Genomic DNA, 243,793 nt, shown 5'->3' on the forward strand with positions numbered 1-243,793 from the left:
TATCTGTTTCAGTCTGCTCCTATCTTATCCTATCTGTTCGTATCTACTCGTATCTGCTCTTATCTGCTCCTGTCTGCTCCTATCTGCTACTCTCTGCTCCCATCTGCTCCTGTCTGCTCCTATTTACTCCAGTCTGCTCCTATCTGCTCCTCTCTGCTCCTATCTACTCCCATCTGCTCCTATCTGCTCCTCTCTGCTCCTCTCTGCTCCTGTCTGCTACTCTGCCCCTATCTGCTCCTCTCTGCTCCTGTCTGCTCCTGTCTTTTGCTCCCAACTTCTCCCTCAGTCTCCTCACGCTTGGGTCGATAATTTTCTCTCTGGCTCTCCCCGTTTTTATCCCGATGTATTTATTTACCCACTTATACAGGGAATAAATCAAGGTCAGCACACAACGCCACACACGGCTATTAAGATTCATTGTAATGCAAATTCTCCTGTAGCGAGCACAATGCTCTGACAGGCGCTGACATGCTGGGCAACATGCAAACAGCCACAGCTTAACAAACACACACACACACACACACACACACACACACACACACACACACACACACACACACACACACACACACACACACACACACACACACATTTACCACTTTACACATTTTCTGAACAAAAGGAGAGAATCTGAACTAAACCGTCTTTTCTTTTTACAACATAACCTTTTTATCCCATCACAGTCCGTTTTGATCTCTACCCGGGAAAAGTTTTTCTCATCAGTATCGTCGCCTCGAGTATTTTTTTAATTATAAAGTAAATTTGTGTCGCAAAATTACGATATAAAATTCAGCTCTGGAAAAAAAAACGGTTCGGGCTGCAGATGGTCGTGCAGGTGTTCCGGCGTCAGTTACTACCTGTGACGCTCAGGGAACTTTTGATGAAGCTAGGAGATTTTTTTTTTTTTTTAAGTTTTACCTTTTAGTTTTTTTCTTTCCATCTGTTCGTCTGAATCAAAAGCGTCACGACAGATCAGGTCTTTTGAAATCAGGCCATTCCAAATTGTGTAACAGTCAATTTATAAGAATAAAACCTGCATTGGTGATTTTCTTAGCAGTGTTATATTAAATATCAGTGAAACCTGTTTTAGCCGGTTCAGACAGGATCTGAACGCCACCCGTCATCCTGTGTGTGTGTGTGTGTGTGTGCGTGTGTGTGTTCGAGGGGGGATAAAGCAAAGTATGAGTCGTTTATTCAAAGCCTTTATTTAAATGACTTGCTGAAGCTTGCTGTCAGTGCAGATAGCATGAATTAAAGCTACTAGTTGCTATTAACCATGTTTGCAGCAACATAATTCAACACTGTGTTTGCAGAGAATAGAACTGAGCTGCAGATGAGCATAAAGATAGAATTATGCAGCATTTATTATCATTGTTTTAAATTACGCTGGGGAAAAAAAAAAAAAAAACAGGAGAAAAATGTCCTTTATCTTAAGTTTGTCTTGTAACAGTTTGGAATCTGCATCTTTTTAATGATGATGATAGAATTAGATGTTTCCATGTTTAGGGTGTTTTAATGGTTTCTCCGCGGCTGAGGTGGAGTGAAAGGTTATCAAAGCTGGCCCTGACACACACCGCCTTCTCCCCGCCTTTTGCATATCCACCTGTGCGTTGATGAATTCATGTTGCATGTTGTTGCCACGGCCGCCTCAGACACCCTGCGTGCATGTCTGCGTGCGTTTTGCATTATCATAACCTTTGCATGTGCATACAAGCGTGTGTGTATGCGTGTGCAGAACTCCCGGCGAATCTGTCAGCGGCTTCAAAGCGCTCGCCGCCTCTCTACTTGATGAATGAGCTGTTCCGATGTTTATCGTGACCTGCTTTTCAACTCGTTCACACACACACGCAACCACACACACACACACACACACACACACACACACACACACACAAAAACATCAAGGGACGGAGGGATTAACGTGATAAAAAAAAGGAGAAAAGAATCAGTCTTGGATAAATATCGTAAATAGAAATAGTCTCTGGCTTCTGCAGCCGCCCTGACAGTAAAAAGAAAAAAAAAAACCACACATCATCGCCCCCGGTCTGTTTATATAGACGTACACATGAGCTAATGTGTGTGCATATGCACACGTTTTAGCATCTGCTCTGTGTTTTACATTATCAGCACTTCTGCAGGTGCACGCGTGGGTGTCTATGCAGTGTGATGCTGATTTTGAAGAGGTAAAAGTTGTTTTTTTTCAACGCTTTAAATGCTGCTGTGATGCAGATCAGTCAAAAAAAAAAAAAGAAAGCTCAGTTAACTCCACCGTCATGTTTTTGATCATCGATTAATCCGTCATTATAGATGGGAATAAAGCAGCCATAGAGATTAAGTTTTGAATCAAGTGAAGCATATAAGTCCTACTTCTGATATTATTTATAGCTTCAGACTTTAGACAGGGGGTCATTTGTATTTTCTTGTGTAACGTCTTTGCTGTATCACGAACTCAGATGTGGGTTAATCACCAGGAACCTCCCGCCGTCTGCAGAAAGCGGTCACAAAAGCCTTTTCACAAAGTCTCCATATGAAACAATTTTGTATAATTAACTTCCCTACAGCCTCCATACAAAGAACAGACTGTTTCCTTTTTTTAAAAAAGGCTGTAGCATTGTTCATAAGATGAAAACTGGAATATTTTTAATGTATATAAGTAGAGGATTAGGATTAGAAGAGGAGTCGATCAAAGGCAGACCATAATATTCCTTACCATGCTGTAGTTTCATGACCCCTTGCCGTGTGTATATGGTTGTGGAGGCTTGTAGTTATGTTGAATCTAAAAGAACAACCAAAGTCAGGAGAGGCGGAGACAAAACGGCGCCGAAACCTCCGATTGTTCTTCTGTCTGAGATCATTAAGGAGGTCGATGGTGATTTAAGGTATTAAAGTCGGTTGTAAACAATCTGTTTAACAGCGTGAGGCTTCAGGGTCACCTTTACACCGCAGATTCCCTTCCTGTTATGAATGAGAGGAGAAAAGTTCCCGTTTTAATCAAATGAGTCAAAAAAATATTCCTCCCAGGAGTAAATTTATGCGTACAGTGCGCCCTTGTTACTCATGGTTAATGCGTTCCGGGAACCAAACGCGTATAACGAATTCCGTGATATAGAGACGAACCATTTATTTTATTACAAGCAAACCTTGGTTTTTGAACGCTTTAGACATTGAACAAACGTGTTTGCGTCTTTCTTTTACATTTCTCTGATATGTTTCATTACTATACATTTTGATATATAAATGACATTATGAAATAACATATTATGTTGTAAAAAAGATATTTTTCTAGCGTCTTGGAACGGATTAAGACCATTTACATTATTTGTAATGGGAAAAATGTATTTGGAATTCTAACAAATCGCTATTCGAACAGCCTTCCGGAACGAATTGTGGTCGGAAATCGAGGTTTGCCTGTATTTTACGGTAATTTAAACATTTATGAACCCTCCCCATATTGATATTAAACCACCTTCTGTCGGTATTTCCTTTTCCTACACTCCGATAGACTGTTTAAAGTACTTTTGTGTCTAACGTGAGACTCACGGAACGAAGCGCACTTCTGGATGCCGTCAGCCAATAGAATGCTGGTACATTGTATATACGCTGTATTTTAATTTCAGAGCACAGAATGAAAGCCGTTTTCTTTATTTTCTTTCATTTCTATTTCCAATCCATGTGTCGGATCTTATTTACTCTATAGATGGTTTTTGCTGTAGAATGCTAAAAAACAACACGGTTTCGTTCTCAGGTGGTAAGTTAGCGATGGATCGGATACGTTTGCGACTTATCCGTAACCCTGGAGGCGGAAAGCATAAGAAAGTTGTGTCTCGGGCAATAATCCAGAATATATTCTCACTCGTCTTTTTTGTCATCAATTCACCCATGTCGCTTATCCAATTTCATGGTTCCTGCAAGAACCTTTGAAGTCTAAACATCTGACCATAAATTTAACAAGTAAATTTTTTAGAGAACACTGCACCCGTAAAGCAACAGCCGGCGTTCAGGCCGGAGTATAAATTACCCTGTGAGGACGAGCGAAGGAGCGCGTGCACGCAAATGTGAGGAATTTACCCCTGCCCCATTTAGCATAGCAGAAGCCTATTAACCGCATGGAAACAGAATATATTTATCACAGCCCCTTCCATTATTAATCAGCGCAGAGTTAAAAGTGAATATGTATCAGAGGAGCTGAATATGGTTGAAACACGGTCTGGATTCTGAGGGTCTCGCTGGGAGTATCAACAGTTCAGAGCCTTTTCAGCCCAAATCTGAGCAGAGAGAAGACCGTCTTTCATCTCCCCTGCTCCGGAGTCTCTGCAGTTACAAGCCCTGTAATTATACATAGATTTGAAGCAGGGAAAGGGGGGGATGGGAGAATTATGTCTTTAAATTAGTGCTTTGGAGGAGATGACACAGTTTTGCAGAAGTTGAAGCCATGCCGATGTACGAATCTCGCTGTACGGTTTCTATACCGTGTGTGGTTTGGCTGCACTCTCTCAATTTTATCATGTCTGAGCGATGATGGGAGTGCAGAGCTCTTTCCCTTTTCCCTCGCAAGCCGTCTGTTTACTCTACTTATTCTGTGTCTCACTATCTGCAGCCTGCGAGGCGGGATTCTATAAGCCGATGGCTGGCGATGGCCTGTGTGGTAAATGTCCTCAGCACAGCCACTCTGAGACCAGAGCTGCCCTTTCCTGCCCCTGCGACTCCGACTACTATCGAGCGACTGATGACCCGCCGGCAGCGCCATGTTCCCGTAAGCACAAACACAAGATCGCCTAATCCCATAGGCAAGAAATCACTCACGTGCACCCAACACGAATCACGTGTCGAAGACGTGTTTGCCTCAAAATCCCTTTTTCTCTTTTTAGAGACTATAATCAAAGTTGGGTTTGAACCAAGTCTTCCGTCTTTCTCTTGTCCAGGTCCTCCGTCTGCTCCGGTCAGCATCATCTCCTCCGTCAACGGGACCTCCGTGAACTTAGAATGGGATCGCCCGATGGACACCGGAGGTCGCAGCGACCTGCAGTATGGCGTGGTGTGTCTGAAATGCTCGGGGGAAGGAGGGCCATGCGAGAATTGCGATTCTTCCCCGGGAGGTGCGAGTGGAGGGAAGACCGGGGCTAGTATTGGGGCCGGTGGAGGAGGGATGGTGGAGCGATTGGGTTCCGTGGCGGTTCGATTCATCCCGCGTCAAACCGGGTTGACTGAGCCATGGGTGACGGTGCTCAACCTGGTGGCGCACACCAACTACTCTTTCCGCATCCTGGCCACGAATGCAGTGACGCCCCTGAGCAACGAGCCGTCGCCTTACGCCCTGGTCAACATCACAACCAACCAGGCAGGTAGGATTCTGAGCAGTGGAATACAGTTCCTCACAATGAAGGCTTCAGTGCGTGTCGCGGAACAAATATTTCCATTATAGAACTTAATCACCTGGAACTTAATGTGTGTCCCCTGTCCTTGGTTCTGTTTTTGTTTCTATGGTTCCTGGAATATCATTTCAGTGCTGCTCAGAAAAATAACTCACGATAATGAATCAAGTTTCATATACTCTCAAGGAGAATTAGTTTGTAGAGATAACATTACATCAGTCAAACAGGACGTGTTGCACTAAGAACTTCAATGAAGTGTGCTTATTATTCTGGATATATTTCCATTTTGAATCACAATGAACTATATTGTAGGTTCAGCATTGGTCTAGCAGTTCATCCTTAAGCATCTATACTGATCAGTCATTATATCCAGATGCTAAAGATTGTGTAGGTTCCCCTGTTACCCTAGAACAGCTCTTGACTCTTTGGCGTACGAATCCTGAAGTTGTGTTCTGGTATCTGGTGCCGAGTTGTTCCCGCCAGACCTTTTAAGTCCTGTAAACTGAGAGTCGGGGTACCTGTGAGTCGGACTTCTTTGGCTTTTCTTTGGGCTTTTCCCTTCAGGGGTCGCCACAGCCAATCACTTGCCTCCATCCAACCCTGTCTTCTGCATCCTCTTCTCTCACACCAACTACCTTCACTTTTCTCCACCCGTTCCATCCTGCCTGTACACACTTAAAACACTTAAAATTGGACCATTTCTGTTGAGGCAAGTGGAGTTTGCTGCTCTCTCTCTTTCTTGTTAAAAGCAATGTAGCTCAACCAGCAGTTCATAGCTCTCTCCTTGAAGTTAATTTAAGGATATAATAATTCAGCATTGAAACGTTTTTGTTCAAAAATTAATCTCATAATCAATCTTGTTTCCCTGGAAAAGTACTTCAAATATTTTCATAAGTGAGTTACTTTTTTTTAAAAAGTTTTTTTTATGAAAACAGCATTGCAGCCTGATCACATACAGTTTGCTGCCTTTAAATTACTCTTGACCCCGGTACCAGTCTCATTTACTGCTCTGCCACCCACCCACTGTGGGTGGGGCTCCTTCATTAATTTATTGATAGCGATGTTTAAAAGTCATTGCTGTATATGTAAACATGATAGAAGGTCATTATCTAGTCTATCCCATAACTGCAACCGTCAACTTAACAGCATTTAAGTCCGTCAGCGGCGTCATTCGTAAATGTTCTGAGTTCAAATCCAACCTTCATTTACTGCTATCAGACAAATGGCCTTTGGGCATCTTGGATGCAGCAGCATCATTTCAGTTTCAATCCAATTTTAGCCCTTCATCACATATCTGTCTGTTCATCGTTTGCTGTCTGACTTACTGTCAATTTAGCAAATAGCTCAAAAAATACCAATCTTTAAAAGAAATGTGCTGTCTCAGCATCATTTTGTGCTGATAATGAAATAAAGGTCGTCATTTCCAGGGACTAGCTGGAGTGGCTGCATCTGTCAGCAAACTATTCTCATCTAACCCGACCTTTTTTCATTCCGTAACAACTCTAAAAACAAGAAAATGAGCAGACTCTATCTAGACTCTGGAGACTATTATCCTTATCCAGCTTGGTGGTGATAGTTGGCACCAATTGGATCTCAGGTGCCTTCAGGTTAAAGTTAAAAGTTAGAACTTTTTGGTGCTGCCAGTAGCGAAGAACTCGCATTCCAGTAGACCAGAGAGTTGAAGTAGAAAATGTGAATCCAAAATAAAGTATTGGACAGACAAGAGTTCAGTGTGGTCATCATCGTACAGGAAGTGAACCACACCAACTTCAAATGGGGCCCACTTTGGTCACATATGGTACTTTACGCACTGCAAGCCAAAGACTACCAGGACCTTACAAAGTTTTCTTGTTTCTCCACATTGTAAAATGTTTGCCAAAGACAAAAAACAGGTTTGAATCCAGTATTTCCATCTTGCTCTACGTCTTTGTTGGAACAGTTGCTAAATCCAACACATATGCTTCGACAATGCTTGGCGCTGTTTCGGGAAATATTGGATCAGAACTTCAGCTTTGCCTCAGGCAACGTTTTATCTTCCCAGGCAATTATTGCGGAATTGTAAAAAATATGAAAAATAAGTTAAATCCCCTGGATTTTGTTGTGTTGTTCAATCCTCAAACCTGGATGACTTCTGTCAGACCTTTTTAACAGTCTGTCTGATCCAATGCAGCCGTCGAGACCATCGGTTCTTGAGACCATTGGTGCCATACATTTATAACATATCATTGATATCATCAATAAAGTCCTTATCTCTGCTGTCTGATGTGCAGCTCCGTCTGAAGTGTTAGCGATCCGGCAGGAGAATACCAGCCAGAACAGCGTGACCCTGCTGTGGCACGAACCCAACCAACCCAACGGAGTCATCCTGGAGTACGACATCAAATACTACGAGAAGGTATTCCACTAAACGCTTTACCGGTACCATAAAACAGCAGAAACCCAAACACTGCAGTCATTTTTTATGAAGTCACGTCAATGCATTCTATTTATTTTTCAACAACAACAAACATGAAGACATTGGGAGGAAGAGGAACGACAGTCTTTGCTTTACCTGCAGATCAGAAGCTCATTGTCTTCAAAGAGCTGCGACTCAGCCGAGCCAAGATATTGTGAATGCAAGAGGAGCGGCGGTTGGATAGACTTGGGATAACTTAATCCAAGAAAAAGATCCTGCTGGCAGCTCGGCTAATTGAAAGGAAATGGGGGTCGAGAGAGGGAGTGCGAGCGCGAGGATGAGACGGTGTAGATTCCAACTTAGCAAAAGTGACAGTGACAGCAAGCGGCTGGCGGGCGCGTGAGCCTCGCAACAAGCTAATTGCTGCAAGTGTGTGTGTGTCGCACGTTCTTGGTGTGTTTGGGCGAGTATGTCGAAGAGTGCTCGATGATAGGAATCAACTAATTGCAGGGTGGTGGTGGTGGTGGTGGGGGGGGCAGCCTGGGAACAGGCGGTCTCATTGCTGAACGGGCAGGAGCGCTGAAGGATTAGCTCGTCTCTAGCAGACGATGTCTTAATCTGGCCTCGCTCAGGGGTTTCAAGTGGACAAGTCAGCAGTGTGTTTGCTTGACGTTCCCGCGCTACCGTCACAAACGAGTCACGGCGAGGCCAGCAGCGTTTGCGAACCCGCGGAGGCCAATAATGAAGACGAACAACTTATTTCACCTGGCCCTTCTTCCCTTTCTACGGACACACGAGTGATTCAACAATCCCCCCCTTTCTTGGAGGCTCCTATTATTATTTTTTAAACTTATTGTTCCTCCATGCTGACAAAGTATCTTTGAATTAAGATCCAGCAGCAAGGCGAGGACGGCGATAACGCTAATGATTATGATTAGCTTAATTGTCAGTCGAGCGCAGAACGCATTCTTTCAGAACAATAAACGCGTCTTCATTTGAGCCAAAAAAAAGAAAACTTTTTGCACGAGGCAGAGGAGGTGTAATAAGTTGCAGAAATTTACGTTTTGAACAAATGATGCGTCATAGATGAAGCTATTATTCAAAGGGAAACATGAAAATAAGACAAACAGCCCTCAAAGCCTTCCTGTATTATTCTGGCTGATAGAAATACATCAAAAGATATCTGAGGTAATTACCTGTCAATTATATTTGACTGGCATTTATAATTTACGGTCTAGCATGATCTCCTGTACCTCCCCTATTCTTGTTGTTTCAGACTTCTGATTTGTATTCAAATAACTCCTAACAACCGTTTTTATTTATTTTATCAGCATCAGCAGGTGAATTCAGACGCTTATCAAACGTATATACATGAGAAACATCTTAGAAATATGGTTATGTCCAAGTTTCTTCCATACTAAAACAAACACGTATGCTAGTGAAGCTAATACATGATGAATAGAAGCTAAATAAACGATCAAATAGCCAAAAATAGATTTTCATTCTAAACAGGTGCGGGTGAGGCGCTCCGTTTTATAGGATTATATTAGATTATTACCGTTGAGCTAATGTTTTTTTTTTACATCAATTAGACATTTCTGGTCCTGGATGTTCTTCTGTGCTGCAGTTGGTTTCCAAACTATCCAGATAATTGATAAAAGAAGACGGGTAAGATATGCATCGCGACTGCCCCCCCTTTGGAGTCACACAAATCAATACTGCTGTTGTCAGCAGGTATTCAGATATTAATCCACTGGAGGGAAATGATGCTAATGCCTATAAATACTTGTGGGCACATCCCTCTCCCAACAGAAACTGGGTATCGATGCTTCCACAAAACTCCAGATTACCTCCATGTGACACAAGGCGGTGTCCGTGTAGGACTCTCAAAGGAGGCTCAATCACAATAAAACTCCCTTTTGGCATCAGGGATGGGATTTGTTAATCGCTGTTTATTTGGCTAACCCTAACCTGAGCTGCAAGCCCAAATAAATGCATTCTGTTATTCATTTTATTTTCATCCATAATCTTATGGGGCTGCAGTGCTTATAATGCATTTTTATCGAGAAATGCAGCGAGCTCATGAGCTGACAATCTCTTCTCAGGTCTTATTGTTCGTTGTGGACTTTTCTTTCACAGGATAATGAAGAGCACAGCTACTCGACGCTGAAGTCTAGAAACACCAGCGCCCGGGTGTCGGGGCTGAAGCCGGGCACCAAGTACATCTTTCAGGTGCGAGCCCGGACGTCGGCCGGCTGCGGACGCTTTAGCCAGAACGTGGAGATCCAGACGGGGAAAGCAGGTGTGTGTCGCTGAAAACCTCCATTCTGCAGTCCTACATAGTAACGCTTGTGTAGATTTGTTATCTAATACAGCAGCATGGAAACGGTCCGTTCTGTGAAGAGACAGAACAATGGTGCGGTCTTGGGTTTGGGTACCGGCCAGGTCAATAGTATTTCGTTAGACTATCACCCCAATGCCAGCTAAACCTCAACCCATCCCGACTTCAACCTGCCCAACGATGGGCAGGGTAGAGGTCGCCAGGAGTCTGCCCACCTGAGGCGAGTCAACACCGGCTTCTGTTATTTTAAAAAAGAAGGGGAGTTTTACGACAGCGTTTTTCCTTCCTAATAGGGCGTTTTGTCAGAGAAGACTCTCGACCCTCGAAGCCAAACCTCCCGCCTGTTCCATTGACTAACACTCTCCCTTCATTCTGCTGCTCACTGGGCCGCGACTCTCGATACTGATTCATTTGCAGCGTCTGAAAACAAGAGGAGTGCACAGATCCCAGCGGACAACACGCTGAGCGATCGATAAGTCCTCAACTTTATGAAAAACGTACCGCGGAGCCGTTTCCGTCCAGTTACCCCGACCGCGAACGCTGATGTCATCTCAGCCGTCAATGCGTTTAGTAGGTTAAAAGAACGCTTAAACACGGGGAATCTTTGAAGCTGCGAACGTCGTCTGTTTCGTGACAGTGTTTTGTGTGTGTATGTGTGTGTGTGTGTGTGTGTTTTCAGCTCCTCTGCGCTACAACACCATGAGCATCATCTGGATCTGCATCGCCCTCCTGACCGCCCTCGTCACCTTCCTGGCCATCGTCATCTGCAGGAAACGGCAAGGCTACACTTTACCACACTACCCATCGCTGCTGTGTGTGGAACACTTTCTTACACTACTACTACTATTGTGTGATGAGAAAATGATCAAAATCTGTTGTGATGATGTTGCCATGGTACGATCAAAAGCTACGGCGAGCCGCATTTCTTTTTGATTTTTTGAAGGAAAAAAAAAATTGTAATTACAAAAATGAGGAAGCATGCTTGAGTTTCAGAAGGAAATCGTAGGATGTTGAAACTTTCCAAATGCTGGAGTGTAAAAATAATACGCATGATATTTTTTATCATTATTAACGAGTAAAGAGGAACTTTGAAAGCTAATGATTTAACCTTATTTGGCTTATTTCCTAATTCATAATTTCCATTGTGGTTTTAATTACATCGATTCATGTCCACTACTTTGTGAGCCAAACGTTCAGACTTCCCATCATCCATCCCGTCCTCCCCCTTTGATGTCCTCAACTTACATCTCTCTACGACTGCAAAGAATAATTAATTTCGCCGCCCTTAATTAATTCATACTTCAATGGAAGTGAAGGTTTTAATACCCTTTGTGTTTGAGGAGGGGGAGAAAAAAAAATCATTAGAGGGTTTAAAAATGTTATCCAGGCAAAATTATGCAGTAATGACTGAAATGTCATCGCTATGTTTAAAGCTGCTGAAATGGATGATGGAAAATGAAGGTCCTCTACTTTGTCCTCTAACGGCGCCGAATGCTGTTGATGGGAACCCGGGTCCAGTTCAGGGTTCTGATGGTTCCATAGCATTTTAGATACGGCGCAAGTTTCACAACTTTCTTGACACGTTTATAACCGTTATTGAGTAAAATTAATTATTAAAATCAAACTTTTAACATCCTGACATCTTTCCTTGTTGCCCTTGGTAACCCAAGCAACAGGAAGATCCAGGTTGTCCGGATGAAACTTATAAATGTAACTAAATGTAATTTAAAATAAATGTAACTATCTTTAATGTTAAATAACTATGAATTTATTACTTATTCGAGTCACAAACGTTACAGTTACACAGAAAAAATATGTTTGTTTCTCTGTTATAACATAAATCCTTATAATTTGTCGGGTTATTAAACCCCCAGAACTCCATCAATCAAGGATCAAACTATCAGTGAATAAAGAAAAATAACATCATAATTAAGATGGGCTGAATTATTGCATTGTGGGAAATGTAGTTTTTGTCAAAGCACACTTTTGACCTGTATTTTAGATACTTTGACTTTTTATGCTCTCTGCGGGCCACATAAAATGATGTGTGGGGGGGCCACATTCGGCCCCCGGGCCTTGAGTTTGACACAGGCGGTCTAGAATGTTATTTCCTGTTATTTCTTGTTATTTGGTTTATATCATATGAGCTGTGTTTAGAGTGTGATAGCTCAGACTTTTGGCGATTCATCCCACCGTATGTTTATGTGTGTGCATGTATGCGTGTGTGTGTGTGTGTGTGTGTGTGTGTGTGTGTGTGTGTGTGTGTGTGTGTGTGTGTGTGTGTAGACACTGCGGCTACAGTAAAGCCTTCCAGGACTCTGACGAAGAGAAGATGCATTACCAGAACGGCCACGGTATGTTTGTCCCATTGCTCAATTATTACCAGTAATAGATTAGATCACATTCCTCAGAGGGGGGTGGGGTGGGCGGGGGTCGCATTTTCATCCCGGTGTAATAAAGTTCATCCTCGGAGCAAACAATTGTCACGGTGCTCTGAGTGATTACCGGAGCAAACGGGCCATATTGTCTGCATTATTTATCCCTCCCCCTCTTTCCATCCGTGAGTCGTTCTTTTCCTTACACCACGTTTCCCCCCCCCCCCCCCACACACACACACACTCCGGCGACACGGGGGTGGGGGGGGGCTCAGATGTGATGTTCTCTCCTTCTCCGATATGTGACCAAATGCTAATGTTGTTTATCTCAGTGTCATTCCCGGACGCAAGGTTCTATATCGACCCGCACACATACGAGGACCCCTGCCAGGCGGTCCACGAGTTTGCCCGAGAAATTGAAGCTTCCAGGATCAAAATAGAGAAAATCATTGGTTCAGGTAAAATCCATGAACTTATGCGCACTCACACACACACACACACACACACACACACACATAGATGGTGGGAATCATTGACTGAGCTAACTTAAAATCACTGGCCGGTGTAAAGGCTGTGGTGTGCAGCAGAGAGGAGGAGGGCACAGTGGAATCAGAGCGTCGCCTTTGACTGTCAGTCAAAGCGGCGCGGACGGCCGATGAATACTAAAAATCTGTGTGTGCTGAACGCTACAACGTGTTAGACGAGTGTCCTGTACAACCACAGGTGACAAATAACAGCCATCACACAAAGTCATAGTTAATATAATAGAGGTTAATGGATAATTAAGGGTTTTTTGTAGCTGAGCACATTAACAACTATCACCAATAAGACAGAAAGAACTCGAGATGCGAGTTTAATTCATTTTATGATTGATGCTCATAAGTCAAACAAATTTTCCTCTTTAAAATCCGTTAAAATGTTAAAAAAAAAAAAAAAATGCTACAAATCACCTAAATTCTGGAAAATGAAACATTTTTATCAACTAATAGAAATGTAGACTTTACTTGTGTATAATTAATTATATCTTTTGTCACATAAACAATGAAAAAGAATGAAAAGAAACACAAAAGTCACGAGAACACACGGGTCACGTCTGTATTCCACCAACGACAACGAGATCCGGTCTCACTGATGTTGTATCCCTCCGCCAACACGTGGTAAAGAACGAGATACAGTCTCACTGATGTACGCATCCACCGACTAGAACACGACTCTTATCTTAAATTTTACTCATATATCAAACCAAAATATGGACAAAGCCACAACTCGTATCTCAAATATCTTGTGTGTGGAGCAGCTGGTATCTCAGGATATTACTGTGATCACATGACTAATATTACACCTGTAACAGGTGGTCGATAGTAGAGCTTCATTGGCGTTGGAAGTGAACGCTAACACGGTACAAAGACGAATGTTTCCTGTTGGTTGGTGTCCAGGGGAGTTCGGAGAGGTGTGTTACGGTCGGATGAGACTCCCCGGGAAGAGGGACATCCCGGTGGCCCTGAAGACCCTGAAGGCGGGGTACACCGACAAGCAGAAGAGGGACTTCCTGGCCGAGGCGTCCATCATGGCCCAGTTCGACCATCCCAACGTCATCCGCCTGGAGGGAGTGGTTACTCACAGTACGGTGACGCTAAGCTACATCTTAGCATGAAGCAGTTCTCGCCTCAAAGATGTGGTTCGGGACTGAAACGTTGTTAGCGTGGAACAAAAATGTTCATGCCTGCCAGAGGCTTCAGGCGTAATTCCACATGGACTTCCTGTTTTAGAGATGTTCGTTAACTTCATCCCATCATTTTTCGCAATTGGCGGAAGCCAGCTAATGGCTGAGGTGGGCTCAAGTAGCGTTCTTCAAGTAGCTCCACGCTCGTGAAGAGACGGGATAACATTTAGGAAAATGGCCCAAATAGCAGGGAGCTCAGATCCCTCGAGACGATTACAACACGGAGGGGTTTTTTTTTTTTTTTTTTTTTAGCAAAATAGCAAAGTTTTTACAGGTCTGCTCACCTCTTTTCAGACATATTCCAGCATTTAAATACCTTCAAACTCATTTACCACTTACCCTTAAAGCTAAACCCTTTATGGTTCGCCGAGAATGTTTCTGAACGAGCGTTTTTATAAAGGTTCCGGGTTCAAATCTCGACCTTTCGAGGTGTTCTGCTGTGTCCGTCTTTGGTGCTAATAGCGGCATCTGTGTAGAGTTTTTACGCCAACGACTCAAGCCTGTGTTTCAGAAGCTAGAGGAGCTCTTAATATGAGACGATGGAACTCCACGGCCCATTAGACCCCACAGAGTGGAGAAAAATGACTTTCAAAAGATAATAACTAGAGTTTGTTTGTTTTCGACTCCTTTATGGCGCCGTCTCATCACCGTTTGGGCTTCATTTGAATGCTTTGTGTGCAAAAAGGTTTTCTTCGTATGCAGTGTGAGCTTCTAGTGACCACACACCACATGTAGATATGAAGGTTTGTATTTTAAAGAGTCTTAAAACTCCTGTTTGCCTCCTCTGAAGGCAAACCGGCGATGATCATCACAGAGTACATGGAGAACGGCTCTCTGGATTCCTTCCTCAGGGTTGGTATTTAAGCTTCTGCTTGTATTTCAGTGTTTTCAATGAAAAATATTCTCATTTCTGACTCATTTTAGGTGAAAGAATCTTGAATCTATTATTTTTAGGTATATCTGAAGTGAAAAAAATTTATTTTTAAAAAAAAATATTGCACAGGGATTTTAAGCTATTTTATTTCTAAAAGACCTATTTTGAGACTATTTTCTGAATTCTAGTACAATATAACTCCTTTAGACTTTTTCAGACTTTTTCTTTACTTATTCCAAAGTAATAACGCCTCATATTTATTTGTTTTTTTTGATTGTAAATGTTCTGAAATAGAACTTCTACCGTTGAACATTGAATCCCTCTCATAGAAACTTTTAACAAACATGTTTATCTTTGACATTGTCAAACATCGCATGTATGACGAGGCTTTGTCTAATTACCTGAAAGCAAATCCCTGTCGTGAATGATCCTCTTATCGTTTCTCTCCTCTATATCTTGATTAAAATCTCTCCTCGTCTTTTCTACGGCGTCGCCATCATATTTTACAATCTGCCCTTAACGAATTTGCGCAAATTATCACTATTTTTTAATTTTTTGCCTCCCTGCAGAGACACGACGGCCAGTTCACCATCATCCAGCTGGTGGGGTTGCTGCGCGGCATCGCGGCCGGGATGACCTACCTGTCCGACCTGGGCTACATCCACCGAGACCTCGCCGCCCGCAACATCCTGGTCAACAGCAACCTGGTGTGTAAGGTGTCCGACTTCGGCCTGTCTCGAGTGCTGGAGGACGACCCCGACGCTGCATACACCACCAGTGTGAGTTTTCACATCGAGGCAAGCATTGATGCAGCGCACACACACACACACACACACACACACGCACACACACACACACAAACAGGAAAGCAGGCGATGTCGTAATCATTCAGTTTAGGATGAGAGAACCAGTACAACCAATTTAGAATGAAAAGGAATGTTTGTCTTTTGAAGTGCAAGCAGATATTAAACCTGCTGCATGATGGGAATGGAGGTGTGAGGTGTCCGCGGAACAGCAATCAGATTAGAGGCGGTAATCTGATTACACGCTGCATGAATCAGAGACTTTCTGAGGGGGAACGATCGTGCCTGATGATTTTTACAGAACCTACATTATCATTACGGCACATGGCAAAATTAGTGGGAGATAATGGCTGGAGATTAATGCGCTTCACATCAGTGCCTGGAATGGTGTTAATGTGATGAATAAACCTGCATCATCTGCAAAACCTGCAAAGCGAAGTTGCTCTGAAGAACACGGGAGGATTTCGGGTCCAAGCCCGAATTTCGGGTCGGGTCAGGCTCGGACTCGGGCTTAAGATCGTACCTCTAATAGCACACGCTTTGTGGTGGTTGGTCTCTTATTTTGAAAAGATTTTGCACCATTTCCTGTAAACACACGTCAATTGTGCACAAAAAAAAATCAATCAATTGCAACAATTCACAATGACTTTGACATTTTTATGATGGTCTCAGTATGAGGTTCTGTGGTCGGTTGTTGTTTCCGTGGGAACCAATCTGGGCCCCCAGGAGTGAATTTGGGGGTCGTTTAAGGATGGGTCTACTTTTCCACAGGGAAGGATTTTTTCTAGTTTAAGGACTGAAGTGTCGTTTGTCAACCGAGGTGTCAGTTTTACATCAACAATTTTGTAAGTAGTTCACAGACTTGCCAACATTTGCAGGTCTATTCTCGTCTTGTCCTCCTCACGCGCCGACGCCGACGCCGTTACTCGTTTAATCACTAATTTTTATGCTGTTAGTGCTGAAAAGTGCTTCGTTTTGCATTTTGGGATGTATTTTACTAGCCTGTTTCCATGACGTTACCTTGTTCCAGAGGGTAGTCGTCCTTCGTGTGCGTCCTTTTAGCCATCAGATAGACAGAAACAACCAAAAGTTGTGAAGGTCTGTTTGTGATGTTTATTCTAAGGACCTCCAGGTTTGAATTTAGATTGAATTTTATAACAGTTGAATTATTCACTTAAAACATTTTACTTGTCGTCAAAATTCGAACCCAGCGCCGCCTCTTTCATTCTGTCCAACGCTAGTTTACTGAATTACTCTGCAGGGAGGAAATCAGTCATTTATTAGGGACTATTTTCAGCGGTGGATTAATACACTCTTCATGCTCTGGTGAGTATTTGGGGAAGCAGGACGGTGATATTTTTATCATGAGTGCTACAGAATAAACTACAGTGTGTGCGATGGTGGTAATGATGAAACATGTCCCCCGGCGCGGCGGCGGCGGCGGCGCTCGCTGATGTGCTTTTAACAGCTTCTGGAGCTTTACGGCGCCGACGGAGACGATATATCAGCCCCGAGGAGGACACGCAGCGCCTCTTGTCATTTTGGTCGTATAGCATGGAGCTTGTTCAACCTTTTAAACTGTCTGACGCGCGGTCGTAAACTTCTCAATGATTCCCCCGCAGGGTGGGAAAATCCCGATCCGCTGGACCGCCCCCGAGGCCATCGCCTACAGGAAGTTCTCCTCCTCCAGCGATGTGTGGAGCTACGGGGTGGTCATGTGGGAAGTGACATCGTACGGAGAGCGGCCGTACTGGAACCTCACCAACAGAGACGTGAGCGTTACGTCATTAGTGTGACAAAAGAACATCGTCCTCGAGCAAAGTAGAACCTCCAGATACGAGTCAAACAGTTCCCCATTTAAAATAACTGAAACCATTTCAGTTTGTGACAGCCTTGCAAATAAACCCCATATCCCTAAATTATAAAAGAAAAACACTTTTCTGGATCAACCAATAGACACACAGATATTATCTGTGTATTATTAATTATTAATAAGTTATATTTATGACGTAAACAATCATAAAGAATGAAAAGAAACGCAAAAGTCACCAGAACGAGATCCGGTCTCACTGATGTCGTACCATTCCCGAACACATGGTAAAGAACGAGATACGGTCTCACTGATGCTGTATCCATCCGCCAACACATGGTAAAGAACGAGATACGGTCTCACTGATGTAGCCATCTGCTTACACGTGGTAAAGAATGAGATATAGTCTCACTGATGTCGTAGCCATCCGCCAACACGTGGTAAAGAACGAGATACGGTCTCACTGATGTAGCCATCCGCTTACATGCGGTAAAGCACGAGATCCAGTCTCACTGATGTCGTATCCATCCGCCAACACGTGGTAAAGAACGAGATATAGTCTCACTGATGTCGTATTCATCCGCCAATACATGGTAAAGAACGAGATACGGTCTCACTGATGTAGCCATCTGCTTACACGTGGTAAAGAATGAGATATAGTCTCACTGATGTCGTAGCCATCCGCCAACACGTGGTAAAGAACGAGATACGGTCTCACTGATGTAGCCATCCGCTTACATGCGGTAAAGCACGAGATCCAGTCTCACTGATGTCGTATCCATCCGCCAACACGTGGTAAAGAACGAGATATAGTCTCACTGATGTCGTATTCATCCGCCAATACATGGTAAAGAACGAGATACGGTCTCACTGATGTATCCATCCGCCTACACGTGGTAAAGAACGAGATATGGTCTCCACTGATGTATCCATCCGCCAGCTAGCGGTGGTGTCCTGAAACACGACTCGTGTCTCGAGGTTCTCCAGTAGATCCGTATTTTGAATACACCTCCATTAAAATCCTTTTACGTTGTTTTCGTCATCCGATCGAATTTATCGTCCGATTGTTTTTCTTCCATGTGTCTCTTCTTTGCTCGCTGTTTTTTACCATCATGTTTTTCTTCTCCTCCCGTCTCTGCGCAGGTGATCAAATCCGTGGAGGAGGGCTACAGGCTTCCTGCCCCCATGGGCTGCCCCGCTGCTCTCCACACCCTCATGCTGGACTGCTGGCAGAAGGATCGCAACGAGAGGCCTCGCTTCTGCCAGATAGTCACCGTTCTCGATAAGCTAATCCGCAACCCGGAGAACCTGAAGTCTATGGACAGCCTCTGCAGGTGAGGGGGGGGGGGTGTATTTGCGACGCACGCTGAGCCGTCTTGATTTAATTTGGCGCGACAGCTCGCCACCAGTTAATCAAATATTGGTTGGTGTGATTACCGGATTAAGCTCCCGGACAATTGGTTGGTGGGCTGCTCGGCTACTTCCTGTTCGGACGCGGCGAGATAAAGTCGAGTCCTGGAGTTTCCCTCAAAAAGTTCTCCGACGGAGCGGTCGTGTTCGCTTTCCAATCATCCGGGCGCTGATAGATGCTCGGCGCGTTAACTAAAAGCACCGGCTGCGATATTGACATTGATCCTTGTAAATCTGGGATCGGTTGGGGTGTGTGTGTGTGTGTGTGTGTGTGGGAGGGGGGGATGCCCGCGGCTTTGAAGAGCCGGACTTGCGTAAATTGCTCCGCTCACACACGGGCAGCGTCCTACAGAAGCGGCGGCGCGTGGAGGAACGAAGGTAGAGGGTGTATTAATCTACCCAAAGCAGCCATCCTGCAACCGCAGCAGTCGCCTCCTCTCTATCATTTTAACTGCTATTGATTTTCTGCCTCGGCTGCTCCCTCATTTCAAAGCCGCCCCCGTTCCCCCGCTCCCCCGGTCGCCCTGCCTATTTCTCATTGTTGGGAGTCGCGTCTACGCTTTTTTTCCCGTCCACCTCCACCCAACTTATCTTTTTGTCTTCTTATCCATCATCCCTCTTCTATCCCTCTTTGTCTCCACCCGTCTATCTCTCTCCGGTCTGCAGTTTAAGCAGCCCCCAGCTGATGGACAGAGCCGTCCCGGACTTCAGCAGCTGTAACTCAGTCAACGATTGGCTGGACACCATAAAGATGAGCCGATACAAGGAGCACTTCGCAGTGGGGGGGTACCACACCCTGGGACACGTCATAGGCATGAACCAAGGGTGAGCGATGGGAGTCCGTCGGGGGGTCAGGAGGTGCGGCTTCTGCGTTACGAGATCGTTCAAGTTGTGCGTAAAGGTTTTAAAAGAGTAAAAATGAGTTTGAATGATGCGCAGCTTCATCTCTGTTAATTAGCAGCTCTGCAGTTACTTTAATGAGAATCACCCATTGAGCTCAGGCACAAACACAATAAACCCTCCTTAATAGTTTTATATCAGAGCCCGCAGTCAGGAGGGGAGGGGATGTCTGTTTCAATCAGGTCCTTTACGACCATCATCGTCCCTGTAATGAGGGACCGGATGAGTTTGAGGTAACTTCAGATGAAAACTGACATCCAATCACAGCCTGGATCTTCAAACGCTATCAAATAACGAACAAAATAAGAGTCGTTGGGAGCGGATTCCGATCCCTGATTGACGTGAAATCCAATGCTGTCGGAGATCCGTTCGTTCACGCGTTGCGAAAAGTAGCTGAAAATAGACGGGTTGTGTGCTTAAACATTGAATTCAAGTGAAATCTATGATGCATGTAAACCTTGTTGGTTCCTGAAGGCTGTTCGAATAGCGATTTGTTCGAATTCCAAATACATTTTTTCTCATTACAAATAATGAAAAATGTCTTAATTCATTCCAAGATGCTAGAAAACGACCTTTTTTCAACATTATATGTTATTTCATGATGTCCTGTATGTATCGTTGACATATCAACGAAATGTAAAAGAAAGAAGCAAACATGAGAAAGAAGAAAGAAAAACATGGACGTAATCAGGTTAGCCTAAGGTACGAGTTACCGTCGTCTTTTGGACAGAAGTTTACGGTACCGTAACTCGTAACAATGGCCATGGAACGCAAATTAAGTGAAAAATTATGGAATACAGTAAACTCAAATAAAAATCACATTACCGAGACATTTTCGACTTTTCTCGCCTTTTCCAAATTTTGTTCGACTTCTAAGACAAAAAAATTCCGAATTCTTTGGTCGAATTCCGATTTGTTCGATGTCTAAAGCGTTCAAAAACCAAGGTTTGCTTGTATATGTATATGTATATATGTGTGCGTTGCAGGGACATCCAAAGGTTGGGGGTCACGCTGATGGGCCACCAGAAAAAGATAATGACCAGCGTCCAGCTGATGAGGGCGCAGGTCCTCAACAAGAGCGTGCCTTCGGTGCACGTATAACTCCGACGACGACGACGAGGTTTTTCCTTTCTGCTGAAATCCACTGAAGCCCGAAAAAGAGACTCCACGGAATTGAAAAATCTGATTTAAAGGGGGGGACATTTCGTGGGAACTTTTTACGAGACTTTCCCCCCCCCCTCAAGAAATTGAAGAACAAAAATGCTTTGGAGCAAAAGAAAAAACATGATTTCTTCGGGACAAGTCCAAACTTTAATCTCTTTTCTTATCTGAATGCATTTTTTTGTTTGTTTTTTGTTTAAATGTCTTGATATAAAAATGAAAAGACTGCCTTAATTACGACAAATGATTTTAATTTTTAAAGAGAAGATAATTTATCGATCATGAATTTATCAGAGAAATATGATTTTTACTGAACCGGGCGATAGCTAAAGATGAGGGCGGACTTCCAGGATGTCGGCGCTCCTGAAGAAACGGCTCCGGGAAAAAAAAAAAAAAAACGAAGTTCCGGAACGAGGCTGGAGTCAGGAAGAGTGGAGGAACGTGAGATAGGGCTCACCCGAGTTGCCAGATCCTCTCCAGAGTGGAGAAGACCTATTTCACCCCAGGCTATTAAAACCAACAAAAGGCACATTTCTCCACCGTCCAACCGTGATGAATGACCCCAGGAGAGCCCGGCAGCCCTCCGCCCAGCTCCACGCTGCGTAGCGCACAACTACTGTATGTGGACGATGTGTTTGTTTCAGTTACAGTGCACTTTATTCTACAATCTCTGTGTGGAAGGCTTCGCAGTTTGAACTCCTTACATGATTTCTTACAGGAAAAAAACGCTCAGCTGAAAAAATTCCCATCAGTGTGAGAGCAATAAATTTTAAATTCTCATTAGAAATAATATCGGTTGTTTGAAAATGTTGAATTTCTTGTGCAATTTGGAAAACATTTCAAATCTGGGTTTTTTTTTTTTAATATTAAATGTGATGAGCTGGTGAATAATATCACCAAAAAAAAAAAGTTAAAATTATTTTAGCAAGTTTGCATATTTTTGAATTTGATAATTATATTATATTTTAAATGTGTTTTCTTAAGTATTACAATGATGCTTCCTGCCAAAATTATTTCCTCTGCTTTCTGAGTACAAAAATGTTTTCATACGTCTTTGAAAAAGAAAATCCCATGTATTGAAAATATATTTGAAATATACGACATTCAGACTCGAAAATCAGTTAATATTTGTTTTGTTTTTTTTGTTTTTTGGGTTTTTTTTCGCGGAGCTGGCATGAATGTTAACTGGCTGCACTCTGCTCTGGCTTCTGCTGCGTTATCCAGTGTTTAAGCTAAGGGTATAACGGGAGAATGTTAATTAGATTTTTTTTTTTTTAAGTCATTTTAAGCTGCATATATTAATTAAAAAAGGAGTTAAATGGATCTGTGAGAAAAAATATGTATTAAAGAAGGCAAAAATATATATCTCCGGTAATTGCTCAAGGACTCCTAACGTGTCTGCCGGTGTTGGCTATACAGGGATAGACAGTTAATTTAAATTTAAATTTATTCTTAAGGATAAACTGCCAAATTTACTAATGTTTGTGTATTTTAAATGTCTATAAAAGTTCCGATAAGTAAGAATTGTTAGTATATTAACTAAAATGGAGCTTGCAACCCAAAATTTAAAATCTGTTTATTAACCGGAGTTTATTTTACAGGGAGGGGGCATGTTTGTTCTCTTAGCATTTACAAACGTTCATCTTAAAGAGAATTAATATTATCTGGTGCAATAACATTACAAAATCTGGACTCAACGGCTGTGTGAATGCTGGGAATACGGTTCTGATGAGCTCCACAGACTGTAAAATAAAGTGTTACTTCTGGTTTAACGGGTTTACACTGTTTTTCCCTCAGTGTTGAAGAAGAGGTGAAGAAGATCACGAATGGAATGTTTATATTGAATTATAAAATCCGCCCTAAGTTAAATCCCCTCTGTGCCATCAAGAGAATGTCTTTTCTTGTTCGCCTCGGTAGGTTTTTCCCTCTAGATGATTGATGTCAGTTTTTATTAGAGAAGAACCTCATGATATTTTATTGAATCTGTATCATAGTGACATTTCACTACTGCTTTCAGGAGATTCTCCTTTCTTTAAGACGGTTTTAAAGACACTGGACTCGAACTGAAACCCCATATTTTATAAAGTTAGGACATGTTTTGTTTTTTTTTGCTCGATGACTTGATTTTTAACGCACACGGCGAAGTTCAGTCACTGGAAGGCAGGAAAAAAAAAAAAAGATTTATTCACATTTGCATTATTTATTCATGCTCAATTGTTTTCTTTATTCTTTTTTAAATAATACAACTCTGAGAGATTTTATTACAGTTAATGAATCATCCTTGTTGCTAATGATAAATGTGCAAACTGTCCATAAATACACAATAAAGGAACGTTTGTCTGTGTCTGACTGCAACCATGATTTTCTACCCATTTATAATGGAGAGCCTGAGCGCAGCAGTCCCTATTGTCTTTTGATCTATGCACACTCTAAGCCTCATGGGAAATGTAGTTGTTGAAAACAAACAGCCTTATGATGTCTTACGCCTCCATTGATTCATGTTTTTGTACCAAATGTGGATCAAATGTATTATTTAAGGTGTCAATCATGACTAAACAGTTCAGTTTTGTGTTTTTGTTACGATTGCGACTCAAACAAAAAAACGTTAGCCAAACATGCTAGTTAGCGGTTTGCGGCTAGCTCGAAGACGATGAAGGAAATCGGCTGAAACATCTTCAAAGTTTTTTCAAGATCATCCATCGGAGTGTCGTTATCTGCAGGAAAACACTTTGTAAAACATTACCCATAATGCTTTTTTGATTATATTTAGCGTTGGTTTGTGTAGCGACAACTAGCGAATCCAAATCGGTAAGCACACGTCCGGTGAGGGTGTTCCTGGGGACTTGCCCGAGGAGTGGCTCATCACTTCAACGAACGACCTCCGTTCGAAGATCATTTTGTAAAGAATCTTTATTTTCCTGCAGATAAAAAAAAAACCCATAATTATCTGTCTGGTTGCTAACATGCAAAAAAAACAAAAACAGCATATTTAAATTCACCCTCAGGTGTTTGATCAGCAGCTGATTTGAACTTCGCATCACCGCAGCGCTCACTCTCCAAACCCCCCCAGGTTGAAAACGATTGACTTTGACTTCCTTAATGCTCGTTTCTGAGTTTTAGAGTAAATTGCTTTTCTTTTTTTTCTTTTTTTTTGTTCTGTGGGAATGAGCCCCGACCCCGCCTCTGAAAACATCATTCCGAACTCAGCCTGAATAGGGAACGGGCCCCGATGAATCCGTGTCTGAGTAATTGTCCTTTCCTTCACCTTAGGAGGGCTGTTAGGAGATAATCCCCTCCTTGGTGAAACAAGACCTAACACAACATCATTAATCTCATTACTAAAGCTGTGTTGCTTTGCTGCCACAAAGTCCCACGCCCAATTATCAGCCCCCCGGCCCTGTCCCCCTATGGCGAAGCAGCATTCCGCCCATCGCCGTCGACCATCTCCGTCGTCCCCTGATTGACTTCATTGCAAACATTCGCAATGGTGATGTTGTTTGTAAGTCCGATTGGACCTCGGTTGCGTCTTTCTCGTCCCCGTCCCCCCGGATGTCCCTGGGTTCCCCCCTCGAAGAGAGGACAAAGCCGACCGTGGCGACGGCGGGTTCGCCGTTTTCCTTATCGCCCTGCAGCAGGTCCACGACGCCGCAGGAGCGGCAAGCAAAGCAGAGCATTTATTGTGGAGATTGCGTCTATCGTAAAAACAGCAACAATACAAATTCATTAACCGGCTTTTAAATCTGTGTAAATCTCTGTGCGGTCATAATGAAGTATTTGTGAAGAACCTTGGAACAATGCATGCATAAAGCTGACATTGTATGTTCCAGGAAACAATCCATGAACCAAGTGAGAAGAAGTCGCTCTGGATCCTCTTGACAGTTTGCGATGATTGTCTTCAGGAGCAGTTTTAGCTTTTACCGCTCTAAAAGAAACAGAAAATATCTTTCAGCTGGTCCGAAATGCTTGTTGTTGTTTTTTTCTGACAACAGAAAAAAGAAAAAGTCACGCAAATTCATCTCCTGCTGGGTTTTATTGGATTGACCTGCCACCGCTCGAGCAAAATGTGATTTGTACACAAAGAAAACTCTGCATTCAGAAGAAAACTGTTGAAAAAGCCTGAAGCTCCCAGTTTCGTGGGAGGTCACTCTGCAATTTTTTTTTTTTAAAAATAAAAAGCAAAAGTTTGTGCATCATCCACAAGAAAATATTGAAAAAAGATGTCGGCCCTGAGAGGTTAGCGATGTTTAACCTGATTTCTATTGTTTTGGGTGTTTATTTTTTTACACATCAGACAGCGGAGGCATTATCCAGACAGCAGTGTTGCAACAGGTAGACAAACAGCTTCAGCACTCAGGTGACGCTGATCTGAGTGCCGTCAAGATGGACCAATCAGAGCAGGGGGAGGGTATTAATCAATGAAGTGAGATACATCTGGACTGACGCTGTCGGACACCGCAGAAGAAGACGGGACGTCAGGATCGGACTCAGAACCAGGAATCCAACGAACACAAGGTGTTTATTTCAGAATGAAAAGTCAATTTTAATAAACACAAGCAACGGAATTCTAAGGGGTGACCCAAAACTCGAGGAGGGCAACAACGAATCAATGTATGACATCCCAATCCCACTATAGTTTTTAATAATGCGTTGGACAGTTGGACAATTTTATTAGTTCCTGCTGTCTCCTTAGATGTTTTCTCTGCTTGATGCATCTCAATGATCTGACCCTTCTGTAACAGACTTAACATCTTATCCACGACCACCAGAGGTGTCCTTGTAGGAAATGAGAAGCAACTCATTGGTCGTAGAATCCTGAAACGTTTCATTGTTTCATTACTTTTCTCAGTATCGGTATCAGCCGGCGTTCCTAGCTTCCGACTGGAGAACGAACACTCGATCACGCAGATCGCCGTCACCTGATTGATGAACACATCCGCGTGGAGATGCTGCTGCTTGTTCTGGCTTTGTTTGGCGACAAAAAGCCTGACAAAGAATTCTTTAGGATCAGAATGTCGTTGTTGGGGGGTGTTTAGTCTGTGAGGATCTTCAGTTTGATTTTGTATCCTCTCCATTTGTCTTTCCGTTTCCAACACCTGCAAAAGATAAAACCCCAGCTTCTTCGTACTTGTCAGGGGCAGACTAACAATTAGTTTTCTGTGCAAACACCATTAAATTATGCATATATTCACAACTTAATGGTGCTGCTCTGTAAATAGGCCATCTATAAATCACGAGGTAAACACAGGCTGACAAAATGAATAAATACATTTTAAATATTCCTCATGTTTAAACCTCAATAATGCGCTGAGGACTCTGCTGTGTCACGGGGACGCGGTCGGGTCGGGTCACCTCAGAGAAACAGGAAGCGCTTTTTTTTTCCCCAGCAGTTAAAAGCAGCTTTGTGGAACACTTTGTTCAGCTAAAAGCTCCAAGTGTCAGTATAAGTGTTTACCAACTAACTTATGTATGCACACTAATCACTGCGTAAATGTTTGCCACATGGTAACAGATTTAAAGCCGCACAAGTCCGATTATTCATGTGTTTGCTCATAATGAATTGCATTAAGTCGTTATATTTACATAAAGATTTTAATCTGTCTGCTGCTGGACAGCATTTCTCCCTAGAATTAAACAACACATGTTCGCCTGGCGGTTTTCAATTAGCAAACCTCACCAGGAAATTATAGAGTCGTTTAGATCACGTCAGAAACGACTGACGCTCGTCGTAAAAAACAATGTCCTCCACGAGTGACTCGTCCGGATCATATTCGGTATCCTGCGGGTTAAATTTAGATTATAAGATCAATCCTCTATCCATTTGGTTTCTGCAACTTCACTGGAATTGAGTTTTGATGCACGAGAGTCGAGATAATCAATGAAACAGAATTCCTAACGCGGAGAATAAACTCCTGACGGTCCCAGAGAAGCTAGCTTAGACAGAAGTTGTTTGGGTTGCTCTCACGTCGTGTAATGGTTAAGAAAATAGATGTGGAAATAGAAACACACAACATGCTCAACAGGGAGGGTTTCAAGACAAGGTTGTTGGTAAAAAAAAAAAAAGTAAAAATCCACACTAATGATTGGGTAATTTATTTACAAATTTAGCTCTTGGTGATTTGCCGCCGGACACGAGTCGACGTCTTCCGCCGAGATGAACCGAAGTCGACCTTCGTCTCCTAACGCGGCATTTTCTACCCGTGGATTCATTCAAGGTGCAGCGAAAGCAAGTCTAATTAATCTAGTCCAAACATCTTCCCAGTGGCAGCCTTGAGCTGTTCCTGGGGGAACCCGAGGCGTTCCCAGGTCATCTTGAGTCTACAGTCTGCTTCCTCCGGTTTGTTACGGGTCTCCTCCCGATCAGCGTGCAAAGCATCTGGGAGACAACTTAATCAGAGGAGTTTTCTATTTTTTTATTTATTTTTTTGCCCGTTTTCCCAGCAGCAGGACGGTACTCGTTTTTCAGTCCCCCCCCCCCAAAAAACATCATTTTCATTTACAGGAAGCACCAAAACAAGAGTGTCAATCACTGTAACCGAGGGCCACATCAGCATAAGGGCTGTCCTCCAAAGAGCCAGATGTAACTTATAAATGTCACTAAATGTAACTCAATATATGTCATCTAAATAACTAAGTTAAATTAAGTTAAATAAATCTGAATATATTAGTTATTCAAGCTACAAACATTACAGTTGTAGTTTTTTGGTACATTTGATATTTGTCTCTATAAACCACATTAAAAATGATTTAACGTACAACCTCAGCTATATGAAGAGACAGTCAGTATGTCCCCATGTTGTGTTACTATATTGACATATTGGGCCAAAATAGACACAGTCAAATTTAGACAATGACTTTTTATTCTCTCGAGGGCCACATTTAATGATGTGGGGGGCCATATTTGGCCCCTGGGCCTTGAGTTTGACACATGTGCACTAAAACACAAAAGCAGTTTTCTGTTGCGGAGAGTGGGTGCAAAATTTCCATGTGAATCCAGTTTCCTGTTACCCAGGTATCGTGTTTCACGGCCTGCCGCTGTGATTGGCTGCCGAGCCCTGATTGGTATCACCTATGCCTCGTTATCACTTCCTCCCTCCTGCATGTATATAAGAGCCGGCGCCTCTATGAGCTGATCTGCCACCGCTGTGCTCTGAAGGCTGTGTTTGAACAACCCTAAATTAAATTCTTTATGTTGGAATAAGGATTTGACCGGGTCACCACTAGAACAAAAATATACGTCGAAGACATTAACATCTATCTGTTCAACCCATTTGTTTTTGTAACACCAAAGGGATTGGATAACCGAGCGGAAATCAGAAAACATGCATTATTCAGACGATAATGAGGCCACTCACAGAGCAAATCAAATTACAACAAAAGAGCGGGGGGAAAAAAAGAAAAGTCCATCACCAAACATGATTACACTACTTTGATAGCGCTGATGTGTTTTCTTTTTTTTGGTGGCGACGCGCAGATAAAGGCGCGGCTATCGCTCGAGTCAAACGCCGATGCTACGTCGGTTAGCCGGTCAGAAGCGGGTGCTTGATCCAAATCAGCCACGTTCATTTCGCCGTTTCGGAGTACGATTGAAACGTCATGGGATCGCGACCCCCCCCCCCCCCCCGTTCCCGTGCAGGTTTTTTTTTTTTTTTTTTTTTTCAGAAGCAACATCAAATGAAGCTGGTCGTCGACACATCAATGCTCCACATCAAACGCGTCGTTCGTATCAGCGCTAACACGGACAATGGCGGGGAAATCAAGTGTGTGTGTGTTTGCGCGTTTGTGTGTTTGGGAGCTAAATCAACAGCCCTGAAAACATATTTTTTTTACTGTTTTCAAGCCCCGTTTATCCTTTTTCCCTGCAGCCCAGGACAGCTCATCACTTCATCACACCACTGGCTGTTTTCTGCTCAATAACGAGAATTAACATATATGGAAATTCTAGGTGAAAAAACAAGAACCCACCACTTCCCCCGATGCCCGCTGAATGCACCCGTTTGTGCACGAATCGGTGTATGTGTGTGTGTGCGTGTGTGTGTGTGTGCACACGCCGGAGTGTTTCTGCATGCTTTGCCCTCCGAATGCACTCAGATTCTGTGTTCAGAGGGAATTGCTCACTTTGATGTTCTCCGACACAGACAACTACTGATACCCCTATTAGCTTGCATTGGGCTGATGCAAGCTACGCTAGCGCTAGTTCCCCAAAAATCGAGTTCATTTCTATGCTAAGTGGAGCAAGATAGAAATGAGCCGGATTCAACGGCAGCCTGAGGATGTCAGCACAAAGAGACAAAAAAACAAAAACCTCACACTTTATTTAGTGGGATAAGGCGCTGGAATTAACACGGCGATAATGACTATGATAAATTTGCTTCCCGCGACACAGCCAACAGGGCAGTGCTGAATCAGAGAGGAAGGCGGGAGGGAGATGTGGTTGGAGGTGAGGAGAGAGAGAGAGAGCATGGGAAAAAGTTGGAAATGGGAGTTGACGGCAGCTTCGGGGCGAGTTGATAGCAAGAACTTTGGGGATGGAGAAGGAGACAAACAAACAAACCCAACGGAGGAGATACACTACACTTCTTTTTGCTGTCCTTGTTTACTTCCTCTGCCGAGGAGGGAGGTTTTCGGTTTGCAGATGGCGAAGGCGAGACGTCCCAAAGCAGCTAGCCTCTAGACTAACGTTAGTTTATAAACCATAGTTCAGTGGTCCTCAACCTGTTTTGCGCCACAAACCGGTTTCATCTCAAACAATATTTTCACGGACCGGTCATCATTTGCTCGATAATCGTTAACGACACCAGGACGGCTGTAGTCTAATAATAAATCGTCCGCAGTGGTTTTATGTAAAATGCAGACATCAACAGACAATAAACAAACTTTTTTTTTTCATAAATTGATAATCAACATCTCTGTTTACGAAATAATTGTAAGAAATAATTACATTAAAAACTCGATTGAAGTGACTGCACTGATGAGGTTTATTTTGAAATATTGCGACTTACAATCAGTGCATTCGACGTAGCAGAAATACGTAGGACAAAATTCCAATAAAAAGCTGAACAAGTCAATCAAATAATAATAATTACAATAATGAGAATTAGTGGTTGGGGACCGCTGATCTAGGGGTAACGGGAGACAATGACACCTGGAGTGTCAATGACACCTGCAGAAAATCCCACTTCACAAAAACAGGATGTTGGAAATGGAACCTGGGCAAAACCATCGTTCAAACGGCTGCCGAGGTGAGGTCAAGGCGCAAACTTTGAGACCAGCTGAAGTCGACACAAGACGAGATTGAAGTTGTTGACATGAACTTGTCAGCGCAAACTCAAACACCGACTCGGAGTTCTGTGAGTTCACAGGATCCCCGTGTGTTTTTGCCTCCTCTTCCTCTTCATCCTTTCTTTCCTCCCGGCAGTCGGTAAGTTCAACATAGAGACGGTTGCCGACCTCCCCGTCACCACCCACCCCCCCCGCTCCTTCACTCCGCTCCTCGCTATTGATGGCGCCACACGTGTTTCGCTAAGCCGCAGCAGAAAACTTTGGACTCAGGAGAAATAATCGGAGGTGAAACGGCCTGCAAGAAAAGTAAACGGATAAACTTTGAACTTGCAATTCAGCAAAGGTTTATTTGTCAGATGTAAGCCTGGAGTGCCTCTGCTGTAATACAAAAACTACCCACCATAAACTTCCTGGGCTAATCCAACCTGACAGCGCACTTAGTGCGAAGAGGAGTTCAGACGCTCAAAACCAACAGAATGCAAATAGGATAGCGAAATTAAAGAGGAACTTTTTAGGGGGTGTACTAAATAAACGCCCGGAGAGCTTGGGAAAGGTCACTAGGAGACTCGGATACCTTCAACTAGGTGAAATCGTCGGCTCTAGAAAGACGAATCTGCTCTGAAAAGCTGAGACGGATTAAGAAGACGGTTGTCTGTCAGTTGACAATACATCGCCTACGATTGCGACGGTTTTGACTGGTCGGTGATTTAAGAGGGCGGATTATTATCTCCGGACATCTTCAGGGATGGGATCTTCTCACGCCAGACTCCGTCCCTCAGACGCCGCCCCCAAAAACGGCAAATGTGACATGTTTATTATTTTTCCTTCAAATATTTGCCTCTCCGAGCCTCGAGTACTTCCTGTTTGACAATGAGCGATATGTTAAACAGTAGCTCAGAGGCTCCTACAGCTAAAACCGTCTCTCTCTCTCTCTCTCTGCCAAGAACTTCCAAAATAGTCCACCGACACACACACACACACACACACACACACACACACACACACACACTGTGCCCCCAGATTCAACTTTCCAAGTCTTAATGGGAAACCTGATTTTCATGCAGTGCCAAAGGCATGTCGCCCTGACTAAACCGAGTCTTTCCATTGGAGGGAAAAACAGGAAGGGAGAGAGGATGGCGTGCGAGTTCAGAGACGGAGGAATGGATGCGAATTCGAAGCTACAAGTTCTCAGCGAGAATATGCGAAGCTAATGAATACGGAGATGAGTTCAGGAGACTTTTTGGGTCAGAAATGAGTGGCGCCTTTCATATTTAGCACTGGAGTGGAGGGGAAACAAGCTGATTTTCGTAATGAAGTGTGGAGCCGGGTTGGGAAAAGAAATTAGAGCCGAACAATTTGATTCTCACATGGAAGAGAATTAAATCTTTAATTCAATTAAAGATCTATAAAGTAAAAATTTGCATATTCCCACCAGGACATCCGTTGAACCGTGAGGATGTTAGGTGTCTAAGAATTTCACCCATTTCTTTGTGTTTTCAGGCAAACAGTTTGCAAAAAAAAAAAAAAAAGACCCAAATCGTGACATTTGGATCTTGTTTTTTTCTGTTTCTGTCAGAATGTCTAATACCTGAATGGATCTGAGTGCGCTTCATACGAGCTATGATGACGCATTGCATCATGGTTACGGCAGCAGAAAAGTGTGTTTTGCACTGAGCAGAGGAACAAAAGGAGGATTGCAGATGGTTTCCATCATGTCTCCTGGTTAACTTGTGCCGCATTACGCTAGTAGTGACGTTTAACCGCATTGCTAAATACTTAATGTTGTATTCACAATCAAAAAGTGTTTATTTATTTTACTTTTAATGTGGTTTAATTTCATTTGTTTTTGCTCTCAGGGTCGTTTTGAGTCGTGATAACTGACTTGAAAACATGCAATTTGTGTTGCGGTGAATGTGAAGCACCGTCTGCACAAATGAGGCAGAGATGAAAGGGTTAAACATGCATGCACGAACTTAAGAGTGTGTGTGTGTTTGTGTGTGTGTGTGTGTGTGTGTGTGTGTGTGTGTGTGTGTGTGTATGAAACATCCACTGAAGACTTGACCCGGACTGAAGGCGTGTTCCTCTGTCAGCATTTCACGTCATGTACGCGTGACATGTAAAATGCATGCGAGTTTGCAGGTGTATCAGCACGCTTCTGAATTGTATGTGTGTGTGTGTGTGTGTGTGTGTGTGTGTGTTGCGTGTCAGTGTGTGGAGTGTCCCAGTTTAACCAGAGATCTTTCCGTGTTCATAGCGTGTGATTGAACCCCCACTGCTGTCTGTAAGGAGCGGGGAACACGCCGAGAGGAGCAGACATGGAGGACATGCAGGACATAAATACACGCGTGTAGCAGAAATAACACAAAAGGGCCTTCTCCTTCTCCTCCTCCTCCTCCTCCTCCTCCTTCTCCTTCTCCTCCTCTGAGCGAATTGTCGTTCTACAAATTGGTGAAACTGATATCCAGCAGCGACATGGGTTGGTTTTTTGATCCATTAGATTGAAGACATGGATTTTTTTTTCACACTGACAGACATCGACTGGCAATTTCGCACAAATCTCTGAGCGTTAAACGTGGAGAAGGAAGCGTCACGGAATTCTCGGAACAAACGGAACCATAAATATTTACACGATTCCTCGTTACTCGGTTTTTTAGACACTTTTCTGAAGCGACTTTGTGTTCTTTGCAGATGACAAACCCATTTATTTCTTTAAATAATTAAAATGATTAAATAGATTAAAAAAATTAAATAAATAAATGATAGATAGATAATTAATGTATTAAAATGTATTTATTTAAATAATACATTTAATAAATAAAACAAATGAAAATAATAAGTACATTTAATAAATAAATACATTTAATAAATACATTTATTTATTTATTTAAATTTATTATTATTTAAAATTTATTTTAATAAATAAATAAATATTAAATAAATAATTAAACACGTTTTCCACATGTTTGTGAGCAAATAAAGATTACAGTAATCCCTCGTTACTCGCGGTTAATGCATCCCAGGAGCATCCTTTTTTTTAAACAATTTTCTGAAGCGGCGACTTTGTGTTCTTTGCGGATGACAAACCCATTTATTCCTTTGAATACTTATTGAGTAACAAGATTCCACATACATCCACGCTGGAATTATGTGGAATAACATCAAAACAACAATTTCTTGCTCACTTTTCTCCGATTCTGCTCCGCTTGTTCAGTGACAATCAATCAATCCATCTGTTGATCACATGATCTTTTTGATCGTGTGTATTTTCTAACCTCATCTTCCTCACCGAACCCCAGGACATCAATAATAAACACATTAAAGCCTCTCCATTTTCTCAGGCAAAGACCTTTTTTGACCTCTTCCTTTCGTATCCCCGAGTTAATTTGGAATTCAAATCAAGTGTTAAAGAAAAAAAAAGAGGCTTCATGCATATGATTCATACATGAAACACGGAACCGCACCGTTCTTGAGGTGTTGTGTGTTTTTTTTTTCTTTCCTAACAGCCTGAAGGTAGAGAAGAAAAATTATTCCTCTCCAGATGTATTGCATATGGATGACTGAGCGGGTGCCAGGGAGATCAGGCGCTACCGATATGCAAATCGAGGGACTAATCGCTCCCAAAATAAAAATGACCAACATCAGCAGGATTCCTGCCTTCCTCCTGCAACACAGCTGAGCGCTGAAGTTTGGAGCGACGCGGGCCGTCGAGGGCCCATTCCATTTATTTAGCAGTGAAACGCCTCGTCGCTCGGAACCGGTGTGTTCTGACTCCGTGTGCTTTGGCTTGTGAAGAACCTCCAACAGGCGCCGTCGGCGCTGATATTCATAGACGGTGTTAAAGCGGCACCAGATGATATATTTATGTGAACAATGGGTCAAATGATTAAGTGGGGGTTTATTTTGCTTCTTTTCATCTCTGCAGAGATTTTAACTGATTATTTTTGGGGCTTTTGACCAAAACTGATTTTGTTCAACCTTGTTTTTCCTCTGATGAAACTGCGGCGCTTAAATTATCCAGCAGAATTTTAAAACATCCACGTTAATGGTGATGTAACCCGTGAAGTGGTTTTAAAATTAATCAAAAATTTTATTTTTTTTTAAATTGTGTAAATTTATATTTCTGTGAATTTCTCTGCTGGAAGCTTTTATTTTGTTGCTTCCCGAACTGTAAGACTTTGATAATGTCACTTCCTGTGCATATGATCTCCTGCTAAGTGTGTTAAAACACATTAAAAATGCATACATTTTACAATTAAAATATTATTGCCATAAGAACATGAGAAGTTTCAGCGACCGTGTGTGTGTGTGTGTGAGTGTGTGTGTGTGTGTGTGTGTGTGTGTGTGTGTGTGTGTGTGTGTGTGTGTGTGTGTGTGTGTGTGTGTGTGTGTGTGTGTGTGAATCGTTCCGTGACTGAGGCTTGCTTTTGACCATTAGAGACAGGAGGGGAATGTTGACGAATGAAGGATATCCTCCTGAATGGAGGAAGTGAACACACACTTCGTTTTAGAAACACACCGACACACACACACACACAAGCAGAATAATATGAGAGATAACAACACTATAGGCTATTATTATTAATTCAAAACAAAGAAGGACTGTTTTAATTATCACGGCTAATTAAAAATAGAGCAACAGATGATTTTTTAAAAGTTTTTACTCGTTTCTTTCTGTGGTTAAAAAAAGTTGAAAAGTTGAACTTTTTTTTTTTTTTAAATCACGTATAATAGAGGCTGCCTTTTAAATGAGCTTCTGGGGAAGAGATTGTCATGCTTCTAATGAGTATTGTGAGTAAAAATGAAAGTTCACACCCGGGCCCACCTTCAGCCCTTCAGGCAATCAGTTTCATTTTGCAGAACTTTTCAGATAGATGGTTTCTCCGAGATTCCATCGCGATGTAATCAGTGGAATCTTAAGGCAACGAGGTGGATGGACAAGTTAACATAAGCATGAAAGGAAATCAATGCTCCTTCAGCGTTGGGGAATAAACCAAATATTTTAAATAAAGCTGTCAAAAATGTTGATTTTTGTTGATTAAATCAACAAATTTGACTCCAATTTCCTCCTGGAAATTCCAACTGTTAGCCGTAGCGCGCCGCCAATTCAAGCACCTGGTGACAGCCGTTTAACAGCGATGACCCGATGGTGGACGCCTTGAGTGGCGGAGCAGAGGTGTAGCGGTTCGTGGCAGGTTGTAATAGGTATTGGTTTGATGCTAATTGGGGCGGCATTGCAGCCGGCGAATAAGGCGGTGCTAATTGGCGGTCGGGGACACATTTCAAGGACATTTCAAACAGAGGCATCTGCTACACTCCTGATCAACTGCAAACAAACACACACACACACACAAACACACACGTGAGAAAGCGTTGGACAAACAGCGGCATCTGTGCGTCTCAGAAAGCCCGGGTGTCTTCTACCGGAGCGCCTCTATCATCCTGAAGGTATTCCACATTCGCCGCGACTTCATCTGTAGGGTATTAACCTCAAATGGGTGTCTGTGTTTCACGCCAATGATGTCACCGTTAGTATGAAAGAACATGTAAAGGGTAAATCCATCTCGCCTCCAGACCGCTACAAGCAGGATTAGCCTCTAACACAGAACAATGGGCGATAGCGTAATGCTAATCCCTATTGCTTTTTCTCCCCTTCGCCCGATCGCGTTGGTTTCCAGCTCGCGACGAACTGTCAACACAAACAAATGTCCGTTCCGATCATCCAAAGACAACATTATCGTCAACAGATGGTGAAGTCTAGGACGTTCCAGAGACCCGGCCATTCCTGGATTTCCTTGTTGGACAATCACAGGAAGCGAGGAGCGGCGCTGGATTTGCGTTGACCTTTTCAACCGTTTTGTCTCTGGGCAATTTTGATCCTCTCGTTTTAAACCGTGTCTATAATTTATACTTTTACTTCCTCCTCATGGTGGTTTTTGCCGCATCGGGAACGATTTCCGGTTGCCTCTGTAGTCCGACTTTACAACCCAAGCCGGTATGTGTGCAGTTACCGCTGTGCATTACTCTGACAGGTGAACCCCGCCTGCCGGTTGCGGGTCATGAAGGTCTGACGGTGTTGTGTGTCTTTACGGAACCTTTGCATGACTGATTTTTCCAGTCTGAAAATGGGGCGTCCTTCGCCGACCGTTGGAGTTACCGGGGGTCTCTTCTGCTCTTCGCCGACTGCACGCCTCGCTGGGCTAACACTGTCTGGAGCGCCTCCTGTGAAGGGATGTGTGTGTGTGTGTGTGTGTGTGTGTGTGTGTGTGTGTGTGTGTGTGTGTGTGTGTGTGTGTGTGTGTGTGTGTGTGTGTGTGTGTGTGTGTGTGTGTGTTATAGGGAAGAAGACAGCCCGCCCCTGGGAAGCAGGATGGTGTGATAACACTTAGAAATGATAGTTTAGCCTTGGAGAGCACTTGACATGCAATATCTCCCTCCTAAGATCAACACACACACACACACACACACACACACACACACACACACACACACACACGCAGCTGTCACTGCGAAGGGTAAACAAGCAGCACCAAGGGCTTTGAGAGCAGTCAGGGAAAGGAGACTCGGCCTCATCGGTATGTGCGGCGGCGGCGGCGGCGGCGGCGCATGAGTGGGAGTGGCATCTGTGTGTATGTCTGTTTGAAACGTAAGTAAAGTGGACCAAATTGAGTCTATTGCCACTCAAATATCGGACAGTTTGAGACCTGAGAGGAAAAAAGTAACCCATCGGACACAGATTCCCCTCCCACCTTTCACTCGGCGGACGAGGTGATGGATCACGAAAACGTCAATCAGATTGTTTTCTACCTCTTAAATGCTCAGCGTTACAACCGTGGGGGCCCGGACCGGATCGTGAGAAGATGCGTATCTGCGAATGCAAATACAAGCTCTTTGCAGAAAATCAATTTCCACGCTGTGAAAGCTTCACACAGAATTATCTACTTAACCCACTGACTCCATGTTTACTTGCTTTAAGAAAGACGAACTCACTCCTCTGGGAGAAGATGACTTACTTAACCCGCTAAAGCAACTGTGTTCTGCTGTTCTATTTTGAGAATCGTCCCATCTAAGCCGTGCAAATGGCTTAGATGTATTATTTCAGTGTGCTAAATACAAGACGGGGTATATTTTCCAAGGTATAATGTCCGTTTAGCCGCACATCTTCACCGCAATAAACGCCAATTCAATGGAGTCAAAGGTTCTTTTTTTTGTCGAACCTACAAAATACAATTGAATTAAGAGATAATTTGTGCCAACGAGGTCTAAATGGCAACGTTGCAGAGATTAAACAAAGACCAACCTTTGCTCTGAATGCCTGAACTTCTAGCATCCATTTGTAGTTGCATCCATTTCCCTGTGTTGGGATTGGTCGTTTTTATGGTTACATCATCCATCTGTGGCAATGCACCCAAAAAAAGCAGCTAAAAAATCAGGTGGTGTGAGGTGTCGATGTACCGAAGGCAAACGTATTAAATTAATCCATTTTCATCCGGACTAGCTAAGCGGGATAATCCAGACATCCCTTTCCACTTCCTCTTGGGGAATCCTGAGGAGGCTCCTGGTCCCGATGAGATACCTAATCTCTCCAGCAGGTTGTGGCTCTTCTGGTCCTGCTCTGGTTTGACGTGCCCGTAAAAACTCCAAACGGAAACGCCCCAGAAGGCGACTATAATCGGACGCCCAACACACCTTTACGTCTCCAAGTTGGGGGTTACAACGCAGATCCTGCTGTAAATTGCGATCTTTGCCTTCTGGCTCAGCTCCCTCTTCACCGTGACGGTCCGGCACAGCACCGGCATTAAACCGCCTGTCATCTCACCATCTTGGCATTTTAGTGTTCTGTAGAGGAGGAGGAAAAAACCTCAGGTAGCAATGAGAAATGATAGCCTGACCGATGAGTTTTACAACCACACATTCACATTTGTGACCCGGAATAGATACGTAGAGACTTGCAGAAGCACAGAGGAACGACTTCAGGCACCGGAGAACCAAGAAGTAAAACCAAGAGCGCCATCAGCCTCAGGGCGCGGTGGAGGTCTCTCTCAGGTACGCCAGATGTTTGAGACCGAATGGAAACTCGTGAAAGAAAACTTGCGAGGCACAAACAACACTCCCAGAATGAATCTGTACGACCGGAGAGGCATAAACTTTTATTTTTGTGCTAAAAACACAGAATCTGTAGAGGAAAGACTTTTCAATCACCGTTCGAGGTTCAGTTGGTTTTCCTCGGGAATAAAATCTACTTAAAATTGATTTCCCAAACACGTAGATGCGTTTCAGGGTGTGTGTGTGTGTGTGTGTGTCTGTGTGTGTGTGTGTGTGTGTGTGTGTGTGTGTGTGTGTGTGTGTGTGTGTGTGTGTGTGTGTGTGTGTGTGTGTGTGTGTGTGACTCACCACAGCATGGGGGCACCTGGAAATTGGTATCACGCCAAGGTGCACCTCTCCCGTCTAGTGTTCGCTGTGGAATGTTGGATATCAGGAGGGCGTCGGAAGGCAAGGCTGCAGGGAGGAATTGACATCCTGCCAAATTGGGGGGGGGGTTGTATAAATAATGCACAAACTATCACCTCAACAGCAACGTGGTTTAAAAGAAATAAAAATGTTTCTAGCGATTTTTGTACTGCTAGCCTTCCCTGGAATGACGAGGCCTCAGATGGACTTTGATGGCGCCGCCGGTCCAGCCTCCTGTCCTCTCTCCTTCACTTGGAGTCCGAAGCAAACAGCTGGGATTACGTTACCGCCGAACGACACGAACTTTTTCACAACGGAGTGTTCTTGCTGACTCTGCAGCCATCTCAGCAGGGGGTGGGGGAAGGGAGGAATAGAACTCTTTTGGTGTTTGGCGCTCTGCAGCCACCATCGCCCCGCAGCTAATGTCAGACGACGGCTACAAGGGAAAGAGGATTGTTCACGACGGCGCTCTCTCTCCGGTTTCTGTCAGGAACGTGTCCCGAGGCTACAGATGAAATGGTCTCCATAACATCCGCCAATATCAACAAGGAAATGCACACATAAACTGGAAAATGTGCTCAAAAGTCATCCGCCGTCATCTTCTCAAACTCTCCTGGAGGGTGATCGGAATGAATTTGCATACATTCTCAAATGTAAGCACTGAACTCTGTAATTATGTGGAGCCCTGAAAGTGTGTGATAGACCGCGCTCGTAATTGTTTGTGTACGAGGGGAAGACGGGGTATGTTTTCCGCGGCGATGGAACGGGGAGGGGCCTCCGCTGGATGTGGCCCCTCCAGCAGCTGTCTAACACAGCTGTGGCAATTCATAAAAGATAGTCTCATGCAGACACATTATCATAAACACACACACACATATATAAGCGTACGCCGGTAACTCTGTGGAGGCTTCTCGGGGACTACACCTTCCTCTCCGTGTTTCCGTGACATCGCCGATGATAATTAGACTAATTCAAAGTCTCCTCGGAGCGAGGGGACGGAGATGAGGCGAAGGCAGGCAAACGCCGTGGAAAGGTAGAGACTCTCACGCTGGGGTTGACGGGGAGTTCATCCAGATAGCTGCCATGTTGGAGCATAACATTAGAGCATCAGAGGATGAACGAGGGCAGGATTGGGGTATGTGACCAGAACCGGGGTGAGTCCGAGCAGGATGGACCACCTTGGGCGTCAATGAACTCAGCACTTCCTCAAACGAAAAGTCTCACGGCATCGCTTTAAGGTAGATTATTTCCCACCATCCATGAGGAATTATAAGATGTTCCCCGGAGCCCATAAATCAAATAAGCATGTGCAAACAAACATACGTGTGAACGTGAGGAGGCTGAGATAAGATGGTGTGATACCTCCATCCTCACCTCCTCCCAGCCTCAGACGGAAACGGTTTCTCGTTGCCTCGGCTGTTGATGTGTAATGTAAGTAAAGCCTCTCCTAATGGGACATTACACTTGGCTAAACAACCCCGCAGAGACTCATAACCTTCCTCTATGCATGTGTGTCCCACGCCTCCTCTGCCGCGGCGTCGCCGCCGTCGCATCGAGCTTCAGAGATCGTTTCATTCAGTGTCAAATTTAATCTATTTATTGCAAACCGCTGGAGGCTGCTTAAAACGTTTGTCTGTCTTTTTTGTGTTTGTTTTCTTTTCTCTTTTTTGATTTTTCTTAACCTCCTGAGATGACGACTTTCCGCCGACAGAGGTTTGTCTGATGGTTTTGAAGGCCGGCGTTCAGCAGCATTCATTCTGTTCGAGTTTGTTAAATCAGAGAAACGCACAGTTCAGAAACACTTTAAACAGACGTGTTTAATTAAATCACCACAATGAATTCACGTCGGATCAAACACCCGACGGGACATTTCACAGAAAATAAAAAAAAACTAAGCTAGGGAGTGACGGGAGTTACGAGATTTCAAGTCCGTAATGTCGATCAGGTTTAGTGTTTGTTAAATCAGATCGCTCTGGTCCGACTTGAATCTTCTGGAGCCAAAAATAGTTCTGAATTTTAGCTTTACGGACTAAATTATAAGAAAATCATCAACCGTAAGCCTTGCCTGCTTTTCCATAACGAGCAATTAGCCCGTTGCTACGCTAATTGAAGAAATAATCAACTCAAACTTGATAACACAACATGAAAACGCAAATTTTCTTCTCTCTCTAGAGTCAGATCTGTAGAATAAAACTATACCCTTATCTGTCTTTGCTTAATAGTGGACTTTCTGCATCTTCCTCCTCCTGTGGAGGTTCAGGAGTTATTCATGCATACCGGGGACGAGCAGAGGGCACGCCATTCACCTTGGCTAGAGTGTGCTGGGCTACCAATAGCCATAATCATACCAATCCACACAAACCCCTCCCTCTGCAGCCAAGGGCACGGATTACCACAAGAAAAAAACAATTTGGAGGGACTGTATGGATGCCGCGTATGCCGGAGACAAAACGGATATGAGAGGCAGGATCTTTGTCCTCCCCTGATATTTATCTGTCCGAGGCCGAGCGGGAGAGGAGGTGTCGCTCCGAAAGGGAGGTCTCCTGGGTCGTCGGTCCGGTATTAAACTGATCTATGCATGCATCCCGGGGAGATAAGAGAGAAATCACAGATGGGCTCAGAGCTGAGGGAAAGTGGTGCCCGGATGCATACGGAAGAGTTGGTGACATCACCGCCAAAAAACGCGTTTTCTATCCCAATCGGCGGGGATGCAGCTGAGGGTAAAGACACGTTAATCCGTCTTTAATAAATCTCCATTGCGAACAATTAAAAAGTTAATTCAGGAGTATTTAAAGGATGAAAAAAACAGAAGCATCGTGAAATGTTTCCTGGCGTTCGTAGGTTATCCACGTCCGTGTCGATACTCCGACGCTCATCAAGCGATTTAATGCGCAAACTAATTACATTTCCTATTTAGATAATGTCCAGGTCAGAACTATGAAGTGTATTTCCCTCGAGCCTCCCCTTCCCCCCCCCCAGATAAAACGTAAGCAGCCCCTCAAGTTTCCATCACAAAGCTGTCCCCGTTAAGTGCACTTAAAAAAAAAATTCAAAGTCTGGTCAGACGTGACTGTATATGAAAGCGTACGCTAGCCTACGCCGCCTGTGAAGTGGATTATCCTCCCGCTAGCCGCTCCGCAAATCTGGACGGGATCCCAGTCGTAGCCCTTTTCCTCGGCGCCGGCGCGTGTCGGCCACAAGGTGAAAAAGTAGCATCGACATGAAAGGGGAGCAAGGAGGAGCGCCTCGCTTCTCCAATTCTTCGCCACCTCCTCTGGGTTAAAACCTGCCAGATCAATCCGCCGCTGTGAAGTAGGGAGGGCACCTTGAAAAATGCTGCTATTTGTTTGTTTGAAATGTACCTTTCCTTTCTAGTCCTCTTAAGGCCACCCGGGAATCCGCATTGATTTCCACTTCAAGGAACCAACCTCTAACCTCGGAGAGAAATATGACGTCTCTCGGATGCGGCGAGGGAAGTCTCCAAGTCGGTATTTCATGTTCTCACTCATTTACATGATTTAAAGTAGAGATTTTTATTCCTTTTTTTTGCCTCTTAGGTTAATTGCGGCCTCTACTTGTGTCCACAACAAGACGGCGACGGGCGGCCGCGGATACACAGCCATTTTGTAAAAGCCAAAAACAAAGGCCAACAGCCTCTATTTCAAAGTCAAAGTCAGCTTTATTGTCAAGTGTACCATATGTATGTACGACATACAGCACAGATGAAATTGCAGTCCTCTCTGACCCACGGTGAACAGGCAGTACAACAGGCAGTACAACACAGGCAGGACAACACAGGCAGTACAACAGGTAGTACAACACAGGCAGTACAATAAAGACACCAGACAGTACAGCACAAAGTATGAGACGAAACACAAATGGATGGTAAACATCTCTATACACTAAATCTAAATTTCATCCGTGAAGCCAAAATCACAGACGAAGAAAATTGGAAAAATTTACATGCATCTTGCAGACGAGGGTCTGGTATCTCCTCCAACACGCCTCGTGTTTCAGGCTCCAATCTCATCTCGCCATATGTACGCCACGAATGAGCGCAATTCGCAATTCGAAAGGAATTTTTTTTTGCTGTTTGCAGATGGACTCCCCGTCTGTAATGAAGTCCGGACCACCTGAAGGGATGCTGTCCGCCAACGCGGGAGTCAGCCACAGGCTTCGCCCGGCTCCAGGCGCTCCTTCGGAAGCAGTGATGGAGCATATGCAACCCAAGATCACAGCAGATTACGGAGATTGAGCGGTATAGCACATCAATCAATATTGTCCTAATTATACGAGAAAAGCTTCGTCTCCGCCGCCGCCACCACAGGATCACACGCTGAAGCCGAGTGCATCCATTCGCACGAGTTATTGTGTTATCTTTAGGGATCTGCGACGGGAGGTTTGAATAATAACATTGCGTTTGAGTAATGGCGCCGCAAAGTCGAGGGACGAGACGCAGATAAAGACGGAGGAGGAACAAGTTTTACAGGAGACCAGACAACAAACGATAAGATCAGAAGAAGAGATGCGTGATTTTTCTATTTAGTTGTGCAAAAATAAAATAAAATTGAGTTTAAAATCAGTTCCTTCTGTTTGAATCTTTGCTTCTTGTTCACTAAAAGCAAACAATTTTTGTTTCTTTCTGTATTGCAAATTGCTGTTTGATCGTTCGTCCCGTTGGGGCAGGAAAATGCTCTCCAATGTCTGCAGAGGCAAAAAAAAAAGCAATTGATATGCAAATATGGGTATTACAAAATAAATACAAATTCTGAATTCATATCGTACACTAGAACCTGTATTTTTAACACGTTTTTTTTTACGCGGGACGATGAGATTCATCATCCGTCACAGATGCGATGAACCGAGCCTGAAACCGTCAGAAGGAGCTGGACCTGAAGGTCTCTCTCGGGAACCATGGCGACGCTGCGACGGTCGTCCAGGTGAGCAGAGACAATGCCGCGCCATCGGCCAGAGCGTCGCATCTGGAAAGCCTCGGTCTGTCGGCAGCTCGCCGGAATCGTGCGGAAACCGCGCGCCAGATGGAAAGGAGGGCCGTTATTTCAGAAGACACCTGCTTTTCCCCTACAATACTCTGGCTCCGTCCCATCTGGCTCCGGCCTGCGGGCGGTATCCCGAGCAGGAACATGTTGAAGAAATCTCCACATGCTTTCTGGCCTCCAGTACCAACGGGAGCGCCAACAATGTTCCACCTCGCCCAGACCCGGCTTGACCTAAATCCGGTGCGGAAACCACAGCTATACTTCATTTTTCATCCCTTGTCGGGTAATGATTTGCGACTCGGGGGGGGGGGGGTAGGGTTGCTACACGTTGGGGAGATAGAACCAAAAATATAAATGACACGTCGACAACTTGGGGGCCGACGCAACAGATGGAGGATGATGAAGAGATGATGAGCGTTTACTCAGGATGATGACGGGAGACGGAGAGAGAGTGACATCCATAGCCCCCATAATCTTGTCTGTGGCGCAGCAGGGAAGGGAACGGGGGGTGGGATTCAGAATAGACAGTTTAATCGCCCAAAGAAAAATCACTTACGGCAGCCGCTCCACCTCCACCCCCCCCCGATCCCAAAAACATTCCAAAGGGGAAGCGAGGGAAATCGCCGCTTTATTGTTCCGACCACGCCTTCGCCCTCCATCTACCTGCGGTCCGACCGCTTCAGCGCCATCTGCTCGCCGGCTTGTTGGGGGGGGGGGGTCACAGCTGGGGCAGTTGAGCAGATAATTTTTTGGCTCTTCAAAACCCTCCAAACACCAGAGCTGCTCTCGAACGCATCACACACACACACACACACACACACACACACACACACACACACGGACGGGGGCGACTGGAAACTGCTAATCACCACAACACGGCGCTCACCTCGGCCGCCTCGGGGTGGGGGGGGGTTCTCGAAAGGAGAGGGGTAAACAGACGACACGCCCGCCCCTTGATTTCTTCTCATCAACCACGGGTTTGAAAGGTCAATCAGCCGTCGCCGTCCGATTTTCCCTGAGTTTCTCCTCTTACATTCTGGTGATGACGGCTGCGGTTCGGAACATGATCAGAAAATGTTGAACACATCAAAAGATTTTGCCCCCCCCCCCATCTTTCTCACATCATCTTGCACCACCTCTGTGATGTGTGCGTGGAGGAGACTACGCGAACGCCGTGTTTGTGCATCTACGAATGAAGCAAGACGATGTGGAGAGGGGGAGGCGTCGGCCCCAGGGCTCGGACCTGATCAAAGACCGTCCTGTCAGTCTGCAGGTACACAAACAGTCTGTACCGAACAGGGAGGGGGGGCGGGCAGGCGAGCTCTCGACATCAGAACGCGTTCTGCCTTAAATCAGGGTCGTGTAGAGGTCAGGAACTACTTCTTACTCGCCCCGGCGCCGGGAACAGAAGGCAAAGTTAAAGGGAGAGAAAGTGAAGCCGCCCGATTCAGAAGACTACGATAACGGTCGTGATCCGAATACCAAAGTTCAGCTACTCGTCATCCAGGACCGTTACGCCGCCGCCGCCGCCGCCGCCGCCGGGTGACGATCAGAGGCAACGCAATCGTTTAAGTCACTCCTGTGATCTCGTACAGACAAACGTAAACCTGAAGGCTACCCAGACATCCAAAGAGGAGGTGACTTCCAACTAACTTCCTGTTTGGGACTACTTTTTTGTGCTTTTACTTCGGTTTTTGTTTTGCTTGCGTGTTCGTTTTTGTCGTTTTAGTGAAAAAAGTGGGAATTTTCATCACACTTGCAGTTGCCTATTTAGATTTGTCAATTACAGTATTTTCCACACTATAAGGTGCATTGGACTATAAGGCGCACTGGACTATAAGGCGCACTGGACTATAAGGCGCACTGGACTATAGGACGCAGTGGACTATAAGGCGCACCTTCAATGAATGGCCTACTTTAAAACTTTTTCTTATATAAGGTGCATTGGATTATAAGGCGCACTGTCAGTTTTTGAGAAAATTAAAGACTTTTAGGTGCGTCTTATAATGCGGAAAATACTGTAACCTGTGTAACCCCCTACCCTTCGTCTCCATACCCGACCACTGCCAACCAAATCTAACACTTCAAAATCGTCACCTCTTCCTACACAGGCAAACCTCAGTTTCGACCACAATTCGTTCCGGAAGGATGTTCGAATAGCGATTTGTTTGAATTCCAAATACATTTTTGCCATTACAAATAATGTAAATGGTCTTAATCCGTTCCAATCTGTTTTCAACATAATATGTTATTTCATAATGTCATTTATATATCAAATTGTATAGTAATGAAACATATCAAAGAAATGTAAAAGAAAGAAGCAAACACGAGACTTAATCAGGTTAGCCTAAGGTACGAGTTACCGTCGTCTTTTGGACAGAGGTTTACGGTACCGTAACTCGTACCGTAGGCGATGGAACGCAAATTAAGTGAAAAATTATTGGATACAGTAAACTAAAATAAAAAAGCACATTACAGTTAAAGCATAAGAACAATAAGGATAAGAATTATTACCTGTGTGGTGGTTGAGCAGTTGTAATACGTGAATGTTGGAGAGGGAGAGGAGGAGGATGGATGTGACTGTGTTTGTTTCGCGTTCGACTTTCAAATTTTGTTGGACTTCTGAGACAAAAAAATTCCGAATATTTTGGTCGAATTCCGATTTGTTCGATGTCTAAAGCGTTCGAAAACCAAGGTTTGCTTGTATCTTTGCACATTCCCGACTTCGCGCAGATTCCGTCAAAAACGACGCGAAGAATTAAAGCGTCAAGAATTCCCGACGCGTCACAAACGGACGCATGTCTCCTGAAAAAAAAAAAACAAAACCAAGCAAAAGGTAAAAAAAGAAGTTAGCGACCAGAGGAGCGGGGGGGGGGGGGTGGATAGAGCACATCAGTTGGCTGCGTAAATGAGAAAGTTTGTCCCTGACACCCCCCTGTCAGGATGAATGATTAAGATATCTAACATGATGTTTAAAGCTGTGGGGCAGGCGGACTGATAACGACTCGATAAGGCCTCGCTCCTCTCTCATCCTCATTCGCTAATTAGCTTCTTGCTTTTTTTTTTTTTTGTTGGGGGGGGTTTATCTATTTAAAGCTTTGAAGGAAGAGAAAGGCACCTGCATCAATCATAATTATTTTACTCATACTAAAATTAGCTTAAGCGAAAGGAGGGAACGCGGTCTCCTTCAGAACGCGAGGCGGGAAAAGAGAGAGGAGGAGGGGGACGAGGTGAATCGATGAATATCACTTCGCCTGATTGGACCTAATTAGAGGCATAGAGAGGAATTCTGGGAGAGAGCGGCTGGAATTGAGTCGATTAGGCCTCCGTGTTGCTGCAGCGGCGGATTAGATGAAGTTTTTGGCGCGTCTGCTATCAGGAAGATGACGCTCCCAGGGAAAACACGCCCAGGTGAACGCAGCCGTCCTCCAGAGGAGTGATAAACCGTGATGCAACAACAATAACAATCGCTCACACACACACACACACACACACACACACACACACACACACACACACACACTGAACTGACACACACACACACAACACTCCAGCTGTCAGCTGCCGGGCCTGCAGCTGTGCAGATCTCTCAAATAGGCTTTTAACTGGATCTTAGTTACTGTGACTTCAGCTGCATTTGTACTTCTGGGTATGTGTGTGTATGTGTGTGTGTGTGTGTGTGTGTGTGTGTGTGTGTGTGTGTGTGTGTGTGTGTGTGTGTGTGTGTGTGTGTGTGTGTGTGTGTGTGTGTGTGTGTGTGTGTGTGCATGAATGCCTGCCAGAATTTGATGAATTCGGTGATTGCGACTGAGGGGTAATCACTCGGGTTGAGACGTAACGACGGTTTGCGTCTAAAGTCGGCGTTATCGCCCCGAAGGGAGGATGTAAAGACTTCCCTTCGCTCCGGGTTTGGCTGCAGGTAACAGGTAAACACTGCGGGGTATAGACCCGGTCCAGCATGACAGTTAGAGGTAGTTAGAGACAGTTGCATTTCCGTAATGATCCCAGATCCTCGGGCTGTTTGGGCGAAGCGAAGCGCGCTATAGGCGAGCGAACGGAGACGGACGGAGAGCAAAAAAAAAAAAAAAACAGGCCCGGGCTTCCGGTGGCGCCGCCGTCGTCGTCTGTCGATGGAAAGACTTCAAACGTCGAGCGAGACGACACAACAGATGCACACGTGGGTTTTATATTCGGGCCGTTGCCCACGGCGACACAACAGACACGCGTCAAAGTTTGAGTCGTTTGAAGGACGTCGCTCCTCCTCCAGCTCTCATTGTTTGTTTGTCGCCAGAGATGCTACTAGGCTGATTTTGTTTTTTTTAATTTATTCGTTTTATTCTTTTATTTTTGAATTCCTGTCCGTTTTGAGTTCAGCATCAGTTCATGAAGTGTTCCGCAAAAATCTCTTAAGTGTCGTCTTGACCTTGGAAATCACAGCGTGACTAAACAAATTAAATCTCCATTTAACCGTTGTGTAGTTGTTGTGTTGGGGTTTTGGAGTGTTGTTTTTTTTTTTAAAAGCATCCTTTGGGTGATTTTTGTTGATTAAATGTTATTTTGCCCAGAAAATTAACACTTTAATGAAGGTGAATTTATGTATCTGTGTTTTCCAAACACTTCTGTTTGCAACACTTTTTAAAATGTTCATTTATTCTGTTTATGCTAATAGTTACCTAATCCTAATGATTCTGCTATATTCTATTTCCATCCTTTTTTAAGATTTATTTTACCCTTTTATGATTTTTCTGAGTCATTTATTCTTTATAAAACTCTTCTGGAAAGCTGTTAAACAAATAAAATATTTGGACATCTGTTTATCGGATTGGAAGTTTTTAACATTTCTGTCCTCTTTAATGTAACGATAGTGTGCAGCGGGCGCCATCGCCATAGGGGCTTCCATAGGAAACAGTGGGTGTAAGTTGTCACGGCTGTATCTGTTCCCTCTGCATCTTCATCCTCCTCCTCTTCATCCTCCTCCTCTTCCTCTACATCTGATTGCTCAATGAGGTGCAGCTGGAACGGGAATGAAGCGCCCGAAACTCCTGTCTTGGGGTTGTCCGTGACTCCAGCTCTAGTTTGATTGCGAGTTTGGATTTTTGCCGATTTTATCACGATCATCCTCTTTTCTTCCTCTTATCCATCCTTTCATCCATCTTTCATCCATCCATCCATCTATCCAGTCTCACCTCAGACTCCCAGGGGCTCGATTATTCCCTGCCTGTGCTGGAGAGATCAGGACAGGAAGGGAATTTTTATTCCCTCATTAGCAAAATAAACTTTTGATAAACTTTCTGCTATTGTCTATCTCTAATTTCTTCATTCATGTGCGCGGCCATATGTTGAAATATTGATGAATATACACAAAAAAGAGGTCGGAAGAGGTCGTAGGGGTCATCTCTGACGTCACACCGACAACTTTCACCGACTGCTAGAGAGAAATTAGCATTTTTCCCAACAGAATTAAATCAAAGCTGTTCAGACGAGAACAGGTTGACCAGAGCTGCTAGAGGCCTTAGCGACCAGATGGCTAGCAGCGCTAGCGCCGTCACCAGAGGATGTCACATGTCTAGACAAGTTTATCCGGAGGCTACCGGCGCCAAAAAAAACAACAACTTGCATTTGGTAACAGTTGCAAAAAAACAAAAAGTTGTCCGATAGATTAATGACAATTTAGCTCAATTTTGCTAAAATTATCCGACATTAATTATTGTCGTATGGAAATGAGCCCCAAACTGTTTTATTATCCCCGTCAGGAAGACGTCTGGAGGGAGTCGCAGCTCCAATCCCTCACTCCTCAACAATTTGTGACTAAACTATTTTTACCCCTCTTAACTAGCCGGTGGGAGCTGTTTCGGTTTGCCCCCCCCCCATACGGATGCACCTGCTGGAGATGCACCCCCGCAGGATTGATGGGGATTTAAAGCACAAACTGCTCAGCGGGCGACAAACACCTTAAAAATATAAATGTAGCATAAAAACCGATGCTCCCAGCAGGGGGCGCTGAAGAGCGAGGGAGGGGGTAACAAAGAGGAGAAAAATGATTGTTTCTGTTGGCAAGTCTCCGATCAAAGGGGATCGATTTTATCTGACCTTGTAGGAATGGAATGTGTGGTCACGTGGACCCCCACCCCCACCCCCACCCAGACCAGACTTCATATACAACCTCTGCTGTAGTGATAATGATGAGGAATCAATAGGTGATTATGGGGCCTTAAGCCACATTGTTAGGCGATGGAGTGGAGCGATGCAGAGAGAAGATTGGGATGAAAGAGACCTGAAAATATAGGAAGGATGCATGCAAACAGTGATGCATTGAAACACACACACACACACACACACACACACACACACACACATACTCACACACACACATGCATCAGAAATGAAATGACCGGAACAGTAAAAATGCCAGCACTCAAATTCCTTTTTTTTTTTTTTTTTTTTTTTTTTTAATTAATACACATTTATTTATAAGACCTGAACTAATCTCTGTAAATTCTGACTAATTTTTTTAAACTTTTAATTATTGTGGAAACTATTAATATTCCCTATCAATACGCAGTGAGCTTCCTGGATTCAGTATCACTCAAAGTAATTATGGACATGAGTTTTTTCTCTTCTTTTTTTTTTTAATTTAAAATTTCATTCTAAATCCTCGGTTCGGTAAGAAGACGAACACTGCCCCCTGGTGGCCGGGAGTGGAAGTTCCACCCGGTTGGGCGCTGAGCCTTCTGGCACTTCCACTCAATGATCCACCAGAACATCTCAATATGGTTCGACTCCCCCTCTTCCTCTTCCCCTCCGTCTGTCTGGTTGTCGCTTCTGCCTTTTCGTGCTTTTCTGCGATGCATTCAAAGGTTTCGCTTTTAATCTGGTTTTTTTCACCGCAGAAAAATGTGTTTAGGGTCAAAGCAAATATGTGAGAAGGAAAACCCATGAAGCTTTAATGATAAAGGGAATAAAGTTCTATGTTCTCTCATTCAGGGAAATATAGAAACTGTGTTATTGTTCTTTTGCCCCAAATTTCTCCCATGTTCCTCTTTTTTATTTCTTTTTTTTTTTTTGAAAATAAACACAGTCACATTGTCCTGGTGCTGAAATAAATCATTTTCCACGCTGCAAGTTTTTTTTATTTATTTTTTTATCAATAGCTCCCCAGCTCCATTCATTACCCTTGTGACAGCGGCGAGATTACTGCTGTGATTGTTTTTCAAGATATTCAAAGAAACGCTGTTTCACAACACGAGGACATGGTTTGAACAGCAGAAGCTGCGCCGGTGGGGAGATAACACAACATGCTGCAAGGTGTTGTGGCTTTTTTTTTTTTTTTTTTCAGCCTCAGTTTGAGTTGCATGAAATCAGACAGTTTTTTTTTTTAATCCTTTCTATTCCAGCTGTAATTTTCTTCTTTTCATTCTGTTGGATGACAGCTGCATCTCTTATTCCAAATCTGATCCATCCACGTCTTCAAATTGACACATAATGGTTTTAAATATGAATAAAATACCCTGAAAATTCATATAAAGGAGGTTTTTTCTTCATTTACAGTCAACTTAAGTTACATTTTAAACAAACTTTCAAATCCCAAAAGAAGAATCACCTCAGGCTCAGAATATGAGAACACATCTGTGTCTCTTTGTCACTGAAACAGTCCTTCATGGGAATCTGCTGCACTTTTTTGGTGTGTTCAAAGTCACTCCTGATGTGGTTTTTTTTTTGTTGTTGGTTTTTTTTTTTTTTAGCATGAATGCTGTTAATTTTCCAGCGAATGACTGGAGGACAGGATGATCAGAGGACAGACGGAGGTCCTGGGGCTGCTGGAAGCGCTGACAAGTCTGCTGCTGCTAATCGCTGCTGCCGCAAAGGACTGTTAGAGGGCAACACACACACACACACACACACACCTTCTCATCTGCAATCACTGCTAATCCGTGCATGTAGAAAGAGTGTAGAGCAACCACCAGGATGCACTACAGTGTGGTGTATCTGACAGGGGGGTGAACTCTGAGCTTCATCGTGTAATTATTAAACACTCCTCTACTTAGACAGACTTTTTAAACCAGGTTTTCAGCCTCCTGAGGTATGAAAATGCATCATATGACTTCAGGAGGGTCTAAAATGTTCTGCTGACCTTTACAAAGCCGTGACCCCTTTGGGATTTTAACTACAGGACCTTTACACTGCTATTAGTCCTCATCTTTTACCATTCTAACAGTATTATGAGAGAAATCCACAGCGGGTCGCATCAGGATGCAGTTTATATTAATCTTGAGGTTGATTATTACTGATATGGATGTGTACAGATGATTTATTGGAGTTTTAAGTGTCTTACATCATATTAAAATTAAGTAAAAAAGAAAATCCTTATTGGTAAATGTAACTAGTTTCTCTAGCGCCCTCTTCTGGTTTGGAGGTTTTACTGTAGCAATCGAAAACGGTGGTTTGTTGGGTTCACTTTGTCATCTTCCTGCTCATCGGTCTGAATTCAGAGGGTTTTAACGGACGTCATCGTTCCGGTTCGATCTCACCAATCCCGTGATTCAGGCTCCAGGCAGTTGGAAAACACTCTCATTAACCAGCTGCACTTAAACGCCTCGTGTCAGTCAGCTGACAGAGGAGGCAAAGAGCTAGCAGGTGAACATAAGCGTAGCATTTAGCAACATGCTCATTGTTACAGAGCGAAGTGCAGAGCTGTTGGTTGTGATTTAAGCAGTAAAACTGGATTGATTAAAACCGTTCGGACGTGAAACCGAATCGTAATTGATTCTTGCAGCTCAGAGATGAACCGAAAACAAAGTACAGTTGCTGCCGACAGACAGGTGAGCTCGAGTTCTCGAAGCCCGTGGCGTGTCTTTACCGATGATCTGAAAGATTTATTTAGAACACAACGCAGACCTTCTCTTGAGGCTACAACATACATTTTTTCATCATATGTATTGAATTTCAAAAAACACCATCAGAGACAGAAGGAGGCAAAGTCACAGGTGAAACGTTTAAAGGCCTTTAAGGCTAGAGGAAAGTTTTAAAAAAAACATCGTAAGAAACAATCTAGAGATAACTTTTTTAGTTTGCTGGTCGCTCCTTTTACCTCTTACCTCAAATGGGTGACATCATCAAGATGCAACCGGCGCTCACGTGTCGCCATCTTTACATTTACAGCTAAGCGAAGGAGACAGAATCCAGTCTCGTTCTTGGTTTACCAGACGTTAAAACCCTTGCTGGAGACCTCATCCATCGTTCAGCCAAACTGTACAGTAAATGTGCGCATTCGGTTACGTGTTGTTGAATATTCCATATCAGTCATCTCTGATAAGGAGGTGGAAACCTTCTTCTGCATAGCTGGAGCTTACAAGCGGGACAGGGATGCTGATGTGTTTACGAGACTCGCTTGGATGTTGAGATTTGAGAACACGCTATAAATCACGTTTTGTTTTGAAATGCTTCCGTGTAAAAATGCGGAGATGTCGTTTGCTTTTCCTCGCGTGATAAGTCTCGAAACGGTGCAGACCAGCGCCGTGGAACCGACGGGGCGAATCCCTACATGTCAGGCCTGTGTGAGATTTCACGTCCACGCTCGGTTCCCATCATGCTGTTCTTCCTCAGACTGTCTTATTTTAAGTCTGAATACAATATTAAAGGTAAACCATCTCCTATATTATCAGATTTACTGCTTGACATGCCGTTAAACTCCACATCAATAATGATTTGCTCAAATTATCCATAATTTATCAATGCAATTTTACGCTTGAGAGATTTTCTTAAATGTTTTCAACCCTTTCAGGCCATTAATTATTGGTCATTGCAATCCTTCCCCGCCCCCACACCCCCCCATCCCCATCGTGACTCCAAAGTAAACACCTTTCCACACGTAGGGGCTGCAGACTCTTCGCCGTCGGGTATTAAATTTAAGTTTCACCAGCTGTAAAATCTTCACGTACAAAAACGCATCCGCCCAGATTTAACGAGTATTTCTGAGCAGAAAATCTTTAAAAAAAAAAAAGTGTGTTGGGGGGGGGGGGGTTGTTGTCGGTTGGAGCGGCGGTTAACTTTCTTGGAGAATGTGCCACAGTCCAGTGGAGCAGAAGTGGAATTCCATGTCTGCAATTATTGAACAACAGGGGTGCAAAAGAACGACAGGAGCCAGAAAGGAAAGGAAACAAGTGGACGAAAAAGTTTTATGTCTCTGTTTACTTTATTCTAAAAGAAAGAGACGGTGGCTATACTGCAAATGAGATCATACTCGACACAGAGGAGGGACATATTAGACAGATGGAACGGCGTGGTGAATAAATGCAGGCGTAGGGAGGGAATTCCTTAGTACGGGAGACGGTACGCGGTACAGAACATCCAACGAATCGCTCATTTACATGAAACCAAACGGGCACAAAGAAGAAGTTCTGGATATATCCTCAGTCCAGGCTACATGGAGACGCACAGCAGTGGCGTAAGGCACAATACTGACAAGACAAAGTCGTTTTTGTTTGTTGTTTCACATTCATTTCCAGAAATCCAACAGTCTTAGAAATGAAGACAGAAGTCGGACATGTGTCCCTCAAATGGGACGAGAGACTAGCATCCACAGAATAATGATAATAATAATAAAAATAAAAACATACATGTGCACAAACATGTTATAAGACACTGTAATCAAATGTTATGTGTAGTAAAAAAAGAAAGAAGACGACTAGGTGGTTTATGAACGTGGGCATTTCAACAAGTTACAGAACACATACCCTGAATCTTTCCCAAAGTCAACAGACAAAGCAAGTATATCATCTTTGTCAACCCCCCCCCAGCCCCCAAACAATTTTTTTTTTACCTCACAAAGACTCAAATTTATGTTGCCGTTCGTAAATTCTTTAAAGGCGTCTGTTTTGAATTCCTTAGTGAGAGGGTTTTGTCTGTTGACAGATTTTAAACCATGGTAAGGCCAGAAGACTCTCCCAAACTACAAGTACTGCTCCCTTTTCTCTGGTGGGGTACTTTTAACATTTGGTCTGAAATTCAAAAAGGAAAAAAAAGACACAATTCAGTCAAAAGCACAGCTGACAAAATAAATCCAAAAAAAACCCAGAGGTCACAGGATATGAGGGGAATCCTAAAGAACTGTCAAATCTTTGTTAACGTTCGACCAACAGAGGGGCAGAGAGGATTGTGGGAAGTGTAGGAGGAAGCTGACTGGTCTCATCACATATCCTCTAAGAGTCCATATGTACAGAAAATGCTCAGAAGGTAGGGAGGGAGGGATTCTTCCCCCTGACGGAAGGGAAAAATTCTACAAGAGGTCCAAATTTTGGGGCTAAGAATGGGCGGGAAAGACAGTCGGAGAGTCGGACAGGGGCTGATCAGTCAGGGAAACTAGTTTCACTCAACAAGTCTGCCCTGAATTAAAAGAGAGAAGAAGACATTCAAAGAAGAACAGGATTAGAGCGCAGGAGAGGAAGCAGAAGACACATCAAAACCTCTCCCGAGTTGTGGCAACAGGAAGTTTGATGACGGTCAAGATGTTAGCAGGAAGTCCGTGAGAGATGCGGAAGGTGATGCTACACGTTTGTTAGCAGATGACATACAGATTAAAGATGACTGGATGTGATCGGGTTTCACGCTGTTTTTCAAGTTGGTCGTTTCAGGAAAACATGCTTGAGAAATAGCGGGGAAGCTAACAGGTTGAGCTAATGTTAGCCGCCGGCAAACAATGTCAAATGTGGATTTTTGTTTTTTTATTTGGTAGTTTTTCCGGACTTCTTGTTGTGCAATCCCATTGAAAGCACAGCTGCTACTGAAAGACCAGTGACGCCTGACATCCCCCTTTATTTAAAGGGCACATGGAATTTCCTGGAGAGCAACCCCCCCCCAATCTGAGAACAACAGACCACTCCACAAACAAGTGTCTACCAGGAAGAGAGGGGAACTGGGGGAAGTGGGAAGGATTCTGAGAAAAGGTTATAGTTCTATTATTTGGGACAGTGATGGACCAGCTCTTCTGGGGCCACAAATGAAGGGAGTTATGTGGGAGGGGGGCTCCAGGGGTCACTTCAGAGCCTTAGTTGGGTTTTAAAGACTCTAATTTGAGGTGGATTTTCTTAATCTACTATAATTCGTCCTCATGAAGTCATCAGTGTTATCGCAGGTCAGGTGTATATTCCTCTTAGCACCGTGCTAGGTTACGCTAGACTATAAATGAATGTCTTAACGCTGCACCGGTTTTAGTTTGAGATACAGATTTTTGTTATTCCAGTGATGGAATGGGATGAAGGGGTTTATGAATCTGAAGTGAAAGCATTAGTATAAAATGTGAGAATAACGGCATTCACACTCCGTTCAATCTAAGACACTCTACTGCTAACGGATGTATCTTCATGCGCAGCTCTTATCAAGCGGTAGATACGTAAAATATGACTAAATAACAGCTAGTTTCTTTTAGAAAAAAAGATGAAGACATAATACAAAATTTTCAAGCATCTAAAATAATGTGTATTTTTTGCACAAAAAAAAAATTGGGGTGGGTAATTTGCCACTAGGGGGTACTTTACAATCGACAACCAGAAGCTAGATGCTAACTATCTGAGAGCCTGTTTTCAGTGCTTTTCAGTTGCCAACTGGAGTTTAGGATTTTTTTTTTTTTCTTTGAATCTAATTTAAAAATTCAAGAAAATCTAAATTTACCTACAACCTTTCTTCTTTCTTGCATCTACTGCGACACCGCCTTCCTTGCACAGTTACGTGAAGGAGCTTTTCCGACAGAACTGACCTCCTTTACTGCGATGAGACCGTATAAGACGGCCTCTGCTTCACCCGCGACAGCAGAGGAGCCGCTTTGTTCATTTTCTCAAGTTCCTGCTCAGTGCTCTGGATTCTCCCTTTTTACACAACATACCTGCACCGATGGAGTGTGAATACACAAAGCAGTATGGTGGCAAACCACAGATGCAGCTCCAACCAGGAAGCATGGGACATGCTGCTAAAAGCTGAGCGAGTCTTGTTGTGAAAGTGTTCCACTTCCTTTTCTCGCAATATGCTTTGATTCTGCCTCTGGATTCATTTCAAGTTGGTTAAATACTAAAAAGTCTAGCTTGTCTGCCCAACAAATATTTAGTTTGTAAGCTCTTGAAGCCACAAAAATACCTCCTATACAGGTGGCGTTTTTGTGTAAAGCTGCATGTGTGCTTTAGACTCCGCGCATGTTTGCCATGTATGTTTCGTTCTGTTTGTTTTAGCAGGTGTGATATGCATTTTTGTTTTTTAAAAAAAGTGACGCCAAGTGTGTCCGATGCTCTCTGTTTGGGTGGCTGCAGGAAGAAGGCGGGTGTTACACGTACTCCCTGGCTGTGGAAGGCTGTGATTGGCGGTAGTATTGCTGCCCTCGCAATTCTTTAGAGCAGGAGCAGCACAACAGGGACCCGCCCAGAACGGTCAGACTGGCCGCCGCCCAGCCCACGAACAGGGCCGAGCCGAACTCGTACCTGTGCGATGAAAAAAGAACGGTAAAGAGATTAATAAAGTCCTCCTGATTGCCTCCAGATCTCTGGATGGTAGTCTTAAAGTCTATGAGATGGTGTACCTTGCGTTGGGCGGTGTGTTTGGGTTGAAGAACTGATAGGACACCTGAGTGGCGTACCAGGACACTGACACCACCGTACATAGACCTGTGGACAGAGAGGATTCAACAAGAGCGAAGAATCGCCATAAAAACACTCACTGAGAAGAATCACAGTTTTCTTGTGGTTTACATCGGAGCTAATGCTTTGAAAATGACCAATTCCTGTTTACAGCAGGGACTCTAATTACTCAGATGACCCCCCATAGAGACAGTCCAGAAATTCTCTTTTGAGTGCATGTGTGCAGAAGTAAGTTTAAAAAAAACATACAAAACCAAAACCAGCAGAAAGAAATCCCCACCTGCGAGGAGGAAGAGAGACCCTCCGGTCATGGCGATGCGAGCCTTGATGGCCGGGTTGTTGTCGGCCACCTTGGTACACTTCATTCCCACCACGCTGATGATGATGCCGATGAAGCCCAGCAGCACCGAGATCACCATGAGGGCCCTACAGGTCTGGATGTGGACTTGGTGAAGAAAGAAAAAGCAGGAGGCAGGGATGCGGATGGGAGATATGAAAGAGAGTTGCCGGGTCAGCCATGTTTCTTTTTATTTTCTTACTTCCAGAAGGGTCTTTCTTGGCTGATCTCCGAGACCTTAGATGATCCACTGAAATCATGCCACTGTGGTTTCTCAAAAAACCACTGTGCTGCCCACGCAGGCCTCGGCACACACATAACTCAGTGGGAGGAACATATTTACACTCACATATGTACAGATTATTAACACACACACACACACAATTACCGTAGGTGGAACACACACAGATGAAACACACAACTCTCCCTCTCGCTCAGGGCGGCTGTAGGAGGGACGGCTTTACATGTTTCACACAGTGGGATTAGTGTGGCTTCCAGACAAAGCAAGATTGTTTTCCTGGGGCTGTCGCCACGGCGATCAGTCACTACCGCCTCAAACACAGCCGCCCGTAAACGCGTTAATGCAAAAGCAGCGCCGAGTGACTGTCAAAATACTGATGGAGCGTCTTGTTTGTGGGTATGGCGCTTGTTTGAGTCCCAGCAGTGGAAAAAAAACACAAAAACACTAATAACTGACAAGAACTAATAACTGGCTTGACTTTATTCGGCATGAGGCAGATCGTCATGGTTACATTCCTTGATGTGTTAAATTTGAAATAGATTTAGAGAATATTTTTCTTCCATTTTACAAAAATAACTAGAAATCAACTGTAGAACTTTTTGCAATATCTGTATTTTGTCAAATAAGATCAACTTATATTGATTAGTTTCTTTCCACTAGTTTCTTTCTTGACCTCTTTGTCTTTGTTTGTCAAATTATTGTTTTCTCTATCTGGAATGGAAGTTGGATTTAAGTTAAATGTGAACTGGCTTTAAAAACAGCCTGAGCGGGAACTTTAAGTCTTCATTTGTCTTGGTGACAGGAGCACACACATCATCATTCATGGTGTAGCGGCGAAGCAGCATTTCAGAAGCAGATCTGAAGGGAGTCATGATGGGAGGAAGAGGATGGAGCAATCTTTGAAGTCTGATTTATGGCTCCGGAGCTCCTTTTGATGGAGTCTAAATGATCTTCAACAGAGAGAGGTTTTATTTCTTTCATCCACTGTGGGCATTCCTGTTTTGTTTTGTTTTGTTTCTTCTTGGGGTGCGTGGGGGTCCGGGCTGATGGGAAATGACACCACTGACCAGTTTCAGTCAGTCAGTAAACCAGAAAAGCCATCTGGGGGTTTTTGGGGTGAAGGAGAGGCTATGAGGAGGCGGTCTAGGCCACCTCACCCACCGGGCTCTCTCTTTCCAGAGCCAAGGTTGGCAGTGCCAGCCACAAGCCTTCAATGCGCTCGTGTGTGTGTGTGTGTGAGGTCCCATTGTGAGGTCACTAGTGACTCTGTTGTACGTAATATCTGTTTGCACACTCACTCACTATAAAGCCCAGCTCAGATTTGACAGCTCCAGCTTCTCCCAACAGTCTCAGTCTCACTAATACAATGTTTCTGCTTGCATCAGCACCATTTTCTTACTTTTACATTATTGGAGTGGTGCTTCAGGTTCTGTGGGTGGTGAAGACTAAACTCTCCACATGGGAAGACATTAGGTTTAATCATTAATGCCATTCTGCAGTTAAATTTTCATGACTGAACCTGAATACAGAAACTTTTCCAGTGTTAGAGTGTGAATCTAGTAGTCTTCTGTTTGTATTGTGGTGACCCAATGATATATCATTGGGTTATTGGGTGACCCAATGAGACATCATTGGGTCACTGGGTTTTGGGTTTGTCCCCATCATAAAGACTTAATGACCACCCTTGAACTCTTTGACAGGTAGTTAAAAATGTAAAGATACAATTATGAGATGTCCACCTTAAGGGCCCATATGAAGTGTTAGTGTAAATCTAGTAATCTTCTGTTTGTATTGTGGTCAACAAACCCAATGACCCAATGATTTATCATATGTTTCCAGTTTGTTAAGACTTAATGTCCACCGTTGAACTCTCAGACGCAGCTAAAGAACCAGTTATGAGATGCACACCCTAAGGGCCCCTACAAAGCACATCATAGATGTCCGTCCTTCAATTTTTTGAGAGGATGTGGACTGAACCGACCTCTAAACAATCCTGCAACACACGGCTAGATGGACAAGGGTGACCTTAAATGTTTAGAGTAATTAATGCACCAATTTAAATGGAGATATCTGTGGTTATGAAGCAGGGGTGTCTTTAGAGTACCATAGCGGCGTTAGAGAGTACCACAAGATGTGAACGTATCAAAGGTTTCCTTCAGGGATTTGTCGAACATAAGAGCAGGGAAAATTATTGACTGGATCTCAAACTGCAATGACAGGAAGTTGTTTAAAGTTATGTTTAATGTGGTGAATTCAAGTCATGACGACCCATGACAGCACCACCGTCGACCCACCACCGTCGACCCATGACAGCACCACCGTCCTCTTCTTGCAGTAACAGCTGATCTTCTCAACCGCACCTAATCCTGATCATCATCCAGATCCGATGGTTTCCACCACTGCTGCTTCGTAGAGCGCAGCATAGTCTGCTGAACAATTACACCAACATCACATGCTGCTCCTGCTGAGTTTGTAGTCAAGGAGGGGAGTTGGCTCAGCATCCGTGGATCAAGCCAACCCCAGATGGGTGTCTGATCAAGACTAAGACCTGCGGTGCCTTCGCTGACCCACTGATGATTTGATGCCGCTCCATTTCTTGATCTGTCTGGGGAGAAACATTTGAACGAACCTTTGACTGATCAGAAATGCTTCATGTTTTGTGTGCTCATTCAGGACCACACGGATTTAAGTCTCGGGGTTCGCCTCCAAGTCCGTTTCCAGTCTGAATCCGTACTTGCTGGGTGAGTTAACGGACCAAAAGAACAATGAGCGCGTGTGGGGAAGATGGGGCGCATTCTGGGAATATCTCTGGTGTTTGGCTCAACACTGTCCTTTTCTTCTCCTAACAGCCCCCATTCATTAGGAAGGACAATACGCCGTTCTTATTGCCGCAATGAAGCAGAGGAGATGGGAGATCAGCCATCACATAGGCCGTCACAGAAAATCTGTTGATATAATGACTCACAAAGAGACAAACTTGTATGAGAAGGGGTCAAAAACCACTGAGACCACCGGATGAACTCAAAGTTGAATTGTTTTGAGTTGATCTGTGTTGATCTGACTTTCGCTTCCTGTAGACTTTAATTAGAAACTCTAACAAGGTAATTTACTCACACAGTAAATGAGTCCATTCCTATAATCTGTGTTCTATTAATTATGAGTCACTGGGTCCTGCTTACAGACTGGAGATGACAGGAGGCTCAATGTTGGGCTAATTTATGTCTGAACGTCACATTCCTGACCCCCTCCCACTCTCCTTGCATCATGTTTCATGATGTTTTGTAGTTTTTATTTATTCAGAGGCAGCATTTTAAGACAGATTTACAGCTTCTGAATTGAGTGCATCCCATATAATGAAGACGTGGAGACCTGTTTTCCTTCTGTTATTGCGGCTGGTTAATATGTTCGACTGAATGAATGGGTCCAACTACAATAACTGATGTTATTTTTAGTGCCACCCCATAAATATCTTGAATACAAAGACAAACTGCAGGCTGATGTGCTTTTAAAGTGTCAAAAAGACGTATTAAAGATTAAATGGGAGCAGAAAACTGAGAAAACAATGTTGAGAGCGAGATACTTCACGGGCAGATTACTGTCCTTCCATCTTCTGATAAACTATCCAGCTTTTAGCCCTCTTGAATGTTGTCATAATAGGTTAGAATTCCGATGTGCTAGTAATCACAAACTCTTAATACGCCTATAGTTCTTTAGGTGGAAGAACCACTGAGGGTGAAATCCACCCGCCGCCTGTTAGTCCACACAAATTCAATTATGTACTTACTGTCGAGCGAGAGCATTGAGTCGAAGATCTTGCACTGCACCTGTCCTGTACTCTGCGAAGCGCAGCTCATCCACAGCCCTTCGTAGAGACCCACGGCCGTGATGATGGCATCGCCGGCGTACGACGACTGCTTCCATTGGGGCAAGGCGGTGGTGGAGATGATGCCGATCCAACCGCCCAAAGCCAGGAAATAACCCAACAGCTGAAGACCTGAGTTGGCCATCCTTGACTAGTCCTGTCCCTCTACTTCTGTCTGCCCTTCTTTTGACTTGCCTTTGCTTTGGCGACTCCGGCGCGTCTGTCCTACCGTCTACAGTCCTTGTGGACGCACCTGTAGCAGTTCCTGTTTCACTTTTTCCCCTCACTGTCTGGCACTGAGCATCTCCTTCTGCCTCTCTGCTTTAACTTTCATCTGTAGAACTCCCCTCTTTGTGTCCAACTGCCTTTCTTTTAATCTCCAAGTACTGGGTTGGGTTTTTTGCCCGTCAGCTGGGATGATGAGTTGATGTCTCCCCACAGGGATGACCTGTCTGATTCCTTGGTCTCTCTGGGGCTCGGTCAAAGTGCAAGAAAATCTTTTTTGTGGTGGTCACTGCTTCAGTTCATCAAGCGTTGTAGCTGGGCTGCCTCACTCTCTGCATGGCTTCATCCAATACTTGCTCTCTCTGCTGCTTGCTTACTTTCCCCCCACTACGATCTTTCCATCTGCTCCAGGCTCAAGTGGCTCAATGAGGGGGGGAGCAGAAAAAACTTAGGAAAGAAAAAAAACTGAACACAAAAAGTCCTAAAGAGCCTGACCACAGAGGGATGGGGTGAAGGGCTGGGCTGTGATTGGATTCCTCTGTGTCATAGGAACGCCTATGGGGAGGGAAGAGAGATGGGCTTCTTGGGAAAATTATCACCGGTTTAAACAACAAGGGGAAGAATAAGTGAGCCCAGGAGGGCATACGTGAAGTCACGATGACAAGTTCATTCATGAAAACAGTCAAGCATTTCTTGCAAAATTACTAATCCAATCCAGAACACCGAAGCTGTGCCTTTATCGTCCGATGCAACCCTTCCCCAAAAATGTCCGTTTACCTGGTGTTGGATGTGTTGGTCTTTTAAAACTTTGCCACCCCCGCTGGAGGTGCGAAGGAGGTGATGGTAAAGTGCAACAAACACGCGTAAATCAGTATCTAAACAATTGCCTGGCTGAAAAGGACGTGTCACATCCAGACAGGCTCTCTGGAAATTATGGGCCGTTGAGGCAAGCCTCCCTATCGCTATGGCAACCCCCCCTACAACTGAAGAGAGAGAAAGGGAGCGACCAAGCTAGGGTTCACCCGACTGTACATCCTCAGCAGTTGTAAAGGCTGACACACTCCGTTGCTTTTACCTCGTGGACAGTCTAGAATCCTGAAACCCAACCAACTAAACTCGTGAAATTACCTTCCGTTCATTTGATGTATAATTCTAACCCCCCCAATTACACGCTACTTCCACTCAGTCACGGAGACTTGGACTACTTTTTCTCACATCTATACGAGACATGTCTCACCCCCCCTACCCTGCACACACCACCTGTCTACACTTACAACCGTGTTCTTGCCCATATATGATCAATGACGTGTTCAACTGACTTTTTGTGTAAATACTCTCAAAGGGATAAATAGAAATACACAGACGTTCTGTGATTATGATCTGTGTCTAACCTGAACTTCAACTACTGTAACATCAGAAAACACTCGGACATGTGAACATGCATGTGACCTCGCTTATCCCACACCAAGTGTTTCTTTGAAAACGCTTCACTGCACCCTCATGCGTGTATTTGTAGAGATAAAGAGCAGTATATTAAAGACCCCCAAGACCTTATCGTCAACACGGCTCTTAGAGGTTTGCATTGGGGAGGACGAATGCGTGACCATAACGGTTGTGTTTTCAGATCTGCATCTTCTAATGAGGGGCTTGGGGTGAGTTGTGGTCGAAGCAGAGAGGTCAGCTGAGCCCGAGAGGCGAGAAGAGATGAAAGAGAACCAAAACAAGTGCTTGGGCCCAGTGTGGGTGAAAGGGGAGGGGGTTCCCACCGGGCTCTGGAGGTGCTTCTGACTTTGAATCATAACAGACTCCCATTGGTGGAGGCGGTGTGAGCGAAAATCTTAACTCGACGAGGTTTTCCAGTGTTAGATATGTGCTATAGGTTTGGTGTTTCATGTTCTTGGGGCCCCAGGCAAGGAATCAAGCAGGTGTAAGGGTGTCCAATTGAACCATATCCGACTGTCATACAGTTGCTAGTGCTGGGGTTTGTGGTACTGATGGGGACTTGTGTAGTGTGGTGGCGTCAGGCAAGGTTCATGGGTCTGTAGTTGGCATTGTTAAATGTGGCCGGATGAGTGGCTAACTTGGGGTTCCCTTTCCCAATTTTTTGCAGGGTTGGGGCGACCTGATGTTTGGTTTGTCTCATCTGATGTTCCCCTGCCCGAATACCACAATAGGTTGAAGGGCAGACCATCATTACAGTATCGTGTTTACGCTACTTGGAAAGTTTTCTCCTGAATGTCACTTCATAATTTCACCCGTCATTAAAATCTATTAGGATTTTAATGCAGAATAGAAATGCTAGAAAAGACACTCATGGACATGAAGATGTCAGTCTAGTGCTAATCAGAAGTGTATTTTCTAAAAATACAATCCAATCTCTTTAAGTATAGTGAGAAGGATCTGATGTCAATAAGGTAAATAAAAATAAAGATACCTAGAATCTGAGACTATGCTTTCAAGAGAATTTTTCTGGAGATCTCTTGTGGAAATTCTCCTTCTCCTTCTTCTTAGTCTCCTGATTTGCTCCTGTTCTCCTCTCGGCTCTTATCTCTCTGGAATGACTCTCCCCAAACAGGAAACCAGCAAATGTGCTCAACACGGCTTTATACTCACACGCAATTACAGCATCAGATTAAATGCTGTTGTCAGGGTTACCGTGAAACACGTGTTGACACGCAAACAGTATTGGAGGAGAATTCTGTAACACAACAGATAAGCCTATTGGTTTTATTCAATGAAGTCACGTGAATTAAATTACTGTCACACCTCCGGAGGTTAATGCCTGCAAAAGTTTGCAGACTTCCCAGAGACCTTTCGGTTCTCTCCAGAAAAACCACTATAATTACAATCCGTCAAACCATTCTTGTTCATGTTCTTCACCCAGAGAGCCTGCATGAGAAGGTGGCATCTGAATGAATGCAAGCTCAGCACAGACATGAATAATGTATGTCGGTGCCCGCGAGGAGAGCTCCTCTGGTCCGCCTCAAGTGGCCCTAAAGAGTCTGTTGGCTCCGCTCATTACGGAGTCCAACGGGGCGCCCTTCCCCCAAAGTCAACGGCAGCATGAAGTGTTTGTTGAGCTGACCGACGTCTTAATTGCTTTATGTCATGTTACATAATTCTATTTTGGAACGACTGTGAGAGGTTGACGTTGGGGGGGGGGGGGTCATCCAGAGCGTGTTCCACGAAATCTTTTCATCTGCCTGTTTGCTAAACTCTCGATGGCTGACCTTGTTTTTGTGGCTGCTTCGGTTCAGATACCTTCTGGTGACGGCGGTCATGAAGCGTGTGACTACCAGGGGAAGATGGGCCCTTTCTTTTCTTTCTGCCCTCCCACAATTCTTATCTCCTCTCATCTTTTCTGCCTCCCCATCCTTTTCCCTCCACCTCCTCCTCCTCCTCCTTCCTCGCCAGGGGATACATGGTTCAGTGGACGCCATCACTTTCTCCCTCTCCATCCCGCCGTCTCTCTCCCCACCTCTCAACTCTCTCTCCCTCTACTCATATTTTCCAGACCCCTGCCGCACTAAGCTGAGCTTATCAGTCAGCTGAGCTGATCAAAGACCGCGGCCATGTAGCGACTAACAAGAGGCGAGAGTTCCCAACGACACAGGACCTCCCAGCGGTTCCCACCACCACCGGCCTACTGTAACTGGAACGGACACGGAGGGACCCAAGCTAATTATACAGTCCGTCTGCGTGACTGCAAGAGCGATTGTTTGGTCGACGTGCTCAGGGGACTCCGAAGTGAAAAAGCTACCCAAAAGTCTTTATTATCCTCTGCAAAAATTATTCCATAAAACGATTCTGTTTTTATTTGCAAGGCCGATCTTTGGTGGGACTTTTGGATTTCCTTCTCTAGAGATATTAAGTCTTCCATTTCCCAGCATCCTCCTGGTGTACAGGGAAGGCCTTGGTGTTTTACCACCTCTCTTCTCCCTGTTGCCCCAGCATGCCCTCCTCCTTCTCCACCATCTCCACCATCCCATCCAGTTGCCTCTCAATGCTCTGGCCCCCTATTATCACTCTAATTAGCCCTAGCAGGCTTTCCCTCCTCTTCCTCCATCCCTTTGTTCCCAGTTTCTTCTTTTACCCTCCGTGACCTCCTCTCTCTGTTATTCTTCATATGTTTTTACAGTGTACCGGCTCCAGGCTCTGGACCCTGGTGGGAATAGAAACGCAATCCTCTGCTGTGCTGCGTGTCGTACTTAAAAGCCAAGACGCCTCAGGAGCTCGTACGTTTTCACCTGCAGCCCCAACAGGTATAACACTTTATAACAATGCCGACAGCATCAGTCGGTGTCCCCCGCTTTGCTTTCTTAACTCCTTCACCTCCTTTTGTACGACACAGCTGCCGGAATCGAGTCTCTTGCACCTGAAATTTGAGGCTACTTCTGGTTCCCCGAAATTCCGAAAGCTCCGCGCTGATCCGATCCTCCGAGAAACTCTGGGACGTGGCGGGTGGAGGAGGAGAAAGGAGAATGGGGGGGGGGGCAGAGACGAGAGCAGGAACACTTTTAGTAGTTCTGCAGGGGGGGCTCCTCGTCTGGGTGTGCATTTATCTGGAGTCAGAAGGAGCTTTATTGTAACCTCAGGTTAACCCAGGGCTCCGGAACATGACTGCTTTCTAACAGGGATCCCATTAGGAAGCCTTTCTGGTGTGGAGAGGGGCCTCTGAGTTCCTCCTCAGCCTCCTCTTAGCCTGGAGGGGGCCCACCGAGAAATAAAACAGAACGTCAGTTTTAGCCCCAACCATTAATTACAATTTAAATGTTGTCATAAAACACCTTACATACGTATTTCACAAGAACTGCAGCTCAAAGTGATTCATTATAAAGACATCTGAGGTACTTTTGAGTTCCCAGTTCACGTCTGTGGGGGCCAGAACACCCCCTTCCCCTTAGTAGGAACAAGTAGGCCAGACATGGACAAACTATGGCCCCTGGGCCAAGTACGGCCCTTTGGGCTTTGTAATCCGGCCCGCTAAATTTGCTGTACCACAGCATTTATTTTATGTAATAAATGCTGTGGTACAATAAATTGTAAAATAAACCCTGCACATGCATGCTTTGCTGTCTGATCAACTTTTATTTAATGGTTTTACATGTTCTTTGCATTAGAACAAATAAACAACTTTTAGAACCCTCTGTGGTCCACCAGTCCAACAGTTTGCCCACCCCCCCTCTGTAGGCAGTGAACACGTAGACTCCGTGCAGAATAGTCACAAAGCACATGTATGTCAAAAGTCATAGAATACCGGTTAGGACGGGAATCGCAAACGCCGCAAATGTTTCCTTAACCTTCAGTCACCGTCTGCCAGAAACTCGCAGAGGGGTGACAACAGCCAGAACAACACAACCACAACAAAAACTGTTCACTTTTATTTATTATCCGAGAACCGTTCTCGGGGTAACGGCGCCTGAACGTCGCTTCTGTTCTCCCAACAAGAGGAAAGTAGGTTACATTCCCGGCCACTCATCTTCACAAATACGTGTCACCTGGACGAAAAACGGCACGTTTACCCAACATCTGGCAATCCTTGTCGGGATGCTCTGTCACGCATGGGATCAAAGGTGAACAAGGATAGTCGTAACCTCCAATCAAATACCAGTAGGATTAAACAATAAAGAAAGTTTAGATCTAGTTTTGCTTCTACGGAGGAAACCAAGAGAAGTCAATTGATGGATGAAGGTGATTTTAGGGGATGTGGAGTTAAAATTTCCAATCTTTACAACTTCATTTATAATACAGTACATTGAGAAAAGATTGACCTTTGTAAAGTGTGCTCACTAAGAAGCAAAGCTACATTTAACTTGTGGATAAATGGGTCTGTCTGTGGGAGTGTTGAGCTCACTGTTTGGGTTCTAGTGTCTACAAAACCTTTCTCACACTCTTTGCCACATTTTTTTATTGGCTGCTATTCCAAAAATTTATCATGTACCTGTTAACTTGTAAAAAAACCCAACCCTTCCCCCTTCGTTTCGTTCACTTCCTGTTTCTGCTCTCGTCCCACCAACTCCTACACCTTTCGCTCACGTATAAAAACCCTACTCCTCTCACGCTTTGTTCCGTCGCTTGTCCTCGCGCTTTTATTTCCCCGTGAACTGACTTTTACTCGTCCAATCCTCTCCCTTCCTCTGCCTCCCACCAACTTTGTTCTCCCATCTGTCTCTCAGCGAGGGGTGGCGGCGAGCCAAGCATCACCCAGGCTGCCCCAACGCCGCAACAATCGGCTAAGACGTCTTCATCTGACGGGACAAAAGGTCCTTCAAGAGTCCCTGCTGTTCTCCTGGGGTGGGCGGGTGGGAGGGGGCTTATGGGTGCTAGCCAGCTGCTGACATGCTCAGCGATGAAGGTTAGGATGTGAAGGTAAAGGTAGGAGGGAACGGCGCCTGGAAGGACTAACACTAAACATCAGAACCTCCCTGAAACACCACCCCGCCACGAAGAGACGTTAATGCCTCCTAACAGGGTTCATGCATGGTAGCACTTAGCATAAGAAGCCTCCACCAACACACACACACACTTACACACACACACACACACACACACACTGTCGGACCTCTGTTTTTACTCCTACATTCACGTGATGCATGGAATTCATAATGGATCATTATCTCTACATCCAGTTTTATGGGGCCCAATAAAAATGTCTTTTAGCCATTAGCGCTGCAGTTTATTCACGCCCCCTCAGCCCAACAAGAATTCACCATAATTCCTCGTCGTAAATATGACTTAAACCAGATCCTTAACCTGCTGGTTCTCACGACGGCATCGGAGGTCAGAAAGGTCAAGAAGACTTTTGAGTAATTTTACTGCTAAATATATATCAGCTAGAACGGCTTATGTAATCTGGAAATTCCATTTTAAGTCACAGTTTAGCTCTAGTTCAGTAATCTAATACCACATGGGTCAAACCCAAGGCCCGGGGGCCAAATGTGGTCCCCCATATCATTTAACGTGGCCCGCGAAAGCATAAAAGGTCAGAGTGTCTAAAAATAAATAGGTCAAAAGTGTGCTATTACCAGAAACTACATTTCCCACAATGCACTAATTAAAACCATTTTAACTTTGACAAAAACATTCTGAACAAAGTTGATGTCCAAACTTGTGTCTGATGTTATTTTTCTTTATTCTCTTGGATAGTTTGATCCTTGATTGATGGAGTTCTGTGGGTTTAATAACCTGACAAATTAAAAAGATTCATGTTAGAACAGAGAAACAAAATTTAAAATAAATTTAAAATAAATTCAGTTATTTAACATTAAGGAGTAGTTACGTTTATTTTACATTAAATTGAGTTGCATTTACTTACATTTATTAGTTACATCTGGCCCTTTAAGGACAGCCGTTATGCTGATGTGGCCCTCGGTGAAAATGACTTTGACCCCTGCCTTTAACCGAATAATGATATTGGAATAAAGCGTGAGCAGTCTGAGGTTTCCGAGGGGAAAACGTTCAACAGGAAGTGACTTTAAAATCCTGTGGTGTAGTTTGTTAAATTGGTACCTACAGGTTTAAAGGCTGCCGGACCTTCACTGCGGTCCCATGCGGCGACCAGCACGGCCCGGACCCCCGTCCTATAGGAGAATAAGGAGACGCTTCATGGAGGGGCTGAAGTCATGGGTCAGGCATCCGTCAGGACGCCCCCCCCCCCCCTACCCCCCCAGCACAAAGCGGCCCTCTGTGCCGCTAACACAAGGTTGGTTTTTAGACGGGAGTCCGGACAATGGGGCCGACGGCCCCAACGCTCCCCTCGAAACTCTGTTCTTTACTTCGTATAAAACGCACAAATTTCCTCAAAGTAACATTGAGGATTGGGACGCACACACACACACACACACACACACACACACACACACACACACACACACACACACACACACACACACACACACACACACACACACACACACACACACACACACACCTCCCAGAGCGCTGAGCAAAGGGTTTACGGAGATAAGCGAAAGGCTAATCTTGAAAGTTGCAGCCAAAATGTTGGACAATGAAAAGTTTCCTTTGGATGTGCTGCTGGCAGCGGGGTGGGGGGGTTGTACTGGGGGTGGGGGTGGGGGGGGTGTACTGGGGGGTTGTAGAGGGTGGGTGGGTGGGGGGGGGGTCATGTCGGTCCTCCACATCCTGCTGTTTCATTCTCCTCTCGCCGGAGTCACAGTCACAGTTAATCTCAGGGCCTGCGTCCCACTGCGCCTCACCCCAACCTGCCACCCCTGTCTCCATGCCGGCCCCGTCGCCATGGAGACAGGGACAAACCCCTCAAGGCCCATGATGCGCTCCAGCGGTAAGGAGGAGGAACTTTTGATCCCCGTGGAAATGTATTGGAGAGGAGTCGGAGACGGACGTACCAGATGATGAAGACCTCCGTTGTCTACTGTAAGACCCCCCCCCCTCTCCACGTGACCAACCCCCCCCCCAACACGATCAGGCCCCGCCCCGCACGCCACCAGCTCCCACTCTTTCACAGAAACAATGGTCTAATCCTTAAAACACAAGTGCACAAGCAAACAAAGTGGCCTGTGTGTGTGTGTGTGTGTGTGTGTGTGTGTGTGTGTGTGTGTGTGTGTGTGTGTGTGTGTGTGTGTGTGTGTGTGTGTGTGTGTGTGTGTGTGTGTGTGTTTGCATCTTTCAAACCAGCCAGAGTAAGAAGATACAAATACAAAGAAAGCACTGACACACACACACACACACACACACACACACACACACACACACACACACACACACACACACACACACACACACACACTCTTTCCGTTCCATCTAGATGTCGGGTTCGCAAACAGAGAGCAGAATTTAAAAGACGCGTCTCTCAGCCTCACGTGGTCGATCAGCTGATCGTTCAACCGGAAGTCCGTCACTTCATTTCACTGTTTGGGTTCAAATTATTTGCCTTCACAGCTTTTTCCCCCACTTAAAAAAAAACCACAAAACCCCTCCATCCTCCACCTGATCAGAACCAAACACCATCCGGGTCCGATCACACCTGGATCACCTGCAGGTGATCTCCAGCCTGACGCGGGATAAAAACTGAAGACTCCGGTAAGTTCCCGTCACCTTTTCTTAAAGCAGTGGCCTCGAATTGGAATTTTTTTGGCGCAAAGAACAAATTACTTATGTTTTTTTATATGGAAAACGTTAATTACTAGGAGTGTTCGTGATATAATATACCCATTTATACACGTTGGTTTTCCTCATTGATTTATAGCATGACGGTGTTGAAAAGGTGGAGCCAGAACAATGAGCATTCAGGATTTTGAATTATTCAGATGACAGCAGGACAGCAGCTGGATTTCACCCTGAAGTTCATCACCTGAGGAGTTTTATTTATTTTTATTTATTTATTTATTGGGGGCGACAGCGAATCACCGAACGGCGCTTCCATCCTGACACCTGGTGTTCACTCGGGGAACTGCATGAAGAAATCACAACACGGTGTTTTAGGAAAGTCACCTTTATTTTATGAATTCAAAAAGTTTTTGAGTTTTTGGGGGGGGGGTTTTTCCACCAGAAAGAAATTGTTCATATTAGCCCCCCCCCCACCCCCCATCCCTTAGTCATCAACCCACCTGTGCATGGCTCTTCAAAATGATATAACAAATAAAAATTAAAAATTCAGAAAATTCAAGATGAGGACTGAAATGATTCGGACCGGCTCTAAAGACGCCAAAGAAAGATGGTTAGACGTGTTTGGGACCTTTGGTGGATTGTCAGCTTGACCTTTCATCATCATCATCATCATCATCATCATCATCATCATCACCAATTAATTAAAAGACAAATTAAGTTTGAAAGAAATCCCCTCGTTCTCATCCACCCTCCCACAAAGTAGTAGAAAACAGCACATAGACGCAGTCCCTGCCGCCCTGGATCAAAGCTCCTCCCTGCCGTTCTGTGAGTCTGTTTTAACTTTCCCAGAATCCTTCTTGGCGTCAGATTTTACTGTCTTTTTCGCAGCTGACTTTGCATTCTTTTTCTCCGCCTGCTTAGCTGGCGTCTGCTTCCCGTCTTTTTTAGCAGCAGGTTTTTTGCTTGCTGTTTTCTTCTTTCCCTCGTTTCCACCTGTGGTCTTTTCTTTCGGAGGTGCTTTAGTTTTTGTTTTGCCGGCCGGCTTTGCCTTGGCTTTATCTTTCGGTGAGGCGTCCGGTTTGTCGGCCCGCGTCTCCTCTGGTGCGTCCGGCTGCTGTTCCTCCGGTTTATCATCCTGATTGTCTTCTGGTTTGACCTGATCGGCTGGAGGAGGAGGAGGAGGAGGAGGAGGAGGAGGATCGGACGTCGTCTCTTTGGGCTCAGTCGTCTCTTTCTTGATGAATTCTTCATTCACGGGGGTAGAAAACATGGTCAGCATTTCCCCAGCTTGGATTCTCTCCTGCAGAGCAAAGAAAGGAATATTTGTTCCATATTTCCTGCAGAGCGATTCCTCCTCATGCTGATCCTCCCTCCCTAGATCTCATCCGTACCTTTTCCTCGTGGGCCGGATCCAGGGTGAACCACAGCGCCACGGCGCACCTCTGACCCCGGGTGACAGCTCTGACGCCGTGAGGGTTTTCCTTCCCCGCCCCGAACCCGACCACACGCCCACACTGTGGACGCAACTCAGCCTGGAGGGGTACGAGCATATCAAACGTGCATCATTTAGACCTGATGTTTGCTTCAAAGATCAGGGCGAGGAAAGCTCGACGACGCACCGTGACCGTTTTAGCATCCAGCTTCGTGAAGAAGAAATCCCCGCCTTCGAAGTCGTCATTCAGGTACAGGACGGCGCTGTAGTCCCTGTGTGTGTACGCAGGAGGTTCCTTCACACACTCGTTCATCTCAGACACCAGGAGACAGTTGTCGGCGTGAACGGGGTGACTCAGGTCCTCGCGGTCCTCCTGCTTCTCTGAAAAGACGACCGTCCGGGGAGAAGTTACACAACCGCAACCAGCCAGGATGAGTTAGCAACGCTTGGCCCCAGGCCCGCACGAAATAAACACGGGTCAGAAAATTATCTCCCAGCTCTTTAGCATCATTAGCATCACCAGCTAGTACAACTAGCTAGTCTATCTAGTTGTACTGAACTAAGAGACACAATTTCGAGATTTTCCAACTTTATTGAAGACGTGATCGACCGTTTTCGCAGAGGAGCAAACAGAAGTTGAGGAGACGACGACCTCCAGCAGACGGCCTCTTCCTGACTTACCGCTGATGGCGGAGCGACACACCAGGTGGGAGTAGGAGAAGTAAAGCGGAGCGTCCAGTTGGAAGTACGACGCCACCATCTTCCTCACCTCGTCGCTGAGGTCGAAGAAGAGTCGGGCGCTCTTCAGGGGAACCTTCCCCTCCTGTCCGAGCTGCAATCACAGAGAGAACCCAACCGTGTGTCGACATCTTTGACTTGGACCGTTTGCATTTCGGGCGGCAGGACTACAGACCTTCACCGCCTTCAGGACCGTCAACCCCTGGAAGGTCTCACTGGGGGAGTGGGGGGACGGTTTCCCGCTGTAGCCGTCGCCTTTCAGAGCAGCCGCCTGGAAAAGGGGCACAACATCGACATCATGACGGTCTGACGCACATCAACAAGCAGCGCAAAGACGTTCTCAGGTCAACGACCGTCCAGACAAACTTAAACATCAACAAACACAAGTCCTTCAGTTAACTCACGTTGGAGAGTCGCTGCAGCTCCTTGCACTCCTCCTCACCGACCACTCCATCCAACAGAACTCGTTGGGTACCGTTGAGCTCCTGGGCCGTCATGGTCACCTTGATGCCATCAGGTAACAGACTGACACCTAGACCAGGAAACTCAGACGAGTCAAACCATTTTCTGTCTTTCTGTGCTTTACAAATCGTTTCTTTGGGACTTTTGGTTTTGTGGATCCTGGTTCCCTTCCGGTTGTGGTCTCATAACTTCATCTGGGTCCTCCTACACCTTCAGATTCCTGTTTTTACCACAAGCGTAACCCTGATGTGAAACATTTACCTTCCTCCAACCCCGTGATCCGGGACAAATCTGAGGAATCCTTCTTCTTCTCCTCAACCAGAGTCTCAATTTCCTTCATTAGGTTTCCTATTTCCTCCGTGATCCTCGCTGCTGCCTCTCTTTCGGCTCTGAGGCACACGGAAAAGACAAATAACATAACTTCGAGATCGACTTATTATCACGGTGTAGAAATGGCGTTTTATTGAGGAAATGTCTTCAATCTTACTTCTGCTTCTCTCTCAGTTTCTTCGGCATGGTATCTTCAGGTGTCCAGGTGTCCTAAGAAGTAAGACCACAAAGTCAAATATCTCTAACAGAAACAAGCAAAATGTGGCGGACATCAAAAGATTTCATCACTCACTGGATCGACAAAGGTGATGCCGAAGGCTTCGTATCCAAAGTAGAGCAGCTCTTTCTCCAGTAGGGAATGTCGGATGTACTGCTTCACCACCTAAACGTCACAAATGGAGCTCAAGGTAATCTGTGGCTTTGAGAAAATATCGCTCATAAAGGAGACAGCAGTCCCACTTAGTGTTATAGAGTTCAATATTTCTACTTTCTCACAAAATGAATGTTGTTCTCTTTGAAGATGGTGACAAATCCAAAAGGAAAACTACGTATGTACGTAAGGAAATGCCCTCCAAGGAGGTAATTTTCTAAAAACCCTTAAACCACAGCAGCTAAATGGAAACCAGCCATTGTTACTGTGACTGGTCACAGTAACAATGCTTTCCCGTAACACATGATTGGTGGAAAAACATCCAATTAGATTTAGTGAATGGCAGGAAGAGGCAAAATGAACTGCTGGTGAATTAAAAAGCAATGAACTTTGTATTTCTAATCAACTTAATAATCATTATGTGATTATTAAGTTAATAATAATAAATTAAGTTCTTATAAAAATAAATAATAATAATAAATAAAAATAAATAAATAATAATAATAAATAAATGTTAAAATAAATAAAAATAAATTAATAAGCGCATATTAAGGATATGTTCAATTTCCTCCGGGATTAATAAAGTATTGATCTATCTATCAATTAAAAAACAAAATAACCAGTAGTTGTAAATGCGTGTGAAAGTTTTTAGTCGTTTTCGTGTCATTTTTGAATTTTTATTCCATAACTGAGCGCAGAAATCTCAAGACTAATGAATTCCCTATCATCGGTGATCAGTATTGATCAATGACTCTATCAACTTGCTACAAATACTGCATAATATGGACATTTATTGCCTGAGGCAGTAAAAATCTTATCGCTTCTTTAGACAGTCGTAAGGGTTTATGTGCTTTAGAGTACTTTTTAATGCCTCTTTTGCACCCTTGAGTACATTTAAATGCTAATAGAAGCTATTTTTCTCCCGCCACATGCTTTGCAGGCTGATTTACTGCTGATGGTTGAGGATTAAAATAACACTCGGATAAAATAACTGCGCTGGAAAGGCGCCCTGGATGAAATCTCCTCCTGACGGCGGCGTGAGTGAGATCGACTCTACCTCTCGGGCTGAAATGGACTTTGCCTTGTCTTCACCCAGGATGGCGGAATAATAAGCCAGGTTCTGGTTCATCACCTCGTCGTTAGGGTGGAACAGCAGGTAGGTCTTGGCGCACTCGATGGCCGGCTCGTACTTGTCACCTGGAGGGAGGGAGGGAGGAAAAACAGGAGGGTGAACAGCTGGCATGAGGCGTCCAACAGCTGTTCATAAGAGATGCAATATAATCTGATTGGTGCGTCAAGATGAACCAATCGGGAAGCAGCTCTTTTTATCTCTTATTTTTATGCACAAGAAACCCGGATGATGTCATCCAGGTTAGCCAGGCTTTATTATTGGAGGCTACAAACGCACACGCATGCATTTAAAACCGATGGAGTGGATTTGGAAAGACCGATTGGCTGTGATGCAAATGAACGATTTCCTTACTGGGTGATGATCACCTTTGTGATCAGGTGCTTACGAGGCCATCTGTGCTCCATAAACGTAAGTAGGTAAAAAAAAACTTGATTTGAAGCGAACAGAGCTTTTTAAGTTCACCTCTTCAGTTTGGAAAAAATACAAATAAATAGCATCATTAATACCTAAAAGAGTACATAAATTAAAAATAAGCTTATTTTCGATATAAATCCACAGGAAAGACGCTTTCTTGGTCAGTCGTGGTTTGATTTCTGTGTTATTTTGGGATGGAACCGGTCCTGGATTAACGTTCCTGTGTTTGGACTCACTGTTGTAGTAGGAGAACTGCAGGTAGTTGAAATGCGAGGGGAGGAAGTCCTCGAAGGGTTTGTCTTTGCCGGCGTTTGAGGCTAACTCCACAGCGCAGTGCTGCTTACAGTTCAGGATCTGCAGGTAGTGATCTGACACAAACACATCCAGACAACGACAAGTGAACCGACATGCTCTCAGGTCTGACGGAATCACGTTTTCGCAGACGCGCCCAGGATTAACCGTCTCACCAGTTATGGTCTGGAACAGATCAGCGCTGTATTCCATGTAGTTGTATCCGTCGTATTTATAGGCGCCCTCGCAGAGCGCCCTGCACTCCGTGTCGGCAGTGAAGTACTCGTTTACGGCCGCCTCGAAATGCTCAGCCGCCAGGCCGAAGGAGTCGTCGCTGTAGTAGCTCTTCCCAAGCAGGAACTCAGCCTGAGGAGGCAGGAAGGAGTTTGTGGAACATTACGAAAGTTTATGCATTTGAAAGCATCAGAAAAGATCATTGTTTGTACTAAAAAGGACTGAATTATAGGCTTAGAGGGATGTAACTTCTGGCCTAACTTTGTGCACCAATGCTGCTGCTTTATGTGCCTTCAATTGCCCCTTGGAGACAAATAAAGTTTTTCAAATTGAATTAAATGGTAAAATTGACCAATAAAGCATTCTTACCATGTGTGTTCTGGCTTCCAGGTCTTTGAAATCCTCTTCCTCCACTCCGGCCATCATCCTGTAGTAATCCAGGTTCTGCTTCATCTCGATGTGATCCGGGTTGGCCTGGAAGAAGGTGTTGGCAGCCGCAACGGCTTTGTTCAGCTTATTGATCTGAAAGAAATCACACCGGGGTTCAGCTTCATCTTTGAATGAAGGAGAAGTGATCAGGTATTCACCAGGGAAAATCACCTTTAGTTCAGAATTCAGCTTTTCCTACAAAAGTGCTGCTAAAAAACCCAGTTCCCACCTCTTAATCCAGAACAATTATCACCCGTCTAACTTAATATATTATATGGTGTGTTAAATAATTTTTATTGTGATGTGTGTGTTATGATGAAATGATGATGGAACACACACACTGTGACTCTGCAAACAGATTAAAATTCTGCACCAGATTTGTTCACGGTGTTGCTTTCAAGTTCTATCAAAGTGTAGTATTTTTGAAAACTCACGCAAAAAAGTGAGCAGGAAACCGTTTTCTGAAATATTTATCACCTATCGACACAGGCCCCCAAACTTTATTCCGGTAGGAGTAGTTTAGGACTAGTAGTAGGCCTTTAAACCGCCGGATTCCAAAATTTCGGCGTCCTATAGTGAGACTCCACAGAAGCTGACTCCACCTTAAGACGTGGCATGGCTGCTTCAGTTTGGGGGGGTGGAGAAGGAGCGCGTTTCCAGCATCCATCTCAATAATAAAGATATACTCACTTATTCTGGGGCAATAAGTTTTTATATTTACACAGCTGGGGGGGGAAACACGCGTCTCTTACGCGTCATGCTTTTTTCCCCCCCAGTGGGCCATAAACTCGGATCCGCTTTATTTACCTTAAAATAAGCCACTTGTAAGTAATTATAAGGAGTTCTCTTGTTGAACTCCAGCTGCACATCTTCGGTGACCTGGTGCAGAGTTGGAGATCCCAACTTCTCCGTTTCGCAGGAGTTCACACAGTCTGCCCGTTTCAGGATCTTCTGGAAGAAGCCCAGGTCCTCCAGAGACCCGACCCCCGGGATAGGGACTCCCAAGCCGGGCAGTTGGGCCCCGTAAGCGGTCTGGTTGGCGCAGCTGAGCCGGCACTGCGCCTTCACCTTGCGGACCGTCGCTTTGTTCTTCAGAGCTTTCTCCATGTTCAGGATGACCGACAGCCAGTCCCCCTTGTAGTAGGCTTCCACCGCCGCGTCGAAGAGGAAGTCGCAGGGCTCCAGCACGAAGCCCCGGCTGGGGCCGGAGTCCGACGCGCACAGCGGGATGAAGGCGCACAGGAGGACGAAGGCGCGGCGGGGCTCCATGCTGTTCCTGCCGGGCTCTGCAGCGACCGAAGGCGGCCACACCACACTGGAAGAGAGGCTGAACGAGAGGAACTTCTTTCCCCGTCTGCCACTGCAGGAGGTGGGGTCTGAGCAAGCCGGGGGCCCCCGGTAACACCCCCAGACTCCCCCCGACGCACAGCGACAGGCGCAAAAAATAGACTGGCGATCTTGGGTTTGTTGTCAAACCACAGAACAGAAGTTTAAAGAGTTAAGGAGAACAAATATTAACTTTTTTTCTCTTTATTTAACACAAAAAACCTGTTTCTACTATTTTCTATAATTATATTTAATTATTTTAATTGGACGGCGCTCAAACTTCATCCATGACCGTCACTGCGCCTGAAAGCAACATTCGGGTTGTTCTTTTATGATCCGTTGATAATAAACGACCCCTTTAGAATGATATCATCATTATTATTTTTGACAGCCTTTAAATTTATTGTAGATCTTTTCAAAGTATGACCGTGTATTATTTTCCAAGCATTGCAGTCATTAAAACATGAAGTTGGAGACAAAAGCCAGAAAAAATACAATGAAATGTAACAAAACACCACAGATAATTTAATATTTTTAATAATAACAGAACTAATGATTTATTGTGATGTGTTTCTTTGTGATTATAAGTACAGTAAATGGAAAGGGAAGTTTAATTTGTCGGCTGGTTAATTCTAGCCTAACTTCGGGATACGGTGGCCTGCAGGGACAATTCAAGGATGCGCTCATATGACGGGTAAACTTAAAGAGCACAGCCTTGAAAGGAGAGTTTTAAAAAACTGACATAATGTTTGATATGATAACAACAACATTGATAGTTGATTTTTATGAAATAGAAATATTTGCGTGTTTATGTTGTCGATTTGACGAATCGTTTTAAGGAAGGAATTTAGGGCCCAACATATCTTCTCATAATCCTAACACTTATTGGGGACACGGGCTTATATTAAATACCCACACTTCACTGCCCTTCATAAATACTGTGCACACAAAATAAATAAATAAATAAATAAATAAAAAATGAACAAAAAAGAAATCCACTACTTAAGTTCAACGAACTCCTGCCATTCGTGTGTATTTTTATGGTCAGGGTTTATCTAACACGTAGAGGTGAGCCTTTTCAATTGCCTGAAAGTAAATACATTTATTTTAAATATACACTAAACTGAAATACGGGCGTTGACTCTGCTACGAATTAGTATGAAATTTAATTTAAAATATATAATCATAGTGGCTGCTATATATTTTTAAAATGAAAATAATCGAGGATTTTACTCAGGCATAAATGAGGACTACTGTCGCCGGTAAAACAAGGCAGTAATTAAGGACCCATGAAGCTTGTTGTTTTAGTCAAATATTAGCCGGTTATTTAACGAGCTGTGGGGGTCAGAAAAGAGCTCATTTTTAAAAAGTCACTCGATAAATACGTTTGTAGTAAAACGGAGGGAAGAAAAAGGAAATGGACATGACGGTTAGCCTTCCGCACCAGCCCGACAAAACCACCACAGGTAACACAAACTAGCCGAGTAAATCAATGCTTTCTGCCGCTGTTAGCATTACCTTAGAGCAGCCTGTCGCTGTTAGCATTACCTTAGAGCAGCCTGTCGCTGTTAGCATTACCTTAGAGCAGCCTGTCGCTACATGTTTCTACTGGTAGCAGAGGAATGGGTTCACTACCTCAGGATAACCTCATGTTTTCTGCAAGGCGGTTACAATTCTGTTACTGTTAGCCTACTGAAAACATTGCATTACCGATGCAATGGCATTGAAGTTACTGTATTTTTTTTAAAATTATGTTTTATTCTCATTAATACCTGTATTTTTATTAAATAATCGCTAGTTATTGCAGCTGCTGTTGTAAACAGTTATGGAAACATTAGTAATAACTCCTGTTGTCGTTTGGTTTCATGCGTTACGTCATCAGACGGGTTTTACGTGACGTAACACTAATTTGTGTTTTGATCAGTGACTCTGGTGGAGAGCAGCAGCGCCCCCAGCGGGTTGGAGCTGGTTAGTTCCTATCAGACCAACCGGGTGGGTGACCCCATGGACCTGGTCGCCCTGGCAACGCAAGTCCAGAAGGTGTGGGCTGAGAAGTGTTTATTATCCGTCTGTCTGTTAAACTTATGTGATCACTAATCCATAAATGCATTGGAACAAGTAGATTAAAGTATTATTTCAGATCTGGTTCAGAATGCTGGTGCAGAAACAGAACCACCTTGGAGGAAGTATCTGTTCTGACTTTAATTTAAACACCGTGTCGGCCCTGAAAACATTTATATTTTCTTTTTTAGGGAGATGATTTCATCAAAGCTAACGCATGCAACAAACTAACAGTGATCGCTGACCAGATCAGATACCTGCAGGAACAAGCAAAAAAGGTAAGGAAACCTGCAAAATATAAAATATGAGTATGTTTATAATTTTATCATTTCACTGTAGAAAGGCCATAAGATGTGCTTTTTGTCAAAATGCACACTTTTCTTCTGACCTTCTTTAGGTTTTAGAAGAGGCTAAAAGAGACGCCGATCTGCACCATGCTGCATGTAATATAGTGAAAAAACCAGGAAACATGTATTATCTGTACGAGCGGCCATCCGGACAGAAATATTTCTCCATTATCTCTCCTAAGGTCGGTGTTATATCAGATCATTCAGCCATCTGTGATGGGGTTTTTTCCTTCAGAGTAATGCAACTGTTCTACAAGACACAAAGAATGAAAACTCAAATAGAGATAATAGTTATTAGAGATGTGGTTTAAGTAATCTAATTATTGATCAACGCATCATTTCAGCTCTTCAGTAAATCTTTGTGATGGAAGAGCGTTGTGGGTTTACACACTGATGTGAAAAAATTCGTAGTGTTCTGCTATTTGCACCTCCTCACTGTGACTTAATTTGTCTGTCCTCTCCTGAAGGAATGGGGTGCCAGCTGTCCTCACACCTTCATCGGTGCATTCAAGCTTCAGCACGACATGTCGTGGACCCCCATAGACCAGGTGAAGGAGAGGGATGCGGAACTCGCCATCTTAGACAAACTCATCAGCCAGAACGCTGCCTTACCGTCCGCCTCAGGATCCATCTTCAAGGGCCTCACCGATTAGAGGACCGGTGAATCGGACGGGAAAAGGGGTTTTAAAAAGGACCTGGCTGGGAGATAACTGTGGCCTTAATGACAGCTTCAAATCAAGCAATCCATCATCTCAGTGACTTTGATACAGTCGGTGCATTTAGATACCAGAGACACACTGTCTTAACCTGTGGGAGGTTTTCATGGGTGCGGCCATTGTTAATGTTTGCATTAAGAAACCAAATGAACATTTTGAACACAAGTTTAAATATTTGACCTCATCAGTCTTCACTAAACCAGTTCCTACCCAGTCTTTGTTTCATCAGGATGGCGATGAATTTATTATTTCCTGTTGTATCTCCAAACCCCTCCCCACACAGGAAGTGGCAGTGGTTGAGCAGGATCAGAGGGGCGGGACCTACAGTGACTTGTGCTCATCAGACACGCCCCTGACTGATTGGTGGTTTAGATTCAAGCATGGTGGATTCTTGCAGAAGAGTTTAACAGATTGTCTCTTGAACCACTGAGGATATAACAGTTTTAGTAAAAATGTTATTTCTATATTTTTTATCATCTGCAGCTTTAAAACCTTTTCATAAAGTAGGAGTGAAGTTGAGCCATCCTTGATAACTTTACAGGCTGTAATTAAACATTTTTTGACTGTATTTGAGAAAGAAATTCAGATAAATGTAATTGTACATGTTTTTAATTTCTGTGCAGTAACTTAAATCAACTGTCTTGAATTATAAATTACAAGTGACATTAAAGTGCTGACAAATTCATATATTTTATAGAAAAAATTCTGTTTTCTTGAAATTAAAAGTTAAGGCGGTAACAAGAGCGACACTCAGAGCTGAGTGTTCTCCTGTGAGGAGGTGACGTCCAGCAGGTAAGAGTTCATGTGCGTCAGGAGCGACCAGGTATCCGTGGCGATGCTGAAGTGGGCGGCGTCTTCCTCCGACCGGATCTTGAGGAGCAGGTGAGATCGCGGCGGGAGGAACAGAAACACTCGAAGCGCCTCGTCGGACGGATCCGACACCAGTAACGGGAGGAAGTGTCTCGTCACCACGGCGACCAACGCTGCCGGCGTCAGCTGACAGCAGAACAGACTGGTGCTGCAGTCCGACGCCCCCTCCTCCTCGCTCTCGCGGGTGATTCTATCCCACAATCCCTCAAAAAGGTTCCGTATCCTGACCGGCCCCCAGTCGGGGGGCGTGGGCGGAGCCCTGAACACCTGCTGGAACGCCACCCGCACGTCTGGCAGCGGGGTGAACCAGGTGAGGCCGTCCTGAGCCGTGAAGACGGCGCTGGTGTGGAGCACGGTGGGGCGGGGCCGTCTGGGCTTCAGCGTCAGGGTCACCCGGGGCGGGGGCCGGTCCCTGAACAGACAGGGGACGCTGACGTTGCTCAGGTCTTCGTAGTGATCGTCCGTCAGGCTGAAGTGGAGGCAGATGCTGAAGATCTGGTGGAAGCGGGGGTCCCCGGCCCCCAGGTGGGTCAGACGGTAGTTCAGGGTGACGTCGGCGGCGAATCCCGGGGCGTCAAACTGACCTCTGTAGGCCTCCAGGGTGGAAGCCGCCTCCGGGGGGGGGCTCTCCGTCTCCTCCCGCTTCAGCTTCCCGTCAGTCGCTGTTTCTCCCGGCTGGGATTGGATCAGCTCCAGCACGGCTTCTTCTGCCTGGTGGATCGTGATGGCGTTCGTAAGCCCCTCCCCCTCCGCCATGATGGACGACAGCGTTCGCAGCTTCACCTGACCGCCCCCCTCGCTCCTGCCCTGCGCCAACACCCCGGCCAGTTTCTCGCGGGACAGCGTGGTCAGGAGGGTGTAGTAGAGGCGGGCGTGGTCCTGGATGTCCGTGTCGCCGTAGCGACGGGCGATGAGCAGCAGGACGTCGGCCAGAGGGAGGAGCAGCGAGTCCAGGCTGGGGTGGACCAAAAGGTGCCGGCAGACCCCCAGCAGGCCGTTCCCTAGCCGCCAGGCGCCGCTCACGCCTGGGGGGTTGCAGGCTGTGGTGACGATGCTGGACAGGAAGCGGAGGGTGCTCTGCTGGGGGATTTCCCCTTCCTCCGCCACCCGAGCCAGGACCTTCAGGTGCTGGTGGAGGTCCAGTGAGGGGATCTTGGGGAGGGGGGCGCCGGTGATGACTCCCTGGAGGGCCTTCAGGAGCCCGACGGCCCAGCCGGAGTGGGGCAGCTTCTCCTGCGTCCGGTCGGCCAGGTTGATGAGGTGCGGGGCCAGGTGGGTGTGGCGCAGGTAGAGCCCCCCCAGCTGCCCCGTCAGGCCGTCGGAGAAGCGCTCCACGTGGTGGAAGTGGAACAGGAAGAGGAAGGCGGATCTGAAGAAGGTGACCGCCGTCTCCCGGCTGCCTCCGTTGTCCACGATGCGCAGCAGCGAGGAGAGGTGTTCGTACAGGTGGGCCACGCCCCTGCCCTCCTCTTCCACCCCCTCCGCCTGCTCCTCCTCCTCCTCCAGGTACACCAGAGACAGCAGCTTCAGGCGGGCCAGCATGGCGGCGCTGTCGTCGAACACGGTGGGTGCCAGAGCCGAGGCCAACGCCGGCGTCAGCAGCACGGGGAGCGTCTCGTCGCCGAAGCCGATCGGCCGGTTCTCCGGGAAGTGCAGGATGCAGTCCGTGTAGAACAGCTTCTCGGGGGTGCTGAGCAAAGGATGCTGGGAGAGCAGGACCAGCCGCTTGAGGAGGAAAGACTCGTCTTCGGCGCTGAACAGGCTGTCGGTGAACGCGCCCTTCATCAGCAGTGTGGTGTGGAAAAGGCACAGCTGGAGGGAAGAGAACAGTCATTAGAGCATGTGTGGCGGGTGGAAAAAGGAAGTTCTGGATCCACACAGGAAATGAAAGCGACTGTTCTAAAGTCGTTTAACTAGATCCCTAAATTCTAATCTGAATGGATCAATAAGATCAATAAGAAATATCAGCAATTAGATTAAATTGGAGAAGCCTGGATGATATTTTCCGCTCCATCCCGGCCGACACTGACCTCGCTCGTGCCCAGCAGACGCAGCAGCTGAGCTCTGAATATGACCGGAGGGACTCCAGGCAGCATGGCCACCACCTCCGTCAGTCGGTGCAGCAGCGCGGCCTGACACAGGGGGGTCAGGAGGTAGGAGTCCTCCAGGAGGGACGACAGCACGGAGCGCAGCTCCTTACAATCGGGTCCGGTCTGAAGCGTCGGTATCGTACCCAGGGGTCCCAGGATTAAGGAGGACAGAACGGTGGAGTCACGGATGTTCGTAGGGCTGGAGTCTTGCTCTGCCTCCCACGCTACCGGCGTATTCCCCCCCAGAAGAGCCTTCAGATGTTCCGCCCCGCCTTCTGTTTCCTGCGTGAGCTGGTAAACGGCGTTCCTCAACACCAAGGTTTGCAGTCCGGCGTAGGCCTGGTGGATCCGGGAGGCCTCCCGATGTCGAAGCCCGCCCAGCAGCTCCAGGTGCTGGGAGAGGAGGCCGGGTGAGCAGGCCCCCAGCTCCCGCAGGCAGTCGCAGGCCGTGGCTCGAAGAGAGCGAAGGGCGACGTCGCCCTGGAGGTCGCTGGTGTCCTGGGCGATCTGGAGGAGAAGCTCCAGGAAGTCTTGAGAGGCGCGGGAGCAGTTGTCCACGCAGCCGGAGCAGACTAGGACGGAGGTGAGCGCCAGGAGGAGGTGGCAGCGGAACTGGACTGACTTGGGAGGACAGTTGATGAAGACCGACATGAGCTCCATGGCCGTCTCCTCTCCCACCGTTTCTGACCGGCACAGCCGGGTCGGGTGCTCGCATAGCGGGGAGAGCAGGAGGACCTGAGGGGGTGGGACGCAAGAAATGTGGATCCATGACACCAGACACACCAGCTGGGGTTAACATGGAAAAGCTGAGTTTTATTTCTTTAAAATTAACTTAACAAATAATGTAAACTCTATAATGTAGCAATTAAATTTTACTTTTCTCCATAAAATATGCTTTTATTTTTTAGAATTTTTTTTTTTGCATTTAAATGTATTCTCGCACTGTTTAGGAAAGTATTTACTAATTTAAAGATGAATGTAGAGAAATAGTCCAACAATAAACGTGATTTTGTTCTTCATTCCTGATGTTTTATTTTTTATATAGAATATCTGACTCATATTTCTTATATTCCTCATATTTTATTTTATTTTATACAGAATATCTGACTCATATTTCTTATATTCCTCATATTTTATTTTATTTTATATAGAATATCTGACTCATATTTCTTATATTCCTCATATTTTATTTTATTTTATATAGAATAAGACTCATATTTGTGCCTTACCTTCACGCTGTAAGGGGCTCTGTCATCACGGAGCTCTCGCAGTAACTCCGCCAGGAAAGTGTCCGCTGAGGTCCCGCAGAGGAAGAAAGAAGGACCGGCAGAGAAAGAAGAGATTCTCCCGACCCAGTTCGAGGCCATAGTCGAAAAAACCCCCCAAAGTTTAGCTCAATAACTCCGTTTAAGCTCAATCTTCATTGTGATGTTTTTCTTTCTTTACGCAGTTCTCCCTTCCACCAACCAGCCCGTCTACTTCCGTGTTGTGTCACGTGCACATTTAACAAGCACGGGTTTGCATTAGCGCCCCCTGCTGGTCGGGTCATAGGTCAATCATGTTTTCATCGGATCTTTATTTTCTTACTAATGTTTTATATTACTATAATGTAATAATACTCTCTGAAATTGATTATTTTTAATAGCCACTATATATGTGATAAATATGGAGTGAAAAACTGATTTTAAAAAAAAATAAATTATGTCATCTTTGTCAAATAACTTCTGTTCTGAACGCACCACTGAATCACAACTGACGCTTTTTGTTCCTGTTCATTTTTCCTATTTTTATACGTTTAATTAATTAAATAACACCAACAAAATACGTTTTCTAATCATGTAACAATGATAATAGCACACGGTTGGAATGTGGAAGGTTTTACAGCGATCAGTTCGATAGATGGCGGAAGTGAGAGAGGTCAACTTCCTGTTACCACCGAAGAAGTACAAACGGACCAATCAGAGGCGCCGACGAGGAAAAAAAACATACAGACCCGGAAAACATTTTCAGGCGCCAATTTCGGATTGTTGGAATTGAAAATAGTCTATTTTTTTCCTGTTTTTATTCGCTTTCTGAGTCGCGACAATGACGGAGAACACATTCCCTGTTTACAGCGCGGACGCAATAGTGAATTTTTACCGAACGGAAGTTCTGACCGGTCAGGAGGCGAAACATTTCACCAGGAGCGACTTGACTCCTGCTCCGAAGGTAACGTCCGCTCAGCCGGGATGTCTCCTGGCAGCACCGCGGTGGTTTCACCTTCCTGCAGTAAAGATTCGGTATTTACTCAGATCAGAAGTTACCTAGCGCAAATTACTTTAAATATAGAACAGAAACATAAAGTCTAATACAAAACGTCCTTATAATCAGACCGAAAACAACATTTGTCGTTCATCGCTTTATGGAGGCATCACATCATTACAGCTGTACCTTTATTCTGGAATTAACATTATATATTTATATATATTTTATATTCAGAGATAACATAACATTCCCTTAAAGAGAAAATATTACATGATCCACCTTATAGTAGCTGAATCTGCATGAATCTCAAAACGATCAGTACACAAGAGAAAAAAATAACAAACTTCAACACAAACGTCGATCGATTGATTGATTGATTGATTGATTTGATGCACATTATGCAGACATTAAAAATACAGGTTCCTGTTACTGTGATTAGACGATACAGTAAATGAAATCTACTGGTTCTATTTGATTAACAGTACATGATAAGGTTTTTTATAATCAAACCATCCTGATTCAGAAGCTACGATCATGGAGTATTTTTCATGTGGATTTATTGGTGTTTGGGTTGATACCAGCCTGCTGTAGCTGCTCATCATTCTCACTACCCTTCCATCATTCTCTTTCCAGCCGGAGACGGTTCAGACGCTCTACATGAGAGTTCTGCATCTCCTGTATCGCTTCAGGCCCGAGTGTCACTCCATGGTGCGTCCCGGGTCCGACGGCCTTTAACTGCTGTTCTAGTGTTTGTTTGGAGGTGATGTGGGGCTTTATGTGTGTGTTTTGTTTCTCACAAGGTTCCACTCTTAGAGAACATTCAGTATCCGGCGTATTATGAGGGGACAACTGCCATCATGAGCGTCTACATCCGCATGTGAGGGTTTGTTTATCTCCTGGAAGACACGGCCAGAGAATTAAATATCTACTTTGCATATTTTTAATCAACAGCATGTGACTTTTTGTTTTTTTTTAGGCAACAGTTCCTACCCATGTGCATGGTGTATGATTTCTCACTGAATGACCTTCTAGCTCCAAGTCAGTACATGTTTTTATACTTAGACAACATCACATATTTACACCTCTGATGAACTAAATATCAGGAAATTCTTGAACTCTTGTTCTTCCTCTCTAGAAAAACAGAGGACTCTGGTCATTTTGAGTGCCATCATGAACTTTCTTCACTTCAGGAAGCAGAGGATGGAAATCATGCTGGAGAAACAGGCTAAGTTTGTACGTTAAATTTGACTTTTAAGACTTTGTAGAGGCTGTTTTATGGATAAAGTTTTAAATGTTGTGCAGTTTTAAAATTGTGTGTCTCTGTTGGCAGAGGGCAGACATGGACCGGCTGCAGGCTTACACCAAAGGCAACTTAGAAGCTGAGAAGAAGATTGAGAAGCTGATGTAAGTCTTCCAGCTTGATGCATCCAAAGAATTAAAGACGTGCAAACGGTTTGACTTTTCTGTGTCCGCAATCAGGATCATTCCCCCGGAGCAGCAGGCTGAAGCCGACGAGCTGGCTACAGCGCTGTCCGACCTACAGGCCAAGACCATGCATGAATGTCAGGAAGTGGTAGGTGGAGGTGGAACAACCACCACAATAAAACCTGCTGTCTTGATTGTTCTCTGTGAAATAAATGCGTCTCCTTTCAGAATGTGAAGAATGACAGCATCGCAGAGTGGAAAAGTAACATCGCAGAGAAGACTCAGAAACTGGTACGAGACTGGGATTCAGATGTTTAACGATGTCTCGAATTGTGAAGTAACGATGTGAGTGTGTGTGTGTGTGTGTGTGTCAGGCTCAGATGAAGGTGGACATCACCAGCTTGAAAGAAGACATCGTCAAACTGAAGTCTCAGATCGTGGAGTCTCCAGAGGAGCTGAAGAGTCAGATGGAGAGGATGAGGGAGAACGTGAAGAACATCAAGAACTCTATCGTGAGTAGAATCCAACCGAACCGACGCGCGACCGGCTGCAGCGGGTCGACTGTGACCAGCTTTTGTCACTGTTGATTTCAGGAAGAAACGGACGAGCGCGTGGTGGAGCTGCAGAGCATGGTGCAGAACCTGAGTCAGACCGAGTTGGAGATCCAGCAGATGTACAACCTGCTGCAGGACCTGGAGAGCAGCATGAACAATGCCAAGAAGCAGCAGGAGGAGGTACTCCCACCATCAAACCTGTTTTTAGTAGAACTTTAAAAACGTAACCAGCCTTAATCCCTCATCGGTCTGTGTGTTCAGCACCAGGATCTGATGGCTCGCTACGAGAAGAAGCAGAAGGAGCTGAAGAACTTGTGCGTGGAGGAGAACCAGCTGAAGCGAGCTCTCGCCATGAAGCTGGACAAAAAGTCCAAACAGAACATTCGCCGTCAGAAGAAGCGAGAGATGAAGGAGCAGCACGTTCAGGACGTTCTGGGGTATAAATGACGGCGTGTTGTTCGAAAAGATCGGTCCACAGAGATTTGAATCTGATCGAGATGTGAAAACTGTCTCCAGCCATTGTAACCAGATCCATCAGAAGCGTGAGGAGATGGCCGAGAGGATCCAGGAGATCACCGGTGAGACGCAGCAGCTGAAGGCCAAGATCCAGAGCCTGAGAGACGTCTGTAGCGAGGAGACGAGGCGAGCTCAGGTAACGCCCGGGACGCCCGCCTCGCCATCGCTGCATCTCGCCATTTAGACTGACGCGTGTCACTTCCTGTCCGGCCAGGTCCTGTACGACTCTCTGTCCACCTCCATGGATGAGCTGCACCGGAGGATCCAGATGTACGCCGCCGACCTGAAACACGACGTCGTAAAGATGTCCGCGAACTTTTAAGAAATGGTTCCACTTCCTGTTTGTCATTATATTAGTTGTGTTACTGTTACAGGTTCAGTTTAATCTGTTCTATTTAAAATAAAACATGTTTATTCATGAATGTTTTGCTCTTAAAAGTTTAACTTTTCAAATATTAACCTAGTTTTTACATCTAAATGTGTTCAATAAACTCCGATCAAATGAAAATGTGGCTACGTTTTCTTATCACCATGACAACACATCAACAGGAGGTCATGTTTTTACCCACCCTCTCCTTCAGATGACCCTTAATGGAGCTCTTCCTGTTTGGCTCCCTCCTCTGGCTTGACTCTTGTCTTGTTGGTCGTCTTCATCGCTGCCAGCTGAGCTTTGTGCTCTTTGACCTGAGTCTTGGTCACATTCAGCTCCTTACGCAGGTCGTTGATCTCGGTGATCAGAGTCACGTTCTCCTGCAGAGAAGATGGGAAAGATCAACTTCTGCTCAGACGAGCCCCAAAGAAGGAAATAGAAATGTCAAGTTGGATGTCTGTTCTCTAAAATAATTCAGGAAATGAAAGACTTCAACCAAACAACAAATAAGAAACTCGTCTGGTTCGGAAAGTGCCTTCATGATCTTGTTGTAGACTTTGTCGTGCTCCTCGGCCGATTTGGCGAGTCTGGACTTCAGGCTGCTCACGGTCTTCTCCAGGTGTTCGCACTGGAGACTGAACACCTTGACGGTTTCTTCATCCTCGCTGCTTCGCTCCACCTTGAAGATAAAGTGACGTATATTCACTCTGGAATTAGAAGCGCTCTTCCTGGTCCTTGAGTCGCTCACCCTGTCGGCCTGCGATGCGTATCGGGAGTAGATCGTCTGCACGCTCTCCTTCAGCCTCTTCGGCTCCTGGATGAAGCTCACGCAGGTGTGGAGGTCGGATTGGAGCCGCTGGAGGTGCGTCTCCATGTCCTTCACCTGTTGGAGGAAAGACGTTCAGGTTCCAAGGTAAAAATCGCTCGGATAGTCGGAAACCTTGCCTCAGTGCGGAGACAGAGTCGTGTTCGCTCACTCTCTGCGACTCCTTCTGGACCTCCTTCTCTCTGGCCCTCAGTTTCAGCTTCAGGTCGGAGACGTTCAGCTTCAGATGAGTGTTGCTCCTGCTGATCTGTAGAAGCTCCTCCTCCAGCTGTCAGCAGCAGAAAGCGTCTTTATGGTTGTTTCAGTTCAGGTTGGTCAGTTTTTATCAACCACACAAAAGCTACTCAACACATTTTCATCAAAAACGCTGAGTCAAAAGTTTGAATTGGGGTTCATCTAAGCTAAAGGTTCTGTTGTGCTTCAGAAGCTCAGATTTGAAGTCTGACCTGACGGATTCGCTCCTTCTTCTCAGCGATGTCATCCTGTTGAGGCTCGATCTGTTTCTTGAACTCGTTTAACTGGAAGTCCAGAACAAACTTCAGCTTCTCCAGCTCTTGGTTCTTCTTCTTCAGGGTGGCGATGGTCTTATCCTGCATGTCACAAACACACTTGTTTTAAACCCATCTATCTGAAACTGAAGCGGTGAAGGTCCAATCTAATCACCTTGTCCTGGTTGGTCTTCTCGTGTCCGGAGATCTGCCTCTTCAAGTCCTCGATGTCGCTCTCCAAGGCGCGGATCAGGCCCAGCAGCTTCTGACGCTCATGCTTCATCGTGTTCATCTCCGTGTCCTTTTCGTCCATTTGCTTCTGCAGACTGTACAACTTTGATCGCGGGTTCGTCGGCCAATAGGAAGAAGAGAAGCGGCGTCACATGAGCGGCGCAGAGCAGACAGAACAGAATCGACCAGGCTTGGCTCACCTTCTGTGTCATGATGCCAGCTTCTCCTTTCAGGTTAGTGCTGGTCTTCTTCTCGGCGTGCAGCTTCTTCTCATACTTGATTTTCAGGTCGTGGGTGATCCTCTTCTCATCCTCCTCCACTTGTCTGGTGATCTCCTTGAACTTCAGGATCTCCTGCTCTGCCTCCTCCTGACACTGCTCCATATCAAAGCAAGATTAAAACCAACAAATCTAGAACCTCCCTGGTTTTACATTACGTCTCCTCTGCTCCTCCTGACCCACCTGAGCCACCAGTCGAGTCTTCTCCTGCAGGGGAGCCTCGTAACGCTGAGTCAGCTCCTCCAGAGCTTGGGTTTTGCCCTTCTCCACAGCCTCCAGTCGGTTCTCAAAGTCTTCCTGCATTCTCTGATGTTCAAGCAGCAGATCCTGGAATCTCTCGTGTTCCACAATCAGCTTCTGGCTGTAGGACAACTCTGTGTGATCGATAGATTGATTGATTGATCCCTGAACAAACAAACAAACACACACCTTATCTTCTGACGATGGTCCCCATCTTACCTAAACTCTTCAGTTCTTCTGAATGTTTGGCAGCGAGCTGGTCAGAACTCTGCTGGTGCTCTCGCTCCTGCTTCTCCATCTGCGTCCTCAAGGCCTGCAGGGAGAAGAAACGAGCTGAAGGGACAGAATCAAGGAACTTGTGCAAACGCAGCAAAGACGCTGTACAGATTGTTAAATCTGATGTTTCTCCACCATTGCTGCTGCGCATTTAGTTTTTGAGGAAAGTCCTCAGAGAACATTCCGACATCTCCAGGTTCTGGTTGAAATGTTGACCTTAAACTTTGACTGTCAGTACTGTCAAAGTCCTGAGTCGGTAGCGGCTCTGTACCAGTACCGGGTCGGTACCGGTACTGGGTCGACCCGGTACAGTTGGTCAACCCGGTACAGATCCAGTGCTAACTCGGTACCGGTACCAGGACCGGGTCAGTACCGGGTTGACCAACTGTACCGGGTCGACCATCCTGGTACTGGTACTGACCCGGTTACTGTTACCTGACCCGGTCCTGGTACCGACCCAGTGGTACTGACCCGGTACTGACCCGGTACCGGTACCGAGTACCGAGTTAGCACTGGTACCGACCCAGTGCTACCTGGGTACCGACCCAGTACCCCAGTACCGGTATCGACCCAGTACCGGTACCGACCCGGTGCTAACTTGGTACCGGGCCGTGGTACCAACCGACCTAGTACTGGCCAGTACCAGGATGGCCAGTACCAGGATGGTACCCAGTACTGGTACCGGGTCGGTACCACAACCGGGTCGGGGAACCAGTACCGGGTCAGTATCATTACCAGGTTGGTACTGGGCTGCGGGGCTTAAGGTACTTGGTTGGTACCAAATCAGTACCGGGTCGGTAGCAGAACCGGGTCAGGGAACCAGTACCGGGTCGGCACCAGAACCGGGTCGGGGAACCAGTACTGGTTTGGTGATGGTAACCGGGTCGGTACTGGGCCGAGAACCAGTACTGGGCCGCAAACTAGTACCGGGTCGTACCGGGCCGCGTACTGACCCGGTACTGGTTCATGGCCCGGTTGGTACCGGGCTGCGGGCCTTTAGGTTCTTGGTTAGTACCTGCCCGGTACCGACCCGACCTGGTACCGGGCGGGGTAACCCGGTATTGAGCTGGTACCATCCTTGTACTGGTTCACGGCTCGATACCAGGTCGATACCGGGTCACCATACCGGTCCATTAGGCCTACAGCCAGGTCTCATCACCAGTACGGTACCAGGACCATCAGGTCCTGGACGATCAGGTACCGGTACAAAAAAGTTTGGGAACCGCTGCGTTAGGAGATCACCTGACCTGCTCCGTGGTCTTCAGCCTCTCTATTTCCTGGGTGAACTTGTCGGAGAGCTCCCTCGTCTTCTCGCTGTGGTTCATGTCCTTCAGGCGGAGGTGGTACTCGTTCTCCATCTGCATCTCCTCCAGACGCGTCTTCAGCTCCAGCGTGTTCTGGGCCTGCAACACCAACAGAAGAAGGCTAATCAGGCTGGACACAATCAACGATCCAGAGAAGTGAATCTGGATCGGCTGGCCTCTGATGTCAGAGTTTCAAGAGAAGAAGAGCAACACGAAGGGAATTTAGGAACCTTCTCCTCCAGGTCCGACTTGGCGACCAGGATCTCTTCGGTGTGGACAATCTGCCGCACGCTGTCCAGCCCTCGTCCCTCCTTATTGATGATCTTCCACATCGACAGGCAACCGTCTTCAGACGCCGCCAGCAGGAACTGATCGTCAAACGTGATCGCCATCTGCAGAGAGAATGTTTATTAGTTATATAGAAGATAAAGACGTATAATTCTTTGCTGTGAACTTCGACCAACCTTGGTGACGGGGCCACAGTGGGCTTGGTACGTGAGCCACTCCTTCTCGGTGGGTAAGGGGTATTTAATGGCTCTGATGGTTCCGATGGACGTCCCAGTGAAGACGACCCTGCTGGAGTGAGACACCGTCACGGCTGTGTGGGCCACCTCATCGGCAGGAACCTCCCTCAGCACCTGAGGAACAAGTCACCAAGATGTCTGACGGAGGACACCGGAAGGAGGCGCAGAGACGCGTCGTTTGTCACGGACCTGAGAGTCATGGATCTCCTTCAGGGTGAGGTCGCTTCCCACAGCCAGGATCATCTTACAGTCTGCAGAGAAGGCGACGCCCGTGTAGCTGCAGGACTTCAGGACGCTCTCGGACTCACGCTTGCCGGTCTGCGTGTTCCACTCGTACACGGCGCCGTCCGTCCCGCACGACACCAGCCGGCTGTCGTCGCGGCTCCATTGGATGCCACGAACCTGCAGAAGACATTTCAACACCATCCTTGCATGATCCACATCCTGAACGATGCACTCCCTCCACCCCAGGGGCGTCTCACCTTTCCGCTGTGACCCTTTAGGTTGAGAATGTTCTCAAAAGAGGTGACGGAGTAGATTTGGATGACGTTCCCGTTGACGGCCGCAAACACGTGACCTCCCTGGCTGAACGCACACTGGATGCATGAAACGTGTGTTGAAATGTGCATCAAACTTTAGGGATACAAGTCAAAGGATGATTTTTTTTTTTTACCACCCACCTCTCTGCAACCACGCACAGTGAACTCCTTGAAGGATCGGATGTCGTCGACCAGCAGGTTCATCAGCCTGAGCTTGTCGGTGAAGCCCACCAGGATGTAGAAGCCGGTGGGGTGCAGCGCCACGCTGTGGGCCTCCTCCTGGAAGTCCTTGCACAGTTCCAGCATCCTGGAGACAATTCACATGATGAGGAGACGCCACGCTCCTGAGAATCTGGTTTTAGCGGGATTATTAGGCTCTTACTTTGTTTCGTAGTTCCAGATGCGGACGGACTGGTCCAGGGAACTTGTCGCTACGATTGGCTTTCGAATGCAGACGGACAAACCGGTGATGGACTTGGAGTGGAAGGACTGGAGCAGGAAGTCAAAATGTGGATGTCCCTGCGGATGAAAACGGGTGTTTTCAATCGAAAAGTCAAACCAGCCGAGGAAGTTCAATAACAGAAAACCAAGAATGAAGGTTTGATAGTAAATGGAAACTGGCTTTACCAGGTTCTGTTTGTCCATCTCCCCAGAGGATAGATCGAAGGTGTACAGCTGCCCCCTGTCTGTGCTGATGGACACGCTCTCCTCGGCTGGACTGATGCACATGGTGTGGATCTCCTGGCCTTCCCCCGGGGTCAGTTCATCGCCGTCCAGGTCAGGAGGGATCTGCCAGAACAAAATCACATCACCTTTACTTTCCTACAGGAAGCCCCGCCGTCTTTCTAGGCTCAGTATAGTCACTGACGTCAGCATTTACCCGTATCTCCCTGCTCAGAGTGAAACTGTCCTCCTCGTTCTTCTCAAAAAGGCGGACTAGGCCGGACCCGAAAGAGCAGGCAAACCCCCTGGAGTAAGACAGAAGGGCTCTGATGGAGGGGGAACCGGGGCCGTCGTTGCCATCAGAGTCCTTGATCTTCTTCACCTCCACCAGCCTGTGAAGTCAATTGGTGAAACAACGGGTTACTTATCGTGAGATCGCCTTAAAAAACAACTTTGAGCAAAGTGGGACAAAGTTCTTCACTTTGAAGTCCAGAAGTCCGACCTGTTAGACTTTTCCTGTGCCACCTGGACAGACACGTCTATCTCTCTCCTCAGGTTCCCGGATTCGAACACCAGCAGCCTGCCGCCGTCCGTCCCGGCGATCACGCGCTCCGCCGTCAGCCAGGTGTGGCAGAGGAAGTTGAAGGACTCCACCTTGGGGAAGCAGGTCTGCTTCAGGGCTCCCTCTGCATAGCGGAAAAGCTTGAAGACGCCGCTTCCGCTAACGCAGAGCTGCATGTTGTTGTACGGATTGAAGCTGACCTGGAAGCGTCAGACGAACACGACACGCTAAGAACACGTACAGGAAGTGTGTCTCCAACGACGGAGCATTGACGACTCACCTGGTTGACGGGATTGTTGGAGTTGCTGGTCTTCACTGTCGCCAGGACTTTATGTTTCTCCCAAAGCCAGAAGATCAGCATCCACTCCGGGGCGCCCGTTTGGCCAATCAGGTACTTGGAATCGGGGGAGAACGCCATGCAGATGAACTCTTGAATCGGGGCGTCTCCCGCCGTCAGGACCTTCCTCTTCCTGCCTTGTTCGTGCTGCAGGTCGAACACGGTGACGGTGGCCTTCTCGCCGCATTCTGACACCGCCAGGTACCGTCTGTTGGCGCTGATGGCCAGGGCGTGCATGTCCCGGCTTTTCTCTGAGCCTTTAGACAAAAACATTTATTTAAAGGGTCCAAATAATCATCCATTCTTTAACTTTTGTTTGCTTCCAGGTTAAAGTTTGAAGACTAATAGTAAGTTACTTTAAATTCAGCTTATGGCCTATCCAAACAGCTGCAGATACAAAGTCCCTATGGAAACAGTATTTTAGCATCTTAAAATAAACAACATGGATGATTCAAGAAGATATATTTATCTAATACTTCTTACCTGGAATGAACCTCTGACATCTTTGGACAGTGTTGTAACACACACAGTTGTTTCCGCTGGGGAAAACTACGGTTTGTTCGTCGACGTAACACAAATTGTTATTCACCTCTGTCCGCAGCCCAAAGATGAAATGGGACTGAGCGACAACAGAGGCCATTTTTAAACAAAATTCAAAGTTTTTTCCAACCACAGAATGGATTTGAAAATATTTAAAATTGACAAAAACACTCTCAATAAATTAAAAACGACTCCACTGACGGACAGAAATGATGGTTTTTAAACGCCACAAAGAAGGAAAACATCCTCATTTGGGACAGGCACACTAGAATGCAGAGTCCCGTTGCCTAGCAACTCAGGAAGTCTCATCCTGAGATCTCGTTTCTCTCCTCTTCTTTCCACGAACTTTTTTCGCGTTCACTATATTTACTTCTTTCATTCCGTAGTTTGTTTGTTTGTTTTTTTTCTCTCGCACATATTAGCATAAGCTACCAGGAAGCTACCGTGTGTTTGCTAACTCTGTGTCTGTTTTCTTCCTCACTCGTAATCTCGCGAGATTTCAGTGGTTGCCACAGCGACGCGGATGCTAGTGGGCCGGGCTTAGTCCTGTGGCGGAACGTGACCAGGAAGTAGTATAGCTGACGTAAAAGTGTAGTTTTAAAAAAAAAGTTTTTACTGTGTTGTATTGTCATATTTAACCATCGTAGATTCTTCTGTTAATTTATTTTAATTATTTTAAAAGCTGTATGTAATATAAGAGAATTTTTGTTCTGTACTTTAAACTTTATTATATCAAGTACATTTAATTTATGACATTTTTTTTTCCAGTTTTCCTTTTCTTAAATTTTCAATCCCAGGCAATTAGTCACAATTGAATATTTTTATATTCTCCTACAACACTGTTTTTAAATGTCCTCATGGTGTCATCAGATTAATGGTGAACATAAATCTGCATTTATCAAGCAGGTTAAAGATAAACGTGATCCACTTGTTGTAAATCTCTGACCATCCATTGTCCAATTGTCTTTATCCATAGATGGGTCATGCATTAAAAGTTTCATTATTGTCATAATCACGGTATAAAGTTTGTATATTTATAGAAAGCTACGCCTCCTTGTCGATGAAGATGATGATGTTTCTGGACCAATTGAGTGTCGACCGCAAGTTGACTTTGCAATGTCAATAAATAAACGAAAAACAAGTTTGCAGAAATTTGTATTTAGAGGCAGAGATTGAATATGATATTTATTCATATTTTTTTTATGATCACCTGAAGAACTGTGCAAACAGTTGTCATAGTTTGGTTACCCTGTTGTGAGCCCCAGGTCCTCTTCCAGGGGAGTCCATCATGATTTTCTGGTTTCTGCAGCTGCTGTTTTTATTCCAACCACTAGAGGCCACTCAATCAAGAATTTCAAAACGGACCTAGTTTTTACATCTTGCATGGTTCCCCTATGGGCTCTTCTCTGTTTACGATATATTTAAGCTTGACAAACTGATTGAAATTAATAAAAAAATTAAATCATCTGTATTTTTTCTAATAAATTTCGTAAATTCTTTAAGGGGTTGTCTTTGAGCTGTTGACCAAAATCCACTTTACGTTTAGCTTATTTCAATATTTTCACATTTAGAACATCATAGTAGAAAAAAAAATCCATACTGGTTTATGTAAAAATGTGCAATTAAAAATCCTGACAGACATATTCAAGAATAAATTTCCTTTATATGTAAAAAAAAAAGAAGCCCTTTGCTAAACTAATAAACATTCTAGACTACAGGTAATAGTGTCTGAGGCGTACATGAGATTCCATATATACACTATACACATCAAACAGCTTGTCTTTGACCACTGTCAAGCTTGTGTCCTGTCAGGGAGGCTGTTGTTGCCTGGCAACAGCCCAGGAGGAGGCAGCTGTGATTAGCAGGAGATGATGAGGGCGTTGAGAGAATGTTGACTCGGCGTTCGCTCCAGAGGGCCGCCGGTGGACAGGATCTCACAGGCGGCCAGTTCGTGATAGAGAGCGTTGAGCACCTCCAGAATGTGGGCCTTCCCTGTGCAGAGCAGAGCAGATGTGACCTCTGAGGGACTGGATCCCGCTCAACCCCCTCCCCTTGAGTTACAGCAAAATCTATTTATCACTTTTCACACGACTCGTAATCATTTTATTGGGCGTGAGCGCGGGACTAACCGTGCTGCGGGTCGCTGCAAGACTCCAAAGTGCTGAGCAGGATTTTCCCAAGAGACCTCCGCGAGACGTTCTGCAACGAGAAAGACGGCCGTTGGGCAATTAATAGCTGCTTTAACGCGCTATCTGCACCCCATAAACACACAGGCTTGACATGCGTTCGCTGAAAGAAGTGTATTTGCTGTCATGTCTATCATCAACGTTCCAACAGTAAGACAAAAACCAAAGCTGGTCCCCTGACAGGTCCGGTTAGACATCTGTTTGCTGTTTCAACAGGTCAAAGTGGACTTCATTTCAAATGATCACTGAGTGAATGCCTCTGTACTCGTCCTTGAACAATGCTAGCGACAAAGTTATATTTTTCTTTCTGAAACTTGACCAGAGAGCGTTCGGTTTGGGTGGGTTTAGTCCACATTTATAGTCTTCGCCCTGTTCTAAAAGTCAAAGCCAGCCTGTGATCCTTGATATTTGACCGTCAAACGGAACCAACCAGGTCTCTGAGCTGCTGGAGGAGCTGCAGGATGTCCACCAGCTTCTCCTCCACCAGCGACAGGCGGACTCTCTCCGTCTCCAGCATCTGCAGCTCCATCTGAAGCAGCTCCGTCTCCTCCGCCTTCTGCTGCAGCTCCTGCACCAGAGAATCCTTTATCTGGAAGACACGGCACAATCCAGTCGTCTCAGGTCTCCTGTTCATTCAATTCAGATTCAATTCAATTAAAAAAAAACTTGATTTGAAACTGGAACTGTCCTTCATTGCATATAAAAAAAACATACAAAATGTTTTCAGTGCTCAGCTCAGCTCCAAAACCCTCCTCAAATACAAATCCTTCCCCAATCTTGCACCCCAACCCGACACCTACGGACCTCAAACACGGGTCTGTTTGCCAATCCCTCACACCACCCTAAGAACCTACGCCAGGCGAGGTTTCTGTGTGGCACCCCCCCTTCAATATAGCCCAGAATGCCCCATCCCCAGAGACTTTTAAAAAACTCATTAAAACCGTGTTCTCAAAGGTTTTTCTGACATTACGTCAGCTTCTCCTCTGTACTTACACCCCTAACTCAGTCAAACATCCTTTGGCTGCCTTGAGAAGTTCAAGTTATTATTATTATAATAATATACCGGTCAGCACGGTAGCAATAATATACAATTCATCGTTGTTTTGTCTTTTCAGGGGCGTTGTTCTTCTGCTGTTGAATGAATGATGTAGCGTACCGCCGAATAAAACGTTAAGCAACTTCTTTTTACAAAAGCAGCTGGATACGTCTCTCTTGGACACACTTTTACTCTGAAGCCCCGCCGAACATCTTAATACAATATAAATATAGCTCATGTATGTCAAACGTAGAGGCCGGAGTCATTTTTCAGCCCACATCATATATGCTCGCCTGCCAGAAACGCTTAAAATCCCCGCGGCGAACGTTTACGTCATCTGGTATGGAAGGACAAAAGTCTCACCCCACACATGCTGCACATAAACAAAGCCTCACAGTGAGGACTTTGTTTAGTTTTAACTTTTCCTCCCCGAGTGTGTCGAGATGTTCTGGGAACACATTACATCACGGTTCCCCCTTCTGCCCCGTCTTCCTGCGCTGTGAAAATAGCGCCGGACTGTAAAAAGAAAGCTTTAATTCATGATACTGTCGTGGGGTGGGGTGGGGGGGTGGGTAGGGAGTGTGTTCTGTGGTCAGCTCGAGTGAGAAACAGCTGCAAACACACCCCCCCCACACACACACACACACATGGAGGGTGGTTTGGTTAGGTGGAAGCTGCAGGATCATGTCGCTCGCTGTGGTTTCGCCTTTGAAGACCTCCACTTTCATAACAGCCGCCGCCCGTCCTCTGTAATCCAGTTACACAACGTACACACGGCCGTAAATGACTAAAGCCAGGCCGAACACAGACCGGGGTTAGGATACTGCAAGATAGCCCACCCTGGTGGAAAGGAGGAGGGTTGGTGGCGGTTTCTACCTGGTCCATGTCCATCTCCGCCCGGCTCTCCTTCAGCTCCAGCTGCTTATGCAGCCTGGTCACCCTCTCCAGGAGCTCCGCCACAGCGCTGCAGCTCTCTTCGTTCCTCAAGCTCCCAAAGTTAGACACCAGCTTCTTGAAAGCCTTGTAGTCACATCTGATGAACAACACACACCAGCAGATGGAGGGAATATTACATAGTGGTACCTCTACTGACAAATGTCTCTACATACCAAACGCCTCAACAGGGAAATATTGCCTCTAGTTACGAAAGAAATTTCGAGTTATGAAAGGTAAAAATACAGTGTGGGCTGACAATCACAGCTCCCACAGGTTCCTGAACGCAACATTCTCATGAAGATCAAAGATGAAGCGAAAAGCACATTACTCAGGCAGCGAAGGGGATGAAAATGAGATGATGACCTTGACCTTGTGAAAAATAGGTCAAGGTCAAATTTTAACTTTTGTACACTCAGGAACTGGATAAGATAGAAAAACAAGGGAGAAGGCCAGTGTGAGACCCTAGATCAAAGCTACTGTTTTGATCTATGACAGTAAGTTAGAGCACTAGCTTTTATGTTTGACCTATGCAAGTAGCTCAGGGTGAAATTTCAAATTCAGGGGTGTTGCGTGTTGTTGTTGCAGCCTCTAACAGCATTGGTTCTTGTTTTAAATTTCTGCATTTAGTGTAGTTGATTTCAAAAATATTCTGGATATCTTTCTTAATTTAATTATATTGATCAGTCATATAATATATTTTATTCCAAATCCAATTTGAGATCATTTTTATTCCTATTACTCCTGTTTTTATCCTCTTGAAGTTTTTCTGGACATTCATAGCTAATAGCCGAAAGTAATTTTATTTTTTAGAATAAATTGAAAATATCTGTAATGTACAAAAAGCTAGCAACAGAGCTAGCTGATTTCAACAACTGGACATTTAGCTGCTAAAAGACACATCCAGAACCAACAGAGCTAAAAGGCAACTAAATTAATTGTCTTATCTCTTCTGTTTTTATTCAGGTCCAGATGTGCTCTACCTTTCTCCACAGCAGGACAGCCTGGTCAGGATCTTCTTCACCTCGTCCACCTGCCTCTGTTGGTCTCCGGTCCACTTGTCCTCCTCTTCATCAGAGGCTGCCTGGCCCTCCACTGAGCGAAACAACTGCTCCTCCACTAAACAGAACAGCACACCATCATCAGCGAACAAGGCGGTAGCTACTCTCGTTAACACTCACTCCCCAAACATCCAGTACCCCCACCTGTAACAGCGCCAGCAGCCCTGTGATCGTAGTTAGGAAGGTGCAAGCCGTCAAGACTTTAATTCCCTTCATCATTACAGTAAGGAGATGCTGGCATTGCATTTGGTGCGTTAATGGAAAACATATCTTACTCTTATCTGGGGTTGTCACAGCGCGCCCCGTGGGAGAACAGCGGTCATGTTGGGAGTTGGAACAACATCTCGATCCCGCCCTGCTGCCAACGTTCAGCTGCTGATCCGTCCCGGTGACACCCGGTAGTTGCAATTTGGATATCTCTGACCTGGAAGAGAGGATTCACTGTTTTGCGTTTTCTCAGCGAGTACGTGACCCATCTTTACAGCCGCGAACTTCTTTGCAAATAAACCAACATCGACCCAGAGGATAGAATTGCTCTTTTAAATTTGCGACGAAGACAAAAGTTCAGTCCAAACCAATTTCCAAGATCAGAGAGAACATATCAAGTAACACAAGGCAGTGTGTATTAAGCCACATCTACAACCGCCATGATAATTTTATAGAGGCTTGCGTTGCTGCGAGCCAAATCTGGGTGGGGTAATTGAAGCCAGACAGTGTATCTTTAAGGCATTTTTTACAGTAAAGTGGGTCAATGGGGAACGGTGCTGTTAATGTAGAGCAGTATGCTTCCAAGATGTGAGGTAAAAACTGCAGGGAACACAGTTCTGCACATGAACGGTTGCCTAAGCTCTGGTACATATCCTTTTCACCTGCACATGAAAAGATATACGATGCTTTTACTGTATGTGTCATGTCTTCCTTCATGTCAAAGACTCAAAAACATTTGTTTCTGAAAAAAATCGAGAGTCTTGGGTTTGTGCGGATCAATCGCTCCGTAATGGTTTGAATTTCCTGGAGTTCTTCTGCTGCCTGCTCTTTTGTGTTGGGGGAAATCCAATAGGGGGCCTTTTGTAAATCACAGAATAAGTGTTTCCAGATGATGATGTCTTGCCGGAAAAAAAAAAAAAAAAAAAAGACAAAATCTCGAAAGAGGTTTTTTTTTTAACAGCCTCACTGAAAAAAAAAAAGTTATGGAGAACTCATGCTTATATCCTGTTGACACAAGGCAGACCATGCCTTAACACAATATTATACTTTGCATCCGTGTATGAATTTCGGTTTTGTGCGCAAATCCAGGGAGAAAAGCCCGACCCCGCTGTTAATAATTACAACTTGATTTCAGGCGATCAATCAGAGTCGTGTTTAAGTTAGAGGGCGGCGGCGGCGGACAAAGACGAGTGGCTTCGAGAGGACCGGCTGCTGGAACGACATGGAGCTGTTGCGTGGAGGTGAACAGTTGCCATGGAGATGTTCAGACTGGAATGAACTGGTCGAGGGCTTCTTCAGATATAGTCTTCAGCGTGACTGATTGCGTGGTAATTGACAATGGTTGGGGAAAGGCTGCAATCCATGCCAGTGCATGTCGTAGGACACAACTATTGGCTCAGGAACTTGACATTGCGTATGATTAAAAATGGCTTTGAGCCATAAAAATGAACAATAAACTTTTCAGGAAAGTGAAAAGGAGGGGTTTTCCATCAAATGGTTTGGCAGTGATGAGCAGCCCTGAAGTGTTTGGTGATGCTACTGTGGATGGGACTAATACAGACATCTGAAAGCAGTCCAGACAGGCGTCCTGGCCGGTGGTCAGAATTGGGGGAATCCAGCAGACACAGACAAAATTCGATAAGTGTTTTGCTGGACAGACAGAGTGGCTCTCGCCAGTGGAACAAATGCAAAAGCAGCATGAGTGGGTTTGACCTGCCAAAATGAAAATATCTCCTCGGTCCCTCAATGCACTCCGCAAAAGAAGAACGGAAAACAAACACTCGAAGAGTCACATTCGTGCACATTTGCATGCCGGTTACTTGACTGGTAAACTTCTTTATCTGCGTGGGATATTTTCAAAATAAAAGCAGCACTATCAGAAAAGTTTTATCGATACCATTTTGCAAAATCTGAGCAGAAAAAAACGTAGATACTGCATTCATTTATGGTTTTGTAAGTATAAAATAATTGTCAGGAATTGCTCAGAGTGAGCGTTTCAATTATTCTTCTGTGTTGTATCATCTTTCAAAGCAGACAGTTGCCTAGAACTGGGATCTGCTCGGTGGTTTCTGCCTGTTAAAAGAAGTGAGAAATCGCTTTTCTTGCGGTTTGATGCCACGCAAATAAAATCGGCTTTATCAATTGATTGCTGTATGCACCATAACATTTCACACAGTTTTCTTCCTGTCCCAGGATTTAACAGAAATTGACCAAGTAAAATGTTCTAGCATCATAAATCTGCTGAAAAATCAAGGTAAAACTTTATTTTGTGCAAAACTTCATGGAAATAAAGAACATACAGTATTCTCCAATTGGAGCAGATAGATCATCAATGATGTTTCCAGAGGTGTATGTGAAGGCCTTTCGCTCTCTCTAAAACAAGCGTTGTAACCAAATACTCAACATCAATCGCAATTTGTAAGTTCATAATGAAGCAATAACACTTCATCAGTGTAGGTAACCAGCAATGAAGATCATCTTTATGCAGATATTTCCCACTATAACCTTCAAACTGTGCATTAGGACCTCCATTTCTAATTAATAGGATCCTGTGCTCTGCACCATTAGCAGCCCTTTTAAGCCTTTCTTTGTGCCTGTAGGGGGCTGTCCAGCTGTCGGTTGTTAGAGCCAGGATGCCTCCCTGTGTTTATCACAGCGCGGCGCTGAAGTGAACACCCCCCATCCCTCCCCTCCTCCTTCCTCCATTCCCCCCGATGAGCAGTTTCCTCTTTAAGGCGCCATCGGTCAATGACAGCGTTCAGGAACGAGGACCCGGCTAGGACCTGAGCGTGAACTTGTAGTTCAGGGTTCGTCGGTGCCCTGCAGCAGGATGAAGACCGATGGGGGGGGGGGGTGTCAGGCCTACATAGCTGATGGCTACGAATCAGGTCCTATCAGATCACCCCCGTTCACTGACTTCTCAAATAAAGCAACTTCAAAATTCTACCTCTGCACTACCTGAGGAATCAACCAGAAATAAACGGCTGTAACTTTTACGGAGGCTAGTTAAACTTCCCATGGGAAGCAAAGTGTAAAGAAACAAAGTCGGATAAACGCCTATTAAAAGTCAGGGGGTGGGTAATTCCAACACGAGTTTATAAGATATTTTGTGTGTGTTGTATTTCTGCTGATGCCAGCATACCTCCAAACCAGAGAGAGGAAGAGGAGGGTAGCGGTTCGACGTGAACATGAGCCCACTTGGCAGGGCGAGTTCTTGAAGGCCGTTCAAGAACAACAGTGAGGCGGCAGCAGCCAAATGTTATGGGGCTCACGTGCCCCCCCCCCCCCCCCCAACCCCGTAAGGTGGGCCATTTCCACCTTATTTAAAGGCGAGGAATGCCACGGTGGCACCTGCTCCACGCAAAGCTGAAGTTCATGTGCAGCGGAAGATAAACGGTCTGTTCTCCGGCACCATGCAGAGAGCATGAAAAGCTCCAGAGATCATGCCTACCCCCGCACTGGGGGGGGCAGGCCTCTTCTTCAGAAGCTTGGATGGTCAAAGCCCTACAGGGAAAGCCGATAAAATCAGAAGTGAGTTTTACACTCACACATGTGCTCGAGTTCGCTTCGGAGAAATCCCCAGGACGTCTAAAGAGAGACACCTGGCATCAGGAGGACGATAAAGCCCAAGAAGCCCCGGATGACAAATGACCAAAGTGAACTTTAATGAGTCGTTTTGGGGTTTTTTTATATTTGGTACCTCCGCTCCACGTCTTTGGAGTCTCGTCTTTCTTGCAAAACATGTCAGTCATTTAATGAACAAACAGTCGAATGTTTGCTTCCAGCTCCAGATGGTCGACTTTCCTCCCCCTCATTTCTTAGGGTTTTTTTTCCGGTCTTCTCTCGGTGCTTCATCCTGTTTCTCCCCTCCGGTCTGCAGAGATCTACCTTCGTCGACTTTGACTAACTTTACCTTTTTGAATTAGAACTGAACTAAAAGTGACCCTTCCAGACAAACCCTGTTCAGCCTTTCCTGTACTAATAAACTCCCGTGGAGGGCGTGACGTGACTCCCATCGGAGTCTCAGCCGCTGCTCTATTCTTGCAGTCCAAAGTAATCACAGACATATTATGCAACGCTGCCCACACATCTTGAGTTTCATTCAGATGATCACATTTTTTAAAACTGACTTCAGCTGGGGATGTCGATGGAAAGTTTGGAGGGGATTTTCAAGCTGAGAAAATTGTCAATGAAATGCTAAAAAAAGACAAATAGGAATGAGATTAGCTCACATAAGCACAATTTGTCATTCATACAAACAACTGGACTGATTAAACCAACAACAACCTGTGATGTGTTAATGAGTCTTGAGGTGCTGGAAAAATATACTCAATCTACTGAGCTCCTTTTCTCTGTTCCAGAGTCATTTTGCCATGCTAAGCTAGTTAGCTTCACCTGCTTTTCATCATGCATATATGAGAACGGCATCAACCTTCTCATCTCGTGTTATTGGATCATAACTGCAGAAATTCCAATACATGATGAGGTCATGCTAAAACCAAATGTTGTGTTTTTAGCATAGCTGTGATCGCAAGGGAAGGTTTTTTTTTGGCTGTTTTGTACGGCTTTAGCAAAATCAATAAAGATTTTACACCCAAAAGGATCTAATCAGTGATTTTAATGCATAGGAAAACTCACTAACTGCATGGAAATCTGGCATAAACTGATCTAATCTGGTTATTCTATTGAAGACTCTAGGGAAGACCAAAACTGGATTCCAGACCAAAGTAGTTGAAGAATACTTGCCTCTAAGAGGGAATGACAAGTCAGCTGTAAACAATACAACAGCCAATCAAACACATTGAAATAAAAAATGTGACTATCCTGACAGATGAATGAGCACAAGAAATACAAGACTGATCAATTGTGTGGTAGAATACCCGCACCGGCACACCGACACATGACCCTCTCCAAGACTATACCTGCCTGAAAAGAAAAAGGTGTACATTTCTAAAACGTCACAACTCGTAGTCGTCCATCTCCATCTTTATTAACCCTTAATCAGAACCCGCAGGACAGAAGCGATGCTGGCCCTTCACATGCCTCCCATCCCCGTGGATCCAGCAGCATCACATTAATCTTGCCGCTCATCACGGCAGTTTAGAACTAAACCGCAGGGATAAAGTTTCAGGCAGTCATTTTTCAACAGATGCCTCAACATGCTCACGTATCTCCGAACTCCTCGCGTGGGATAGGAGCCATCCGACGCCCAGACAGTGCACCGAAAGAGTAAAGACCTAACTCTGGAGGTGAACATGTGAGACTGAACATGTTGCATCTTCCTCAAATATTAAACCCAGACCCCTGGGCTGCTGGCACCTCTTTCCCGACCATATCCTTGGATGTGATTGCATGCATTGAGGCTTTCAGTGGGAATATTCATGCAGCTTGGTTGCTAAGATCCATAGGACGAACGGGGGGCCTGTGTGGTATTGTTTGTGTGGGACGGGAGTGAAAGAAGTGGGCAGAGATTGATGAGAAGGGTCAGTGTGTTGAGGTTCTCACTCAATGGAGCTTTCTCTTGACAAGTCAGAGCCTTTGTGGTGTTGAATTATTTGCCATTAGGATATGAATGGAGGGGCAGTGAAAAGACTTTGAGACACAGTCTGCATAGATTAGCGCAGGGCTTAGGTTTATAAGGGGGGTATTGTAGCTGCAGGATTTGCCTTATAGAATAACCTAAACCCAGGTAGCGTAGAGGGCGGTCTGGTCTGGCTGCGTGCAATGGTGTCTTAGAGTTTGTAATCGCTGCATCAGGTAGATGTTATGACCATTTAGAGACGGTTTCAGACTCTGATTATACCTTTGAAGCTCAGAGGTAAACACCAAACCGACATCTTTGTAACTTTAACGCCCAATTACACCCTTACTTCCATTAAATGAGTAGTTCCCAACAGTAGTGAAGCCACACACGATGCCGGGTAAATAAACTAAAACACCACGATGGTTGGGATTCGGTGCAGTAAGCCGCAAGAAGAGCGAAAGTAAACCTTATTCCAGGGTGGATGATACTACTGTTTCATTTGAGCCCCGAAAGGCCTCTCGAATGCAATAACCTGCCATAAATACGGGGCCTTTTTCACCGAGACGTGACAAACAGCCAGACACTTGTTTTGCTCAGGGGGGTTGACAGCTGGTCCGACCTCATGAAGAGGTAAAAAGCTCTTTGTCTGGCACACGAACGCCCCGCTTGACCTCAGGGCTGCGTTTGTCCTCCAAGCCCTTAAGTCTCAGGAAATTTTGAGGGAACATTTTTACTTTTATAGCGAGTTTGAATCAATATCAAAATCCAGCCACCATCAAAAACTTCTACAAAACTTGTTTTACCATCGCCTGAACTTCCTCCTGATGTCAAACCCATTGTTCCCATTGTTCCCACTGTCGTTACCTGTAGTAGAGGAGGTCAGACTCCAGCTGGAGGATGTGTCCCTGCAGCGCCGGCACAAGACTGGCCTTGGTTTCCAGTTCCTTCACCTTATCCAGGCCGCTGAGCAGCACCTGCCTGGCCTCCTCCACCTTCCTCCTCATGCCCGCCTGCTCCCTCTTCAGGACCTGGTTGCAGTCCTCCAGAGCGGTCACAGTCTCTTTCGAGCTCCACAGTTCCTGCTCCAGTCTCTGGTTGCACAGCATGGCCTCCTCTACCTGCCGGTCTCTTGAGCTCCGCAGCAGCTCGATTTCCTGGATGATGTTCTGCAGGCTCTTCAGGTTGCTGTAAGTGCTACTTTTCAGGCCGGCGTTGGTCGTGCTTTTCTGAGCCCCGTGTTTCTGTTGGGCTATAAAACAGCCGTCGTCTGGTTTGTGCTTGGAGTGGCTTTTCCACAGTCCTACCTGGACAGAAGTTAGACAGGTGATCGTACAGAACCAAATCAAGATAGGTGCACTATTTGTTTTAGGGACTAACAGGAAATTCCTCAAATAAGGTGTTTGGAATCTCCTTTTTTCAAAAACGTTCAATATTTTTCAACAAGATTCATACTTTTAGATATAAACTTCCTTCAAATCCACAAATCCATAGAAATGTAGGAAAAAGTTTTCCTGGCTCTATCTGTCCTCATGTGGAAGGAAGAAGAACCAGAGCAAACTTCCCCAAAAGCTCTCGAGAACATCCAGAAAGTCTTGATAGAAATCTGGAAGTCGAAGCTGTAACTGCTGTTTTAATAAATCATTTTAATGAATGATTAATTAAAGTTAACGTGACAATGATTTGTCTCTTCAGTGGAAAGTTGGAACACTTTTCTCTGTCAACAGACGTGATTGATTATCATAAGAGCCTTTTTATGAATGACTTATGAGCCGAAACCACCAGACAAAGGGTGGATCTATTTAACAGCTGCATATAAGCAGTTATTAACATCCACTGGTGGTTTGTAGGTCACTTATAAGACATTAATAAGATGTTGAGAGACCCTTAGTAACCGAGTTGCGGGCGCCTCTCACCTGCAGAGCCAAACAGCGGGCGTCGCTGCTCTGGAGCGCGGCTCGCATGTCCTCGATCAACTCCCTCAAACTTTCATTCTCGTCCTCCAGCTTTGATATTCGGTCCTCGGCTTCCTCCAGAGCCACGATCTCCTCGTAGCACTCCTTGGAGCAGGATCCGAGCCTGCAGCCGGAGGCGTGTCGACCATCCGTGGAGGGACGGGAGCCGCGGCTCACATCCGAGGAGAGCAGCTTCTCTCGCCGCCTCAGGGGGCTCCTCAAGCGGATCTGAGTCTCTATGTGCTCGCTGTCCTTCCCGACCAGCAGCCGACCGTTCTCATACTGACACCCCGCTTTGGTGCTGAAGTATCCGCACAGTTTAGCGTGGAAGTGCCTGAAGGTGAGCTCGTTGGGTAACGGGTCCACAATCCCTGCGCATTCCGTGTCCTCGGAGTCTTTGTTCAAACCCAAGACTTCGCACAAGATGTCAAAGTCCTCCACGGGGATTTTGCCTCCACCTTGATAGTCGATGTGATGGAAAATCTCCTGCAGGTATTGATCCAATCCGGTGGCTAAAACTATGATTTCATTCTCCACTCCCCGGTCCAGTCCGTAGTGGTACGCCAGGGTGCTGACGATCCATTGTGTCCTGCGCGCCGGGCGGCTGTACGGATCGATGGAGTCTGAGGCGGCCATCGTTTCCACTCAGCAACATCTTATACTCACAAACTGAACACGGTTACTCTTTCTTCTAACATCTCCCTGTGAGTTTCTGCGTTTCATCCTCTTGGTGCGGAGAGACTGGACGCAAACTGGAGGAGCGCAAACTGGAGGAGCGCAGACGAGGCGTGCGTTAAGAGCGCATTTGAATTTAGCACTGCCCCCAAAAAAGATCCAAAAAAAAAACCAGGGGTCCCCAAATCGAATCCGTTAGACACACACACACACACACACACACACACACACACACACACACACACACACACACACACACACACACACACACACACACACACACACGTTGCTTTAATTGCCACCAGGTGTGTAAACTTTTTTCATCCACTCGGGTTAAACCTTGTTAAGACGTAAGGTGCCCACGAGACTCCGAGGCTGCAGAGTGAAGTTTTTATATATATATATATATATATATATATATATATATATATATATATATATATATATATATATATATATATATATATATATATATATATATATATATATATATATATGTATATAATTTATATATATATATATATATATGTGGTATATATATATAATTTTTTTTTTTTTTTTACAAGGGGGTACAACGCGACGGCTTTTTGCAGGATTTACACCTCACTCCGTCCCGGGAGAAGCGGGCATGAGGTCATTACTCAGTTTTACAGCTTCTTAATGTGATACTCATCTGTTGCTGCGGTGCATTTCACTAAAGGCTCCTTTCATTAAACTTGAACTTTAAACAAATCATAACTTTCAAATATCTCCATTTGGATTTACCTGTGCGCGTGACGTCACCTGTGCGCACTTCCTTTTCAACGTTTTACGCGTCTATTTGTCTGTCGGTGGCTGTTGTTGGTTGCGTTCACGCAAATCAATCCACGCCACGGGATTCCTTTAGAGCAGAACGCGTTTGACACAGACGGCACACCTCACTTCCTTCACAACGGGTCGTCATGACGACGCGTTGCGCTCCTGCAGAAATCACGCATCGAGGTTGAATCGTGCGACAGCTGAGGAACTTTTAAAGGTAAAAAAAAAAGTTATTCGGGTGTTTTTCTCTGAGAACGATTTGGTTTAAAATTTCCTGAAACTTAATGACCACATGGTTTTCTGCACTTTTAAATTATGAAGGTTTCATCTTTCTTATATTTTATCCTGTGATGTACATTACTGTAATTAAATTGCTGTATAAGATTTTCTCTATAAATAAAGTTTCCTTTCTCACTCGCTGCTGACAGTTGACTCTTTACTAGACATTAAATCACATTCCAATTCCCCTGTTGTTGTTTTTTTTACTGTCTAATTTCATGTTTGACAGAGTTCCTCATGGAAACCATGACAGTGGTTCACACTGACGCGTGTCAAAGCACCTCACATTCAGATTATGAGGATGAGAGGATTGTGGGTAAAAATCAGGAAAAAGTTTTGGAGGTTCATCCATCATCTGTGGAAAATAGGATGAGCTTAAATGAGGATGATTCTGAAAACACAGATGACAGCTCCTATGACGTCACATGGACCGTTTCCATCGCCCTAGCTGTCCCCAGAGGCAAGTTTGGAACATGTAGTTTAACATACACTGTATATCTAATTACAGATTGAATTCATCCTTGATTTCATTTGTTAACATTTTTCTGTTTAGGGTCTGATGTACCTGAAACTACAGAAAGACCTAAGAAACCAAAGAAGAATTCACCTGCTGCTCTGGTGAAAGCCCTTAAAGCTCAGAGCTGCTATCATATTGAATACAGGTTGCCAGGGGATACGGAGACAATCAATGTGGATCTAGTCGTGTACGGTCCAGTGGCAAAAATGTTCTTTAAAGAAGAGTTCAAGGTAACCAAAACCTCAATGAACAATTCATGAACATCCTAGATGGACCATCGCTGTAGAGGTGTAGGAACGATTGTCCTCAGATCAGGATTTAAAGATACAAACATACATATAATGTACGTTTCCTGACAGATTCTGATGACGTGGCATGAAGGAGATCAGACATGGGTGGGTTGGACCCAAGATTTTAACGTCAGAGTCAGTAGGAACATGTTAATCAGTCGCCTTCCTCAAGAGAAGATCAAGCTCCAGATATGTAACAGTAAGGACAAGCTGTCCAGCCTGGCTCGCTACGAAAGGCTGAAGGCCTTCAGAGCACCCCAGGACCAGCCTGAAGATCCAGCAGACACCTGTGGTGAGCATCGACCCAAACATAACACCTACCGTATTACATGATGTAATGGAACGTGTGTTTTCTCAAAGGCGATGTCAAGACTATGATAAAGAAAATGAGAAGCTTATGTGAAAAGAAGTCAAAGAAAAGGAATCAAAATGACTCGGCGTTAAATTCCAGTCCGGAAGCTGGCCATGAAACCGGTAAATCTATTTTTACCCTTTTACACAGCAACAATCTTCACCAATTTATAGAGGATGACTTGGTTCTTCTCACTAAAACAGGATTTCAAAAACATACCAATGCTGCTGACCTGGGCGACGATGGTGTGTCAGTTGAAGTTAATCCCATTTGCTTGTTGGCTGGTGAGGCAACATTTAATTCTCCCTCTCTATAACAGTTTTTCTTGATGTTCTGTGGCGCCACTTCAAACAAAACAACATCTTGTTACGACTCCATGTGGTCATATCTCGTGGTTGAGACTTCAGACAGCAGTGTAAATACCTAAAATACCCATTTTAGTACCTAAAATTTGTTTTAGGTATGAATTAGACTGAGTTATTTTTGCCTAAGATGTCAACCTGTGTTTGGCGGTAATGTCAAAAGGGGAAGTTTACTAAATTTTATGGCAATTCCAGTTAACAAAATTTAATCTGTGGCTTACTTTGAATTTCTTGAGGATCAATTCAATGAATTTGAGATATTTCAGAAACCCATCAAGCCTCACCATCAAGCCTTCAGAAACCCATCAAGCCTCACCATCGGCAAAGCTAAAAAAAAGATCCAAAGATTTAAGGGTTCAACATGATTTGAACCAAGAATGAAGTCTATGATTGCCTTTTCTTCTCCTACAGGTGAGACTCTGTTGATTGAACGTATCCCAGTCGGTTCATCTGGTGTGTTTGAGGTCATGTGTAGCATCTCTCTGGACAGACCACTAATGTCAGACCAACTGAAAGAGGAACTCAATCCACTGGTCATCACAATCGTATCAGCGACCTCACTGCCTTCGTCCCCGGTCCCTTTCCAAACTCTACAGGTGTGACTCAATCCAAGATGATAGCCTTAATGTTCAGTAATGGTATGTGATATTTACATTTCTGTCCTCCCAGGAAAACTGCTTGCCTGCATATTGTCAATACAAGTTCCATAACTTGAGTGTGCACAGGACAAACTATCACAAGCATGATACGAACATCTACTTCAGAGATGTGAATGTGATCATGGCCGGATTGATGCGCCCAGAAGAGCTCCAAGAATTCCTCTCTGGTCCACCTCTGGAGATAGAGGTTCATGATCGTGACAGGAACTTGCAAGAAAAGGAAAAAACCCCAAAAAAATTGGCTGCGGGGGTAGATGATGACATTCTGTACGATGTGACACATCTGAGACACAAGACGAAAGTCTTTAACTACCACGGCATTGCTAGGTTGAATCTTTCTGAGCTGCTACTCGGGAAGAAAAGCCTAAAGATGCGTTTACCGATCAAATGTTGCCCTCCGCCTCCTTTGCCGGGCGGGCGACGACGCTCATGGAACAATGAAATGACAGATATAGCAGCTAGCAGGGAGCCAATACCACAAGGTCATTATTTTGTTGCCAGCTCTCAACTCAAAGTGAAGGTTGAGATAACTTGTCCCCTCAGGATGAAGAACATAAGCTCTGAAACAGAGTTCCTTGATGGTCCGTTTGGTCGCATCATCTACCTTTTTGATTACAACAACGTCGCTGCAATGGCCAAGCTTAGGTCAGAAATCCTCAGGATCAATGCATCGGCTTTCCATTTGAGATCAAACTCACCGGAAAATATAGAGCGAGCCCTCTCAAATTACATAATGAATTTTGAGCAGGATGAGAACAAGGATCTGGATTTCGTTACGGGGTTCCACATCCTGGACAAGAGGACAAACATATTTGTACTCGAAGGGCTTAAACACAAAGCAGTAAAGACACTTTGGGAAGCCGTTCCTATGAAGTAAGACCGTGTATTTTCTTGCCCTATCAGCTGTGCTAACAGTTTGCAGCTGCGCTCTATGCTTACATAGTGTGTTTAAATTCCAATGACAATCCTGCAGTCTGATGTTTCACAGGCTAAGTGGGAGTAAGAGAGAGCAGGTGGTCGTCCTCTACAACTCCAACCTGGGATTCTTCAAGCGCATTTACGACTCATTACTTGTGGGCCTTAGTCCCATCTACTTATCCGAGCCACTAGAGGCCATCGTGAAGCAACCTCTGGTCTACGTTAGGGGGAAGGTGCCCCAATCCTGCCTCCAAGCTCTGTGGAGGTACCCGTTGAAAGGAAAGTACAATGATCTACAGGTTTTACTAAGACTTCTAAAATAGCATCTGTTGGGGATTCAAAACAATGTCAGAACAACTTCCTGTATAAGCTGTCGATTGGTGCATGGTGAGATTACTTTATGTGGTTCTGTGTCACACTGAATTGAGCTATATTACTTAGTGATAGCCCATAATGTGAATGAAAATCCATTTTTCATCCATACTGTGACTGAAAACATTTAAACACCCTTCAAATTTATATTTTTATCCTCCATACTGCCTGGATTATAGATCTGAACCTAACTGCCCTTCTCTGACCAGGCCTGGGTCATCATGAGTTTGGTACATGATATAGACAAAATCATTCTGAAAAACACTTCTGTTTCCCCGAGGTTGAGCCGGCTGCGTCATGTGAGCCGACTCCGAGATGCAGTTCAGTACGACCTCTTCCCCTCGGCCGACATGGTTCTCAGCATGAAAAAGGAATATGGCGCTGAGCCGTGGGAGGAAAACCTCAGTTCAGACATGGAGGTGGATAAACCCGGTGTACCCAGCCGGATGAAACGACATGCACCGCTTGATGCACACAACAGAAAGTACATGAAGCAGCTGCAGCATCAGGACTGCAAAGACTTTGTTCAGGTTTGGGCTTTAAATGAATCTGAGTAGAATCTGTCTTACTAAAAAAACAAGTGATACGTGAGGAATATCTTCCAGGACAATATGAGAAAGGTGAAAGAGGAAAGTGAACAGTTAAAGAAGGCAGAAACTGCCGCCGCATTGTGGAAAGAGCCGTCTGGAGCCAGGCCGGTGCACAACTACAGCATTCAGACCTTCAACTCCAAAGAACTCACCAAGGAGCTGCTCCGTAAAGAGATGGCCAAGGTTTGATTGAAATACAGGACAGGATGTAGAGAATTATAGATACAGTTAGAAGTGGCTCTTCCTGAGATTTTGTGAGTATTGTCACAGGTTGTAAGATTTTTGAATCTTAGAAGGAGCAGCAGTTTAAGATGGAATAGTTTAATTTTGTAGTAGATATGGATAAAGAACTAATACATGATTTTTTTTTAACCAAAGGGCAGACATTGTGACACCTTGTTGACACTTCTGGAAATCGGGGGAAGAGCAACTTTTAGCTTGGTTCTTATTGTACCCGAGAAGCTGAACTGTCTTATGTTAACTCTGGTTTTACCTGTAGTTTCCAGGGCGGAGGTTCACCTACAGTCAGCAGTATCACGGCGCTACAGTGGCAACAGGGAGTATGACTTCAGGAGAAACCTCTGATTCCACTGCTGCCTCTCCAGTTTGGTCCACCAGTATAACCACTGACGAGTCCAAAATGCACCCCAAACACCCGGACAGGGCTCGTGTGGAGGAGCTGAGGAAGGTGACGTCACTCGTCGTCCAGTCATGTGGGGTTTCACTGGAATTGGTTTTTAATGGGATTCCCACGAATCGCAGTTTAGGGATCATATTTTCGCTGCCGTTTACTCCGCAGATCCTCTTTCTCTTTGAAAGTTGGGGTATAATATGACATGACTAACAGCATTAACCTCGCTGCTCTCTTCCAAGCTATCCATTTAAGTTGACGTCAATCCTACCCACTGTGCTTCCAGCCATGGAGAGAGAACATCCTTCACGCCAACGTATTGAAACCCACACTTTCACGCGACATGAGGCCCTCGAGCGAGCACCACCAGGACTTTAACATCTACAGCAAACCTCCAGATTTCTTCAGCCCAAGTCCCATCACCATCCACCTGGCTGGTAGGCCTTGAAACAAAATCCTGCTCCACATTTCATTTGAATGTTTGCTTCTCTTCTAGACTGTAAGACTTCGTGGCCTTTAGTCACCCATCATGAGGAAGACACTCTTTCTACCAACAGCTGTGTCAGTAATCCATAATGTCGCAAAGTGAGGTGTAGCTTTCACTTGACAGGTGGTGAGGAATGACGTCTTCCATTGGTTCTAGTTCTCATCGCTGCACAACATTACAAAAGGATTGAGTGGATGTAACTTATCATCCACGGATGAGTCCTGAGGTGTAGCTGAGAAGGAGGGATTTTGTGTAGAAGGGTAGAAGACAGGAGGCAGAGCTGGAGGTGGAGATGGATGGATGGGATTAGGAATGATCAGAGTGGGTTCCTTTTTATCAGAAGTTGCTCAAAAGAAATCCCAACAGGACTGGACACGACTTCAAGAGGGAAAACATCTGTTAATTTGAGAGAGCAGTTTAAGGAGGAGGGATCCGACTGACCTGTTGGTCATTCATTCCACCCGGAGTCAGTCTCCATAGCTTGGAATGTTGGTTCACTCAAAATTAAATAAAAAGAAAGTAGAGAACCCCAAACTGATTTGGATGCATGAGATCCAGTGAATGATGTTCCCTCAGTTCCAGAAATAAACAGCAGCAAATGGAGCCAATCAACTAAAACCACTACAAAGCCCTTAAAACGTCTGTAAACATTCACGACGGCAGAACATCTTTATTCTATTTACAGTTCTCGGTTTTCTTTTCAGACCTCACTGTCCCACGACTTCTTTTTTACGTCTATTATTCTTCGGTAGGAGTTTTACCAAGATGTCTGCGATCCTTCACACGATCAAAACCCTAATTCAATGCTTCCCTTTGGGACGACATCTAATTAATAGATTCACGCCGTGTCAGAGAAGGGTTTAAGTACAAAATTAAATCGACGATGCCTCTGTTTGACGCAGAAGAAAGACTCTATGCAAACGTGGGGAGGGATCTACAGCGTTTACTAGACTGTAAACATGTGTAGTAAACACTGTAAATGCATATTACGAGTGTGGTAATATACATCTCGCTCCGTGAAAAACATTTAAAATCAGGCTGGTATCAGAACTAAGGCCTCATTAAGTTAATATCGTCACTCCTCAAACCTCTCTGCTGAGCTCAGCTCAATGTCAGGAAGTGAAGAACGACTAGAGGCACGTTATAAATGTACATACATTGGTTCAGAGTGTCAAATTAATATTGTCACTCCCCAATCTATGCAAAGATTTAATTTTTTGGGAGTGATAAGGAGATATATTAGATGATAGGTGTCCTCTCCATCTTCAGTGGGGAGAAAGAGTGCGTCTTGGATTCAATAGCGTGAAATTCAACAGTCCTACAGTCTCCAAGAGAGCATTTTTCCCTTTAACTGTCAGGGTTCTGAACGTTTTCTCAGTGCTTAAGGCAAATATTGATATGTTCCAAGTGAAGCCCCAGATGGCGACGAGTTGAGCCAGAATCCTTCTTTTTTCCTGCTCTTTAAACACTCCCACGCTGGAGAATTGATCTGCCCAAGAGGACCTGTTGCATTTCCTGTTGTGAGCCGGCCAGTGAGGTGATATCGATGCTTTAGCACGAAAATGAAGAGCGTGAGCGTAAAAAAAACCCGACCGGGTCACCGGATTCAAGTGGGCGTGTTGTTGATGCTCAGGAGAACTGCTGCGGCGGGAGCAGCTGGAGGCGGCTGCCGAGCGATCCGGTCGTTGGCTGAAGAAGCTGCTTTCTGGTGGGACCGTCAAGCCGCCAGGCGACGGCGCCTTCCCAGAGTTCAAGTGTCACATGGGAGGAAACTGTGAGAGGATTCAGGACATACTGAAGGACGAACCCAAGAAGTATTCGCTGAGGAAACCAGGCATGATGCTGAAGGTACGGCGTTTGTTTCACACAACGTTTGGGATTTTGTGTTCCGGGTAAGGAACTGCCGATGAAGTGAATCCCCTTAATCTGTCCATAAAATCTTTAATCTAAAATGCAAAATCTTCAATACCTTTACCAGCTGTTTGTTGCATTGCAGCCTCTGCCTCACCTGTCTGTGCTGAACCTCGGTGAGGAGGAAGCGGAGAAACAGAAGGGCGTGGCTCTGGCGCCAGGCGACTGCCCGAACTGCAGCCTCGGCAGCAAGAACGTCATCCCCAGACACGCCTCCATGTACAACAAGCACCGCTACCCGTCAGTCAGTTTATTCCTTTTTTTTTATTCATAAAGGAACAAACGATGAACCAGAAGCTAATCAAAGGTTTTCGTCTATTTTTCTGTTCTGGTGCTTCCTTCAGCAGCTTCACTAAGCAAAGATCGTTACTGTACAAACGGACCGCCCTGCCTCTGACCGACGAGGAGAAGAACATCTTCGCTTTTCAGAAGTACGAACGCAACAGAACGACAAACAGCCTTTCAGGAACACGTTGAAAACCAGATGAACACAACTCCTCGTGTCAGTCAGGCAAAAATCCTTGGCTAAACTCCAGATAAAAGAAGTCAGACTTTATCTAAAGATCTCAGCGATATAGCAACAATCATGAATCTTAACTTATTAATCAAACGTACATCAAGGTCAGCACCAGTGAAACCAATCACAGGAGCTGTGAGGTATTAACACCGTCCAATCAGAGCAGAGCTCAGAACGTTCTCTCCAGGGGGTGGGAGCAGATGTAGGCTCGTTTCTCCAGGACCTGCTTGGCGATCTTCGTGATGTTGGCGTCGTTGTTCTCGGGAGAGTCTGGAGCAGATTGAAATGCAAATGAATCAACATGCGTGAAACGCAAACACGCAACATTCCGATCTGTCAAGATACCGCAGAATACACGCCGGAAGTTCAAATAAAAGCACACCGTGTGGAAATTAAAAGCTGCGGGGGTTCAGGTGTCGGTATGCGGGACTTGGCCGGGAAATTCTGCAACACATGCAAGTCTTTTGTTCTTCAGATGTTCTCAATTAGCGTTTTGTGTTGTACTTACGTTTTTCCAACTGGATAATCATGTAGTTGTTCTTGAAGAACGCCTGGGTGCAGAAAGTGTTTGCGAGCAGCACCTGAAAAAAAAACAAAACGAAGACCCATTCATCAAAACATGCAGACATGAACTGAAACACAGAAATGAGAACGTAATTTGAGGCAGAAGGGGGGAAATAGTTCATCAAAAGCGAAATGAATCCATCACAAATGTCGACACGTCTGATGGACGTGTGTGAACTGATGTGTGTTCCAATCCTCAGACACGGAATCGGGATGAGCGGGATCACTCCCGGCAGACGGCGCCCCCCGCCCCTCACCTCGTGGTCGTGATTCTTCAGGCCGATGCTGATGGAGCGACTCGCTCTGGATATGACAGCCGTCATGGCGTAAATGTTGATCAAAATGTCTGCTACTTTCTTCAGGATGAGCTGTTCGTCCACGATGGTCTAAAAAATATGAGTCACACGTCACAGAATGCATCTTTATTGTGAAGAAACACTCGACACGTCCAGGATGACAAGTGAAGCCTACGGTGTCTGGGTTGGGACAAATGGAATGCTCTTCTTCTGGAAATTCTAAATCTTTCTGAATACTGTTGTCATTTGTTTTCCGGTGCCTTGTCGACACGGTGATTAATGGTTACTGTATAATCAAAGTCTCCATCGTGTGTGATAAACATCTGTGTTTCTACGATTTCTACCCAATCCAGCAAAATAAAAAGGGGGGGAAATTGATCTGAATTAAAGTGTGAAAAATGTTTTCTAACCATGTGTGGAAAAGGCGATCAGATCGATCAGACCCAGATCGACTGATCAATAAGACGTCACTGCACAAAACTATTTGAAAGAATCGATCGATTAGACACTGATTTATTAGAGCGTCATCATGTTATCATTCTTCTCTGATGCTGTTAAGATTCTACCAACAAGATCTCCTGAAAACATCGCCCGTCCCTGATCTGACCTTTAATAGATTAAAAAGAAAATAAGAAGCTGCTCACATAAATTGTGGACAATTAAAGCTAAATTTACTCGAAGCATTCCGAACTTAAACGATCTCAGGCAGGATGCAGACAGATGAAAGCCTCAGGAGGATTCTCGTAATGCGTCGGATCAAAATGACGTCAAATGATGCAGGAAGTAAGGATTTTGGGGAGCAGAGCTGCGTCCAGGAGATTTATGGCTTGTTTGAGAAAGCCATGATTACAAAACCACAGTCACGCAAAGAAGGAGGGATCGCGAGCAGCTGTCCGACAGACCGCCGGCACCTCGTGAGCACCGACGGGGAGATGGACCAAACAAACCAAGGCCTGAGTCTTTAGGACTAATCACAATTTGGTTGCATGGAAATTAAACTGAATGGGAAAATCCTACATCTGGTTTTCCAGAGTGTGAAATCAATTGTTACCTTTCCAAATCTGTACAGCAGGCTCTCCACCGTCGTTCCAAAATGGGTGACGTTTAATTCCAGGTTTTTTGCGCTGTCCTGCAAGCGGAAAATAACTGAGCATCAAGGAAAGATGTCCTCAATTCAGAGAGAACGAGGTGATCGAATCTGTTCTGAAAGTTAGCTGATGGTTTAAACTTCTTACCGCCAAGCTGGGATGCACCACGGCCTTGTTTCCCGTCAGGCCGTGGTTCTTTGGACTGACTGAAGTCCAAACTTTATTCTTAAACACGCTTAAAGCCAAGCCGATATTTCCTTTCTTTATTTCTCTGAAAGCAGAGCAAATGAAACTTTAACAGTGACTGTTTTTCTCAAATCTATTTTTCTCTCAAATTTACTTATTGACAACTGCAAACACGTGGATGGATTTGTCCTGATGGGTGTAAAACGACTACGACTCACTTTATTCTGCCTGTGAGGATTTTGCCAGCGTACTGCATTCCGGTGAGAGCGATGTACATCCTCAGGATTTCATTGGTTCCCTGAAAAAACAACAACAACAGCAGAATGAACTAATAGCATGTAATCGGTTTCAAATTGATGAGTAAATAATGTGGATAGAGATTGTTTTGTATATGAAACTGAAATCTAAATCATTTTTTTCAAAAGTTTCATTGTGACGTTTCAACCGCAAACACAAATGCGCCCCCTAGTTGCCTTTCGACTAAACTGACTGCATTACATTATCCAATGATCCAAAAGAATCTAAATTTGCCACACATTGAAGATTTTTTGACTCCAAACAGTAAAAATTCACTAGTTCTCCAGTTCTTTCTAAGAATCATCGGCGCCACCGCTTCACGACGCTCCAGTACCTCAAAGATGGGCAGGATGCGACAGTCCCTGACGTAGCGCTCGTAGGGGTAGTCCTTGGTGTATCCCAGTCCTCCCAGGACCTGAAGCGCTTCGCTGACGCAGATCCAGCCTCCCTCTGAGCTGAACACCTGAACAGAATCCAGAGGACACCCACTGGGAGGAACGTTCCGCATGAACGACGCTTAAACCCAACACGCTATCGAACCTTCACCATGGCGGCCTCCAGGGAACAGTCTGGGAACCCCGGTCTGTCCATCATCCCTGCCGTCAGGTAGGCCATGCTCTCCATCACGAAGGCATTTAGAGCCATCAGGGCAAACTTGTCCTACGACAGAGACACGACTCGTTCGTTCTTCTCTGACCGGTATTATAACGGCTCATTATCCAAACGGGGACAGTCGCCCGTACCTGAATCATCCCGAACTCCGACAGTCTTTTGTCGAACTGCTTCCTGGTTGCGGCGTACTCGGACGTCAATGCTACAGACAGACAGAGAGTTGATGTCAAGATCAAGATATTTTAAGAATCAGATGCAACTGATCATTCAGGTTTTTTATTTTACCAATCAGTTTCTTAATCATCCCGGCGGAGGAGCTGCCCATGCTGAACCGCCCTGAGTTCAGGATGTTCATGGCGATCTGTCCAAAGCGAGACAAAGAGAGAAGGTTTGCTGTTGTGAGAAACAACCCAACCAGAGAGAAGTCCTGTTCCACGGCGGGAATCCCACCTTGAATCCACCGCCGACTTCTCCAAGGACGTTCTCCACCGGCACCGGGACGTTGTCAAAGGACACCTCGCAAGCTGGAAGAGTCAAAAACCCCAAATGAAACGGGATCCAAAGAGACAGAGACACCCGAGCCCACGTGACTCACTGTTGGACCCCCGGATTCCCAGTTTGTCCTCAGGCTTGCCACTGGTGACGCCCCCAAACGCCCTCTCCACAATGAAAGCAGAGATCTTGTCTTTCTTCACTCCGTCTACTTCCACCTCTGTCCGGGCGAACACCGTCATGACATCCGCAAAGCCGCCGTTTGAAATCCAAAACTGAGGATTGGGACAGAGAGAAGTTTCAAGTTCAACTTTAAAGCAAAGGTGATTTTAGGATGTGAGTTTGTCACTCACCTTTGTGCCGTTGAGCAGGTAATGTTTCCCGTCTTCCGACAGAGTGGCGCGGGTCTGGATGGAGGCAGCGTCGCTTCCGCTGAAATTAGTTCAAAAGAAATGAATAAAACCGAAAAACCACCATGGATCCGTTAACATCCTACAGCGGTCAGATTGATTTTTTAATCTCAGAGACTTTAAATGAAGGTAGAAGAAGAAATAATTAAAATCGCAATGATAAAACTTGACATCGAACCGTTTACCTTCCAGGCTCCGTCAGACAAAAAGCTGCGACGTGTTCTCCTGAGGCCAGTTTGGGGAGATACTTCTGCTTCTGGGCTTCATTTCCTGCGATCAGAATCCCCTGAAACACCAAACAGACGTTGGAGGCGTCGCCTCAATAGTGATCGTAGAGTAACGCGCGATGAAAGCGGCGTCTTTACCTTCAGTCCTATGGCTTGATGAGCAGCCAGCGTTACGGCGATGGAAGCGTCCAAGGAGATGACCTCTGCTAATCTGGCGTACATGGTGTTCGTCAGGCCGAGACCCCCTTGGGACGAGAACCAAAACCCAACGTCAAGCCGTGAGAACGGCGGTGGGACGAGAAGAAGAAGAAGCTGTGAACGGTCGTCTCACCGTACTCCTCAGGAACCATGATCCCAAAGAGGCCGAGCTCCTTCAGCCCATTTAGCGTGTCCGCAGGGATGTGGGCTTCCCGGTCGATCTTTGTCGAATCGACTGATGAACGTCGGAAACAAATCAGACGTTTATCGTCAGTTTACGTTATTAATGCTCAACCTTACCCTGAAATTCCCAGATTCACCTTCCTCGTTGAAGAATTTCTCCACCGGCGCCACGAGCTGGTTGAGCACCTCCAGTTCTTCATTTCCTATTTCTGGATAAGGGAAGACCTCCGCCTGTTGGAGAGAGAGAGAAGAAAGATACGGAAAAACAAATAAAAGCTGATCTTTTTCCTTCAGATTCGAGTCACTTCCATCTACAAGTTTTTAACCTCATATTTAAATTGGGAAATGAGGTTGGAGATGTTCTCCTGTTTGGGTGTGGCAGGTGTAGGGTGAAGCGTCTCGGGGTGACCCACGTGATTCAGGGTCACGTCAGGTCACGGAAGCCCATCAACACCCGCGGGTGTGACGTTTAGAATCCGTATTACCTTGTTAAGCTGACCCAGGAACAGATCTTTAGCGTACGCTAGGTTCCTTGTATGTGTCTTGATGGACCTCCGCTGCTGGAGACGTAAAACTTCTTTCCCGGCATCCCTCACGGTACAGGCGAGCAGCCGCTTCCCGGCGTGAACAGATTTAGACAACACCAGAAATCTGTTGACATTCATCACTGCTTCCGGAACGGATTTTAAATCTACTTCTTGTGTTCGCTTTCCAGGATGTTACCGACAGCGAGCTGAATAGCGAATGTCGAAGCCTACTACGGTGAGGGCTTGGGTTCTGCTGCTCTTCCTCTGATTGGCTGCTGTATGTGAGTGACGTAACAGTATCGGTTCGTTGATTTGCTAATTTTGCTAATCTTTCAGAGTAAACCAATCAGAGGTGGAATAGGGCGGGTTATGTCTTCCCCATAGTATGGTACTAGTACTACATAACCATAGTAGTAAATAAGCAAGCGGCAAACCTTTCACCCGTTTCTGTCGCAAGCGGATGACGTCACAGATAACTACGTAGCGTCTTCACGACCATCGTAAATAATAATATCCACGTAAACACATGTTAATAGTCTGATTTAATATTTTATACTGTATCAGACAGCTCACTTAAATACTAATAAAGGAAAACATGAAGTTATATAATGTTTTTTTTTCCTATTATCCAACAAATTTACAGAAAGTGACCTTTAGTCTGACGTAGTATTTATTTTTTCTGATCTAGAAAACTTTGTAATAACATTTTCGTTAACGTCTAAAATTCCGGACGTTCTACCACGTAATTTTAGTATTTTAGTCAGCAATATAGTCTAAGCTCAACACCAACAATAAAAAACAAATAAACAGAAAAATAAATACTGTAGACAATTTTTTTGTGTTATTGTCAGAATTTCTCGTTTCCCCAGCAGTCTCTGAACGTCACATTACTGCATTGTAATGACACGAGAAAGCCTCTTGGTGGCGCAATATCCTCATCCACAGCTAAATACTTAATAAACTGGGAGGCCATGAAGCTGCCTGAGAGAGAACTTGGTTAAAACTGACTGATTGATTGACTTCCTGTCATCACTAACACAAACAACTCTTTGATAAACAACAACTAAACAACAGTCTGTACAGACGGGTAACGTAGAGGACATTTACCCCTCAGCTCCTCACAGCAGCATGCTGTCGTTTCCATGCTGTCATGATGATGTGGCCCTTAAAGCTGGGATCTATTTTTAGCAGCAACCTCAGGGGCCGCAGACAAACATGGCGAGCTGTCGTTCAGACCCCCCCACCGCAGTCAGGAGGGAAGCCGGGCGTGTTGGCCGAGCACCAAGCGTCGTTTTGAGGGGTAATTCTAGGGTATATATTATTATTATTATTATAATTTAATTCTTAACATATATTTCATTATATTTGATTGATTTTTTTGTGATTCACTTTGAGTCTGAAAACACAAATTCCGATTGAAATAACCTCGATGTTTTTATCCAACTAATCCCAAATTTTCACTTACTTGTTAAACTAAATGTGTTGAAAAGGAATGGAGACTGGGGGGGAAATGACAGAAGTGCATTCACACCAGTGTGATCAATGTTTAAAGACCAAGTCTGGATCAATGTATTCACCTGCCGCACCTCGAAACGGGTTCTGATTGGCCACCGCTGCAGCAACAAACACCATTGGCACACCCATAGTAGGCGTGTTCATGCAGAAACAGGAAGTCACCTGAAATATGACAAAATTCAGGCCTGACAGCAGCTGGAGGTTTTGTAGGGTTACCTCCGTATTCCACGTAGAATAGAAGCATCTTGGACAAACCAGAGCAGAGGCATCTCGTGTTTTACTGTATATCACTTTATTTTTGCGTTCGCAACATCGTCACAGTACTAGTTTTACATCGACGGGTTTTTTTGTCTACTTAGAAACAGAATGCATAATAAAACAAGAGCACTCCTTCCTTCCCTGTGACTTCAAAAGTGGACTGTGAGTGTGAGAGAACAGGAGCGCATCAGGAAACAAGTCCGAAAAGCGGCGTTAACGGCATAACAGTCGGCTGTTCAGCTCTAGATCCTATGATAAGTCGGTCCTGTCGGAGGCAGAGAGAAGCAGTTGATGATTATGTAAGTAGAGGAGAGCAGGAACACAGCTTCAGTGTGGCTGCAGTAATAATAATAATCATAGTATTATTAATAATAATAATTTACAGACTATTTACATGTGTTCGCTTTCTTTACAACACTGTTAAAATGGTTCCTCTCTTCCAGATTAATGGAGTTACATCAGATATACCCCGATGGATTTGCTATTTACACCTGGTAGTGAACTGCCCACCCCTACCCAACCCCAATGGACTTCATACTGTACAGTGGAAATAAAGGCAAATGCATGCCTGGGGGACAAAGAACGACTCAAAATTAAATAAAGACACACTCTAGTTGGACAAAATTCATCTAAACTTAAACAAGCATCCGTCTGACAAATCAAAAGTTCTAGTCGAAGTTTAGGGCGGGGTCGAAGAACGACGCTTAAATGAAGAAGAAACGGATTTAAAGGAAACGGTAGGCATCAATGGCATGCAACAAAGCACCTGGCCAGGTTTGTACAAGTCATGATTAATATTCAATAAAGCTACTTTTCTCTGCGCCGTTACTCCTTAAATCATTCTAATCCCACCGGGGGTTCGGATTTGTCCGCTGTGGTTGAGCGTCGACTCAATTTAGTCCCCGATTCATTTGGTACAAACCTGATTTTAAAAGTAATGACTGAACGAATGTGCTACAGTATACTGACAACTCTGACTCTGTAGCCTGAACTACATTGAATTGAACACTGTGCTGTATATTCGACAGCCTAGAATAATTCAACGTGGTAGCATCGCCCGATAAAACACCTTTAAAGTCATGAGAGAAACAAACCGAGAAAAATAAAGAGAAATAAATTGCGGTCGATTTATTTGGTCGAGACAACAAAGTCAACAAATTTATATTTGCGGTGAAAAACAGCCCCTGTGGCGTTTTCCCTGAGTGTGAATGTCTGATTTTAGAAAAGGGAATATGTTGGGTGTTGTTATTTGTCATTTCTTATCATTCTATCATGTTATCATACAATGTCACGGCTTTTTTTTGGACTTGGGTTTCTAGGCTAGTTAGCGGTTTTTCCGATCTGCTGACTGACTCTAAATTTGACTCGTTGGATGATGATTCGGAGAAAAGGTTTTTCCAGGACATGATAACCAAAAACTTTTGAATGGATTACCAACATGTAACCCACGGATAAAGTTAATATTTAATTAACATACGAACCAAAAAGGCACCATATTGGAAAGAGGTACCATGAAATTCTGTAAGTCAAGGAGACGACAATTTAAAGACGGCGATCTTCAGGACATTGTCTGATGACAGTAACGCGAGGAGACATTTACTGACGATAAATACACAGATGAAACTTTTAATTTGAATTCCCGTTTGACCTTTTACCTCTCGCAGCTGCGATAACATCCAGCTGTACCCAATACCCAGTAAGCTAACGTATGCGGATCGGGAAACAGGAAGTTTTTCCTCTGGAGTAGCACAAACACATACTTGACTTCAGTTAGCTGTAGTTGAGGAAGTCGAAACTATTCTACCATTCATTTAACAACTGTCGAGTCTAACATGGATATAGCTTGGGAATACATAATAGTTAGAAAATAGCCTTGAAATACATTGTTACATGCAATTATTGTCTATGATGTTCTTTATCGGGATGGAAGGTCCGGTCTCGACGAATCCACGAGGACACTTCACTGAAACCAGGAAGAAATGATGACAGACGTCAACGGAGGGGGGGAAGACAAAACTAAAAGAACCAACAAAATGGAACGACAACCAAACTGCAATTGCTCGTCGTCAAGGAAACAAATACATTATATTGCACATATAAGTAAAAAAAAAAAAATCCATCTCATATTCTTCAAGAAGATATAGACTAACTTCTGCTGCTGATATTAACTAAGTAAAACATGTGTCTACGTTCCAGCACAACATCCCTGCCTCCGCTCTACACACCACGGACACGGGACAGCCATAGGCCACACGGCCAGCCATCCCATAATATGTCACCAAGATGTTTGATATAAAAACTGCCATCTGCTGCAAGTCACACAGTTTTATCACCGTCACAGAATAATAAATGTTGATTTCTTTCTCTTTTTTTTTTTTTTGTACTGTGGCGTCCATGCTGTCCAATCGATAGATCGGACGACGCAACGATTGACGAAATCGAAAAAAGGGACAGGGTTACACTCAGCCAGCTGAGAGCTTCCGCACCCGAACAGTCGTGTTGTTGCACAGATTCCTCCGGTATCCGATGGAAACCACTTCCTCCTCCACCACCTGCAGAACAAAAAACGCCCACAATCCCACCAGGTTGCAGTCCAAAACAGGTAGTGTTTTCTCTTAGTCCTGTTTGCAGGACTAAGAGAAAACAAAAATAAAATGCATGTAAAAAAAAACAAAAAAATGAAGTCCTGGACAAGCAGCAGACATTCAGATGAATCTGTTTGCAGATGACGACGAACCAATCAGGAAGATGAGACCATGTGTGCGAGTCCGTTCACAGAGTTGTGGCTCAAAGGCAACCGTCTGCGGTATCGTCCCGACCGACGCCTGACTACAAAACGCTTTGATTGTTCTCCTAACGGCGGAACTACGTCACCTACGTGTGGAGCATAACACTGCACGCTTCAATCGACGCCATTTGTTCTGTAAATATAATAATTATAAGTTGATATTTTATAAAATACTATGCACAATATACATAAAGCATTTCTGTGACTAAAGTTATAAATGCTTCAATAATAATTGGCACATTTATCAACCGCTAACAGAGATATCACAGTGCACTGTGAGCTACCGCTACATTAAATACTCGTACGTCTACTGCTGAGGATGACCGTCTGCCTGCCCGTCTGGCTAAAAACCACCTCTAAACCGGATTAATTCAGTTAGAACCAAAGAAAGTTTGCCTATGAAGCCAGATGTTTGATCGCCGTCCTGTAATTTGCTGAGGCGGAACAGTAGTCGTGGTCTTTGTGCGTGATCTTGCGTCCGTTAGTCTTCCAGCAGGCAGACGTGACTTTATGACCTGAAATTAATGCTGGGGAGTCCCTGGAAAGAAAAATCTGTCTCTACCGGACTCTAAATGCTGAAGGAGGCACAGGGTCTCGTCTAGCGTCCCGTAACCCAACTGAAGATGCACAGTGCGAGTGTCTGGGGGGGTGACACCAGTATTCAGTCAGGGGGAGCCCCTGTGCGCTGCCTCAGACCACCGTGCTGATGCCGCTGTGCTTGGGCTTGGCGCTGCTGGTCGATTGGGAGGGGGGTGGAGGTGGGCCGTGGTGGTGGGAGCCGTGAGCCGGGTGGGAAGGGTGCGCCGGGTGGCCCCCATGGCCGTGTTGTGCATGAGGCGGGTAGGCCGGCTGCTGGCTGTGAGACGGGGGTGGGTGGTACTGGTGAGGAGGGTGCTGCAAGTGCGCCGGCGGGTGGTAGTGGTGGTGGTGGTGGTAAGGTGGCGGGTTCTGGGTCAAATGACAGAACTGGGCGTGGTGCATGGGGACTGGCGTGTCGGTCTCCCCCCGGGCCGTGTGGTGCAGGTTGGTGGGGTGGGGGGCATGGGAGATGAGGGTGGGATGCATGGGCTGCGGGGTGGGGCTGGGGGACTTCACCCGTCTGGTGCCGAACAGAGATCCGAGTAGAGAAGAGGAGTTGGGCAGAGATTGGCCGCTGTGGCGGGACGGGCAGTCCCGGCTGGAGGGGGGTCTCCGCCGCATGTGAGGACTGCTAATGATGGACCCCTACAAGAGAGACAACAGTCAGATCACAACCGACACCAGGAAAACGTCAAGTCTTGACTTGGGATAATCAACCGAGAGACTGTCCGCAACTAATTTTTAGATCTCACACGACTGCCGATTGTTTCCTCATGAAATCGCCTTTCTGTTTCCTGTTCTGGTTCAACGTCTTTGTTGTTGTCGATCCACGCTGACGTTTCGCCGTGGATCCTTCGGTGGTTTGGAGGCTCGCTTTGCTGAGCCTGTCAGAGTCTTTGGTATCTTTTTATGACAAACTGCTTCCAAGTCTTCAGACTGACGCCATTGGGAGTTCCTGTCACCGTTACATCTGCTTTCCCAGACTAAAGTACCCTGTTTAATTTGTATTTGCACCACCACCCCCCCAGCTTCTAAGCCTTTACGGAACAATCTTGAAAGCTCTGTCGATTAGTATGCGAGACCGTACACGAATGTTGACTTCAGGTTCACTGCAAGTGCGCTACCGAGTTGATTGATGTGTTTTGACGTTCCCACTCCCACTCAGCAGGGTAAACACGATAATTTCACAGAAATTATAGGGATATTTTTAATAAGCGCACATTAACACATAATAACAATCACGTGAAGAGAAGAAGCAGATCTTTGAGAGCCATGCATAACATGCAAAATTACACATCTGTTGGGGTTTTTTTAAGAATTAAAATTACGTTTTTATCTTTACAGTTAAAGAACCTGTCAAAATAAATTTATTTTTGAAACATTCCCATTTACAAATCATAGAAATATCACAGCCCCACGTTTCCCTCCTGTCCTTAGTATCCTGAATCCACTCCCACTCAATCCCACTATCCAATCAGGCTCCACCTACTTAAGCTCTGCTCAAACTTCAGTTCAGGTCCAGATTGTAGAGACTCGTCCCACTGAAGCTCTACTCAGACGTCTAACATTAGACGGTCATGCATTTTCATGAACTCCTTCTTAATGCGTTTGATTGAATGGATTAAAAAAACGTGTTAAAAAGAATAATACTATCAATTATTGTAATAAATTCAGGGTCAATAAATCATCTGACAAAAGCAGTTGCTATTTCAGTTCATAATGATCTCCAGAGACAATAGACTGCATTCATACCCGTGCCTTTATGCTCATATTTATTCACACCAGTGAAATGCTAACTGAGAGAAACAATGAAAGAGGACGTAGAGGAACCTCTCGTCAGGGTCAGGGGTCAGTGAAAAGGAAGCAGTGTGAGTCGATTCAAACTGTGAGGCATGCAGTGGACGGAACTGACAAAACACACCCAGGCCACTTCATACATATGCAAAAATATGGCTACACAAAAGAGGATGACTCCAAGGTGAAAGTCCAACAGGGAGCTGCCCTGATGTGAGTCAGGAGTATCGACGGTTGAGGCATGCAGTGTTCAGCCATGGTTGGATCATTCCTTTTGAAGCCCAGCTCATGCACGAGGACAAAGGTGCTCACATGAAAACCGTAACAAAACAGAAGGAATTCAAACTACAGAGGAACTAAAACAGATTTGTTGAGAATGAGCGACATCAAGTCAGAGGACAGCTCGGCGTCCGTTGCGTCCTACTTACTTCCATATTGCTGTCTAGAGATCCTGCACTGCTGCGTCTCCCACGCTTGCCTGGCCAGAACATGTGACATGATAGATTAGACACGCCTGGCAAAAACATGACAATGCACATATCCCTTCGGTCTCGCACTAGGGTGACAAAAAGCAGCTAGCAAAAATACCGCCTCTATGGGAAGGGGCAAATAGTGACTAAAGGAAAGGGCACAAGCAAGGTCATTGCTAAAACTCCACAACAAGCTTGAAGATTTCTCTACATGCCTACACGGCAGCTTGAGGCACAGCTGGCAGGAGACCTTCCCATCAGGAAAAGATGGCTGCTTTGAATTACCTCACAAATTTCACATGCATTACTTACAAGACAGCAGAAACAGCAGAAGGAATCCTGGAGTTTAGTCCAAGATTAGGACTCAGCAGCTCAAAACCACCACTACTATGATCCCCACAATATAACCAATCCTATCTTCATTAGACCCTTTCTGGCTGATAAAAGTCCCAATCTTTCAAAATCCATGATTTTTGTTATCAAATGAGAACTTCCTGTTAAAAATTCAAACTTTTCAAGCCAGGACTGAGAAATTCCTTAGAAATATGAGACAACTGCCTTCTAAGACTGAGTAGTTCTATTCACGACTAGTTTCAACCTATCAGTAGGTTACTGTTAATGGTTGGCGTAGCTGTGCTAGCATGAGAACAGTATAAAGGACCTCAAATCACCTCACCATCATCACAAAAGCCCCTTCAGGAAATACAACTGGGCTTCTAACATCTAGTGTTGGTTGGGGTCTATCTTACGCCACTAAATCGAGTTGTGTCATTGACCAAAAGCACATAAAAGACTATCATTACTGGACTTAACGGTCTGTTTTGGGCCCCAGAGCAGCTCCATAGCGAGGGGCTGACAGGCTACACCTCGCCTGAATCAACCACACAACATTAATTCCTCTTACTGCTAAGACAGACAGATTGATCACTGTGACCTACATAACGCTGCCTCCTTCCATAGCGACACGGGATTATCAGTTGATAGCCTCTAGTAAATTACACCTGGGCCCATTAGCAAACACAACCAGTTCTATCTCCGTGCTTCATTTGCTTCTCGCCTTGCGGGGCTTTTCATTCAGCTGCCGTTACCAGACAAGACTGTGCAGAAACAAGAACTCTTCCTCTCTGCCTCTTCCGAGTAATATCCGAAAATGAGTGAATAATTTCTCGCAGGGCAGATACTCTACTTTTGCCTAGCAGAGGAATGGGATATTATGTTTCCATGACAACTCCCGATTTTCACCTGCTTCCGAGAGGTCCCGTAGGGAACTGCTGAGGGCGCTCCTCTTCAAACCTTCCCCGATGGCGTAGCTGTCGTCGAGGCTCGCTCTGCTCAGGTTGCCATTGCCTGTTTCCTTCTTCAACCCTGAACTCTGGGACATGATGGGTCTCACCACCCCCTTCTGCTTTTCTAGCTCAGCTGTGCAAGAGATAGACATGCAACATGAATGTTACTCCAGGCAGCTCCTTCTAGCCATTTCTCATTTGAACTGAGATAACACTAGTCAAGCTGAAATGAGGAGAATTCTTTTAGCCCTTTTTTTAATGTACTCACACTCTATCCGGTACTTCTCCATCTCCTGGACTTCAGCAATAGATTCACGGAGATCGTCGGTAAACTTTTTGCGGTCCTGAGGATTGGGTGCATTGAAGTTGATGAGGACTTTGATGTCAGCTCCGGGAATGGCTGAAGTCAGACGGACTCCATTGGGATAATCTAAAGAATGACATAATCTATACTTAAACTAGATCACTGGAGAAGTCTGCATTGTTGAGTTTTGTTAATAACAGACAACAATTTTGCCATCAAGAAGGCGTCAGTATGCTTCAAATGAAATCTTTGTTTTCATTCCCGACTGATTTTCCAAAAGTCTTTGGGTATCTTTTGGCAATATCTCTGATTAGCGGAAACATTGACACACAGGTGGACATGCTAGTATTTTTTAGCATTATTCTCTGATGTAAACTGTTGTCGCTCAGGTTCTTGTGTGGGCAGTTTCCAAATAACTCCTGTCCGGTTGTGTTCAAACATTGTTTAGTTGGGGATCCCACATATCTAGGTTCGGAATAACAAATTTATGTGTTGCCAGTGGGTAAGGAGTTTAAAACAGCACAACAACAGTCTTTTCGGCTTTTGCATTTGGGCAAACCTGTGTGGTTGAGGCATACCGATGCCTTCGGGAAGGTTTTACGCAAAATTGACCGACACTTACACTGATTCTCAAAGAGCAGCACTTGCATGCCATAAAGTGAGAAGGACTGACGAAAGCTGTATGTCACAGAGTTCTTTTTCTTCTGGAAAATCTTTGTAACCTGTGGAAAAGTGCAGAATAACGGGATTAGAGTATTTCAGCGGAATATCCAATGGATTCTCAGCATCCTGGAACAATAATGTCTGTCGTACCACGAGTAGATCATTGAAGAGGAAGATCTCCCTTTGGTGCAGACCCAACTTTTGTGGTTTGTTGGGGTCGGGCACTTCAAAAAGTCTGCAGTAACACACCAGCCTCCTGTGTGGTAGGGATAGTACCTGCACACAAAACTCAGCATTAACTTAAATCGTTCCTCAATGTTGGAATACATTCTGTTTTCCAAACTCAACCTGAAGATGACAGAAAGAGAAATACTTACGCAGCCCAGACCGTGGTGAAGCGAGCCAATCTGTGTGAGCGAGAGGCATTTTACATGGATCAGCAAAAACATATGGAAACTTTCAAATCCACCATCCACTTAATGTTCAGGAAGAAACATCGTTCAAATTTAAAATCAGAAAAAAAAACCCCCCCGAAATGGTTCCCACAGTAAAAGACAATATGTCCTTCACAAATGCTTCATCAATATGTTTTGTTTCCTGTTTGTGTCAACATTTATAATCATGACATTGTGAAGGTGCCTTGGACTCGGGAGTAATTATTGTCACTGCAGCAAAGTTAGTTTGATTAAGGAGACGTCAATAACTAGAAAGGTTTCAAGACAACACATTCAGGATCGTTGGGTGTGAGGCTGTTTATCTAATTTATTATTACAACACTTGTCAGGCGGCACTCTTCTTGGCAAGCACTTGTGACAAGAGATATTACAGTCATTGTGTATGAAGGTCTTCTGCTCAGAAGAATTGATGGGCTGTGCAGTGACGAAAGTGGGTTCAGGTAGAAATACTCTTTCATTCCTGTTCATTTTTAGAGGACCGTGACAAACAAAGTACTCTCTGTGACAGCTCAGAGGTACATTGGGTAATTTGGTTCGGCATGCTTCTGTTACAGTCAGCTCTTGAATTGTAGGGGAAGATAAAAGTGGTCACACTCTACCGCAGCAGCCCAAGGGCAAACTTAAACGTACCGGCTTTTTTCCAACAATGAGTTTTTCCACTTTCTGAACCTGGGACACATGGTCTTCATTAGTCTTGAGCTCTCGCTTGCGAATCCGCTCATATATTCCTACCAGCATCTCTCGGGGGATGTCCTCCCCATCATCCACTCCTGTAAGAAGATGAGAGGAAAAGAAAGAGGAAAAATGATGGATTAATGGTTAATTCACAGATTTATGCGAGCTGATGAAGCCCTGAATTTACTTGCATGCTGCTACACTGCACATATTTCTCAAAGTACAGACAGAAACGTCCTCTCAGAGGATAAGTATTTCTCCTTGTCTCTATACTGTACTTTAATGACAAACACTCCAACGGGCAGAGTAATGAGTCAGCCACAAAGCCCCGTGCTAATACCCTCAAAATCTGTCGAGGGCAACTAAAAACAGCTCAGACTCAAAATCCGAGCTTTCTTGTCCGTGACTTATGCAAAATAAATATTGTCTTGGTCATTAAACAAGGTAAAACACATACATGCAGCTCAGCTGGAGCTGATTATTTATCCCTGGAGCTCCACAGAAGCATGTGGAGATTATAACGTCGGTTGTGTTGAAGTTAAATGAACTTGAAGCAAAAGGGGTGAAAAAAGTACCTCGAAGGTTCTTCACAAAGTCTTCCAGCTTCATCTTCCTCTCTGGCTTGACGTTGGGGCTGTACATGTCTGTGTTGAGGAGAATGATGGCAAAGGCCAGGATGAAGATGGTGTCAGGGTTCCTGAACTGTCGCACCACGCCGGGATTGCAGATGCAATAGCGTTGGCTGTGAAGAGAACGTTTGAAGCACATATTTTAAACTCGAACACCAAATTTCTATGTGTTCTTTTGTTTTTAACTCATTTGTTTAAGATTGTTTAGAGGAAATTTGATCCGTTTTTAGCAGCAGTCTGGTCATTTCCCATTCCCATTACAACATCTGGACCCTTACAGTTAGCATGTGACGTACATGGCAAATAACATTTGAAAAATAAAAGTAACTTCTAATGGAAGTTTGATTAGCTTCAGAAGAAACAACATAAAGAGGTTTGCAAAGCCTTAAATTTACTGACGGCTAATAGATAAAGTGGCTTTTTGAATAATGACTTTCACTCAGTCGTGCATCATGGCAGTCAGCTGGCGGCTTTCATTTGTCACTCAATTTTAATGTCATGGAAAACATCAATGCTCTTTGCAGAAATATGACCAAAACTAAATATTTGGGCAAAAACAATGCACTTTAATCATTATTGTTGGCACTAAAAGTGATGAAAACTTGGTCTGGAACACATCGCAACCATTAGATCAGAAAGTGTCATTAAGGAGATCGATATGAAATTATAGGTAAAACGAGTCAGCAACATCCCCCTGTTAGCGATCACCGATACCAAACATCGATAGCGATGTCGGGCCCTCCGCGGTCTGAGTTAAGTAATGTTTCAAAGCCTCAGCGCGCCGCGGGCCAGAACCACCGATCACCGTCAGTCCAGCCTGCAGTCATCAGACAGACCATTTAACATCTTTCTGAGTCATCATAAAGTGAATTCACGATCGTACCTGAACTGGGCCGCAGGCGCTCGCCCAAAGATCATTTATCGTTATCTTCCCTGTGCAACAGCGACTGCGATGTTTACTGAAGCTGAAATGCCCTTACTCAGCGCCGATCGAAGCTAATTCTCTAAAGGAAAGTATTCGTCTTTCTACCAGAGGTTTGGGGGAAAATGAAATGAGGGAAAAATAATATCCATCGGCAGCTCTGAGGGAGGTTTGCCTCCACTTTTTGAACTCTTCTTTAACACTATTTACTGCAACAACCTGGTGGAATATCTGGGCTTAGCATGAAGACGGCAAGCTTTGGTGCCACTTTCCTTTTAGGCGGCAGTGATGTTTTTGAAATGGCTTCACGCTACCAGCTATTCATACTGTGTCAGTTGTAAATTCTAGCCATGCCAATGAACCTGATAAAACGGTGTCACATAATCCTCAGCTGGATCAAAGTTGATGTAAAACCTTATTTCCAAAGAAATATCAGCTTTATTCGTCTCCGCTGCAGGAAGATTACACGACTGGAGTTGATTATGTTTGGCGATCCGGCCTTCATTGAGCATAAGCTGGAGATAAAACCCCGTGGAGTCTTCCCAGTCAGGAGTTTGTTACCTGTAGGCTTCTATCAGCCGTTCAACCTTCTGAGCTTCTCCCTGCACTCTGATGTGTGCCTGGAATTTCCTGAGTGCTTCATCCAGCTCCATCGCTGAGAAGTCCATTTCATCCACCACACAGCTGGAGGAAAAGGGACGAGGCAGGGAAATAAAAAACAACGCAATGCAATAAAAAATAAAGATGATCACAATCCTTTTATACAGGAATAATGTGATTGTTTTATAGTATTGTTATTGAAGCATTAGTGTTTTTATAGCCTGTAATGTGCAGACCTACATCTATCAGTACAGCTTATAGATGGTTACAGCTGTTCAAGGCGAAATCTCCTAAATCTATACAGAAACACTAATTAGTTCCTCAATTTTCTGTCAAAATTTCCCAATATTCTTTTCTTCATCCTAACCAGTCACTAACCGGTAGTTTAATCTACCATGAAAATGATAGCAAGATTTAGCCTTTAAAATATGCAATAATGACCTAAAAGAGCTGAAAAAGCAGGTGGTAAGACTTTGTGGGTGGACAAGGCTGATGACATTTTGACTTCCATAAAGGTAGGGTTTTCTCTGCTGAAAAGAGGATTGTGACTCCAATCTCCAGAGTCTGGATATCTTGATACCGTGTATGTCAGGATTTAAAGATTTCTCAAGAGGCCCTTTAGATAATGTTTGCCAAACTGACAGTGACAGACCTTTTTCTGGCCTTATCCTCCAACGAATCTCGACGGGCTCTCATATTGAGCTAGTGTGCTTTAAGTGTTTTTGAGATAGGTCTGTGCTGCGTAAAGTAGTGGTAACTATTCAAAGAGATGCTACGGGAAAATACAAGATTTTTATTTTGTATGACTTCCCTGCTCTATTAAAAGGCCTGAAGAATATAAAAGGACTGTTTATCAGAGGAAGTTCCTGAGTGGATTCTATTTCTGTTTACTTCCTGGATGTAAGTCAAGTAATTATGTAGTCCTCAGAAGCTCAAAGATTATTTGAATGACTGTAGATTGCAAACTGTCAACAATTTTTGCAACCGGCGGCGGTTTATCCTCCTGGAGCGGGATTAAAAGGAAAGACTGTGTGACTGTATACTTCTTGAAAACTCACTCAAGGACATCCCGGTTGAACTGCTTCTGTCTGTTGCCCAGGAACTCGCCAATCATCTGCCTACTCAAGCCTTTCCTCTGGAGCAGAAAGTGAGCCACGCCCACTGGAGTGTCAGGGACAAAGTTCCTTTCTATCAGATACTGGACGCCCTTTTCTGGTTTTCTGGAGACACAGGAAAAGATAGCAAGCAAGAGAGAGAGAGAGAGTTAGGAGGAGTTAAGACAAAATCCAAAAACTGTGATTATTCCGCGGCCCATCTGGTTAAATTTGTGTTAGAATGAGGGACGAGGATTCCAGAAGACTTGGATGTGGGGTGATGGAATGAGATGGAAGCCACACATAGTCTAATGAAGTACATTGAACCAATCAGAATATATTTTTATCTCATATATAGATCTAATTTAAGTCATCTATTGTGTTCCTGACTGGGTAAATGGTGTCTTGTTCATTGACTGATGACACACAGTCGTTCATACGTACTTGTTGAAGAGGTTCAGACCGATACGGTAGTGCCTCTTGCGAATGATGTCGTTGCTGAATGCCGGGGAGTCCCAGCTGTTGCGAGTCTCCTTGTGGTACGTCTGCTTGCTGAGCGTCTGCTCCCTCAGGCTGTCCCTGGACGACGACTCCGAGCTGCAGTTGATGGTGTCGTTGGAGTTGGACGTGCTGTTGATGCTGTCGTTGTCGCCGTCGGAGAAATCGGACTCGGATTTGCTCTGCCGGTTGGCGGTGCCGTTGATGGCCAGGTGGGCCTCCAGCTGTCGTGGCCGATGGCGGGCGGCGTCCTCCTCTCTAGAAAGCCCTCGGGGCGGCAGGCTGTGGCCGATGTGTTTGGGGCTGTTCTGCAGGTTGCTGAGACTCCGTTCGTAGGCGTTCTGTCTCTTCAGAGAACTGCGATCGGAGCGATCGCTCAGCTCCACCGAGCTGTCGCTCGGAGGCTCGATGGTCAATAAGGGTAGATGGTCTACTCGCAACCGCTGCTCTTGGCACTCCAGGGATGGAGTGCTACGGCAGCTGGTGTCCGTGTCCCCTTTCTCGTCCTTATGAGCCAGGGACCAATAGTCCTGGGATGAATTGAGGGAACGATGACGCATGTCAGATTCCGTGCTGGAGGGCCGGTCTACGGATTGGGACAACGGCAGCGGCGGCGACAGTTCCTCCTCATCGATGTAAAGGGTGACGTCACTGTAGGACGCCGTCATCTCGTCCAGTTTGCGATGATCTGAAGCACTATGTGAGGGTTTGACCGGGCAGCTGACCTCCCTTTCCAAATCCGGGTGGCTTCTCCCTGGTTCTGATTGGTTTTCGTCACCGTGCAAACTGCGACAGTTTAGAGCATCATCTATGGACTCGGCTAAAGATTTGACCTGTCTAGAGAAGGCATCTTCTAGTTCTGTAATAGCATCTGAGAAGTCACTCTGTGTGGTAGGGGTCTTGGCCTGCATGCCCATTTCCCCACCGTGCTCCGACTGAACCAACGCTCCGACTTTGGTGTTGTCATCCGTTAGCGAGACTTGCTTGCCCTCGAAGTAGGAGCTGTGGACTTTTTCAGGTCCTTCAAAGGAAAACTGCATTCTCATATTGGATAGTACGATCCTTCTGGACATACGGTTCTCAGACATAGAACTCCTAAGACGCTCAAAGTTTTTGTTCATCTGGTACTGGCGGAATGCCGTCTGGATAGTGCGGGCTGCATGCCGGGTTATGAAACGTCCACCATATTTACGCTCTAGCATCTCCACCTGCAAGAACAAAAAAAAAAAAGAAAGTTACCATCAAAAATGTATGTGAGAAGCACGATGTGTAGTCCCTTGGCTGTGAAATTACTGCATGGCAATCCAACCTTGAAAATGTTCTCTGTAATGGGACAAACGGTGAAATTGGCCCCAGGTGAGCACAGGGATGATGAACACATGCGGTGTTCTGAAAGGTTCTGTATTTTGGTTCCAGAGGACAAACATTAAAATGATATTTCATGCGGGGAAGACATTGCTTTCTGTTTGCTTATAAGGTTTCTGTAAAAAAAATTATCGTTGGATTAAATAATAAAAACTCAACGTCCATTTATGACCATGTGGACTTTTTATCCACCGTTATATTCTCAGTAGTCATAGTTCAACTGAATATACTTGTGGCGGAGCCTCAGAACTAGGAAGGGACGTTTTATTAGCGTTTACAGAGTGTGTTTGTGTTATAAATGAAATATTTTTGTTCTGTGTATTATTTCAGATATCTGTCCGCTGAGAAAATTTACTGTGAAACAAAAGCAATTTTCACCTGGCTGCAAAAGCCAGACTATTACCTCGGAAACATGAGTGACAGAATGAAGAATGATGCCGCCGTCTTATCTGCTTTGGTCATAGCTTAGATAAATCAAGACGAGTGGTGATGGCATTTAAAAGTGGCTGGAATTTAGGCTATTAGTCTCCAATAGACCTCTAGGGAAGATGGGAGTTTGATGAAAAAGCAGTTTGACTGATAAATTGGGAGTGTATGAAGTACTTTAAACAAGAGTTGGAGGAAATACATGATTGTAGCTGAGGACCTAAAAAAATAAACCATGAATTAAGACGTAGTAAAGACTTCCCAGAAAAGATAGGATCCGTATTTCATTGAAATACAGATGAAAATAGAATCTATAGTAAGTTTTCCATTTACAGACTTGGACTCAGCACCATGTCAGAACCGTGGAGACCAATGGTGTCAAACTTGCCACAAGACCGTGACACCAAGTGTTACTCCAAGTATCATTATCACTGTTTAATAAGGAGGTCGGTGTCCTTCCCACAGAGACACCGCCGATATGGCCACAAGGCCAAAACTGACAACAAATATATGGCTTTTATTTGACCGTTGTGAGAATGTGGAGACCGAGAAGAGCCTGCAGTTATATAATAACCTTCAGATAATGTAATCACTTTATAAAGGGAAGGAAAATGTAATACATTTGTTAGATTACTCGCAATTTGTCACAGCAGGGGGTTTGTTATCAAATATTTCCACTAAATAATTCAGATGGGTGTTTTATTAGATTCTGACTGGCGATGACATCGTGGTGGGTGGGTCTCATTTCCTTCAGCATAATTAAAGTGTTAATCTCTGTCCATCAACATGCAATACCTCATTGGATAAAAACAAATGTCCAAATACCAGACCCGCGAGGATCTCTACTTGCAGAGAAACTACCGGAGGAAAGTCTAGACTCTTTTCTTTTGTCGGAAAAAACATTTATTTACAGCCTTTTGGATTCCTTGGTAGTATAAAAGAAATATAGTGGGGCAAAGCAAGAGAACAAGGTTTCTGTGGTCCGGCTGTTGGTCGGCTCCTCCCATCATAATGATAAAACTTCTGATTTGTTTCTGTTCATTTAACGTCACAAAATATTATCTATATAAGTAGACCTCGAAGTGTTCTTTCCCGATAGGAAACCCTTCGCACCTGCTTATCCTGTAGGTCTGATGAGAGCTCATAGCTCTCCGATAAGGAGCGGGAGCGCTTGATGGCCTCCTCCTCTGCCTGCTTGCGAAGGATGGACTGGGAGTGCTGGAGCTTGGGTCGGCGGGGCCGTTGGTGGCCAGGCAGGAAGATGTTTCCGTAGAGCTGGCTGTCCAGGTGGTCCGGACCAAGCCCGCCACTGTGGGTCACTGGGACACAACTGTACCCGGTGCTGGGGTCCACAGAGGCGCCCACTTCGCTGCCTGGAGCATCACCTTCCACACTAGAAGACACAGGAAGCACACACTGGGTTAACTTGCTGGCTCGTCTTCCGGAGGACATGTACTGTATTGTGCTACCGTGAGAAACACGTGACGGATATATAAAGTGAACTTTGATACTGTGGCAGGGTATAAATATGAGTGAGAGCATTTTTAGCAGCAGTCCGAGCACGACCGAAGTCCTTCACAATTCAGAAAGTACAAGTCGTCCTAATAAACCGTAAGGCAACAACTTGAAGAAATTAAAAGCCTTTGAATACATTTCGACTAACAAAGAACCAACTTAAAGCACAACAAACACTGAAATACCCCGTGATCGGCAGCTTAAACTTCACGTTAATCAAAGTGGCACAATCTCAACGGTGATTAAAGCATATGAAGCAATACATTCAGGACTCAAATCAATAAGGGTCTTTGTTTTGCTCACAGCAGCACCAACATCAGACTAGACAGATGATTGGATAAACTCAAGCAGAGTTGATCAATCCCACGCCAGGCTGCAGCAGCTAAATGCCACCCACAGACCTGCCCACTTCTTACATACCTCTAAGAATGTTGTGATTTACCCGAGAGGGCTAAATGCACTGTGCTCTGGAGCTTGAACGCAGCTCAATAACATTTACTTTCAATAACATTTACTTGGCTAAAATGAAACTAATTTTAGCCAAGGAGGAAATAGCTCCGTTAGCCATTGAAGTATCTTAAACTCAAGAGATTTCATTTGGACACACAATCAAAGTGACGATTCTTTCTGTCCATTCAGTCAACCACTTATCAGGGGTCAAGTTGGGGTGGCAGTAGATGAAATAGGGAACTACAACATTTTCCAGTTCCTTCTGGGAATCTTGGGCTGTTCCCAGATGAGATAAGTAATCTCAGACTCAGCTCTCTCTTGACCATGATGGTCCCACATAGAACCCTGCTTGAGGCAGTGACTCCACCTCAACCCAAAGAGGCAAGTCTACCAATTTCTAGCAGAGAACCAGAGTGTCAGAGGGATACGAGCTGTGAATCATATCATAAATTGGTCTGACTGCAAACTACAAATAAATAGAACACATGCAGTTAAGAGAACACAACTTTTAGCCATAGCAGTTTATGTCAAACTTTGCCTCACCTTTACAGGTACAGGCCTGTTTCCTTTGTGCCACCTGACCTTGTATCAGCAGTCTCCATTGTCTCCAATTCAAACATAGCCTGGTGACATTAAAATGTATTTATGGGACAAGACTTTCAAAAAGAATGGCTGCTGATTTCCAGACGTTCACCTTGCCAGTTACGATTTATGTTGGAATGATGAGAGCTTCAATCTTACAGCAACCTTTTTCTTAGCAAAAATATAATCAATACCATTTCATTTGGCTTTGTCACAAAAAGTGTAAAGGCTCAGATACAAGGGCATCCACCCAGAGGCATCTATCAGTGTACCCAACCTTGTGAAATACCTCAATGTCTGCCGGAGAATGTGTCGAGGTTAGATAATAAAGGCAAAAATAAAAGGCTATATTAGGAAAGAGATTAGATGTCAAGAGGGTACTCAGAGCAGGATATACGTAATACGTGCAAGGTGAAACGGGTAGTAAAAAATGATGCCTGTCATTAGCCTGGTCTTTCTGTTCCCCCTGACAAAAAAAACCCCTTTGTTCCTTTTTATCTGCAAGTCACAAAGGACAAAGGGTTTCATATGTGACACATATTATAAAGTCCCCTGGTGAAATCTGTGACTCTGGGTTATAGAATAATAACTGACTGAAATACAGGATGATTTATAATCTCGCAATCAGATGAAACGATCAGACCAGAACCCTTTTACAAAGTCCTGATGGGCTCTGCCCGTGACAAGCGTTTTCTTCATTTTAAGTGTCATAAAAGAAAAATATGGCTGGTAGATGGTATTTATCGTCAGCTAGTGCCACAGCTTGCCCTCCGAAGACACTTCCTTACAGGAAAAACAGCAGCTTTTCCCTTTGTTCACTCTCAGCAGGACAGCCACAACTAGCGTAGCGATGTCGCACAACCTCTCGAGGGAAAAGTTAAACTTTTCTCAATACGCTTCCCTATGGCCTTGCGAGGAGTTTGATGCCAGAACTAAAACATTTCAGTGAATTAAATTAATTGAATTTTTGTGATGGTTAGACGTATAATAAAAAGTAATTTAAAGACTTTGAAAGGCCAATCCATAGCCTCATGAGCTCTGCAAGGCTAGGATCTTTTTTTTTTTACATTTACTCTGAAGATTTATTGTCACAGTCAGGTAAACGAGGGATGTGTCATCTCATTTCTCCCTAGGTAGAACCTTCTCCTTGCGAGCCCCAAGCATCTTCACTATCCTCCCCATTTATATTTGATGTAGTTTGGATTCGAAAAAAGTACCCAACCTCATCAGGCAGAGTCAGCCCTTTAATTATACTATGGAGTGGGCTGTAATACCTCTACTCCAATTGAGGATGTCTAATTGGAAAAGTCCATTTGTTTAGATGGAAGAGAGGCTTAGCATGCTTGAAATATAGCACTCAACTCGAAGGAGTCTTAGTGCCTCTAGGAAGTCTAGATTAAAAGCATGTTTGTCTTCCATTTGCTGGGTTGGTTGCATTAGATTTACTGAACCAGATGTTTCTGGTAGTAAAGAACACGCAATGCTTTTAAATACAGGAAAACAGCTGCCTCCAAAAAACGGTAAGGCTGTTTGAGGATGACTATTCCCTGAAAATATAAAATAACACTTTAAACACTTTTTTCAAAATCCTTGACAGCACTTTTCTTCCTGTAGCACAGAGATCCAGTCATGTTGGCAATCAAAGTGTTACTGATCCAATCCCTGTGGACCAGACGGATCAAGAGAGATGACCTTGGTTCAGACCCATTGATTTACAAAGAGACCTCTACAGTCTGAGTCAAGCCTTATTCCAGCCTCATTAAAATACAAAAAAAAAATCCAATTTTAAACCGCAGCCACGCTGGATAGAAAGGTTGCTAAAAGAGGAATTAGAATCCAGGTTCTAAGAATAAAGCATAACAGTGGAAACCTGTTTCTGTAACAAAATATGAGTCATCTTCATAAGAATGGAAAATCCCTGTTGTAATTAAGTATCATTAGCTTATCAGAGGATGAGAGTTCTGTTTTTATCTTTACTAGTCATAGTACGTAGGATAAATGCTTCCAATTGGTTTCTCATGTGAAGACAAAAACAAGGTTAAGTCCATCAGAAACTACACGAACTCAAAGAAACGACCCCGTTATTGTCCACCTGTTAATGTAGCAACAAACACAAACACAACACACAATATATTTTCATAGCTTTCTTTGTTCAGGATTTCATATATAATTTATATAAAGAAAATTAGAAGACAATTTACAGCTAACTGCAAACAAATAAAAAAGATGATATCAATGACTGGCTTAAATTGACAAAAAATTCTCCTGGGTTCTCTCATAGCTCATGTTCCATCTACTGGCTGTTGCTCCAAACAGCCAGCCAACCAACCAAACAACCAACCAACCAACCAAACAAATATCACTAATCAACTAAGCCTTTAAAGGATGCACATTACATTCAAATGTTAGAAAAGACTAAAGATTCCAACTGTTTGGGTATCTGTAAAATCAAACCGATGCTGTAGGTCTCCAACTTGAATGCGATGCCAGATATATGCACTAAGAATAAATCCAGCATCACGTCTGTCTTCACACTCACTCAACATGACAAAGTGTTCCAGCGTGCTGCTTTTCCAACCAATTGCAGGACTGGAGATTGCAACCAATGGGATTACTTGTCACAGGGGAGGTATAGAAGGACATGGAAACAGCAAGAATGTCCACTAAATGTCAGCTTATTTTTAACACCACAACAATGATTTGTAGGAAGGACCTCCCATTAAAAATTTATAGTCTCAACTCAGGCTGAGATTACATGAGTGATGTCACTTCAGAGACATTATACAGTGTTTTTCCAGAAGCTGCGGTGTAATGTCTTTGACAGGTAAATTAAGTTTGACACAGAGGCCGTCTATAAATTTCATTCATCACTCTTTGCCATTCTGAAGCTGCTGTTAGACCAAAGGTGCCAAGCATACTTTTAAAAACTCTTCCACTACCAGTAAACCTTTATATGAATTGCTCCAGCATAGAAAGATGTGAACTACGCCTCGGATCTTTATTTAGGCGGGTAGATTACGGCATTCACAAATCTACAAAGTACTGCCGAATCCAGTGGAAGTGCATAAATTGCGTGCTGATAGAATTTTAATGATGTGTCTGTAGCGGATGGATGGATCCAGAGAAGAGGGCAGGTGATGCGAGGACAGTTCCGTTGTAAACTTCTACCCTGGAGACTCCCTCATTGTACCGCTGAGTGGCTTCTTCGAGTGGAGCCTCTGTGGCTCACAGCGTAAGTGATGAATTAATTACTACGACCTGCCACTCACTCACACACACACACACACACACACACACACACACACACACACACACACACACACACACACACACACACACACACACACACACACACACACACACACACACAAAATCTGCCTCTCTCTGTTTTTCCGTGTTTTGGTGTGTACACACACTAATTTTCTTTCAATAATTCTCAAAAGTAAGTAAGTCTTGGAATTTGTTTAACTTGGAGGGTACTGGGTGAAACAAATGACTCGGCTGTATTTTCTTGTTTGGCCCCTCAGCAAGAAAATCAAGCATCGACTCATCGATGAAACACAAATCTTTGCGGCATCACAAATGAAGCAGCAAGTAAATTTGATCAGCAGCTCTCCTCTGGCACAAAGTCCACGACCATCGAGGCAATTCATCCAATAAAGAGCAACAGCAATTCTACTGGAGTTTAACAAATGCTTTCCCGATTGATGTCAGTGGAGTCTGGCATTCCCTGGACAAATGGGTGACCATTAGCAAAATGTACAATCTGCATGATGAGGCAAATTCAGAGACAAATTGGACCGCAAGTGCATGTTGAGCAACAAGTATTAGAAGTTCCGACTTCTACACAATGCACCAGTGTGCACATAGTCAACGTGAGGCTTACCAGCCGTCTGATTCCAGCTCCAGTAAGGACTGACTCCTGTCAGAAGCACACTGCAGACACCACATGGTTCCCTACAACAGATCTGTCACCATCCCGCCCTCGGTTGCTCCATCCCTGGGTAAAATGTAGCGTTCAGAGCCTAACTGCACAGCCTCACTCTCGGACGACCTCTCCGGCTCTGGCCTTCCTTCGGAGCCTTACGAGGAGGAGCGTTCGCAGGAAGAGGGAGGGAATTTCTCCAGAGGAAACTGGGTCGTGTGGCAGCGGGAGAACTGGTGCCCCACAGATGAGGAGGGTCTTAAACAGGAAGGGGCAAGAAGTAAGAAGTAAAAATGGAAGCGGGATATAACAGACTCTGGCGATGATAGTATCAGACAGGCTTTATTAATAGCAAGACAATCTGGGTGGCAGAGATGAAGCCCTGGGAAACCCCTGGATGTCCACTTTTAGCTGCAGTGACTGGAGTAATTTGAGCTTCACCTCCGTACAACTGTTGAGAGATATCAACTTTGAGCTTCACGTGGAAGAAATACACACTGTTTGATAATCTCTACTTTACAACTATTGAGCAAAGGCTAAAGAGAGCTTGAAATGGCTCAATCGCTTTCAAAGTCTTTGGATATTGTAGTACAGGGAAAGCAACAGCTGCTCAGCCAGTGAACCCTCCGAATCATCCTTTAAACAAACGGCCAAGGTAATGGGGAATGTTTGACTCACAGCCCCTCCCATCTTTGTGCTGATGTTTATGGTGATTTCCCCCCACTCCTATTCCCCTGTCTTGGTCCAAAATGAGAGCAGCAAGGGGCAGATCCATTTCCTTGTAATGACATCATTACCCAAACAACGGACATGCATCAACTGGACCAAAGATCTTATTGAACCAAGGCAACCCTACAGCCTAGAGGACTCAGATAACACGACTAATAGGCTCGGTGTGGGAAGACATTTGTTATGACTGTAAGGCCCTTGTGATCATGTACTGTAACCACCGATGGAGAGTGTACTAAACACTCCCAGCGCCTTGAAAGGACTCTAAACAGCGTGGGAAATAATTCAAATCAAACTGTCTAGAATAAGTAACAGTGGAGAGAGAGCTGTTGTAGAATACCTCTCTGATTGGACATTACAGAGCTCAGTAAATACAAGAAAACGATTCCCATATGGTAACGGTTCATGTCAAGTACAGCAGATTATTAGAATATAACAGTAAATCATGATAGTTAATTATAAAGGGAGTAAAGATTATCTCTCATAGAAGAAATGTGGGCAAAAATTCCCTGACCTTTCTGTAATATTTAATAAAGGCAAAATGTTAAAGAGAGATCCTGACAATAAAGAACAATTGAAAGGTAGTGACGGGGTTAAAGTTGTTCTCTCTGAGGATACATTCAGAAACAAACCATGGAGCTCAGAAAGATCTCAACAAGTGCCAGAAAACCAAGTCCCTGTATGGCCAAAAGAAGAAATTTCCAAGTGATGCACAAACCTTGGACGTCCAACTGCCCAATCAAACATGCATTTACTTTAAACCTGATCGCCAATTTAAACATCCAACCTCGCTAAATACAGACCAAGCCAGTTGGTTCCCTTTAGCATCAACGGCAGATGTGACTGCGGAGCTGCAGCAGCTAACAGTCAAGCTGCATCTTTTTGAATGCGGACAGGGATAGCTTGAGACAGCTGCCTTTAATCAGACCTTGGGTTATTTTTGTCCCTCTCATCTATATCTTGACAGCGAGCTGCCAGACTGTACAGCAGTTCTGAGAGAAGTGGTGTAGCTCACAGCTGAATCTGTGCCATATGCTGAAGAGGAGGCACTCAGCTACATACCATGGCTCAGTGACAGACTTTAAATGATTCACGCATGCGGCTGGAACCGTGCCTTCGTATTTACCGAATAAACATTACACTGGCAGCTACAGCAGGCTAATCTGTGGAACCCTTTCAATGACAAAGAACTTGAGAAAACCAGGCCATCTCTTGCTCCCCAAGTCTTTTATGGACAGTTTTGCACCTTAAAATGCATGTACGCGGTAAAAATTTACATAAATAATTTGCTTAATAAGTTTAGACAAGGAGATTGACACGACTGTCAAGTCTGAGCACTAAGTACGAACCAGGAGGCAATTGGTCGGAACTGACATGTTCGCCAATTCAACCGTTTGTTGTTGCTGTTTAATCCGCACAGTAAGAAATGTCATCCTGCAACCCTTCATCATCGACACCCAACGTTTATTTCAACTATTTATCCATTAGCCACATAAATACCCACTCTATATAATCATCACAATTTGCTAATTGTTAAATTTTCCTGCTGGCTTGTTAACAAATTTTCACAGGCTTTGAACATGTGGTGACTCCCCGTGTGGGCTACATGTAATCACAGGTTTAGATCGCAAAAGTTAAACAGTAGGACTTGTAAAGGCGTAAACTTCACGACTGTGATTGGGTCGTTTGAACTATGTTAATGATGCTGTAGGCTTTCCAAACATGCCAAAGGTTGGGAGAGGTTCCTTTCCCGACCTTTGGGATACATTTACAGCATAAAAATACCCAAAGGAGAAGAAGATCAGAGTGTATGTAACAAGAATCCTTAAACAGTAACTCATATATACTGTCAAGTATTGTATATGGAGGTGCTGTCTTTGCCATTTCAGGTAAGGGTACACTTTCCTTTGTGTGTGTCTCCCTGAGGCGAGTCTTACAGGACTCTATTATCTGTTGGACTTCAAGGGGATGGTGTCAGGGATTCAGTCGCATCATTAGAGGAGGTTGCAACCAAACCAACCACCATTCCGTCAATCATCTTTTCCAAAAACATGTATGAAGATCCAAGAAAACACACAACGGAAAAAGTTATTTTCTACTAACAAAGGTTTGCTTTAGTTTGATTCTCCACATCAGGTGACTGTAAACTAATTCAGTTTATGTCAGCACATCCTCTGAAACTCTACGCTCTTTCAAAAGCTACTTAGCGAATCCGTTAAACAACTGGTCCTTCTCAAATAGCCGAATAACTCTTACCAAGTGCTTTCATGGTGAGTTTGAAGGCAGACGACTCGACCGGCTCGTTTAAGGGCTTGTGTTACGGACACACCTGTCACACTCTGTCTAGACTCCAAAGTGGAAACAGCAAGAACCTGTCGTCCTTGAATTAATCCCTACATCAGTTGCAGCTCCTTGGCCCGTGGACAGAAGGTGTCAGGCCGGCCGGCGTAGACCTTGCCCTTCTCCTCCGGATCTCTTCATCTCCCCCATGTGTTTAGGGGGGTGACATGTCGCCACTCCCAGCGCGGGGATCCATTTCACATATTGCATGAGACTGGTTCTCATCCGGCAGGGATAAAAATAGCATCATTGACAGACACTGCATTTTCTGCTCTGCTTGGTAAGTAAATTGACCGGTCTGGGCGAGCCGGGCAGGAGACAAATGCGTCTGCACGTCCACCTCCCCAGACGCTTCAGGGCTGAGGCCTGGAAACAACAGCGGCACTTGATTAGAAACGAGGAGCTCCGGGAGATCCATGACACCGAGGAGCAGGGGGGAGGAGGAGGAGGCATTTTCAATACTGATGCTACTGACGCTCTTGTGCCGAGAGATGACTCCGGAACGCAAATGGCAAAAAAACGAAATTAAAAATGATCATCTGTCCTTTCTGATTTGCAGCTGTGGTGACCGGTGAAACCAAATCCTCTGGTGTAAACAGGACTCAGATCAGTTACTCCAAAAACCTCCCCAAAGACGAGCGACGGATGTACGATGCAAGACTGGGGGAACGGTGTATTCACTGAGTCAATGTGTTAATACGGAAGACTAACGCATCTTGTTTAATCAATATTTACTCTGCAGCAGTCTGAATCTCGGTACATTAATATAATCTGCGGACGAACGGCGTGAGACCAAAGCACAAGAAAAAAAACCACTGGGATACGTTCAAGGCAAACGACTCCGTGTTGGGACGCAGGAAGCCAACCCAATCCAAGGAGAAAGACTTTTAGTGATTCATTACTTTTCCAGTGTTACTTGACACTGGAAAAGGGATTAAATTTGACCTGATTCTTTTTTAAAACCCACTCCACCTTAATTATGAGCCCAACCTGTAGGTACACAACCCAAAACAACAACTCGTAGTGCTCTGTTGGATGCTGTTTTCCATTTTTTAGTATTATCTTGGACCAAAACATGTTTTGCACGGGTCACACCAACAACATATCAGCACGTTTAGATTCACCCCTTGGCGGTGAATCACACACACACACACACACACACACACACACACACACACACACACACACACACACACACACACACACACACACGCACACACACGCACACACACACTGGGGAATAAGTTCATTTGAACAAAAACAAAGATCTGGGCAGAAGCTGCACCTCGTGCTCTGGCCGGTCTCCAGCTGCATTACCCTCCCACGCTGAAGCGATCGCGTCCCGCCCCGGCCCAACGGGCTGACTACATCTCTGGCTGCAAAAGCTGTTTGGCTCCACTTCTACCCCTTAATCCCTGAGCTCAGAACCCACCCACGTGTGGCCTTCAGAGGCAGGAGGGGGGGGCCGTGGCCTCTCAGCCTCTACCATACCCACCAGAGAGAGGGAAAGACGGAGGATTAAGTTAACTAACCGCTGCCTCCCATGATGCACGTGCATTTGGAGGCAAACCACTTTGTTTGCTTTCAGAAACATCATCCGTGCACGTGTGCATCTTTTAAATACTAGCAGACACATCACATAAAGCATGCACGGTGCGATCAGGAGCTACGATGCTACATAAGGGATTGAGTCTGTTCAGCCTTTACGCTCCACCGTGGTCGCCCCTCTGACCACAGCGTACGTATTTAGCTCATCTCCGTTAATCCTTCGCTCTAACTCTGCCTCCATCCTGTTTCGGAGCTGCCTATAGACTCGGGTGCTAAACCCACACCAGTAAAGCCACAGCATTGTAGTAAGACTAAATCCGAAACGACGTCAGATAGAAGAAGAGGCAGGTTCAACAGACCGCCGGTCCAGGGTCTTTCATGGTTTCGTCGATTGTTTGATATCATCGTAATCACTTGAGTAAAATCTGGGAAATGTGAGTCGGGACAAGAAATACGAGAACCAGACGGTAAAGAAACCAGCATCTTAGCTGGATTATCTGAAACACACTGAAAGTGAGCTCATGTGCCGTCGGTAATAACTCCACACGTTTAAGGATAGTCAAAGTTCATCCACGAGAAACACGATGACTCATTCTCCAGTGCAAAGATTCAGTTAGAGGCACACTATGATGTCATAAACTGTCCAACACCTGTTTCCTGTCTAAAGTGTGGAAAACGTGACAAAACCACAATGTTTACAAGGTCTAAACCTTTCTTTAAGCTGTTTATATCACATTTTTATTTCTGTTCAAGCTGTATATAACATTAAATGCGAATAACATCGCCACATAAACCAATTTAAAAAACTATTCGTATGTGCACGTAAAAATGCAGCAAAATTAGCTAGTCGTGCTAACGCCGCGATCCAATTATGGCAGCAGGACGTCGGTGATTAAAGGCCAACTTCGCCGCACCGAGTGTTTTGATCCCTCGTTCAGTTTTAACTTGGTGAATTTTGTTATTCCTGAGAGAAACGGTGGATAAAAATTGCAATAAATCAGATTCAGATCCGGTGAAATTTCATCCCGGCTTGACACAATAAGGTATCGCTCTGCTTTTGACTCAAAAGAAAATAAAAATCAATCCCCGTCATGCCCTGGATAAACTCTTCAAAGATGCTCGGTTGAACTTGTACTTGTGTTTTTTTAAAACTTTTTATCATTGATTCCAATCTTTGGTGTTTGTTATTCTCCGCTCTGAATGCTGTGCACACAATCAGAGTTAACCTGATGCTATCTGGTGATTCAAGACAGGAAGCATTTTTAAGATGTCCTCCACAGATACGGAGCATCGAGCTGAATCACCGGCCGCATCCGGGAGTTTAAACTAACTGATTCTGCCTGTTGGAAAGTCCTTTAATCAGATTTTAGCGAATGAACATGAGAAGAATCAGCGCCGTCACAGAGGTCACAGCACGTTTTGGGGAGCCCGGTGGCGACGGCGACCCGAGGAGCTGGTGGACGAGCTGCTGATTCATTTGTATTCATAAACATTTTTTTATTCAGAGAAAGGAAGCCCGGCTGAGCGTGCTCAGACTGCATCTGAGGAAGACTTCAGCTACGTGTGACGGAGGAGAAGACGAAACACAAACACGGAGGAGGAGGATGGAAAAGGATGAGGTGGGGCTGGACCCGGAGAGGACGGCGCTCTGCGGCGGGGAGGAACAAACGGGTCACGGCTTACAGACTATAAATACCTCTTCATCATCACAGCGATGACATTTTGACTTCCTCTCTGGTCCTAACATGAAACCAGGAGTCGACATTGAAAATGTATTCAGACGTTTTTATCCGAACACACCAAAAGAGACGCATCTCAACCGGGCCAGAGTCTCCACCAGAATCTCATCCTAAACAGACTACAGACTTTAGGGCATATCCTGAAAATCCAACACATCAGATTCCATCATTTCAGCTCAACATGATCCTCTTATTATCCAATTTATAGCATGCAATCTGTTTAGCTATTAGCAAATAGCCTCGTCTCCTTATTGGCAGTCTTTTCCTACTCTCTGATTGCATAAGTCAGCTGGGATGGTCTCCAGCAACCCCCGTGACCCACAAAAAGCGAAAGAAGCGAATAAGAAGTTGAAAGATTTCTTGACTTTTGTACTGTTGTCTTTAGATGCTCCACAAAGCTCCAGATTTTCATCTCACGACCCAACATTCAGGTTTAAGGAACAGATGTTGAGTCAAGTGAAAATGAGATGTGTTTTGACGCAGTTGTGGTTTAATGGTTGTAGTGAAATCTCCTTTCCTGCCAATGGATTGAGGTTCTGGAGCATAAATTGAAATTCCCTCAACCTGAGTCAGCGGTATTTTACCTGGACGTTAAACCGTCTGGATCAGAGTTGCCAAACTATAAAGTATACATGTGATTTAATTCCAGGTAGAGCGCTGCCAAGTTTTCATTCCCAACACCTCGGTGGAATCCGTGTCCTCCTGATCCAAATTTTTAACCGTCAAGCTGATACCGAACATGCCGTAAAGCTATTTCCTGATGGACCAGACGTGAGGAGAGGTGATGAATGGGCGAAGGTTAAAGTGACTGCACCCCACCTCCTTTCCCTCACCTTTAAGTCCCCTCCTCCCGACATCCATTGCTCATCAGCTGGCACCGAGTGGGCAGCGCCGCCGCCGCCAAAGTGACTGATGTCCCGTCTGTGAGGGCAAAATTATGCAGTCTGTGATCCGAGCTGAGCGGTCATGACAGGTTATGGATCCGTCTGCTCCCCCTGCTGCTTTCAAGGGCATTTCATCCAAGCAGGGAGGGAGGCGGGCAGGGAGGTAGGGGGCTTTGCATCATCTGCTGCAAGGCTCAGGACTTAAAAATAAACGGCGGTCATCTACTATCAACAACAACACGGAGGAAAAGGACGAGGATTATATTTTAAAGAATGGGCATTTAAGTTCCATCTCCATGAAATCCTCTTGAATCTTTCAAGCAAACATTGACAGGAAGTTGACGTTGAACGGACCTACCTTTGATTTGTCTGGCAGCTCTAATCTGACGGGCCTGCTTCAATCTGACGTAACCCTGCTGGAGCGAATTCCTGAAAGATGTCCGAACAGGCACCAGACCTCCACACCTCTGACTGATGGAGCTCCAGAGCGTGAACCTTGTCTGGTTTCTGTGGCTGGCAGGCACCTCCCCACCCAGTTTCCCTCTGCCAACCCTTTTCCTAGTGGTGTGGAGCTCACACTGAGGCTATTGAAGGACAGGCGGCACCTCAGTCCGCCCGCTGTTGATATTGGCGTCTGCAATAAGGGCCGCCTTTCTCTGCCCTCCTGCTGTTGGAGTCTTCACCTCCGCTGAGGAGCTCCGCCAGGCTGAAATGCCGGCAGTGTGTGGCTGCCCGTCACGTCAGGGGAAGGGAGTGGCTGGCTGGGGTGACACACTTGATTACACTGGCTGATTGGGGATTATTTTTGGCTGCCGATTGGAACCCTCCTAAAACTGGAACTCCACACTGTGTGTTTTCTCCTCTAATTACATCCTACAGTTGTCACATCGGATTTATTGCCATTCATGTGACTCCAAACACCTCCCGTATTTTACATTCTGCATCATAAACAGTCGGGAAGTTCGACACAACACCCAGAGTTTCCCTTCTCGGCGCGTCAGCTGACTCCCTGGATTAAGAAATAGAGAAGTCAGTGTGGGGCACTCCCACTGAGAGGTGGTTGAATAGTGTTTGGGGTAAATATAGCTCGGTATCCATGAGAATAAACCCTCAGTCATGTGTGACAGACTTCAATACCCTTATGAATCCTAAATGAGCTAATACTTAGCGTATTTTAATGGTTACTAGCGTAATTTACCCCATAATAAACTGTAATCTACAATTGTGAGTCACAGAGACAAACAGCAGAGACTTACAACCTGGACTTCCCCTGAGATTCTTACACACTTTCTGTTTTGTTTGATACTCTAATATTGAAACCAATTTAATAAAATTTTCCATGAACTGCTGTGAAATACAGGATCTGTTAAGTTGCACGTCTCTTATCCCCGTGTCCAACTATGTCTAACATGTCTGACATGTCTAACCCTGCAGTTCTACTTCAAATGGGTCAAGATGAACTTTAGATTGAAAACAATTCCTATCCTGAGTCACTTTGAAGCTTTCGCCCCCCTGGGGATTATCAGGAAACACCGTACACAGTCTCCACACCCATAAAACCCATGCTGCAGTCTGGATTTATGATCAATGCCTGGATTCAGCATAATCCCTCATGCTCCAAAAATTATTCCCGACCGTATGTTCAAGTCAATCTGCATAATACACTCCCCATTAACTTGCTGATGCAGGCTTACTAATGGCCACCTTAAATCGCACTTGGCAACATTAAAATCGCTGCAGAGCCAAATGCATTTGCCCCGTTTGATCCGGGCAGCGAAGCAGAAACCGTCCTGAAGGTCCAGGCAGCATTTGGAATTAGAGTAATTCTGAGTTCCATCTGGCAGAGCTGTCAGGATCTGACTTTACAAGGAAACCTCCGAGGTATAGTACCTCATAGATATATGCAGACGATTCCAGACATCTACGTTTGGGAAGGTTCAAGTGGAATCTGATCTGTTCCCAAGCCGGGGCCAAACAGCCACCAAAAAAAGCTGATCTCTACAACACTGAGAACTCGTGCTCTAGATACCTCTGGTTGACCCTTCGCACCCCCCCTAGGGATTCATCTTCCCACCCTTCACTACTTCCCCTTCAGAGACAGCCTATGTTGACCTCTTGAACCAGAACTTCCTCTTCACGTCTCCAAACAGAGGGGCCCTCCTGTACTCCAGTCCACCTCGTAGACAACTTGTGCCAGCTTGTCTCACGTCTGGCAAGCCTTTGCTTAAAAAGAAACGTCTCCAGTAGACCACAAAAACATGATGAATCTGTGAGGGGATGGCGAGCAGCGTTTGAACATGCTGGGTTGATTTAACTAAACATTACCAACGAACAAACGCATATTTTCTTACACAACAGGGTGTGATAGGTGTCTCTTTTCCAAAGAAAATAGTCTCTGTAATTTGCTTGACGATGATGTTCCAGATCGGTAAATGTAAGTAAACCCTGAATGACCTCGGATATGCTGACACGGCCCGACTGAAAGGATCAAATTCAATCATGTACAGGAAGAACCCAAAAATCTCAGCAATTTTTCATTCCAGTGACAAACGAAGTGGAAACTCAGCAGAAGCCGTTTCCTTTGGCCGTGAGGAAGAAGGATGGGTCGTTGTTCTTCAGTCTGAGCGTGAACAGTGAAACGAAAACAGGAAGGAGGATTTCGGTTCTTCGTTCCCTGCTTTACTTTCTAGAAACGACTTCTGTCAACAGTGTTTTATCAAGGTGAGATGACCAACTGCCCGTCAGCCAGAAGTCTTCTGCAATGATGGAACATGTGGACGTATGTAAGATGCCAGCTACATCTCAGTCAGACTCCAAATGCGAGAATTCACCACAAAGTCTTTTCGCAGGAGTTTCTGTGTCCTGAGGGCATGAATGTGTCTCCTGAGTGTGTGCCAACCACACGGCTTGACTCAGCCTGCCAGGCTACCGTAATCACCTGAGGTTACCTTCACACGCTACAACGGCACATTGTTTCTTCACGTGTTTTGATGTGACGAATCTCCCAAAGAGTCTTTTTGAGAAATGACAAAACAAATAGCTTGTAGCTCTAATGGTTGTTGGGAAGTTTTGTCCAGACGAAGATCGAATTACACCCGTTGGATTGAGTTTTTGTCCTCCGTGCTTGTTTTTCAACTGTAAGGGAATCCCTGATTTAGGCTGTGATGGTGGGATATCGGTTATATTTCAGTTAAACACTGAAGAAATTTGAACCAAACTCAGGCAGCGGTTTCTTTTCCTCGGATATAAACTGGAGAGTTGTTGAGAGAGGGGAAATGATGCGTAACAAGCTCATCGATTGCAATCCAGCATCTTCAACCTTCAGCCTCAACTCAAGTCCTCTCCCTGAGAGTGACTGGCTTTTACTGCTCAGCTCCTGTCCTGTGATTTCAAATGGAGCTCCTGTTTTAAAGAATATATTAGCTTCCTGCTAAGGTGGGAGCTATTAGCCGGGCTCTACAGACTCATTTCATTCCATTCCAACTACCAGTGCAGCTTTTTACAGTGATATTCTCTACTAGTTCCAACCCAATGCCTAGCCTCGTCTCGCAGACTCGACTCCGCCTGAAACTTCAGCCTTACAGTAACTTAAACTAAAACAAAGTGACACGCCGACGTTGGCGGTCCACGGCATCTCCAGAGCGCGGTACTTCTGCTGACAGCAACTGTGGTTATAATCGGAGGAGGCCGAGCGAGCGCCAGCGGAATAATCCCCCACAGCTTTTCGCTGCCACATGTTACCACCAGGCCTTATGGCAACCTGTTGACACCAATCCCAGCGACCCATGAGCCAATGCTTGGCGTGCACAAACAGCCCGTAATCCAAACCACACAATGTGGATCGTATGGGTGGGCATAGGGTGGAAGTAAGTAGGATATCTAATTTCTAAATTCATCATAATGTCCATCGATGAATGTTGGAGAAAATCGTACGAACGCTCATTTCTTTGATTCTTTGTCTCTAAGACTGTTAACGGATTTCTGATTACATTTTTTTCCTGGTGGATCTTGATCCTGATTAAATGTCGAGTTGAATCCCAATTCTGGAGCACTTTTCCTTAACCATACTAGCTCAAAAACTTCCAATGAGATGCACTATTTCAGGATTCCCAAGAAAACGGAATAGGAGGCAGATCTGAGTCAAGCGATGTCATCATGGTGACATCAGGGTCCAATGACACAACAATACCCAAAGGGAATGAGCGTATCGCGCTTTTTCCTTCACATTTTGTTTACTAACATTATTCCCATGGTTACAAAGAGGCCGCTTGTAATGGAGCCTGTTTCAAATGTTCCAACCATCAAGCAAAGCTTGTCATTTTCCAGCTGCGACAGGAAACCAATTCGTAACACAAGTTCTTAAAGCGGGTTTTTCTTCCAGTTTCCAGCAGGAACTTTGTGCCGATTCCCACATTCAGCGAGTTCTCATAACGCGACTGCGACATCATTGTTCATTCTCTGAACCACATAAAACTCCCGTCTCCAAACGTTGTGACTAACGACTCGCATTTGAGGATGTAAACAAATGCCATCGATGACTCATGGCCTCGCATTTGGCTCGTGTTCAACCACATCCAACTCCATCACGCTCACGAGTGGCGGACCGGAGTCTCCTTGGTGTGATATTGAATGATGAGCCAGCAGAGCGAGCCTCCGTCTGTCCGGCGGAGCCTTTTAAACAGAATGGAAGATGACTCATCAGACACTTGTCACAGCTTCCTGACGCTCCGAACCTTTTTTGCTTTTTTCTGAGGACGAATGGAGGAGGTCAGGAAATGTCTCAAAAACTGTTGAACAAGGAAACGAATCTCCTGTTTCTTGACAGTTGGGAAATGCAGAATCAAAAATCACCAAGAAGGTGTATCTAAGTAAAATACTCTGGGATTTTTGGACGTGTAAAACAGCCCGTTTGAATTCATCCCCACAGAGGATTTCATCACTGTAGAATTATCTGATACCAAGCAGCTTAATGCTGCATAATCTACCCAAAATGAAAATCCTGCCCCGGAGGATATAAACCAAGAACCGCAAAAAAAAACAACAAAAAAACAAAAACAGAAAACAGATCTGGCCTTGGAGATGGAATTATACCCGCTAAGATCACACAAGTCACACATAATCCTTCGCTGGGGGGCTACGGCCCCGAAAACTCATTATTGATGAATTAATGTGGGCTTTGTTAAAACCTATTACACTCTATTAAGATATGCATGATGGGTTGGAACCGTAAAGGCGGGTGGAGGAGTTTGCTGATGACCCACCTCCCCACCCCACCCCAGTCTCATTTGCAGTAATGGGGAGTATGGCACACTTTGGAAGTGGAGTGTTGTCTATGTCAGCAGAGAGGAGACTGATGTCATCAACTATTCTTGGCTCTGGTTAACGGATCAATAGGGATGCATTTGGAAATGAGCATATTACGGAACCGGGATGAGGTGAAGAAGATGCCCCCCCCCCCCAGTCAAAGTTATACAGAGAGAAAGGGGAGAGGAAAACAGGAGGAAAACAGTCCAAGAAGTTGGATCGTCTCTTCAGCCCTCGTTTGCGGGAACTGAAGGGTGTCAAACCACCGCCGTGACATCAGACTCACACGGGAGAGATGGGAATGGGTGAGGAAGAGGAGGGTGAGGAAGAAGATGGGTGGGGGTGGGGGGGGTTAGCTGCTGCAGTTATCTCTGCTAAACCCCGCCTGGGTGATGGGATGTAAACAGCAAACGTACCCTTCTCACAGGACAAACACACACACATTTGCACGCTAGAAGCGGGGATGTGTGAGTGGATGACATTCAGAAAAATCAAAGCACAGAAGAAGAGAAGAGGCCCTACCGGGGGGGGGAGTCGGCGAGCAGAATGGGACGCAGCCGACGCCGGTCGGATGCAGGCGAGGGACCATCCTTCCACGTTCACCTCCAGCTTCAGAAAGAGACGGGCCCTCGCCGCCCTCCTCCTCCCATCTGCCTCCTGCGCTCTGAGCCTCTCTGCCCCCCCCAGTCCTCCCCCCCCCCCCTCTGTCACTCACTCCGCATGACTCTCCCAGCCCCTCCCCTACACACTTTCTCTCTCTCTCTACTCTGCCTCCCCCCCTCCCTCGTGGTGGAGTCCAGCCTGATGCAGGCCGGCCTGCGAGTCCTTGCCGCCTCTAGCGATGCTGCAAGGTCACGGAGGGAGTCACGACACCCGAGAGGACGCCGTTCGGGCGTTTTTTACCGGCTGGCTTTCTCCTCCCTGAGTGGAGTTGGAGTAATTAATGAGATCAGCTGTTCGCAGTTTGATTGCCGGGAGATGCACAGACATGTTGGAAAAACAAAAAGAAGGGTAAATCGACAGGGACGAGGTAAACGCCGCAGCCGCAGACACGGATCAATCCGGCGTCTGAGAAACGGTTCCGTCTTCCTTAAAAAGGCCCGAGCATCAGGAAACAGAAGATTGACTCCGCCTCCAGGGCTTCAAAGATGCTATTTTAGCACAAATGGTGCTGACTGTAAAGTTTTGCATCAATCTAAGTAGACGCTCTCTCATTGTATCGTTGAAGGCCCCGCCGTCGTCGCCATTCGACCCAACACCACAAAGAAGTTTTAAGGTGAATAAAAGCAGCAGCAGGGACACATTGCATGTCAAAATGTGTAACTGCTATCAGTTGGTTTGCACCCTCCAGAGCTTGGGTCCTGGCCAGAGTTTCTTCCTCAATGAGGGAGTTTTTCCCCGCCACCGTCGCGATTGCTTGTTCTGGTGGACACTGTTGGCTTTCTGTCTGTTAAGAGCTTTGAAATATCTACAGATGTGATTAAGAACTTTATAAATAAAAGTTGATTAATTGATTGATTATTTGATGATATGAGACGGTGAATACAGAAAGCATTACATTATATACCTGCTAACCATTAGCATTTACGATGTAAGGATGTTAGACCTGCTAACAGTAGAATTCACACTGCAAAGACGTTAGAGCTGCTAACATTCACATTGTCAGAATTTTTAACATTAGCAATCCCATTGTAAGGATGTTAGATCCGCTAACATTAGCATTCCCATTGTAAGGACGTTACATTTGCTAACATTAGCATTCACACTGTGAGGACATCAAGACTCTAGAACTGAACTAAAAATAAAGCAGCAGGTCAACCAGGTCACACAGAGCCCTTAGCTTAGCGTAACACTCCTCGTTGTTGTTCTGTCAATTAAAACCAAGCGCCAAAAACACAAAACTAACATGCAAACACACAGTTCCTCATTATTTAAACAGAATTTTGGTCATTTTTATCATAAGAAAAAGGACTAAGTTCAACATGATGTCATCAACAACACAGCAGAACGACGACTGATAACAAAGTGTGTGCTAAAAACTGCTAGCCATTGTTCCAACTGTCCAACCAGACAAAAACCAACCAGGTGTGCAGAGAAACGCGTTCCTCACGCAGGAAAGCCACACCTCGGAGAAGGAGACTTACTCTTGCGACTGTAACCTGCAGCTGGCATGGAGCGGCATTAATATCCTGGAAATTTGCCAGGGGTCGTGCCCCCTTCTAACCTTGGCACTGACGGATCTGCCGCCACAGTGACTGATGTGGCGAGGCGACGGTCGGCGGTGCCAGGAGAAAACCAGCAGACTGTGGGAGAGAGTGGAGAGCGGGTGCTATGTTCTTACCACTGGTGACTAGAGGATTACTGGTAATGGGATTTCCCACTAATGGCTGCTTCGGACAGGTGGCGTCCCGTTTTATTTCAAGTTCAACTTTAAAAACATCACATCAGAGGTTTAAAGCTCCTCTCAGCTGGTCCCGTCTCGTGAAAACATCCACGTTAGGATGTCGTTTCGAGGTTTACCTCGAAGAAATCAAGTCTGACGCCTCAGCGAAAACTTTAAATGAAAAGCTGTTGTTGGTATCATGAATGATCCTCATTAGGAGTATTTTAATGTTTACCTCGTGAGAAAAACTTCCCCAAAAGTGACCAACATTTCCGGCATCACCTGACCTCTGCTCACCTCTCTCTCTCTTTTGTCTTCTTCTTCTCTTAAATCCAGTAAATCACAGGTTGTCGTGCTTCAGGGAAGGGTATAAAAAGCGAAGGAGGTGGCGAAGAAGGAGAAAGACAACAATACCTGGAGGCCAGTCATAACGTGATGATGCTAATGAAGATAAAGCTGCTCGTTATCCTTAAGCCCCTGAAAACAGGGCAGCTTGTGACATCACAGGGATCAGCGGCGCCTTGGACAAGGGGGTGGGGGGTGGGGTGGGGGCGACGTGCGAGGCGTTAATGATGTGTGGACGGACACAAACAAACCAGACGAAGGGCGTGAGAAACTTTACCCATCTGAAATTTACAGAAAAACTCTTTCTGGTTTTAAAATGATGTTTATCACTATTTACCGGAGGGATATTTATATTTATAATTGAATTAATACGTATCATCCAAATATCTAAGCAATTTTGTTTTCTAAAGGAAAGAGATGAGAGGGAATTGTATTTCAAAAGAGGGAGTAAAATTAGAAGACAAAAGAAAGGTTCAGATTTAATGAACCTCCGAGTGTTAAGAGTTCTACATGTCACACTAGACGAACTTTTTCGCCCTCGGTTTTGTCTCATAAGGCACAAACAGGTGGCGTCTGTAATGACTTGATTCAGCCTGATAGGAAGCCTGCAGGCGACACTCAGGGCTACAAAATCTCATCACACTCATGTTAACATCTTCAGCTGCAAAGAAGAGGCGGAATGTGCCTCTTGTATTCTTTAATCTGCCCTATATTTTAAATTAGTGGTTAGTTTTAAGTGCATCTCAAGGTTAAATATGTCAGACTTTTGTGCACACAAATAAAACTTTCATTATAACTCCACGGACAACTTTATTTTTATGGATTTTTTTTTTCTGGTTGAAAATATCTGTGCACAAAGTGACATTATTATATATAATATATAAGAAAAAGAGACTGTAGAGCTTCAAGAATGAAAAATAATGAATGTACAACCAGAGCTGATGTCATAACTGGACCTATCTTGTAATCCCATTATCCTGGATGGTTAAAAAAAAACACCAGGAAAACTTGGATTGTTACTTGTTCCTTATGAAAAAAAAAAATCTCATTCCAATCTGTCACAGAACATCGAAGAAAACAACCCGATCCTTGCAAAATCATTATCTCCTCTGCAGAAACAGTAACGAAGCAGTCAAACCCAGAACAGGGTGCTTTTTCCTTGCTATGCAGGCATGTGACCAGTAGAGGGAGTCATCATTCCAGACTTCAGGCTGTTTGGAGGTCAGGAGAAGAAGAGTGCTGTGATATTCGGTGCCAAGAATGAGATGGAAATGAGGTGAAAAACCAGCAGACGTTCGGCGCATCCCCCCAAAAAGTGCACCTGGCGCCTCCCCCGTCACACGTGTCCCCCACCTCGGGCTCAGGACACGCTGGCGGATGTAATCCTCAGACCTGTGCTGCTAACTCTAATTGGGGTGAGGAGCCTTGCATCCAGATGAGGTGGAAGTAATTTCCTCTCCTCTCTTTTGACCAAAGCATTGTCTCCTGTAAATCTTAAGTTTCCCTTTCTTCTCCCACCAATTAGAGCTGGGCACGCTGAGTGTGGGGGGAGGAGAGAGGACGGGCCATCTCCATCAGCCTGCTAACCACTCAGGGGAGCTCATTAGCGAGACCTGCGGCCCAGAGGCTCGGCGTCGAGTTGGCACTACTTCTGACATCACGTCAGCGCCGTCGCCGCAGACGCCGCAAAGATCCAGAGCCAGACTTTCAACGGCGCCTCCTGACAGCCCGTCGCTGCGCCGAGGCGTCCAGATGCGAGGTGCAACCGCCGTACCGACGCTAGACTCGCAAACCCAATCAAGGCTTTGATTTGATCACCCGCCCAGAGGTGCAGCTGTAACGCCAGGTGGAATCTAACCTGGGGACGAGAACGAACGACTATAACTTGAGAAATTTAAGTGAACCCTTGTCTTGACCTGGAAGCAGGCTCAGGGTTTGAGCTTTGCTAGATTTCTTGATAGTCTTGATAGGTACAGAAACCAAAGACGTGGCTCGCCGTGACGCTTACTTCGAGGGGCGCAGTGGTGGATGACTGCGTCGGGTGCTCGATGAGGTCCACCGACTCCCAGAATCAACAGACAGAATATGTCTGTGTGCACAGGCAGAGCCGGATTTAATGAGTGTTTACCGTGTTGTCGGGAGAGGTGTCGGACACGTCCTGCTGTCAGGCTGCCGAGAGCCGCCTCGCGGGCCCAAAAACGATGCCTCGCCCAGAGGTTAGAAATCCGATTTGTTTCAGCTCGGGTCTCGCTGTAGAGATTTAACTTTGTGTCCTCAAGTTTAACGATGAGACGCGGGAACACGGGGACAACGGAGACAAGAGCTGTCGCAAGAATGGAAAACCAACCAACCCAACAACTTCCTGCCTCATGTTTGACCTCAACGTAGAAACATTCTGGTTTTGACTTCACATCATCAGCGTCGCCTTTTCACGAGACCTCGGTTGAAACCATCTTTAAAATTCAGACACGGTGCTACACAGAACTTTTTAAAGAGATGTCCATCTTTTAAATGTTTTTGGAACAGCTGGGGGCCGAAACATCAGCCATCAGATCAGTAAAGAGTTTGATAGTTTCATCATGCCACTTGGGGCGATTTGGGGAACTATCAGAATCAGAGAAAACTGCTCTGGAGGAAAATACATAATAATTGTGATAACTTTGTCAGGTAGTACGACAAGACTATTCCGCCTAACCGTCTTTGGAACGGCTGCCACAAACATCTGTAACCGACGGTAACAGCTGATGTTTGTTTACAACGCCCGTCAGACGGCGCAGATAAACCCGAGCGTCACCCAACAGTCGACCAGATAAAACGTTCGACACGACTCCCTTTAAAGCAAAAACGAGAAGCTTGTCAGATATTAGATTATCTTATAGCGCTCACACAAAAAAAAACACAACACAAGATAGCTGTTGACGACTTCACAAGGAATACTTAAAACTTTTGAGGCGCGAGTCGTCTTTCAACCGTTTTATCTCGTGAAAAAAAGACAAGAGAGAGGCTCAATGACATTTATGATAACTTTCTTGTCAAAGTGCGAAAAACACGGATAAAGCATGAAGTTAAGGAATCAGCGTGGGGAAAAAAAAAGGGCAAAGGATTGTTTTTGAAGGCGAAAGTCTTTTCTCAAAGAGAACTTGTACTGATGCAGCATGAGAGCGTATTTCTACCAAGTTATTTGATAGAAGGGTTCAGATGAAAGAAATGTTGCGTCCATGCTCGCGGAGGAAAGAGGAAGGAGCGGAAAAGGAGTTGAATTAAAGCAAAAGGTCTCAGTAAATGGTAGAAAACACCACTGACAACCATCGCATTCCTGATGTCCATTATCATTTCCGTTGTGAGGATGAATCTGCTATGAATTTCTAATAGACCTCATCTCTCTGGCGTTATCAAATGCTTCATCTGCACCATCCATCAAACGGACACCTCTGCAGGGACGAGGAGGCGCCGCAAAAACGGCCCGTAGAAACACGCCAAAGCACACTGATGAAAACATTACCCAGCTCCGGCGCAATTACGCACACCTGCACCACACAGCTCTTCAATCAAACGCATATAGGTATCCGCATACGTGCCCGTCATGATCCCCACCCCAACCCCCACTGCATCCAAACCACACCCTCGCCCCACATTAAAAACCAATCGCATGTTAAAAAGCTTTTCATTAGAGGCAGAAGGAGACAGATTGGTGCGAGGGGACCACTGACCGTGCAGCAGCGCTGCCTGGTAATTACCCCCCAAGTTGAACACCTGCCCCCCAATCGTACGCCGTCCCATGCTACTGCCCATAAAACACGCTTCCATGCAGCTATGGACTCACATTTAATGGCTTTAATATTTACACAGGCTGCATATAAAGAGGAGAGGAGGGGGTAATCTCCAGTTAACCTCCGTCTCAGGTGGGTGACCCCTGCAGTTTGGAGCATTATTGAATGTTCTTATACTTCATGTTATGAACTCATAAATTAACTTCGGACGTCCAATCGGCTCTGGTAGCAGCAGAGCGATGTTGGGCTTCTGGATAGACTTCTCGAATCGCGGAAGTCTTTCACTGCACAACATCGCACAAGAATCAGACGTGCAACAAACGGAAAGGAAACAGCTGATAGAAATATGTTTGATATGTTTTTAATGAGCTGGTGGAGACCAAAATGTAGCAGCAAGGGTAGAAAGTATTTCTTAAAATTTATAATGCCACCAAAAAGTGAAACAAAATGCTAAAAGCGGATGTTGCTCTCTTCCAGCTGGATACTGACAGATACTTTAAAAACACAGACGCTTTATCAGCTTTAAACAATGTGACCGATTAACATTGCAAATTGTTCTGCGCTTACTAAGATTTAAAATCTTCTGTTTTGAAAACTTGAGTTTAATTATTTAATTTTGATAGAAATCCACTAATTTATTTTTTCTAGACCGCAACCGATTTGTTTCAAGATTTCATGTCAACTTGCTGCATGCAGAGATAATTAAACCAGTTTTAATATATTTTCTAATCAAATCCAGCTTCTAGCTTGTTGTGCTGCTCCCAATGTGGTCAAAAAACTAATTTCGGCTACTAATCTAGGACTAGCTGTGTTCTCCGTTTCCATCTTAATCTCACTGTACATCTTAAATTAAGTCAGCATGCTAGCTAGCAGGGAAAAAGATAACAATGGGCTCATTTTAGCTTAATCTAACAGTAATGTTTTATTATTACAACCAATTATATAGTTTTTTTTTTGAGGTTGCATGGTTGTCTATGTATGCCATGATTCCCATCATAAAATAACGGTAGTCTGATCTGTGTTTTAAGGTTGTTTTTCTGATGTTTTTCATGTCAGTCAAGTCGGTGAAAACAGCTTTCAACATCCCATTGTGAATATATGTGCCGTATCACGATTACATAAGACTGAAATTGATCTGATAATGATGAACGCAGCACTGCTACTCAGACTATAAAGTGTGCTTGACGCATAATTAATTCAAACACTATATTCAGTGGATACGGCGACGGTCGCTTCACTTATGATGTGTATATTGGATGACTGCTGACTAGATGAGCAGAAGATGATAAAGTCAGGTAGCACAGAGCCTAGATTATAGACGATCAATCTCCTGCATTGTGACATCAGTGATAAAAGGAGCGTTTAAAATGGGAGGAATTGCAAATGAGTAGGAATCTACTGGGCCTCCCCTCATGCTAATTGATTGCAGACTTCATCCAGGAATGATAAAAGAGGAGGAGGCACGAGAGGGAGGCAGATAATTAAAGCTGGATGGAGGTTAAAGGCTGGTCCACCTGGGGGAGGCGGGACAGGAGGAGGAGAACAAGCAAGTAGGAGGTCAAAAGAGTAATAACTTGTTGGCAAATACAGAACCACGATTAGCATTTTGTGATTACTGTACATAATCCATTGGCTTTTTCAGAGATAATAATTTGAAAGAATAAGAATAAAGAGGTTGTTAGTGTTTAGAACACAAACGAGTTCATCTTGGTTGGGTAACGGACTCTTGACATTTAAGTAGAAGTTATATCAGAGGATTCTTCTACTGATTTGAGTATGAAAAACTCAGTCAACATTTGAAAATATCTGTAATTTGAAATCTAACATCTAAACACTGAGTTTATCGTGTCTGTAGCTTCACATTGTTGGAGGTCGCCGCAAATTTTTCATTGTCTTCAACGACTTTTGTTTTGTTACCAGCCAACTCTTAGCCTGGACATAAAACCCTACACTGATTAATCTCTAGTCATCCAACACCACCTGAGGTTCCATCAGTTTATTTCAGCCCAGCTGTTCTGTTTGAGTTTCTACCTCCTCCAGGTGATTTCAGGTCCTGGAAGAACCACTAGTACCAAAAAAAAAAAAAGATAAATCTGGTCACCCGTAACAAACTCCAAGATCCTGGAATGGTAGAGTCCAGTTTTAATTCATAGCTATCAATGTGTTTTAATTGAACGACACAATTTTCCTCAAGCTTTAGGAACCGGAATATACACTGAAAATTAATGGTATTTACCCAGAATGCTTTGCCAAAGGGGTTCTAACAGCAGGAGGCATTCCAGGAACCATTAGCCTCTCAATGAAATGTTACAGGATGGAAATAATTAACGACTTTGTTGTGATATAAACTGAGTTGGTCTTGATGTAAATAACTGGCAAACAAATTTGTAACTTTATTGTTGTATTGTTGTACTAAAAACAATACCATAAACATTAATATCTACTCCTTTTAAATTAAAGACAGAGCTCAGCTATACAATTTCAAACATCTTGTGTTTGCCCAAACCCTCTATTTGACTTTCTAGTAGTTTGGAGCAACAATTTCAGTCACACCGTGATGAATTTACCAATTACGCATGTGACTAGCCAGATGTTGGTGGCGGCAGCAGCGCCTGCCGCGCTCCGCTCTGACATAATGACGCTACGTTCGGTGGGAAACCACAGGTGTTGTTTTTTTAGACGAGTTATGCACACTCCCAACCGCAATCCAGTGATTACCTCCTCTGGCCGTTAGTCAGATTCCTTTTTGATTTAACAAAGGTGGAGGCAGGACTCCTCCTGAGGAGAAAGTAATGGACTTTCTGATGACGCACTAAGAAAAGCACTTCGGAAGACGAAGGTCACGGTGAATGGGGTCAATAGCTTAGATGCTAAGTGGTTGTGAGATTTTTCGAGAGTGCTGCCGTGTCTGAAGTCTGTCAGAATGTCATTTGCAAACCGCACATTGCTGTTATCAAAGTCAGGTTTCAACGAGGCTCGCAAGGCAGCCAGGGCTGGACCGGAGGTACCCCCCTGGACCACTGACAGCCCAGGGTCGGAGCCTAGCTGGATGAGATAGTGATCCACGCTCAGGGCCTTTGTGGTCATTAATGTTAGATGAGTTTAGCCTCATTGAAATTCATAAAAGATGGCGGAGGACCCCAGGTGGTGCCTGCATCCCTGAAAGCCCCCACTGCTGTCCAGTCATTATTGACTGAATCAGGGGTCACCATTGATGTAAGGACCGGACCAATTACAGCACCTGACAGCGATTATAAAGGACTCGAAGCGCAGCGGTAGCCTGATCTACGATGACATCAAAGTTATTATGATGACATTCATTCATCGTTAGGACATTTTAAATCCATTCCAATTCCACCCGGGCATGTGTTAAGAGCAATAAGCAGGGGTGATTTTTTCTGTGTAAAGGCACAACTTATTCTCCAGATACAGACGTAATAAAAGCAGGTTTCAAATTTCATATCAGTGTTAAGTGCTAAGATTTTCTTAAATCCACCACAAACACAACTTAAGACACTAGAAATGTACCGGAATCTAGGAAGGCAAAGTTGAATTGAATTACAGATGGAAATACGACACTGAAATCGTGAAATATTCAACACAGATAATGAGAATACCGACATACAGTCAAAAAACAGGGAAGTTGACACAATAGTACAGATACAAGAGAAGACAGACTTAATCTGTTCTTACAGATTATATTTCATTTGATGCAGAAACAGAGTCAAGGTAGATTATCTTTTACATGACAAAGCCAGATCTGACAAGCCTAATACGGACGAAAGACAATTCCTTGCATGCTAAAGAGCAAAAAATGTGAAATTGTTGAAGAATGGCAGCTGAAAGAAAACAACCCCATAATCAATTGATCACAGATGCCAGGCTCACTGATGGATGTCCAGAAACATAGCCAGTAAAGGTCGGCCAATCAGACCAGAACTCACCCAATGTTTTAGCAGTCCTTTTTTTCCTGTCTTTGCCTCAGGTGCACTACAGGAGAGAAGGAGGCTCCTTCTGGGATGTCGCCGCCGCTCTTTAACCGCTACAGGGAGGTGCTGTCAGGTGGCGCCTGGCCTTCAGCTGACTGCTCTGTTGACTAAAAGAACGCCGTCCTTCTAATTCCGCTCCTGGCTGGAGCCATGAGCAGAAATACCTTCACCTTTAAAGCGTGGCCTTGCTCGGAGAGCCGGGTCAGCCTTACTTCATGGACTGGTGAATCACCGGCTCTGATCCGTCACACTCATCGCGTTGCCAGGAGACCATCGAGAAACCAGACAATTATTCATCCAGTTCGATAGAGATATTGTACTACCGTTCCTCAGGGAGACCCGGATCACAGGATGCAGACGGTCTAGTGGGTCACCTCGAACTGGCAGCCTCAACTCCAGCCCCATAGTTAAATAAATAATACCCTGTGCTCCTCTGGTGTGAAGAAGCCAGATCGGGTTCCCTGGCCTCTACTGTTACAATGGCAAACGTTTTTAAAGAGCTTGCATGCCTTGAAAACGGTGAATAGTCGACAAACAGAGCAGTCCCTCAACTATAAAGAAGATTTATTACAAAACACCTCTGGTGAGGCAGCTTAGAAATTCAACACAGGTAGCGAACAGTAGCCGGGTCAGAGGAGAACGAGAGCTGCTGTTAAGGAGTTATTGAGGTATGACTGCTGTCTTCAGGAATGCAGGGCCGGTGGACGACACTGACGTCTTCTCTCATAGAGGGTCCATCTGTCAGCCCCAACAATAACACCACGAAAGGCCTCGGGTGTTTACAGAGACACAACAGTAGCCTCGTTTCCTGGAGCTCTCCATGTGTGGCGATACGAACGAGACACGACCGAGACAAGTCTCGGTCACATGAGATGTTTCTGTCGGAAACTGTTCTCAGTGGTTTCCTGGATTGTTGTTCGCTTATGTTGCCAGAGAGACATCGGACCAAACCACAGCAAAGCAAATCACTGATCACAACTATATTTTTCTTCTTGTATTGTAGTAGATTTGAACTTTTGCCAAGCATCAGAGGTTTGTGGGTAAAGAAGGGCTATAACTTTACTCTACGCAGCTAGCTGACCAGCTTCATGAATGAATAAACAGCCACAGAAAAATGTTAATGATCTCTCCAGGCATAGGAGTAAGATGTTAAAGAAGAAGAAGAAACATGGGAGGTGATAATATAACTGTTATGTCTGAAGCATTGCAGTTAGATAAGGCTAGTAACCAACTTGTGAAAGTAGTATTAGTTAGCAGGTTAGAACCTGAAAGAGGAGTTAACTCAGCAGGTAGACAGGTACATTTGCTGCTAACTGCTTGCTAACATGTCAGCCAAAGAAACAGCTTTGTGGGTAGACACAGCTAGTGGATAGCTAGTGAATATAGTAGCATTTAGTGCAACAACAACAGCCTTTTAAATTGTCAGGTACAGGTGAATGTGCTGCATAGTAAATACTAACACATCATCATCGTAAGGTGAAACTATATAACCTACTGTCCAGTTCCAAAAAAGCTAGTGATTTGCTTGTAAGGTCAGTGGCATTTAGCATCTAGGTAAAAGTTGAGAGTTAATAAAGACCAAAACAGAACCTGAAAGAAGAGCTAATGGCTTAACAAAACTTTAATTTGCCTTATAGATGCAGATATGATGCTAACTGCTTGCTAACAATCACCAGAAGCCAATGAAACTTGACAAGGTGATAAAATACTGTATGAAAATAAACAAATGCCACTTCAACTCCTTCTACTGTCTTTGTTATTACCCTACAAAGAAGTATGGAACTTGATGCTAAAATGACACCAAATATGGACAAACATAATTCAAGCTATCTATACAAGTACCGCCCACTTGACCTCAATCTAGAGGTGCTGTTTACACCTCTAGAGCAGACAGAAGGGACAACGAGCCAAGAGGAAAAAACATGTCACCGTTGCTTTCACCAGAATGCAGCACGTCTGGAAAATGTCTATTGGTCAAGTTACACAAGATGGAGTGAGATTGTCGTGCCAAACAGGAATAAGTAACGTAATAAAACAACTGGACTCAATAAGAGAGGGGAACGTTTCTGTATTAAATCTTGAACTTCAAGCTGTGGCTGCAGACCCATGGAGACTGGAATTACAGACCAGTGGAGTTTATGAATGGTGATTGGTTCCTGCTGACTCAGGCTGCTCTTGCCACAGTGGCCACTAATTTTAGCCTTGCTGTAGTGGAATCAGTGTGTGGAGCCATTAATGCTTTAACCCGTCCCGTTTCAGCCGGGACAGCGTCCCTACCGGGCAGAATGGGGCAGTTAGTCATCTTTCCATCATCAACCGAAGCAGCGATTTGTTTTATTGATAAGATTTCTTAATTAGGACAACGATTCGTCAGGCAATGAAGCAAATTAATTGGAATGTGCAGCATATTTAACAATAAAGTAACTGTTTAGTGATGAAAAACGTGTTATTGAGACACAAAGATGTACATATTTTAGACATTTAGAAGGCAAATTAAAGCAAATTAAGGAATGATTCAGTGAATCATTAAAATTCACTATAAAACTCTATAAAACAGTATTTTATTTTACCTTTACTGGCAGACGAGAAACAGATGGTGAAGGCTTATATAATCCCAAGACAACATCAAACGAATATGTTCTTTAGCCAGCTTTCCAAATAGGACGATGTGACTTTTGGACTCACCTCCAGTAATTCAATTAAGAGTTGCAAGACAATGATCTCTACCTGTCAAACAAGTTTACGAAATTCTCTTTGCAAACTTCTATCAAATCAAAAAGCCACCTTAAAAAACCACTGACCCCCGAGTTCATCATCGTCAAACTCCAGATGGAATGCATGTTCCCAATCATAACAAGAACCAGCGGAACCATCATGCTCTGGAGCGCCGTAATAGAATCCACCCACCTTATCGTCCGCACTGAAATGCAGTACTTCCACATTAGATTCCACATGCCGCTGACATCGCCCCACGGGAAACTTTAGGTTCGGTACTGGTAGACTTCTCTGATGGGAGGCCGAGACGTTAGAAAAAAAGACCCCAGCGTTTTACGGGCTCTGTTTTCTTAAGGCAACTCTGGGCTGAAAACTGCGTGAAAGAGGCACAGAGGTCCTCCTACCAGCATCCACCCATGCCACTCCTTCCCTCTCTCCTCACTTGACCACATGTGGACTTGTCGTTTCTTGCTCCCGAGGACAAATGAGTAATCCTCTGTCCTGGTGGGAGGTTGGTTTACTTCTGTCACTGCTCCCCATTCGCTTCCCCCTTTTTTTGTTGTGCTGAAAGTAGACACAGCAAGCAGCTCTCATTTGAGGAAAGCTGAGCAGAGATTTGGCTAGCATTACCAAGTAAGGCCAGCTGCTAAGGAGGGAGTAAACTCCCTCCTTCCTTGAGACTGTAACACTAGCGCATGTTCGCATTCCACCAGCCGGCTGCTGCCCCTTCCTCAACAGTCCATTAGTCACTGCCACCATGCAAACCCCCCCTAAATCATTCATTTGATTCTTCACAGGAACTCAACAATTGTTTTTTTTCCCCAGCATGCCACTCCTTCAGTATCAGATCTCACCTTTTTTCCTCCTGAATAGATGGTATCTCACCCATAGGGGGTGAAACATCTTGCAGACGGTTTTTGGATACGCTCAGTTGCGTCACCCCTCAACAATTTCAAAACAGAGTGGGGGGAGAGTAAAGCATCACACGCACAGCATTAAGTCATTCCGCTGAGTCAGCAACGGGAATGTATAATAAAAGTCCAGCTGCCTGGAGGTCCTCTGCCATGAGATCAGGGAAAGTAGGTCTTTATTGAAAACAGGCCTGAAGATTCTTTGTTTGAGGGAGATTTCAGGCTCCATTGTTGCGCCACTGAGGACGTCTTTGATTGGTGCATCTTGGGCAACTGTGGTTGCAACCTGACAGGAAGTTCCAGCTGAGTAAAAATCGCTCCGACTGGCATCGATGGATGGCTGATGGAGTGGTGAAACAGGTGATTTGAGTTCAGGCCCAAAATGAATGGAGATGAACCTAAAAGTCGTAACCTTTTCATTGCTGGCCTAACATTTCGTTCCAACTTGTCCATAAAGTCCATCTATTACTTCGACTGAGTGCTTGATGTCTCTAACATTCGCTTTGGAACACATTACATCTTGAAACTCAAACCATACATCCCCTTCCCTTCGTAATCCATCGAAATTAGTTATAGCAAACGTTCATGAGCCACGCGTCAATGACAGCAATGCTCTGGTGAGCTGGCAACACGTTTGCCTTTGTTATTTTAAGCGCTCAAGAATAGCGGCCTTCCTGGTTGGCCTTCCTTTTCGCAGCTGCTGAACATTTTTCCCTGTCAGTTTCCGTCTGCCTCCCTTTGACTTGCTCTTAATGCCGGGTCAGCTGTAATACTTCAGGAGATTACGGTGAAATGTCAGAGAAGGAGGAATTCTGCGCCTCCTCGAGTTTCTCGATTCCCCCTGAATATTCAATACACGGCAAGGAAGGAAGATTAAGAGCAGACGAGCATTGGCAGATATAATCACAGCTAGGATAGCATAATCGACAAAGGCGGGATGAGTATCAGTCGGCACTGATACCGACTTGGATTGACATGTTTTGGGGATGTCAGACTTTGAGGTTTCCATTTCACAACATTATAGCGATGTAGTGCGAAACTCACTGCTAGGTAGCGTAGCCGATGCTGGGAAGGGGAGAATCGGGTAGCGGACTCTCCATCAGGATGTGATATGAGTATAATTAGTGCTCCATTAAAGGTGCGACAGATTTCGCAAATGAAAAAAAGCTTTGTCTGCACCTCGTCTTCCCCTTTCTCTTGTTCTTGGGTTGAGCCGACAGGAATCTTGGGAGACTCTGGAGGTTTACCTGAGATCCATGTGCGTTTGAAGAAGACCAGGGCCTCGCTTCATGCCTTTGGGATGCCTTTTGATGTCCTGGATCGGGTCCTCTGAGGAGACCGCTCCCTCCACTTCACAATGAGTGTGAAATATAAAAGGCCAAGACTCAGTCTGTTAGCTTCTGACCAAAAAAAAAAAACAGTGAATCCAAGAGTAAGAAGTTTCGGGTCACGTCTGCTCGGGGAAAGGTGAAGGCGGATCGGAGTGTGTGGGCGGGAGTGATGAAGAGGTGGGGAGGTGGAGGTCAGGTGGAAGTCCTCAGCAGCTGATGAACTGTCAGGTTTGGGCCGTTTGGTGTGGACCACTGATCCAAAGCAGCAAACAAGGTTCCTGAAGGAGAAACTGCTGGTTCTACTCAACGGTATCATTTTTAACCTGTTATTAACACACAGGTGAATCCATTAGGGTTGACCAATGGGGTTACTGATCTCCTGGAGTCAGGAGAGAAACCCACCAAGCAATTAGAGGGTCGTTCAACAAAATAATAACATAGCTCTTTTGGTAGTAGTTAGCCTGTAGCATCATTACAGTTCTAAAGATTTGGCGTCCTTCAAGACATCAAGAAGATATTTGTTTCTCCCCAACATCAAGACACACAACTGAAATCATTACGCATCAGTTGAGTTGATTCGGGGCCTGCAACCAATCAGCTTGCGTGTTGATTGGATTGTTGCCTAATTATTCGCTGTTACACATCACCTGGCTAACCGATTAGCGATAGTGAGGCGGGAGCATGTCTCACTTTTCCATGAACCCTGGAGAATCTCTTACAGTTGTTATTGTTGCTATGTTCATTTTTGTTGCCATGAACATAAGGGCAGATTGCCATCAACTCATCTCGGTTGCATTTTTGCTGCTAAGTGACTTTTTATATAACCTTGTTTTTACAATTTCAGAACAATTTCATCGTCAGCTTGGTCATTATTTTTATAGTTTTATCTTTTTTTTTATTTTAGCAGTTTGAGCTTATTTTTCTGTGTAGTTTGAAACGTTTACAAAATGCACCCAGAGCAGCATTGATGGTTCAAATGAAACAGGAGGACAAACATAGTGCAAAGTGGTGACATATTGATCGCATGATCAATCGATATTACGCATATCCATCAAATCTTTGGGCGTTTCACTCAAAATTCTAAATATTTCGCTCGCCGAGGCGCTAAAGGGAAAGTCAGAACCAGTGATATTCATCATGTATAAATGCAATCTCATATGGCTGAGATATTTCAGAGAAAGGCACAAATTTCATCTTAGTGGTCCCACAGCAGACAAACCCTTTCCAGTTCCACCCATCCAGAGTGTGTGTGTGTGTGTGTGTGGGGGGGGGGGGGGGGGTCTGGCTCATCCTCACGCTTAATGAAATGGGCCTCCACCATCCAATCGCTGAGCGGTGTTTAAATGGGAGACTCCAGGGGCATTAAGCCATGTCATGGGGGGATGTTTTTGTTTCCTTCCTTCAGAGACAGCTGTGGAAAAGACTGAGTGTGTGTGTGGGGGTGGGGGGGGGGCTTATGAATGAATAAGGTACACTCCTCCCCCCACATCCCACATCACATATTCCTATTTCTGATTAAAACTTCCGTAAGGAGAAGACTTTGCTCACTTCAAATGGCCCCATGGGTTTATTTCCCATTAAACAGAGACAGAGATGAGCTAAAACAGCTAAAATTGACTTTCAAACCAAATGTGAGATCTATTTTTGCTGGATATTCCTAACGTGCAATTCCATTAATTTTTTAATTTTTAAAAATTTTTTGATCGATGGTCATCATCCCATTAATGACTCAAAAGCCTTCAGTTAGATTAATTTACAAGACTTAAAATTTGTGGGACAAGCTAGCTATGTGTCATGGTAGCTTACGAGGAAATATGTTTTTAAAATCACGTTTAATCATAATTATGTGCTGGATTATATTTAATCTTTTTAATATGAATGTAATATATTTTTATATACAAAATATTTTGAAAATATATCTGAAAATGCTTCTTATGTGTATAATCTATCCATATGCAGTCACAATAAATAAGCATTATTATCATAATAATGGTAGTCGTCATGAAACAGACACTTCCTTGTCATCTGAACCCAATTGCACTCCTTTTCACGTTTGCACACACATCTACACGCATCACATGATCACACGTCTGAGCCGGAGAGGCCTGGACACAACAACACTGGAACCGTGGACGACGGAACACGTGTCGCCTCACGCTGCCGAGCCAATAACCACGAGTGGGACGCACACAATGGAGCGAATGCTGCGCTTGAGCTAGTCGGGGGCAAACCGCAACAAAAGAGCCCCCATTCAGACCGGCTGACCCCCTGACACGTGGGTATTGTGTCGCGTTTCAGTCGCTCTCAATGCCGGAGTTAAACAATGTCTATTATTCATGCCATGACACTCACTTAGCACCGGGTATAATGCGCTACAATGCATGAAAATAAATTAAACAAGGTCTGTCTGCTATATTGACAAAAGGCAGAATTGTGCGCTTTAGAGTCGACACGTTTAACATCTTACCTTCTATAGAAACCATGCAGCGGCTGGAGGCAAAGGAACTGCCAGTAATCCAAACAAAATGCTTTGAGCTTCAACATTTTGTCAGATGGTTAAAAAAAGATTGGATTGACGTTAATAAAAAAAAGTTATTTCAAAAAGAGTCGCTTAAACAGAGAACAACAAACCCAATCCTGCACAATAAACACTGTTTGAGAACCATCCTGATCCACCATGGCAAAGTTCCATCTGGGGTGCGAACCTGCAACCCTCTGCTCCCTTTTGTTGACCCGTCCTGTCTCGTACTTCCTGGACGTTCAGGTACCAACCCCCCCTTGCTCCTCCTGAAGGATTTACTGAGTCCTTCTCCTTGTCTCGCTCCACACTCTTTCTCAGTCAGTCGATAGCTGAGGAGTGAGTCTCCGTCACCATCATCACGGCTCCTCAGAGTTGAGTTACAGCTGCTCCTATTGTCTCCACGGCGCACACTGACAAGGTCCGACTCGGCTGCGCCTCGCTGGGCCAACAAAGCACACAAAGGCCCCCCCTCGGTGGCCGTATCAATTAGGCTTTATCAGATGCTGCACAGCTCCTGCCAGCCCGGGCCGCTCAGAGACAAGCTAATCAGGACTAGCACATGGCGACCAGAGGGACGACACCGACACCCACGAGGGCCAGACACACAAAAACACAAGCACACGCACACAAAATGTGCACACAGACCCTGGGCTGGTTGCCCGGACAACCCTGAACACGGTGATAAAAGATGCTGATGGGACCCCTTCATGGGGGCCGCTGCTGATTGGCGGAAAGGAAAAGCCTCAGGGTCAGGGTGAAGAGACTATCTGGATTTTGGGTGAAGAGCAATCAACATGTCTGCATCCGCATTGAAAACACAAACTAAAGCCGACCAGGATGTTGGCATGAACCCCGCGTGACGAGGAAAAAATCAGGTGCAGATGCGTGGATGAATTAAAGATGACTGCAGAAACACGGGTCATCAATAGTTTACGAAGACATATCCAGCCCCAAAATACGTCAAATATGTCAACTGAACTGTTAATTCTGTTTCAACAGATGCTAAACTGACAACCGACCCCTAGATGCATGGCCTCTCGTTGTTTGATGCACAAACCGCCACTGGACGCGTGTCATCGCTCTCCGCCGCGATGACTCGGCTGTCAGCGATAACCTGCCAAGAGTCGTCGAGGGCCGGACGCGATGCCGGCGCCGCCGCAGCTCGCAGTGACACGGATTGGGCCGGGCGGGGAGCTGCGCGAAGCGATACGGCAATTATTCAGCCTGGCACGGAGCTTTGAAGTGAGAACAGACAGCATTTTGTAAAAGGCTGTGAGTCATGAAGACAGCGAGGGAGAGTTACACTTACTGAACTCCTGCAGAGGAAGCACGCGACGCGGTGATGCCGCACGCCAACGCGTGAAACCACGTCGCGTTTGACACGTGACGCGGACGAAGCAGATGAACCCAGATTAATGCAGGGGATATTAAAGTCAACAAAACACTCGAATTGGATCCTGAATTTAATGAATGCGGGCTGCAGAGCTTAATGGAAATGTTAAAGGGCTCTACAGTAAATTAGCGCTGCGTTTCAAGCTGACATTACTGCAGCAGTATCTCTTATAAAACCACATATAGCACAGAAATGTTTGTGAAGGATTTAGCTTCTCAGCGCTAATGCCGAGAAATCTTCCTAAGAGAAGCCATTAGACAGGTTACATATACGAAACGGTAAAAATAAAATCATAAAGGTCATAATACTCCAAACCTGTTTAGGTGTGATCCGACAGCTAGCTTTTCTTTTTGGTGGGGGGTGGGCTTAGCTACTCCAAAAATAAATTACATTTAAATTAGTTTGGGGAGAAAAGCCATAAGCCTCTGCTCCATTACTTTTATCAATCTGTATTAAATCCTCATGTTTCAATTTTATTCTGTCCAGGATATCAATAAAAGATCAAACAAATGGCTGTTCATCTATTCATCAGGTTCATCAGCCACCACCACCACGTCTGGACTGGATATACATCTTGCTGCTTCTCAGGACAGACGTCCTTCAATCTCTTATCTGCCAAAAAAGTCGTAAATGCCAAAGACTTTCTGAAGGGCCACACATTATCTGACGAGGTGACATCTCGCCTTTCTGTCTGGATAATGTCTGAGAATTTCAAATTTCACGGCCCCAATTTCGGAAGCGCAGTTTGTGAAAGTTTTTTAACTCCGAGCCCAACTCCAATGACATCATCAATTTATGAGACGGTTAATCCTTTATCTGTGACGGAGAGAATACAATAAACGGAGTGTCCCTTTAAACAGAGTGTGTGGTCCAATCACAGATTGCTGTTTATTCATTTAGAGATGGGCAGGGCCACACATGCTCCTCTAGTCTCATTAAAGACCAGTGAAAACGCTTTCTATTGTCCCAGTGACAGTCTGACATGATGGGGACCAGATGGTCAACCAGAGAAAGTGAGACATCATCCCATCCCGATCACCTCAGAAGGCCATCCCCAACCTAAACCTCCACCTGGGGGCTTTAATCCTATGTTCTGAGCGTCAGATATTGTAAAGCCTTGTGAGACACATTTGAGCTACGTAAACACAATTTGGTAGACTCCCAGAATCCTCCACAGCTAAGAGGATTGTGTTGCTGGTCAGGCTGCTGGCTGAACTGGATCTGAGCGTTCAAACGCCAAACACCAAACCTTAAAACCTAACCCCGACAAAAGCATCTATTAAAATCACGACTTTGGACTTCATTAAGAATTTGGAAGAATGGAATATTGGTGGTTTTTCCTCACATCCTGGTTGGTTTCCATGTTTCTAATGAGTTGGTTGTGATTGATGAAGACAGAATGGCCGACTTCAAGGAACAAGTAAGAAAGTTGGATTCTTTCTTCTATTTTCCTTCATAATCACTCTAAAAACATCAATGGAGACCTTCCCAATCTCATGCAGGGATAAAGACAGGCTAGCGTCAGCTCTTACTCTTTGACAACATGCTATTACACGCGTGTCGCGTTTGTAGAACACGTTTCCTTCTGATTGCGGCACAAAGTCATTATTGGAAGAAAAAAAAATCGAGTGCTTTGTGTTTCCTCGAGAAAAAATAAAACAGCTGAGGCAACAAACCTGCGCCGGCAGCCTCGGCGTTCTGCTGATTCAGTGGGCAGAACAGATCCCATTATCTTGTTTATCCTCATGGAAATTTAACAGTTTACCATGTGACCTACATTTCCCCAACAGAATCAGGTCTCGAGCGGGCGCTGGAGGAACGGCTCGCTGGAGAGTTGAAAGCGAGTCAGAGAATTTCCTTGATCCTACAATCGAGATAAGAGTTTGAAGCGTTTGCCTTCATTATAAGGTAGGAGACACATCGGTGCCCCAATCCAACCTGGGCTCTGGGGTTCATTTAGTGTTTCCTGTCAGTTCCGACCTCACCAGCTGGACGCCGTCTTACTTCCCCGTCGCCCTGCCGCCATGCAGGGCGATAAACGGCAAGCACCGGCCTTATCGCCACCTCTACACTTCCAGCTCAGGAAAACCAATAAAGATGGCCTCGCCATGTCTCTGCTGTGGCCCCTAACGGCCCCTGTGAGCCCACCGCCACCCGATGGACTACGGCCCCTGTAATTGCAGCTGAGGTCTAGGCAGGAGCGACAAACATGAAGAGGAGGAGGTTTGCTACGCCCTTACGTCATTAGACGCTGATTGATGGTCGTCTCTGGGGCTCTGAGGATTGATCTTTTTCTTGAAGAAGCTAAAGACACATCGGGACATTATTAGCTCAGGGAGAACGGAGATATATTTGTGGATTATAAATAAAATTACAAAGACAAATCCATTCAAAGATATTTCATGTAGTGCAGAAAAGTAAAACGTCTGGCAACGTTAGCTTTAAAATTCTCACTCAGGACAAAAAAACCCACTTCTTTTCATAACTGATTAGTATAATCCTCAATTAAAGCACCTATTTTATATTTATCATGAGCCCCTACCCCCCGTCTGATCTCTTATCTCCATCCTCCAGTCTCCCCGGCGCCTGATGAACCTGAAGCCTCCAGGCGGTGCGCCCTCTAGTGGCCTCCACCAATGACCTCACAGCGGCCAGACTTGTGAGGGTTCTGGACCTCATGAGAGCTTTTTGAAGATTAATAACCGACACAGACAGCGTTTAGGATGGCTGTCAAATTAATGAGGGGTGAATCACCTCAGATTAATGCCATAATCGATCATCCTGTAGATAATAAATGTAATTTAACGGGGAGGATTTGAGCAGATTTGATGTGTTTGTAAAAGATCTTTTTTTTAATGTTTATACGATGATGTATTAGTAATTTAATAGATAAATTTATCTAATTCATACTGTTATTGTATTTATAGTCATCTTTGATTAAAAAAAAAGTTTATATCCAGACTTTTTTTTTAATAAAGACAAAAGTGATGACATCTTCCCAGGATGTTAAGCAATTAAATAAACCCTAATAAGGACAAAAATAGTAAAAACACAATCCATGCACAAATATCTTTTAAAAAATATCCTTCATATTTTTCCAAAAGCCACATTTTCCATCAGAGAACAGTTTGCAGAGCGTAGCCTGCAGGTTTTCTCTGTGTTTTTTTGCATATAAATAAGCATAAATGTTAAATGTAGCATTGAATGTTTGTCTTGAGAGATGCAGCAGTCTTAGTCGCCTTCGTCGCCTCGGGCCGGTGGAAACAGACGCCGTGGCTCGTCTGATCATCTCTCTGAAGACGCTTTGATTGACAAGCGTGTTGGGTAACGAAGGGAAAGGTGAAGGGAAATGTCGCCGGAGCCACATGGTTCCTCTCATCCGCTAAACGCCGCCCCGCCCCGGCGCCGCCAGGCTTCAAAACAAACACACATTGTCGGTTTGCGTGGTGTTAATTTCTCGTGATCACAGACCTGCTTCCTGTGATTCCAACCGGAAAGTTTGGAAGAAAACCTCCAGATAGACTTGAATGAGTCTTCAGGTGCGTTCCGATTGAGGACTTATTGATTGGTGGGGCGACATGAACCTGGGTGTGATTGGTTGATTGGTTTTCTATCTGGTCCTGTGATGAACTGGGAAACTAAACCCCGCCTCCTGCACAGTCAGCTGTGATTGGCTACGGAAAATGCAGGTTTGGGTGAAAATACCAGAAAAACAACAAATTGAAGAATTTCAATTATTTCCATGACATTTCATATTTCCTCGGCTTTGACTTCCATCATCGCAGAAGCTCACAAGAAGATTTCACATTAACGTGTAACAGCACATGTTACACACCAAAGGACGTGATCGGAAGCAGAAAACGTATTTCTGCCAAACGTATGCATGCGATAAGGAGTCGAATCAATTTTAATCTCTTATAAATCTTCATTTCATGCCCATCTTTTACCACCTCCGATGCAAACGCTACGTTAGCAATCAGAGTCAGCAAATGTCGCTCTGCAGGGAAGAAGTCGTTATATACGTTTGGAGAATGATGCAAAGCAAAAAACATGCAGAATGCAACCTTTTCATAGTAATATACAATATGGCCTTTTGGGAAATAGCGAACCTGCAAAGCATCAGTGAGTTAATAACTTGAAATGTCCCGAATGTCAGGGTTTCCCCAGCAGAAGCCTGAGAGAAAGCATCGCAGGTTATCGATAGCAGAGAAGATGAAACGGATAAATGTCGCCCCGAATCCGTTCGGACTTCTGAGAAATAAAAGGAGAAACCACAGCGGGGGGAAACATGAGGACTGAAGGAGGTTTCTAATCACTGATTTATGTCTCAATTTCCTTTTTTTGTCCATTTCAAGTGGAAGAAAATCTCACGCTCGCTTTGACCATCGGCTGGTTGAAGTGTGTAATCATAATGGCGTTCGTAATCCTGACCCGCCGCGGCAATAATGCAATGTATCTTCTCTTTGCAAGGCCTGATGGGTATCTGCCCTCTATATGAACAGGAAGGCGTTAAAGCGCAAACGATCCTCGGCGTCGCCCTGAAATCGGGCGCTGATTAGAGGCGTGATTGGGAGCTGATTCGCTAATCGATTGAGCGTTCTGTGTAAACAAACACTGGGAATCCGGGATCGTCGGGACATTAACGCCGGGCGCCGGCATGTTCAGACGGCGACGCATCTCTCCCCGATTATCACCTGCATGTACGTACATTCGACGAAGCGATAGCTCCGCGCTTACACGTCGCTCTGATCACGAGACGAGCGTTCATAAAAAAATTTAAAAAAAGTACATCTCCAGCGTTTACCAGCACACAGCTGCCTGGATTTGCCTCCGTATGCAGATTTTTACGGGAAAAAAAAACAAAAAACGAGGCTGCTTTTTGATGTCTGATACTCCGAGGCGCCGCCATGAAAGAGACTTTTCAATCAGATCAATTCAACGCACGAGATCGAGCGAATACTAATAATAATTTTTAAAAATCTATTTATGGCTTCTTCACACACCAACGATGACAACGCTTATATGAGGTTACTCTTAATTAGCTGGAATGTCTCTACTTTTATGTACCATCTGACAATTTCCATCTGTAATTACCGCCGCCTGCTAAAAGCAGCTGTGGCCCCCGTGAGGCGGCGGCGCTCTTATATCACTGTGACCAACAACGGCGTCGCCGCTGAATACTAAACACAGCTTTAAAACACACCCGGGATAAAATAAAAGCAGATCCTGAGTTGTTTTTTAAAAAAAATATTTTTATGCACACCTCAAATGGGGGACCTTTGGTTTGGTTTGGCTGTTTGCCTGCCGTCGCCGTCATCTTTTGAAGATGTAAAGGTGCAAAGCGAGCAGAGCATTAAAAATTAACCAGCGGGGCTCATGAATATTTTAGTGGGCCATTCATTACAGACGGAGGGGGGTGGGGTGGGGGGCAGACTGGGGATAGATTTACCCTTTTTGATAACTGCAGATTGGGAACAATGTTGACACCCGAAGGTCCTGAAATATGTTCCCGTGGAAACGCACCGACAATAAAGTCCAATCAATCAATCTCCGAGCGGCGGAGCGGCTCCGGCTGCTTTATTTGATACCGCTGTCATGGAGAGTGATATATGTGGCCTTATTAAGCTACTGTGCACACACACACACACACACGCACACACACACACACACACACACACACACACACACACAACTATTAAGACAGTAAGACAAACGAGAGGGCCGTAATCAGTCAACCCCCCCCCCCCACCGTTTACCGTCGGACAGCAGAGCTTCTCCATCATTAACGGCCTTTTAATTGTTCAGCATCTCTCAGGCGGTGTGTGTGTGTGTGTGTGTGTGTGTGTGTGTGTGTGTGTGTGTGTGTGTGTGTGTGTGTGTGTGTGTGTGTGTGTGTGTGAGACCACATGACGTCAGTTTGATTCTTCCAGAGTTTTTTTTTTTTTTAAACTGATCAGAACAATCTGCAGGTTTTTGCTTCAATCATATTATTTCTAAAGAGATAAAAAAAAGTTTGATGACATCATAGTTCTGCAGTAAACGGTTGCCACGGAGATGAACCTAATCATCAACTCATTCCTGCGTGTGTGGACACTTGTCAGAAAGAGATTCCCTAAATCTGATTTCCACACTTCCTCCTATCGCCGCAGATCCGATTAGCTCCAGAATTCTTTGCTCAAGCAAGCGCAAAAAAATGGTCAAGGAGCAGGTTACAGTTGTCTAATTCCCAGAAAAAACTTTTGTCTGACACTCCTGGCGGTAAAACAAAAAAAAAAAACGCACCAAAAAAAGGAATGCAGGAACACGAGGTGAGAAGCAGGAGGGCGGCTAGGTTCACGCGACAAAAGCCTTCGCTCGTCCACATCGCTTCAAATCAGACAGGAAGTAGAGTGATTACGACACAATCTGGCGCTCGCCGTGTTCCCTGGGTGATTACCCAGAAGCCTCGAGTACATCAGGCGAGAGGCCGCTTGATTACACGTCGGAAACCTTCAGTTTAGCGTCGAGCCTTCGGGCGGAGCAGATGGAGGCCGACAAAGAGGAAAAAATCAGGTTCAGGTGGGATGAATGTGATATTTTAATCTTAATCCCGACAAACAGCGGGATTAAGATGAAGTCAATTTGTTCTCCCTTCTTCAAAAAATAAAACCCGCTCCAGATTGGAGTCGTTTTTTGAAATACATGCAAACATTTCCTGAAAGGCTGATCCATCCAGACGTTAAAACATTCTCTGGTCCGGGAAGCGAAAGCCATGAATTATTCTATTTCTTTTTTTTCAAACAGATTCCTCATGATTATTAATCACCTTCATAAATATTAGCACACCTTATGTCTGCCTCACACAAATGTTTAAACTGCGGGAAGAGGAAAGCGATTATTTTTAAATCTTCTGCTCGTTTTTTAAACGTTTTTTTTCTGGAAACGAACGGATTGGCTCTTTTGTAAATGTTAATATTTGTTTTGTTTTTTTAAAATAATTTCCCTCCAGTTTCCTGTAATTCTTAAAAATCTGATGGCATTTAGGTCAAAACAGGAAATAAAAAATATATGCATTTAAAAAAAAAAAAGACGTTACAAACGGACAAAAAACGGATGAGATGAGAAGAAGATGCTCCGAATAAAAACTCTCCAGGAAGGAGAGGAGAGGAAAATCAGTCTTCTTCAGACCTCGTTCTAAAAATAGCTTCTCTGTTTTTGACGTCATCAGTGCTACGCAAAGACCAAACACACACACACACACACACACACACACACACACACACACACACACACACACACACACACACACACACTCTGACTATTTTTAAAACCAGTTTGCTCAAAAAAAAGAATTCAAACTCCTTGAATTTTCAATTTCTATGTGAATTGAAGATTTGCCCCTCCCACAACAACCCCCCCCCCCAAAAAAAAAGACACTTCATCCTTCAAAATCTCCCAGCATGCAACATTTACAGTAGTACTCACTAGTAACGGTGGCGTCTGTGATTCATGGCAGCGCTGGCAACTTCAGCGTCTGGTCTGAGGGAGCTGGAGATCAGGAAGCGCAGTTAAAGCTTCCTCACACACACACACACACACACACACACACACACACACACACACACACACACACACACACACACACACACACACACACACACACACACACACACACACACACACACACACACACACCCTGCTTGGCATGCTGCCGCTGCTCATTCAAGCTTTTCCTCACACTGGGGATGATGGATGACTCGCGGCGGTCTCGTGATGTAACCCACGCCGCCGCCGCCCCCGCCGCCGCGTGCGTCTCATCATGGGAAGCCAAAGCAAACACTTGAGCGCTGAACCCCCTACTCCCCCCCCGATCTATAGTCACGCGTGTGGACTGATTCTGTGTCCATTAACGCTGCTTAATCCTGTCTGTACGCTCAATAGCTTGCTGGAGTTTGGGCGTTTCTATGGAAACCGTTCACTGCTTCAAGGGCAGGACCACGATGGATGCTCAGGGGTGGGGGGTGGGGGGGGGGGTGAGTCGTCTGCAGAGCGTGGAAGATGTTCTGCTGCACGTGCCGCTGGGGGATGAAGATGCTCACATGAACACCAGTGGGCGTTCGTGGTCCACAGAGGATGCAGCGCTTATAAACCACAGGATGGAGCTTGTGGGGTCGCGACCTTTGGGTTTGAAGCTTTAACTTTTCAATTTGTGCAAAGTTGACGTCAAAACTGACACCAAAACCCCAACTGAACGTGTTCCAGTTCAGGCTTCACCTCCATCACTGCCTACAGATATGTTTACATCACATGTGTCAAACTCAAGGCCCGGGGGCCAAATGTGGCCCGCCACATCATTGTATGTGGCCCGCGAGAGCATCACAAAATCAGAGTGTCTAAAAAAAATAAGTAAAAAGCGTGCTTTGATCTGAAACTACATTTCCCACAATGCAGTAAATAAGCCTATTTTAATTCTGATAAAAACGTTTTGAACAAAGTTCATGTCCGAACTTGTGTTTGACGTTATTTTTCTTTATTCTCTTGGATAGTTTGATCCTTTATTAATGGAGTTCTGTGTGTTTAATAACCTGATAAATTAAAATAATTTATTTTATAACAGAGAAACAAACACATTTTTTCTGTGTAACTGTAACGTTCGTAACTTGAAAAAGTAATAAATTCGGAGTTATTTAACATTTTACGTTACATTTACTTACATTTATTAGTTACATCTGGCCCTTTGAGGACAGGCGTTATGCTGATGTGGCTCTCAGTGAAAATGAGTTTGACACCCCTGGTTTACAGCGACATATCCGGGAGTGATGAGAAAATTTCAGGAAACCCATGGGCGGAGCCTAGCACCAAAGGTGCAGGAAAGGTAGGTTGGATGTGGGATGTCTGAGAAGCCATCCGGACTCAGGTCAGTCAGTGGAGCGTCTCAGGATTAGATACTGGTTTCATTTTGCTGGAACCGGATTCACCCGCTCCCATCTGCTGCCTGTGACGTACAGTGGTAGCCTCGAACGCAGAGGCCAGCTGGTTTTTGCACCGACGGCGTTTCAGCCACGTCTTCCATCATCCTCGTATCTTAGAAGATGCATAATCAGGGATAAGGAAAGGAATGCTTACGTGTGATATAGTAATATTAAATAAATAAATAGCAGAAGAAGAAAAGCTGCACCATCACTCATCTGATGCTGAACATCTCCGGTATGTATCACACCCCGCTGCACGTTCCTCACAGGAAATGCACGCCGTGCAAAAAAAAAGAAAAGAAAAAAGGACCGAACCCTCTTTGACACGACAAGAGGCGAGGCGGAGGGATGCGTCGACACATCAATCACAGGTGAAGCTATTACAGCGGTTGTCATGACGATAGCACCGTGTGAAGGATCCTCTTCCTGCCCTTTCTCTCTGGAGGCTGACATTCATTCCTGCTCCGGTTACACAGAACGAGTTGCCGCCATGGCTGCACCCTCGGACGCCGTTTAGTGTCGCCACCCGTCCTGATTTTTTTTGTGTGTGGGGGGGGGGGTTTCAATCTTCTCCCAACAAGACAGGAAATAAAAAAATAAAGGGGGGGGGGTTGACAGTTTGATGGATAGAGCCGAATCGGTGGCCTCGCCGAGCGGTGGATGTCCGATTTTGCCGAGGCGTTTCGTCGCCATCGCAGGGGGGTGGTGGGGGTCGAGTAAAGCTGAGGGCCATCATCTGGCTTCTGCAGTACAAGAAATATCATAACATCCTCGGAGACGCAGGTTTCCAGTGCAGAGGGGGCCATCATTAATTTGCGCTGGTCTGGTTTCCAGCAGACAAGAACCTTCTAGTCATTATCGGGCTTCAGCAACAATGGCTGAAATTGGGCCCCAGCTCGATGCTGCATGGGAACCCCGGAAGTTTTCTGTGATCTAGAGCAAATATTTTGTCAGAGAAACATCCAGAACTTTGATTCAAATGAGTGGGAATTTTTTTTTTGCTGTCTCTGATATTTATTGCCTCAACATAAAAAGCCTCGACGGAGATAGAGGAGATCGCTGCCGGACACATCTGCTTGGCTGACGGGTCGTCTTCCAGTCGCTTTAAAAGTAAACAACGCTGCATGCATCTGTTCGGTTCAATCCATCCAATAATAAAAACAGTAAAAGCGCACACGGGTTGGGAGGGTGGGAGGAAGACTCCTTCATGGCAGCATCGACTGAAACGTGAGTATCGGGAACAAATCAGACACAAAAAAAAAAACGCCCGAGGCTCACATCGACAAACAAACACAAACAAGTCAGTCCAGACACTCCACCATCCAGTAGGTGAAAAAAACAGAAGATGCAAGATTTAAAAGAGGCTATAAAGAGGCAATTCAAACACAGGGGCGCTCTGCGTGGCGCGTCACATGGCAGCTTGTCAAGCGTAGGTTCGGTGTGACGAAAGACATTTCGCGGAACGTCTCGTTGCTTTGCAAATCACTTTTTTATGCAGCAGCAGCAGCGGTGATGATGGATGTCTGCAACTGACTAGAAGGAACGTTGTTCGGGAGGCACACCCCCCGCCCCCCCATTCTCTGTGGTCGCTGTCTCCCTCCTCCGCCTGTCCTCCCCAGCAGCCGGGAAAGAGTTTCAAACTCAGGCCGGGTTCAACCCCAACAAGATCATCGTCAACAAACGTTTAATCTGTCAAAGTCTAACATCTCCCCATTTAAAATAACTAAAAGCCCCAAACCCCTTAACATTTTGAAAATAAACATATTTTTATTAACCAATAGACACGCGGACTTTATCTGTGTATAATAATAATATATAAATTAGGTAAACAATGGAAAAGAATGAAAAGAAACGCAAAAGTCGCGAGAACACAAGAGCTACGTCTTTACTCCACCAACGAGAACGAGATCCGGTCTCTCTGATGTCGTATCCATCCGTCGACACGTGGGAAAGAACGAGATACGGTCCCAGCTAATGTTGTATCCATCCACAGAGTCTTGGAACTTGACTTGTATCTCGAATTTTGTTGTATGTCAAACAAAAATATTGACATAATGACGACTCATATCTCAAGTAACTCGTTCGTGGAGCAGCTATTATCTGGAGGTACGTCGGTTCCTAAATGCAAAGGGAGTCTTGGCACCAATAACATTCAATGTCTGCAAGATTTTGATCACACATGAGCAGACTGCGAGGCTGGACACTTGTGTGTCCCGGTGAGTGTGTTCAGGACAGTGGTTTGTGTGTGGACCAACAGAGGGCAGTGTGATTTCAGCCAGCGAGGCCTGTCCCTCTGGGCGTCTGCTTCACAGCAGCGCCGGCGAATGATTAACTTAAACTCCACTTCATCACCGGCTGACATTAAGCCAAAGGCAAGCCTGAATATTTCATTTTCATTGTCTCGCAGCTCCCTGTTTATCCTGTACTCCAAAACCACTGCACTCACCTCCGGCCCGACCCAAAGGTCCAAACCTTCTCTGGACACTTTATTGAATTCCCGTTCTCCGTCCACAGCCTGTGTTGGTGCCGCTGACAGACCAACGGGCCGGCTGTTTGATTAGAGAGCACCGACTGTGTGATGGATGCTTTCGGTCAACAAGAGACCCATTTTCAAGCTGAGAAACATCTCATCTCGCCCATTAGAGATACGATGAATGACAGGATGTGACACGCCGACGGAACCACAGGACGTTTAATCACAGCATTTCAAGAAAGGACCACAGCTTCAGTCACACCTTTGGAAAATGTGTGAAATCTGGACTTTTCTTGGGTGGAAATATGATTTATTTTCTATTTTTGTCACGTCAGGTCAAATATTAGCATCAGCAAACAGCCCGGTAGGAGATACGTCCCTAAATCTTATTGCAAACAATCCATGAATACAGTTTTAGCAAGTCGAGGAAAGAAGTTCTGCAATTTACAAGAGAATTTAGCCCCAAGATAGTCTCCTTATTTTATTAGTTGTAAGATTAATAATCGCCCAACGAGGCTGTTTTCTGGTAAAATTTAAAGTTAAATGTTTGCACCTGCAGTCATCAGTAAACCGGCTTTTGGGGAGGTGGTTCTTCACTGTTAGTAGATGGTTCAGCCGTACTATTAGTTGCTCCCTGAGGAACGCCTTTGCTCATTAAAGCGGGCACCTCCTCAGATTTTAGAGAAAGAGCGATGGCTCCCCGGTAAATGGCTTTGCTTATTGACGACGCTCCTTTTCTTTTGCCATTACTGCAGGATGGAGGAGGGGAAGGAGCGGCTCTTTGATTCCTTAAAAGCATTTTCCTTTGGTTACCAAGGGGAGTCGTTTTAAGTCTCCGTTGCTATCAAACGCTCACGCTATCAATTAACTTCACAATCAAAGGTTGGGGAGGTCGCTAAACCCCCGATGACGGCACGGCTGACCCGTTCTGCCGGCGGCGGCTTTTAGATGCGGTGTAACTGTCAGCTTGTCTATCGGGGGCTTGACCTCTCCGAGCAGAGGCTTTCCAGGTGGACTGCTGAGGCGACCCTACGGGCGTTCGTGTCAAAACGTCCACCTTCGCCGAACGTCGGGGGGGTTAGGGTTAGGTAAGTGTAATCTGTCCTGCCGCCGGGAGTCTTGGCCTGTTTTTAAAGGGCGTTCATCATGGCGGTAGAAGCATCTGTCTCTCCTCTGGCTCCCATTAAGGAAGGAGTCCTCCTGAACAAGTCAACCCCTCCCAAACAGAATGAGAGTCATGGAAGTAACTGTGGTTCTATGAGTTCAGGATGACCGGATAAAGTTCTCTGACGCCAAGAAGATCCCATGGGAGCGAAGTGACTGAACATGAACACATGACCTGATCTACAGCTATATAACAGATATATATGTTATAATTAACAAATCTTCTTGTCTTTTGGGCTTTTCCCTTCAGGGGTCGCCACAGCCAATCAGTGTCCTCCATCTAACCCTGTCTTCTCATCGTCTTCTCTCACACCAACTACCTTCATGTCCTCTTTCACTACATCCATAAACCTCCTCTTTGGTCTTCCTCTAGGCCTCCTGCCTGGCAGTTCAGAACTCAGCATCCTTCTACCAATATATTCACTATCTCTCCTCTGGACATGTCCAAACCATCTCAGTCTGGCCTCTCTGACTTTATCTCCAAAACCTCTAACATGTGCTGTCCCTCTGATGGACTCATTCCTGATCCTATCCTTCCTGGTCACTCCCAGAGAGAACCTCAGCATCTTCATCTCTGCTACCTCCAGCTCTGTCTCCTGTCTTTTCCTCAGTGACACTGTCTCTAGACCAAACAACATCGCTGGTCTCACCACAGTTTTGTACACCTTTCCTTTCATTTTAGCTGAAACTCCTCTATCACACATCACACCTGACACTTCCCTCCACCCTTTTCTCCATGCTATAATTAACAAATAATGTTGTAAAATGTTATATATACAGTAATCCATTGTATATTTGCGCATCAATTTGCCCGGCTTCACTACATTGCAGATTTTTTGTATGTAGTCACATGATACCGTACATGCATGCTATTGGCTGACAGCATCCGGAAGTGCGCTGCGTTCCGAGACTAATGGAAAAAGACAAATTTTGGTGCAATAACTAACAGAAATGAAACGCTTTACTGTGCTAAATTTTTCCATTCTGACATCTTCTCCATCAATCTCCACAAGAAAGACGAGGAAGGAGCGCCTCTCCATCCTATCGAGCGCTGCCATCGCCATCAACACGCACGCGCTATCGCCACATCCTATTAATGTCATGTCACAGCCAGACAACAATGTAATAATGATTAAAATGATGCTAATCGAAACACCAAATGGTGGCCATTATCATCACAGTTAATTATCCCCCATTGCAGCGCACCAAACGTGTGACAGGGAGCGATCGCATCCAAATGAACAAAGAGCGCAGCGATAAACCTGGGTCATTAGAATCGAGGCTGTGACTCGGCGGGGGACAAATCTGAATATTTCCTTTTGATTCTCACAGCGGGGGGGTTGTACAGTGATACACCGCTGATCCGACTCCACATCAGCCCGCCAGGCTTTCTTTAGCAACGCCTTCCGTCGGAGGCGCTTACAGCAACGATGGGGTTTTGTTGTTGGAAGTTTTTTGCGATGTGAATACAACTTTATCCGATGCTCAGGGGGGGGAGGGTGGCGCCCACAAACCGTAGCTGACATATCCATTACCGGTGGAGCAAGAGAGGACGAGGAACACGCTTGCAGCCATGTTAAGGTGCTAGGTCAAAAGATTGCATTGGGGTTTAAATTGAATCACAATCAAATGATTCCCAAGGTCAACAGCAGGAACAGCTTCATCTCCAGAGGGGCTAATCTAATCTGGACTACGGCCCTCTGGCTCCTCATGGAGTCCTGCATCATCGCTGTTGTAGTAACACAACTATCAGTCCAGCCTCGAGTCCGGATGACCTCCTGTTCCTCCAGATGTTCCTAGAAAGGTTTTTTTACTCCCAGACAGGCAAACAAGACGAGGGTAAACCGGATGAGACACGACAATATGGGAGAATTAGCAGCATTACAAAAAGATTAATGACTGTGTGCGTCCACAGCAGCCTGCCAAGCTGCGCTTCTCTCACATGTTTGTTTAAGTTTATCCGCAGACGACGTTTGGTGAAGCTAGAGTCTATATTCTACAAGATACGTTCCAGATTATTAACAATTCACTTCCCCTACAGGATTAAAGAGTGTATAGAGATGTTTACCATCCCTTTGTGTTTCGTCTCATATTTTGTGCTTTACTGTCTGATGTCTGTGTTGTACTGCCTGTTGTACTGCCTGTGTTGTACTGCCTGTTTACCGTGGGTCAGAGAGGATTGCAATTTCATCTGTGCTGTATGTCGTGCACATATGGTACACTTGACAATAAAGCTGACTTTGACTTCTCTACATCCTCTCGTCACTATTATGTCAGCAGGTTATAATGCAATAAACAATACTAGCATGTCTGGCTAACAAGTCCACTAGAACGACTATATCTTCGGCAGCTGCTTTTTTTTTTAAAAAATTAATTAATTTTTGGGAAGTTTAACTTTCATCACACTAGGAACCACAGTCAACTTCCAAAACTTGGATTAAGTTAAGAATAATAGCAATTTAATTTAAACTGTATTATAATCATAAAAACGTACAAACTCATCCCTGAAGTACGGAAATATTACTCCTTTATTTCCACGTTGTAATTAAAGCAAAGCCTTCATTCGAGAGACTTCCATCCGATTAGGTTTTTACCTCCATTTTTCCATTGTGTTACTTATGAATAGACTTATTATGAAGATAAATTTTTTTCACTTTTTGCCATAGGCAGTCAAACACGTCCGTGTAGAGTGGACGCAGCATTTCCTATGGCCCTTGAATGCATCGTCTAAAAAAAAGGAAAAGAAAAAGAAAGGAATGAGTACATTTACAAAGAGCGGACAGTATTTCTTAACCGAGATAAAAGAAAACGTGATCTCTGTTCCACGTGGATTGGATGTTTAGTCAAACAAAAAAGAGGTCACACTGTGTGCACAACATTTCAGCTGCCGTGGATCAAAACAAGCAATTTGGAAGTAGGCTAATGAATGCAGAACATTAGAACCAGCTTCCTCTCCGAGCGTTACTATAGATGTCAGATCTGAACGAGGAAGCGAACAAAAGATTCAACATCATTTTAGGGGTTTTTTTTTTTTCCTTCTCTGCTCAAATAGAAACACACTCGTTGAAGCGTCATTACATTATTAATTTTCTGCACAGAAATGATCATTATTCTTTTTTTTGCAAAGATTGAAATGATCGCGGAAAGCAGCTCAGGTAAAACTGATGGTGAGGCTTTCATGCAATCTTAAAAGATTAGCTATAATCTCCTGTTGTGTTTATTGTCATTTTCCAGGGGTTTTGATAATTTTTCATGGTCTGGCAAAAGAGCACATTAAAAAAATCAAAATGTTTTTCAAAAATGTCGGATTTGTGCGTACAAATTCTGGCAAATAGCCTCGACGGGAGTCAGAGGAGTTGAAGACTCCAACTTTTAAACTGAAAGAAAGAGGCAGCCGCTCGAGGCTACGCTAGCGCTCGCAGCATAGCACACTTGAGTTTCAGTCTGAGATAAAGTGTAAAGTTGCATTGTGGGTAAAGTAGTTTGACTTGTAATGCGTCTGCAGGAAGGGGAGGATAAAAAAAAGGAGAAATTTCTTTCTTTTTTTTTGAATAAAAAAAATTGTCATAATTTGCGTTTCTGACAGATATCTTTAGTTTTATAGTTTTACAATTTTTAGATTTAAAAAAAAAACTACATTTATTTATAAAAAAACAAACATCCTGTCTCCAGTCGGATAGGAATGAACCCAGTCTCAGATTGATTGACATTTATAGTTCATCATTAATATTGTCTTCAAACACACATTTACTGCACACAAACACACACACACACACACACACACACACACACACACACACACACACACACACACACACACACACACACACACACACACAGAAGCGCCCTCACAGCTTGTCAGGAGATGCTTAAAGGGCCTAAAGTACAATTGTCTTTTTTTATGCAGAACGTAATCTGAGCCCAGCGTGATCCCAGCCCGCCTTTGCATTGGCTATAATGGCGCCTGACACAATCTGACATTTTTCTTCATTCCGTTTGGAAATCCAGGACAGGATTACACATGCTGAGATAGAATTAGAATGACATGGCAATCCAATTTTTGGTTGCAGCGATGAATGGATCAGCTTAATGCCCTCGCTGTGCAAATGACTCGGGGAACCGTGGGAATCTATTACTGCATCCATCGCGCGTATTCAGCGCGTAAAAGTAGAGCAAACGATGCTTATGTTCGGGGAAAAGATGGCAGATAAGAGAAGCATGTAGCATGTTCATGACGTGATGGCTGTGCTTCTGTTTATCGTGAATATGGAAGCTATCAAAAGGCACTTCTGATTTATACAGCAGGTCACATTGAAACAAATAGAATTAAGATAAGGATGTAATAAAAACTGGCTCCATTACAGATGTATGTAGAAAAGGAAGGCCAAGGAAAGATTGAAATGTCACAATTCACATAAGAAGTGAGCTTCTTATGGCTACCTGGATGGAGGTGTGTGCTTTGTTTGTTGCTTTATCGGTAACTGAGATATTTTTTTTCAGCACTATTAGCGATTGCACACAAACTGTTAAGCCACATTCAGGTAAGATGGGTTTCATAGAAAATGTAAGAGAAGCGTCAGAAAGAAAAGATTTTGACTTAAGTCTGCAGGAGTTACACAAGACAGAAAAATGAGCATCCATTTCCTGTGTGGATGGCAGACTCTACCTCCTCTACCTCCTCCAGACTGCCCAGAGATGACCTTTGCATGGATGCAAAGTCCACAACGATAAAACAGAACTCTTTACTTGACCAAAATTAATCAACCGCTAACCGTCTGACTCGACCTTTTTCCTTCTGCCGTAATGAAGGACTATTTCTACTTCCTTTCATTGTACATCTCCATCCTTGAGCTCCTCCGACTGCCTTAAATGTGCGTTTTGCGTAACCATAGCTACAACTGGAACAAACTATGCAAAAAGCGGCGTTGAAGGACAATTTAAATCAGTTTCAGTAACTTCAGCAGATGTTCTCTTTCCATATGGGAAGTTGCTTTTACAGATTTCTTCTGTACGAGTCTGATCGGCGGTGTTTGCCCTACATTACACGTCCATGCAGCCTAAGTCTTACGCACACATGCAAACACGGATGACATTTGAACAGACGGAGGCCATAAAGCCCAAAGACTACCAATGCTCTTGTGAAATATGCAGGACTTTAAAAGCAGGGCTAGAATTTGACAAATAATCAAAGGCAGATAAAACATATGTTCACTACTGATCTTATCTCATCCAATACATCTCAATTCACTGTGGAGAAACAGCCAGTCCACAGAGATGGATCATTCAGACGCGAGCAAATATAGGAGGGCAATGCAACACAATGGGATCTATTTATATAAATAGAGGCACATCATCAGCGTAATGAGGACGGTATGGTAGCATCGTGTAACAGCAATCCAATGACACATGGCGGCCCTCAGCAGAACAGAAGGACTTCTAGGACTTTCATCCATCAGAGACCAACGTGAACATCCCACTGCTCTCCTTTAACTTAACAAAAGTCATGGATTCATCAATTTTACACAAAACAGTCAAATTATTTCAACAAAGATATGAGACATGACTGGAAAATATAAAGATGTCGCCTCGTAGCTAAAGAGTTTATCACACGCCGTCTCCCTTTGAGGAAACGTGTGTTTTTCTGATTAATTGTCATAAAACATGCATCATCCCAGTTAGGGAGGAGTGAAAAGAGGACATGAGCTGATTATCAGAATAAATTCAAATCAGGCAACTGTGGATTTTGCTTGCAGCAATACAAAAAAAAAAAGTCTTACAGCAGCTTATGCAAAGCACTTTGCATTTTGGAACGTCCTCAAAAAGAGGCAATTATCAAATAATAACATTCATTTTTGAATCCATGCATCTCCAAAATCTAATTCTGTGCTTTGCTGGGCCATAACAGTAATATCAGAATTTACACACATTTTTTTTTAAAGGAAACATTTAGGGTATCAGCAAACACAAAGAATATCTGTTGAATAGAGGCTGACAATAAACACCCAGACAGGAAGTGAAAAGTTTTTGAGGGAAAGAATGAAAAATCACTGAAGGCTGGAAAGCACAATTACCCAGACTACCCAGTGTATCCGTGCTGCGACCCATGCCGGCGCTCTCAAATATGCATTAACAATGCACGGCGCATATTGTATACCACTTTCTACGGTTGCATAAACCTGTGGCTGGAAGGAAAAAGATGTTTACACCACAACTTCTAGAGAGAGTTTGATTTGGGAGACTTATTGCTATCTTGACCCTGGACCTGGCTGTTCAGCAACGTGTTGACAAGACGGATGAGAGTTGCCGCTATCTGATGGTAGCTGTGGATTTTCATGGGCTTCCTGCAAACCCAAACGAACCCACTGATATTAAACCACCTTATACCTGTATTACCTTTCCCCACCCTCTTTCATAGACTGTTTAAAACACTTTTGTATTTAAAACAAAAAAGTTGCAGGAGGAACCGTGAATCTCGGAGCGCAGCGCGTACAATATCATGTGACTACCTACTTAAAATCCGCGATGTAGCGAAGCCGCGCATCTTGAATAAGTACCCAATAGTTCAATTGGGTATTTTTGCTCCACGATCGGGATTATAATCCAAATCTGTATTATTATCCAGATGTGGGAGCAAAGATAATTAGATAATTTAATTTGCAAACATTTTGCTCATTTATAGAAGGACCCATGAAACCCACTGTAACCAGCACCGTGCACGTCTCTTGCGGACAGCGACTGCAGCAAACGTGATACTGCATGATCGCAGGCGCATCAGATAATCTGACTGATACCATGCGAGGCCACTACCCCCCGAGGGGGTGGGGATCGAACCACCGGAGTGGTGGCAGAGGCACGGACCTATTAGGTCTTCACATACGATCCCGCTGGTTGCAAGAAAACGCTAAAAAAAAAAGACTGCAACTGTGTGCATGGTTTGTGTTTACGGTGTGTAGGAGGGGGGCGTATGCTGTTTCCCCTTCGACACCAGAGGGGTGAACCATCAATCTATCAATTACAGCTTGGTGCAGCCCCTTTTTCTTCTCCCCGAGGGTACGACGAGGCACACTTAAGTCAGATGAGCAGCAGATCTGAGCCCAGCCAGCGCATCAATATGTAAAGCCCATGCAGCTGCTTGACACCAATTACAACGCCCTGCGGCCACAACGTAAAGCGCTTGTTGCCCGTCGTCTCCCTCTGAAATACCCATATGTGTTTTGTTGGGGGACGGCATGTTTGATGTGTAGCTTCGTTAATATTTTCCCCATAGGGGTAATTGGAGGTCATCACCTACAAGCATCCATATGGTAAACTTGAAGTTAAGAAATTTATTCCATTTCTGTCAGAGCGCCAGGCGGTGCTGTCGGGAGGGGGTTCCCTGTGACTGATACTGTAGGCTATGGGCTGCCTGGATTCCAGTTACCCACCAACTGGTGTTCATCCACCCCATCACTAATATAGACCTGGATCCATTATTCATTCACTCCTCATTCATACGTGGTGATGGTAGACTACGCGTGTAGCCACAGCTGCCCTGGGGCAGACTGACGGAGGCGTGGCTTCCAATCTGCCCCTACGGCACCTCCGACCCCCAGCGGAACAATCACACACACATTCACACATCAGCGATGCCTCACTGGAGGCAAGGAGGGTAAAGTGTCCTGCCCAAGGACACAACGACAAATGACTTGGCGGGAACGGCAATCGAACCGCTGACCTTAAATCGTTGGACGACCCGCTCTACCACTGAGTTTGTTTCGCGTTCGACTTCCAAATTTTTGTTCGGTTTCTAAGACAAAAAAAATATCCAAATTTTTTGGTCGACTTCCGATTTGTTCGATATCTAAAGCGTTCGAAAACCAAGGTTTGCTTGTTTTTCACCTGGTGGTGCTCTCTAGCTCCAGGGAAACCCAAGAATCATGGCAGGGAAAGCTATCGAGATGAGTTACAAACGTTTTAACTCAAAATGTGACTCAAGGATCAAGTGGTCTGAAGAGGAAGTGGTCTCACAACCAGGGGGACACATAAAGGACAGAACTGAGGTTTATAAGCTAGAAAAGAAAGAAAGAAAAAACACACCCGGAGATTGAGGTGGATAATTTTGTCAAAAGGTCATTTTTGGTGGCACGACAGTCGGGCTAATGTCAGATTTCATAATTCTGAATCTTGTTCTTGGAGGGAGAAAAAGAATCAGTGGCTTTGCTTTAATTCACAATGTGCTGCGATGTGTTAAATTACTCCCGTGTTAGAAAATAACAGCCCTTCACAGTGCAACACACGCCCTTGTCATTAGGGGGAGGCTGGTAGCGAAACCCGGGGCGCTATCCGTTAGCGGGAGGGACTCGCGTGAGTCGTACTTTTTGGAGGAACTATCGCACAACTTCCCTCCGACAAACAATCCGTCACTAATTGCGCGAGGTAGACAACGGCAAAGGTGCAGATACGATCGGAAAAACAGCTATAGGTGAGGGAAGTTTCTGACGTGTAATAGTTGAAATAGGTGGGAGCTGACCTTTTGTCATGCGAGGCCCTGGCAGCACAGGAGCATCAGTAATACCATTAACCCTGGATTAACTGATGAACTGATACCCATTGATCCAGCAGCGTCTACCAGTCGGCCACAAGACCCGCTGCCGCCTCAGGCGTCCGCCCATCAAATGTGCAGACTGCGGCGTCGGTGCAGATTTACTTCCCTGTGACAGAATTAAACATTTAAACGGCTGATTTCCACTTCAAAAGGTGACAATGTGCGCGCGTTCATACATCGTGTAATGTATTCATATTCTTTAGGTGTGCTTTATCCAATCTGCCGCTGAACTGACAACGTAACCATGGCAACAATACGTTACACTGATGTAACCCACTTCTCAAGCCGCGGTGATAAAAGACCTTACACTTCTGCTAATTAAAATAATTGCTGCAGAAATGTTTTGCCAAATGCCGACAGTTAAACAGTCTATTTATGGAAATGAAGGACCAACGCCCCAACGTGTTGGTTTTGTTTCCGCAAATGTTAAAAAAAAAAAAAAAAAAAGAAGTGATTTAAAATTGAAAAGAATTTTAAAACAATAAAAATAACAGTGTTCTTCACTAACAGCTCATAACTTTATTATTGACAGATTTAGTAACACCTTTAGATCATTGTTAGCACACGTCTAACATCTGTATTGTTGGCATATTGTTGTTCGCTCACATCTAACACTAATCTAACTAATCTGATACTAATCTTCCGCCTAACTTTTGTGTTGTTTGCATTTTATTTGCTTTTCGGGGGGGGGGGGGGAACCAGACAGTTTTTACCATTAGGTCAGTTATGACATCTGTGCGAGTGTTTGTGATATATCTAAATGGAACACTTGTATCATACGTAGCAGTAAATTACTGTGGAAATCCGCTGCTGAGGATAAAGGATCCAGTTTATCTGACAGTGAATAAACACAGCTGTATTCTGCCTCAGGCTGAAAGCAATAAGTCATGTATGGGGTAATCTGCATCTCCTACCCAGACACTAATTCAAACCTGGAAAAGCCAATTTCCATATATTCAGCAGGGCCTTGATGCATTTCAAAAAGATACTGTAGCTTCCTAATTACCAAAGAGAAGTTGATGTTGACATCAGGAAATTTATAGGCTAAGTATAATATAAGCGCCTTCTCCTGTGAGCATCGAGTGTAAACAGAAATGAAGCAAGACATTTTCACAGTTTGGCACTCTGAAAACGTACAGGTTGATGATTACACCCAAGACAAATATCCTGCAACTCTCTCAATCAAATAATATTGCTTCGCTTCTGTGGTCTGTAGCTTGAAAATAATACTAAACTACTCTTTCTTTGGATATTACATACGGCACACACTCACAGAAGTCATTTCAAGGCAATCGATTGCCAGTTGTAGCGCTTTTGAGCTATCTCTTAAGAAACACTGTGGTCAAATCTGAGCGGAGTGCTTTTCATTTCGCATTTTAAGATACCATTAGACGGTCTTCTGAATTCAACAATGACAATTAGTGATAAACCTACCTATTGAGGGCAAAATACTAATGACCAAATAAGACACAGTTTTTCAAAGTAAAAGCACACGTCCAAAACATCCAGTCGCGGTTCGGTGTTTGTGTCACGTTGCTCTGCTGTGCCGGGGTGTGGCAGGAGGCGGGGCTGAACCTTTGGGCGGAGCCTCGTCTCCACACCTGTGCCTGAACAGGCTGATTAACCTAAGCCGGGTTCTCCTTTGGTTCTGTGACAGATTATTTTGTGCCTTTGGTCACGTCTCTAGTTTGTTGGTCCTCTTGTGTTTCCTGAATTTTTCAGTCCATTGAACTATGACTGAAAGCATCTCCACTGATGATCTGTGTACGGGTCCTAACCCTGTACGACATGACACATCCTGTTTCTTGTCAAGGGAAATTATTAGTAATTACATTTCATTACATTTCCTTCGACGATTAAAAAAACATTTATTTACTGCAGGATAACACCACTTCATGCTGGTACATTTGATCCTTCACAGCTACAGATTACTTTGACGCGAGACAGGTTTTTCCGTATGTAAGAGGCTCCCTAGGAAGTTCTTTTTTCTCACACGTCCTGTTCACACTTCACACAACTGGTAGTAAACACCGGTCATGTTATTTACAGCAATTTTCTGTCCATTTAGATCTGTCTTTACAGCTTGGCGAGGGCCCGATCCTACATAGACGAACTCGACAGATTTGTCGGTTGATGAAATGTTGTTTTCATGAAGCTATAATATACAACTGGGACAAAGAATGACCTTCAAAGATTAAAGAGACGTCCACAGTTTGACAGGGTGAAATTGTTTCCTTAACCAATTTTTTTTTCCAAATAAAATGCTATAGATGGATTACTGAGGCGAAACCTGAAACTCTAGTGACACCTGCAGGGTAAAGTTTAAATAATAAAGTAATTATTTAAATATTAATGCTGGAAAAATCGACAATATTGGCTTCATCCTCAGCTGTAATTTGTGTTTGGTGACAATTAGTGAATATTAGCTTGGTAATTTTACAAAAAACATGGTTAATTTTGGTACCTAAGCAACTTTGGCGGTGGAATTTAGCTCAAAACATGGCCAAATCCAGAGCTTCCACTATGATGTAAAATACTTCATTTGATACCATATTTGTAATTTCTTTGTTTATTATCTGCATTTAGATTTTTTTATTTACCAAAAGTATTGTTTTGTAATTTATCATTTTCCCTATGACACTAAATAAAATTATCTAATCAAGTCTCAACTAATACTCCATCAAATTGAACTCTGGCAAAATGAAAAGCTTAATTAAGAAGAAACATATTCAGCAATTTTTTTTTTTGTTTTAAAGTAAAAAGACAAATAGAACCCAGTAGCACAAAAGGTCTTTTCTTGGCAATAACCTTGCTTGTTTACCATAATTAAACTAATGAGACAAAATTAAAGCAGTAATGATTTGTTGATGCTGAAATGCCACATGATGTAAGTTAATGGATGAGTTAAATGGAAACAGCCACAGCTGATTTTATCAGTTACAGGCAGGTGACACAGCGGAAACAAGATGTTTCTTCCTTTGCTTCATTAACGCTGCCGAGGAGGTCGTGCTTCTACCGCCGATGGTTTCTTCTGTTTCTATGCTTCTCTGTTAGAAGACTTATTTAAAAATAATTAAAACATCAAAGCCAAGAAGTCATATTTTGAAAGTCCAATTATCATGGGACTGTTGCGCTGACTTGGACGAGGCTAGCACTTTTTTTTTTTTTAAATGCTGTTTTGTTATGATTTTAAAATGGGGGCAGCTTTGTTCATTCCAAATACAGCAATTAACTGTATCACACACATTTTCACATTCATTAAATTCCAACTAGAGCTTAGGATCACTTGATCTCCAGCCAACATCTCCCAAGGGAGGCGCTAGGAGGGACGTAGCAAACGGTCCTAGAAAGTAAAACAAAGCCTCTAAAGGGCAGCAATGATCTGAGGTTGGGTTTACATTGGGGGGGGGGGGTGGCAGAGATAATGAGACATCAGAGGAGCCGTTTGCTTATTGGTGCTGGAATTATGACTTATACAAGCTGCGTTTCCAGAGGGAGGAGCCTTTTTGTTACATCAGCGCACGCCACCGTGCATTTGGACAAACTCTGGCAGTCTCCCAGCATGCCAGAAAATAACTCACCATGCCTGCAGAAAAATCCAATATGTTGTCTGTCCCAAAAGCTGGGGTGAAACTGGGTAAGTGAATACTCAGGGATTACATTTCAGTCTCTAACCTCCCAGATGGCCTCTAATCTCAAATGACATACCGCCTGTAGCGAGCTGGAGAAACTTCCTGGACTTTAGAGCTGACGGTCGTCCTCTTTCTTCACCTATAGGAACAACCACTGCCAAGACAAACTCATGAGTGTATAAATTAAAGGAAATCAATCAAAGTGAACATGAGCCAGTTTGGGTGGTGAACAAAAATGTATTCTAAGATACAGAACTGGGTCCAGGCAGAGTCTGCATAAATCAAATTTTATCACATTACAGTGATTGCTGTCCATGGGATTGGTTTTATAATGTCACTAATGGCTTTATAGCCTATTTAAATAAAGGCAAAAAAATCAGACAAGGGTAGAGATTGTAGTTTCTCCTTCGTTTAATCAAAGTTTGCACGATAAATGGTGTAATGTTACCCACGCTTTCAATTCATTCATGACAGTTGTGAAAGAGGCGCGTAGAGAGGTGAGAATGAGCCGATGTGTCAGTAGAAAACTATGCACACATTTTACCGGGTGTCAAACAAATTCAGTGTGGGCGGCAAACATATTGTGTGAGTGACACCAGCTGGGAATTCGTTGAAGTGTAGTAAGCAACACATTTTGGCGTTTCATTTCATCCTTCCTCTCGATGTGGAGCTTCTATGTCATCTGGTCAGGGCTAATGAAGAGAAAGCAGTGGGATCGATGTCGCTGCAGCTTGCAGCTGGCTGGCAAATACTCTGCAAATACTCTCACATTTCTCAGTTGTGCCAGGCCTCAGCCCATAGAGTCTATTTCAACACTGAGAACTCCCAAGAGGAGAGCAGAAAAACTACCCAGCAGAGCCAAATTCACCATCGATTGGGTTTTGTACGTCACGGGAACCAAGAGCAGAGGGAGGTCTGAGGATTTAGGAGTGTGCTTTAGCAGTGTGGCGGGCTTAACTGAGAAAAAATACCATCACAGCAATGAAGAGAAAACGACTTATTCCATAAAGTGTACATTTGTACAAACAGGAAGATCATTTCAGTAAAAAGACATCTAATTTATCCACTCGTTTTCATGTGTGTGCTTGTCGAGTAAAAACGATCAACAAACGATCGACTCCGTGGAGCGATTGTGTCTGGACAACACTTCACCTGAGATTTGCAGTGATGCTCTGCTGTACCGAAGACAAGACTCCCCTAAGGTGAAAGCAAACAACGAGGAGACAGGAACAGCAGAGTGTTGGTGAGCTGGACTCACATGGATTCAACAAATAGAAAATATCACAAATACATACTGCATTGGAGTGAAACAAAAAGAGGCATTACCTCTGTTCACTGGAGGAACAATGACTGAAAGGTTATTACAGCTGCATCTGACACAGCGCTGCAACTTCCCAGCATGATAAAAACACTCATACTGGCCTTGTTGGTCTGGTTTAGGGCTACATATTCAGCTTTAAAGGTTGCGAGACCCATCCACAACAATGAATTCAAGGCAAACCAGCCTGGTCTGCCAATCAGATGGGTAAGAAACGTCCAACTAAATGTCACCAAAAGGATTGCCACAGATGTTGGTAGAGATTGCACCTGGTATAACATGGGTATAACATTTAATGGTCTACACTGGGATGCTTTTTTACTGGTTAAATCAATATCAATCTGCTCGTTTCCATAACAATCTGTTGGATTGGTTAACTGGACTTCGTTTTAGGTATTTCAAGTTATGCAAGATTGTACAGATGTTGTAGTTTGTCTGAAGGCAGGACCTCCAAGAGATTTTTACAACATCATATGAATATTATCAATAAATAGTCAATTCTTCAATAGTTTCACTTCTGTTACCTTAAAGTTCTAGATTTTTAATCTAGAAACAGCCAGACGGGGCATTGCACATGGGGTAAATTTTGACTTTAATTGGTTGGTTGTCTTTCTAAGTGGCCCTGTGATGACCTGGCGTTGAACCCCGCTTCCTACCCCAAGTCACCTGAGTTAGACTCCACACCCACCCCGCAGGACCTTACAGAGGACCCTACCTAAGGACTGCAAATCCAAGCTCCTGGTGTTCACATCTGATCATAGTGAACACAAAACATAACACCACCCTTTCTTTCTCTGCGATACCAAACATTCTGGAGCCTGTCAGGGTCCATAGTCTTGCCGGTTCAATGAGAGTTGTTAATTCTCTGAAGTATTACCGACTCAGTGAAAACTCGGCTCGGGGGGAAAGCTGAAGGAACCATTATGTAAATAGTCCGAACATATATCTGAGGCCATTCGGGTCTAAACTGACAGTGCAGGAACGTGACCTCCAGTAACTCCCAGAATGCTCCTCCAGGGAGAGCTCAGGACTGACGGTCGGACCTTACGTATCCGTGCTCTGAAGGCAGCATCAGGGGGGAGGGCCGTCGGCCAAACTCATACATTCTCATGCGTGTTCTCACAGCCGATGGAAAGTTAATTAACTGCCTTTCGCAGGCAGTGGGCATGTGATGGCTGGCCACTGTCGTGGCCCTATTACCCAGACTTTAACAGTGATGAATTAGCGCTCCTTCCCCGCCGCCTGCCTCCCATCATTGGTAGCTTTAGCCCACGGGAAGGAACGCTGCAGTCTGCTGAGTCGGTGTACGCCGTACTTCACCTGGCGTCCATAGAGCGTGGAGGCAACAGTTGTGGGAGATGAAGGAGAAATTAACCCAGAGAGAACTATTAAAATAGTACCAACGAAAAATCGAAAAATTTCCTCTTGCTTCAAGAGCACAAGGAAAGCAGCTTTTTTCTGTTCAATGAGGTTGATGGTGGAGCAATTACTCCATCCCTGATGAGTAGTTCTGTTTGGAAACATGAATTCTAGCATTAAAAAAATTCAAACAAACTGTAAATAACGAACCAAGAACCAGACTAATCTGGCAATGTGAAGAATAAAACTTGTCCTTGATCAGCACTCGGCTAAGCCTATAGAATGGCCTTGACAGCTAGCTCGCTAGCTTTATCAGCGATAACCCTGAATGCTTGGAGACATTATGAATTCATACTTCTCCTTGACTGAGAGGAAAAATTAGGTATTATTGATTTTATGACACTTTAACTGAAAATATATGCATGGTTTAATTTCACGTTGTTGCCCAACAAGGTTTGATAGACTTTCCAATCCCTATAAATGTTTAAATGTCTCGTTTAGAAGGCCTTTAAATGTCTTCAAGAACAAGACAAGGTGCTCACGTAATTCCACTTGTTACTGACCCGCACTACTGACAGCGGAATGCTTTTTATATGTCCTTTTTACTTTCGTATTTTCATATTTTATCACCTGAAGGGACAGGAAAGAGAACAACAAAGGGAAGCAAAGGTAATTTAACAAGACGAAAGATGCATCAATCGAGGCCGTAGACTCAGGTGGAAAAAACGTATTTCTGCCGATGCTCACTTGTGTTCAAATGAATGCAACTGGGGCAGAGTATTCACAGAAATCTATAAATATTCCCGCAGCTCCAATGACAGGCATTGTGGTTATTTATAAATCCCATCCAGCTGAGTGTGCTGAATGCTGCGTCATAATCCCAAACAATCACACAGACGCAAGGCAACGATCTGCAACTTTTTTTTTCTTTTTTTTTTCTCCCAGCTCCGGCACCACATAGAAAATTGAGCATGATTTTAATTACAAAAAAAAAAAAAAGAAAAGCGAAAGAAATAGCTGCCTGCAAGACAGAAAAGAGATGGTGGCTTCGCAATCAGGAGCTGCGGGTGCACATACGGCTAAATCCCAAGTCACACATTGTTATTTTGAATGACTTCAATACAATCTCAGAGCAGGCCGGTAATGACGTTTTCTTTTCTTTTCTTTTTTTTTTCCCAATGTCGGTGCCATAGAGATAGAGGCGGTACAGAATGAAAACATAAGCCGACAAGTTTAATGATGGGGGGCTGTGACTGGGGGAGGGTTGGTGGGGGAAGGGTGCATCGGTGATCCAATCAACACAAAAGTGTGAAAAGACTAAATGTAGGCGACAGTGTGAACACACGCTTCGTTCATCGAGGGTATGGCGGGTTGAGTGAACCAGACCACCGAGGCAAATTCATATTTTGATGCATCAGACAATTCATTGAGGGAACGAAGCAAATTTAGGTTGATAGGAAGACTCTTGTCTCAAACCTGACTCAAAAAAATATGAGACGCATAGCTTAATGACTTGAAAACACCATGTTTTAAAGGTTTTTGCAGAAATAAAATGAAATTAAATGTCCAACTGATAAGTGCATTGGAAGCTGGTGTTGCATCTATCTGGGGCAACACTGCCGGTGTGGTCAGACTTTATTAAACATGCAGGGCTTACATCACAAGTCAGCAAAAGGGAGGAACAAATTAGCATATTTGATTTCCTAAGCAATAAACAGCAGTGAGACCCAGAGACCCAGATGTTTCCAGGAAGGCCGAGATCAGATAAACGAGGTTAGCAAGTACACGCGGCTAATGAGCCCATCCAAAAAACAGCTGCTAGCTGAGGGATTCAACTTTAATGGGGTATCTGAGCAAGGGTCTTAACAGTCCTGAGAAAGAGTGAAATCAGACCAGTCTAATCATACAAAAGCAATCCCAAATGGTAAGATCGGGTCTTCATGGTCAAGGAGGCAAATTAAGAGGGTCAAACTATCAAGGTACCGTTGCATTTAGATGCGATAAGAGGAAGACGAGCTGCCTTTGAGAAAGATTACGCTCTACCGGAACGTTCAAGTTTGAAACTCAATCATTGATTGCTCGTTTCAAAAAATTTTAACCACGTCTCCCAATCGACCGCATCCCAGCGGGGCTCGTCCATCACCTGCCACTTAATCAGTCATCCAGCCAAACCACGCGGACCGAGGATGCTAATCTCTGTAAGACACCCCCAGCACCTGTGTGACCACGCAAGAGAAGATGGATGAACTCTGTGGGAACTTGATTAAGATGCGAATAATCACCATCATGCCAGCGGCGGGAATTGAGAGGTCTCACTCCGAGACGAACCCCTTGTTAGCAATGCAAAAGTCCGTGAAAGAACCTCTGAAATTCCTTCGATCCAGCTATATTCCTACGTTTCTTGAAGGGGATGATCTAAGAATTAATCAGTTGGCTTTGTTAGAACTGGTGCAATTCCATTACTGCATTTCTAGAGAACCCATCCAGAGCAGTCATTACGAGCATAGAAAGAATTTGCAACAGCATCAACATTATTCTCCACGTTTGTCGTTTGGTCCAATCCCGGAGAAGATGTAGCACAGTGCCCATCTACAGTCGACCGTTACCTGACAGAGTGTTTGTTCTGTTGACATCAGCAGTGCAGACTATGACAGAGAATGAAACTCAACCCTGACCAGGTGGGCTTTAGGTTGACCCTGCCATTGAAGCCAAGATGTCTGACGTACAAGTAGAAATATATGGTCAACAAGAAAGAGATGACCCTGGAGATGAGGTTTAGAGAAACGTCTAGAGTGGAGCTCAAACTGGAGATAGTATGGACACCATCGGGCGGAGACCACCCAGACCAGACATTCAGATACATTGACTCTCATGACTTTTCATTCAAATTTAGAAAAAGACACCACATCAACAGGAAAAACAGCCCGAAATGAAAAATGAAGACTGGAATCATGTTGAGTCACAAAATGTTTGTTTTGGTTTTTTTTCCCCCCAACTCGAAATGTTTTTCAAGCCTGGCTGGGAAAATGTGTTGGGAAAATGTGCCGTCTGGTTTATCTGAGGAACCAGGCTGGAAAGCCTCACAGAGCCGTCACACACCTGTGCATTAGTGAGTCACAAGAGCACAAATGGAAGACGTGGAATAGAACAAAATATTCTGATGCGTTACACCCAGTTATACAACACAAAACATGCAGGGGAATTGGTGACACTGACTCGTCCATAGGTGTGAATGTGAGTGAGAGTGGTTGCTTGTGCTTCTATGTAGTCATGTGATGAACACCCTCCAGGATAGGCCAGAAAAAAAAAAGAATAAATTCAGATAATACCTCCATAAAAGTCAATGAACGGTTTTGGTTTTATAGCCCACAACTTTAATCTGTAGTTTCAGTTCTTGTTTCGGTCAGGAATACTTTTCAGTGAAAGCTCAACCCACAATTTGACACCTGTCAAGAATATGGAACGCGTTAGCATCTAGCCACTGAAGCTAGTAGTGAAGCATTATGCAGCTTTGTTCAGCAGGTGTTGGAACCTTTAACTGTGACTATCGGTTCATTAGATGGCCGATTGAAAAGCGATGGCGCTCGCTGTTCGTTTTTTGAGTCCTTGAGTTTACGACTTGTCGGGCCGCGCTCCGGTAACCCAACTAGAGTCTTAATGTTGGGATGATTCTCGTGCTTTCTGCAGAAAAAAATGAATTCCATACCCTGTAAGACGTTTCAATTTTGAATCATCATAAATCATTTAACAGAAATGAACAGAGAGAGAGAGAGAGAGAGAGAGAGAGAGAGAGAGAGAGAGACAGATTACCGCAACTCTAAATGCAGGAGAGCAGGAAAGTCCAAAGGAACAGAGTGTTCTCAGCTCCACCGTTACCTTTAATCTTATATCTGACAAACATAAAGCCTGATGATCTGACTGCGGAGCTGCTCGACTACATGGCAGCAGACGGCATCTCAGCGTGAATCTTCCTCCTGAGATGTGTTAGTACATTCATGCGTCTCAAGGGTTTAGTATAACCACATTCGTTATCCAATCGACGCACCTAACTCCTACTGGAAGTTCCGGCTCGTCATTCAGAACGCAAATCCCACGGGAAATTTTAATTGACGTGCACTTGTTCTTCATGTTCCTCGGCAAATGACTCTTAATAGAGTGGGACAGCTCACGACCTCACTGTAATCACAAGTGTTTAGCGCTCCTTCTTTGCTCTCTCTTCATCTCCACGGCTAATTAGAATCAATAAACATGGCGAACAAACAAGACTCATTAGGGGCTTTCGCTATCTTTTTCCTCCTCCTTTCCCCCCCCTCATGGGGTGAGATTTTTTGGATCCCCGCTCCACAAACCTGCTTTTAAAACCGCTCCCCAGCTCAGTTCTGGATACTCAATAGATGCAAGCGCGTTCTGCAACAAGAATATATGAATCCTTTGAAATTGCCACAAAGCTTTTGAAGCCTGCGTCCCACTGCTCGATGCTCTCAGGGTTTTCATCTCTCCTCATTTGCTGAGGAGCTCACAGGGCCTGGCTGAGCAGCTGTAATGAACTCCAAGGGAAATCATCCACGGGGAAGCGAGCTGCATCAACATCCAGGCGGGGCGTTACAGTACAGTATGTGCAAGAGGTTTTATGCTAACTAACGCACCACGACAAACAAAGGTGTAACAGAGCAGCTAGGCCCGTCACTCATTGTCTTAGATGTCCTTCGACTATTTCACTGCTTGTGAAGCCATTCTGCAAGTTAGACAGAAGAGATGTGTCGGTTCTAGCAGCCATGAAGCAGTCGGTTCCCCTACTGCGCCCCTGCTCCCTATCTGTCGCTGCAGTAGGTGTGGTTGGGCTTCTATCTGAGGGGATTTGGAGGCTAAGGTGGCCTCCCACCAGGTTGTGCACAGTAGGAAGTGGAAGTCTTCAGGAGGAAAAGAAAAAGACTGACAAACAAAAAGCCTGGCACCATCATGGGGAAATGGTAGAGATGTGTCTGAATAAAGGTGAAATTGTAAGCTAGCAAGCAATGGACTTGGATTTGATGGAAGGTGACTTCAATAAAAAAAGATTTACCCAAAAGATGCAGATTTCCATTTGCGACAGGGGTAACTTCTTCTACACAGAGGGGCAACAAGGTTTAGAGGAATCTCTGAGACTTCTACGGGCAACGAGGCGTGTCGTCTGCAACACAAGGAGAAAGAGACACATTGAGGAGGTTTGTAATGCACATTTCATCCAGTCAAGGCAATCAGATGTACCGTCAACCCAACAGGACGTCCCACAACCCGTTAGCGCCGAGGCAAAGGCTGCGTTTGGCAGAAAGAGATTGCTTCTGACCACTATCGGCAGTATTTTAACGACTTGGAATCAGGGCCAGGAACTCTGTCTATGCATTATGACAACAACAGGCTGAATCAGCACATAATGTCCCGAGTAAGGCAGCAGGGAGAGGGGGGTGAGAGGGAAATGTAGACAGAGAGGGGAAGAGATTAGAGATGATCACAATGCACCCGGCTATGTGGAACACCAGATGATACAGGAAGCAGGAGCGAGAAAACAGGAAGAACATAAGAACGACTTCCTGTTATCTAGGTTGTTAGCATAACAACCTTCACAGTTCAAGTTCCAGTACGGGAACTACCAACAGAACACATCAGATATGACATTATCATAGATGAATGTTGTATAAAGTGTAGATAAGTCTTAACAAACTCAAACTTCTGTGATTTTTTTCTCTGCTTTACACGCCAAAAATATGAGTAATCTCTCTTGGAAACTTTGTTTAGATCCAACGCTACACAAAGACACCCAAAGTTTCGCACAACTACAAAGATAAAGACCTTTAATGGGCAAAAACAGTATAAATTACTGCAATAACCAGGGGCTGCAGGGAGGAAGGGGCAGGACAGGGGCATCAGGGGTAATTCAGGACTGTCCAGAAATAAACCACCTCTGCATCACCCCTTGTTGCCTAATTGCTACATCTGGCTGAGTAATGGAAGAAGCAGCTACTCGTCATTGAAGCATCCCCTCGTGAGCGCCAATGCTGACTGGGATGCTACATAATGGACCACCTCTGTCTGACTTTGGCCTTCTGTCTGCTGCTGACCAGCAGGGTTAGCTAACAACACAGAGGCCAAACCTATTCATTCACAGCCGGTAAAATAGTAAAATCCTCCTGCGTACGATGCTCTTATTCTATTTTATTTCCAGAGGACAAAGTGAAACCTTGCAAATTCATTCTTCTCGTATTGTGTTGTTGGTTGTTGTTTTTTTTTTTGTAGTTGCTTCAGATTCTTTTCTAGCAGCAGCAGCGACCGTGTCGACGTCTGTCAGTGTCTGAAACACAAGCATCCAAGCGATCACACAGAGACAGAACATTCTCTACCGATCTTCAGAGGAGCTCTGCAAGAAGCAGCCGCACTGCATGACTGAAAAACCAGATGCCCACAGCTGTCTGGGAATTAAGAAGCGTTTAACTTTTTGACAGATTGTAAACCTTCAAGGGTGACATAAGGATGTGCATTTAAGAAAACATCGTGATTGGCCTGAAAAAAAAGGGAGACAGATGATTCTGAACGATGACTGGAATTTTAGTTTCGGGTAAATTTCTCCTTTCATTACAAGAAATGACAAGAAAGCAGCCAAAGGATCTTAAAAGAAAATGTAACTTGTGTTGTTTTATAATTATTTCACAATTAATACATATTTGTTACAAATTTTTATGTTTTTATTTATGGCTTAACGGATTCTATCGAATCAAACACTGACATGCAAACATAAATGCATGAACAAGACATTTATTAATATAAAAAGCACCAAAAAAAAAATTCTATATTCATTCTACATTTGCTAACGTCACACAAAGCAACGAGGGTCAAGGATAAGACCCCCTGCCGACGCCCTGTCTCATTATGGATTCTAAGAATGGCTTACAATGAAAGAAAGAAGAATTTCTCACTTTGGTCAGTTTAGATTTACGGTACGAGTGAAGCTGTTTCCGTGGAAACGGAAGGAATTCAAGCAACAGCAAACCCTAACTTTACGGATAGAACCGTTCCCGTGTTTGCCCTCTTTGCTTCGCTCATGGTGGGGATAATAATAATAAACGATTAAATGCCTTCAAAAAATGCAAATGGTGAACTTGATTTCACTGAATTGTGACGCAGCTTCTGAAGTCGTATGGAAATCTGACAGTGGTGTGAATAAATGTGCCCCAAGGACGAATAGGTTGAGCTCTTTTGTGACCCAGAGCTGCCAGTAATAATCTCTCATCCGCCGAGGTTAAGTGCTGGATGGAGATTTCCCACTGCCTGCCATATAAGCCTCCTGTTATCACTGGAGTGCAGGTTCTCCTCTTACATAACGCCTCCCTAAACACTGGGACTCCCAAAAACTTCCCAACTGACTGGAAAAGTAGTTTCAAGGACTAATTGAGCTTAACAATTGTGCAAGTTCTGTAAACACGCGATTAATCAGAACAGATACGCTCCGGCGAAGGATTGTTTAATACAGCAGAATTAACAGCAGAATTTTTAAAAATGAACCCACTTCATGTGAAATACGGCAGAAGCTTTATGATGATCGTGTTCCTGACTGGAGATTATCTGCAAACTGTCCATTCGTCCAGAGTATTTTGATTATATGGTGCATAAAGTATATAGAAATTAGATATATTAGATCATTAATTAGCCATTTTGAAATGTGAACCAATGTTTTCACATATTCAATTTTTTTAAAAAAAAGGAAATTATCTCTGGGATAAAAAAAAAAATCTGATATGGTCCACTTGTTCTGATTTCACATGTGCACAAACTTGTGATCACTATGTGCATCTTAATATGAAAAACACTCATTGCTGTTTCACTTATTAATAGTGAGTAGATATCATGTGGAACAAATCAACAAGCTCCAAATAAACAAAAAAAACAAAACAAAAATTACATTTTATTATGTCAGATTAAACACTGGTTTCCTAAAATCCAGTCAGGACCCCTGCATTAAACTGGTTTCTCTCTGCTTCCAACATTGCCGCATCCCCTTTAAGGGAAGAGCATCGGCGTCGCCACGCCGACGGTGTGCAAACACAGCCATCTGCGTTCGGGTTCCCGGGAGGGGGTAGGGGTTATCAGGGGAATTGGTGTTGGTGAGGGATCAATACGCTACACCAAGGTCAGTTCATCTGGAAACACAGCTCTGCGCCGCTGCACAGCGGCGACTCCGACACAATCCACTAGGGTCCGGCGTGAAGCGGAGGCAGCTTCCAGGCCAGGAAGAGATAAATACAAACACAGGGAGCGTCTGAGCATCACTTCTACACACATTAGTGAGGGAGGGGTGTGGGCTTTCTGGTGACACAAACCCCGCCCTACACAAACACATCACTTCATGAGCAGAGTGTACTTCCGTAGTTACGTAACAGAGACTACCGCTTCCCAAAAATCAAGTTTAAGCAGTTTGGCTTTACATAAACAGCAAATCCAAATGTTCCTCTTCAAACAGGACAAGCTGCATCATGCCCCCCCTCCCCCTGCAATCATAGTATTACCCCCACGATTGATGCTGGAGATCCTAAGCTACTCTTATATCGGATTTTCCCCCCAAAAATCTGGGATCAACAACCGACAAACCGTCCTGGACGGCGCTGCCAAGTCCTGATAAGTTGTTGTGCATCAAATATGACAAGATCAAACATTCATTTCTTTCATAGGCACAAATTCAACAACAGCAGTGTGAGGGAATTAAACATCGCCCGACAATATCTGGTTTACAGAATCCAATTAACCTTTGCGTCAGTGCGAGGACTTCGGAAATCAGCTTTGCGGCGACTCTCCTGGTTGTATCGCTCCATCAATCTCTTCCCTCTCATCAGCATCACATCGGTGGACTCCAAAGTGAGATAGTTATAAGCCTCTCTAGTGAACGCCCAGATTTCATTACTGATAGTGCCCATATGCGAGTGGGGCGTGTCTCAAACGAAGGCGACCTCGTGATTATCACGCCTCGGGAACGCTGGGATCTGCGGTAGAGGGAATGCCGACTTTCCCTGCTAACCTATCCTCTGGTAGGCGGAGAGCCAACCGCTTCAGGATGCGTTCCTGGCCTATATCTCCACCTCCCCCAAGGAGCAGATCAAGGAATAGGAAAACAAACAGCCCTCGTAACGCTCGAGCATAATCGGGAACGTGGGCGCGTCTGGCTCGACAATTCCTGAAGGATGGGCTGACATGCTGGAGGGGAAGCCGAACAAAACATCGCGTGGCAATGCCCCAAACGCTCATTCTACTTTCTCTTGAAGGCATGTTTGTGGAGCGGTTTTCTTTTTTGTTGAACGGAGTGGCTGGTAGTGAGCGGGGAAGGAATGCCGATGAGAAGTCCGATACTGGCAACGCACCAACGTCTTCGTCTGTAAAGATACTGGAGCATCTGATTTGATCTAGGAAGTCTGGCATCTTTGAGATGACAAAGTCTTGGACCTCCTGTGCAACCATGACGAACATCAAACATTCTACTAGAGAAAAATCTGACTTGTGTCAAACCTCTACCAGGCAGCTATGGTGATACCTCGATGTCATCTTGTGATGTGACATCTCCGAGAGTGGATGACGCGTACAAACCTGAGACCCCGGGGCTCACTTCCTGTAGGGTGTCAGGTTTAAAGGCCTTTCAAAACGCTGAGCTAGGGTTTGAGAAAGACTGTGGCTTTGGTCAAACACAGAAAGTCAGCACTTCCTGTCTCAATAACTAATCAAGGGCAATCGATTCAAGCCATGTGACTTCCACTCGATACCATTTACCTGATCGTAACGACGTGCTTTGAGTTATTACCGTAATATAACCATCACTAAAAGCCATCGTACTGTGCAATCTTGACATGGATAATGTTGGACATCTAGTAACAGTGAACATTCTCCTTTATTTTAAAACGTCTGAATCAGCATTAATGATTAATTAGGCTCTAAATACATCCGTCGTCGCCGCCACAGTTCAGACAGCAGACAGCAGCTCAGACGCGTCACGCAAACATTCGAGTCCATGTTTACTCTCGTGCGTCACACGAATGTTAAAATCAACTCTATCTTAAAGCTGTCAGGAGTTACGGGAGCTCCAGAAAAATCAATTTTTCCTTATTACTATGCAAATACATGCGGCTCGGGAATCTAATAAGGTCATCGCCTTGATAGGGAGAATCTTTAGAGTGGAAGTGAAACTTTCAATCATATTTTGTTCGCCACAATATTGCTCTGATTAGCAGTGAAACACAGCAGGGTTGAATGTACCGGATCGTCTATTAGCCCTGGGAAATTTTCCTCCTTGGGAGTGTTGGTGCATAATATTACAGACCAGTTACCCTTGACCTGCACCACTGCAGAAAGATGCCACATCAGCATTTAAAGCGCTGCAGCACCAGGGCGGGAATGGTTTGAGACCGGACTGCGGTTGCTTCGACACATCAGACTACTGTAGGTTAACATGTAAAAGAAGGCGACCCGCAGGACGACTGGACGGACGCCAGATGAGGACGCTGTCAGGCCTGCTTGGCTGCTAAACGACCAGCCTGGAGCACCTGAGACTCCCAGGGGCATCAACCCTGGAGGCGAGGGCGGCGACACCTACATGCACCGCTGCTCCCGAGTGCTGCATACAGCATGCTTTACACATGTTTATGCATGCACACACACACACACACACACACGCACACACACACACACACACACACACACACACACACACACGTGTACACAGAGATACAGGATGTGTGTGTCCTTGTCTAAGGTTAAACCAATAAGTTTGTTCTCTGATTAAACCAATATGTTTGTTCTCTGGGTTTGTGATCTGAACCAAGGAGCCTCCGTTTTCACCCGTGTTGGTTGGTTGGTTGGTTTTCAAGATTATGCAAAAACTATTGATCAGATTTCTCTAAACCTTGACGGGACGATGGGTCTTGGGTCAGAACAGAACCTGGTGAGTTTTGGTGTCAATCCAAGATCACATTTTCAACACTGATAGAGGGAAATATCTATTTTTCTTTCATTTCCCAGGACTAATGCATGTAGTTTTATAAATTTATGAGGTTCTTTTCTGTGATTGTGTAAATTTTGATTTGATCAAAAATCTGTAGCTGCCAGATTTAAGGTAAGATTACAGAGCAATGAGATTCATTGGGAAATTGTGACGAGAAAACTGGGTGAACAGGAAAACCAAAACAAGGAGCTAAAATAGGCTGGAATGCTCTGCAGAGCACAACAAATGAGCTCCATCACACTTGAGTAGCTTGAATTTCATGGATATTTATGTCTGCTGCAAACAAAAGAGCTGCATGGTGGTTGTCATGGCAAAGAGATAATATTATATAGAAATAAAAATCCATCCCTTAACCTCCGCATACGACCAAAATATTAAAGTTTCCACGACGTTGTGCCATTTGACTGCAGGTCACATTCACATATTAGTGAGAGATGCCACCTTCACAACATAAACAACCAACAAAATGAGAGTTTGTGTCTCGGGGCTTTCATTAAACTGTCAGCGGAGGCAGGAGGAGTTTTGGAGAGGCTTATCTGAAAGCAATGAGCAGCAGCAAAATGTCAAGAACAAAATGAAGGCGTGAAGAGAGGGGCCTCGTTTCCATACACCGCATTAGTGGAATGATGTTAAACGATTGGTTTGCTAGACTGATGCCAAAAAGTCGCCGCGGAGACACGATTCTTGGAATGGAATTAAGTTTAGGGGCAGCTTTAGCTAATTGGTCGCCGTGGTAGATTCTAAGAGCAGTTGACCAATCACAACTTTTGGAGAAAGGATATAGAATGGGACATACCATTTGATCTCACCAATGGTTATTTTACGTACATCAATTATTCTGAATCGGTTGTTTATATAAAGAGTGAAATATGGAATTTTTGGATTTAGAGACACGTAATTTTCCCAATATTTTGAACCTCCGGAGTCATCGGTGTGTGACATCACTCCAACAACAAGAGTGTGTGTGTGTGTGTGTGTGTGTGTGTGTGTGTGTGATATATGTGTCTAAAAATAGACTAATTAGCTCGTCTGTGTTAAGGTCGCCGTGAGATGGGAGTCTAACCTCGACGTAACGACACTCCAGAGGAAACGGTTCCTCCATTTATTATTGATCCAAATGATCATTTATAACGAGTTCACATTACTGAATACATAAAGCTCTACAACAGTTTTTTTTTTTTTGGGTACTCCTCACACTGAGGCTGTGGAGTCAGAGTCTTGAGTTTGAGCAAACTTTATTGAGATTATTTGAATACATCAATACGATGATGTCAGCCACTCTCAAACAATCGGATTCCTGGAAGGCCAACATCTGATTATCAAACAAAATGTAACAAGCGGAAAAGTATGAACATTGAATGAATTGGTAAAAATTTTACTTTTAATTTTAAATAAAGTGACACAGCATTGATATCCTTTTACAGCATGAACTCATGAGAGTTCATCCTTCAGCCAAGAAAGAAAGAATTGATGAAATCTTGGCTCTGATGATCTCAAATTGACCGCATATTCCTCACAGAGCAAATTTCCCCTATAGATCAATAATCTGTCTTTTTAGAAATATTGGTTCCCGCCTGGAATGTTAGCCTCAGCATTCCATAGATTACATTTTGTTTTTGCCATTTTGAGCAAATTAATTTGCAGAAACCCACAGATAAACACATTTTGATCACTCCATCATGTGACTTATGAAGATAGATATTTTAAAGCATTCATATTTATCTGAAGAAGAAGATAAGAGAATGATTAAAGATTAGAATAAAAATTATGAATGCAATCCTAATCAGCTCGGAATAATAATATAGGATAAATGCATATTAAATTAAAAACAGCTTTAAAAATCTATTCAGTAATGACGCCATTATTGGGTTTGGTGGGTCAGTTCAGTTCGTGGCTTCAACACCAGGATGAATGGATTCCATTTCAGACTAGGTGAGAAGAGTCCTAGATGCATTTGTGCACATTCAAAACAAAGTCTAATTTGTTTTGAATCTGCTTTTTATCTAAAAACAAAAATATAAGGAATATAAATCAATTTTCTTGCTTTTGTCGGGTGCAGAGAAGGGTTGGCTGTGCGGGCGTACGGAGAATGGCGATACGCGCTACGAAATCAATAAAAGAACCTGCAGATCTCCAGGGCTCGGCGGGCAAACAGACACTCTGCCTCACTGAAAACACTTCTAAATGCAAAGTAGGTTACAGATCCCTCAGATTTGCTTTCACATCATCTAAATTCTTGAAGTAAGTTCGTTAAATTTGCTTTAAATATCACCAAAGGGAAACGGAGAAGTCGTCCAATGTCAAACGAAAGATCCAGAGACTTCTTCAAGAACAAATAAATACGGATAACTTTAAACTTTAACGACTCCCAACGCAGCCGTCACATGCCTCAGCATTTAGCAGTTTATGGTTTAAGGAGTGTATTGAGGCAAAATGCAGCCGTGACTGTGTAGAGTCAGTAAATTTGCGACTACGAAGCGAGACGCAACAGACCTGGAGGATGGATTCATCCCCAAAAGATGCAAATCTGAAAAAGATCTCGCAACTCCTGGAGGAAAACGGCGACACAGAAGTCAAGGAGGGCTGAGAAAAAGCCAATGAGAGTTGTTGTTTTTTTTTTTTCAGATGATATGAGAAGGATTGAAGAGAGGAATTTGGCAGCACATACCTGAAATCTCTTGAACTTTGACTTTCAGATCTGCAAACGACAAAGAAATGCATCAGCAGATGAGATAAAACCGAAGACTGCCCTACTTATAGAAAGGTTGGCTTCTGTTTATCAGCCTGTATCTGTTGCCCTGGCGACAGCGGTGGAGTGTAAACCACACTGATAAACTTCTGAAGGCCCGTCTCTGAGAAAACTAAACCGGCAATTAAACGGGGATGGAGGCCTGGTGGTCATCTAGTATTTTCAGATGCAAACTCAAAATGGAGCGAGAAGGAAAAAATCCCAGAATGCTTTGCAAACAGAGGCAGTGTGAGTGAAACACGGCTTCTGTTTGGGTAAAATAAACAAAGAAAGGTTTAATATTTTCCAAAATAATTAGCAAAAATATGAAAAACTTCAATTATTGTAGCACGCAAAATATTTACATGTTTTTACCCATTAATTTCCATCAGTTTTGGAAAGTAAATGGTAGTTTTACATGCAATTTGTGTTATATTTTGTAGTAGGAGTGATCTGAATGCTGTATAAAATATCTCAGCAATAACTTATCTCCCATCGATGTGACAAGCCGCGTCCTATTTCTCACCCGTTTTTCCAACCACTCCTCCTTGTAACTCTGCTTTACGTCTACAAAGAAGGATTGGAATTGTCGCGTCCATTAACTTGACTCGTAACATCGAGAAGGAATCCCTTCACTTAGCCGGCATTGGACGATCAGAGAGGATGAAACCCGCCAGCCTTAATAGGCTTCACAGTCTCCCTCATTAGACCCCGGTCGCCTTCAATAACCCACCGGATCCAACTCCTCTCCAGCCTCTCCTCCCTCTGCCTTCATCACACGACTGTCATCTTTTTTGGCTCCCTGCACTTAACCCTCAGCTAATAAGAGCGATCCATCAGCTGTGTTCAATTCGTCCTCCTTTAAAAGGTGGGCAAACCAAGCGCTCCAACTGTTTCATCCACGCTATCCATTCTTTTTTCTGCTGAAGTGAAACGAATCCCGTGGCACGCCGTTCCGATGACACGCCACCGAAGGCCAAGACCGTTTTCAGGTGTCAAGCAGAGCGAGGAGAGGAAGGGGGGAAAAAAAAATCAAGGTAAGCAAGAAAAAAACAAAAAAACAAACGATGAAAGGCCCAAAGGAAATCATGAGACGTCAAAGAAAAGATTAACCTGTCCTTTGTCAAAAGAAAAATCAATGCTGGATTGTAAACAACCAGAAAGAGGCGGGAGGAGCTCTGACTCGGCCCAATCAGGAGCGACCGGAGCGAAAAGGAACGCGAGGATCCATTTTAATCAAACTGACAACTCGCAAAAATGAGATAGTCTCAGGCCTGGTTGGAGAGATTAAGATCAGTGGCTTGATAACGTTGAGTTTATGATACCATCTGACGATGGGAGATAGAAGAGCTTTCCCTCTGATTCGCCTCAGCTTCCAACCAGACCCCATTAGGGCTGAAGTGCTGAGCCGGGCCGATCAGAGCGGCGATGGCGGCGGCGCATTATCCCGTGAGTGGGCGGAGACTCGGCGCATCACTTAGTTGTTACACATATTGAACGCTGCGTCTCAGGAGAGCTGCTGCATAATGAGGAACATATCGATTTAAGCCGGTCTGGTTTCCTATGTCCTGCTAAAGAGAACAAAATTATTATTATCAGAAGTATTTTCTTGATTTTTTTCCCAAACTTGAAAATTTAAAAAAGGAGGGGAAGTAGCAGCTTTTCATTTTCTAAGACAGAAACAACTTCACTTTATGTATTTTTTGCCCAGTTTGCAAGAAGACACAGAAGATTTGGTATTTCTTCAGCCCTTTATGTGCTCATAAAAAAAACCCGACATTCAACGCTACCCGCTAACAGTCCGCCGGGTTCTAGCTGCTGTCAGTCCAATAATGTCGAGGATTAGTATAATGAACAATTGCTACACCCTCACAGTTTTTCTATCATGTACAAAGTTTTAATAACCACAGAAAAAAAAAAACGAGGGTCTGGAGGGAATTATGCACCCCCACTTGTTCCGGCACTTCATCTCAGTAGAAAATTACCTCAAGTCTTTCTCTGTCAATTTGAGACGACAATAAAACGGAGCTCGAACCGAACTAGAGCAACGCCTCGGCTCGACTCTGGGCGAGCAGATAGACTCGCACTCCAGTGCAGATATGGAGGATTCCTGGTTGCCTGGCTGCAGAGAGAGAACGGCAGGAATCTTGGATAGCGGAACGGGCCGAGGCGAAGCAGGCATACTGTAATGAAGCGAAAGGCGACTGCAGTCAAGCCAATTAAATGATATGATCCTGACAATAAGTGGTTCTCATTTCATGACCTGAAGAAAGTCACCACAATACACTGGTAATAAGAAACCCTCTTGCCTTTGCACACACAACTTTAAGCTTATCGACTCTTACCACAATCTGGGGAATCTCAAATCTAATGTGGCTTTTTTTTAAGTTTAAATAGACGTCTCAGTTTCTTGTGCGGTTAATGACGGTTGCACTTCAGAAGGATGATAAGGCAATAAATGCGACTTCCTCTCATATTTCATTTCTATTAAAGTGCTATCAGTCTCTTCCATTTTAGGTTAAGAGTGCAAGTTTTTCATTTTCTCCTTTGCCATTGTCAGAGTCATTGTTGAACCAGACAGGATGGGACTTAAACACTGTCTTCACAGCAAAAGGCGACTTGTCCATTTGGGGGATGTACTGTCGACCCTATGGGGTGTCTGTAGACACTTGTAACACAAGACTAAACCAAAGCATGGCTGTACACACAGAAACCTTTCTGCAAACATTACATGATGGTATTGGAAGTATTTCCTGTTCAGAAAACTTGAGAAAGGTACATCTACAAACACCAATGTTTGTCAGGACATTACCCAGATTCTGATCGTAGGACATCCAAACAAGATGCATCAACTGTTTTCTTTCAACTTGAATGTTTCCATTCTTTCTGAAGGTATAACTTTCCCCTGTCATTGTTTTATTACAATTCATCATTCTGTAAGTACACAACACGAATTGTCCTTTTCTTTGATTTGACATTTCGTAGGGTCAGCCAACACAGGAAGGACAGTTTTACCACTAGAGTCACTTTTTAAAGTGGTAATTGCCTAAATGTGGTCGTGGAGCTGCAGTGAAAAGATAAGACAGGACAGATGCCGGCTGTGTTTGCTCTGAAGCATAATGAGAGACTTATTTTGGAAGCTCTCGCCTCCATTGAGTGAAATCCCATTGTTGTGACTTCAGGCGTTTCCAGCGGTGTGACTGTCAGATTTACATGTAATGTCGTCTTGTTCACTAGCTTTAACAACTGGTAAGCTGCTTTCACACGTAGTTCCTGGATGATCACTGCAACATCCTTTCAGACGCCACAAATGATTTCCTTTACTGCGTCTACATTAAGGAACATTGCTGTCATGGTGACGCCAGAAGAGATGAGCAAAGCCTAGTCCGGCTTGTAGAGGTAAAACTCAAAGCAAGAGTTTTACCTCTAGAAGGTAAAACGATCACAGTCATCTTGCATTATTTTCAGGATGCTGGCAGGTGAGCTGTTAAAATGTTGTAAATATTCAACACCTTCGTGACACAAGTTTTGCCTTTCCAACACATTCCATCCATCCTAGCTCTTTCTATGCTTGTCAACTTATCTCACACATTTGTAGCAGCTGTTAGCTTCAGATGCTAAAGTTTTTATCAATTCATGCATGACCCCAGGAAGGTGAGTTCAAAAACGAGATATACTGTGTTCATGTTAATAAAAATACCTCTTTGTATGTTGTCGCTGATGTAATGCTAACTGCTAAATTTTGCAAAATTGCAGCAACAATTTCATTAAATCACACACCTACTACCACATATTCTGACAGCTAACTCCGCGGTGGAGGTATTAGCATCGGATCCAGAGCAGCTGGAAGGTTTAAATCCCATGTCAATGTGTGTTTCACTGCCAGTGAGGGGCAGAACAATACAATCAATCATATAGTTAAATGAAGGACGTTGCCCAGATGACTTCCCACCCGCAGTCATCTGCTTATTATTTCTGATGATGACTAGCATTCCAGTGGTACCATAAGAACTGCAATTAAGCTTCCAGCCTAAAGGGATTTCACCGATTCTACTGGTGCAGAGTGCAATTACGTACAGTACGCATACATAAATTTAGACTCAGAGTAAGACAATTGAATTTCAGTGTTTTTTCTGTATGAAGATAAACATGCCAATCCCAGAACACCCATTAATATTAACGTTAGCCCTTCAGTCTGAAATTCCACAATGTGAGGAGAGGATTTCTGCCAGATTCATAACCAGATAAAACATATTGATTCTTTTGTGTGTTGCCAGAAAGCCCCCAGAAATGAACTTAAAATAAATTGCTTGCAAAAAGACAACAACGGCCGCTGAAGGAAGATTGACATGGAGCAGAAATAAATTGTACATTTAGTGGCAAGTGATGCACAATATTAGGTTCACTTTGGCCTCAATTTGCTATCAGTGTGATGGAACAAAAATGAACTCCTGGTCTGATTAGACGATGCTATCATTCCGCCTGTGAATGGACTAGCAAACAAGCAACGGCGGCCTTCCAGCAGGGTAGAAAACATGTAATAGAGGTAGGACTCAAGCTGAAGTATGAAGGCCTGGACACCCATACTTATATATGTTCCCAAGGAGGATCGATTGTCTGGCCTTGTTGGGTGAAGAGACCACTTCAGGTGCAGGTTTGTTGGGTTCTCTTAGATTGATCTACTTGGGATCATTGAATACATTTTCTTTAGGCCTCTTTTGAAACAGAGAACCATGGACTCCTAGAGGAACACTATGGTATTTGGCACCATATACTGTATATCCTTACGTTGTGAGGTCTGGCTTTCAGAGATTGGATTTCTCACCCAACACATTACACAGATGCTGGATTAGATTGACATATTGGGGATAACACCTTGACCATCTTGTTGTGTTCCTTGAACCTTTCCATTCCATTGCTACATGTTCTAAATCTGATGTTCAGGTGCTTTCAGGGGGGAGCAGGGGTCAGCATACAGCCTTCACACCCATGATCCAATCACTGATTGTCCTCCCTTAAAGGTAGGAAGTAAACCCCTGCGGACCACCACTGGGAAAAACCAAGAAGAAGAAAAAACAATCTGACCCCATCATCGAGCCATCACACTTGTCATAGTCGCTTAGATCCTTCCGATTGAACTTTTCTCCAGCTTCACACATCAGCTTCACTTGCCTGATGTAACTCACCCACCCGCTGAAAGATGCTATCGTTATGAGATAATCATTGCTGCTCACTTCACTTGTCAGCATTGATCACTTTACGGCTGATTGGTCTATCGTCGGAACTCAAAAGCTTTTGACAGGAGCCGAGTTGACGACTGAGAGATGTCACCGCTGGAACTTTAACAACAATCAGAGAATATTAGCTTCAACTTATCAGTGCGGAATTGTTTCATTAGTTGATTTTGATTAGACAATCCTACGATTCAGTCATACCTGAGTGTGTCCCTGATTTGATGACAGCTACCACAAATGGAACCGGCGGCAAACACCTGCCTCCATCTGCCAATTGGATTTCTCTTGAATCAGTATTTCCAGAAAGTTAAAGCCTGATTTTTAGTTGCTTGTTACTTTTTAATATACCTTCGAAACGTTCTGCACGTTTGCTGACTCGACTCAGTCGAGTCTTTCTCACCCTCGAGACTGATTTCATTTTTTTCAGGCTTCCAGGTATCAAATTAATCTGTGAGACTGGAGGTACCAGGAATACGATGGACTTAAACAGAACTCACAGCTTTGAAAAATGCCATAAAATTCGTCTGAAATATTTACTTTGAGAAAACGTGGATCCACGACTCTCGATAAATCACAACGCAAACAGTTCTATTAACCTCCTTTGGTCTTGGGGAGTCATAAACTGCTTACCAGTCATTCGTGGAGTTTTCCTGTGGGTGAAATAACCTTTAAATTCTCATTCAAGTAGTTTTTCATTCAGAATGGTGCTCAGACATTTGAGAGCATGTGCAATATATCATCACAACTTCAAACCGCACCGTATCCCCGATGGACTCTTCCGATTGTCCTTCTGTTGACACGCAACCCAGACAGGAGTTAAGATTGGATGTAATCCCAAAAGGACATTCCTAATGTAAACCTATTTTCAAATGCACGGTAAGAATTGTTTGCAAGGAGTCTCGAGTCTGTAATCCAGTGGAAAATGTACCGTCGACACAGTCAGGTTGACATTCAAATAAGAATTCCATTATCTTCACACAGTACGACTGCCGTCTCCTGTGGAGGGGTATTAGTTTATCATGGTGGGACGCCCAGACTAGCAGCAGTTCATGGAGGTAAAACTACACAGTGACTGTCATTGGTTTTTCTCCCTTGTGGGTAAGTGTTGGGTGGATAAGTGTTCTCAGTGGTGCTTAAGACGGTGCAACGACCCAACGGTTAGGAGTAGGTTCCATTCTGACCAGACTGATATCACTAGGATCGGCCCTCTGACCAATGAGGACGTTGTGTTTACAGGTAAACGCCTTTGTTAGGCTATCTCTGAGGATCTGTGATGTACCATCATCTTTGGGCTTGTTTGTTTTTTTGAGGAGTGCATCACATCACAGGCAGTCAGCTTTAATCAGAGGTCGTTCAATCACATCAGCATGTTGGCTGCGAGATGGAGCTGTCAGGTTATTCAGCCTCGCAAATCAACCTTTCTGAGCTTGACTTCAGCGATGTCATGCTGACACGGTCACAGCGAAAACTTCCTCCAGGACTCCAGTCAGGATTCCCACTTTCATGTCAATCGGAGCAGAGAAAGAATCTCACGAATGAAAAGTTTTTGGGGGTGTGGACTTCAGCAGGGAGGCGACCAGACCAGGACTCACCTGATGGAGCGAAGAGGCCGTCAGCCAATCAGCAGCCTCTGCTCTGTACTCTATCCTGTCTCATTCTTCTTCTCTGTCTCCCTCTTCCTGCCTTAGACTTAGATATGCCCTGATCGATGAAGTTATTTTACCTCGTCTAAGTTAGTTTATCTGAATGAAACCGTTGAGACGTCAACATTTGAACCAGATGAGACAACAACACAGGCAGAGAATGAAAAAGTAAGATAACTAGAAAGTTAAATTTATATTCTTTACACTAATTAATCAGCTGTGAGTCGGGTCGTAGAAAAACATTAACGTATATATAAACCTATGCTTGCCGTAAACGCCTGCAGTGGTATCTTTAGCGTAGTACGTCCATAACATGAGGAGTGAACACGAATGCCTTCACACTCCGAGGAGAGTAATGAATACCTGCCAACATTCCACACAGATATTATTCCTCATTACGGCTGAAACCGCTAACGGCGGTTCCATTGAAGAACACCGATTACAAAAGACGTTGGCTGATCTAAATCTATCACAGCATCAAACATATCGACATCAGTTCACCGGAGTAACGGAAGCAGACGTCGCTTAGGCGCGCGAGACGCTAACCGTCTTCCCGCGTCTATTTTAAGTTGCCAGAGAGCAGCGACGTTTGCAACCGCTGAATTTTGTTGTTGACTTTTTTTTTGCCACGCATCATGTCGTGCATGTTTCCTCTCTCTTGGCGCATGTGTCAGCAGCAATTATTCATAACAGAAATGTTCATCTGAGAGGAGAAGCGACTGAGAGAATATTTAGTGGCTATTAAACACAAACCAGGCGCTATTCCAGGATCGCTTTGCTGAAGGCTGCTCTAACAAACGGTGCCGTAATTCAAATCAGATGCGAATTTATTGTATTTGTGCAATCAGCGTTCTTTCCAAAAAAGAAAATAAGAATGAAGTCCGTGCACAATTTCAGCATTTGAATCGAGTCCATTAGCTTATTAAGGCTAATTAGCAGCAGGATATTTCATTTCACATCTACACCCTGCTTTTAATGTGACATCAGCGGCAGCATTTGATCCATTAAATTTTTTTTTTTTTTTTTTTAAAGGAGAACATCGCTTCAGGAGGAAATTCACTGGTGATTTGTGGGACATCCTCAAATCAATAAATCATTTGGAGAAATTAGCATGATTAGCAGGAACAAATGAGATTACCTTTGAGAGAGGGCCTGGCAGGCTCCCAGCTATTCTGTGTGCTTTCACTTTAGCGCTCCACCGTGTAAAATTTGGCTGGAAATGCCTTGGATGGCTCAAACGGCACCAAAACAAGACGAGGGCCTGCTGTTGTGCCAGTGCAGATGGAGCTAAAGCTGTCGGAGCGTTTGCCAGTGGCAGATGGTGGAAGGAGGAAAAGGGAAAAACGGACTAAGGAGAAGAAGAATGACAACATCCTCTTCAATGAGGCCAGATAGGAAGACCTATTGTGTGAGGAGGTCCCGTCTGCGACCAGCGGGCAACGGGGGCGCATTTGGAGACGCCGTGTTGCTAACAGTGCTGCTTGGGTGAAAAAATCTGTTGCCGTGTTTGAATTCTGCATGTGATAGAAAGTCAACATGATTGAGTACTTGGACTTTTCCACAATATATTGCATGCAAAAAAAACCCTTCTTTTGATTCGCATGTTTGATTGGGCAAAAGTTTTACATCGGATGCCCTTCCTGACACAACCCTCTGTATTTATCCCGGATTGGGACCGGCACAATAAGACACTGGCTTGTCTCCTTGCAGCTACATTTGTGCATGCAAAAAAATAGACATAAAATAGACATTCATAAGAAATTTAAAAGAAAACATGACAGAAAAGACCTGAATTATGCAAATCAAAATATTCATCTTTGATAGGAAACCATCTGATTAACACCTACATGTACAGGAAGATCATTATTACTTTTATTGTCAGTCACTTGCCTACAAACAAAGCGCTTGGCAGCAGCAGGACAATGGAACCCTCCAGGTTTGCCTTTGGCAGTCGCCACCAAGCCGGAGGTCGTGGTTCCTTTTCTTTAGCCGCTGCCCACGAGAGGCGGCGTTCAGCCGATGGGCGACTCGGAGCACCTTTACTCCGATAATGTATGAAAAGAGAAACTTTATCTTTCTCTAAATTTTGAGGTAGAATTAGCAAGCAAGCTACGACAAATCTTTCTATCCCATCCCTCTCTCCTAAGGAAAGTTTACCACAATCCAACTCACTGGATTGGGTTTTTTTCAAAAAGGGCAAAAATCCTCCATTGAAGAATAATTTTTTGTTGTTTGCACGTGACAATTAAAGGTCACAAAGATTGACGGTTGCCTTTTTTTGTGTTCTCCAAAACATCATCCTCACACACACACACCCAAAAAAAACACACAAAAAACGTACAAAAATGCACCTCACTCATTTGGACAGTGATCACCATGGCAACAGGAGAAGCTTCTGGGTCTGCGGTGGACGTCAGGGATGGAAATCAGACATGAATGTGTTGTGAATGCAGAAAAGTGGCTTTTTTCCCCCAAAATGCTCAAGATGCTTTCAATCTGGAACTTTTATTTTATGACGTCTTTCCTGCGGAGCTCCGCCCCCTCTGCTTACATCATCGGGTCTGGTTTTGTGTCCTGCAGCCCAGAGGCCTTCAGTCAATGCAGTGATGTTATGAGACACCAGAGGACTCTTTAATAATGGATGGAGGCTCTGATTCCTTTGGAGGATGTCATTCAGAGACCCTCCACTCGCTCCCGCCCTGCACCGCTCGGAGTGGAGGACACCTCTTCCTGGTTCCCTATCGCCCCTTCGGCTCTCTTCCTGCCATTCAGACCTCCTTCCAGAGCCACGCTGCAGCTGCGACCTCACTTCCTCTGCCACTTCCTGCTTGAACGGCGCTGGCGATGCACAACATCGCCATGTGAGGTCTGCGCCTCAGCGAGACGAGAACACAGCAGAGACGATAGAATCGATATTCATTTTCAATCTGAGTCCAATGATCGTCTTTCATTTGGACTGATTTATGTTTCTGTTCGCCTTCTGAGTGGAAACGGCAGCTGGAAACGGGTTTGTTTGGCATCCGCAAACGGAGGGCTCGCATATCGACGTAGAGGATGATTAAAGTGACATTTTTGTCATTTAATCTCCACGACTTATTGATCCAAAGCGAATCACATCCTCTCGATGACGGACGAATGAAACGACTTGTGTGAAGGCAGCCCTGTGGAGAAGAGGCGACTGACAGTTGGTTTTATTTCCGCTTTCAGCATCAGCATCCCTTTTTATAACACATCATTAATAGTTTTGCCTGTAGTTAGGAGTCAGTGGAGACTTTTGGAAAAAAACAAAACATGATCACTTTGGAAGTTATCAACGAAGAGGTTGACAGTCTTCAAACTTCAATCCTTTCTCTGATAAGAAGAAAAGTCTTCCTTAAAACGGTTTCTACTGCTTTCATGTTGCTTTTGTGTGGTGTGTGTGTGTGTGTTTATTTGTCAAGGTTGTGTTCACCGGTGTTCTGCTGGCATACCTGTCCAGGGGAGGTTAAGGTCGTGGGGGTAGATGTGTGCCGTCATTAGCAGGTATTCCAAGCAGACAGACAGTCCCAGCTTGGAGCTTTCCTTGGAAGACTCAGATGAAATGGCACAAATAATGAGGCACATTATCAATCACAGGCAGGGGGCAGCTGGTTCAGGCTACATGTGTGACACACACACACACGCACAAGTCTCTCTATCTGCGACACACACACATGCTCACAGCCTCCGGCAAAAAAAAAAAAAAAAGAGTGGAGCAGAGGAAAAGGAATAGTCGCCCCACAGCAGAAGCAGAGATCATTACCAGAGCAGCGCTTTGATTCGGCTCATGGCTGCTCTGACAGAGCGAAGCGTCGCCACCAAACTGTGTTCAGATTGGATGAAAGCAGTGAAAGGTCAACGGCGGGGGAGCAAACACCGGGCGTCCCGCCATCGCAATTAAGACAACAGGATGGGAAAGTGTTTGCGGTCGCAGAAGCAGAAGCTTAAACACGAAGATTTCTTTGAGAGTGTTGGAGAGTCCAGTTGGGTTTCTTTTTCCATTAAAGCGCTTTGAAATGTGTGATGATGTGATCAAGCACTATATAAATAAAGTTTGATTGATTGATTGATATTCCTCTGTTAGATGGTGTGGGAATCGGAGAAAGAAAGAGTCTGGAGCTTTTTTAAAGTCTGATCTCCTTCTTTTGTGCAGCAACAACTCAGGTCCAATCCGTTCTCAAGACTGTTTTGGTCCCGCCGTTATCCGTGTGCCAACAAAACGACAGGCTGTCTGTGCTGTTTCAATATTTGAACAGCTGGAAGAACATTTTCTCCGACCAAAAAGTTATCCATATCGTCCTTCTTGGAGCTCATTAATCAGAAGTGGAGAGCCGGAGAACTGTCGCCGTGAGTTACATCGGCTGCAGATCTGTCGTTATCGGAATGGAGTTGAATTAATGCCACATCCGTCCAAAGCACCGGCATCCCATGAGCAGGTATGATCATTCATCTGATAGTGATGTATCCCCTCCAACATGCCCCCAGAGGACTGAACAGATGCATCAGTATGCAACACCCACCCCTCACTAATGACCCAATGGTAGTCAATCAAGAAGATCACCAGTAGAGTCGCCTTGGAATCATCCTGTCATGGCAGATTAAAGAAATATCATCAATACTGAAAAGGAGATTTATTTACGCTTTAGGTTGGGTGAAGGTCAAATGACCAACCATCAAACCCCCCATGTCTGAGAAAACAGGTTTCCATGGAAACCGCAAAATTTGGAGAAAAATCCAATAAATCCAAAAAAAAAAGAAAAAAGGCGCAACTTCTCATCATGTTTTATATAAGTGTCAAGATACGGTCAACATAGATAGAATTCAGGTGAGAAGGTACCCCATAGACTGGAGATTGTGTTACCATGGAAACCGCAATAGAAAGCAGTTTACAAGAAATTCAAAAAGGTCAAACCACCAAAAGTTCGTGAGGAGACGAAAATGTTCACTGACAGACAGACATTACAATAACTACAAAAAAAAATCAAAATTACTGAAAAGCAAATTCACTTCTTCTAATCAACAATGATACATCATCACGTAACTTTATCCGCCGTAATCCAGCAAAGGCCTAATCCAGAGCACCAGAATTATAAATTCATCTCGGTTCAGACGAGCCGATGCCACACGGGATTAAAAGAGAGAGAGAGCTCCAGTAGCCAAGCAGCACATCTCTGTCAAAGGTCACGGTAAAGGCTGCGTCATGATGTCACAGGAGATCACAGGAAGTGCCTTGGTGTTCATTTCCTCTACAGGACATCCTTCCGTCGACGTAATGGGAAAGCAGCGACAGACAGCGATTTACCAGAGTCATAAAAATGATGTCTTGAGTTTGATTTATGTTCGTATCCAAACCTCCTTGTCGCACTTTAACAAAGTCATTTACCATTTCCAAAAAAACTGCTAGGATTATAAATGAGGCTGGATGATGAGATCAATGACAGATGAAGCAGATCTATGTGGAGCAAACATGCCACTACGAATCTCGATGAATGTTTGATATCGGAAGTGAATACTAGCAAAAGTCCCACAACCATGGGACGATCCAGATAGATCAGTTAGATTCACTTCGTTCCTCCTGAGCTCCGTCTTTCCAACATCAGTTAAAAAAAACATTTTCTGCAAAGAAACAAACCAACCAGCAAATAAGCTCATTGATTATTTAATCATTTAGTAATTATCACAGCTACTCAGTTCTCGGTTCAGCAACCTCATGTGCAGAAAGTGTATGTCACTGTCAAATATAGTTCAGAGCTGAATCTGTGGGGCGCAGCTTTACCCAAGTGAGCGTTTTGTAATGGAATGAAGACGGCAGTGCCCAATCAGCACCGGGAAAATATAGTCCAGCCCTCCCCTGGCTTCACATCACAAAGGAGATCGACATCCGTCTGACCGGACTCGACCGACCCAAGACCGATTTCAACCAACCCATGATCAGACAGCTTTAAACTGGTTATAGTTGAATCTATCATTGGATAGCCTACGGGGACATTTTCCTCGACCTTTAGCTTCAAGAGGTTGTCACGACAGAAGGTGAGATTAACCAGCTGAGACAAGGTGGGGCAACAGGGAATCCAATCCTGCAGGTGTTTAATCTCTGTGATCTGGTATCTGGACCAGTTTGTCCTATCTGTCCTTTGTTTGTTGTATTTAATGGTTCTTTTTTTGTTCAGATTGGGTCTAGTTGTGGTCGTTTGATGTCCGAACTCTCCCGGGCAAATCGGATCAATACTTTATGATTGATTAACTGGATTACCCTGGGTGCAACCTTTCCTCTAAAGGTACTTAAGGTATTTTTACCACCAAGAACTGATTCGAGCATTCTTTCAATAGCTCAGTTGCTGATGGACCGCAAGCTCTGGTCCAGTCTTGGCGTTATCTCTTTAAGCTTTTGAAAAATGCAAGAATATGATTCCATTTTTAAAACACAACACGGTAGCTAGTTCCTGATATATATCCACTTAGACTCAGCCCCTGATGGACAAGAATTTGCTATAACGATGCCAAGTTCCTACTTGGGAAACACATCTACGCCGGTATGGATCACAAAAAATACAAGTGCACCCAAAATAGGTGTAAGTAGCACCCAACTCTTCATCAGTGTGATTTAATTTGGAGTATTTAGAGCGAGGCAGATGAACCGCAAAGAGCAAATGAGTCACAGATCTCTGACAGTCAGTGAAATACCAAAAAGGCTCATTATAGAAAAATGCAAGGAATATATTGCCAGTGTCTACATGGCATTCATTATCCTGAGAAGACATTCAAGATCTCTTCACCTACAAAGAACTCTGAAAAGAAATGTGGGGCTTTTGACTCCCGGGTAGGTAAGGGTGCAGCTGGCAGACGGTGAATGGAGGACGTTCAAAACGCAGATGTTTGCGATAATAAAGTCGTCATCACTGACTGCTTCAGACGATGTCACTTAGAACTCTTTAGAGGATGAAAACACACATTACTCCGACGGTGGCTATTCAGATTTCGATGGATAGTGCTTGATTTATTTCAGATAATCTTAAGGTGAGACTTGTTAAGAGGCAGTTTGGACAGTCTTGAGAGAGAGAAAGACAATCGGGGATCTTTAATCAATGAGAGAGTCCTTGGGCTTGTTAGAAGCAGCCTGAATGTCTTAGCAGTATAGATGCCTATTACCTTTATGCAGGGCAAGAGCGGGTCGGCCCTCTGCCTAATTAGTCTGCACAGAGGCTTTTCCTATTACCCCCTCTACCACAAGCTGCATCTCGAGGACTAACAATGAATTATAATGGATGTGATGCCACTCAAAGCAATATAATCCATGGAAACATGGAAACAAACACATTTGGAGGACACGGTCATTCAAATGTAAATTGGATTTTGGAGAATAAGAGGAGGGGTATAACAGAATAACCCATTACTGAGCTGCTTTCTAACATACGTCACTTTTAACCCAGTAAATTCACGCTTAACAGAAACAGAGGTGAGCCCTGTCACTGTGAGGTACTATAGCACCAAGCAGCTGCAAAGCATTCTGGGTTGAATGTCAGGGCTGTGTATCTTTAGCGTAACGGTGCCGTTAACCTGTTCGACCATTATTTGAGGTTGAGCCTCGCCTGAACTACAAATCAATGAATCATTCACCAACTGATTTATCCAACAGAACAGCCACTTATTTGAGATTCACAACGTATTTGTCTTCATTTGCTGCCATTTCTTTAACAAGAAAGATTATTTTCTGTTTAATCGTGTCTTCACGATCCACAGCTTTTCCAAAACTACATAGCATACTAGCTAGTTTACAAAGCACCTCCAATTTTTCCACTATGTTGAGAAATAGGAGACACATAACACCTGAAAGAAGTAGAAAGAGCTTATTTTATATTGCTCAAATGTTAGAAAGTCCAATACTTGATAAGATGATATTGATTCCACTGTCAGAGAAAATCTAATATGATTTAAAAAAACTGATTAAATGTGGGACAAGAAGACCAAATCTTACATATTTCCAAAGGGTTTTCCCTTCAGAAAAAACACAAACGTCCCAGTTTAAACTCAAAAAACTGTGTAAGTATTAAAAGAAAGTCTTATCAACCATACAAACGCATGGGTAGCAGACCTTTACGCTCCTACTGGACCAGAAAGCTCAATTTCTGCTGTACTGACATCATAGAATGACCCATATACATCTGTGGGAAGCCACAGATCAATATGGCCAACTCAACATTTAAGCCCGACTAACCTATCAACGATGTCCGGGAAGCAGAAGCTATGGGTGTAGCTTCAGGAACTAAAAGACCTCGCTCCTATAAAAGTTCTACATACGAGGTTTTTAACATCAAATCAACAGTAAAGTCCTTTTTGTGATCTAAAGTGATGAAGTCACTCTTTTTGTGTTTGTGCTGTAATCTGAGTTTCTGTGTAGTTTGTTTCGGTAGCCGGTCCGGCGGGTACGTGTCGCTACATGTGAGTCGCTCCCTACGAAACGTCCTGCCTTTATTGGTTTGCTGAGACTCGGAGAGTGACGTCCCATGCTAGAGTTCACCTAGAGGGCATTTACGAAAGAGTCCTGGATGAATGGGAGGGAATGAGGCTAAGGGCTAAGCTAAACATGATTTTAATGTAGCTTTGCGCAGATAGCTAGCAGGCTAGGGATTTGCTGATAGTCTTGGGTGACAAAGGTCATGCATGATTAAAAATTTTAAAATAGTTCAGTCCAGAGCAGGTCCTGCAAACCAACCTCTGAGGTACATCTGGTAGTCATGCTAACATCTCAGCCTTCCTCCTTCATTATAATCTGTTAGATTACAGGTTGGTTAATCAGCTAGAAATCACATAAGTCAACCCAGAACATTACACAAATCGTTATTGATCCGCAAAATGAGGATTTGATTGTCGCAGCAGCGCGAGGTAAACATTCAATGACAGTGATGTGTTCAACAGCTGCGCAGTCAGTCTATTATAATCTATTAAAATTCAAATTACTCCCACATTTCATTTTCGCACTGTGACAACCTGTCCTCTTGTATTATCGTTTCCTCCTTCCTCCATTATCAAGGATGTAATCAGATGTTTATGAGATGACAGAGGATTCAATATGAATTCCACAACTTTTATCCAAAAATTTAACTCCTAGAGTTGATATTATAAACTAATATAACTTTTAATTATCCAGACTAAGGCGGACCTCAGGGTGACGTCCTGCTGCTCCAAAAAGAGTCTTTGGTCATTATTCAATCTTTTTGTGCATCTAGTTCTTAACTGACCCAAGTCCACCACTCCATAACGTAGTCATAGCCCCCTTAGCAATCACACTGGAAGTTGCGAGGATAATCTCTACCTCCGGCTCAGCTGTTTTTAACCCTGTGGGTTGATGTGAAGTGAATTGAAACTCATTCAGATTTGATCTCAGGTTCTCTGCTTGTCAAAGTATCCTTGACCAAAATCTTTGTAAAAAAAATGGCAACCTACTTGTTCTCTGGGGATATATACTGCTTATGTGGGATGAATGAAGTATCTAAAGTAACGACCTCTCATAAACGCATTGATTTGAATGATTCAGAATGAACCAAACAGGAGGATGAAAACATCTCAAACATCTGTATGCAGATGACACTTTTCCGTTCCATCGTCCACCCCTATGAAGATAGACGTTTAACGCCCACAGACGTTCAGATCTGTAGGGGCCTTCTTCAAAAAGATCATTCCGAACATTTGACGAGACACGAATTGCGTTGAAACTATACTTGGACCTAATCTCCAAAAAACATTGATTTCAAATGACAGAAAGAGAAATTCAGCCAGTAATTGTGTGAGCCGACCTGCAGGTAATCTGCCAGGAGCCTTTTACACCCACAGCTGACCTTTAGATATTCTGAGCTTTGGAATGGTTGACAAATACCTCATCAACACAGGGGTGTTGATGGGAGGATGGCGGAATGGAGAACAGCTTGTGTAACAAGATTAGAAGATAACAGCTGGTCCAACTGACACCCGTCAAAACGAAACAAAAATGAGGAGAGGGAAAGAAGAAGATGGAGGTACACTAAAGCCTTCGACACGCCTGATTTACAACCTCTAAATGCCATCATGTGTGTGGAAACACCTGACTGGATGCAGAGGAATCCCTGCTGTCAGGTTCCTCGGCCACCGCCACCACCACCTGCCCACACATCCATCCACACCTGCCAACCGATTACTGACGAGACACTAAATATGTCGCCCTCCCAGCAGTCAAAACACTGCTCTGGACGGGGGCCCCTGGCCCCATGGGGTAGGGGTGGGTTGGGCGGGGGGGTCTTTTATCTGATTACCGATTACAACATCAGACATCGCGTTAGTCTTCCGAGAGCCAGATCCACCTTTTCCGATCCTTTAAGCTCTGTAATGTTTTCCTACATTTTGATTAAATTGGCATCTGAGATGTAAAAAAAAAGCCGTGTTAGCCGTGTTAAATCGACACGTTTCGTCCATGTTTGCTTTGTGCGCTCCAAATTCTGAAGGTCCTCAACTGACCACGGTATTGATTTAGAATTCAATTATTTATGATTTGAATGAAAGTGGATTTAGTAATGTGATGCCTGAATATAACTCGCTGTGATCTTTTAGAGTGAGAAGACATCTCACTCTGCCGGACACATGTAAATCCACCTGGATCAGAGTGATGTCTCCTGTTCATCGTGGGGATCTTCGAGGGCTGCAGGGAGCAATTAAACTCAACAACGCTCATGTTTTATTAATTGTCTGCTGTTCATCACGCTGCCTCACATGACCTCAGACTTCACATTTTCATCTGCATAAAAAAAATAAATCACACGTTTACCTGATTAGACATCAAATCAATCAATTCTTTTGATCAGAATCAATCAATTCTTCATTTTAAAGTAAAAAAACAGATAATCTCTAACTTATGAAATCATTTTCAGTACATTCTTATTTTGATGTTAGTCTACCTGAAGTACGAATCTACTATGGCGTCGCCGTGACCCAAGTAGGCCTCAAAGCAAGAAGGTCCTGGGTTCAAATCTGCCTGGGACTTGAAAGGAATAGAATAACTCTCCTTGTTGGATGAAATAAAGGACAAATGAAAGCAGATTCAGACGATACCTCTTTTTATAAAAAATCTGCATTTTCAGTTGTTTTATTCAGGTTTTCTTAATACTGCCAGACTACAACGCCGCCTTCCTGAAAACTCAGCAATTCTTTAAGCCGGCGCCTCAAACACGAACCCGTCTTTGGCGAGAGCTCAAGAACAGAAACTCTAATCTGTAGCTTATTGTTCTGCTCCTGTAAACAATATTCTACGATCCCATTCCAATGCCAGATGATCAATATGCACGACTTCAGCGCGGAGCCAAGCATGCCGCCGTCGGATGAACCTGATATCCTATTTCAACTTATTTAAATATTAATGTAGTTTGTAGAACGCAACGAGCAAAGTTCACAAACCTTAATCTATTCATACGCTGAACAGGTTTGAATGAATATTCCCAAGTTTTACCAATATTTTACTTTTTGAATATGTCTCTGCTATGAACTGAAGGCTTTGTGAGGAACAGATGCGACCCGAGGCCTGCAGTGTGTAAGCTCAACATGGCGCGAGGCAGTTTGGTAATTACTACGATGGAAGAAAATGTGTTTTTAATTGGAAATCAGATCAGATTGACATTAAAACCCACAGTGAAGTCATTATGAGCATGGAGATTAATTAACTTTTACATCTCGTATTATGATTTCACCGCTGGGAGCAAATTTGAAGCAATACCCTAAGAAAGATGTGACTCGTTGCGGGGAAGTAAAGTCCGGCTAAAACGGATCCAGAGTCCATAAACTTCCTCAAAGGAAGTCGTACTTCAACCAGGAAGTGGAGTCATGTGATTTTTTTTTTTTTTTTACTTGTGAAAACCTGCAACTTGAATTTGGAATCACAATTAGTTGAGACTATTCTGTATCCAAAGGATGATCCGGATCAGCACCGAACCGCTTCCTTTTCGTTTTCATCCCATTCTGAAAATGCAATAAGAGTCAACGGCAGCAGAAACCTGACCTCCTCGGCTGAGGAGAGAAATGAAAAGAGAGGCATCTGTATTATTCAGCTCTCGCTTAATGCAGCTATGGAGATTGTGTCGTGCTCGGAATTTATTTTTTCACTTTGCATCTGACGAAGCTTTCATTCATCATTAGCGTGAACCTTTCCCAGACTGCGTGATGAATCCTCAGATTCTTCACCTTTGTGATGTCAAGGCTCTTCTCTAACTTTTCCTTCAAGTTCCACCGCGGAAAACATCAAGAGGAAACAGCGATACACATCGAGGAAGAATTAGCATCCATGGATTATATAATGTCTATAATGTCTGCATGAATATTTCATTTCCAATTGTATTCTCCTTTTTGAAAAGTTGTATTTATTCCTCCGGATTCAAACGGCAGGCCTGTCAAGACCGCCCTCAGGCCGACGGCGCCTTCTCCGAGTGAAATTCATTTCTGCTCTGTCTTTAAATGCATCACAAGCAGCAGACATTTCACAGCTCGCCCACAGCATCCTTAGCGTACGGTGTGTGTTTACTCATAAAAGTCAGAACTTTGTTATATTCCTGACCGGTTTTCACGTGTCCTCAGGCAGCGTTCGTTTCCCTTGCAGAGTCTGAGCTGTTGACCGCTGAGTGGTTGTTTCCATGCAGCAAACACGCTAAACTGATGTCATTGGTAGAAACACTCTAGGTGAGACAAGGTTTGTTCATCCTTTGGGGTTAGGAGTAGAACAGGAAGTTCCCTCCCATTCAATGAGGATGTGATGCTCTGGATAGCTCTTCGTTGGTTCCACAGGAAAACTGTTCCGATTATCTCACACAGATGCACACATGTTGACAAAAAAAGGCCATTTTCTCTACTTATCTGGGGTTTGGCGGTGCGGCAACAGGCGAAGAAGGATATTCCAAAGGTTTCTCTTGCCAGCAACACTTTCCGGTCCCTCCAGAGAAATCCTGAAAGGTTCCCAAGCCACAAGAGACATGTAATCCCTCCAGCGAGTTCAGGGTCTACCCTGGAGGCTTCTCCCAGTGCGACTTGTCCAGAAAACCTCAAAAAGGAGGCACCCTGGAGGCATCCTAACCACATGCCACGATGCAAAGGAGTAGGAACTCCATCCTGGCGTCTGATCTCAAAGTTGAGATCGGCCAAACTCCGTAGGAAACTAATATCCTGCGTCCATGGTCTTGTTCTTTCAGTCTCTACCCAGGGAGCAAAGGTTAGAACATAGATCCAGCAGTGAACAAAGAGTTTCAACCACCAGAGTTCTGCTGTCAACACATTTTGATTTGTAAAAAAGCAGCAAAGACCTACGTGGATGAGGTCATTGGTCATGAAACTTAGCAGCTGCAGGTCTATCCAGGTAATCTGCGATGACTTCATGGGTCTATATATAATCGCAACCTTGCTAGTAAAAGGTTTCTCTTCCTCACCTTCCCGGTTAGATGTCACATGTTCTAAATACCATGAGCAGCTCATGTTCCCAAAACAACCAAAGGAATCTTTTTTAACACCACGGTATCTACAGACAGTCCGACCTTCACAACAGCTGCACGAGTCCTGAACTCCAACTCCGCCAAATAAAGCACAGAGTAAGCAACCAAACAGCAGACACACCACAAAAAGATTAGCTCGTAAAGCCGCATGTGGCGGGAACAAGATGTTCAGACTCCATCAAAAGAAAAACACCAGCGCGACCCGCCTCTTCTCGCTCGCTTCAGTCAGTACCGGCAGTCATGGGTCGACCCGTCTGGCTGTGTGGGGATAGACAAATATTACACCGGGTGAGTCAGAGGAGCACAACTCTACCACTGGCCCTCCAGTCAAGGCCAGGATTGTATGCTGACCGTGGCCGACACAAAAAAAACCAGCTGACATGGCCCAACTGTTGACAGAACACAAGGTGCCCCCCCCCTCCTTTGCTGTGTGTGTGTGTGTGTGTGTGTGTGTGTGTGCAGAAAAAGTGTGTTTAACCCAGAATATTTGCTTGATTTGGCGCCACAAGAGATTAACCAGTCAGGAGGATTCAAACACTTATCTGTGTACTTTTCCACTCGGGCGTTAAAAAGGCCAAGCCCGGACGGAAAAGCAAGAAAGTTCCCATCCTCTGCCACGCACCGATAACTATTTATAGCGCCGTGCAAATGATGAGCGAGCAAATATGATAATGATGTCATAGGTTAAAAGGGCCTTACGGTGATGCACTCAGCACAAACAACCAGAACGGGGGAGATGGCTGCAGCTGCGTACATTTTGCGGAGACAGGATTTTTAGCAGCGGCGGCGTCCAAACCGTTAGCTTGTGCAAATGCTAATTGTCACTAGAGATGCTGCAGTTTCAAACTCGCATGTATGTATTTAAAGGATAAAAACGTGACTGAATACTTCAGTTCGTAGCAGTACACTCTTCTGGATTCACACCTGAAGTTCACTTCACTCGGCATGAAAAGCGACGACCGGTTTAGGTTTCGAAAACAGCTCTGATGATGTCATAGTGATGTCATCCGTGTTATCTTTTGCTTTTAGCTTCAATCATTTTCTCCTGGAAATGCTGTTCTCCAAAATCTAGGCCAAACCCAGGACGGCATTCCGCATGTTTGGGGGTTTTTATTTTTTCCTGGAACTCAGACGTGTCAAACATCCAGAGATGGTTGAAAATGCAAAGTAAATTCCACGATGGGAAATCTGTGTGGAAAATGTGAGCAGCCGAGGAGGGAAAGGAGTGGTGGAAAAGTGATTAAGCTATTTTTGTCTTCCTTTAAATTCATGCAAACCAGAATTGTAGACGTGAGTTTTCTTACTCTCTCCACCAATCAGAGGGCGTCTTAGCAGAGGAGCACTAACTGGTGGCAACAATCGTTGGTTTTCCATTGTTTATGTTGACTTTAATGAAATATTACAGCTTATGGACGACCTAACCAACCGATAACCCTCAACTTAACAAATCATATGAGATCTGTGTCCGTTCTGGGTCACAACTAGTCCTGACACCGACCAGCATGTCAGCAGTTCTGGATCCGGGTTGGATAAAGACGTGAGCTGGGATGAGGGCTGCGTGAATTCAGTCGATTTAGATGAAAACACATCAAAACTCCCAGGAGGAGTCAAACATGTTGTCTGAAAAATAAAAAAGACTTTAAACTTTCAGCAAAATCGGTTAAAAGTTTCAAAGCCTCTCGTGAGCTGAAACCGGGGAACGTTTCAGGAATTAGATGTGGCCCCCAGATTTAATCAGCATCCATTCGTCCACATGTGTTTGTGGGGCTGCAGTGGGGTCTGAAGCAATTCATCACATGAAAAAAAGATCAACCCCCACAAATTCACCTGCATTCAACTGGAGAAAACCCAAAAATGACGTGGATTCAAACACACACACACACACACACACACACACACACACACACACACACACACACACACACACAATCCAATATTCATACACAATGATAAAAGCAATATGCTGTGTACGCAGGGGCAGGTGGTGACTGTGATGCTGTTGGAGCTGATGGAACATCTGTATCTGCCCCCCATGGCAGCTCTCCAACCAAAACCACTGCGTGTTTCAAATGGAAACCTTTTCCCACGGTGGGGTGGGAAATAAAAAACCAAACTCAACACTGCTGCTGCGCGCATCGCATCCATACCCCCCCCCCCCCCCATAAACCGAGGAGAATCTCAACCAAAACAAACAAAAAAACAACTTGATTTCTGATAGATTTGTTGCCCCCCCCGCCATGAGCTGGAAACAAAGTGACACCCTCCGATCCGGACTTCTTTTTTCCCCATCACGCCCTCTCGTCCAGTTTTGCGCTCCGGGATTAACGGTGTGACAGGAGACACACCAGCGCGCAACGGGGTCCGCGTTACGCAACGCGCGTTTATGAGCCTGAAATAATCCCCTTACTCTGTAGAAATTACACGCACCATTAAATAATCTGCTCCGTGACAAAGTGCGTGCGTAACGTGGCACAGATAAACAACAACAAGAGGAGTAAACAATCCGGTGGCACCAATGAGGACCGTAAAAACTTCCCCGGGGTTCTGTCAGCACATGTGGCGGACATCCAACTTACTTTTCCTGCGTGATGTTCTCCTTGATGGCCCCCAGGCTGGAGTGGGAGCCCGGCTGGAGTCTGCAGGTGGCGAGGTGCCGCTGGTGCTGATCCTTCAGGCAGGCGTTTTCCTTGCACAGATCCGTCACCTGGATCTCCAGCTCGTCGATCCGGACCCTCTGCTTCTCCAGCAGCCCCTGTTGGGTCTTGATGATCTTATTCAGCTCCTTCAGATACTCCGCCGCCTTGCTGGGGTTCTCCGTCGGGTTCTCCATCTCGTAAGAGACGCGTTGTCCGTCCATTGAAGGCGATATCCACGCAACCAGGCAAAAAAAAAAAAAGGAGAAGAAGAAGCCCTCTCTCTTCTCACCCCCCCACTAACACCACCACCACCCCCCCTCACGCACGCTCAGTGGTAGCGAGACGGAGCGCTGTCACATCCAGAGAGCCTCCTCCTTCGCTCCGACATGGCTGATTTTGACGCACGGATGTGGAGGTGAAGTTGGCCGGTGTTCTGCGCTCTGCAGCCGCGTCCACCAGCTCCGTACCGCCTAACTAACCTCCAGCCAGCCGCCCCGTTCATGGGGGGCGGTGGAGAAGGCGTGGGGGTGGGGGGTTAACTCTTTCGGAGCTGGGAGTTGAGCGCTCCGGTTGCGCGCTCTGCCGCTCTCTTTTCGAAAAAGGTTTCAAGCCGGGGGAAGAAGAGACGCCGAGTTTGCGCGACGCGTACGCGGAAACTCAACAGGTAGGGCTGGGTTACGCGCCGCGTTGCGCGCCACCGCCGCCTGCGCAGGTGTTATCATCCGTGCGCGTGCGGGTTGTTCACGCGTGACGCGCTTTCCCGCGTTTCAGCAGCGTGGAAGGCAGCAAGTGGGTTTATCCTCGAATGAGTATTAATGGTCTGTTTATGTAATCCTGCGTAATCGTTATGATTTATATAAGAATCATTTTCTATCAGTTTATGGATGTTGGAGTGAGCCGCTGAGGCACAAATATCCTTTTGGGCCCCCAAAAAAATAAAAAAATAAAATAATTTAGTGACAGAAAAAATTACATTTGGTAGAAATTCAACACAATCTTATTTAATTCCTATATAATCATAACGCTGACTTGTTCCAACCACCAGCCGCCCTTCCATTTCAGTTAACTCGGGTGAAAGTTATTCCCCCAG

At 44.5% G+C, this 243,793-nt stretch overlaps 12 protein-coding genes and 1 long non-coding RNA gene across 20 annotated transcripts in view; 6 read left to right on the plus strand and 7 right to left on the minus strand.

Moving 5' to 3' along the window:
• The window catches only part of epha8 (eph receptor A8), a 60,638-nt gene extending 38,627 nt beyond the window's left edge, over window positions 1-22,011 (plus strand). Inside the window, exons 7-20 of the mRNA XM_068315337.1 lie at window positions 4,598-4,753; window positions 4,923-5,342; window positions 7,643-7,767; window positions 9,907-10,069; window positions 10,788-10,956; window positions 12,395-12,462; window positions 12,816-12,941; window positions 13,920-14,105; window positions 14,997-15,058; window positions 15,650-15,859; window positions 17,506-17,655; window positions 18,837-19,027; window positions 19,770-19,928; window positions 20,990-22,011. Of these exons, the coding sequence (XP_068171438.1) occupies window positions 4,598-4,753; window positions 4,923-5,342; window positions 7,643-7,767; window positions 9,907-10,069; window positions 10,788-10,956; window positions 12,395-12,462; window positions 12,816-12,941; window positions 13,920-14,105; window positions 14,997-15,058; window positions 15,650-15,859; window positions 17,506-17,655; window positions 18,837-19,027; window positions 19,770-19,928; window positions 20,990-21,104 (2,300 nt within the window). The 3' untranslated portion in view covers window positions 21,105-22,011. The remainder of the gene's footprint in view (window positions 1-4,597; window positions 4,754-4,922; window positions 5,343-7,642; window positions 7,768-9,906; window positions 10,070-10,787; window positions 10,957-12,394; window positions 12,463-12,815; window positions 12,942-13,919; window positions 14,106-14,996; window positions 15,059-15,649; window positions 15,860-17,505; window positions 17,656-18,836; window positions 19,028-19,769; window positions 19,929-20,989) is intronic.
• A 31,902-nt stretch (window positions 22,012-53,913) lies between these two features.
• On the minus strand, window positions 53,914-62,611 carry cldn19 (claudin 19). Its single transcript, XM_068316142.1, has 5 exons — window positions 61,873-62,611; window positions 57,791-57,955; window positions 57,453-57,537; window positions 57,211-57,354; window positions 53,914-54,888 (listed from the first exon to the last, which is right to left on the minus strand). Exons 1-5 carry the CDS (start codon window positions 62,093-62,095, stop codon window positions 54,840-54,842), a joined length of 666 nt encoding a protein of 221 aa, XP_068172243.1. The 5' UTR covers window positions 62,096-62,611; the 3' UTR covers window positions 53,914-54,839.
• A 9,129-nt stretch (window positions 62,612-71,740) lies between these two features.
• p3h1 (prolyl 3-hydroxylase 1) lies at window positions 71,741-78,565 on the minus strand. Its single transcript, XM_068316352.1, has 14 exons — window positions 77,902-78,565; window positions 77,035-77,187; window positions 76,608-76,797; window positions 76,377-76,508; window positions 75,652-75,791; window positions 74,517-74,606; window positions 74,382-74,434; window positions 74,156-74,283; window positions 73,837-73,964; window positions 73,608-73,703; window positions 73,376-73,526; window positions 72,882-73,075; window positions 72,654-72,794; window positions 71,741-72,562 (listed from the first exon to the last, which is right to left on the minus strand). The coding sequence occupies exons 1-14, from the start codon at window positions 78,361-78,363 to the stop codon at window positions 72,065-72,067; spliced, it is 2,556 nt and encodes an 851-aa protein (XP_068172453.1). The 5' UTR covers window positions 78,364-78,565; the 3' UTR covers window positions 71,741-72,064.
• On the plus strand, window positions 74,500-75,668 carry LOC137595967 (uncharacterized). The gene is made up of 3 exons (XR_011035483.1): window positions 74,500-74,631; window positions 74,745-74,803; window positions 75,535-75,668. It is a non-coding gene; the product is annotated as an uncharacterized lncRNA (long non-coding RNA).
• A 1,158-nt stretch (window positions 78,566-79,723) lies between the features above and the next one.
• On the plus strand, window positions 79,724-82,190 carry c5h1orf50 (chromosome 5 C1orf50 homolog). The gene is made up of 5 exons (XM_068316350.1): window positions 79,724-79,886; window positions 80,345-80,460; window positions 80,673-80,759; window positions 80,879-81,010; window positions 81,296-82,190. The coding sequence occupies exons 1-5, from the start codon at window positions 79,838-79,840 to the stop codon at window positions 81,479-81,481; spliced, it is 570 nt and encodes a 189-aa protein (XP_068172451.1). The 5' UTR covers window positions 79,724-79,837; the 3' UTR covers window positions 81,482-82,190.
• A 102-nt stretch (window positions 82,191-82,292) lies between these two features.
• Window positions 82,293-86,049, minus strand: ap5b1 (adaptor related protein complex 5 subunit beta 1). 2 transcript variants are annotated; one of them, XM_068316348.1, is made up of 3 exons: window positions 85,734-86,049; window positions 84,445-85,290; window positions 82,293-84,226 (listed from the first exon to the last, which is right to left on the minus strand). In XM_068316348.1, the coding sequence occupies exons 1-3, from the start codon at window positions 85,869-85,871 to the stop codon at window positions 82,295-82,297; spliced, it is 2,916 nt and encodes a 971-aa protein (XP_068172449.1). In that variant the 5' UTR covers window positions 85,872-86,049; the 3' UTR covers window positions 82,293-82,294. The 2 variants fall into 2 exon arrangements, with proteins under 2 accessions (XP_068172449.1, XP_068172450.1); XM_068316349.1 differs by having other exon boundaries at window positions 84,445-85,239; window positions 85,734-86,046.
• A 313-nt stretch (window positions 86,050-86,362) lies between these two features.
• Window positions 86,363-89,734, plus strand: nuf2 (UF2 component of NDC80 kinetochore complex). The gene is made up of 13 exons (XM_068315287.1): window positions 86,363-86,712; window positions 87,382-87,456; window positions 87,549-87,625; window positions 87,725-87,786; window positions 87,884-87,981; window positions 88,079-88,152; window positions 88,228-88,321; window positions 88,402-88,464; window positions 88,548-88,685; window positions 88,767-88,907; window positions 88,989-89,164; window positions 89,244-89,379; window positions 89,458-89,734. Exons 1-13 carry the CDS (start codon window positions 86,590-86,592, stop codon window positions 89,563-89,565), a joined length of 1,365 nt encoding a protein of 454 aa, XP_068171388.1. The 5' UTR covers window positions 86,363-86,589; the 3' UTR covers window positions 89,566-89,734.
• On the minus strand, window positions 89,390-96,521 carry cfap57 (cilia and flagella associated protein 57). Its single transcript, XM_068315286.1, has 22 exons — window positions 96,365-96,521; window positions 95,825-96,138; window positions 95,485-95,744; window positions 95,200-95,374; window positions 94,947-95,108; window positions 94,702-94,838; window positions 94,461-94,626; window positions 94,263-94,376; window positions 93,970-94,182; window positions 93,721-93,894; window positions 93,487-93,648; window positions 93,200-93,355; window positions 91,896-91,989; window positions 91,620-91,810; window positions 91,359-91,532; window positions 91,103-91,261; window positions 90,886-91,029; window positions 90,591-90,707; window positions 90,362-90,496; window positions 90,149-90,292; window positions 89,813-89,993; window positions 89,390-89,526 (listed from the first exon to the last, which is right to left on the minus strand). The coding sequence occupies exons 1-21, from the start codon at window positions 96,519-96,521 to the stop codon at window positions 89,832-89,834; spliced, it is 3,510 nt and encodes a 1,169-aa protein (XP_068171387.1). The 3' UTR covers window positions 89,390-89,526; window positions 89,813-89,831.
• A 647-nt stretch (window positions 96,522-97,168) lies between these two features.
• Window positions 97,169-110,101, minus strand: efcc1 (EF-hand and coiled-coil domain containing 1). The gene is made up of 8 exons (XM_068315235.1): window positions 109,282-110,101; window positions 108,233-108,672; window positions 101,913-102,061; window positions 101,560-101,695; window positions 100,520-100,676; window positions 99,038-99,196; window positions 98,551-98,620; window positions 97,169-98,413 (listed from the first exon to the last, which is right to left on the minus strand). The coding sequence occupies exons 1-8, from the start codon at window positions 109,954-109,956 to the stop codon at window positions 98,280-98,282; spliced, it is 1,920 nt and encodes a 639-aa protein (XP_068171336.1). The 5' UTR covers window positions 109,957-110,101; the 3' UTR covers window positions 97,169-98,279.
• Window positions 110,102-112,026: 1,925 nt separating this feature from the next.
• cfap92 (cilia and flagella associated protein 92 (putative)) lies at window positions 112,027-114,493 on the plus strand. Its single transcript, XM_068315824.1, has 4 exons — window positions 112,027-112,171; window positions 113,005-113,189; window positions 113,263-114,125; window positions 114,241-114,493. The coding sequence occupies exons 1-4, from the start codon at window positions 112,027-112,029 to the stop codon at window positions 114,491-114,493; spliced, it is 1,446 nt and encodes a 481-aa protein (XP_068171925.1).
• A 270-nt stretch (window positions 114,494-114,763) lies between these two features.
• Window positions 114,764-119,570, plus strand: LOC137595954 (uncharacterized). Its single transcript, XM_068316332.1, has 8 exons — window positions 114,764-115,072; window positions 115,148-115,315; window positions 115,632-115,820; window positions 116,050-116,200; window positions 117,884-118,098; window positions 118,247-118,401; window positions 118,509-118,592; window positions 119,443-119,570. Exons 1-8 carry the CDS (start codon window positions 114,764-114,766, stop codon window positions 119,510-119,512), a joined length of 1,341 nt encoding a protein of 446 aa, XP_068172433.1. The 3' UTR covers window positions 119,513-119,570.
• On the minus strand, window positions 118,693-123,990 carry acad9 (acyl-CoA dehydrogenase family, member 9). The gene is made up of 18 exons (XM_068316331.1): window positions 123,717-123,990; window positions 123,369-123,462; window positions 123,182-123,283; window positions 122,989-123,095; window positions 122,809-122,909; window positions 122,567-122,645; window positions 122,317-122,488; window positions 122,172-122,245; window positions 122,007-122,082; window positions 121,853-121,923; window positions 121,650-121,769; window positions 121,444-121,572; window positions 121,031-121,110; window positions 120,774-120,897; window positions 120,590-120,667; window positions 119,500-119,628; window positions 119,187-119,259; window positions 118,693-118,948 (listed from the first exon to the last, which is right to left on the minus strand). Exons 1-18 carry the CDS (start codon window positions 123,894-123,896, stop codon window positions 118,848-118,850), a joined length of 1,890 nt encoding a protein of 629 aa, XP_068172432.1. The 5' UTR covers window positions 123,897-123,990; the 3' UTR covers window positions 118,693-118,847.
• A 1,553-nt stretch (window positions 123,991-125,543) lies between these two features.
• Window positions 125,544-243,165, minus strand: iqsec1b (IQ motif and Sec7 domain ArfGEF 1b). Of its 7 annotated transcripts, XM_068314681.1 has the most exons (16): window positions 242,644-243,165; window positions 219,617-219,646; window positions 210,997-211,104; window positions 141,193-141,472; window positions 138,235-139,496; window positions 137,755-137,916; window positions 136,658-136,780; window positions 135,121-135,287; window positions 134,501-134,640; window positions 133,793-133,822; window positions 133,566-133,691; window positions 133,375-133,474; window positions 132,717-132,878; window positions 132,405-132,581; window positions 131,121-131,170; window positions 125,544-129,543 (listed from the first exon to the last, which is right to left on the minus strand). In XM_068314681.1, the coding sequence occupies exons 1-16, from the start codon at window positions 242,922-242,924 to the stop codon at window positions 129,010-129,012; spliced, it is 3,732 nt and encodes a 1,243-aa protein (XP_068170782.1). In that variant the 5' UTR covers window positions 242,925-243,165; the 3' UTR covers window positions 125,544-129,009. The 7 variants fall into 7 exon arrangements, with proteins under 7 accessions (XP_068170782.1, XP_068170783.1, XP_068170784.1 ...); XM_068314682.1 differs by lacking the exon at window positions 219,617-219,646; XM_068314687.1 differs by lacking the exon at window positions 131,121-131,170 and having other exon boundaries at window positions 129,378-129,543.
• Window positions 243,166-243,793: the final 628 nt, after the last annotated feature.

This window comes from Antennarius striatus, chromosome 5, assembly GCF_040054535.1.
Source record: "Antennarius striatus isolate MH-2024 chromosome 5, ASM4005453v1, whole genome shotgun sequence".
Classification (NCBI taxonomy): domain Eukaryota; kingdom Metazoa; phylum Chordata; class Actinopteri; order Lophiiformes; family Antennariidae; genus Antennarius; species Antennarius striatus.

Bases quoted from the DNA above. Each gene is read 5' to 3' on its own strand.
- cldn19 (XM_068316142.1), bottom strand. From the start codon at position 62,095: ATGGCCAACTCAGGTCTTCAGCTGTTGGGTTATTTCCTGGCTTTGGGC. The intron at 57,956-61,872 runs GTAAGTACATAA...TTCTTCACCAAG, and splicing joins CTCAATGCTCTCGCTCGACA to TCCACATCCAGACCTGTAGG. The intron at 57,355-57,452 runs GTACACCATCTC...TTCATCGCACAG, and splicing joins AACACACCGCCCAACGCAAG to GTACGAGTTCGGCTCGGCCC.
- p3h1 (XM_068316352.1), bottom strand. From the start codon at position 78,363: ATGGAGCCCCGCCGCGCCTTCGTCCTCCTGTGCGCCTTCATCCCGCTG. The intron at 76,798-77,034 runs GTAAGAATGCTT...CTGCCTCCTCAG, and splicing joins TGGAAGCCAGAACACACATG to GCTGAGTTCCTGCTTGGGAA. The intron at 73,965-74,155 runs GTAAATGTTTCA...TTCCTGGTCTAG, and splicing joins GATCACGGGGTTGGAGGAAG to GTGTCAGTCTGTTACCTGAT.
- c5h1orf50 (XM_068316350.1), top strand. From the start codon at position 79,838: ATGGACATGACGGTTAGCCTTCCGCACCAGCCCGACAAAACCACCACA. The intron at 79,887-80,344 runs GTAACACAAACT...TGTTTTGATCAG, and splicing joins GCCCGACAAAACCACCACAG to TGACTCTGGTGGAGAGCAGC. The intron at 80,760-80,878 runs GTAAGGAAACCT...GACCTTCTTTAG, and splicing joins TGCAGGAACAAGCAAAAAAG to GTTTTAGAAGAGGCTAAAAG.
- ap5b1 (XM_068316348.1), bottom strand. From the start codon at position 85,871: ATGGCCTCGAACTGGGTCGGGAGAATCTCTTCTTTCTCTGCCGGTCCT. The intron at 85,291-85,733 runs GTAAGGCACAAA...TGTTAACCCCAG, and splicing joins GAGCCCCTTACAGCGTGAAG to CTGGTGTGTCTGGTGTCATG. The intron at 84,227-84,444 runs GTCAGTGTCGGC...TCTTCCCTCCAG, and splicing joins GTCTGCTGGGCACGAGCGAG to CTGTGCCTTTTCCACACCAC.
- nuf2 (XM_068315287.1), top strand. From the start codon at position 86,590: ATGACGGAGAACACATTCCCTGTTTACAGCGCGGACGCAATAGTGAAT. The intron at 87,626-87,724 runs GTGAGGGTTTGT...GTTTTTTTTTAG, and splicing joins ATGAGCGTCTACATCCGCAT to GCAACAGTTCCTACCCATGT. The intron at 89,380-89,457 runs GTAACGCCCGGG...CTGTCCGGCCAG, and splicing joins AGGAGACGAGGCGAGCTCAG to GTCCTGTACGACTCTCTGTC.
- cfap57 (XM_068315286.1), bottom strand. From the start codon at position 96,521: ATGGCCTCTGTTGTCGCTCAGTCCCATTTCATCTTTGGGCTGCGGACA. The intron at 95,109-95,199 runs GTAAATGCTGAC...TTGTTCTGGCAG, and splicing joins CTCTGAGCAGGGAGATACGG to ATCCCTCCTGACCTGGACGG. The intron at 91,262-91,358 runs GTGAGCCAAGCC...CCGCGATCAAAG, and splicing joins CTGGCATCATGACACAGAAG to TTGTACAGTCTGCAGAAGCA.
- efcc1 (XM_068315235.1), bottom strand. From the start codon at position 109,956: ATGGCCGCCTCAGACTCCATCGATCCGTACAGCCGCCCGGCGCGCAGG. The intron at 108,673-109,281 runs GTGAGAGGCGCC...ACTTCTGTCCAG, and splicing joins CCCGCTGTTTGGCTCTGCAG to GTAGGACTGTGGAAAAGCCA. The intron at 100,677-101,559 runs GTAGAGCACATC...GTTGTTCATCAG, and splicing joins CTGTCCTGCTGTGGAGAAAG to ATGTGACTACAAGGCTTTCA.
- cfap92 (XM_068315824.1), top strand. From the start codon at position 112,027: ATGTTAATCAGTCGCCTTCCTCAAGAGAAGATCAAGCTCCAGATATGT. The intron at 113,190-113,262 runs GTGTGACTCAAT...CTGTCCTCCCAG, and splicing joins TCCCTTTCCAAACTCTACAG to GAAAACTGCTTGCCTGCATA. The intron at 114,126-114,240 runs GTAAGACCGTGT...GATGTTTCACAG, and splicing joins TGGGAAGCCGTTCCTATGAA to GCTAAGTGGGAGTAAGAGAG.
- LOC137595954 (XM_068316332.1), top strand. From the start codon at position 114,764: ATGAGTTTGGTACATGATATAGACAAAATCATTCTGAAAAACACTTCT. The intron at 115,073-115,147 runs GTTTGGGCTTTA...AATATCTTCCAG, and splicing joins ACTGCAAAGACTTTGTTCAG to GACAATATGAGAAAGGTGAA. The intron at 118,593-119,442 runs GTACGAACGCAA...TCCAATCCTCAG, and splicing joins AACATCTTCGCTTTTCAGAA to ACACGGAATCGGGATGAGCG.
- acad9 (XM_068316331.1), bottom strand. From the start codon at position 123,896: ATGAATGTCAACAGATTTCTGGTGTTGTCTAAATCTGTTCACGCCGGG. The intron at 121,924-122,006 runs GTAAAATAAAAA...GTCTGTCTGTAG, and splicing joins GATGATTAAGAAACTGATTG to CATTGACGTCCGAGTACGCC. The intron at 121,111-121,443 runs GTACTGGAGCGT...TTGTTTTTTCAG, and splicing joins GCATCCTGCCCATCTTTGAG to GGAACCAATGAAATCCTGAG.
- iqsec1b (XM_068314681.1), bottom strand. From the start codon at position 242,924: ATGGACGGACAACGCGTCTCTTACGAGATGGAGAACCCGACGGAGAAC. The intron at 211,105-219,616 runs GTATGTGCTGCC...CTTGTGTTGCAG, and splicing joins CAAAGTTCAAGAGATTTCAG to ACGACACGCCTCGTTGCCCG. The intron at 137,917-138,234 runs GTACGTATGAAC...CTGTGTCTCCAG, and splicing joins GGTCTGAACCTCTTCAACAA to AAAACCAGAAAAGGGCGTCC.